The 288,358-nt window shown below is 38.5% G+C and overlaps 1 protein-coding gene and 1 non-coding gene across 2 annotated transcripts; both read left to right on the top strand.

The window, feature by feature from the left end:
- Positions 1-68,874: 68,874 nt before the first annotated feature.
- Positions 68,875-212,733, top strand: TSPAN7 (tetraspanin 7). Its single transcript, XM_066250004.1, has 8 exons — positions 68,875-69,012; positions 188,660-188,848; positions 192,709-192,783; positions 194,322-194,417; positions 196,149-196,304; positions 203,292-203,375; positions 211,458-211,533; positions 211,800-212,733. Exons 1-7 carry the CDS (start codon positions 68,932-68,934, stop codon positions 211,524-211,526), a joined length of 750 nt encoding a protein of 249 aa, XP_066106101.1. The 5' UTR covers positions 68,875-68,931; the 3' UTR covers positions 211,527-211,533; positions 211,800-212,733.
- Positions 212,734-256,727: 43,994 nt separating this feature from the next.
- TRNAT-GGU (transfer RNA threonine (anticodon GGU)) lies at positions 256,728-256,803 on the top strand. Its single transcript has one exon. It is a non-coding gene; the product is annotated as a tRNA-Thr (tRNA).
- The last annotated feature ends 31,555 nt before the right edge of the window (positions 256,804-288,358 follow it).

Here is a 288,358-nt window from a genome sequence, read left to right as displayed (position 1 = left end):
ATTCCCACCAGCAGTGCAGGAGGGTAGCATCCTAGAAGAAAACTTAGGTAGTAAGGTCACTGACATCTATCGCAGCAATATCTTTGCTAATTTATCTCCACAGGCAAATGAAATAAAAGACAGGATAAACAAATGGGACTATATCAAACTAAAAAGCTTTTGCACAGCTAAAGACAATATGAACAGAATAAAAAGACAAACTACACAATGGGAGAACATATTTGACAATACATCTGATTAATAACCAAAGGGATTAATAACCAAAATTTATAAAGAACTTGTAAAACTCAACACCAGGAAGACAAAGAATCCAATCAAAAAATGGGCACAGGCCTGACCTGTGGTGGTGCAGTGGATCAAGCGTTAATCTGGGAATGCTGAGGTTGCCGGTTCAAAACCCTGGGCTTGCTGGGTCAAGGCACCTATGGGAGTTGATGCTTCCTGCTCCTCCCTCCTTCTCTCTCTCTCTCTCTTCTCTAAAATGAATAAATTTTAAAAAATGGGCACAAGAAATGAATAGACACTTTTCCAAAGAGGACATACAGATGGCCAATAGACAAATGAAAAAATGTTCAACATCACTAATCATTAGAGAAATGCAAATTAAAACCACAATGAGATACCACCTCACACCAGTCAGAATGGTGCTCATTAACAAAACAACATACTATAGGTGCTGGCAAGGATAACTTTTGTAGTTTTAATTAAGCACTTATATGATTATATTTTTTCTCCTTTTATAGCATACAGTTCTATTTTTAAAATAATTTTAATTGGTTAACCTAAAGTTTTCAATATACATTTGTATCTAATCTATGTCTTCTTTTAGATAACATTATACCACTACATTGGTAGTGTACCTTATAGTAGCAAAATAATCCTAATTCCTTCCTCTCCTACCTTGTAGCATTGCTGTCATTCACTCCACTTACATAAGCATACATAAGCATATATATATATATATATATAATTGAATACATTGTTGCTGTTATTATTTTAATCAAACTGTTATTTGTTTTTTGTTTGTTTGTTTTTTGTATTTTTCTGAAGCTGGAAATGGGGAGGCAGTCAGACAGACTCCCGCATGTGCCCAACCGGGATCCACCTGGCACGCCCACCAGGGGGCGATGCTCTGCCCATCCAGGGCATCACTCTGTTGTGACCAGAGCCACTCTAGCGCCTGAGGCAGAGACCATGGAGCCATCCCTAGTGCCCGGGCCATCTTTGCTCCAATGGAGCCTCGGCTGCAGGAGGAGAAGAGAGAGACAGTGAGGAAGGAGAGGGGGAGGGGTGGAGAAGCAGATGGGCGCTTCTCCTGCGTGCCCTGGCTGGGAATCGAACCCGGGACTTCTGCATGCCAAGCCAACGCTCTACCACTGAGCCAACTGGCCAGGGCCCAAACTGTTATTTGTTAAATGAATTAAGAAGAAAAAATTAAAAACTACTTTACATTTACTTATTCCTTCTTCAATACTCTTCCTATCTTTATGTAGATCTGACTTTTTGATTCATATTATTTTCTTCCTTTCAAAAAACTCTAATATTTCCTGCAAGGCAAATCACTGGCAACAAATTCCACCAATTTTTGTTTGTCTGAGAAAGTAGTTATCTTTCACTTTTGAAAGATAGTTATGAAGGGCACAGAATTCTAGGTTGGTATCTGTATTTTTTTTTTCTCTCTCAACACTAAATATTTTTCATTCCACTCTCTTATTGCATGAATGGTTCCTGAGAATTCAGATGTATTCTTATCTTAGTTCCTCTCTATATATTTTCTATTCCTCTGGCTCCTTCCAGGACTTTATCTTTGATTTTTGCAACTGGAAAATAATATGCCAAATGATAGGGTGTTTTTTTGTTGTTTTTTTTTGGGGGGGGGGTTGCTTATTTTTGGTAATTATCTCACTGGCTGTTCTCTGAGCTTCCTGTACCTATGGTTTAGTGTCTGACATTAACTTGGGGACAGTCCCAGTCATTATTGTTTCAAACAGTTCTGCTTTATTCTCTCTTCTCTTTCTGATATTACTATTACACATGTTACAATTTTTTGTAGTTGTCTCACATTGCTAGATAGTCTGTTCTGTTACTTCAGTCTTTCAATTTTTAAGAATTCTATTTATAAAACCTATAGTTCAGAGCTTTTTTCTCTCTCTCTCTCTGTTGTGTCCAGTCTACTGAAATAAGCCCATCAATGGCATTCTTTATCTCTGTTATGGTGTCCTTTATGTTTTTATTTTCTGTTTGGTTCTTTCTTAGGATTACAATTTCTTTGTTACATTACCCATCTGTTCTTATATGTTCTCTACTTTCTCCATTATGGCCTTTAGAATGTAAATCATAGTTGTTTTAAATTCCCAGTGAGATAATCCAAAGATTCCTGCCATGTGCTTTGCCTTTTGGTGTGCTTTGTAATTTTTTCTTGAAAGCCAGAAATGTACCAGGCAAAAGGAACTACTATAATTAGGTCTTCAGTAACATGGAGATGAAGTGTGAGGGGAAGGCAATTACTCTATGGTCCTGTGATTAAGTCTCAGTGTGTTAGGAGGCCTGTGCCTCTAGACTATGAACTTTACAAGAGTTTCTCAGTTTTTTCCTCCCCTTCCCTTAGGTTGGTCGTGATAGGTAGAGTGGGATGGATAAGGACTGACTTCATTAAGAATAGAGTACTCTTGTCTGTTTCTTATTTTTAAATTGAATTTGCTGGGGTGACAATGGTTAACTACTTAGGTTTCAGGTGCCCAATTCTACAACACATCTCTGTACACTGTATTATGGGTTCATTCTCAAGTCAAGTCTTTGTCTATCACCATTTATTTCCTCATACCCTCCTTCTCCCACACCCCCTGGAAATCATCACACTGTTGTCCGTGTCCATGAGATTTTCCTTTCTTTTTTTATCATTCCTTGTTCAATCCCTCTACCTCCCTTACACAGGACACACCCCATGACAGCTGTCAGCCCATTCTCTATGTATGCCTGTCTCTATTTTGCTTGTTAGTTCATTTTGCTCATTAGATTTCACATGTGAGTAGAATCAAAATAGTTAATTTTTCCCTTCCCCTGATGGAAGCCTGAAGAGATTTTTTCCCTGATATTTACTATGGAAACCTGATTGAGCCCCAGGAGGTAAACCTCACAATATTGTAGGGCACACTCTATGTGTAGGCCCCCCTGAAGTTTCAACTCTGAGGGCTTTAAACACTAAGCATCCATCAATTTGTCAATTACAATTCAGGTTTCCCTACTCCAAGGATGGTTCCCACACTGGTTTTCCCTAGTGAATCTCTGTTCCAATAAGCTACAAATCCCATTATTTGTCTGTTTCTCCAATCCTGGAGGCAATAGTTTGCCCTGTGTTCTTCCCTCTCTTATGGATCTAAAAAAAGGTACTGATTTTTCAGTCTGCTCACCTATAAAAAATATCTATTGATTAATTTTAGAGAGAAGGGAAAGGAGAGAGAGAGAGAAACATTGGATTGTTGTTTCATTTATTTATGTATTACTTGGTTGATTCTTGTATGTGCCCTGACCAGAATTCAAACTTATACCCTTGGTGTATCTGGATGATGCTCTAAGCAACTGAGCTACCTGGCCATGGTAGTTTGCTCACCTTTTTACTTGTTAGGATTCAGTGGCAACTTCCAAGCACTTTACACAAGCAACTGGAAACTGGAAACAAGTTCAGCCCTTGAAGGCCAAACTTTTCTGAAAGTACTGCAAAAAGACATTCTTCAGATAGAAGGGAAATGGAGCCAGAAAGAAACTTGGAACATTAGGTCTTAAAGAAGAGTAGCAAAATGATAAATATCTGGTTAAATAGAATATTCTCTCCTGTTGAGTTTGTTAAAATGTTTGATGATTGAAAAAAACTTATTACATTATCTGATAAAGGCTTTAATGTATGTAGATAAGTTACACAAAAGGCAACAAAAATATAAGGGAGGAGGGTAAAGGGACCTATATGGTGGTTATATTTTCCACTTGAAGTAGTGAAGTATTGATTTTGAGTAGACTGTGAAAAATTGAGTATGTATATTATGATCCCTAGGAAAAACACTAAAAGTTCTATATAGACAGTAAGACACACAATATAAAAGTAAAATGGAAATTTAAGTGTCGGCCTAGCATGTGGAAATCCTGGGTTCGATTCCCAGTCAGGGTACACAAGAAAAGTGCCCATCTGCTTCCCCACCCTTCTCCCTCTCCTTTCTATCTCTCTCTTCCCCTCTCACCGCCAAGGCTCCATGGGAGCAAAGTTTCCCGGGTGCTGAAGATGGCTCCATGGCCTCCACCTCAGGCATTAGAAAGGCTCTGGCCACAATGGAGCAACACCCCAGAGGTCAGAGCATCGCCCCCTGGTGTGTATGCTGAGTGGATCCTGGTCGGGCGCATGTGGGAGTTTGTCTGTCTGCCTCCCCCCATTTCTCACTTCAGAAAAATAAAAAAATTGAAATGTAAAGCATGTTCAAGTAATCCAACAGGAGGCAGAAAAGGAGAAACAGAGAAATAAAAAGTAGAGGGAATAATTACAAAACAAATAATAACATAGTAAGCCTAAATCCAAATATCAATAATTACATTAAATATAAAAGTGATAGATTGTTAGATTAAAATAAAAACAAGACCAACTATATGCTGTTTACAAGAGACTACTTTAAATATAATGATGTAGGTATATTAAAAGTTAAAAAAGATATACTTTTATGCAAATATTAAAGCAAAGCTAGAGTAACTAGTAAAAATATAACAGATACTATGGCAAACTGACTGAATCTAAGCTACTTTTTATCCATAATTCCTTAATAAAATATTTACATTCTTTGCTCAGGAAAGGTTTATTCTATCTTACACACAGACCTTCCAGGTATCCAAATATTAAAAAAACTCCCCAGTACTATGCTAGTTAGCTTTTGTGAATGTTCACGGGTTTGGAATTACAATATTTTTTTATTGCTGTAATCTAATGGTTTACTTTAAGAACACAAGACGTAATATATTTCTCTTTAACTTTCCCAGTTAGGTGCAGGACAGTTTTCTAGGCAGATCTCTGTTTCTTTAGCAAGAACTGATCTCCCCCAGCCTGTTTTCATTTAACCCTCTCTGTAATACAAAGCCTTATGCTTAAAAACTACAAGGAAACAAGATAGCTATATAACTAACATTACTTGCCTTGAGTCTCATTTGTCACAAGTAAGGAGATACTATTCTGAAGCACTTCTTTATTGAAATTGTTCTTTAAAATTATAATTTGCTACCTCTTCTATATGATAGCACAAGTTAAAACTGATAATATTTGTCAGATATTCTGAGTAAGTAGAGAAGAGTGCTCATGGCTAGAAGCAATTGGCCAGAGGGGTTTAGTTCCTCTAGGCTGCACTGAGCTACTCTGAAGACTGCTGAACCACTGCATTGGCATACCTGTTTATACCCATTTATGGAAAGCTGCAATCAGAATGACTGGAACTATCTTAACATAAAATACAAGTTCTTGCTTTAGCAACCCCTATGAGATTCTCTTTTGTGTTTCTATGATCCTCAGCTTCATTTCACAAAATCCTTTTCACTTTCTAATAGCTCAATTTTTTTAAATAAAAGAAAGCATTAAATACTATTACACAGCAGTTTTCTGACACATTAAAGAATATCAGTACAAGCTATATATGCTAACTTCTTATGGGAATGATAGGCAGAGAAATGATAGCGATTTTGAACCTGGTCTTCTAAATATTGCAAAGTTACAGATACTTTCTGGTTTCAGTGTTCCATTATATAATGGAAATAATAACACCTATGTGATATGGTTGTTGTGAATAGTAAAGTTATAATACTTTATAAGATGTGTTTTGCATAGCACCTGGCACATACTGATACTCAATGAACATAGTTTTCTGTCTTTTTATTTTCATTCCCTATAGTAATTTTTGCAAAAGAAATTGAAAGTAAGGAGATAGCATGTCAGCACTGAAATCTCAGAGAAGGCTATATGGAGGGTATATAATGATCTCGGCCTTGAGGGAAAGCTGAGATTTGATGAACAAAGAACAATAAAAAAGGCCTTTTGGGTCCTGGTAATAAGATGGCACGATGCTAATCTTTGAAGTATCAGGCAACCAAAGGTACAATAAATGAATGAAGAACACTTGATAAGTAGGAGAGATACTGATTTGAAACCTAGCCCTCAGGAAACACTATGACAAAGTCTTGCTTCTTTGGGTATGAGATTTGACTTCAGGTTAGCCAATGGCCACATGGTAAAATAGGCAAAATATTCCTTTGGTGCTTTTCCAACACGACTTTACTGTCTTTTTTTCCCTTTCAGCATCACTTCTTCCAAGGACTCCATTATACTACTTATGCTAAACTATCACTTATTTGAAAAGAAAATGGCCTTAAAAATGTCTAATTCATACTAAAGAGTTTTTAAGCTAATGGATAAGTTTTTACCCTTTCAAGGTCAACAGTATTTTGAACAAGAATCTTGGATAACCTTATGATTAATCAAGAAAAAGTATTTTCTGTGAGAAACTTCTAGCACTTCTGAATAGGGAAGATATGTTTTATTATAGAGACTACCTACTTAAATTATACCACAAAGATAATTTCCCATTCCAGCTATAGGTGATAAATATGCTAATCAATAGACCTGGACATGTACAATCTAGACAATCATGCTTTAATTTCAACATCTAAAAGAGGCTCTAAAATAATTTGTCTGAATCACCCCTACATGAATGTCAGGGTCAAATAACAGAAGCACTGCAGGGATTCCTGGCTGAAGCAGCCCTAAGTCCAATAAATAAATAAATAAATAAATAAAAAGGAAAACAAACAAGTGAGAAATGTCAAAACCCAAAGTAACAGTATTAAATCCAAAGGGTCAGATACATAGTTGTCAAGCATTCTCCAAGCTTTTTGGGTCCAAGGGAGGTGGAGTTCAAAATGGGAGTTGGTCAGGAACAACTGTTAATTCCAAGGGGATTATACTGACCAGTCCATCCATAACATCCATGGATCATGTTTCTTATTCAGTGGCTGCCAGCTGTGACTGCCCATTGAATTAGTTTAAAAGGTTAAAAGAAAGGTAAAAAAAAGATGGAACAATGTACTTGTGATGCTTTGGAAAAAAAACATGTTGGGCGGATAAAATGTATTATGCTCACTTTGTTAAAGATGCCATCGCCCAGGTGATATTAATGTGTGTTGGGGGCAGGCAGGATCATTGTAGCCTGGGGCTTGGTTTTGGGATTAAGCCTTTCCCACCCTTTTTGATGTGGGGTGGTACAATCCAATCATGCCTCGGAGAAGTGACTTTGTATTGGAGACTTCCCTATTTTGTATATTGGATTAGAGGTTGTGAAGCTACAATATAAAATGGGGGCGGAACGAGAGTTTGTGCTCTTGGTTCCTGGGATCATTAGAGGAAAGAGCAGAGCAGAGAGCAAAAGGAGGCCACGTGGAGTAGGCCAGGAGAAGCAGCCAAGATGGCGGAGTACTGAGTGAGATGCCAGTTTGTGTAGTGTTTGTATCTGGGATAAGGAAGGAGATGGGGAACTGAGGAGAATAAGGCTGGTGAGCTAGAAACCTTTGATTCTAGGAAACTCGGATAAGTCAGTGGCTTTGTGAGCACTGAATGTGAGTGGGTTTTTGGAGCCCAGTGTATGTTTTTACTTGCCCGCTGGGTGCAAGCTAGAATTAAAGACTATGGCCCATCAGTTTTTGGCTCCTTTGTTTCTTTACCGACTGTCTGAATCCAATGCGAACCTGCGTGAGCCGGGTTGCTCTGATGCTGGCCCTGGCCCTGCCTGCTGGCTTTACAAAACACTTTTTTTTTGGTGACAGAGACAGAGAAGACAGATAGGGACAGACGGACAGGAAGGGAGAGAGATGAGAAGCATTGTGGCACCTTAGTTGTTCATTTATTGCTTTCTCATATGTGCCTTGATCAGGGGGCTACAGCACAGCAAGTGATCCCTTGCTCAAGCCAGTGACCTTGGGCTCAATCCAGTGACCTTTGGGCTCAAGCCAGGAACACATGAGGTCATGTCTATGATGCTTTGGGAAATATTTAAATAAATATTTGAGAATAATTGGTAGCTATTAAAATACAGAAGCTATGAAGCTTTTATAATACAAAGGTTATAGCAGACACATTCAAGGAAGTAGTAAAAGACTCAGTAGACACTTGTTCATTTTTCATATAGGATTTAAGAAAAATAATAAGATCTATTTTGTAGTAGTGCTGAGCTATGAACTAAATGACCCATAAGATGTCTCTCCAAACTCAAGAGATTTTGTTTAAACATTAAAATCCATCTGCTGAAATGGAAATTAAATCTGATAAGCATTCTCCTCAGAAAAAATATCACTTTATATGAGCAATGCTCTATTTGCTTTTCTCTTTTTTTTTCATTCCTTGCAAATTAAAAACTGGCTCAAGCCTATATCAAAAGTAATTTTCTTGATATTAACTAAAAACAGTATTCATAATCTAATATACCAAGAATAGCAAATAGGCTTCTACTTGATAAAGGTTTCCTGAACTTTGTGTTGAAAAAATATTGTAAAGCTGCATTCAGAAAGCTTTGTCTGGTTAATAATGCCAGTTTTGTACAGGAAGGAGGAATTAGAGCATGCCTTCCAGGTGTTTGTTACTTTTGCTACATAACAGCACAAGAATTATTTATAAATAAAACAATAGAAAGGTAATCTAATATTTTAATATTCTGAGGTATATATGATCTCAAAGATATCAATGAGATTTGATGCATAGTATAATGGACTCCTTCCAAGAATATGGAAATAAGGGACTAGTTATTGTCCAAAAGAAACAGATCCAATAGAATAGGAAAAGACATAATACTGGTACTCTAAGAATAGAAAAATTATTTTACAAATCCACTAGCTTAAGGTTGGAACCCTAAGGAAAACATTTTGGTATGATTTAAAGGAGAGAAGAAATAGAACTGATATTATTATTGTCATATACCACACTGTTTGGCCTAATGGAAGACACAAAAATATTCTCCTAATATTGATTACAAAACTGATTTTACAGGCATAGAGCTGCACTGTAATTGTCATTCATTTCCAAAGCCATCTCATTAACCTCAAAGCTAATACTGCCTAAATCTTAGCTGGAACTTTGACCCCTTGCAATGCTTAATAACTTTGATTTCTTTTGATAGTCAAACCTACTCAGCTGCGTTATAGTCTTTAGGAGCCAGAAGGTAAATCTTTCTGGTAATATCATTTTGGTTTCCTGAAGAAGTTTTTCACGGCAGCCAACCTGTACATCCCCTCTCTACCATCTAAAGTTATGGAGATATGCCATGTGGTTCTGGTGGCTTTGGTAATGTGGAAGACCCCAGGAAAGGGCATACTGTCCTCTAACATTTATCTGCTTTACCTGAGATTGTTCAGAACGGTGTTTGTGTGTGTGTGTGTGTGTGTGTGTGTGTGTGTGTTTATGTGTGTGTGGTAGTTGGGGGTGAGATGTGTCAGGGGGATATGAGGGGATATTGCCTGACCTATTAAACCCAACGATTTATCAAATAAATAAAATAGTTGTGAAATAGTAAGTGAAATTTTGGGGACTACCTTAAATAGTGGGAGGAAAGTATCTTCTGGCTAGGGAAAAACAGATAAAGCAAACCAGAAAAACAGAAGCAGGCTGCTGCAGATAAGATTAGTGCTTTCCTACCCTGCTCTCACCAATCATCCTCGTCCTTAGGCAGGAAAACTGGGATAGCTTTGCATAAGAGGCTCCTCTATCAGTGAAAGAATCCCAAGACAGGAAGGTTAATCTTCAATTTAACAGGGGGAAGTTTATGCAGGCATAATGAAACTTGGAAGCACTTAATCTGGGAGTTTTCTAGTATGTACAGTACAAAATAAGAAGGGTCATGTAAAAGGTCATTAAAGAATACTCTCTTTTCTAAGTTTGAATCTGGGCTTGGATAAATAGACTTTTTCTCTTTAACAATATACAAGCACGTTGAGAGATAAACAAGATCAAAATTCCAGAGCCTTTAACACGTTTATTAAATGGAGGAAACAAGTGTGTTTAGTTTGAGTGTCCAGAGATGAATATGAAAGAGTTCCTAAATAAAAGTTTTGATTTTGTTTTGAATTAATTTTCTCTGAATTATTCATTTTGGATTTTAAGCTATGCTGTTACTGAGACTTACAAAGACAGTTTGGTGGTATTTGACCATATAAGTAAATGTACTTAAGGCTGTATAAAATTGGTTAAGTTTAGGCTACATTTAAAAACCAAGAATGATAGAGTTTCTGGTCTACCAAGCATATCATATGTCTTGACATAGGTGCTAATATCACAAGTGTTATCAGTTATGACATATGTACTTTCTCCATATTACTACTATGCCTCAGTAAAATGTTTTTCAAAAATTAAAAGGAAAAAGCACCTGTGCAGAGGATATATGGTCTGAGGAATGAGTGGTGTCTAGAATCTTGCACCAGAACAAGTTTGCCTTAGCAAATGGCTATTTTGATTTACAATTGTAAAATGCTTCATGTTTCATTAATTTCAGTTATTTACAAGCTAAATATTGTTAATTAAATAAGTCAATTAATCTCCATTTATATTTTGATGTCATTCTAATTGAAATAACTATCTACTTGGGGAAGTTATATGGACTTAAAAGGTACTCTCCACCCCAATTTACCAAACATCATAGATCGTTATCCTTTGAGAAAACATATTTCACATCACAGATGTAGCATACTTTGAACCTAATGCACTACTACAATATATAACTTATTACACTACTTACTTCAGTCCATAATTGACACATGGGCAGAAATATTTAACTCATTCTTTGCTCTTGGACCCAGAATGGAACAGAGTCTCAGGAATTCAGAAAACTATGAATTTAGAAACTGTCTTTTGCCATATTTAATTAGGAAAATATAAAATTATGTCATTTGAAATTAATAATGAATTTTCATAGAATTCATAATACGTGGATATTCTAATATTCTGCAGAACAGGTGTAAGTGCTATGAAATCAAAGCCCTCTGGGAGCAGCCCTCATGGACTGATGTATAGGAATTGGTGGATAAGGACTCCAGCTCTCAGGCCTTTCATAACTCTGAGATGCATGTTTATTTCTGTATAGGGTCAGATAGTAAACATATTAGACTTTGCAGGACACACAGCCTCTGTTACAACTATTCAACTCTACTGTTGTAGAGAGAGAGCAGCCATAAACAATTCATAAATTAATGAACATAGCTGTGTTCCAATATACTTTATGGACACTGAAATTTGAATTTCATATAATTTTCATGTGTCACAAAATATTAGACTTCTTTTGATTTTTTTTAATCATTAAAAAACATAGAAACCATTGTTAGCTCATGGGCTGTACACAACCAGGCTGGACTTGAACCATGGGTTGTAGTCTGCTAACTCTAGTTCTATATATCTCTCAAAATTTCCTTCCAGATGTCACCATAGTATCTTGCTGGAAAATTCATCCTTTATCACTTTCTTTATCTTCCCTGTCTTGCTCCTCCATTTACCTAGGAGTGTTAATACCTGTGAGGAGGGGCAGCAAGATGGAGATGAAGTAGGTGGACGTACCAACTTCCACTTCCCAGAACCAAAGTGGATTACAACTTAATTTTAAGAACCATCATCTGGAAAAACCAACTTTGGACTAAACTAAGAGGACTCTTTAACCAAGGAACACTGAAGAAGCTACATTGAGACTGGTAGGAAAACCAGAAACATGGAGAGGGCTGCCCAGCCCTCTGGAGCAAATGGCAGCCTGGAGAGACTCACATGGCAGGAAGTGAGTTTAGCAAAGAGTGGAGGGTCTTGGGCCCCAGGAACAAAGCTCTAGCCCGCATCCCAGAGTCTAGAAGAACTGTATGGACAGTATTTAGCTGCAAAACAAGTTAGGATACTGTTTGGAAGAAAGAGACAGATTTCTAAGACCCAGAATTCTTCTTAAAGGGACCACGCAGAAAACTTCTTTCACAACCACTCACCCGGGGCTCCAGGAAATGGGGAGAGAGGAGAAGACTAGAGTAGCAGGAATAGAGTGTAATCTAGGAGGCACAGGCAGAAACACTTTGAGGGACAGCCACCCTAGCCCCTGGGCTGAGTCACTAACCAAATCTGAAGTGAATATTTTTCCTGGAACCATCAAAACCAGCAAAGGAAAGCAGGACACCAGCCAAACAAGCTCTTCCGTGGCACACTCAGAGCAGAGCTGCTCAGAAGGAGGAGTCTTAAGGAATAGAGTATTGAGTGCTAGGGTCAGAGTTGCAGTGCCCCCATCCACACTGCTAAGGGCTTGCCAGAGGGTGGGCGGCAGTGGGACGCGGAAGTACAGTACCATCAGTCGGCAGGGGCAGGGGTGGGAGCCGGGGGGCCAACTGAGGCCCAGCGTGAGCTCAGTCTTGCCGGCGGGGGCAGAAGGGGAGCATGAAAGTGGTCTGGCCAGCTGCAGGCCCACCTGCAATTCCTCCCGCAAGGAAAAGGCAAAAGCCTGGGAACTACAAATACCTGCAGCTGAGTGCAGGCACAGCCCGCAGAGCCAGGGCTTGCAGCAGGACTCCTGAGCACAGCTCCACCCACAAGAGCATGGCAAAAGCCTGGGAACAGGTGGAGACCCACAGCTGATCACAGGCGCACAGCCTCGCCTGGCCCACAGAGCCCAGGCTTTGTGGCCTGACGCCTGAGCACAGCTCTGCCCATAAAGCGGGGCAAAAACCCAGGAATAGGCGGAGACCTACAGCTGAGCAAAGGTACTCACTCCAACCCGTGGTGCCGAGGCTTGCGGTTCCGGGCGCAGCACACAACCCCACCCATGGGGTGGGAAGAAGGTTGAGGCCAGCTGAGGCTTGTAGACTCAGGAACGGGAACACAGCCCCTCCCATGGAGGAGAGGTAGAAACTACAGCAACAACCAACAGCCTCAGAGGGCTGGCACTGGCAACACCCATACCCGAATGCCCAAGGAAGCAGCAGAGGGGGTGGCCAGCCTGCAGAGAGACCACACCTAGGGAACACAGAGGCCACACCCATTGGAATCCAGTGGCCACATCCTTCTTATACACAGACAAAATGGGAAGACAGAGAAATGCAACCCAAATGAATCAAGAGAAATCCCCAGAAAATGACTTGAATGAGTCAGATATAACCAAATTACTGGATGCAGAGTTTAAAATAATGATAGTTAGAATGCTCAAAAATCTTAGAACAACAATAGATGGTCATATTGAACACTTAAATAAAGAGATAGTAAGTATAAAAGAGGACATTGAAATAAAAAAAATCAGTCAGAATGACAAATGCAATATCAGAACTTAAGACCACAATGGAAGGAATTAAAAGCAGGATGGATGAAGCTGAGGATCAAATCAGAGAGTAAGAGGACAAGATAAACAAAGACATGGAAGCAGAGCAGGAAAAAGAAAAGAGACTCAAAAAGTCTGAGAAAACTCTAAGAGAGCTCTGTGACAACATGAAAAGAAATAACATCCGTATCATAGGGGTTCCTGAAGAAGAAGAGAAAGAACAAGAAATAGAGACTTTGTTCAATCATATCATAGCTGAAAACTTCCCTAAATTGATGAAGGGAATAGTCACATAAGTTCAAGAAGCACAGAGAATTTCATTAAAGAGAAACCCAAAGAAATCCACACCAAGACACATCATAATTAAAATACCAAAGCTAAGTGATAAAGAGAAAATATTAAAAGCTGCTAGAGAAAAAAAAGGCTATCACCTACAAAGGAGCTCTATTAGGATGTCATCTGACTTCTCAAAAGAAGCACTTTAGGCTAGAAGGGAATGGCAAGAAATATTCAAAGTAATGCAGAACAAGAGCCTACACACAAGACTACTTTATCCAGCAAGGCTATCATTTAAAATTGGAGAAATAAAAAGCTTTCCAGACAATAATAATAATAATAAATAAAACACAAAAATGCAAGGGGTTCATTACAACCAAACCAATGCTGCAAGAAATGGTAAGGGGCCTGTTGTAAACAGATCAAAGGGGGAAAAGAATATAGCAAAAGAGGAATACAGCTTTAAAGAATAAAATGGCAATAAACAAATACATATCAATAATAACCTTAAAAGTAAATGGATTAAATTATCCAATCAGAAGAAATAGGGTAGCTGTGTGGATAAGAAAACAGGACCTAAGACTATCAGGGATCATTTCTATAGTTTGTTACTAAGAAAACAGGACCGAGCCCTGGCCGGTTGGCTCAGCGGTAGAGCGTCAGCCTGGCGTGCGGGGGACCCAGGTTTGATTCCCGGCCAGGGCACATAGGAGAAGTGCCCATTTGCTTCTCCACCCCCACCCCCTCCTTCCTCTCTGTCTCTCTCTTCTCCTCCTGCAGCCAAGGCTCCATTGGAGCAAAGATGGCCCGGGTGCTGGGGATGGCTCCTTGGCCTCTGCCCCAGGTGCTAGAGTGGCTCTGGTCACGGCACAGCGACGCCCCGGAGGGGCAGAGCATCGCCCCCTGGTGGGCAGAGCGTCGCCCCTGGTGGGCGTGCTGGGTGGATCCCAGTCGGGCGCATGCAGGAGTGTGTCTGACTATCTCTCCCCGTTTCCAGCTTCAGAAAAATACAAAAAAAGAAAAAAAATTTAAAAAAAAGAAAAAAAAAGAAAACAGGACCCATACATATGCAGTCTATAAGAGACAAACCTTAAACAAAAGATGCACATAGACTGAAGGTAAAAGGATGGGAAAAAAATATTTCATGCAAACGGAAATGAAAAAAAGGCTGGGGTATTAATACTTATATCAGACAAAATGGATATTAAAACAAAGGCTTTAGTAAGAGATAAAGAAGGTCACTACATAATAATAAAGGGAGTAATTCAACAGGAAGATATAACCATTATAAATATCTATGCACCTAATATAGGAGCACCTAAATATATAAAGCAGACTTTGATGGATATAAAGGGTGAGATCAACAGCAACACTATAATAGTAGGGAATTTTAATACCCCACTAACATCACTAGATAGATCCTCAAGAAAGAAAATTAACAAAGAAACAGCAGACTTAAAGGACACACTAGATCAACTCGATTTAATAGATATCTTCAGAACCTTTCACCCTTAAGCAGCAGAATATACATTCTTTTCAAGTGCTCATGGTACATTCTCTAGGAAAAACCACATGTTAGGGCACAAAAGCAGTCTCAACAAATTTAAGAAGATTGAAATCATATCAAGCATTTCTCTGATCACAATGGCATGAAACTAGAAATCAACCACAACAGAAAAGCTGAAAAATACTCAAACACTTGGAAACTAAATAGCATGTTATTAAATAACGAATGGGTTAACAATGAGATCAAAGAAGAAATAAAAAAATTCCTAGAAACAAATAATGAGCATACAACAACTCAAAATTCTTGGGACACAGCAAAAGCAGTACTGAGAGGGAAGTAAGTTCACAGCATTATAGGAATACCTTAAGAAGCTAGGAAAAGCTCAAATAAACAATGTAATCCTGCATGTAAAAGAACTAGAAAAAGAACAGCAAGTAAAGCCCAGAGGTAATAGAAGGAAGGAAATAATAAAGATCAGAGCGGAAATAAATGACATAGAGGCTAAAGAAACACTACAGAAGATCAATGAAACCAAGAGCTGGTTCTTTGAAAAGGTAAACAAGATCAATAAACCTTTAACCGGACTCACCAAGAAAAAAAGAGAGAGGACTCTAAATATAATTAGAAATGAGAGTGGAGAAATAACAACTGACACAACAGATATACAAAGGATTGTAAGAAAATATTATGAAGAATTTTATGCCAAAAAATAGACAACCTAGATGAAATAAACAAAATCCTTGATAAATATAATCTTTTAAAAATCAATCTGGAAGAATCAGAAAACCTAAACAAACCGATTACAACAAATGAGATCAAAATAGTTATAAAAAAAAACTCCCAACAAACAAAAGCCCAGGTCCCGATGTCTTCACAAGTGTATTCTACCAAATATTCAAAAAAGAACTAACTCTTAACCTTCTCAAGCTATTTCAAAACATTCAAGAGGAAGGAAGACTTCTAAGCTCCTTTTATGAAGCGAGCATAATTCTAATTCCAAAACCAGGCAAAGACAACACAAAAAAAGAAAATTATAGGCCAATATTCCTGATGTATTTAGATGCTAAAATCCTCAACAAAAAATATTAGCCAACTGAATCCAGCAATATATGGAAAAAATCATACACCATGATTAAGTGGGATTTATTCTGGGGAGGCAAGGCTGTTATAATATTCACAAATCAATCAATGTGATTCATCACATAAACAAAAGGAAGGAGAAAAACCACATGATAATTTTAATAGATGCAGAAAAAGCATTTGATAAAATCCAGTACCCATTCATGATCAAAACTCTCAGAAAAGTGGGAATACAGGGAACCTACCTCAACATGATAAAGGCCATCTATGACAAACCCACTGCCAACATCATACTCAATGGGCAAAAATTAAAAGCAATCCCCTTAAGATCAGGAACAAGGAAGGGGTGCCCCCTTTCACCCCTCTTATTCAATGGAGTCCTGGAAGGCCTAGCCACAGCAATCAGACAAGAAGAAGAAATAAAAGGCATCCAAATTGGAAAAGAAGAAGTAAAACTATCATTATTTGCAGATGATATGATATTGTATATAGAAAACCCTAAAGTCTCAGTCAAAAAACTACTGGACCTGATAAATGAATTCAGCAAGGTGGCAGGATATAAAACTAATACTCAGAAATCAGAGGCATTTTTATACACTAACAATGAACAGTCAGAAAGAGAAATTAAGGAAACAATCCACTTCAGTGTTGCAACCAAAAAGATAAAGTACCTAGGAGTATATTTAACCAAGGAAATTAAAGACTTGTACTCAGAAAATTATAAACCATTGATAAAAGAAGTCAAGGAAGATACAAACAAGTGGAAGCATAAACCATGCTCACAGTCAGGAAGAATAAACATCATTAAAATATCTATATTACCCAATGCAATTTATAAATTCAATGCAATGCCAATTAAAGTACCAATGACATACTTCAAAGATATAAAACACATATTCCAAAATTTTATATGGAACCAATAAAGAACACAAATAGCCTCAGCAATCTTGAAAAGGAACAATAAAGTGGGAAATACCATACTTCCTGACATCAAGTTATACTACAAGGCCATTGTACTCAGAACAGCTTGGTACTGGCATAAGAACAGGCATATCGATCAATGGAACAGAACAGAGGACCCAGAAATAAACCCATACCTTTTTGCACAACTGATATTTGACAAAGGAGATAAGAGCATACAATGGAGTAAAGACAGCCTCTTCAACAAATGGTGTTGGGAAAATTGGACAGCTACCTGCAAAAAAGTGAAACTAGACCACCAACTTACACCATTCACAAAAATAAACTCAAAATAAATAAAAGACTTAAATGTAAGCCGTGAAACCATAAGCATCTTAGAAGAAAACATAGGCAGTAAGCTCTCCGACATCTCTCGCAGCAATATGTTTGCTGATTTATCTCCACGGGCAAGAGAAATAGAAGACAGGATAAACAAATGGGACTATATCAAATTAAAATGCTTTTGCACAGTTAAAGGCAATAAGAACAGAATAAAAAAGACAAACTATGCAATGGGAGAACATATTCGACAATATGTCTGATAAGGGGTTAATAACCAAAATTTATAAAGAACTTGTAAAACTCAACACCAGGAAGATAAACAATCCAATCAAAAAATGGGCAAAAGAAATGAATAGACACTTCTCCAAAGAGGACATACAAGTGGCCAATAGGCATATGAAAAAATGTTCAACATCACTAATCATTAGAGAAATGCAAATTAAAACCACAATGAGATATCACCTCACACCAGTCAGAATGGCGCTCATCAACAAAACAACACAGAATAAGTGCTGGCAAGGATGTGGAGAAAAGGGAACTCTCCTGCACTGCTGGTGGGAATGTAGACTGGTGCAGCCACTGTGGAAAACCATATGAAGATTCTTCAAAAAATTAAAAATCGCACTGCCTTTTGACCCAGCTATCCCACTTTTAGGAATATACCCCAAGAACATCATAGAATGGCTCCAAAAGGAGAAATGCACCCCCATGTTTATGGCAGCATTGTTCACATTAGCGAAGATCTGGAAACAGCCCAAGTGTCCATCAGTGGACGAGTGGATTAAAAAGTAGTGGTACATATATTTATATAACATGGAATACTATGGGGCCATGAAAAAGAAGGAAATCTTATCTTTTGCGACAACATGGATGGACCTGGAAACTATTATGTTAAGTGAAATAAGTCAGTCAGAGAAAGAAAAATACCATATGATCTCACTCATTTGAGGAACCCAATGAACAATGTGAACTGAGGAATGGAATTGAGACAGAGGAGATATCAAAGGGACCAGAGGAAAGGAAGATAGAAGGAAAGGGGATGATAGGATGGGATAAAGCTGAAGGGAAGAGGGATGGCAATATGAGGAGGGGACAAGGGAGATGTTGAAGGGAACATGGGGGAGGGGTGATGCATTCAGGGCAACACTAGAATCTATGTAAACACAATAAATTAAAATCAATTAAAAAATACCTGTGATGAGCCCAAAGCAGCCAGTTCATCTTGGATCCATGCTTTCAAACCCTCACACTGGGCTTATCAGCAGTGAGGACATCAAAATGCTTCACAGCAGCAAGTGTCAGTAAGTCAGAGTCAACCAAGCCATATAACAGTCCACAGGGATCCTGGGGCTGTGGGTGTGATGATAACCATGCAACAATCTCTATAGCCAAGGAGATTTATGAAATGCATTTTTTTCTCCAAGCTCCCTGAAAATAATCAAAGGACTGTATTATTTCTTGTAAAGGAATAGCAGGTGAATAGCTAAAACATTCATTTTTTTATCCCATCTCAATCATTTTATGTAGCAATTTCTTTCTTTGCAAATTGAAAAAAATGTTTTCCTCACCTTTTTCATGCTGGTCCAGGTGGCTGTACCCTCTCAACCTAACAGATGCCTGCCTGTTAGCAGTTAGGCTGTGAACTTACTAAGTAAAGCATTTTCAGATCTTCAGACACAGATAATCAATGTAGGTTCTTTTATTAATGACAGGCTTCTCTAATAAAAGGATAGGCCATGACATGTGAAGGCCATACAAGGAAATGACGAAGCCATACTTGGCTCTAAAGTGCTAGGGACTTGTGCATTGTCTAAAAATTGATTAACATAGACTGATGTCCTCTAGTCCTATTTGTCATGCAACACAAAACAAAAATATAATTCTAAACTTAAAAGGGAAAAAACTGACATTCCAGAACTACCTCTGGGGTGTTTACAAGTTCTAACAGAATCCTTCAAAAATTTGTATTAATTGGGTTTTTGTTAGCAAATCTAATCCATTGGGACTCCTTAATTACTAAGGTAAGTACTTAACTGATTTTCAACATTATTTTCCCTCTTTCTGTTCAAAATAGAAAGAAAGAAGCTCTCTTTATTAAGATGTGAATTTTAAATTGAGCTTCATTTCAGCAAACTAAGCTATCACTTGTTCCTTCTGAGCTTAGCCCTTGGGAGTGCTTCATTTTAAAATTCAAATACAGGGAGATTATTTATCAGTGTGGTTTTGGCAGTGGCATAATTGCTCCTTGAAGAAAAAAAAATGTTGGCAGTCTTGCAAAAGAGGAAGTGGTTATTTATTTATTTATTATGGAAATTAGATTCTGCAAACAAATGCCTTACTACTGGGGATTTTAAAATGCTGTATGCTGTTCAAATAATAATTTAAAAAGCCACATAAAGCCATTGAATGCCCATGGTCACAGGCTGTGTGAAGTGTAGCCATGGTAATAAAAACTAAAGTGCCAAGGAGTAGCAAACCAATGCCAAAACCTATAAGCCAGCTAAAATTTCTTACTCTAGGCTCCACATTACTGCTTGAAAAACACCTCCTTCTTGATCAGACACTTGAAGGCCTGTGTTTCTGTGGTAATAGTAGGATGCAGCTAGGATAGAGTACAGGACATCTGTGTTGTCTTTCTGTTCATAACTGTATCTAGGGTCATATGCTGCAGACTGAGGCGGAGGGGGAGGTCTATTTCTAACCATCAGCCAGCTTCCCAGCTCTGCCATTTTCATCAAATTGCATAACCAGGAACAGCAGTTATATTTCAGAAGCATATGGACAACTGCCCCACCTTACAAATACACACATACCTTCACAAGCCCCCTCTATCAAATACATTTTCATCTACTTTTTAATGCTGAGAAATTCATAACTAGGGGTTTATTCCTTGAATATAAAAACTTGTTTCTTAGTAATATGCATATAATCCTGGGATGTATAACACCTTAGCCCCTTAACTTTTAAATGTAAACAAACCCACAATGTTCATTAAAATAAAGACACATTCAGTAATGTGTTAACTATATAGTTTAAAAACAAATCTTATTCACTTTTACATCTCTAGTTCTTCTGTTCTTTTTAAAATATTGAACTTATTGGGGTGACATGGGTTAATAAAATTATATCAGTTTCAAGTATAAAAAATTAACTCCTTCAAAACAGTCACAAAATATAAGTGGATAACCTCTATTAATAGCTTACACTTTACTGAATACAGGTTGGGGGAGGATTAGGCAAAGGATATATAAAGGGAAGACTATATGATCTCCATAATGATCAAGACAGTGGAAATAAAAACTGCCATTATTCTATTCATCTCAATGTCACATTGCCATAAAGAAAGAAAATTCTACACAGATGTTCATTCTTTATACCTTGTAAGGTATATTCTTTTCTATGAATAAAATATACAATAAAATTCACGTCTTGTTTGGAAACCTGGAAATGAAATTCTTCAGACAACTCTGATTTTATCCAATTGGCTAAGTAGAGATATTGTTATATAGCATTTCTCAAAGTCTCCAAATTTATTTATATCACTGTATCCTCATAATATCAGTTCTCTTAAGAGAGTAGGAATATATCAATATTTAACTGAATACTTTTCTTTTTAGCTGGAAGAAACATTAAAAACATGAAAATATAACAATTGTAATATTGTGATAGTATAGGAACACTCAAAAAACAGTTGGTTAGAGAGCATAACTTGGAAGACAAATTCACCATTTCATCAAAATATATCATGTGATACAATTTAATGTAATAGTACTTTTTCTAGAAAGTTATTGTATGGAGGCATCCTAACAAACAAGTGAACCAAGGTATAAGATACATATGAGATATTAAAAGTATCACTGTAACAGTAGAAATGTGGCAAATGCTAGAAACATCATAGATGTTTGTTAGTAGGTTAAATTATAGATTATTCACTCAATGCAATATCACACAGCCCCTAAAAAGAATTAAGTACACTTATATGTACTGATTTACCAAGATATTTTATTAAGTAAATTGTTTACATGCTTTCATAAATATATGTTTTTTTACAAGTAGAAACGGATGGGCATCCATTTCAACTTGTTTACCTCTGGGGAGAAGGATATTGACATAGAAAAATTTTACTTTTCATTTCATAGTTTTCTGAACTGTTCGAATTTTCTTTCTGGAAGTTACCATTCATTACTTCTATAAAAGAATAATAATGAAATAAGGAAAAATGAAAAAGGTAACAAAGATAAAAGTGAATTATCATTCAGGAAGCATGACTAGGTATTATTTGGGCCTATATTCTCTCTTCGACAGTGGCCATACTGGGATAGAGGAGCTTAGAATCGCCTTCCCTGATTGTCACTATGAAATAATATGTATCTTATTTGAATATGTATAAATTGCTCATAGTATATCTTGGGGATAACAAGTTTTGTAAGCTCATCACTCCCACTATCAGGGATGCAAAGGGAAGAATCCTCTTATTGTAGCCCTTTCCATCTTCAAGAGCTACTTATAAGGTTTGATGGATAAGTTGGTGTTCATCCCTCCATGGCTTTTCAAAAACAAAACAAAACAAAACACGTTTTTAAATGTTGCATCTCCTATGCAACCTTGCCTTTCCAGGCAGAAGAATAAGAAATCTTTTCATCTGCCTTTATAAAGAGAGACACCCTGAATTTCCAGTCACTTTACCTCCTCCTCCATGGACATTTTCCAACTCCAGTATGGACTTTTCCAGGTTTCAGAATCAGAATTGCAAATGTTTTTCTCAGCATGGCTGCACAGGGAGCTTATACAGCGTTCCTCATTTTGTTTACACGGCTTTCTTTCTTGACAAATCTCACTGCTTGGAAAGCATTTTGGAACAAGCTATCTTTTAGCCATTTTTTCCTTCCACTAGATATCAAAAACTTCCAAGATGAAAAATGGAAAACATTCAGATGTCTCTAAATCATGGAAACACAAGATAGAACTGAAAGGTTCATTAGATATTATCTTTACCCCATTTAACAAATGGGGTAAACTGAAGCCCAGGGAGGTTAAGCAAGGGGTCCAACTTAAACATCCCAACTTCCATGCCAGCCACCTATATTTCATCTATGTACAGGAGAGATATTAAAAATATTTAACAACTGTATATGCTCAGGCACCAGACTAAAGACCTATTCGAGTATTGGGGTAGGGTCCTGTAGGTGCTATACTATGGTGGATAATAGCTCTTTATTTCCTTGTTCAAGGAGTGGTATGTGGTGTTCCAGGAAACCGAGAGATGTGACTGGGATGACTAGAATAGGAATTTTCAGAACTCAGAGCAGTATCTCTTCACCAACAAATATGAAAGTATACGGCTCACAAAAATTAGGGGATATTTCAAAATGAATATGAAGTGATAAACAAAAGAAGCATTTGACATTTTTTATTAAACAAGAACATGAGAAAAGCAAACAACAAGTCAAAGAAAGTTGTTCAATTATGCAAATGAGATGCAAAGTCAACTTTATTTCATTGGTGAAAATACACTATACAAAAGGCTGAAAGTACTGGAATATCTGCATATTCCCTGACCCCCTAATTTTTGAGAGCAGTATATTCCAGTACATTAACAACTGGGCCACATTTGGATGACATAAGCATCCAAATGTGTCCCACTTGTGTAGATCTTGTGTCTATATAGTTTTTTATTCTAATTTAGATAAAACTTAGGAATAATTATTTTCTTCATTGGAATGATTAGATATGTGAAGACTCAGAAACAGTTCCTGGAAAAGTGATATGCTTTCAATCTTTCAAGATTTAAGCATTATGAAAATGATTTCCAGGTACTTTGAACATTACACATAATTAGCAAAAGTCTAGGGATCTCACACATCCAGTGGAATTAGAGTACTACAGCTTTTTAATATGTCATTAAAATGAAATACTTAAATTGCAAAATAGACACATATACACAGAAATATGAGCTCTCTAAAAATGCATGAGCTGATGCTTATCTGTCATCAAGGGAAAATGAGTTACAGTAATATTTCTCTCCATGCAACAGATTTTAAAATGTAATTTATGCAGTTTAGAAGCAGCTAAGTAGTCCTTGACAGTAAGACCTTCACAAGATTGTTTGATGGAGACCACTTACAGATTACCTATTTGACTTAATTCCCCTTCCTAACAGCAGAGGAGTAAGGAATCTCCACCCCCAGGAATAGGTGTGTGGGGGTGTGTGAATGAAGAGCTTCTTTGTTCTCTTATTCTGTTTTTCTGTCTGCAGATCCTCAGTAGGTACTATAAGAGACACAGCATATGTGAAAGCTAAACAATAGGATATACAAGAATGTCTCTTCTCCAATCTTACCTAAGATTAAGACATATCTCCAAAGCCTGAATTCCCAACATTACATAATGTCTTTAAGAGACCCCAAATGAAAAATTATTCCAGATAAGTCATATCCTTTATGTTTCTGGTAACATTTTCCTCCAGAGAGAAATGGGATCTAGGTGTCATAAACATTTATTTCCTCATTTATTTAACAGCTCTTTAAAAAACATTAAAAGATAAATCACACTTAGCCATACTTTTTAAAGAACTAGCCTATTAAAAATAAAAAGACAAGATGAACAGAAATGTAGAATAAGCTGGGTATAATATGTATTAAATGCTAGATGAATGAAAAATTGATTAATACATATGTCAATTATTTCTCAATAAACTGTTTAAAAATTAATTTACAGGAACTTGCATACTTGAACTGGGTCTTTCTGATGTCAAATTTTGTATCATATAGGGTTCAGTCAGAGAAGTAAAACCAGTACACACACACACATACACATTCATTCACACATACACAAAAGGAATTTGTCACAGGGATTGACCTAACACAATTGTGGAAGCTAGTTAAGCAGTCTCTGTTAAGATCACTGTCTTTGCTTCTGAGGCTAGAGCTTAAAGTCCACAGAACAGGCAGTGGGGGAAGGAAGATAGATATAAAGTGAGGGAAAGCAAGAACGAGTTGGAACCCACAAGCATAAGTTGAAGACCACAGGATAGTCTGATACCTGTGTCAGTTTTTGTTGCTGTTAACCTTAGTAGGATGATTGTCATGTGGAAGCTGGGGATCCTTCATCACAGAACTAATCCAACACACCTAGTTCAGAAGCAGGAGCAGCTAAAGGAGAAGCCCAAGGATGGTGGAGCAGTTGAAAGCCCAGCTGCTGCCTCATTCTAATAAGGAGAGTTAGCTGATCAGTGAAAATGTGTCATCTATAAAATGGCTGGTGTTTTCTTCTTTCCAAATTTTATATAGGAATCTCTCTTGTGCCTCATCATAACAAGAAACATATAGGAAAGGAATTTCTGGAATATGTAGGTCAGCCTAGCCAAGTTGACACATTGCAAAGCCACCATGCCAGTCTCGATACTTAGGGAGATGCTAAGAGATTTCTGAGTCTCATAAAACAGGATTGAAGGTTTTTGCTCAGTAGGCAAAGAAAAGAGCAATGGTGTTTCAAGGAGAGGTAAAAAGGTATATACAGTGTGTCCTGTAAAGTCATGGTGCACATTTGACTGGTCACAGGAAAGCAACAAAAGACGACAGAAATGTGAAATCTGCACCAAATAAGAGGAAAACTCTCCCGGTTTCATACCTATTCAGTGCAGTTTGATGTGGGCTCACACACAGATTTTTTAGGACTCCTTAGGTAGCTATCCCGTAAAGCCTCTACAGACTCGTCACTGACTGATGGCCTACCAGAACCGGGTTTTTCCACCAAACTGCCGGTTTCCTTCAACTGCTTACCCCACCGAGCAATGTTACTCCTATGTGGTGGTGCTTCATTAAAACGCACCAATATTCACATTGCACTTTGGTCATGGATTCGAATTTAGCAAGCCACAGAACACACTGAACTTTCCTCTGTACCGTCCACATCTCGACTGGCATGACCGTGGGCTGCTCTGCTGTATACACGGTGTTACGTCATCATCTGTGCATGCGCACATGCTGCCACATCATCCTACAGAAACTGGGGGGGGGGGTTTCCTTTTATTTGGTGCAGATTTCACATTTCTGTCATCTTTTGTTGCTTTCCTGTGACCAGTCAAAAGTCCACCATGACTTTACGGACACACTGTATTTGGTCCATTGCTTTCTCTTCTTTCCTTTTCTTTTTTTCTTTTTTTTTTTTTTTTTTTTCATTTTTCTGAAGCTGGAAACAGGGAGAGACAGTCAGACAGACTCCCGCATGCGCCCGACCGGGATCCACCCGGTACGCCCACCAGGGGCGACGCTCTGCCCACCAGGGGGCGATGCTCTGCCCATCCTGGGCGTCGCCATATTGCGACCAGAGCCACTCTAGCGCCTGGGGCAGAGGCCAAGGAGCCATCCCCAGCGCCCGGGCCATCTTTGCTCCAATGGAGCCTCGGCTGCGGGAGGGGAAGAGAGAGACAGAGAGGAAGTAGAGGGGGAGGGGTGGAGAAGCAAATGGGCGCTTCTCCTGTGTGCCCTGGCCGGGAATCGAACCCAGGTCCTCCGCACGCTAGGCCGATGCTCTACCGCTGAGCCAACCGGCCAGGGCTCTTTCCTTTTCTTTTTCTTCTTTTCTCCTTCTTCTTTCTTCTCTTCTTCCTCTTCCTCTTTATTTTGTGTCCTCCTCCTTCTTCTTCCTTCCTCCTTCTCCTCCTCCCTCCTCCTTCTACTTTTTCAGAGAGAGAGAGAGAGAGAGAGAGAGAGAGAAAGAGAGAGGGAGGAAGGGAGAGAAAGGGTGAGAGAGGGTGAAACACAACTCATAGTTGCTTTCACTTTAGTTGTACATTGAGCTTCTCATACATGCCTTGACTAGGGCCCTGCCAGTTTCCCCTTGCTCAAGCCAGCAGCTTTGGGTATTTCATGCCAGTGACCTTTGGGCTCAAGCTGGCAAGCTTTGGGATCGTGTGGACGATCCCTCCTCGAGCCAGCAACCCCATGTTGATGAGCCTGTGCTCAGAGCCAGTGATCTCAGCTTTCCGAGTCGAAGCTTTAATCCACCATGCCACTGCTGGTCAGGCTGCCCTTCCTTCTTTCATTCATTAAAAATGTGTAATGAGCATTTACTCAGTCCTTGTACTAAATTGTGCTTTTCAAAGACAGCCACACCTATATGTTCCTTCCAGTATGTTCATCTCACACTGTAATGTGAAAGTCCTATATCAAGAGATGTGCACTATGTTCACTCTCCTTAAATATGAAAAGGATTGTGACTACAGTAGATCTGACACTAAATGGCTTCTGAGGTTAGGTCATAAAGGTCATTGAATTTCTTTTTCTTCCCTTTTAGAAACATTTAAAATTTATTTTTAATGAATTTATTAGAGTGGTATTGGTTAATAAAATTATATAGTTTTCAGGAGTACAGGTTTACAATAAATAATCTATATACTGTCTTGTATGTTCATCACCCCAAGTAGTTTATTTTCATCACCATTTATCCCTCTTTTTTTCCTTTTCTACCTCCCCTACCCCCTTTTCCTCTGATAATCACTATACTGTTGTCTATGAGTTGTTTCTTTTTAATTTGCTTAATCCATTGACCCTTTTCACCTTATTGCCAGCCTAACCTTTCCCCTAGGACAGCTGTCATTCTGTTCTCTGAATCTAGGATTCTGTTTCTACTGTTAGTTTTTTTTAGTTTCCACATATAGTGAAACCATGTGGTAGTTGTCTTTCCCTGATTGGCTTACTTCACTTAGCCTAATACTCTCCAGATCTATCCATGCTGTTACGAAAGGTAACATTTCCTTCTTCTTATAACTGCATTATTCCATTGTGTTAATAGGCCATAGCTTTTTTTATCCACTGATCTGCTGATGGGCACTTAAAGCTGCTTCCATGTCTTGGCTATTGTAAGTACAGCTGCAATGAACATAGGAATGCATAGAATGTTTCACATTAGTGTTTCAGATTTTTTTGGATGTATACTCAGATGTGGAATCACTGGGTAATAAGGAATTTCCATTTTTAATGTTTTGAAATAAATCCATACCGCTTTCCACAGTGCCTGCACCATTCTACATTCCCACCAACAGTACACAAGGGTCCCTTTTCTCCACATCCTCACCAATAGCTGTTGTTTGTTGATTTATTGATAATAGTCATTCTGAAAGTTGTGAGATGATATCTCATCATCGTTTTCATTTGCATGTCTCTGATAATTAGTGACGATGAGCAACTTTTCATAAGTCTAATGGCCATCTGTATGTCCTCTTTGGAGAAATGTCTATTTAGGTTCTTTCACCGTTTTTTATTTGGATTGTTTTTTTGGAGTTGAGTTTTATGTTGTGAGAAAGCCAAACCCTCAGGGAGAAGTCATGAGTACATGTTTTAGTTGACATTTCCAGCTAAGATTTCAGCATCAACCAGCTAGCATCAATTAGTAAATATGTGAATGAGTTTTCAAATAATTCCTGCCTCCTCGTCTTAAAGTATAACCACCCCCCACTGATGCTAAAGTCGGAAGAGGGATGAGCCATCCTCACTGAATCTTGCTCAATTCACGGATTTCTGAACAAAATATATGTTGTCATTATTTCAAGCCAACATTTTTGGGGTAATTTCTTACATAGTCACAATAACTAAAACAGTCTTTGTCATACTGATAGGGGATATAATGACTGATATGTATTATTGTATGTAATCATACATAATTGCTTAGGTCCTTTGCTGTAATATTAGGTCCACTGCCTTGAAACTAAGTTTTTAATCAATACTTTTATATAAATAATGGTATGTTTTAAACTTTTTATCTTGAATTAATTTTAGACTTGCATGCAACTGTAAGAAATGATACAGAGAGATCACATATACCCTTCACATAGTTTCCCCCAATGGTGATAACATCTTGCCTAATTATAGTACAATATCATAATCAGGAAATTGACATTGACAAAAATCACCAATAAAGTCAAGATATAGAACAACTCCATCACAAGGATCTCTATGTACCCTTCATATCAATAGGCACCTCCTTCTCACCACCACCATTATCCCAGTCTCTGGCAACCATAGTTTGCTCTCCATTTCTGTGATTCTTATCACTTTCAGAATGTTATATAAATGAAATCATATAGTATATAAACTTTTGATGTTATTTTTTTTCACTCAGCATAATTCCCTGAAGAGTCATCCAAGTTGTTGTGCATACCATTAACTCATTCCTTTTTTTATAGCTGAGTGACATTTCATGGTATGGATGTTTCACAGTTATTTAAACATTTACTTGTTAAAGAGCAACTAGGTTGTTTCCTGATTTGGAATGTTATGAATAAAGCTCTATTACCATTCATGTACTTATTTTGTTTGAACATAAATTTTCATTTCTCTGGGATGACTGCACAAGAGTAGAATCGTTGGGTTGTATGGTCCTACTGTTTTCCGGAGTGGCTGTACCATACACTCCCATCAGAAATGTATAAGTGATCTAGTTCTTCTGAATCCTCACTAGCATTTCGTGTTACCACTATTTTCAACTTTAGGCATTCTGATGGTGTGACATAGTGACATAATAACATATTTTGTACTATGGTTTGATCATATATATATGAACCCTGTTCCTCCTTGTTTACAGCAGAGGTCTTATTTTCTCCAGGGACTATAGGTCTAAGGCCTACTGGGAAACTTCTCACCCATGCCAAATGGTAGGAAACAGCTCTTTTTTCTGTTTTGTTTTTACTACCACATCTTCCCCTGTGACCATCCTCTTTGAAATGGAGATAAAATGAGGTACTTGGGGTCTACAGTTAATGGCTGGCTTTACTTTCTTAGAAATCACTCCTAATAGATATGCAGAGGCAGAAATCATTGATTTGTTCCAAGAAAAGGTTTAAATAAATTTTCTACAATAAGCCTGACCAGGCGGTGGTGCAGCGGATAGAGCATTGAACTGGGATGCGGAGGACCCAGGTTTGAGACCCTGAGGTTGTCAGCTTGAGCGCGGGCTCATCTGGTTTGAGCAAAGCTCACCAGCTTGGACCCAAGGTCGCTGGCTCGAGCAAGAGGTTACTCGGTCTGCTGTAGCCCCACAGTCAAGGCACATTTGAGAAAGCAATCAATGAACAACTAAAGTGCCACAACGAAAAACTGATGATTGATGCTTCTTATCTTTCTGTGTTCCTGTCTGTCTGTCCCTATCTATCCCTCTCTCTGACTCTTGCTCTGTCTCTGTAAAAAGAAAAAATTTCTACAATAAGATACTTTAAGTAAATGAGGAATTCAAGATAAAGAAAGATACAAATAGGAAAATATTAAATCTCGAATAAGGTGAGTTACTAACCTTATAATTTTATATGTATATAAAATACATAAGGTCTCTTTTGATTGAGTCACCCACTCTTTTGTATATTTGTATAGTTAAAAAAGAGATGTACTTAGTTATCTAGTCTATAAATCTCAAAGGAAATAATGAACTAGTTGTTCAAAAAAGGTCAGCCTGTGTCTGAGACCAGAATGAAAATTCCCCCATACCTACAGAGGCCACATAGATAATGAAAATGAATGAAGCATATTGGGAATAAGACAATAAGGAGTGGGTGAAGGAGAGACTGGGGTTGTGCTAAACTAGAAAGCACCTGTACAGTTGAAGAGGGCAGAACTACTCAGCTTTAGCAAGTAGTTCTACTTCTCCCAAGAAGTAGACCCAATATTGCCAAATTTTCTAATTTCTTAAGTGAGGCTATAAATTCAAATTTGTAGAAGTTATTTCCTGATAATATATTAGCTACTATATTGATTAAAATTCTAACTGACTAAAAGACTTTTAAAGTCCAGAGCTGGACTTGGAAAGTAGGCAGAAACATCTAATGCAAGATAATCCTTATGAATATTACCTTTCTCATTACCAAAGTGCCACTGAGTTGGTGGTATGCTCTCTGACATGTGTAAAGAATGCAGATTGTACGGTTGGTCAATTGTGGTGTCATAAGCTTTCGAAGTCAGCCAACAATAATTTAAAAAGTGAACAAGAGACCTGAACAGGTACCTCACAAAATATATCTGAATTGCAAAGAAGCATATTAAAAGGTGGTCAACATCATTATCCATTAAGGAGATAAACATTAAAACCACAATGAGGTAAAACTATACCTACCAGAATGGAAAAAATAAAAAACACCAATTGTGGGTGAAGATGTAGAGCATCTAGAACTCTGAAATATTGCTGATAGGAATGTAAAATTGTACATCCTTATTGTTTCTAATAAAATTTAATATATCCTTTTCCATGACCCAGCAATTCCACTTCCAAATATATGTTAACCAAAAGAAATGAAAGCATATATACATATAAAGATTTGTTCAAAAATATTCAGAGCAGCTTTATTCAGAATAAACATTAATTGAAAATATTTCAAATGTCCACAACAGTAACAAAGTGGGTAAACAAAAAACTTCGTGGTATATTCAGACAATTTATGAGCAATAAAAAATACTAATTAGAATATAACCAAAAGCATGTATTAATCTCAAAAACACTAGGTGGAGGGATTTCAAGATGGTGAGGAAGTAAGTGGAAGTTCCAATTGCCTCCTCCCAGTCCCAAACTGGAGTTATAACTGAATTTAAGAACAATCATTGCAAAAAAACCAACTCAGGACTAAATGAAGAGGAATCTCATAACCAAGTATTCACAGAAGAAGCTGCATTGAGAATGGTAGGAATGATGTAGTTGCAAAAAGGGCTGCCCCACTCCCAGAAGCTGGGACTGAGGGTCCCCAGGGACATTTCAGCAATGAGGTTTTCCTTGTGAGGTGTGGGTCTTATGTCCCAGGCCAGGTGTCCAGCCTAGAGCATCAGAGCCTAGAAGAGATGCCCAAATAGTATTTGGAGGAGAAAATAGGTGAGGTTTCTATCTGCGAAAGAGACAGGAGTTCTTAGAGATACAGGCATCATCTTAAAGGGCCAATGCAGCACACATAATTCACAGTCACTTACCCTGGGCTCCAGCAGAGGGAGGACTGAGAGGATTAGATTCAGGAGAGGAGAGTGGGAGGTTGGTGGCCCTAGAGAGAGATGCAGTGGGGGAACAGCCACAAAAACCCTTGTGCCAATTCATTCTCCAATACCACAGTTGCCATCTTTCTTTGATGGTGCAATCACCTCCTGCGGCATTAGCCTGGGGGAAAGTAACTGACCCATCCTCAGGAATCTCTCTCTCTCCACCCTATGGAGATTGGTCCCTGCTGAAAATTAAGCAGCCTTGGCCAGAAAGCAGGGGGCTGAAAAGACCCAGGGGGTGACAGTGATTCAGTTACCTGGTGTGGAGGCCAGTGCTTTACCCCCTACTTTCCCAAGAATTGAACTGGTGCTTCTGCCTCGTGGGAGTTCAATAGGAACTGTCCAGACTGTGTGTAGACCAAATCTCTGGATTTCAGAGGCCACACCCTACTGAGGTATAAGAAAAAATTCAGGACACCTAGGGCCAGAGGATGGGAGCCATACTCACCATATTTCCTGATGTTTGATTAGACACTTCTCCAAAGAAGACATACAGATGACCAATAGGTGTATGAAAAAATGCTCAACATCACTAATCATTATAGAAATGCAAATTAAAACCACAATAAGATATCACCTCACACCTTCCAGATTGGCTTTCATTAACAAATCAACAAGTGCTGGTGAGGGTAGGGAAAAAAGCAAATTCTCATGCACTGCTGGTGGGAATGCAGACTCGTGCAGCTACTGTGGAAAACAGTATGGAGATTCCTCAAGAAATTAAAAATCAAACTGCCTTATGACCCAGTTATCCCACTTCTATAGGAATATATCTTAAGAATCCCAAAACACAAATTCAAAAGAAGATATGAACCCCATTTTCATTGCAACATTGTTTGCAATAGTCAAGATCTGGAAACAGCCCAAGTGTCCATCAGTGGACAAGTGGATAAAAAAGCTATTGTGCCTTTATACAATGGAATACCATACAGCCATAAAAAGAAGGGAATACTACCATTTGCAACAGCACTGATGGGCCTAAAGATTACTATGCTAAGTGAAATAAGCCAGGCAGAGAAAGACAAATACCATATGTGGACTCTAACAAACACAATAAACTGAGGAACAAAATAGAAACAGAGGCTGAGTCACAGGGTCCAGATGGATAGCTGTCAGAGGGAAGAGCGAAGAGAGGACTGGATCAAAGAAGGTGAAGGAATTAGCCAAAAATATATATACATAACACATATATATAGCCAACAGGGTAGTAATAGCCAGAGGAAAGGGGGTAAAGGTAGGGGGAGGAAGAGCAAAGGGGGTGTTGGGGATGTAAAGGAACTTTGTATGGATATGGGGGGCATGATGCAGTCTGTAGAGGGTGTTATATTGAGTGGGACACTTGAAACCATGTCAGCACAATAAATTTAAAATTGAAATTAAAAAGAAACCCTGTGGTGGTGTGAAAGAAGGCTTACACAAAGAAGTAAATGTTATATGATTTCATTTTTTGAGTTTCAAGAACAAGAGAAACTTTTGGAGATTTAAAAACTGGTTGCCTCGAGGCCCTGGCTAGTTGGCTCAGTGGTAGAGTATCGGCCCAGTGTGTGGAAGTCCCGGGTTCGATTCCTTGCCAGGGCACACAGGAGAAGTGCCCATCTGCTTCTCCACCCCTCCCCCTCTACTTTCTCTCTATCTCTCTCTTCCCCTCCCGAAGCCAAGGTTCCACTGGAGCAAAAGTTGGCTGGGGCACTGAGGATGCCTCCATGATGTCACCTCAGATGCTAGAATGGCTCTGGTTGCAATGGAGCAATGCCCCAGATGGGCAGAGCATCACCCCCTAGTGGGCTTGCCAGATGGATTCCAGTTGAGAGCATCTGAGAGTCTGTCTCTCTGCCTCCCTGCTTCTCACTTTAGAAAAATACAAAAGCAAACAAACAAAGAACAGTTGTCTCTGTGGGTGGAGGAATTAATTAGAAAGCAGACTAAAGGATAGTTCTGGGAGAACAAAATGTTCTTGAGCTGGGTGATGGTAACATGATGTACACATTTGTTAAAATTTTCCAAACTGTACTCGTATCTGTGCATTTTCCTGCATGTAAATTATACCTCAGTAATACACTAAAACAGTGGCAGAGTCTTAACAGAAATAACCAGACAAGGGCGTTGCTGGCCTGGCCCAACTAACTAATGTATCTTCACACAGGGAAGAAATGTGAGCTCCTATGTTGGCATGTTATACCTGGGTGCATGTGCTGGGCCTATTCCACACAGAGATGGTGAAGTATACATACAGAGTGACTGAAAGAGAAAATCCTTATTTCCCAAGAAGATTCCTATCGTACAGAAAGGCACTCTATGCTAGTAGTTATTAACATTACTTTGGAGTCAAATATCATAGATTCAAATTCTGGCTCCCCTAAATATTATCTGGGTGACCTTGAACAAATTTTTTTTTACTGTACTAAGCCTCTTATTCTATATATATCTATAAAATGGGCATAATGACTTCTTCACAGCTTTCTCATGGCGATTGTAAAGTGCTCATACAGCACAATGACACACATGAAACAAAGTATTCAAGAAATGGCAGCATTTCACTCTATAGTTTTATGGGAACCAAATGTCTGAACACATACCCTTCAAGGTTTGTCCACTGCCTTTTCCCTAAAGATTATTTCAACATTCTAATAATCCCAGGAAGAATAACACACTAAGTCCTTACCACATTAATGAAAATTACCTTTAGCAGGAAATGACTTCCTCAGAGACAAACAGGATGTGCACATTTAAGAGTCATTTATTTGGGGTGGATATAGAGAAAAGCACTGCTAAAGGAGGATTTTTCAGTTAGGATATGTTGCTTACAAGTAAGCAAAACAAGCTCTGCTGAATTGAAAGCAAAAGATTGGAAAGTCAGGCTTGGGGAGTCTCAAGAAACTAAAGAAACTAAGGTCACTCTTATAGGCCACAGAATCCATAGACACTAACTCAAAGCAAGAAGTGACTAATTAGTGCATGATCTCCAATTCTTCTTTCATATCATAAGCTCAAGATTCAAAATCTCAGAAAAAAATTGTATTAGTCAAGCTCAGGTCAACTTCTCCTTCCTAGTTCTTGAAGTGGACAAAGCAAGGAAGAACTGAATGTCTTTGGCTTCCAAAGAGTGAATGAAGCAAGACCCTGGAATTACATAACACCAAGACAACTCTAATGAAGGAGAGGTAGTTCCCCCCAAAAAATTGGAGAACACTTGGGAGGTGGCAGTGGATGTTGGACAGCAGGAAACAATAAATGTTTACCACATAAAACACACGACAGAGTAGTGGAAGACCAGAAAAGGTCCTTTCCCCCTTCTTTGCAGGTCTTTAATTGACTGTACTTGAAGCTTAATAATGTTTACAGTGATGCCATTCTTAAATTAGTCTCAAAAACATCTCTGAGCAGCAGCAGAGAAGAAAGACCATCAATTGAACTCTCATTAGTGACCTGTTTTACATCTCATTGTATTTCATAAGAGTCCCAAGTCCTTTCTGTGGAGGTCAGCAAGAAGCCTAGAACAAATATCAAAGAATGTCATTTTGTGGTAATTTATATATGTAAAAGTTAAAAGATATGGGTGACTTCTTGCACAAATCATTAGGAAAGCAACTGTATAGCAAGATATACAAAGTAGTCATCAGAAGATGTAAATACAGAAAAGCTAATTTTTAGTTTATGTAAATGTTGTCAGAATAAATATTTCGCCTGACCTGTGGTGGCGCAGTGGATAAAGTGTCAACCTGGAAATGCTGAGGTTGCCGGTTCGAAACCCTGGGCTTGCCTGGTCAAGGCACATATGGGAGTTGATGCTTCCAGCTCCTACCCACCTTCTCTCTGTCTCTCTCTCCTCTCTCTCCCTTTCTCTCTCCTCTCTAAAATGAAAAAAAAAGAATATTTCACTTTCATAGAAATATTATTTTGATATTGTCCACTATTACCTTCTAGAGAAGAAGGCAAAAATATAATTTAAAAGTATAATATACTTAAAGTATAATTTTTTTTTTAATTTCCAGTCTTTCCTATATGTATTTTTCTCGGCTGAGAAACCATGTACTGTCATGCTAAAATATTTTTGTATTCAGTATCAACTTTATTACAAAAGTTTTTATTTCAGTAATGTGTATGTATACAGTGTTTGTAAATGCTGACAACTGCCTTTTAGATTTTTTGTAATATCACAGCTTTTTGTGTTAAAAACTGCATTTTTGCCCTGGCCAGTTGGCTCAGTGGTACAGCATCGGCCTGGCGTGCAGGAGTCCCGGGTTCAATTCCCAGCCAGGGCACACAGGAGAAGCGCCCATCTGCTTCTCCACCCCTCCTCCTCTCCTTCCTCTCTGTCTCTCTCTTCCCCTCCCTCAGCCGAGGCTCCATTGGAGCAAAGTTGGCCCAGGCCCTGAGGATGGCTCTGTGGCTTCTGCCTCAGGTGCTAGAATGGCTCTGGTTGCAACAGAGCAACGCCCCAGATGGGCAGAGCATCGTCCCCTGGTGGGCATGCCGGGTGGATCCCGGTTGGGCGCATGCAAGAGTCTGTCTGACTGCCTCCCTGTTTCCAACTTCAGAAAAAAAAAACTGCATTTTTTGTGCATGTTTATGAATTCCAAGTACACTTTTGCTCCTCAGCCATCTTTACTTAGTAAAATCCTGGTTTTTACCATGACACTGAGTTCTCCAAAATATTATTTTCATATATCAGAAAACAATTATCTTCAAGGTTAAACTTTTTAAAATTTTATTCAGAAATTAGATTTAATGGGGTGATATTGATCAATAAGAGTACATAGGTTTCCTGGTCCTGGCCGGTTGGCTCAGTGGTAGAGCGTCGGCCTGGCATGTGGGAGTCCTGGGTTCAATTCCCAGCCAAGGCACACAGGAGAAGCGCCCATCTGCTTCTCCACCCCTCCCCCTCTCCTTCCTCTCTGTCTCTCTTTTCCCCTCCCTCAGCCGAGGCTCCATTGGAGCAAAGTTGGCCTGGGCACTGAGGATGGCTCCATGGCGTCTGCCTCAGGCGCTAGAATGGCTCTGGATGCAACAGAGCAACGCCCCAGATGGGCAGAGTATTGCCCCCTGGTGGGCATGCCAGGTAGATCCCGGTCGGGCACATGCGAGAGTCTGTCTGATTGCCTCCCCGTTTCCAACTTCAGAAAAATACAAAAAAAAAAAAAAGAGTACGTAGGTTTCCTGTAAACATTTCTATAGCATTTGAACTGTTGATTGTATTCTATGACCATCACCCAAAGTCAAATCATTTTCCATCACCGTATATTTGTCCCTGTTTACACCTTTCCCCCCCCCGTCCCCCACAACCCCTTCCCTCTGGTAACCACATCACTCTTATCTGTGTCCATGAGTCTCCAGTTTTATATCCCACCTATGTGTGAAATCATGTAGTTCTTAGCTTTTTCTGATTTATTTATTTCACTGACTATAATGTTCTCAAGGTCCATCCATGTTGTAAAAGTCAATATGTCATCATTTCGATCCCCAGTCAAAGCACATACAGGAACAGATTTCCTCTCTCTCTCTCTCTCTCTCTCTCTCTCTCTAAAATCAATAAAATAAACATTTAAAAATGGGGGGGTTAAACATTTTAACTGAATTTTCAATTAAAATAGTAATAATGCCATATTTTCCTTTTGACAGAATGAACTTCTAAAAACTTTACTTTGACTCCATCAATTGTGTGAAAATAAAATTGAACCATTGAGATTGTCATAGTTTCTATGTGAAATTTCCAATACCACTGATAAAACTAGCCTCGATTATTTTTGCAGTTCTTCTGCTAATAGAGCTAACACAATAACATCTATCATTTCATTTTTAATGAATGCACATAAAAACTTGGAAAAAAAATTATTACATTAATTTAGTAAAATGATTATCAGATCTAAATGAAAATTCACACTTTATAGAGTGATATATAAATGTACCTTCTGAAGATGCACATGCTAAAACCTCAGGCCTAAGCTTCTTAAAAAAATTATTACATTTCAAAATAGATATTTTTGTATCCCTAATAGACATATGTCCCTGGATTTTATATACTCAATTACATTATTTTGGCTCCCAATGTAGATGGTAAATGTCTCCAAAACTTTATGCAAATTACATGTCCATAATCAACTTTTTTGGAAAGTGGAAATTCAGTACTTCATTTGTTATTAATAATCACACATTTCACATTTTTACCTCATCGTAACTGAAAGGGTTTATAGCAAAATAAAAATCATGATAAAGCAATAAAGTATTTATCAATAAGCATCATACAACAAATTACAACTTTAGCAATGATATTCAGGCTAATCTCTATAGCTGGGGTTGGCAAACTACTGCCTGTGTGCGAAATCCAGCCCGTGATCTTTTTGTGTAAACATAGTTTTCTTGGAACACAGACTCTTTTTCCATTTTGTATTGTCTGTGATTGAAACAAAGATCACATGGTCCACAAAGCCAAAAATATTTACTACCTGGCTCTTTAAAGAAAATGTTCATCTGCCTTTGTTAGTCTCTGTGTTCTGTACATATTTTATATTCATATAACATAGGATTTATCAATCTTGGGAATACTAATATTTAGGGCTATATAATTCTTTTTTGAGAAAAAGGATGCTATCTTGTACACTGTGGGATGTTTAGCAGCATTCCTGGTCTCTACTATTTGGGTGCCAGTATAACATTTCTACACGCAAAATCAAAACTGTCTATAAACATTGCCAAACATCCTCTGGTTGAAAGCCACCCCTGGTTGAGAACCACTCACCCAACATATACTTTCTCATTGATCCCACCAATTGAGACTTAGTATTTTCATGCATCATAGAGGCTGTGGCTTAATTAATACATACCACAAGTGACTGGTAGTCCAAGCGGCCAGCAAGGGCAAAGCCGTGTCAAAAACTTTTCCGACCACCATCCAAGGCCAGCGACCATTAACTATACCTAATTGTTAATGAAGCACACTTCGAGTCACTAATGTACTTGGAAAGGGTGCATTAATTACTGCATTCTGTCTTTAGAAAGGGTATGTTAGTTACTTTGTGTCAGGAAAGGGTCAGAAAGTGAGTACTGGGTTATTACTAATTAATTTTTCAAATTTAACTACATGTTTTAAATTGATAACTTTGTTTACTGTCTATGTATCTCACACACTGATAGAGGAAATTATGGCAGAAGTTGTAAGCATAAATATCAAATCATGTAAGCTGAATGGGTGAATAGGTAATGCATAATAAACCCACTATAAAATTTCTATCTCCCTGTCTTTGGATTCCCTCACCAATAGCACACCAAGAAAGTTTTAGCATCTCAACTTCCTTTACTCTGGCCTCCTTATTTAGTATGACTGAACAAAAAACATTGGCATCAGTTAGCGTCTTAAGATAGCACAATAAAATCTCCTCACGCTTCCTAAATAATAAATTTACCTTGATCTAGTGTTTTGCTCTTTGTTTGTTATAGCACTCACTGAACCTATTGTGATTTTTGCCAATATATATTAGTAAATTTGTAATTTGTCAACTGGAGTCTGCCATGACTCAATTCTAGTTTAGGTATGTCAATAATGAGAAGTTGTATCCTAAGAAGTCAGGTGAAATCTTCTCTCTTTTTCAAGGTAACACTCTTAGCAAGGTTGTTACAGATTCCTCAAGGAATAAACAGCCTTGTCAACCAGAAGAGAAAAAAAAGTCTCTATGGAGTTTGGAGTACTGAGTTATCTGAGTCCTACATGTCTCCATTTCAATTTTTTGGATCCCACTCCCTCCCAATCCAAATATAAGTTTTATGTAAAATATCTGGTAAATCAATGTTTTTATATAGCAGCCTAAGAATCAAAATTTGAGTTTTACTTTAGCCATATCAGCCCAGTGGCTATGAGAGATGAGTCTTTGAATAAAATCTAGAAATTATACAACTTTCTGCTTTAGACTTGGTACAAGCTTTTCTCTTTCTTTAAATGGTCAAGTTAAATTAGACAAAAATAGCTTATACTGTAAATGTTGAATTCCTTAAGCCTTTCAAAATATATTATTTTACTATAACTGCCCCTACATCCCTCAGAACCATACCCCAAACAAGCATGCTATTTCTAGTAAGCACGGAAAATCATTTAATTAAGAGATAATCAACCTAATCTTTACCCCTATTTTCCTGAGGATCCACTGTTTTCAACCACTTCTGGTACTATTTTCTTGATCAGGTTCATTATTAAGCAGAAAAGTCAATCATTAATAGTTCTCACTATTGGTCAGAGGGCTTGAGAACTGTACTTGAACCTAAACTTCCAGGAAGAGAACCCAAAACACTACCTGAAAATACACCTGGTAAACTACTGTCACTAATCACTACAGTAAATTTGCTACAGGAAGCCCTAAATGCTACTATCCTGAAGTCAGATTTGTGGCAGGAACTCAACTTTGCAACCACCAGGAAATTGCTGTCACTGCCACTACTACTAGAAGGCTCACTATATCTCCAAAAGCAGCAGAAGCACCACAGAATGCTTACTTCTAAACTAAAGTCTCACATGGGTGCAACTGATTAACAGGGGTTAGGTCACATCTCTGCACACAAGATACAAACGGAGCTGTGAATTTCAGTTTTTAACCCTATGTTGGGGAAACTGGACTAAAATATGGGAATTCCTTTGTTCTGCTTACCTATTGGTATATAATAAACAATCCAAAAATTCTGTGGGTTGAAACAACACTTATTTTGCTCACAAATATGCAGTTTGGGCAAGGTTCCATTTGGCTCAGTATAACTGGCAACTAGAATTACTTCAAATGATTGATGACTTTTTAAAAACAATTATAAAATTATATTTAACAGGGTGACATTAATCAATTAGAACACATAGGTTCCAGGTAAACATTTCTATAGCATTTGAACTGTTGATTGTGTTGTGTATCCATCACCCAAAGTCAAATCATTTTTTGTCACTGTATATTTGTCCCTCTTCACTCCCTTCCCCTACTTCCTTCCCATATTCCTCTCCCCTGGTAATGACTTCATTTTTATCTATGTCCATGAGTCTCAGTTTTATTTCCCACCTATGTATGAAATCATATAGTTCTTAGCTTTTTCTAATTTACTTATTTCACTCTATATAATATTATCAAGGTCCATTCATATTGTTGTAAATGGCACAATGTCATCATTTCTTATGGCTGAGTAGTATTCCATTGTATATAGGTACCACTTCTTCTTTACCAAATCTTCTATTGAAGGACACTTTGGTTGTTTCTATGCCTTGGCTATTGTCAATAATGCTGCAATGAACATGGGGGTACATGTGTATTTATGTGCAAAAATTTTTGAGTTTTGGGGCTAGATATCCAGTAGAGGGATTGTGGGATCATATGGTAGTTCTATTCTTAATTTTTTGAGGAACAACCATACTTTCTTCCATAATGGCTGTACCAGCTTACATTCACACCAGCAGTGAATGAAGGTTCCTTTTTCTCCACAGCCTCTCCAACACTTGTTATTACTTGTCTTATTGATAATACTCAATATAACAGGAGTGAGGTGGTATCTCATTTTAGTTTTGATATGCATTTCTTGAGTAGCTAGTGAAGATGAGCATCTTTCTTTTTTTTTTTTTTTTTTTGTATTTTTCCGAAGCTGGAAACGGGAAGAGACAGTCAGACAGACTCCCGCATGCGCCCAACCGGGATCCACCTGGCATGCCCACCAGGGGGCGACGCTCTGCCCACCAGGGGGCGATGCTCTGCCCCTCTGGGGTGTCGCTCTGTTGCGACCAGAGCCACTCTAGTGCCTGGGGCAGAGGCCAAGGAGCCATCCCCAGCGCCCGGGACATCTTTGCTCCAATGGAGCCTCGCTGCGGGAGGGGAAGAGAGAGACAGAGAGGAAGGAGAGGGGGAGGGGTGGAGAAGCAGATGGGCGCTTCTCCTGTGTGCCCTGGCCGGGAATCGAACCCGGGACCCCTTGCACGCCAGGCAGACACTCTACCACTGAGCCAACCGGCCAGGGCCAAGATGAACATCTTATTTGTATGTCTTCTTGGAAGAAGTGTCTGTTCAGGTCCTTTCCCCATTTTTTAATTGGGTTGTTTGTTGCTGAATTTTGTGAGTTCTTTATATATTTTGATATTAACCCCTTTTCAGAGCTGCTGTTTGTAAATATCATCTCCTATTTTGTTGGCTGCTTATTTGTTTTGTTGTCAGTTTCTTTTGCTGTGCAGAAACTTTAGTTTGAGATAGTCCCATTCATTTATTTTGCCTTTACTTCCCTTGCCTTTGATGATGAGTATTAGGTTGTGACATTCTCTGGGACCATTGGCTTGACACCTACATGTGTCCTTTCCATAAAGAACCAAACTACCTCTAAACAGCTTATGTTCTACATTAACTTGACATGACTATCCCATTGTATTTTTTGTATAACTTTAGCATTCTGGTAGACTGTTGCCCAGGAAAATAAAAATTGTGAATAAAATCATTTTTTCTTTATAGAAACTTCTTGAAAGGATCTATCACTCTTCAATAGAAGAGTTTATATATAGAGAGAGATTTTTTTAGCTTCTAACCTCAAAATGCTCACCTTGTGTCCACCAATATTAAGACCCTTACCCAAACCTAATCAAATCCCTATATTGAAATACCAAAGTCAATTCAATGTCCCAACTATCAATATGATCACTGGACAAATTCCTTCCTCTCTGAGGCTCTTAGACTCTAATGCAATGGTTCTCAAAGTGTGCACTGGTGCACCCTAGAAGATTTCCAGGTGCGCCCTATGGTATTCTAGAGAAATATGTGCCTGTTGGGGACCAAAAAAGTTTTGGAGTTTAGCTTTTTGGGGGACAGAGGAGCGGGGAATTGGCTGTAAACTGACAGTCTGCCCAATCTTCTACCTCACTTGCCTGATTAGGTTGCAAAAGGCTGTTAAGCTGTGGTGCTGGATTGTTTACACTACCCCCCATGTTCCCCGGAAAGACTGGAGGCAAGTTTTCTATCCTTTGTTTGGTGTAAAGTTAAGATGATATGTATGGTAGGGGTTTTCTTCACTCAACACAAGAGTAAAAAGAGAGGAATTCTTCAATGTATTGATGAGGAAGTGAGAATTTGCCTTTCAAATATATGCCCAAACATTGAAGAAATCACTAGGACATATCTGGCTCATGTTTCTCATAAACACAAGAATGAAAAAAAACACATTCACGCCAGGACCTGCCAAATTTACTAAATCTTACTAAGAATGTGTGTGTGTGTGTTTGTGTGTGTGTGTGTGTGTGTGTATATAACTTTTTTGTCATTCTTTTTATTTTTTAACACTTCTTTTTTATGAATTCTAAAAAGCATAACAAAAAATGTAACATAAAAATGTTTTTGTTTTTTTTTAATTATTTATTTATTTATTCATTTTTAGAGAGGACAGAGAGAGGGAGAGAGAGAGAGACAGAGAGAGAGAGAAGGGGGGAGGAGCTGGAAGCATCAACTCCCATATGTGCCTTGACCAGGCAAGCCCAGGGTTTCGAAGCGGCAACCTCAGCATTTCCAGGTCGACATTTTATCCACTGCGCCACCACAGGTCAGGCCTAAAAATGTTTTTAAATGTCAGAATAAATTTAATTTCCTTGTATTTATTTCATTTAATTACCATAAAAGCATGCTTGGACTTTATTTTTTTTGTTTAATATTTGACTTAATTATTATAACATATTTCTAAGAAATTTGTATATAGTGTGCTTACAATTATTTGTAGGACTTTAAATGCGCCCCGACTTCAGAAAGTTTGAGAACCACTGCTCTAATGGATAGTGCTTCAAGCAATATACTGTACTCAGATTTGTCTTATCAGTGTCTCAGTTTGGTGATATTTGAAAAGCCAACTTTTACTATAATGGGACGTGATCTTATTTATAAAATGATGACTATGTTCCCTGGGTCAGTATCACAAAAGAGATAGTTATGAAGAAGTGGGATAGCCTTTTATAAACTATGATCAAAAGTCATACAGGATCGATTCTGCCACATTCCAGTCACTAAGGTAACTACAAATTTTCATCAGATTCAAGAAAAAGGGAATTAGACTCTACTTTTTGATAGGAGGAAACAAGAATTTTGGATAGGTTTAAAAGCCATCATAATTTCCAAGTAGAAAAACTATCTGAAAGCTCTTAGGCAACCACAAATATGAGAACTATGATGTATATCTCCTACAAAAAGTGTACATCAAAATATTCGGTGTTTAGATTATGGAGTAGAATCATATAAATGTTTTTTTTTGTATATATTTCCTGAATTTTCTTTAACAAATATTCCTTAATTTAAAAAAAATGTAAATGCATCCTTAAATCTAAGTTTGATAATTAAGAAAAATTCAGTATAAAATTTCCAAAAGAGATTCAAGATAGTGGCAGAGTAAGTGGGTGTTATACTCACATCTTCTAAGGACCAGGCTGAAGTTTCAGCTAAATTTAGGAACAACTATCTTGAAAAACCAACTCAAGATTAAATGAAGAGGACACTTATAACCAAGGATTTATAGAAGAAGCAAATTGAGACTGGAAATTGAGTACAACCACTATCCTGGCTGTTCATAAACCAATTCTTTGGGCTACAGAGGCCCAAACCATTCAACTCATAGTGGCTCTGCCATGCTGAAGTTAAAGAAAAAATCTGGGACAACCCTAGCCTGTGGTTCTGGAATGAGGGCCATACCTACCACATTCCTTGAAGCCTGACAGGCACCTCCCTCTCAGTGGAGATCCACTAGCTCCATCCTCCCAACTTGATCAAATGCTCTTTCAGTGCCCGAGCCTAAAAAAAAGCCAGCAGTCATAGGCAGATCTAGGGGTGGCTGGTGTCTTTGCTGGCATAACCTTGGGCCTGGTGCTTGTAAAAGCTGGCCTTGATGTGTAGCTTTGTCTTTCTGCACCTGCCTAAGCCCAGGAGAGGCAGTCACAAACTGTGAATCACTTGGGGCTCCAAACAGGTTGCCAAATGTCAGTCATAGGCAGTATCTTACATTGGCCTACAACAAATTCCCTCCTAAGTATCCCAGAACCAACACACCCAAGCTTCAGACAACATCACATCAGGTTCCGGTTAGCTTCACAAGCAGCATATCCAAAGGGAGATCTCGTTAGGAGCCAAACCCAACTAAGGTGACTTCTGCTTCTTGTGGTCAGCACCTGTATAGCAGCTTCCACACATTGATCAAGGTAGAGCCTCACAGAGAACCAGCCTGAGGGTCAATTCCATGCACAAAGGGTCAATAACAATTAAGATACAATTATAATAGCAGGGCCCACATAACCTACACAAGGGACATTCCTGAAGTACACATGCAGATGATAAAAGAGTTTGTACCACTGGACCCAACAGAATACCTAGTACATAAGGAAACCCCATAAAGACATAAGACTGGGAATCATAGCAGATGTATCTAGTACATAGAAACAAACATAAAGAGACAGGAATATGGGGAGAAAAGGAGTAAGAACCCAAATGAGAAAACAGGAGAAGTAACTGGAAAATGAGCTAACTAAAATAGAGATAAACAATTTATCAGATATAAAGTTTAAATTAACAATTATATGGTTGCTCAAATAACAAACTAAGAACTTCAACAAAGAGATAGAAAGCATAAAAAAGAAATAGGAACCATAAAAAGGAACCAGTCAAAAATGAATAATACAATATTGGACATCAATAATATACTGGAAGAAATAAATAGTAGGATGGATGAAGCAGAGATCAAATCAGCAATTTTAAAGACATGGTAGAAAAAACAGCAGTAAAAAATGAAAAAGAAGAATTAAAAAGAATAAGGAAAGGTTATGGGACCTTTGAGACAACATGAAGCACAACAACATATATCTCAAAGAGGTACCAGAAGGAGAAGAGGGAGAGCAAGAGATTAAAATCCATTTGAGGGAATAATGACAGAAAATTTTCTTAACCTGGTGAAGGAAAAAGACAATCTAGTCCATGAAGCACAGACAGTCCCAAACAAGATGGCCTCAAAGAGGCCCACTCCAAGACACACATAATTAAAATGGGAAAGGTTAAAGACAAGGACACAATTCTAAGAGCAACAAGAAAACAGCATTTTGCTACTTACAAGGGAGCTCCCACAGGGCTGTCAGATGATTTCTCAACAAAATATTTCAGGCCAGGAGGATTGGCAATGAAATATTCAAAGTGATAAAATGCAAGGACCTATAACCAAGACTACTAGGTTGTAGTAATCAAGATTATCATTTAAATTTGAAGGAGAAATTTAAAAAAATTAAGAAGTAAAGAGCTTCCCAGATAAGAAAAAGCAGGAGAAGGAGGGGGAGAAGAAGGGGGAGGAGGAGGGGGAGGAGGTGGGAGAGGAGGAGGGGGAGGAGGAGGGAGAGGAGGAGGGAGAAGAGGAGGGGGAGGAGGAGGGAGAGGAGGAGGGAGAAGAGGACGGGGAGGAAGAGGGGGAGGTAAGGGGTGGAGGAAGAAAATAACAAAGAAACATACTTAAAAGAATAAAATGGCCATAAATGTATACCTATCAAAATCACTTTGAATGTAAATGGCTTAAATACTCTATCAAAAGAACTAGGGTAGCTGAATGTATAAAAAAGTAAGACCTTTATATATGTAGTCTATGGGAGACCAACCGCAGAACCAAAGATACACACAGACTAAAAGTAAAGAGACAGAAAAAGACATTTAATGCAAATGAAATGAAAAAGAAAAGCTGGTGTAGCAATACTTATATCTGAGAAAATAGACTTTAAATCAATGCTATATATAGTAAGAGATAAAGAAGGACACTACATAATTATAAAGGGAGCAATCCAACAACAGAATATAACCCTCGTAGAATTTTATGCACCCAACGTAGGAGCACCTAAACTATAAAGCAAATCTTGATAAACATAAGGAAGAGATCAACAACAGAGATCGACAGCAATATAGTGATAGTAGAGGATTTTAAACCCTACTGATACCAATGGCTAGACCTTCCAGACATAAAATCAACAAGATAAACTTGCCCTTAAATGGCACATTAGGTCAGCTGGATTTAATTGTTATTATCTTCAGAGCATCTCATCCAAAAACAGCAGAATATGAATTACTTTCAAGTGCACTTACATTTTTTATGATAGGGTGCATGTTAGAACACAAAAGAAGTCTCAATGATTTTAAGAAGATTGAAATCATATCAAGCATGTTCCTGACCATAATGCTGTAAAATTAGAAATCAATCACAAGAAAAAACTGAAAAGCACAAAAAGACATGGAAGCTAAATAACATATTACTAGACAATGAAAGGATTAAAAATGAGATCAAGGAGCAAATCAGAAGATACCTTGAAATGAATGAAAATGTGTACACAACAATCCAAAATCTATGGGACAGAGCAAAAGTAGTCCTAAGAGGGAAATTCATAGCATTACAGGCTTACCTCAAGGAACAAGAAAAAGCTGAAATAAACACTCTAACTTTACATATTAAGGATCTGGAAAAAGAACAACAAGCAAAGCCCAAAGTTAGTACAAGGAAGAAAATAATAAAGATCAGAGAGCAGAAAAAAAAAAAAAAAGAGAGACAAAAAATACAAAAATATCAATGAAACCAAGAGCTGGTTCTTTTGAAAAAATAAACAAGATTGACAAACCATTAATAAAAATCATCAATAAAAAAGAATGAGAACCCAAATAAATAAAATCATAGATGAAACAGGGGAAGTAATAACAGATACTAAAATATAAAAAGCATTTTTAAAAAATACTCTGAACAACTATAAGCCAACAAATTTGACAATCTGGATAAAATGGATAAAATCCTAGAAATATACAGTCTTCCAAAAAGGAAACAGGAAGAATCAGAGAATCTAAATAGACAGATTACAGTCAATGACACACTGAAGCAGTAATCAAAAAATTCTCACACCCACACAAAAATTCTCAAAAAACTAAAGTCCTGGACCAGATGGCTTCACAGGTAAATTTTACCAAACATTCAAAGAAGAATTAACACCTATACGTCTCAAACTATTCCAAAAAATTTAAAAGGAGGGAAGACTCCTAAGCTCATTTTATGTGGCCAACGTTATCCTAATTCCAAAACCAGATAAAGACATTACAAATAAAGATAATTATAGGCCAACATCCCTGATGAAATTTGGTGCTAAAATTCTCAACAAAATATTAGCAAACTATGGCCCTGGCCGATTGGCTCAGCGGTAGAGTGTTGGCCTGGTGTGCGGGGGACCTGGGTTTGATTCCCGGCCAGGGCACATAGAAGAAGCGCCCATTTGCTTCTCCACCCCCCTCTCCTTCTTCTCTGTCTCTCTCTTCCCCTCCCGCATCCGAGGCTCCATTGGAGCAAAGATGGCCTGGGCACTGGGGATGGCTCCTTGGCCTCTGCCCCAGGCGCTAGAGTGGCTCTGGTCGCAGCAGAGCAATGCCCCAGAGGGGCAGAGCATCACCCCCTGGTGGGCAGAGCATTGCCCCTGGTGGGCGTGCTGGGTGGATCCCGGTCGGGCGCATGCGGGAGTCTGTCTGACTGTCTCTCCCTGTTTCCAGTTTCAGAAAAATACAAAAAAAAATATTAGCAAACTGGATCCACCAATATATTAAGAAGGTCATACTCCATGATCAAGCGGGATTTATTCTGGGGATGCAAAGTTGGTACAACATCCACAAATCAATGAATATGATACATCACATAAACAAAATGAAGGATAAAAATTATATGGTCATATCAATAGATGCAGAAAAAAACATTTGATAAAATCCAGTACCCATTTGTATTAAAAAACTTTTAGCAAAATGTTAATACAGGGAACATATCTCAATGTAATAAAGGCAAACCCACAGCCAACATCATACACAGTGGGCAAAACTACAATTGTTCCCCTTAAGATCAGGAACAAGACAAATATGTCTGCTATCATCACTCTCATTAAATATAGTACTGAAAGTCCTATCCACAGCAATCAGACATGAAAAAGAAATAAAAGGTATCCAAATTGGAAAGGAAAAAGTAAAACTGTCATTATTTCCAAATGACATGATACTGTATATAAAGAATTCTAAAGATACCATCAAAACCCTACTGGAACTTACAAATGAATATAGTAAAGTAGCAGGAGACAAAATCAATGTCCAGAAATCAGTTGTATTTTATACATCAATAATGATCTATTAGAAAAGGAAATTAAGAAAATATCATTCAAAATTACTTCAAAAAGAATAAAAAACCTAGAAATAAATTTAACCAAGGATTGTAAAAACCTGTATTCAAAAAATTATAAGACACTAAATAAAAAATTTGAAGAATATACTAACAAGTAGAAGCATTTACCATGTTCATGGATAGGAAGAATTAACACTACTAAAATGTCCAAACTACTCTAAACAATCTAGAGATTCAATGCAATTCCTTTCAATATACCAGTGGTGTATTTCATAATTTGTATGGGACTACAAAAGTCCCTGAATAGCCATAACAATCTTGAGAAAGAAGAACAAACTTGGAGGAGTCATGCTGCCTGATATCAAACTATACTATAAGGTCATAATAACCAAAACAGCATGGTATTTGGGAAAGAAAAACAGACATAGAAGTCAATGGGACAGAATAGAGCCCAGAATTCAACCCATGTCTATCTGGTCAATTAATATTTGACAAAGGAGACAAGAATATTCAGTTGGGTAAAGACCGTCTATTTAATAAGTGGTGTTGGAAAAAATGGACAAACAAGTGCAAAAAACTAATACCTAGACCACCTTCTTACACCATACACAAGAGTAAACTCAAGATGAATTAAAGACTTAATATTATATATTAAAACATTAAAAAAAAATCCAGAAGAAGGCATAGGCAGTAAAATCTTAGACATTTCTCACTGCAATATATTTTTTTCAGATACATGTCTTTGGGCAAGGGAAATGAGCAAAAAGATAAGTAAATAGGACTACATCAGCCTGACCAGGCAGTGGCACAGTGGATAGAGCATCGGACTGGGATGCAGAGGACCCACGTTCGAAACCCCAAGGTCGCCAGCTCAAGCATGGGTTCATCCGGTTTGAGCAAGGCTCACCAGCTTGAGCATCAGGTTGCTGGCTTGAGCAAGGGGTCACTTGGTCTGTTGTAGCCCCCCAGTCAAGCCACATATGAGAAAGCAATCAATGAACAACTAAAGTGATGCAATAAAGAGTTGATGCTTCTCATCTCTCTCCCTTCCTGTCTGTCCCTATCTGTCTCTGTCTCTCTCTCTCTCTCTCTCTCTCTCTCTCTCTCACACACACACACACACACACACACACAATAGGACATCAAATTTAAAAGTTTTTGCACAGCAAAGAAAATCATCAACAAAATGAAAAGACAACCCTCTGAATGGTAGAACATATTTGCTGATACATCTGTTAAGGGCTTAATATTCAAAATTCATAAAGAATCTATAAAACTCAACACCAGAAAAAAAGAAACAATCCAATTTAAAAAGGAGCAAAAGAACTGAATAGACATTTTTCAAGAGGACATACAGATAGCCAAGAGACATATGAAAAGATGCACATTATAATCATCAGAGAAATGCAAATTATAACCATAATTAGATATCACCTCACACCTGTCAGAATGGCTATCATCAATAAATCAACAAAGAAAAATTGCTGTAGATGGTGTGACAAAAAGAGGACCCTCTTGCACTGTTGGTGGGAATGCAGATTGGTACAGTCATTGTGGAAAGCAGTGTGGAGTTATCTAAAAAAGGAATCCAATGAACAATGTGAACCGAGGAATGGAATTAAACCTGAAGGGAAAGGGGGAGGGAGGTGTTGGGAGGGAGGTAAAGGGAGATGTTGAGGGGAATAAGGGGGAAGGGGGATGTGTTCAGGGAGACACTAGAATCTATGTAAGCACAATAAATTAAATAAATTAATTTAAAAACAACAACAACAAGAAAAAACACTGCCTTTTGACTCAAAGTTGCTTTACCATTTTACACACCACCAGTATATTAGGTTCCCTTTCTCTATATCTTCCCAAACTCTTCTTAATATCTGTCTTTCTGATTGCAGCCATTCTTGTGGGTGTCAAGTGGTTCCTCATTTTGTTTTTTATTTGTATTTTCCTAATGACTAATATATTAAACATCTCTTCATGTACTTACTAGCTAGTTATATGTATTCTCTGGTAAAAATTTATTCAAATCAGCATCGGCCTGGTGTGCAGGAGTCCCGGGTTCGATTCCCGGCCAGGGCACACAGGAGAAGTGCCCATCTGCTTCTCCACCCCTCCCCCTCTCCTTCCTCTCTGTCTCTCTCTTCCCCTCCCGCAGCCAAGGCTCCATTGGAGCAAAGTTGGCCCGGGCACTGAGGATGGCTCTGTGGCCTCTGCCTCAGGCGCTAGAATGGCTCTGATTGCGGCAGAGCAACACCCCAAGATGGGCAGAGCATTGCCCCCTGGTGGGCATGCTGGGTGTATCTCGGTCGGGCACACGCGGGAGTCTGTCTGACTGCCTCCCCGTTTCCAACTTCAGAAAAATACAAAAAAAAAATATTCAAATCTTTTTCTCATTTTTAATTGAATTATTTGTCTTGTTACTGACTTATAAAAGTTATTTATATGTTCCAGATATGACTTTTCTCAGATATAAAATTAGCAAATATTTTCTGATAGTTTATAACCTTTCTCTCAGACTAGAACCTAGATGCTATGCTTTAAATAACTGTGGCCATTAATTTGATTTTTTCGTGGAATGCACCAAATTTGAAGCAAATTGAATTAATGAGAAGGCATGCCTTGCTGGAACTCTGTTTTCCAAGGTTTGAAATTGAAAAGGAAATAGTGGTTTTCCAATAGCCAGTAATAATTTAGTTACTTTAGAAAGCTTATAAAATTATGTCTTGACCACCAAGCTGTATCACAAGAAAAAAAATAAACAATGTACAAGATGACTAAATATATCCTGAAATAAAAACAAAGCAATGCCTTACTTGGTCTCTATCACAGGTTTAAATTCCAGTAGCATTGAAAATTGTTTTGTCTCTATTATCTAGGTATTGGAAATAAAAACATAAGAATATATTTTCCAAACTAAAAAAAAAATTAATTAATTTAAAAACTAATATTTTGACATAATCGTTTCTAATTTCAAAAGGAAGGTAGTAGTTCTAGCTTTTAATTTCACAATTGAACTATAAATCATTTTTAACATTTTATCTGCATCTGGCTGATTTTTATCAATGTAAAATAAAGCAGGTGGTTCAATTCAGCAAACATTTATTGAGCATGTGTTAAATGAGGCCCTGTGCTAGATAGGGAATATAGAGATGAGAATAATTGCTCAACTGTGGTTTCCTAAAAAAGGTAACCAATTACCTAAGTCATGAGATGTGCAGAACAATTTTATGAGTTGCTGCTGATATGCTCAATTTTGTAATCAGGCAGTGAAGAGTAACACTGTGTAAGATGATATAAAAATGATACTCTTTTGCCTTAGTTTTGGCTTTGTACCCAAAGGAGAAGAAAACCCAGTAAATTCCAAATACATTAATGCACCCAAGGACTGAAAAGAGGATGGAGCAAAAGTAATGTTTTTCGATCCTTAGCACATCATCTATCTTGAAGACACATAATTGGCTTCAAGGGGAACTACGGCTAAGCTGCACATAAGTCTCAGGGTTTGGGAGACTGATGTCAGACATTGTCAGAAAGAAGTCCAAATGTTGGCAAACTTTTTAAAAAATATATTAGTACATTTTTGTATAGAAAAGAGAGAATTGAGCATGTGCATTTTAGTATTTTACTTCCTGTTTTCAGAAAGTATTTGGTTTGCTGGTTTGTTTATCCTGTGTTTGAACACATAGATATTTGTATTTCTTCCTTTTTTACATAAAAGATAGCATATGCACTGTACTGTACCTTGTCATTTTTATTTAATAATAACTTTAGAATTTGTAGATTAGCACATTAAAAAGTTTTCTTAATCTTCTTACATTTCAGAGCATTTTATTGTGTGGATGTATAATTTCTTAAACCAAACATGAAATGATCAACATTGGGGTGGTTTCCAAGCTTTTAGCTATTACCAAAATAAAACAGCTACAATGAATAACTTTGTATATACATTTTCTTATATGTGTGTATACACGTGTGGTAGATAAATACACTGGGGAACAATTTTTTTTTCATTTTCTGTTGCATGAGGTTTTAGAACTGTTTCTATATATTTCTGCATCGCTGATTCCAAATCTAAAATCTGTTTCGCTGATTCCAAATCTAAAATCTGTTTTTTGGTGCATGCTCTAGTTTTTATGCAATTTTAATTTCTTTTTGTTACAGTTAATGGCATACATTGGTTGTAAATTGGAGTTAAAGGGCAATGACTCTTGGATTGAACATACCAGAAGGCAATAAATGTTTTACAAACATCACTTTTACATAATTGTAGTTGTTTTTAAATGTAAAAAACTATTTTCTGATAAAAAAACTCTCTTATTTTGTTGAGATTGAATCATGGCTTCTTTGAGTAGATGTCAATATAAGAATAGTCCTGACACCTTCTGTTATATAGGTGACTGTTACACACTTCAACATCAAAGGCGCAATATTTCATCATTTGTGACATGTGCATATATTGCCATTTTCAAGTTCTCCTTGGCAATCAAGACAAGAATTGGGCTCCGCATATTGTGTGTCATAATTGTGAGGAAATGCTTTGTGACTGGACAAAAGGAAAATGCAAAGGAATACCTTTTGGTATTCCCATGGTTTGGTGTGAACCTAAGGACCACAGCAGTGACTGTTATTTCTGTCTGATCCATACAAAGGGCATCGGCAAGAAAAAACAGCATATGATTGCATATCCTAATATTCCTTCAGCAATACGACCTATCCCACACTCTGAGACATTCCCAGTTACAGTTTTCAATGGTTTTATTTCTTCTAAGGATGAAGAAAGTGAACATGGTGATCAAGTGTATTTTGGTAAGATGCATGAGGAAATGGTTGTAGAATCTGAAGGGTCTTCTGATGCCAAGCAGTCATTAACTCCTCAGCAGTTTAGCCAACCCAAATTGAATGACTTAGTAAGAATGATGTAAAAATTGTCCTCGACTTTCTGAAGTATGAGGAACATAACTGGATCATTTGTGTGGATTTTAGAATGGTAAATTCCCTGCTAGGACAACAGAGAGGTTTCATGAAGTATCCTTGCTTTCCGTGTTTGTGGGACAGCCGAGCTCTGGAGAAACACTGAACAAAGGAGTGGCTGAAACATGAAGCTCTGAGTAAGGATGCAAAATATTGTGAATGGACCTGTAGTTAATCAAGACAGGATCATTTTCCCCCTACTTCACATCAAACTTGGCTTAATGAAGCAGTTTGTTCAGGCTTTGAATAGAGAAAGTGAATGCTTTCAATATATTATTTCTGCTTTCCCTGCCTTGTCTTTCAAGAAGATAAGAACAGATGTATTAAATGGACCTCAAATTCGAACCCTCATATTTGACAAAGAATTTGCCAGGAAGATGAATAAGGAGGAGAAAGCAGCATGGCAGTCTTTTGTGGCAGTTACAAAGAACTTTCTTGGCAACAAAAAAGCAGAAAACTATGAACTTCTGGTTCAAATGATGCTGTTGGCTTTCCACAACATTGGATGTAAGATGAGCGTTAAGATTCACTTCCTGAACAGTTGCCTTGATAAGTTTCCCGAAAATCTTGGAGCTGTTAGTGATGAGCAGACTACTGCTGGAGCATCAAACGAGATTGTCCTCAACAAGTACACAAACTCAAGAGCTACAAATGCAAATTTTTGCTTGGATAGAATTTAAAGAAGTTTTGCCCAAATTTTATGATTAAAACAAGTGTTTTAATATGTTCTATTTTGAAATTGTAGACAAATTCTGATGCAATCATATCTTTTAGTGTATTATTTATTGCATGATATAAATTATTATATTTTCACAAAGATGATGCCCAAGAAGACATTCTACTTCATTACGTTAAACTAAATGTTGAAAATTTTACAATAAGATGAAAACTTAAAATCTTGTATTGCAAAACAACTGTAACTTACAGAGAAAAACTAATGTCAGATTTGAGCACACTCGAATTAGGTAAGAACAAGTGTTTTTGTGGATGCAACAAAAATTTTGTTCCCCAGTGATATCCATTTCAATTCCTCTAAGAGGGTTTCAAATCTCCCCAACAGCTTAGAGACCCAATTTTTTTAATCTATATACTCTATTCAGCTATGAAAGAGACATTTGACAGAACAAGTGACATATATGTGCCCAGAAGTAGAATTCCGGGTTTCAAACTACATGTGTAATTTTTGATGAATATTGCCAAATTGCCTTTCATAAGGGATATACTACTGTCCACCGGAAACATATATGGGTTCTTGGTCCTTTACATAGAGGGCCATAGTTTTCATGAACTCATTTTTTTTAAACTAAAAACAAACAAACAAACAAAAAGCCCTAGTTTTATAGTCCCTTAGCTGAATCAGGCTTTATTTTTCCCTATGTAGGCAAGTCCATTCTTATAATTTGCAGACAGGGTAAGCCAAATGCAAATAGGTTCTGTTCTAAACATAGGCCTCAAGTTATTATATTTCTAAATATGTTTTCTCTGGTTTCTGCTAAAATTTCTGTTTACATGACACATTTCCTTTTAACTATTTCTTCTAAAACTCTGAAATAATCGATCCATCAGGACAGAGTGGTGGTAACTCCAAATGGACAAACAGGCTCATGTTAATTCATACTATAAAATAATTCTACTTATTTATTGAAAGAAGGGTACTTTGAAGCTAAAGGTGATCAAATTCTACATTACTGTCAGAAATATTACCAGTTTGTAAGATACATAGAACTAAAAGCCCTCACACATTTATAATTTATCTTCTTATGCTTTCCCACATAAATAAAATTACTTAAATATAAAATCACCCATTTGGAAAAATATTTTAAATAATTTTCCCATATGGAAAAACCAGAGAACAAACTTGGTGATACTAGTAACATAGCTTGCTTTTACATAATGCCATGAGGTCAGTAAAATATATATATATAATGCTTTGACATATAACCCCATTTGAATATGCAGAATTTGGGGTCCTATTTATAGTATTATAACAATAACCACAATAACTCACATTTTTATGGTACTTTATAGTTTATAAAACACTTTCAAGAACATAATAGTAATTCCAACTGCCATTGGTTGTACATACTAGGTATTTTGATAAACTATAAATGAGGAAGCATTAGTCTCTTTTTACCCAAGATGAGGGGAATAAAAATGCATTATTTGCTTCAGGTCTAAAAGCCAGTGAGTTATAAATCATAAAGACATGAAGTAGAATTGTGGTTGCCAGGGGCTAGGGGGAGATGGGAATAGGGAGTTATTATTTAATGGGTACAGAGTTTTTGTTTTGCAAGATGAGAATTGTGCTGAAGATGGATGATGGTAATACTTGACAGCACTATGAATCTACTAATACTGAACTGTATACTTAAAAGTGGTTAAGGTAGTAAATTCCGTTTTGTGTATTTTACCACCAAAAAAATGGATGAAAAATAAAAGCCAGTGAATGGTGAAGCCTGAATTTCATTTCATTTCTTTAATTTATTTCATTTTATTTATTGATTTTAGAGAAAGAGGAAGGGAGAGGGAGAGAGACAGAGGGGAAGAGGGAGGGAGAGAAAGAGAAAAAGAGAAAGAGAGAGTAATATCAATCTATTCCTATATGTGCCCTGACCAGGTCAAACCAGCAACCTCTGCTCTCTGCACATCAGGACAATGTACTAAGCAGGAGAGCCATGCAGCCAGTGCTGCTATTTTTTCTTTTGAGAGAGAGAGAGAGAGAGAGAGAGAGAGAGAGAGAGAAGGATCTATTATTGCTCCACTTAGTTGTGCATTGATTCCTTCTTATATGTGCCTTGACTAGGGACTGAACCAGTGACCTTGGGCTCAAGCCAGCAACCTCAAAATTGAGCTAGCAACCCCAGAATTGAGCTGGTAACCTCAGGATTGATCTGGAAACCTCGGGATTGAGCTGGCATCCCCAGGATCAAGTTCGCAACCCTGGTGTTCCCAGTGGACACTATTCACCATACCGCCTGGTCAGGCTATTTCATTTCTATCCAACCTTTTCTTTGTACTTAGGCCAGTTATTATCCCCAGGTTACACATCATGGGATTGAAGCCCAGAAGGACTGATGTGACATAAATCATACAACTATCAAGTAGCAGAGGTGGTTTTCAATTCAATGGAACTGGTTTTATAACCAGAAGCTAAGTACAGGAAGTTAAAATAAAATGAAGAATTCATCCAACCACTAAAGGGTGGGTAATCTCAGGTTAACCACTTTACCTATATGGGCCTCAGTTTATTCTTTTTTATAATAAAGTCATGGATATAATCCAGAGTGTCTTTTCAGTTGAATTTATTGGGGTGACACTGGCTATCAAAATTATGCAGATTTCAGGTGCACAATTCTACAACACATCTACTGTACACAGTATTGTGTGTTTACTGTCCCAAGTCTTTTTAATTCAATGTTTTATAACATGAATTATGGTAAGAAATGTTTATATTGACCCAGCATCCATGTATTCACACATGTGTACATGCACGTGCATATGCACGTGTGCGTGCATACACACACACACACACACACACACACACACACTTGTCCTAGTTTGGGTTTCCTAGAAGCAGACCTAAAAATAAGGATTTCAGTACAAGTGATTTATCAAAAATGTGTTCCCATAAGAAACTGGTAATGTGAATAGAGGAGGCAGAGCAGAAAAGGGATTGAATCAACCAACAGTATGATTTCAGATGAAGTCTCAGCCTCAGCCTGATAAATGGAGAGCTCTGGAGCATAAAATAAACCACAGTTTGACTCTTGCAAGAGAGATGGACTTTCATATTCCATCCTTAGTCAGTCATTGGTTACAGGCCACCCCAGCAGGATGTAACCTGCCAGGCATTTCAGCTCATGATACCTGTGGTTGCCAGTCCTCAAAGGAGGCCCCCAGTGATATTCACATGTTGTGTAGTCCCCTCCTACACTGTTCCATGGTTGGTCTGTGTAACCACTGCAATACAACAGAAGTGACCTCATGTCACTTTTGAGATTTAGATATAAAAGACTGTAGCTTCCATCTTGTATTGATTCATTTTGGATCACTGCCCCTGGGGGAAGTCAGGTCTCATTTTATATGTAGTCCTACAAAGAGATACATGACATGGACTCTCATAACAAGGGACTGAGGCCTGCCAACAACCACATGAGTGAGTCTGAAGACTGCTACTCCAACCCCAGTCAAGCCTTGAGATGACTGCAGCCCCAACTAACAGCTTTACTGAAATCACACAAGACACCTTGAGCCAGAATAACCCAGCTAAGTTGCTCTGGGATTCCGGACCCTCAGAAATTGTGTACGATAATAAATATTTTGTCATTTTAAGTCTTTAGATTTTTTAAAACTTTTTTGATGCAACAACAGATAAATAATACAAATGTATTAGATTAATGTGTCACCAATAGCTGAAGGGTAGTTTCCTTAAGAATTACAGGAAATCTCTGACCGGATAGCTCAGTCAGCTGCAGGATCATGCTGAAGCACAGAGGTTATCAGTTCGATCCCCGATCAGCGTACATACAGAAACAGATCAATGTTCCTGTCATCTCTGTCTTTCTCTTTTCCTCTCTCTCTAAAATAAATAAAATAAACATTAAAAAAAATTTAAAAGAAGAACTATAGGAAAGGTCCTTTAGGAGAGAAGCACAAAGACACCAGGAGATATCCAGAATCAGTAAAAGAGACCTGAAGTGATAAAGGTAGAGTATCAATAATGTCGGCTATCCTTCTAAAACAAATGTTTCATGAAACAGAACTTCCTTTTCTTGTGTGTGTGTATTTTTCTGAAGCTGGAAATGGGGAGAGACAGTCAGACTCCCGCATGCGCCCGACCGGGATCCACCCGGCACGCCCACCAGGGGGCGATGCTCTGCCCCTCCGGGCATCGCTCTGCGCGACCAGAGCCACTCTAGCTCCTGGGGCAGAGGCCAAGGAGCCATCCCCAGTGCCTGGGCCATCTTTGCTCCAATGGAGCCTTGGTTGCGGGAGGGGAAGAGAGAGACAGGGAGGAAGGAGGGGGGGTGGAGAAGCAAATGGGCGCTTCTCCTATGTGCCCTGGCCGGGAATCAAACCCGGGACCTCCACATGCCAGGCCGACACTCCACCACTGAGCCAACCGGCCAGGGCCCCCAGAACTTACTCTTATTACATGCAATACACTTTGATAATTTATATTTGATAATATCCTTACTAGCTTTTTTAAATGCTGGAAGTAGGCACTTAAGTTGATTTCATAAATTACTAACAGGTTGTGACCTGCAGTTGAAAAATGGTGAACTTAATCATCTTCGAGGTCCCTTTTAGATCTACACTTTTGTAATTAGAAGGTGGTACAGTATTATTACAACAACAATTATAGTTTATTGAGCATGTTCTGTGCCAGAACTGTTTCAAACACTTCACATATATTTCCTCATGTGAAGACAATAAGGTAGATACTATTAATATACCCATTTTACAGATGTGAGGATTGGTAACTGGCAGAGGCCCAGTGAGAAGCCTGGCAGTCAGACCCCAAAACCTACTGTCAATAGTGCAGGTGGGTTCAAATTCTGACACCTCCAGTTGACCAATAAGTGTTGCTAATTATGATCATTATAGAATTAAATAATTAGAAGGCATAAGCTCAATGATGGAGATAATTCCTAAAAAAGGAAGTTTAGAATCATGGTTATGGTATGCCAACTAAATTCAGCAGTGAACTCATTAATAATCAGCTCAGTGTTCTGCTCTGCTTTAGCCATACTGGCCCAGTCTTCACATTAAATTTAGCCACTTTTGCATTTAGATAAGATGGGGCTCTGGGCTGGGTTATATAACATTTCATGCTTGAATAAATATATCTCAATGTAACTAGACAGAAGGAATTTCAACATATTAATTTTTATGTATTGATTTATTAAAGTATGAAGACAATTCTCTAATAAATGAATCTAACTAAAGTAGATTGGTTACCATTACATAGACAATATGCCAATGAGTCAATGAACACTAATTAATATTTGGATTTCAAAAATAGGGCCAATAGCCCTGGCTGGGTAGCTCAGTTGGTTAGTGTCATACTGAGGTACAGAGGTTGCAGGTTCAGACCCAACAGGACACATAGAGAAACAGAGCCATGTCCCTGTCTCTCTCTGCCTACCTCTCCCTCTAAGAGTCAATAAACTAAATTAAAAAAAATAAGGTCAATAAAAATCATGATATAAATGACCAAAACAGTGTGAAAAAAAATACTGCACAGTACCTGGACACCTGGACCATCATCTTTTTGGCTGAAATACTGTAAGCTAAGCCCCCATCAGTTATATCTTTCATGTCACAGGAATACACTATTTATCACCGGTACTAGAATCAGTATAAAACCATAACATCCTTTTTTTTTTTTCTGAAGCTGGAAACGGGGAGGCAGTCAGACTCCCGCATGCCCCCGACTGAGATCCACCCGGCATGCCCACCGGGGGGCGCTGCTCTGCCCATCTGGGTGTTGCTCTGTTGCAACCAGGGCCATTCTTGCGCCTGAGGCAGAGGCCACGGAGCCATCCTCAGCGCCCGGGCCAACTTTGCTCCACTGGAGCCTTGGCTTCAGGAGGGGAAGAGAGAGACAGAGAGGAAGGAGAGGGGGAGGGGTGGAAAAGCAGATGAGCACTTCTCCTGTGTGCCCTGACTGGGAATCGAACCCGGGATTCCTGCATGCCAGGCCGATGCTCTACCACTGAGCCAAACGGCCAGGGCTAGCATAACATCCTTTTAATAAAAGATATTGGTAATCAAAGACCCATATAGCTATTGAGTGGATACATATAGGGAATACATGTCAGGAGGATGTTTCGCAGTTACTATGTAGTAAGGAGACTTGGATTATTTAGAAAGATGAGAGAAAGAAAAAAATGGTTTATGTCCTATGCTACTGTGTGATTACTGATTACAGGGGAACTAGAGGGACTGCAATCTAGCTTGGAATATTACTAGTAGAGGTAAGATCCTATTCTTTTGTCACCTATTTAAAAAAATGTCATTTTGAATATATCGGTAAAGAGGAAAGTTACAGAAGGTTATGTATCAAGGTTCCCCCAAACCAAATATCAATCTAGATGTCCTAAAATATTAACAATTTAAAATAAAATGTTTTCTAATTATAAAAGAAATATGTGTTTTACAGAACATTTAGTAAATGCAAAAAAGGTAAAAATAAAAGAAAAAATCACAAAATGATATTGAATCATAAACTATTTGTATATGCATCTCCACATTAGCACCACACTACATTTACTATTCATAATTTAATTTTTTACCTTAAAAACATACTGTGGGAATTTCCCGGTATGCAAGAGTTCTACTTCAACATTAATTTGATGGCTGTTTAGAGTTCCAGTCTATGGACATAGCATTTGGAGCGGTCAGTATCCAGTCAGGATGAAAACCAATCAATACATTTACTTCAGAAATGAATTTAATACTAGTAATTTACTACTAAGTTATAAAAAGTGCTAAAAAAGAAGAAAGGAGAAAGGTGTGTGTTAGTTAGCTGTTGCAAACATACCCTCAGCTAGTGCAATCTTAGTCCTGCAGATATTTCTTTTCTTTTTTTTTTTTTTTTTTTTTTGTATTTTTCTGAAGCTGGAAACGGGGAGAGACAGTCAGACAGACTCCCGCATGCGCCCCACCGGGATCCACCCAGCACGCCCACCCGGGGCGACGCTCTGCCCACCAGGGGGCGATGCTCTGCCCCTCCGGGGTATCGCTCTACCGCGACCAGAGCCACTCTAGCGCCTGGGGCAGAGGCCAAGGAGCCATCCCCAGCGCCCGGGCCATCTTTGTTCCAATGGAGCCTTGGCTGCAGGAGGGGAAGAGAGAGACAGAGAGGAAGGAGGGGGGTGGAGAAGCAAATGGGCGCTTCTCCTGTGTGCCCTGGCCGGGAATCGAACCCGGGTCCCCCGCACGCCAGGCCAACGCTCTATCACTGAGCCAACCGGCCAGGACCCCTGCAGATATTTCTAAATTCCAGGGTAAAAGTCATTTTGGCTGTCCAAGTTGGGACCCTGTAAACACACAGATGTATCAATAACTATAGAAATTTAGATAAAAGGATTTATGTTCACATTTCATCCAAGCAGATTCTCAAAACGGTCCAAGGTTTCCCCGCTTAAGTTCAAAACTTTAATATTTTAATTGGGGGGGGCAGAGGGCTTCCTTTATAAAATATTCTTCTTTATTTTATAAATGTTACATATGATTATTTAGAAATTTTGGATATTAGAGGAAATATAAAAAAATCAAAATTTTATACACTTTTTCTTTCGATTTTTTCTATATGTTCTTACACAGTTGAAATAACATTGTATGCAAATTCTTCTATGTTTTCATTTCTTAATACTATATTAATATTATATAAATAATATATAATATTGTGATTTATAAGGTTTCTTTTATGCATACTTCCTAACAATTGGAAACTAGTCCCTTGATTTGGATGTATTTTATAATGAAATTAAGCATTTTAAAAGCTGTCCTCCAAGTTTCCTCAGTCTAGAAGCAAATCGTATTCTATTTCTCATTTTTCTTCATTACCCAAATTCACTCAGTTCTGAGGACCATTTCATTTCTGAAATTTCTTTGATCTGTTCCAGGGGTTTCAATACCAGCTAGAGTACTGGGGAACTTTTAAAAAAATACTGATTTCTGGGGTCCCAGCATAGAGTGAGTCAATCAGATTCCACGGGGGATGAAGCCCTAGCCTTCATATTTCTAAAAGCTCTGCAGTGAATTTTATTTATTTATTTATTTTTCTGTATTTTTCTGAAGCCGGAAACAGGGAGAGACAGTCAGACAGACTCCCGCATGCGCCCGACCGGGATCCACCCCGCACGCCCACCAGGGGGCGATGCTCTGCCCCTCTGGGGCCTCGCTCTGTTGCCACTAGAGCCACTCTAGCACCTGGGGCAGAGGCCGAGGAGTCATCCCCAGCGCCCGTGCCATCTTTGCTCCAGTGGAGCCTCGCTGCTGCGGGAGGGGAAGAGAGAGACAGAGAGGAAGGAGGGGGGAGGGGTGGAGAAGCAGATGGGCGCTTCTCCTGTGTGCCCTGGCCGGGAATCGAACCCGGGACTTCTGCACGCCAGGCCGACGCTCTACCACTGAGCCAACCGGCCAGGGCTCTCTGCAGTGCATTTTAGAGCTGACGGAGTTGAGGTGCCCTGCTCTGGCCTCTCCTGCAGCACCAGTGCCACTCCCTGAGGTCCAGCCCTCTGCAACTCCAAATTAGGCTATTGTAGTTACTTAACTCTTTTCTTCCTTCAAGTTTTTTTTTCTTCTGCAATCTCTAAATCTCTAATCCTGTATACTATCCCCCAAATGTTTTCTAAAACACAGATCATATCATGTCATTCCTCTACTTAGAGACCTTTCACAGCTCTCGACTACCTGCCTACACAAGAGTCTAACTTGGTCTGATCAAGAACCCCTCCACCACAGCTGAACTTACATGTCTGCATCCTTTCCTACTCTGGTCCTTTAGTGAACCTCATCACTCTTTTGAGTAAGCTTTTAACTTTTGTTCATCCTGTTCCCTAGCCTGTACTTCTTCTCTGTTCCTCAAAGATCACCATTGTCTTATTCTTACTTCAAAGTATTTTTCAAACATCACACCCTTCTTGAAACAGTCAAAGCTCATCTATTGAGTGACTACTAGGTACCATCTATTTGTTCAACATTTTTTTTAGTTGCTACTATATCTAGGTGCTGGGGATATGACAGAGAACAAAAGAGACAAAAAGACCTGCCTGTGTAGAACTAAGTTGGAGTGGCAGACAACAAAATAAGCTTGCAAATGAGAAAATGTTAGATAAGAGCGATGGGGAGAATGAGAACATATAGTGACTGGGTGGCTATTTTCATCTGAAACGGCCTTTCTGAGGAGGTTATATCTATACTGAGATCTGAATGACAGGAAGGAAGGGACCAAACATTCAGAGTTTAGGGAGCAAAGCATTCTAAAGATAGAAGCAGTCAGTGTGAAGGCTTTCAAATGAAACTAAGACTGACTGAAGAGCAGAAAGGTTAGAGGAGAGTAATGGGAGAGGAAGTTGGAGCCAGCTTATCTATGCTTTCTAAGTCAGGGTAAAGAGTTGAAATTTGATTCTTTTTACAAGGATGGGAAGCCACTGGAGTGTTTTAAGCAAGAGAGTGACATGATATGTTTTATGTTTGAATAAGATCACTCTGGTTGCTGTGATTGAGGAGATGACAGTAGAAACAGGGACCAGACAGATGCTTTGGTGGCCGTCTAGTTCTCCTTAAAGTACTTGCTGAAATTAAGGCAAATAAAAATCAAAGGTTCTCCTTTTTTTTAGGCAAAATATTAAAATTCTTATTATCATATAATAGGTCCTGGATGGGCCCACCTCTCTCCAGCCACCTGTACACCATCTTTGCCCCTATTACTGAGCCCTGTTGACCTTTTCTCAGCTCCCCGAAAGCATCATTCCTTCAGGCCACAGGCCTTTGGCTATGCCAGTGGTAGTCAACCTGATCCCTACCGCCCACTAGTGGGTGTTCCAGCTTTCGTGGTGGGCGGTAGTGGAGCAGCCAAAGTATAAATAAAAAGATAGATTTAACTATAGTAAGTTGTTTTATAAAGATTTATTCTGCCAACCGTAGCAAAAATCCGACATAAAGTACTTGGTAAGTAATTATTATTATATGCTTAACTTGCTGTAACTCTGCTTTATAAATTTTATACAGTAAAGTTACTTCCCTACTTTATAAATCACCATTACTATGGAACCGGTGAAAATTTTACTACTAACAAACAGATACAAAAGTGGGCGGTAGGTATAAAAAGGCTGACTACCGCTGGGCTATGCTATAGTTATGTTATTTGTGTGTGTGACAAAATATGTATAACATAAAATTTACTACTAAAACCATTTTAAAGTGTACAATCCAGTGTCATTAAGTACATTCAAAACACTGTACAGTTTTGAGCACTCTAGCACCAGAACTTGACACTTGAAGAGGAAAGCTCTTACCTATTAAGTAGTCACTTCCCATTCCCCTTTCCCTCAGCCCCAGGCAACATTAATCTGCTTTCTGTCTCTGGATTTGCCTGTTCTGATAGTTTATACAAATGTAATCATACAGTATGTGGTTTTTGTGCCTGGCTTTTTTCTTTTTGTTTTTTCCTTTTTTGTGTGTGTGAGAGAGAGATTGAGAGCAACAGAGAGAGGGACAGATAGGGACAGACAGACAGGAAGGGAGAGAGATGAGAAACATCAATTCTTCATTGTGGCACCTTAGTTGTTCATTGATTGCTTCCTCATATGTGCCTTGACCTGGAGGCTACATACAGCATAGTGAGTGACCTCTTCCTCAAGCCAATGACCTTGGGCTCAAGCCAGGAACCTTGGGCTTCAAGCCAGTGACCATGGGGTCATGTTTATGATCCCACACTCAAGCCAGCAACCCTACCCTTAAGCTGGTGAGCCCGTGCTCAAGCCAGATGAGCCTACACTCAAGCTGGATGAACCCACGCTTAAGTGTGCCTGGCTTCTTTCACTCAGTATGTTTCCAAGGTCCATCCATACTGTATCATATGTCAGTACTTCATTCCTTTTTCATGACCAAATAGTATTCTGTTGTATGGTTATATCATATTTTGCTTTATCCATTCATCAGCTAATAGACATTTGTTTAGGTTGTTTCTACGTTTAAATTATTGTAACTAGTGCTGCTTTGAAAATTCATGTCCAAATATTTGTTTGAACAATTGTTTTCAATTATTGTGGGTCGGCCCTGGCCGGTTGGCTCAGTGGTAGAGTGTCCGCCTGGCGTGCGGAAGTCTCGGGTTCGATTCCCGGCCAGGGCACACAGGAGAAGCGCCCATCTGCTTCTCCACCCCTCCCCCTCTCCTTCTTCTCTGTCTCTCTCTTCCCCTCCCGCAGCTGAGGCTCCATTGGAGCAAAAGATGGCCCAGGCGCTGGGGATGGCTCCTTGGCCTCTGCCCCAGGCACTAGAGTGGCTCTGGTCGCGACAGAGCGACGCCCAGGATGGGCAGAGCATCGCCCCTGGTGGGCGTGCCGGGTGGATCCCGGTCGGGTGCATGCGGGAGTCTGTCTGACTGCCTCCCCATTTCCAGCTTCAGAAAAATACAAAAAAAAATTATTGTGGGTCTATACTTAGCAGTGAAATAGCTGACTGATATTTTGAAGAATTAGAGATCAGTGAGTCTTAGACATGTATTAGTACCACAAAATGTGTGGGTTAAAACAACTGAAATTTATTCTCTCACAGTTCTGGAGGTCAGAAGTCTGAAATGAAAATGTCTGCAGGGCCATGGTCTCTCTGAGATTGGGAAGAATCTTTCCTTGCTTTCTCTTAGCTTCCAGTAGTGACCTTGAATACTTGGCATTTCTTGAGTTGCAACTGCCTCATTCCAATCAGTCACATGGCATACTGCCTGTGTGTCTCTGTGTCTCTTCTTCTAAGGACACTAATAATATTGGATTAAGGGCCTATCCTACTCCAGTATGACCTCAACTTAAATAATTACATCAGCAACAACCCTATTTACAAATAGGGCCACATTCTGAGGTACTGGGTTTGGGACTTCAACTTATGTTTCTGGGGGACACAATTCAGTCAATGACAAACTGACAGACATTATCTGAATTCCCTGGGGATCTTGTAAACATGGGCTTGGGATGGGGCCTGAGGTTCTGCATTTTCAACAAGCTCTCCCCTAGCAGATGCCAATGCTGCCAGTTAAGGGATAGAATGATAGACGTGATAGATGTGTTCTGGTTTGCACAAGACCTTCCCAGTTTTAGCAAGGTAAATCCAGAGTGTAAGGAAACCCCAGTCCTGGGAAAACTGGGATAGTCTGTCACCCCATTATATCACCAGACCACAATTAGAGGAGCAAGTGTCTAGCAAGTAGCTATGCTAATTTACCCATTAATTACATTACTGAATATTCATATTTATTTTTACTTTTAAATAATTTATTTTTGCTAGAATAGCTCAAGTTTTCAAGAATCTGAACCTTTTAGATATCCTAATACATGTCCAGAAAAACTGTGAAATAGTGAATTAGTTGAGCTGATGGGCATTATCTATGACTATCAAATATTAACTCATGATGCTATCTATGATGCTCAGCAATGTCCCTGTTGGGTTGGAATTTGAGGTTTATGACCCCTTTAATGAATAATTATGATTGGGCAAGATTTTTTGAAGCTAAGGGTACCTACTAAGTTTGTAGTCTTCAATACTCTTTCCTGCTGCTGCCTGGAAACTATAAACATGGAGAAGGAGAAACTCCTTTCTGAAATTGGGTTTAAGCTCACTGCATTCAGGACACTTCCCTCAGCTTGATTCCAATTAGGACCACATGAAGAACTTTAAAAACTGCTGAGCATGCACCCCACAGCCAATGAATCAGGTTACCTGGGATTGGGCATAGGCAGTCATAGTACTTTTGCTTGTTTGTTTTTGATTTTTTAAGGTTCGCCAGGTGATGCAAATGAACAACCAGAACTAGGAAGCATTGTGCAGGGTCTTCCTTCATAAGAGAAACCTTGACAATCTTTTCCTAATCTTTTTTTACCAGCACCCCTATTCCTCTCCACACCCCTCTAAACCCACATAACCTTTTGTTATGATTCATCATTTCCTTAAGCAGGTCCTCCTTTTCCTCATATTTATGTCCTGTTTATACAATGACCTCACTGACCTGGGACCATGTACAACTCATTGGAGGTAATCATTACTCCTGCAACAACTGACCTTTGCAGGCTTTCCTCAAGCCTTATTCACTGTTTTTACTCTCTCACAAGAAGTAGCCTCAACATTATCTATGATGGAGTTAGCTTGTGGTAGTGCTGCTACTCGGACTGCAGGGTGTCTCAGGAATCAAGCTAAATCTCCCACAGAATCTGTAGTGTGTGTTCCTCTAAAAGGAGCCACAGGAAATCTGAGTGGAATGTATGCTATTTTTTATGTATATAATTCAGACGCCATAAAAGTTACTCTTTTAAAGTGTACAATTCAGTGGTTTTTAGTATATTCACAAAACTGTGCAACCATCACCACTAATTTCAGAACATTTTTGTTACTTCACAAAGAAATGCCCTCCTCATTAACAATCACTCCTCATTCCTGCTGCCTCCCTGAAACTATTAATCTATTTCTGTCTCTTTGGATCTCTATTTTGGACGTTGCCTACAAATGGATCATTCAATATGTGTTCTTTTGTGTCTAGCTGCTTTCACTTGACAATATTTTCAAGGTTCACACATGTTGTATTCGTACTTTATTCCTTTATGTGGCCAAGGAATTGTCTACTGTATGTATGTACTACGTTATGTTTACCCATTCATAACTGAAGGACATTGGGGTTGTTACTGCTTTTGTGCTATGATAAATGGTGCTGCCATGAATATTCACATACAAGCTTTTATGTGAAGATATGTTTTCATTTCTCTTGGGTATATATCTACGCGTGGAATTGCTGGGTCATATGGTAACTATGTTTAGCTTTTTGAGGAGCTTCTTAATTGTTTTGAACATTATTATTATTATTATTATTATTATTATTTATCTTTATACAGCTCTCCTGATTTGTGCTTGTTAGGGTGGGGAAAATGATCCTCGGGCACTTTAAAACTTTTTTCTGTTATCTGCTAAACATTTTATGTGCAGGAAGGATTGTACCATCATAATGAACCTTCTTGTCATTCAGTGTCAACATTTCAAAATGTGAGAAAATAAAAACTGGTGGAGAGGAATTGGGGTGTCTCTCTGAGCTCCCGAAGTCCTGACTATCCCTCCTGCTGTATCTCCAGCCACCTGTCACAGTCTGTTCCTGGCACAGACAAGGCCTGCTTGTTCCAAGGACATGACTCCTGAGAAGCCTTCCATCTGAGAAGGCCTGGTGGGGCATCCAAATGCGGAAACAGGATTGCTTTTCTGGGATACCAATAAACCTCGTGTAGCCAGGTGCAGAGAGCCCAGCAAATTTAAAGTCCTACTACGTACAAAGTAGTAACTTACGTGCTACAGCGGCCTGGAAGACGTAGCCCTGACCTCCGACCAGGCCTCCAGTCTGTCCCATCCCTCCCAGCTGCCCCGTGCGGATCCTCAGCTGGGGGTCTGAGCTTGCGCTGCCTTGCCCAGCAAGCAGCCTTCTCAGCATGCGCAGTCGCAGCCAGGCCCCTGCTCCTTTGGTGGGTGCCGGGCGGGATGCGCGCTCAAGCTCACGCACGGCCTCGCCTGCGCGCGCACTGGGCCTCTGGTGGCACGCGCCCCCGCCCTGCCCCGCCCCGCCCCGCCTCCTCCCCCCTCCCTCGCGCCCGCCCGCCGCCTGCCGCCGCCGCAGCCGCCGGAGCTCTGTAGTATGGCATCGAGGAGAATGGAGACCAAACCTGTGATAACCTGTCTCAAAACCCTCCTCATCATCTACTCCTTCGTCTTCTGGGTGAGTGGCCATGCCGACCCTACAGCCAGGCAGCGGTGAATCAGTCCGTGTAGTGATGCTCCGAGAAAGGAAGGGGGAGGAAAAAACCCAGACCCCAAATCAAATCTCGAACCCCTCCTTAAGGAGACAACTGCAGTTGTCTGGGCTCGGGCTCGGGCTGTTGTCTCTGCGGAGTGCTGGGCTGGGGCTGCAGGACGGTGGGGTGTGTCGGGGCTGCTGGGACCCGGGACCCCTCCGGGGGCAGGCTGCAAGGGGCTGCGTGGTAGCGGTGACTGCAGGTTGTCGACCTTTCCAAAAAAATTTTTAATGTATTGATTTATATTTTAAGCTCTTTGGATAGGGTCAGCTTCTGGGGAAAGTTGCAGGTTTATTCGTCTGTTTTCCTCTCTGAACACCCCTCCGCAACCTCCCTTAGCAGCCTGCTCGCGGGGCTGGTGGAGCTAACCTGTGGCCAGCTGGGAGCGGGTGCGAGAGCGCAGGGTTTGATCCCAGATTCCAGGTTATGTCCGACACCGCGGGGCTACGAGAGCGAGGCGCCAGAAGCTCTGTGCCAGCCTGGCAGGGCAAGGGTGACCAGAGCCCCCCCAAGCGCACTGATGGTGGGGTGTGGAGCGGGCGCCGCCGCAGCTGCCGCGCGAAAACGCACGGACTGGAAAGGTTCTTACATAAACCAGCGGCATCTTTGAGCTTTCTCAGCGATCCAGGAGATGGGTCTTATGACCCTTTTCCCACTCCCCTTCACCCTTACACTTTTCATCTGGTCTTTCTGTCATTACGTGAGTTCAATCCGCAGAGCCCTGGGGGAGGACCCCCGCCACTTGGTGACAGCAATAGCGCCCCTAACTCTCTGCTCCCCTGCTACCGGTCCTTGAAGCTCAATGCAGAACGGTGACGTCAGCCCCTCAGCTGAGGTCTCGGGGGGCTGCGCTGCGCACCTCGCGGAGAGCTGCGCGGTGCTGAGCGCTGGGGCGGGGGAGGAGACGGAGGGGGCTCAAAGCTCAAGGCTCAAGGCTGTGCCTTACCTCATCCTGTTTGGCAAATCGTGGAATCAGTGCTGGGCTGACATTGCAGTGATTCACTTGGAGGGGTGGGTGGTACCTAAAGAACATTCTCCGTTATTTCTTTTTCTATGGAGAGGGCCCCCTCTCTGCAAGTTCCTCATTCCCACACTAAGCCACAGACACCCTGCTGGAGAATGAATGTCTGTCATCCCCCCCACACCCCCACCCCTTCCCCAATAATCGGGGCCATTTCGGCTTTCAAAGGCAGTCATTTTGAAACCTGAGGCTCTGTAGAAAAAGCCAGTCCTGCCTATGGTTTTCTCCTTACCACCCCCACCCTCAAATAGCCCTAATTTTGGTTTTAAACTGGGCACAGTGCTCTATGAGGTACCAGACTCGGCTTGATGGTGAACGTGGCTGTTTGTAATGACCAAGAAAGGAACTGAAATTTAATAAGTTTTAAAAAAATCCCTAATGCTCCCCCGGCCCGCGGATATTTGCTTGTCACTGGCATTGGTGACTCTTCGGGTCAGGTAAACTGTGGACCCTGGGGACCAGGCACACCAAGAGCTCTGCAATGAGATAGAATAGATTTACTGCTGTATAGCACAAGGCAAATACGGAGACGCACTTTCTTTGGACTGAAAACGACACAGGTTGAAATTTTTCAGTGGAATTGTGAGCTACACACAGGTCATTTTATGCCCTTTCTGGAAAAAACAATAGTCATATGCTTTTTGTTGAAACTTCCTAATAAGCCATTCCTGGGAACTGGTTTAACCTTTTGTTTCTTTCCTTAAATCTCTTTCTGTTTGGCCCTTAATATTTACTTGACTTCTTATTTGTTACTGGAGTAAATCATATGGGTGAGGGTGATTATTTTTAGCTTCCTGAAAAATAAGGTTTACAGTATATACAAAAGAGTGTTGTTCTGTCAGCATCACTGTAAGCTGGGAAAGGAAGGAGGCTTCAGACGGAGGCTTTTCATATGAGCTCTTTCACTCTTCTTGCTTACCTTCCCCTCCCCTCCTCCTCCCCCTCAATCTAATTACTTAATGCCTCTAATGTCTTAAGCATGGCATTTTCTGTCCTCTGAAGTTCCTTGATGCCTGCATTTTAATTTATCCTACTTTCAATATTTTTATAGTCTTAAATGAAATGTTTACCTGGAGCATTTTCAATAATTTAAATAGCATTAGCAATCATTTCCTACTTCGTAGCCAAAAGAATGAGATCTTGTCAAATATGAGGGCACTTAAAATAAGACATTTTCATTAATAAGCCGTGGTCCAAATGCTGTTTTTCATTCTACATTAAATGCTATTTTAACAGCTTTATGGGGATATATAATTCACACTTTTCCAATTGTACAATTCAGTGGTTTATAGTATATTCACATATATGTGCAGCCATCACTCCAATCAATTTTATTAGAACAGTTTCATTACCAGAAAAAAAACCCCATACCCTTTAACTATCACCCCCCAACTCTCCCAATTAACACATGACCCTCCTTGCCCTAAGCACATTTCATATAAATGAAATTATATAATATGTGGTCTTTTGTGGGTGGCTTCTTTCATTTAGCATAATGTTTTCAAGATTCATCAATGTTCATTCCTTTTTTTATAACCAAATAATACTCCATTGCATGACTGTATCACATTTCGTTCATTCATTTGTTTATTGAGGGACATTTGGATGGTTTCTGTCTTTTGGCTATTATGAATAATGGTGCTATAAACATTCACATACAAATTTTTGTACAAATATACATTTTCAGATATCTTTGCTGGGAATTGCTGGATCATATGCTAACTCAATGTTTAATTATGTGAAGAACTGCCACACTGTTTTCCAAATTGACTGCACCATTTTACATTCCCTCAATCGGTGTATGAGAGTTCTGATTTCTCCACATCCTTGCCAATATTTGTTTTCATTCAATTTTTTTTATTATAACCATCCTAGTAGGTACCTCATTATGGTTTTTATTTGAATTTTCCTGTTGAGTAATGATGTCAAATATCTTTTAATGTGCTTATTGGTTATTTGACTTTCTTCCTTATAATATGTCTATTCCTATTCTTTGACTATTTGAAAATATTTTCTCCTATTCTGTGAATTAGCTCTTCTCTTTCTTGATGGTTTCCTTTGAAGTACAAAAGCTTTTTTCCTTAATTTTGATAAAGTCCAATTTACCTATTTTTCTTTTTCTGTTTGTGCTTTTTTGTGTCATATCTAGGAATCCTTTGCCAAATCAAGATCATGAATAAAATGCTGTTTATAAGAGTAATTTATTAATTCAGTAAATTTAGTTTATAAATTTATCTTTAATACCTAAAGATATGTCTGACACATGGTAGATACTCAAATATTTGTCAACATTTCTGAGGTAATGTTAAGTAATTAACAACAGCAACAACAACAACAAATTGACCCTGGTACTTATCCTTTTAAGTGGAAGATGGAAGGACAATTAGGCAGGATTAATTCCTTTTAGTTCTTTGTGAATATTTTTCATAGGATTACTTCCCTTCCCTTACCACAATTAGGTTTAGGACTAGGAAACATTTGAGCTTTAAATTGTAGTAGATCAGTGGCATTATGAGGTTGATGTTTCTGAGAATATACTAAAGAGAAGTTTGCAATTATCAAAGAGAGGTCTTTGTTTTACCTGGCATTGTCTTCTGTCTATAATGACTACCTGTCTTTGAAGTGTTCTGGAGACATTTTTGGTCACAGCTGGGGGTGGGGTATTATTGGCATCTGATAGGTAGAGGCTACAGGTGCTGCTGAATATTCTCCAAGGCACAGGACAGCCCCTCACAATAAATAATTATCTGGCTCAAAATATCAGCAATGCCTGCAACGTCTGCACATTGGACTTTACATGAAGTAATTCCTATGAAGAAAAATAGAATATTACACAAAATCCATATTTACCAGTGTATGGAGCTCCATACCAGAACATGCTCAACACAGTTACAATTAAGAAGAGAAACATTCTCTGTGGTGAACCATTAATTGTTTATTTGAAGACAAAAGGTAGGTACTTCTTTATATAATAGTGTTTGGATAGAATGATTGGTCTTAGAGTTAAATAACATCACCTGAATTCTATGTAAACAGATCCTTCATTTTCCTTGATTTATGTTTTATTTCAGGTTTATGGGAAAGCAGGAAAAAACACTTAGGAGTAAGTTATGCTGTGCTTTTAGAGACTAGCAAACAGTGCCTTGCACATAGGAGGTTTACTTAGGAAGTGTTTACTGAATGAATGAATGAAATTGTACTGACTACTCTTGGGTTCATTTATTTATTTCTACTCACCTGAATTAGGAGGCTTTTACAAAATATTTCTAGTCTTTCTGTGGTGATTCATATGTGTTCCTGACATTAATGTATGGAAAGGTAGAATAGAGAACTTCATAATGGCATGATAGTTCAATTATTATATTTTTAAGATCAGCTAATTGCCATATATTTTAGTTATCTAAAATTTTAATTGCTATTTAATTTATCAAGCTTCAATAAAAAAATATGTTGTCCTAATACAAAACAAAACATCTCTCCTTCATGACATACAATTTCTTCTTCAACAACAAGCGGGAAAACTTTGTAAATATGCTGCTTGAAAGGTAAAGTCTGTTTTGATTTGTAAGTTTTTAATATATTTTAAACATTCATCTGTTTAAATTTGTTTAAATCTAAGCTAAGATTTAAATCCACTGTGTCTACATTGCTAAATATTGTGAAAATAAATATTCTTTACTTCATTTCAGTGTATGTTGGATTTGATTTCTTCTTTTGCTATCAATAGTGTTATGAAAGTCCTTCATGGTGAAATATAAGTGATGGGTTTTTTTCATTTGGGAAACATCATTAATCGTTTTTGGTGAATATTTTTTAAAATAATAGTCTTTTTTTCTCTTTTCTTGTCACCAAGAAAATTTAGCCTTACCGGTGGTGGCGCAGTGGATAGTGTCAATATGAGATGCTGAGGTCCCACGTTTGAAACCTCAAGGTCGCTGACTTGAGCACAGGATCATGGACTTGAGCACAGGGTTGCTGGTTTGAGCATGGGATCCTCGACATGATCCCATATTCGCTGGCTTGAGCCCCAAAGGTCGCAGCTTTGAAGCCTAAAGCTGCTGGTTTGAGCCCAAGGTAGCTGCCTTGAGCAAGGGGTCACTGACTCAGCACAAATAAAATGCTGCAACTATGAGTTGAGGTTTCTTTGTTTCTTTCTCTCTCTGTCTCTGTCTGTTTCTCTCACTCATGCTAAAGAAAATGATAAAGTTTAGGTAGTTGGGTTAAGTAGAGGGGGAAAAAATCTTAAAAAGCAAAAAAGCAGTTTGTAACATTTTACAAAGTATTTAAATTTGGGCACACAACTAAAGTTTATACTTATTATTTTGCATGTCAGTGCACCTCAACAAACATTCATTGACTGTTTTTTATATGTCAGCTATTTCAATAGAATGTTTACCAATTTTTACTAGCTGCTGCTTTTAGCATTTTACCTTCATTTCTAACTAATGTATTTATTCTACTACTTCTCAACTTTCCAGTGTTTGGTATTATATATTGTCTTCCCAATATGGAACATGAAGATTTAGCTTTTCTACACTAACATCTATGCTGTATTATGGCAGACCCCAATATATCATAATTTTATCATTATCGTTTATCATTTTAGCATAGCAGTAGTCAGAGATTACATTAATGCGAATAGGTAAGCCTGTTCATAGCTGAGTCATGTAATACGTACTTGCACAGCTTATTTTCTCTGTAGTTGAAATTGCTTTATATCCTTTACTTGTTAGTTTTCCATGTTCATTTCCTGTTTATCTCCATGTTCTGTCCCAAAACAGTGTACCTTCACTCAGTATATTCAAACACATCATGTATCCTGTCATTTCCTGTTGGAGATATTTATTCTAGTACTTTATCACTTTCCATCTGGACCAGTGTTCTCTGGGACATTGAAACAGCTGAGGTCATTATAATCTTTCTTTACTATCATCCTCAGGGAATCTTCTCCTTTTATGTTGGGTCCTCAATTTCTGTTTCTAAATTCCTTCATTTTGGTAGAGCAAATCTTCTAGCAACTTTCTTGAAAAGACTGCATGGGAGGTTAAATATTTGAGTCCTTCCTGTTGTGAAAATCTTACTTTGTTCTTGCATTTCATTTGATAATTTGGCTAAGTATAGAATTCTAGTTTATAAATTGTTTACCCTCAGAATGTAGCTGTCTCCTGCTCAAACCTTCAATCTTCATGCTCCTGTTGAAAAATCAAATGTTATTTATGATTCTTCTAAAAATCTGATTTTCTTCTCTGAAAGCTTTTGGAAACTTTTGTTCTTAGTGTTCTGAAATTTCACAATGAAATGCCTTGTTGTTCATTTATTTTCATCTCTTTTCTGTACAGTCTTTCAGTCTGGAAACTCAGTTCCTTCAGTCTGGGAAATTTTCTTGGATGAAATATATTTATATATTTCTCTGTTCTTTCTTTTTTTGATGTTGGAACTCTTACATAGATCCTCTAATTTTCACAACTGCACTTTTCATTTGCTTAATATATTGATTTCTATGAGCTCTTTTGTAAGGTCTGAATGTTCCTTTACCTTGCTCTTGTTTCACAAGTGTAATCTCTTTTTAAATTCCTCTGACAATATTGAGTTTTTTTTGTTTGCTTTTTTTTTTTTTTTTCTGCATAGTTTCTTTCAAACGTTTCTGTTTTTTGGCGTACTACAGACTTACTTCAATTTTCTGGTAACATTTTGCTGTCTGTTCTATACATGTTTAAGAGTGGAACACTAAAAATCTGATTGCAGGCTCCTAGCATGAAGTGGGAATTTGTTGATTGTAAGTTTGGTGATTTGGCTAGGCAGTTAGGTTTTGGAACCAAGGTCAATATCATTATATCTTTTCCCTTGGGCCAGATTTCCTACAGATCTTCCAATCTTTTTTCTGCATAAAGAAGTTTAGGGATATGGGTGTCTCCACATGAGGTATATAAATTTTTGTTTAATCTGCTATTTCAAGCAGAGAATCTATGTCCACTGCACTTTTGTTCTCCAGGTCAGAGACCCTCTGTTTCACCCGCCTTAGAAAAGAAATCTCTGAACCTATACTGGAATGTGGCATAGGCCAGAGACAGGAAATTGGAGGGACTCTAATTGCTTTTCAAAAGACATTACCAGATCCTCCTTATTTTAGCCCCCTTTCATTCCTATTTCTAGACATGCATGCACTGTCTTTGGGGGGTGCTTGTGTGTAAATATTTTCTTCTTGGCTTTTCTCACAGCTGCCATAAGATTTGGCTTTTCTTCAGCTTCCAAAATGTCATTGTGGTTGCCTTCTCTTCCATTCTCTTTGTTATTGTGGGTTCAAAAATCTCTTTAGTGTCATTTCAGTGGAGTTTTGGGAGCTAGCCAAAGTAAATAGATGCATTCAGTCCATCATCTTTAACTGGAAGTCCTTTATATCTGTATCTCTACATTGTATGGTCCTAATTAAATATGTAGTTGATTGTGAGTGATTTAATAGAGCATCTAAAATGACAATAGTTGGCCTATTCTAGTAGATATTGTTACCTACTTTTCAATTTAAAAAATGTTTTGAAGTCAAGGGGAGTGTTCTCGGCTGAGAGGCTTACTAAGGCATGTCCTCTTTAAGGGCATCTGGTCATCAGGGACTGGGGTTTGACAAATGGGGATTAAGCTCTGCAGGTTACTGCTGCTTTTTTCTGCTCTTCTAATTTCTAACCGCCAACTGAAGGCCCATGTGTCTTCTGACCTGATTCAGATCTTGCTGTATTAATTTAATGTAGAAGCAGCAGAGTTCAAAGTATGATGGGGATTGGGGTGCTTGATATAAATAGGTTATTGCTCTGCTATTTTCCTCCATAATTTCTAAATTATTTTTATTGATTTTTAATTTATTGTGTTTACATAGATTCTAGTGTCCTCCCAAATGCATCCTTGGTTACTACAATGATAATGATACATGTCTATTATAGGACTTGTATATTATCATCTAAACAGTCTTTTCTTATTTAATCAACTTTACTTCTGACATGAAATATGCAGTTAGTATATATGCACTACTTTTAATAATATTTAGGGAACTTTAAGCCTTTTCTACTTAATAGTTGCTTAGAAACTAGCTCGGTTTCTGTACAAATAGAATGAAATAATGGCTTCATTTTTAATTATAGCTAGAGTTCTTAATTTTACCTTATCTTGAGCTACATTATTTATGATCCATGATTGTTCAGCATTATATACTGTTTTAAGTAAGCACCTAATAAAGTGATGAGAATTGAAAGTCACCTGTGACTATTTCTTTGATTAAACATGTTAACCCCTTGACATAGCTGACTGATACACTGCTAAACCAGTTTGAAACACACTTTAAAAATATATTCTTAAGACTACTAATTTGTACTTTTGTTGTTGTTGGAGAGAGAGGGAAGAGATAAAAAGAAAGAGAAAATTGGGGAAAGGAGCAAGAACCATCAACTTGTAGTAGTTGCTTCTTGTATATACCTTGACTGGGCAAGCCTGGGGTTTTGAACTGGAGACCTCAGCATTCCTGGTTGATGCTTTATCCACTGCGCCACCACAGGCCAGGAAAGTTTGTATTTCTTAAATCCTTCACAAATTGGTAGTCACAAAATAATCTCAGGAATGTAAAGTAAAGCATAGGGAATATAGTCAATAATACTGTAATAACGATTTATAGTGCCAGGTGGGTACTGGAAATATCAGGGGGAACATTTTATAAAGTATATGATTGTCTAACCACTATGCTGTACACCTGAATACAAAATAATATTGAATGTAAACTGTGATAAAAATAAAATATTAAAAATTAAAATATCTCTATCCTTGTGTCTTTTCTTCCTTTGGTCCCATTACGGCAGCTCCCAATTTGGATTATATCCTTATGACAATAGATCATTGCCCTTAAATTTTTTAGGAGGGAGGTACTGTTATTCCACTTGCTATAATAAGATGTTTCCAATTGTTGGCCAATTTTGTCCTCTTTTAGATACAACCCCAATATTCATCCAAAAATTAATGTAGAGTCAAAAGATAGGAGAGGGTTTTTCTTTGTTTTATGTTCCCTTTTGTTTATTTGATCAGTTGAACATTTAAGCATGTTAAATAGTTTGATGAAAGAATTAAGGGTTATAATTCTCCTGTGGAAAATTTTCTTTAGAGCTTTCTGTAATATATGGTGGGCTTTTACATCGTCAGTTTTAGGAATAATTGTAGGTGCCTTATATTAGAAGATAGGATGGGTCAGCACACATACTAGTTGAACAATCGCGATCAGTGATTCTCAACCCTGCTTGCCCATCAGGAATCCTAAAATATATGCTTAGACCATCCCTAAGTGATTCTGACTCATTTTGTCTGGATTAGGGTACGAGCAGCTGTATATTTAAAAGAATCTCCCAGGTGATTTGGCTTTGCAAGTAGGATTAAAAAGCATTGATTAGGAAAGAACACAGTATAAAATAGCAGGCCTGGTTCATCTGGAATCTCATGGATCTTGAGATAGCTAGTGAGTATCTGGCATTGGTCTTTTAGTTTTGTCTACTTTGCACAAAAGTCTGGGCTAGGTCTCCAGTGTCTCCTAGTAAACCAAAATATCCTTGTTACACTTAGGAGGCCTTGCTAATTGTTCTAGAAGAGTGCTCTTCAGAACCACTAAGGGGCTTTTTAAAAACATGTTTAGTCTTATCTTGTGAAGTTTCCATTTAAATTTATATGGAGAGGGGCCTGGGTATATAATTTTATTTTATTTTTCTCAAGGTGATTTTAATTCCTGGAAGATGACTCTATGATCCATGGTATAGTTTTTTATAAATTGCTCCCTTATAAATGATTTCCTATGCATTGATCTATGGTAACTAGTTTGAGAAGTTTTCACAAACAAGATGTAGCTAATCTAATATTTTTCTCACTCACCAAACTTGTCTCCAGCAAGTGTCTTTAGTTGAATTCTTGGAGTCTAGAGTAGTTTTCATTTATTAGTGGGAATCTATTTCTGTTTGTCTCTGCACTAAGAAGTTATGCATCTTAGTTTGCCCTCTGTCAATAGATGAGACTGTTGTCCAATATCTAGGATACAAAGCTGAACACATTACTTACCAAAGTAAGAGATTTGCTAGTCAATCACAGTTTATGAGTAAAGCCAATTGTAGATTTCTTTGGGAAGTGTGGTGGTGTTTGGGGGTTGCTTTGGTTACAGATGCATAGAGGTTGACCTTGGACTTAGAACCATGGCTGTTTGGGTGAGAATGTTGTTGACTGACTTTGAGAAACATGTTCACTGCAGTGTGTCTGCTGCTGATTGGTTGACCTTGAATTTTATGAGACACTAATTGTAATTGGCTTCCAGAAGTATGTTCCCTGAAGCAAGTGGAGTTGTCATTGATAATTAGATTTAAGTGAGTTGCCATTGATCAAATAGATTAAAAAGTGGGTGCTAGTAGTTACTATTTATCATGCATATTGAATAATCAATCTTCTCTCCCCTTCCCCCTAGGAGTGTAAAGACATTTATTCTTGCCTCAGATTACCAGCTCTTACTTCTCAGTGAAATGTGGTGGCTTGTGCACCTCAGTTACCATTCTTCAAACATCATCATGTTGATGTATAGAATTCCTTAATCAGTTCATTGTTCTAATCATTTCTTAAACACTAATGAGAATTTATGATTTCCATGGATTGTATCAGGACTTCCCACACGCCCTTTGGGTTACAAAGGAACCCAAAGTTTTATAATGAGGCTGGGTGTAACTGTACCTAAATATCCCTTTACATTCTTGTCTTGTGTTCAATTTCTGTTTCAATGAAGCTTTTGAAGATTTTTTTCTCCCAGTTGCAGTTTCATATTCTAAACCGGGGGTAGTCAACCTTTTTATACCTATCATCCACTTTTGTATCTCTGTTAGTAGCAAAATTTTCTAACTGCCCACTGGTTCCACAGTAATAGTGATTTATAAAGTAGGGAAGTAACTTTACTTTATAAAATTTATAAAGCAGAGTTACAGCAAGTTAAAGCATATAATAATAATTACTTACCAAGTACTTTATGTCAGATTTTCACTAAGTTTGGCAGAATAAATCTTTATAAAACAAGTTACTATAGTTAAATCTATATTTTTATTTATACTTTGGTTGCTCTGCTACCACCCACCATGAAAGCTGGAACACCCACTAGTGGGCGGTAGGGACCAGGTTGACTACCACTGTTCTAAACTATGTCACTCACTCAATATTTAACTATTGCATTCAATTGCAGGGGACTTGAAATTAGTCCTATGTGAAGTCTTGGCTTTGGCATTTGCCAGGTGACTTTACGCAAGTCACATTCATAACTTCTCTAAGCTTTAAGTTTCCTTTTCAGAATGGAGAATATCTGTGCTTACACACTTCTGTCAAGTGTTGACAGTTAAGTGTTTCATTCAAGTGCTTTGTAAACTTTGATATGCATGTTTTGGCAACTTTATTCCTTATGGTATAGAGTGTTGCTTTTTTTTTTCATTTCTTTCACATAGGTGGTACTATGTCAATATTTGTTAAACATATAAATTGATCAGAACACTTCCATCCCGGAAGTTAAGGATGATTTGCTTTTTGGATTTTATAGTTTTGAACCAGAGATGGGATTCCAGAAGGGTTTGAATGGGAACCAAAGATATAATAAGTGTAGGTTGCTGTTTTGCCCTTTTATTGGGGAAGGGTGATACTATCTAGGATAAATAAATATAAACCTGTCATTTAAAATCTAATAAGAAGTTAATGACTTCCCTTATTCTTTTTAAATTAATATTTTGATTTTAGAACATTTTTTAATTTACAGAAAAGTTGTTGAAATAGCGCATAGAGTTTCCATATACCATACAACCAGTTCTCTTTTTAACATCTTACATTTATATGGTACATTTGTTATAGTCAAAGAACCAAGATTGATACATTATTAATATTAACCAAAGTCCACTACTTCATTTAGATTTTTTGAATTTATACCTAATATTCCATTCAGACTACCACATTACATTTAGTAATCCTGTCTCCTTAGACTTCTTTTGGCTCTGATGATTTCTCAGACTTTCCTTATTTTTGGTGACTATGACAATTTTGAAGATTACAGATCATGTACTTGGTACAATGTCCCTCATTTGGGTTTTTTTTATGTTTTCTCATGATTAGACTGGGGTTATGTGTTTTGGGGAGGAAGACCACAGAGATTAAGTACCATTTTCATCACATCATGTGAAAGGTACATACTATCAACTGACTTATCTCTGTTAATATTGATATTGATCACCTGACTGAAATAGTTTGTGGAGTTTTTCACTGTAACATTATTCTTTTTCCCTCTTTCCATACTGTACTCTTTGAAAGAAAGTCATTATGCCTAGCTTACACTTATGGAGTAGGAAATCATGCTTCATTTCCTTGAGGGTGAGTATCTACCATTATTATTTTAATTAACAAAGATAATTTCCATTCGAAAAAATTTAAAGCCAGCAGTAAATATATGCGCAAGCAAATAGTAAAATACTAAAGTCGCTTGAATCAGTAGGGAACTGGACAGGGATACTTGCTTACCATTATTTATGATTTTGATTTAATTAGTAAATGTAGTAAGATAAATATAACAATGTTGGAAAAACAAGTGATAATATTATATTTCTACAGATGTTGTATACTGAAAAACCCAATGGATTCTAGTTTAAGAAAAATAAAACTAAGACTTTGCTAAGGTTGGATACAAGATATAAAATACAAAAATTATCTGCTGTTTATTATTTTAGCATAAGCCTTAGAAAGGAGAGGAAAGAAAACAGTCCACTCTGAGTGGCAACAGAAATCATAAATGCTTCAGAATAAAGTTAACAAGAAAGACGAGGCACTTATATGAAGAAAATTAAAATCTTACTGAGGGTCATTAAATGAGATCTGAACAGATAAAGGGTGCTGTGATTTGGGGAGATTGAATATCATAAAATACTAATTTTCTAAAAATTTATTTAATACAATTCCAAATATCCCAACAGGAATTTTTTGAGGGGAGGGTTAGTGTTTGATAACATAATAATGTTTATGCAGAAGGATAATAATGTTTATGCAGAAATCAAGAGAAATTCAAGATAAGGGGGTAAGTATATGTCTTAGTAGTTATCAGACTATACTACTATTGCAGACAGGCTATAAGTTGACTGCCATGATCCTGACTTCCTGAGAGTCATGCCATTGTGTTATCTCCTCCACTTGACTGTGTGTATGTTCTTTAACTTGCTTCTAACAAAATACAACCAAGTTGTTTTAATGTATGTAAATACATGTACATGATTGCATTAGATAAGATTGTAATGTATATCTTTCTGCGAGACTTTGTCCTTTGCTGGCTTTGAAGAAGCAGGTTTCCATATTGTAATTTGCCCTATGGAAAGGGACACATGGCAAGGAATTGAGAGCAGTCTCTGGATGACAACCAGTAAGAAACTGAGGCTCTAACAGTGATAAGGCAACCAACAAAATGATGCCAACAATCAAGTGAGCTTGGAAGCAGATCCTTCCCCATTTAGGCCTCAGATGAGACTGCAGCCACCTGTCACCTGACTGAAGCTTTATGAGACCCTGAAACAGAAGATTCAGTTAAGCTGTTCCCAGACTCCTGACCCCACAGAAACTAAGAGATGATGACTGTGTGTTGCTTTAAGCCGTAACATTTGTGGTAATATTGTAATGTAGTAATACATAACTAGCACAACTATAAAGTCACTAATTGATTCAGTATGCTGTTGACTTAGAAATAAACAAAAAGGTCAGTGAAATGATAGGGAATCCAGAAATAAATACTAGTGTGTATGGATTAACATATGAAAAGGGACATTTATTTCAGTGACTGAAAGCTAGGTTTAAATGATGCTTATACTATGGGATATATGAAAGAAAATAAAATTGGAGCCCTGAAATTAGTAAATTAAAACTTCTGGTTGGTTTAAATGGTTAAATATAAAAACAAAATAAAATCCTGTAAGAAAATATAAAAATCAAAAGTACAATACAAAAATCAAAGAGACTGACTTGACCATACTGGAGACTCGGAAGCAATTAAATTAAAAATCAATATATTTGCTGTCAGATAAGGGGTAAATAACCGAAATTTATAAAGAACTTGTAAAACTCAACACCAGGACGGTAAACAATCCAATAAAAAAATGGGCAAAAGAGGACATACAGATGGCCAGTAGTCATATGAAAAAATGTTCAACATCACTAATCATCAGGGAAATGCAAATTAAAACCACAATGAAATACCACCTCATTCCTGTCAAAATGGTGCTCATTAACAAATCAACACAGAATAAGTGCTGGCAAGGATGTGGAGAAAAGGGAATCCTCCTGCACTGCTGGAGGGAATGCAGACTTGTGTAGCCACTGTGGATAACTGTATGGGGTTTCCTCAAAAAATTAAAAATGGAATACCTTTTGATCCAGCTATCCCACTATTAGGAATATATCCTAAGAATATCAAATCACTGATTCAAATGAGGATATGCATCCCCATGCTTATTGCAGCATTGTTTACAATAGCCAAGATCTGAAAATAGCCCAAGTGTCCATCAGTGGATGACTGGATTAAAAAGCTGTGGTACATATACACAATGGAATACTATGCGGCTGTGAAAAAGAAGAAAATCTTACCTTTTGCGATGGCATGGATAGACATGAAGACTATTATGCTAAGTGAAATAAGCCAGGCAGAGAAAGACAAATATCATATAATCTCACTTATATGTGGAATCTAAGGAACAAAGTAAACTGAGGAATGAAATTGAGGCAGAGGTAGGGTCACAGGGACCAGAGAGACAGCTGTCAGAGGGAAGGAGGATAAAGGAATGGGATCAGAGAAGATGAAGGGATTAGTGAAATTACATATACATAACACAGAGATACGCCTGACCGGGTGGTGGCACAGTGGATAGAGCATCAGACTGGGATGCCGACGATCCAGGTTCAAGACCCCGAGGTTGCCAACTTGAGCGCGGGCTTATCTGGTTTAAGCAAAAAGTTCACCAGCTTGGACCCAAGGTCGCTGATTCGAGCAAGGGGTTACTCGGTCTGCTGAAGGCCCACGGTCAAGGCACATATGAGAAAGCAATCAATGAACAACTAACGTGTCACAACGAAAAACTGATGATTGATGCTTCTCATCTCTCTCTGTTCCTGTCTGTCTGTTCCGATCTATCCCTCTCTCTCCATCTCTGTAAAAAGAAAAAAAAAGAGTAACACAGAGATACAGGTAACAGGACAGCAAATCCCAGAGGGAATGGGGGAGGGAGTTAAGGAGAAGGGAGCAAAAGGGATATAAATAGGAACATGGGAGTGGGGGTGAGGGTGCTATATTCAGTGGGACACCTGAATCCATGTTAACACAATAAATTAAAATTAATAAAATAAAAATTAATTAATTCAAATCAATATATTTGCATATATTTTTAATTACATGGTAAAAGATTCAATAAAGTCAATTAAACAGTTGTGGTAAGAAAAGAAGCTAATGCCAGACTGTTAACTAATATACTGCTTTCTTCATTAGAAAAGTCTTATTACAAAAAAAAAATCTACTTGCATTCTGTTGTAAGCTCCTTCTCATTCTGGGCTCACAACAATTTGTTGACCAGCACTGGCCCATGGACCACACTTTAGAAATTACTGCTCTAGGGAAGGGGTTGGTGAACTGTTTCTGTAAAGGGCCAAATGGAAAATATTTTAGGCTTTGTGAGCCATATGGTATCTGTTGCAGCTGCTGAGCTCTGGCATTGTTGTGTGAAAACAGCATAGACAAATGTAAATAAATAAGCAAGGCTATATTCAAATAAAACTTTGTTTACAAAAAGAGATGGCCAGACATGTTTGACCTATGACTTGTAGTTTGCTGACTTCTGCTCTAGGGTATACTAATATAAGGAAGGTGTGTATAATACTTAGCCTCGAGAATTAAAGTTTAGTTTTATTTGGGCCAATAGGAGTGGGAATGAAGCAAATTTCACAATTTGAAAGACCTAGTAATGCACTATCTAATAAGGCAACCACTTGGGCACTTCAAATATGGATAGTCCAAATCGAGATGTGCTCTAAGTGTAAAATACACATCAGGTTTTCAAGATTTAATATTAAGCAATGTAAAATGTCACAACTTTTATAATGATTACATATTGAAATGGTAATATATTAGACAAATTGAGTTAAATAAAAAATTATTAAAATTAATTTCACCTGTTTCTTTTTAATGTGAGTGTGGCTACTAAAGTTAGATGTGTAGCTTACCAATATATTTGTATTGAACATCACTGGACTACAAGTACTAGATGTTTAAATTAAATGCTGTGGGACAAAGGGTAAGAGCTCATCTGGCTGGGGAATTTAGGAAGGTCATGTGGACAGAATTAACCTTGGAGAATGACGGGATTTTAACAGTTGGTGCTCTGGGAGGATAATGAAAGCTAACGGATAGAGAAAGTGGCATAAGTAGAGGTTTGGAGAAAGCACTATGGTTTCTGTGTTTGGGGAAGGAGTGAGTTTAGCTGTAACAAGGGACAAAGCATGTGATGAGTCTAAGTAGGCATAGGTTTTACTGTGGGTTGGCTTCGTGGATTGGGGCAGGAGTCCCCAAACTATGGCCCGCAGGCCGCATGTGGCCCCCCTGAGGCCATCTATCCGGCCCCCGCTGCACTTCCGGAAGGGACACCTCTTTCATTGGTGGCCAGTGAGAGGAGCATAGTTCCCATTGAAATACTGGTCAGTTTGTTGATTTAAATTTACTTGTTCTTTATTTTAAATATTGTATTTGTTCCCGTTTTTTGTTTGTTTGTTTTTACTTTAAAATAAGATATGTGCAGTGTGATTAGGGATTTGTTCATAGTTTTTTTAATAGTCCAGCCCTCCAACGGTCTGAGGGACAGTGAACTGGCCCCCTATGTAAAAAGTTTGGGGACCCTTGGATTAGGGCTTTAGACCTATTTTCGCTAGCAGGAGGAGAGGCAGATTTGAGGTGGAGTCAAGGCCATATTTTTCAGCAGGGAGTGATAACTTTGGAAACTTTATACATCTAATCTAGAAATAGTAAGATTGGATTAAGAAATTCAAGAAGTGGCAAAACCAGGTTAACTAGGAAAGAACAAAGTCTAACATCGGGTGACAATGAGAATGAAGAACAGAGGATAATGGAAAGCCACTTTATGTTGTGGCAAGGATAGTTGTGAATGAGTGAGAACCCCAATGTTATGTGCTTGAAGAACCTGCATGATGGTGATGCATTCATGGAATTGCAGACCTCAGAAACTTGTTTGAGACTAATATGATGTGTTCTATTTTGCATGTGTTTAATTTGAGATACCAATAGATTTTTTAAAACAGGCCAACTCTCTGAAGCATGCACACTTGAGTTTTTTGCTGACAAAAGTGGCCCTGGGCAATCCTTTACTTTTTGCCATCTCTTTACTTCTTCACCCTTCACACCATCCACCATGGTCACAGTTAATTGACCGGGAAAAAGGACTTGACCCTTAGATATTTGCTTGTTGGCTAGTCAGTGGAACTTGAGATGATCAGCCTTGTGAGATCTGAATGGAACAGTTCTTTTTTTAGGTATTTGAACTTGAGATACAAGAGAGACAGCTGGTGTAGGGGTAGAAGGAGAATGAACACTGGGGGAAGTCACAGGGACAGGAAAAACCTTAGTTATGAGAGTGGTGAACAGCTGAGTGGGACCAATGATATTCTAGATTGTATAAGGTCCTGGGCAGCTCTAAAACAGCCCATTCTTTTTCCTAACAGTAACATACCGTGGCTAACCAAGAAGGATAATTAGGTGGATGTTGGAAGCCATTAGAAAGGCAGGTTTGGAATTTAAAGAGGAGGTGGTATGGAGATGCGAATTGAGAAAACCTCATTCGTCTATGTAAGAGGCATGAAATCGTAAACAGTACTATTTTCAACTGTACAGTAAGCCCAGAATTAAATTCAGTTGATGCTAAATTGCTTGATGGTAATAGGTATAATAGGTATAGCAAAGCATCCAGCTAGCAGCACTAATGGAAGTCTGAGTTTCTAGTATCTTGTTTAATGGATGAAGGTTCTGCTACAGGGTAGGAGCAAGTCATTTATTAATCTCCTTAACAGCAGCTGTTCTGTTTGCAAAGTGAAACCGACAGTTGTTTTAGTTTATATACTTTAGAGATGTTTTGAGGACAAGTAACTGCTTTACATGTTGTATTCTTCATAAAATACTCCTCATACATAGAGATGGTAGCTAGCCTGACAGTTTATATATAACTGCTTAGAATAGTCAGCTTTCTGACTGGTGGCTCAATGTGTGCATTAGGGGGCTTTGATTTGGTCTAGATAACAAATGAAGGGGAAATGCACTTATCCCCATCATTGGAAACTAAGATCAAAGTCTTTTAAACTATAATGGATATTCTAATTTTAACAAATTGTTCAAATACGGTTTCTATGAAATAATATGTCTATATAGTTATCATTTTTGTACTGAAAAAAATGCATGTATCAAATCTTGGAGGGAAACCCACATCAAAATGTTCTTGGTTATGGTGGGATGGTAGATAACACCGAGGAACAAAATTTTTGTTGCATCCACAAAAACACTTGTTCTTACCTAATTCGAATGTGCTGATCTCAAATCTGACATTATTTTTTCTCTGTAAGCTACAGTTTTTTTGCAATTCAAGATTTTAGGTTTTCATTTTATTGTAAAATTTTCAACATTTAGTTTAACATAATGAAGTAGAATGTCTTCTTGGGCATCATCTTTGTGAAAATATAATCATTTATATCATGCAATAAATACACTAATACACTAAAAGATATGATTGCATCAGAATTTGTCTACAATTTCAAAATAGAACATATTAAAACACTTATTTTAATCATAAAATTTGGGCAAAACTTTAAATGCTATCCAAGCAAAAATTTGCATTTGTAGCTCTTGAGTTTGTGTACTTGTTGAGGACAATCTCGTTTGATACTCCAGCAGTAGTCTGCTCATCACTAACAGCTCCAAGATTTTCAGGAAACTTATCAAGGTGACTGTTCAGGAAGTGAATCTTAATGCTCATGTTATGTCCAATGTCACGGAAAGCCAACAGCATCCTTTGAACCAGAAGTTCATAGTTTTCTGCTTTTTTGTTGCCAAGGAAGTTCTTTGTAACTGCCACAAAAGACTGCCATGCTGCTTTCTCCTCCTTATTCATCTTCCTGGCAAATTCTTCATCACGTATGAGGGTTCAAATTTGAGGTCCATCAAATACATCTGCTCTTATCTTCTTGAAAGACAAGGCAGGAAAAGCAGAAATAATATATTGAAAGCATTCACTTTCTCTATTCAAAGCCTGAACAAACTGCTTCATTAAGCCAAGTTTGATGTGAAGTGGGGGGGAAATGATCCTGTCTCGATTAACTACAGGTTCATTCACAATATTTTGTATCCTTACTCAGAGCTTCACATTTCGGCCACTCCTTTGTTCAGTGTTTCTCCCGAGCTCAGCTCTCCCACAAACACAGAAAGCAAGGATACTTCATAAAACCTCTCTGTTGTCCTAGCAGGAAATTTACCATTTTAAGATCCACACAAATTATCCAGTTATGTTCCTCATACTTCAGAAAGTCGAAGACAATTTTTACATCATTCTTACTAAGTCATTCAATTCGGGTTGGCTAAACCGCTGAGGAGTTAATGACTGCTTGGCATCAGAAGACCCTTCAGATTCTACAACCATTTCCTCATGCATCTTATCAAAATACACTTGTTCACCATGTTCACTTTCTTCATCCTTAGAAAGAATAAAACCATTGAAAACGAACCGGAAGTGTCTCAGAGTGTGGGATAGGTCGTATTGCTGAAGGAATATTAGGATATGCGATCATATGCTGTTTTTTCTTGCCGACGCTTTTTGTATGGATCAGACAGAAATAACAGTCACTGCTGTGGTCCTTACGTTCACGTCAAACCATGGGAACACCAAAAGGCATTCCTTTGCGTTTTCCTTTTGTCCAGTCATGAAGCATTTCCTCACAATTATGACACACAATATGAGGAGCCCAATTCTTGTCTTGATCACCAAGGGAAACTTGAAAATAGGCAATATATACACATGTCACAAATGATGAAATATTGTGCCTTTGACGTTGAAGTGTGTAACAGCCACATATATAACAGAAGGTGTCAGGACTATTCTTACATTAAGACCTACTCAAAGAAGCCATGATTCAATCTTAACAAAATAAGAGGGTGTTTTTTATCAGATAATAGTTTTTTACATTTAAAAACAACTACAATTATATAAAAGTGATGTTTGTAAAAGATTGATTGCCTTGTGGTTATGTTCAATCCAAGAGTCGTTGCCCTTTAACTCCAATTTAAAGACCAATGCATACCATTAACTGTAACAAAAAGAAATTAAAATTGCATAAAAACTAGAGCATGCACCAAAAAATCCCGAATTTTAGATTTGGAATCAGCGATGCAGAAATATATAGAAACAGTTCTAAAACCTCATGCAACAGAAAAAGAAAAAAATTGTTCCCCAGTGAATTCATGGAGTACTTTTTCCTTTGTACTTTTTTTTATTACTCAAGGTTTTTATTTTTTTCTCCCCCTACATATAGCATGAATTACTTTTATAATTAAGAAAACAGTAAATGCTCTTTTGAAAACCAAATTTTTCTGGAAACTTTTTTTTTTTTTTTTAGCAAGAGAGACAGAGACAGAGAGAGAGGGAGACAGGTACAGACAGACAGACAGGAAGGGAGAGAGATGAGAAGCATTAATTCTTTGTTGTGGCACCTTAGTTGTTCATTGATTGCTTTCTCATATGTTCCTTGATCAGGGGTCTCCAGCTAGGCCAGTGCTCCCTTGCTCAAGCTCAAGTCAGTGACGTTGGGCTTTAAGCCGCAACCTCGGGGTTTCAAACCTGGGTCCTCTGTATCCAGGCCGATGCTCTATCCACTGCACCACCGCCTGGTCAGGCAGGACAATTTATAGTGTATACGTAGTTTTCTTTTGTTTCTCTAAGATGGAGTGCTTGTTTTCACCCCATTGTCTCATTTATAATGCAGCAGTTCTTTGACCTAGCCCATTTTAGTGATTGGATTAAATTAATGCAGAACAAAACACCTTTAACTTGCTTTTTAAGCCTTCTCTCTTCAGAATAAAGAAAAATGCCTATAATAATACTAAGAGAATAATATGAGAATTATTTGTGTACCTACCATCTAGCTTTATCAGATCTTGGTATTATGCCTTATTTGCTTTGGACATTTCGTTTTTAAATAAATGAAATTTTAATTTTATTTATTTATTTATTTATTTACAGAGACAGAGTAAGTCAGAGAGAGGGATAGACAGGGACAGACAGACAGGAACTGAGAGAGACGAGAAGCATCAATCATCAGTTTTCCATTGCGCATTGCAACACCTTAGTTGTTCATTGATTGCTTTCTCATATGTGCCTTGACTGTGGGCTTTCAGCAGACCAAGCAACCCCCTGCCGGAGCCAGCGACCTTGGGTTCAAGCTGGTGGGCCTCTGTTCAAACCAGATGAGCCCACGCTCAAGCTGGCGACCTCAGGGTCTCGAACCTGGGTCCTCCGCATCCCAGTCCGACGCTCCATCCACTGTGCCAGCGCCCGGTCAGGCTAAATAAATGAAATTTTATAGCTGATGTCCATATGTCTCCTTTTTGTCATAAATTCAGTTTATCAGTTAGATCTGAAACAGTTACTAATATGTACATGTAAAATTATTATAAAGTATTGCTTTCATATTTTTCAATTTTGTAAAAATGAATCATGCCTTACATATTGTTTTGAAGCTTGCATTTTTAAGGCATCGTTTGACATGTTTTCCTGTTGATAGATGTGGTTCAAGTTTAGAGATTGAATCTAACCAGCCACTTCTTTTTGTAAATAAACTTCGCAAATTGTCTCTGGCTGCTTTCATCCCACAATAGCAGCATTGAGTTCCTGCGCCAGACATGGTACGGCCTGGAGAGCCTACACTATTTACTATCTGATCCTTTACAGAAAAAGTTTGTTGACTTCTGATCTCGTTCATTCTTTCTATTAATAAATCACTGTTTATCCATTTTCCCATTCACAGACACTTATTTCCTGTTTATTTCTAAAGAAAGTGATGCTTTGGTGAACATTGGTATGTAGAAAGATGGGCAAAAGTAGGTTTCCATTTGTTTGTATTGAAAAGGAATACAGGTTATGATTTCTACAACAGCTTTATTAACTCAAAAGAATGTCATAATGTGACCCTGGCTGGTTGGCTCAGTGGTAGAGTGTTGGCCTGGTGTGTGGAAGTCCCGGGTTCGATTCCCGGCCAGGGCACATAGGAGAAGCGCCCATTTGCTTCTCCACCCCTCCCCCTCTCCTTCCTCTCTGTCTCTCTCTTCCCCTCCTGCAGCCGAGGCTCCATTGGAGCAAAGATGGCCCGGGTGCTGAGGATGGCTCCTTGGCCTCTGCTCCAGGCGCTAGAGTGGCTCTGGTCGCAACAGAGCGACGCCCCGGAGGGGCAGAGCATCGCCCCCTGGTGGGCAGAGCGTTGCCCCCTGGTGGGTATGCTGGGTGGATCCCCGTCTCCCAGTCGGGCACATGCGGGAGTCTGTCTGACTGTCTCTCCCTGTTTCCAGCTTCAGAAAAATGCAAAAGACAAAAAAAGAAAGAAAAAAAAAAGAATGTCATAATGCAACTGTAAACCTACTTTTGCCCACCCTTATGTGTGTGTGTGTGTGTGTGTGTGTGTGTATTCCATATAACAGTGTTACTAGTGTAGCATATTGATCATGAAACAATTAAGCTTTTTAAAAGCCAAGGCAGATATGGACTCTGTTAGCTGCTAACTCTTTTACTTAGTGATCTGAGATAGAGAAGTTATTTTTGCTCTTGATTTGGATGTTTATTTCTTAAAGTAGATTTTTATTGCTGGAAGAGAGAAAGGGGCTGAGTGGTTTATATGGAGGAAATTGAGAGTTATGAGTGGTCCTGTCAGCCACAAGGGAGTACCCACCATATACAGTTAACTGTATTAGGTTATGATGATATTGTAGTTATTGTTACAATTAATAGCAGCTGCTATGGTTATTGAGCCCTTACTAAAAGACAAGGATAGTATAAAAAAACCTCAGGTGCATTATCTTATTTAATCCTCATAACAACCTGCTGATAATAATTATTTCCCCTCATCTTGAAAAGAGCAGTGATGTCCAGAGTTTGGCTGAAGATTATGTTTAAGTGAGGCTTCTATTTGGACCTCTCCACTCACACGGTGCCTGGTGTTCAGTGTTCAGGGATACTGTTCTCTGTGGTGAGCCTTTGCAGTGGGCATAGAGAGGGTACTCTTTGAAAAGCCTAACTGCCCTGAAGTATAGGTCCTCATCAGTTCCAGTGTTGGCTCCTACATGCGGGCCAAGGCTTCATGTACAAAGGAGAAGTCTCAGTTTCCCAGAATGATCAAAATTTATAAATTCAGTTGGGTAATTCTCCCGTATGGTTCCTTTGTAGAACAGCAAGGCAAGGGCCAACTTTTAACATTTTTTTTTCTATCCTCCCAGCTCAAAACCTCAGTTTCCCAATGAGAGTTATATATATTATTTCACAGATAGTGGATGTTGGAGGCTAGGGACTTGTAATATCAGACTTAGTATTCTTCCTGAACAGCAAGGCAACTGCTCATTCACTTTCAAAAGTTTGAATCTGTATATGTCTTTTCCCTTCTACAGTTTGTGGCTGGTGTGGGCAAGACATAAATCCTGATACCTTTCATGAGGATAAATAATCTTTCTACTCTGTCATTTAATATATTGCCTAAGAGACCCAAATCTGCTTAGTACTATTTTTCTTGCTGCTGTGAAATATTGCAAGGATGTGAACCTGCCTCCTATGGCTATAAGCTCCCAACTACTTTGAACAAGATAGAAAACAAGGCATTAAAATTTGATAGAGATGCAGTTTTTCTTTGTTTTAAAGAAACAAAGAGGAAAGCAACAGGAATCATCAGGCATTTTCCTATGGAGCTGAAACTAACTTAAATATAGTTACATAATACACAAATGGACACACAGATAAAGCTAATTGGCATAATTGCTAAGTAGAAGTTTCTCAGTTGGGGTGATCACGCTTTCTCCTGTGAACTTGTTTTAGGGCGATAATCTGACCATTCATTTATACCTCCTATGAATGGCAAGAGGAATTCTTGCCTAAATCAGTGTAATTAGCTCTGATGAAAATAACTTAAGGCATTAGAGTGCATTAGAGAAGGTCTAGTTTTAAAAAGGAAATCCTTTCTAAGCTGCTAAAATTTTACCCTGTAGATGGGCATCTTTTTCTGTTTATACAACCAAACATATTCCAATAGCAGTGACAATAATTCATCATACATTACAGATACAAACTTTGTTAACGTAAGTTATTCCTTAATTAGTTAATGCATATGTGTTCTATTTCTACCATCACTCCCAACTGGGATACCGTTCTCCTGTTCCAGATTTATCAGGTGGCAGAAGCAAGTGATTTGAACCTTGGGGCCCATAGACTTGGCGCCTAGCTTCAATAGACCTGGCTTGAATCAAGTGTTACTGTATAACCATGGCACCATTTGTCTAACTCGGCTCTGGGACCTCTGATTTCCTCTCCATCAAGTCCCTACTTTTGCAAGGTTTGACTAATAAGGATTTTGGTAGATTATAAAAATCTATTTTTAGATGAGAGTATTGGCCAAAGAGACAGAAAAGATTGCATTCATGTTACATCTAAGTTGAACAGAATGTGCAAAATTGTGTTGTCTTTTGGATGTAAGGTAGACAGACCCCCATACCCCACCAGCAATTCATGTATGGAGTGTCTTCTTTTCTCTCATTCCTACCTCCTCTAGACTCCTTTATTTATATATGCATTTGTTGTATTCAGTTGCCTAAGGTGTAAATGCTAGATTTTTACTTGGGTTCAACCTCACTCATCCCATGAATCACCAAGCCCTCTGGAATCTAATTCTTAAATAGCTCTCACATGGCTTTCCTTCTCTCCTCACTGCCACTGTCTTTTATCTCCCTTGTGCCATTACAGCATTTTCCTGTTTTCCCTATCCTAGCCTCCTAATTCATCCCGTCTAATTCTGTTGAACTAATTTCTCTGAAATAAAACAATCTGACAAACACTGGTAGTCGTTTCATATTACCTACAAAACTAAGTTCATGTATGCTGTAAAAGATACTTTATAGTTCTCAGCACACACCCCCCACCACCTTCTTAGCTTCCTTTCTAGTCACCAGCTCCATGTCCTCTGCTTAGTGAGTCTCATTTGTCTTCAAGGCTTAATTCCAATGTCAAATTCTTTAGGAAGCTTTGCCTTTCATGCGAGTTTTTCCCTTCCTGCCACCCTAATTTTTGTGAGCTGTACAGTAGTCATTTATTTGTCTACCTGCCAGCTTTTCATATTTATTCATTGCATTTACTCAAGGAATATTGTAAGAACATTGAGTGCCTTTTGTATGTCAGTTTCTGAGATTAAACTGTCAACGGAATGAACAAGATGATCTGTTAGAGAGGGAGGAAAATAGACAATAAAAAGAAAACAAATATAATAATTTTCAGCAGTGATAGGTACACCTGCTTGAGAGTGAGCACAGAAAACCTTCCTGAGGAGGTGACAATGGAACTGACACCTGAAGAACAAGGAGGAGTCATAGTTTAGGTTCCAGGTGATGCAGAATTCAATGTTCTTTATTACCTGCTGATCATTGTTAACATAATCATTCCAGGAATCTGTGCTGAAGCAGATAACTTAGAAGTCAGTTTACTGATTTAAATTGTCACCATTCCTGCAATGGCAGCAGCACCAGGTTTTTCTTCCTAATTATCAGTTCTTTTAACATAAAAAACCCCACCAAATCATGAAACTGAGTTTTTTTTTAATGTTTTATTTATTTTTAAGTGAAGTATATAAACAGTGCAGTAGGAATGGAAAAGGGCTATCTTGGTTAACCTACACATGGGCAATTAATAGTTGGCCATGATATAAATCACTTTATTGTTAAATATAATTGTGATTTGGGTGAGCTAATGAAAATAGAGCAGGCCATTCTGCCATTTTCTAAAATTTGCTTGATCTTTTCCTTCTCTCTCATTTTCCTTACATCTATCTATTCTTGAAAATTTCTCCATTTGTTTCCCTTATCCAAACAAATGTGTCTTCATTGGTTATTCATACATACACTCACTATCATTCTTTTATGATTATACAACTAAGTTTTAAAATATAATATTCTGCTTTATAATGACAATAAGAACTTTTTACCATTGAATATAATTGTCAACTCAAAATTTTCCATGGCTGATAAATATTAGTTGTAGAATCAGTCCACATCTAGACATGTGTACACAGTCTTAAGTTTCTCAAATCTACCTTGTATATTTGCATTCTGAAAATGCCTATTAAACATCAATTCAGAGACTTGTGATTACTCTAAATCCATTGTCAATTGGACCTCTATTTGTATATTGATTTTTTTTATGCCACCAGTTCTGGATTTAATTTCTTGTGTAGCATCAAATCAAATCGTTTTGAAATTATGAACCTAAGCCTTCCTACAAATAAAGCTGCTGATGAGAATGACTTCATCACATTACTTCCAGTTAGCCTGTGGTCTTTGTAGTTGTACTGTCTTATCTATGCAATTATAATATAATCATCCTAAGCACTCTGAGTTCTGCTTTTTCCAGCTAACATTATTCAGGTGTGGACTTGCATGTGCCAAAATGGTTGTATGTATTGTTTGTGATTGAAAAATTGAGACTTTTATGTTATGGGAAAAACTAAAGGATTCTGAAAATATTTATGCATATAGTGTAAAGAATAATTAAAATGCAAACACTCATAGTTAACCTCCCAGGTTAACAAACAGACATTATCCTGGCTGGATAGCTCAGTTGGTTAGAGCATTGTCCCAAATCACAGAGATTTGATCCCCAATCAGAGCACATACAGAAACAGCTCAGTGTTCCTCTCTCTCTCTCTCTCTCTCTCTCTCTCTCTCTCTCTCTCTCTCTCTCTCCCCCTTCCTCTCTCGATGAAATCAATCAATAATTTTAAAAAAATAAATAAATAGAACATTTTCAGTAACCCCAGAAGCCATGTGAGTGACCTTCTATCATATTTTCCTCTCTCTCGTATCACCTCTGTAGGGAAACTCTATGCAGACTTTTTCACTACTCCCTTGCTTTTCTTTATAGCTGCAGCACCTATTAGTGCACTGACCTATTTCTTCTATATACTATATATGTAAGGTCTACCGGAAAGGTCTGTCCGTTTCTATCACAACAAGTTTCGACACGTAAGCACATGTTTATTTGGCGCATGTGTGCCTATTTTTATCACTTAATGTATACATACTGGCGTAGCAAATTAAGTAAAACAAAGTTGATTCACGTTAGTCTTATGTGTGAAGCCATAGTGTACCCATGGCTACTGATAAAGTTCATTTACACCACTGTAATTTTTACGAATTTCAACAAGAAAGAAATGCTACAGAAGCATGTCTGTCGCATCCACCATATTCCCTGGACTTAGCACCCTCTGACTATCACTTGTTTTTGTCCTTACAAAATTTTTTGAAGGGCAAAAAATTCAAAAATGCAGAAGATATCAAACAAGCACTGGTTCAATTTTTCGCATCAAAAGATAAAACGTTTTTCAAAAATGGGATATACAAATTGCCCTCATGCTGGCAAGAAATCATTAATAATAATGGCAACTATATTATTTAATAAAGTTTATTGACGGTAAGAAAATTTTGTATTTTGTTTTATTCCAAAAATGGACAGAACTTTCCGGTAGACCTTATATTTTATGGGGGTTTTTCTATTTTTGAACTTTATGTAAATTGAATAATACTCTGCGTATTTTTTTTTACTCCTTTCAATTAGTGTTGTATTAGATCTATCCATGTGTCTGCTTGGGGTTACATTTGTTTTTTTTTATTTCTGTAGTTTATTGTATGGCTATATTATAAATGATCGATTCTGTTAATTAACACTTGGGTGTTCCTCTATTTGCTTTTATAAATGATGCTTCTATGAACATATTTTTGTTTCCTGTTGAATATTTGTGAAGTGTAGGTGTGTCTTAAACCTAAACAAAACAAAAAACAAAACAAAACAAAAAAACCCAAACTACTGCTGAACTAGTTTTAAAGTGACTATGGATTGGTGAAAATTCTAATTGCTTCACATCTTCTCCAGCACTTGATCCTGTTAAATTTCTCAATATCTTTCCAAATGTGCTGGATGTTTAATAATAGTATTATGATTCTTTTAATCGGTGTCCACCTAGTTACTAGTATGGAAATGTATATTTTCATACGTTTGTTACCCATTCTTATATTAATTTGGGGGCAATATTTCATTTCCCCATAAAAAAATCTTACTTTTCTCTAATTCCTATAATTTGAAATATTTTTAATAAACTCCATTTTAAGAATGTTTTTATAAACAGAATTTATTGTATTTGTATATATTTACATATAAAACCATAATCTATATACAGTACAAGGTATGTAATTGTTAATCATGTCATTTATCCATTTGACTGTGTGTGTGTCTTTGTTTTTCTGAAACTTGCAGCTTAGCATCATTACCAGGAGCCTTGGCCTAGATAGTTTTGTAAAAAGTTCTGGAAATGCCCAGTGGGCCCTCTTTACTACCTTCAGGTCTGCTCAGTGGTTTGGAGACCAGGCATTGGACTAGAAACAGAGGTTTCAACCATCATCTATATGTCTGATAAAGCATTGTGTCAGTTCCTTTGCCTCAGTTTGAAGAATTGGGAGTTGTGTGATATTTGATATCAGGAATGTTTTGAATATTTTTATTTAATTTCTTATAGGGGTTAATTTTCTTTGAATGTATTTCCAAATGTGGACTTATTTTTATTTCTTTTAAGCTGGTATCTTATAGGTTAGGAGATGAACTACATCATACTAGCTCTTTACCCAGTCTCTTTAACATACAGCTTTATTTAATATGCATTTTGTTAGTTTAATTAGTAGGCAGAAGTAGTATAGATTTTTCTTTTAAGTTGATTAAATGTTGAACTTAGGGAAATGGGTTTTAAAAAGTCAATTCCTTGAAAATCATTTCTTAGAAGTCTAGTGCATATTTGTATGCTCTCCTCAGGGTCTATGGTTAATTATTTAATCCCTTATGTTCTAGTGAAACAAATGACCAATTTATGAAGTTATTGAGAGACTTGGTCAATGGTGATGATTTATGGTTATGAAACCTCAAACATAAATTTAATGACAACATGTGGAAAAATAATGCTTGATTAGCTGTGAAGGAAGGCCTTGATTATATTGATTGCCTGTATTTGACAGTATTCTAAATAACCCTGAGGTCATCAACATTCTTCATTTTTTGTCTTTTTCTGGGACTGTTACCTTCCACCACCACTCACTTTATCTTAAATTTATGTAATAACTTTTGTTCTAAGGATCTAATGAAGAAGTGCTTAACCTGGGGCAGTTTGACCCACCCACCCTAGATACTTGGCAAAGTCTGGAAACATTTTCCATTGTCAAAACTTAGGAAAGAAAGTGCAACTGGCATCCAGTGGTTAGAAGAATATTGTAAAACATCCTATAAGTTCCAGGACAGCTCCCCCTCCACATACATACAACAAAGCAGCATCTGGCCCAAAATGTCAGTAGTGTTGAGGCTGAGAAATGTTGCTCTGGTATAAATGAGTTTCTTTTCCTATTTCTTCCCTAGTCACTGTTGTTTCCATGTTTTATGAGTGAATTATCAGTTCTCATTCATGTTTCATAGGGTTCTAATAAGATTAATATTGTTTAATCAGCTTTGTTGGGGAGATCATACACAAACACCTACACACACATGCAGAACATAATATGCAATAAAATTTGTCAATTTTAAGTGTATGGTTTGATAAATTTTGACAAATATATTCAGTTGTCTAACCACCATTATAATCATATTTAATATGCTTACATTTTAATTCTGTAGTTTTAAATATGCATTCATTAAATTATATTCCAGGGAAGAAGGAAGCTTAACTAATGGGTACTGATGGGTAGTTGATAACTGATAGGTGGAATATATATAGTAATTCATGAAGGATATAATGCCCTTGAACCGAGTTCTCAATTTTACTCTATTGTAATATTAATCTGATTGATGATTTATTTTACTTAGAGAGTCACATTTAGACCACTGAATGATTGGTTAGGATCATTGTACATTGTAAAATAAGAAACCATTATTAGCGTCTATCATATAATACTAAATTTTATGTCCACAAATTTCTGGATTTCTTTTGCATTTTCTAGATTTCTGTTTGTTTGCTTATACAGATAAAACTAAATCTAGGCGCTTGAAAGCAAACACAGTATATATACTTCATTTAAAGGATAATTTCCAGAATGATGGCTACTTCAGTGGGTTTAACCTTCATAAGTAGTAGCAACTGTCTGCGGTGAAGTGAGTGGAGACTTTTGCTTACTTTGCTGAACCACATTCTCGAGTAGTGAAATGGGGGGGGGAGCTTTGCCTTGACCACTGACTGCTGTAATTGGAGCTTGAGAGATGATTTGAGATGAGACTTGGCAGGTGTTTTTTCTTTCCCTCTTTTGATCCCTTTCCAGTCAAGGTGGTATTCACATGCGGGGTTGCATAGGGAGTTTCTTAATGTGTCTCCAGTTGAAACATGTTAGATGGAAAGGTGGTCAGCAAACAGTAAGTACTCTTGAACTCTGTTCATATTATTGTGCTGTGATGAGAATATAACAATTCTTCTTTAATGGCAAAAAGAACGAGGTAAGGATTTGGAGCATTGCAATGTTTAGATGTATTTAGTTTTATTTTAATGTTATAGGTTATGGCTCAGAAGCACCGTAGGAATCTTGTTGGTTTTGTTTGTGGGTTCATTTTAGGCAAACTATCAAAAGTACTGAAATGATACTCTGTGAAAAGGAAAAAAAATGTATCCACACATTTAAAATGCTGTGTTTGCTGCTTTTCCTCTCTTGGCCTTATGCACCAATCAAAAATTGTTGGAGAAAGAATTTATGTTGAACCATTGTGCCAATTTCACCATGTAATCTTGGGATTATTTGTGTCACCCCTCATGGTAACCTTAGTATTTTATTTTATTTTTTAAAGTTTATTTTATTCATTATTTATTTATTTATTTATTTATTTATTTTACAGAGAGACAGAGTCAGAGAGAGGGATAAATAGGGACAGACAGACAGGAACGGAGAGAAATGAGAAGCATCAATCATCAGTTTTTTGTTGCAACACCTTAGTTGTTCATTGATTGCTTTCTTGTATGTGCCTTGACCACGGGCCTTCAGCAGACTGACTGACCCTTGCTCGAGCCAGCGACCTTGGATTCAAACTGGTGAGCTTTGCTCAAACCAGATGAGCCTGCGCTTGAGCTGCCAACCTCGAGGTCTCGAACCTGGGTCTTCCACATCCCAGTCCGACGCTCTATCCACTGTGCTACCTCCTGGTCAGGCGGTAACCTTACTATTTTAGAACACTCATGATGAAAACAGTCTTCCAACTTAAGAAAATTAGTCCTCTTTTGGAACAACATTTCAAATGCTAAGGAAAGATTTTTCTGTGGGGATGTTTGTCCTCAGTCCCTTCTCCCTTGGCCCCTTAGCGCAAGGTACCATCCTACCCACTGGCAATCAAGTTCCAAGACTGAGTATCTTGTCCTGAAGAAGTGATATTTTTTGTTTGAAAGAAAGTATTAATAGAATGATCCCAGTTTTTTCTTGATAATGTTCTAGAATATGGACAAAAATCTCAGGCACTTAAATTCTCCATCTGTCTCTAATTTAATCATTGCTTACTTACCCTTCTCTACCATTTACTTTCACTATCCCTCCTGACATGGAGGATGTTTTGCTAGTGGATTTGTGGTTATTTAACTCCCAAGCCAAATCCAGGTTAACATTAGAAGGATGGCTTGGATATTCTGAGTTCAGAATTTTTGGTGGTGTTTAAACCTTTAGTTGGTTAGCCACATGATTGGCAATGAGACACTAATAGGTAACAATTTAGTGAAAGCGCTTAAAGTACAATGCAAAGCTTTCAAAATCTGGAGGAGACAAATATGGAATCATGCTATCTTAAACAGATTGGTGTCCTGATATTTGTTATTCAATCATAATTTTCCTATGTCTTTAAAAAGTTCTTTAAAATAGCATGAAATGACCATGTATTTTCCATTCTGAGGTTAATTTATTTAACAGTTTTCCTGCTGTTGCATATAAAGTTATTTCTATGAAGTTTGTGATTAGTAGCCTTGTATTTAAATCACATTTCATTTATTTGCTTAAGCTAACTTCCTGGCAAAATGAAGTGTGAATGTTTTTAAATATTGAAAAATTCTGCTTCAAGAGCTTTCAGAAAGGAGGTTTACCAATATATCCTGCTAATTGAATCATAAGATGTTAATTATAGCATACTCTTACCATTTAAAAAGATTTAAATTTTTTTAAATGATAAATTAGCCTGAACAGGTGATGGTTCAGTGGATAGAGTGTCAGCCTGGGACGCTGAATACCCAGGTTTGAAACCCTGAGGAGGTTGCTGGCTTAAGCATGCACTCATCTGGCTTGACTGTGGGCTCACCAGCTTGAGTGCAGGGTTGTTGGATTGAGCATGGAATCATAGACGTTACCCCATGGTTGTGGGCTTGAGCCCAAGGTTGCTGGCTTGAGCAAGGGGTCACTGGCTCAGCTAGAGCCCTCCAGTCAAGACATGTATGAGAAAGCAATCAATGAACAACTAAGGTGCCACAACTACAGGTTGATGCTTCTCATCTCTCTCCCTTACTGCCTGTTGGTACCCCGCCCCCTCACTCCCCACCCACTATCTCTATCACTAAAACAAACGAACAAACAAAAAAAACCTGGTAACCTTTATATTTATATATATTTACTACAAGGTGAAACTTTAAAAAATGTTTTTATTTTGTGAATTGTCTATACTTCTATGGCTATTTTTTCTGATAGTGGTGTTTTATTGTTTTATGAGTGTGCATAAAGTAAAACTGTCAATCCATTTTTTGTCGCAGATAACCTAATTTATGGGGTAGAAGACATATAATTTATGGATTGGATAAAAAATGTAAATTCATATATAACTATAATGCTATAGAGTAGGTTGACATTAATGTCTATTTACTTCTCTATAAAGAAGTAACTGGACATAATACTAAGGCATTATTCTGAGAATTTCTGGTCTGGTCTAGATTCTGCTTTTCTTCAGCACTTTTATGACCTCCCTCACCCTTTTTTTTTCTTATTGCCTTAAAACTCATGAACTCAGTTGGAATGTTACTTTATTGTATTAAGGTCATTACTACTAATTGCAGAGGGTTGTTAGTCTTTGCTACTTAGGTCCTTGATCAAAGTTTTCTAATAAATAATATATTTTAATTTCTAAGTCTTCTTAGTTTTGTTTATTGGAAATTGTTCATGTCTGTTAGCCTGGTCATAAATATGCAAGACAGGCATTGGTTTCAGGGAGATTAAATTCCAGTGGTGGGAGGGCATTCTATAAATGTGGAAATAAAAGGTAGGATTTTACCATATACACTTTTTTTTTTGCTTGATTCATTGTTTTCAACATCTTTAATGAGATATAATTGACATACAATAAATTGAACGTGTTTAAAGTGTACAATTTAAGTTTGGGCATATGTATATACCAGGGAAATGATCACCACAATAAAAAAAGTGAGCATATCTAACATGCCAAAAAGTTCCTGTGCCCCTTGTAATCTATCATCATGCCACTTCCCTTTCTCCATTCCCCATTCCCCATTCCCCATTCCCCATTCCCTATTCCCCATTCCCTATTCCACATTCCCCACTCTCAAGCAACTACTAGTTCGCTTTCTACCACTATAGTTTGCATTTTCCAGAATCTTATATACATGGAATCATACAGTAAGTACTTTTCCTCTGGACTTTTTCACTCCACACAATTATTTTGACACAAATCCATATTGCAATATGTATTTATTTCATTTTTTTCATTTCAAGCTTATTCATTTTTATTCCTTCATAGTTTTTCATTAAATAAATGTATTTCTGTTTGTTTACCCATTCATCTGTTGATAGATATTTATGGGGTTTCTTTTCTAGTTTTTGTCAATTAGCAATAAAGCTGCAATGTAAATTTATATACAGTGTTTATATGGACATATGCTTTCAGTTCCATTGGGTAAATACCTAGGAGCAGAATGCCTGGATTTAAGTTTTCTAGAAACTGCCAAACTGTTCTCCAAAGTAGTTGTCCTGTTTTATACTCATACCTACAGTTCCAGTTTCTCCATATCTACTCCAACACTTGGAATGGTAAGCTATAACATTTTATTTATTTTAATAGATATGTAGTGATATCTCTTTGCAGTTTTAATTTGTATTTCCTTCATGTTTAAATATGTTGAGCATTTTTTTTTCATGTGCTTTTTTGCATCTATGTACACTCTCTGGTGAAATATCTGTTCATATATTTTGCTTATTGTTTTTTTAGAGGTTTATTTTTTATTACAACTGAATGCTGACAGTTCTTTATATGTTTTGGATGTCTTTTATTAGTTATGTGAATTAAAATATTTTCTCTCAGTCGGCAGCTTACTTTTTATTCCTTTAATAGTGTTTTTAGTAAAGCTAAACTTTTTCATCTTGATGAAGTATGACTTATCTATTTCTTCCTCTAAGGTCATGCTTTTTCTTTCATATCTAAGAAATCTTTGCCTAACTGCATGTTATAAATCTTTTCTCCTAAAAGTTTTATACTTTTAGGTTCTACATTTAAGTATATACTTTGCCCTGGCTGGTTGGCTCCATGGTAGAGCGTCAACCTGGCATGTAGAAGTCCCGGGTTCGATTCCCGGCCAGGGCACACAGGAGAAGCGCCCATTTGCTTCTCCACCCCCTCCTTCCTCTCTGTCTCTCTCTTCCCCTCCCGCAGCCAAGGCTCCATTGGAGCAAAGATGGCCCGGGCGCTGGGGATGGCTCCTTGGCCTCTGCCCCAGGCGCTAGAGTGGCTCTGGTCGGCAGAGCGACGCCCCAGAGGGGCAGAGCATCGCCCCCTGGTGGGCGCACCGGGTGGATCCCGGTTGGGTGCATGCGGGAATCTGTCTGACTGTCTCTCCCCGTTTCCAGCTTCAGAAAAATACAAAAAATAAATAAATAAATAAATAAATAAATAAATAAATAAATAAGTATATACTTTATTTTGGTTTGATTTTTGTATATGACACAAAGTATAGATCAAATTTTATATATATATTTGCATATTGATATCCAATCATTCCAGTACCATTTGTTGAAAAGACTCCTTTTTCACTAAAAAAGCTAATTTTTTTGTGCAAACTTTGGGAAATTTTGGCCAGTATTTCAACATATTTTTTTCTGTCCTCACCCTTTCTTGGTTCTTTTTATTACAGAATGGTATTAGGAAATTAGAGCCTATGTGCTCATTTAATACTCGAGTGTCATTGCTTCTAGGCCCTACCAGTGGTTAGGACATGTATGTAAATATACTAATAATGCACTTAGATAAGATTGCAGTGATTACTAGGAGGAGGGAGACATGGGGGAGGGGGAGGAGAGGTGGTGGAGGAAAAGGCATAAAGAAGGACAAATACAAGATGACAGAAGATAATTTGACTGGGTGATGGGTATACAACATAATTGACTATTCAAATGGTGTAGTGATGTTTGCCTGAAATTTATGTACACTTGTAGATCAATGTTACCCTGTTAAATTTAATTTTCTAAATAAAAAATATATATACTCTAACGATGCAAACACATCTGTTTCCTCTCTCTCTTTCTCTCTATTCCTTCCCATCTCTATTTCTCCATTTCCTCCCTTTCCTTCCTTCCTTCCTTCCTTCCTCTCTCCCTTTCCTTCTGTTCCCTTCCCTCCCCCTCCCCTCCCCTCCCCCTCCCCCTCCTCGCCCCTCCCCTCCCCTTCCCCCTCCCCTCCCCTCCCTTCCCTTCCCTTCCCTTCCCCTTCCCCTCCCCTCCCCTCCCCTCCCCTCCCTTCCCTTCCCTTCCCCTCCCCCTCCCCTCCCCCCTCCCCCTCCCCTCCCTTTCCCTCCCTTCCCATCCCCTTCCTTCCTTCCTTCCTTCCTTCCTTCCTTCCTTCCTTCCTTCCTTCCTTCCTTCCTTCCTCCCTTTCTTCTTTCCTCCTTTCCCTCCCTTCTTCCCTTCCATCTTCTATCTATCTATCAAAATCAGGAGCTTAGATTCTAATCCAATACTCTGATAATAATAATCAGGAGTTTAGATTCTAATCCAATACCTCTGATTCTAATCCAGTACTACATGGTTCATTCTATCCTTCTTTTTCTGTTGGGAGAAATTTGGTTCTTATTATCTATAAGTAAATATATTTACTAATTTTTAATCTTAATATGCACAAAAGAGTTTCAAAATTGCTAACCCATATCCTTATGAGAAACACATTCATTAACTATTGCAATATTTGTCTTAACTTACAGTAATATCCCATCAATATACTCTTTTTATAGCCACTAAAGCTACTTCTTTTCTTCCCCACCTCCTTCACTGTGGTGATGTTATTTATTTGTGATACAGTTGTGTTCTTTTGTTAGTGTTTGTATTCCATTTTGCCCTCTTCCCCTAAAACACACAGATCCTAGTTGATGTTAATTATTTCTTTATATTTTTGGTATGTTAAACACTACTCTAGTTCTCAGAGTTAGTGCTATACAGAAAGGTATACTATAGGTGCCACTCCCTCCTCATCCCTGCTATTCTTTCCCATTGTCCCCTTTTCCTACCCCTTCTGATCACGCCCTTAAGAACTTCTCTAGTTTCTGGTTTAGCCTAACTGCATTTCTTTTACAAAAGGAGAAGATTCATGAATGTTTTATTATATTTCCTTTTTTCTTACAAGAAGCATAGCATATCATTGATACATTTTTTGCAGTTTACTTTTTTTTTGCTTAATAATTTATCCTGAAGCTCAGTTCATATCATTTCATAGAGAATTTCCTCATTCTTTTTTACAGCAGCATAACACAGTTGTGTTTCTTTAACCATAGTTTATTTAAGCACCCTCCTATATATTAGCATTTAGGTTGTTTCCAATATTTTGTAACTGCATAGAGTTTTGCAATGAATAACCTTGTGCATATGCATTTTTGTATGAAAGTGTCTTCTTAATGTAGATTCCTAGAAGTTGGATTCCTGGAACGAATAGCCCTTTTTGTCCCTCCGTTTATCTGAAGAACTTCTGATTTGTATCAGAAAGTAGACTTTCTTTGCATTTCCTTCCTCCCATGGTTTTGAGTGAGGCAAAAATAATTTTTTACAGAAATATAGGTGAGGGCTTTCTGCAACGTGTCTGGTATTTCAAATACACTCCTTTTATCTGTCATCTCTTGAGCACTATAGTCATTCCTCCATGTTTCTTTAAATATTTCTTTTCATAGAGCTCTTTTACATATGTTCTAAAATGTCCTTAGTTCATAGCTTGAACTGAGGTTTGCTCATTGAAGTATAATTATTTCCATTTTTATATTTTTCAAGTTTAAAAATTAACACTGGTGTTACATTAGTGATGCATAGTCAATTTAAGAAGAGTGATTTTTTTTTCTAACTGCAACTGGTACCGTGTGTGCTGAAAGAGACTTGATTTGAAGAAAAAAGACAGCTGTGGATAGTTCTCAAGTGGCATGGAAAATCAGACTGGCTAAAATGGTGGAGAACCTTATGCTGGTCTCACATAGAACTTTGAATCATTACATTGTTAAACACAAACTATCAAGTTGGAATCAGTCACCTGGAGGGATCAGACCTGAGTATCCCAAAAGATTCTTCCTCTCTGCCTTTGCCAAATGTCTACCCCTCTGAAGCACCAGTGAACACACTTTTCTTTATACTTGCTTTTTGGTTATTTTTTGTAGCTCTATAAATTGTTGTGGGAGACTAATGTTCCTCTGAATTGTACCCTGGAAGTCAAATTTTCACTGGGGCTTTTGCATCAAACTGCTCTTCTTGCAGGCTCCGTGGTGCCAGATTTCCTTCCAAAATGGCAGGTGGCCGGATCTGCTCTTCTGATACCCTGTATTTCACCAAGACATCTTTGATTTATAGTGTGTATCTCAGGGTAAGAGCACAGAGGCAATGAGAAGCAAATGCCCTTATCTGCAAATAACAGCTTCCTAATAATCCTGGCTCTTATCTGCATGCTAAAATGAACAAGTTGTTCTTTGCCCACTTGTGTGTCAGCTGCCTGCAAATGAAGCATTCTGTACCTTTCAGATGACGTTTCCTTTACTTCTCTAATGCTGCTAATGTCCGAATGGGAGAGGAGAAAAATACTCCCAAGTCTGAAGATCTATTTGGAAAAAAAATACTTTTGAGATCCTCTGTACTTTGTTTTAATTTCTTTATAGTACTGATAGGCTTAGGTAGGAAAAAGAATCACACTGTCTATTCTAGGCTATTTTACATGTGGAACTGTTGATATTCTGAAATCTTAGATGCTTTATAGTATCTGTTATATAGTTTTAAACTGAAGTGCTATTTTTTTATATAAGTAATTATCCTCTGTTGAATGTAGGTCCATGTTGGGGCTGATGAATTTCTTCAGTAGTTGTGCTACTCAAAGTATGTACTGCATCAGCACCATATGAGTATTGTTAAAAGTGAAGAATATTTAGGCCTCTCCCCAGACTTGAATCCAAATTTGCATTATTCACATGATGCCTAGGGCCCTGGATGGCAATCTGCTGCTCCTGAGCCACATGCAGCTCTTTGGCCCCTTGAGTGTAACTCTTCCACAAAATACCACGTGCAGGTGCTACCTTGATAAGGAATGTACCTCCCTATATAGTTTAAGTTTAAAAAAATTTGGCTCTCAAAAGAAATTTCAATCATTTTACTGTTGATATTTGACTCTACTGACTAATGAATTTGCTGACCACTGCCTAGGGAATTCATGAGCACAGTAAAGTTTGAGAAGCACTAACATAGAAGGTGGACATTTTTAGGAATCAAGACATCTAGAATTTATTTCTTGTCCTTTTATTCTTTACTTTTTTCTTTCTTTTTTTGAAAGAATATGTTTCCTAATTCTTCAAAGCTTTGATTTTTGTCTCATTTAAAAACTGATTTATAACTAGGTTTATCCATGCTCACGGGATGAGCAAAGGGGCCATTTTGATGTAATTTATATAGAGACACTGTTGTACTCATTGAAGAAAGCACATAACTAAAGATTTGGCATGGTTACTAACTTACTCTGCCCACCTACTAAATTACCTTTTGACACCTCAAGGCAGGGAATGATCTCTTAGTAATACAGTCAATCCTAAAATAACAGTCAATACTCATTATTCATGGATTCCATATTTGTGAATTTGTCTACTTACTAAAATCCATCTGTAACCCTAAAATCAATCTTCTCAGTGTTTTTGCAATCACAAACATGCACAGATTGGTGTAAATTTTGAGTCACCTGATATGCACATTCCAAGCTGAGGTTTAATGTGCGTATCAGGTGATACTCTGCCTTCTTGTTTGAGCTCTCATCGTGTAAACATGTGTCCTTTTCACAGCCTATTTAGTGCCACATTATTTCCATTTTTGTGCTTTTTGTTGGTGAATTTGATTTTTAAACTGGCTCCTAAGTGTAGTGCTGAAGTGCTGGCTAGTGTTGCTAAGTGTTAGAAGAAGGCTGTGATAATGCCTTATGGAAAAAATACATGTGCTATCTAAGCTTCATTTAAGCCCGAGTTATTGTGATTTTGACCATGGTTAATGTGAATGAACCAACAATATACAGGGTGTGGTAAATGTAGGCTTACAGTTGTTCATATGGGAAATAACACAGTAATCAATAAATAATTATACAAGAATAAAACCTGTGTTTCACATACTCACAACTGTAAACCTACTTTTTTGCCCCACCTGTATATTAAATAGGTGTCTTCAAACAGAAATACACATTAAGCAAGGTTATGTGTTGATTGGATAACAAAAATGTTGTGACCTGAGATTCTCAAGAACCTAACTCAGTATTTCCACGAGGAACAATAATAGGTCAATATTTGTGAATTCAGTGTTGTGGTGATTTTATAGAACATAAATACTGCAAATAATGAGAGTCAATAGTATGTTTCAAATCAAAGAAGTATCCCAGTTGGGCATCATTTTCTCTCTTATGGATGGTGGTGAGAATATACAATTTCAAAAAAAAATTCAAATGCCTGGTAATTTACAAAATCATATTCTTGGGGTTGAATCAATGTGATAGGAAGGCTTTGACTTCCTGTGGGTGAGGTTACATTCTTTTAGGCATGTGACATGAAACAGTTGCACTCCACTTGCTTTTAGTCCACCGATTTGCATTATGCTCATTTTGGGGGGGGTGTCTGAATCATCTCTTTTCAGTTGACTTCACCACGTCAATGTCATAGAAATCTACGTCCTCCTCCCTGCACTCATGATCCATGTAGTTCCCTCAGTTCAGGTCCACATCATTCACTGCCAGAATCTCAGATTAAGATTCCCACTGTTTTTTTTGTTGTTGTTGTTTGTTTGTTTTTTGTATTTTTCTGAAGCTGGAAACGGGGAGAGACAGTCAGACAGACTCCCGCATGCGCCCGACCGGGATCCACCCGGCACGCCCACCAGGGGGCGATGCTCTGCCCCTCTGGGGCATCGCTCTGTCTCGACCAGAGCCACTCTAGCGCCTGGGGCAGAGGCCAAGGAGCCATCCCCAGTGCCCGGGCCTTCTTTGCTCCAATGGAGCCTCAGCTGCCAGAGGGGAAGAGAGAGATAGAGAGGAAGGAGAGGGGGAGGGGTGGAGAAGCAGATGGGTGCTTCTCCTGTGTGCCCTGGCCGGGAATCGAACCCGGGACCCCTGCATGCCAGGCCGACGCTCTACCACTGAGCCAACCGGCCAGGGCCAAGATTCCCACTGTTTTTACTTACAGCCCACTCTCCAGTGAATTCCACTTTCTATATAGTAAATCTGATACTATCCCTCCTTTATGTGAAATCTCTCAATGGCTCACAGTTACCATGGGATAAAGTGCAAAATGTTCTGAGATTTGAGCAATAACTTCCTTGCCATTGTGCTTAAATTTTAAGATCCCTGACCACTTGATACTTTCCTACCTCTGTGCCTTTGCATGATCTGTCCCTCTGCTTTCCTTTCTTCATCTACTAGGCAGTCATCTCCTGGTCTAAAATATTGAAAATTACCTCTTGTATAGGGATTATGGGATTTTTAAAAAATTTCCCCTCCATTAGGCAGTGAGAACCTTAATGGAAAGGAATGGTTTCATTCAGCTCAGTGTCATAGTGCCTTTTATAGGAGGGTCTGGCCATGAGGTCACAGGAAGTATTAAATACCTGAGAATTTAAAGGTAAGTTTGATCTGATTAGCATTATAATACACTGGCATTGCGTCAACAGCCCTGATCTGTGCCAGTTCTGATATCACTAATCTCTAAGGAAATCCAACGTAGAGTACATAATGAACATTCAATTCTGGAAAATACAAAAATTTTGAGGGTGAAGAGATTCACTATGAAATACAATTAAAACACTAGCCACTTGGCCCTGGCCAGTTGGCTCAGTGATAGAGCGTCGGCCTGGCTTGCGGAAGTCCTGGGTTTGATTCCCGGCCAGGGCACACAGGAGAGGCGCCCATCTGCTTCTCCACCCCCCCTCTCCTTCCTCTCTGTCTCTCTCTTCCCCTCCCGCAGCTGAGGCTCCATTGGAGCAAAAGATGACCCGGGCGCTGGGGATGGCTCCTTGGCCTCTGCCCCAGGCCCTAGAATGGCTCTGGTCGCGACAGAGCGATGCCCGAATGGGCAGAGCATCACCCCCTGGTGGGCGTGCCGGATGGATCCCGGTTGGGCGCATGTGGGAGTCTGTCTGACTGCCTCCCTGTTTCCAGCTTTGGAAAAATAACAAACAAACAAAAAAAAAAACCCCAAAAAAACACTAGCCACTTATTTGATATGGCTAATTGTTTTTTTAAATTGATTTTAGAGAGAGAGGAAGAAAAAGAGAAAGAGAGAGAGCTTGAGAGAGATTTGTTGTTCCACTTATCCATGCACTCACTGGTTGACTCCTGTATGTGCCCCACCCAGGGATTAAACCTGTAACCCTGATGCATTGAGACAATGCTCCAACCAGCTCAGCTACCTGGAGAGGACCTGGTCAGTTGTTTTAACACAAGTGATGCTTCGTGTCACATTTGTTTGTTAGGAAATAAAGAGCATACAATGAATTAATGCAACAAAGCATTGATATTCTAGATCAGGGGTTGGGAACCTTTTTGTCTGAGAGAGCCACGAATGCCACATATTTTAAAATGTAATTCTGTGAGAGCCATACAATGACCCGTGTACATTATGCATTATCCAATAAAAATTTGGTGTTGTCCTGGAGGACAGCTGTGATGACTCCAGCCACCCACAACCATGAACATGAATGGATTGTAATACATAAATATGTTTTATATTTTTAATGTTATTATTATTTTTATTAAAGATTTGTCTGCAAGCCAGATGCAGCCATCAAAAGAGCCACATCTGGCTCGCAAGCCATAGGTTCCTGACCCCTGCTCTAGATTTTAATGTCTCCTTTCCCTGATTCACACAATGAATGCTATACAGCAGTCAAAATGAATAGAACACTATAGATGATTCTTATTAGTATAAGTGAAAGTAAGTCCCTCAGGTTGCATGATAGGAATATATGAATGTTCAACACAGGATTTCAGATAGTGGTTACCTTGGGAGGATAACAAAGGTTGGGGGGAGGGGATGGGGATGACCACATAGAGAAATGTTAAGTTATTGTCCTTGTTCTAGTCTTCATGTTAGGTAGTGGGTTTGTGTATGTTTGTGCATGTTAATATAATAAATACAAATAAACAAGAAGGCCATGATAAGTGGTAATGAACCAAGGATTTTATCATGAGTTACCCAACTATTTTTACCTTAGTTCTATACTTTTAAAAATCCTTATTTTGAAATAATAAGGGAGCCACTACACATTTATCATTTCTTAAAAGTGAATCAAGCACATATGTTAGAATTTTAAGTAGTTAATATGGGAAAGAAGGTGAATAAAATGAGCAAATATAAAATGCAACAATAATGGTAAATTCAGAGACAACAGGCTTTATAAAAATGATAAAATAATGAGAACAATGCATAAATAGCCTGCCTTAGTTGAGTCAGTGGAATACTAGAGACATGGAGATGAATTGCAATCAGCTTTAATAGAGTCCTCCATTTTATAGTTCTTGTATTAGCTTGTCCTACATTTTGCTGGCAGCAAGAAAGCAAAGGGCACTATTCAAAGAAAAGCAACTGTGTGAGGCTTGTGAGAAAAATATGCGTCCTATCTCTCCCGTGTTATATACCACAGAAAAAGAGCCTTGTCTTCCAATTTTCTAAGAAATATCCTTCATTTGAATTGGTTTTGTTTTACATTTCTCCCAAATGGTACTCTCTTTCATGCTCAGTTTCTCATCAATCCTACATTCCCTTTCCTGTTAGAATCCTTGAAATCTCTTTCTAGTAGCGGTTGGTGCAAGACAATGTGCATTTATTTCGGTAGCAGCCTTTTCTAGTTTTCATGCCAGAATGTCTGCCTTCACAATGAGCTAGTTTTAAGGCACTTTAGATTTCAGCTGATTGCCAGTATCAGACGTGAACAGACAAAATTCTATCTGAATTCTATCTCTCTTTAGGCAGAAGCTCTAGTTACCGTCTTGGCTGAGTCCAGAGAAAAGAATTGAGTGTTGCTTGGATCTCTAAGTCATTTAAAAAAACTGTATCATGAGTGTCTTCCTCTGTCCATTTTCCTCCTGGAAAAGCTATTCCATGTATTTTTAGTAACAGTAGGAGAGCATAGATATTTGGGTGAGCTGTGTATCCAGCTGGGAAGCCTAAGCAGACAAAGGATCTTAAGTTTCCCTTGATCTTGTTTGTCTCTCCAACCTCCTACTTTCTGTTTTGTACAGCGCAGAAATGGAAGGCCCTCTTGTGAAAAGCACCTCACTTAGGGCCTACTGGCTGCCATTATATTCTTTGGCCCTTTGTTCTGTTTCTTCAATCTGCAAAGGAAGTTCTTAAGCTTTGCCAGCTGTTTGTCACTTCCAGAGATATTACGCTGTTTCTGTCACGTCTGCCCAACCCAGCTAAGAGTGGAATCTTATTCTTTGATGACCTATAAATAGGAGGCCTGAGAGAGTATAATTTAGCAATGTTTTATGTTTTCCAAACCTCATTTCTCTTGTCTGTATAGCTAGTAAGTGTAATGAACTAATTGCCTGATTAAATTTAGATAATTTCTAACTAAAAGCAATGTTCTTTTCTCCCAATTAGCAGGAAAGCTGCTTTATGTTCTTTCTGGTAGCGATAGGCACTGTCTCTACATTCTGTCCCATCCTCTAGGAGGCCAGCCTGGGTTTTTTCATATCTTATCAGAAGAGTTCCCAGAAGTAGTGTGCACACACTTTTTGTGCTTCTATCTACATAAAGTTTGCCAGAGTTCCACTGGTCAACGCAAGTCACATCACCAAGCCCGGAGTCATTGTGGGAGGTAGGACTACACAAGAGCATGGATACGGGAAGGTGTGACTTTTTGGGAGGTGTTAATTAGTCTCCCACAGTAGCCTTTCGAGTTGCCAAATGATTTCAGTAAAATGGACACAGAGCCTGTGGTTGCTAGGGTGACAAATGAAAGCTGAGGATGGAGGAAAATCAAGTTTGTGCAATGGTGTGATGAATGTGCTTTCTGAATGAGAAATTATAGGACAGTCTGGCCAAAGGATTCTTATGAAAAGTGTATGAAGTATGAAACCTAACCACTTCTTTTTCTTTTAATTTTTATTAATTTTAATTTATTGTGTTAACATGGATTAAAGTGCCCTACTCAATATAACTCCCTTAGTCCCCACCCCCTTCTTCCCATTACACCCCCTTTGCCCTCCTCCTCCTTACTCCCTCCCCCCTTCCCTCTGGGATTTGCTGTCCTTTTATACGTATCTGTGTGTTATGTATATATAATTTCAATAATCCTTTCACCTTCTCTGATCCCATCCCCTGGTTGGGGGGAAGGAAGGAACTTAACCACTTTTGTGTATTCTTGAGAAAATAAGGCACTAAAGGCAGTGAATACTTATAAAGTCTAAAGTAGTCTATATAAAAATCAAGAACTCATATATGGAAAACACCATGAATAAACAAGGAAAATACACCTGGGAAAATATATATAATAGACAAAGGGGTAATATTTCTACAAATTAACAAGAAAGACAAATAAATATGCTAACAGGAAAGTCAGCAAAGGTCATGAATAGAATATGAAAGAAGAAATTTAAATATACATATGGCTGCTAATAAACATTTAAGAACAGTTGTTTTAATCACTAATCAAGGAAAGGCAAACAAATATAATCGACAATCATCAATTCCTAATATATTTTTATATCACTTATATAATACAAAAGAAGGGTAATGGAATGAAGAGATGTGTGGGGAGTTGCAATTTTAGGGACAGACTTTATGAGGTGGTGCCATTGGAACAGAGTTCTCAGTGAAGTGAGGGCACAGGCCACATATTCTAGAAGCATTCCATGATTAGGTAAGAAGATGGGGACTTCCTGAAATAGCACAAAGGACTGGGAAAGCCAGCTAATGTGTGGCTGCAACCACCTGACCTGGGGAGCGGTAGGGAATAAGTTGATACATACATACATGTATATATAGTGATACAATCAGAAATAGTCAGTATGATAAGTAAAAAAGAAGGTGTCAGAGCCCACAGAATGGGAGAGAGCTTTGCAAATCATGTATCTGAAAAGGGACTTGTATCAAGAACTTATGAATAACTCATACAAGTCAATAATAAAAAGGCAGATAATACAATTAAAAATGGTCAAGGGGTCTAAATACACATTTCTCCAAAGCAGATATCCAAAATTCAATAAGTATATGAAAAAGGTTGATATCATTAGTCATTAGGGAAATGTAAATTACAATTACACTGAAATACCATTTTATACCCACTGGAATGTTTCTAATAAAAAAGAGAAACTAAGTGTTGGCAAAGATATGGAGCAATTGGAACCCTTATACATTGCTGGTAGTGATGTAAAATGGTGTAGCTGCTTTGAAAAACAGTCTGGCAATTCCTTTAACACTTAAACATAGAGTTATCATGTGATTCGGCAGTTCTACTAATACACCTATACCCATGAGAAGTAAAAATGTACTTCCTCACAAAATGATGTATATGAATGTTCATAGCAGTATTATTCATAATAACCAAATAGTGGAAACAACACGAGCATCCATCAACTGAAGAATGGATAAATAAAATATGCTATATACATACCATGGAATATTATTTAGCAATTAAAAGAAATGAAGTACTAATTCATGCTACAACATGGATGAACCTTGAAAACATTATGCCTAGAGCCAGTCACTAAAGACTATTATTCTTTTTATATAAAATGTCCAGAATAGGCAAATCTATAGAGACAGAAGCTAGGTAAGTATTTGCCTACACTTGGGATGGGAGAGAATTTGGGAGCAACAGCTAAGAGGTGTAAGGTTTCTTTAATGTTACTTTAAAATGTCAATATTTTATTATGCATTTAATTAATATTTTTATTTTTTAATTAATATTTTAAAAAGGAAATAGAAATAGAAATGTTTCAAAAAAGAACAGTCATATGTGGAGAAGAGAATTACAAAGAGGCAGCACCTAGCCCAACTGAAGAGAGGGATGGGTATTTGGAAAGTATGTAAGGTAAATTATCAGTCAATTTTGGTCTTGGTACCTAGAAGAGCCACAGCTACAGCCTTCCTCAAAGTATTTGTTCAGAGTTATTTATTTATTTGTTTGTTTATTTGTTTGTTTTAGTGTAGTAGCTGATGTGGTAAGACAGATCGTCTGATCCTGGGATCCTCTCTCTAGAGTCCATAATATTGGTAGTCTATGACCTGGAGGTGATGAATGCCACAAAGGACATCTGTCCCCAGCATTTCTGTCTCACCATATGCTACTGCTGTGACCACCTTATTCAGGGATCATCTGTCACAAGAGAAGCCTTCTTTGTGAATATGCACCTAAATTGGAGTTTTGAATTTTTTTTTTATTTTTTGCCTAGTGGAAACACTTTTAAGTGGTTACTTTTTAAATATATAGTATCAGTTTTATTGTAAATCTATTGTGGTTAGAAATCCAAGATAATTTATAACATTATTTGTATAACAAAATGTGTCCAGGTTTCAAATAAATGATTTGAATGAGCCTTTTGGGAACCCAGCCTTTTGTAAGATAGAACTGCCTATAGTTCAGAGCTTCCCTCTGTCTCGGTGTGGATGCTGAGAGCAGCTTGAGAAGATTCAATGCATAGTCATGTTGGCTGCTCTGATGTTCTGGGAGCTAATGTAGAAGTCTGCACTTTAGCTAGTTAAATGTGATTTACATGCAGTCAATATCCTGATGAATTTCATTAATCTACTGATTTGTAAAAAAGACTTTGAATTAAATGCTTCTTCATGCTCCAGAGACTGCATTGGGATGCCCTGTATTCGTTGCAGTCGTTTCTCCAGTGCAGTGATGTAAATGAAAGATAATCCAGAGGCCTGCAGGCACAGTACTGCAGATCTTGAAACAGAGAAAGTAATGCAGCTTTATGTAGATGCCTCACTTAGAATAACTGTTCTTTCTCCATCTATTTTTGTGAAGACACACTATTATACCCTTGTTGTGCTTTGATTTCTATTCTATAATAGTAGTTTTCACTTAGGGTAGCTCTAAGCACCTGGAGAGCTAGCAGGCCTGCAGATACCTGGGCTGCACGCACACCCAGAGCTTCTGGTTCAGTAGGTTTCTGATGAGGTCTGAGAATCTGCTTTCCTAACAAGCATTAAAGCACCTTTGGTAGCATTTATTTATAAAATTTAGAAAGCCACTTTTAACTCCAATGTTCTACAGTTCTCTGATTTCGTGTTCTAACATTTGAGTCGTGTGCTTAAGAACAGAGGTGAGCACTGATCATTGAATTGCTCAACGTCTTTCGTATTCACTTATTCCTGGCCATGGGGAAACCAAATCATGGTCATGCTTAATATCTATAGGAGGACTGTTTCTGGTCTAATTTTAGCCTTGGGAGAAAATGGTGGGAAAGTGGAAAAGCCAGTTCTGAACTAGAATTTATGAGATTACCAAGTGAGTCTTTAGTGGCGTTAAACCCCTATCATTTGCTTTCTGGGTATTCCTAAACTCTGGCATCCTCTGAATCTTCCCTGACTTACCCTGGTCCCTGGTGGAAAAGGAAATATGGGAGAATTGGAGAAATAATGTAAAACCAAGGAAGATTAGGAGAACAGAGAGTTGTAAAAAATAAGTCAAAGTAAATTTGGAATACTAAGCTTTTAGTTCCTCTAAACATTTGTTTTTATAGGCAATTCGCACTTACTGGAGAGTTCTTGACAGACAAAGAGAACAAAGTGAGGGTAACTGAGCTGTTAGCCTATACCACAGTTAGGGCGTTGAGAGCCTAACCTTCCAAAAACACTTGACTGCCAACCACCTAACAGCAGAATCTAGTATGGGCAGCCCTCATATCAGAAGAGAGTATTTGACTTTAAAATGTTCAGTCCCTACTACCTTTGTTTTCTGACTATTTCTTAATGGATTAGAGCCATGGGTGACTTTCTTTTTCTATTTCTGAAGCTTTTGAGAAATGTAGGAAAAGTTAAAAAGTAACCTCCTCTTTTATTTATTATATTTTATTCAATATATTTGTATTACATTTTATTTAAAAAATTATTTCATATTTTATATCAATATATTAATTTAATTTTACTAGCCATACATAATCAAATAATTAGAAGTTACTCCCCAAAGGAAAACTCTCACAATTTCATTACTCAGAGATGACTTCCTTTAACATTTTGGAGTACACTCTTTCATGTATTTTTCTAAAGTTAGTATCCTTATTTTTTACAGAAATGGAGTTCTGCTATCCAAATAATTTAACCCCCCCCCTTTTTTTTGCTAACATTATTGCAGATATTTTTTTATTTATCTCAATACATTTCTATGCCACAGGAATCCTCTAGGAGTAACCAGTGCTCCGTGTAACTTTTCTTTTCTTGCTCTTTATGCCATCATTTTAATAATAGGTAAATGTTAGTTGTATGATACTTTTGTTGCTTTTTATTTTGCTATTAAACAGTGTGAAGAACTTCCTTGCATATGCATTTTACATGTGTATCCCGTTAATTCCTAAGGATGAATCTTTAGAGGCCGAATTCTCGGTCAGTGGATATACACTCTAAATGCTTTTGATACCCAGTGTCAAGTTGGCCTGTAGAAATATTGGGCCTGTTCACACACTCTCTCAGCAATGTCCAAAATGAGTTTTTAATATATTTAAGAACTGCTTCATGGTATTAGCAAATTTAAGTGTTGGCTTTTAAATGAAAGCATCAGTAAGCTGGATGTATTTGAAGTGTTGCTCGTGAATAGTATTTGGAACTCTCTGTTCACACAACCTTTCTGTAGCACTGCCTTGATCAACAGATTCTATTATTAGTGGAAGACAGTGGGTGAGACTCTGAAATGTTTACCACTTGGCTTCCTCTGTGTTTAGGAGATGAATATATGAAAATATCTTTCCTCAAATACTACTTTATTCTCATAGTTAAAAAGCCCATGCAGCCAAATAACTGTTCACACATACATTTAAAGACTATCCTCAGTTTTGATTTCCTGTTTTAAATATCTTTTAGATTTAACACATTTCTGTGCATGGTGCTTGGCATACAGCATTAAAAAAATAAGGTTATAAAAATTCAAGGTCCTCTGTTTCCTACAACAGTACAGACAAGCCTTTGAAAAACTACTCCTTTATCTTCTGAGTGAGGCAGGGACGTATTCCATTGAAAATAAAAAATTGAAATTCTAAAGCTGTTGTTGCCGATTTCTGCAAATACAGTGCTCTGATTTCACACCAGGTTATTAACAAAGACATGGATGTCTGAATGATGAAAAGAAGAGTAGCCACAGCAAGAAAGAATGTTGCTATGCTACGTTAAATTTCCCTTTGGACCTCAAAAATGTCCTTTTCACCAGAGCTTGTAAAGTTCCATTATAAAAATAAGAAATAGTATAGAAAATTTGAGGAATTTTTGTCCCAAAAATGTACTGTTGGCATGCTGAAGAAAATTTTATCAGATTCTGAATTTAGTCAGTACAATCGCCAATTTTTTTTTTTCAGTTTCTCTTTGTTTTAGGCTTGACAGAAACTGGCTTGATATTTTATTTAACAAAGATTTCTAAGGCATGTTCCGCGTCATAGCCAATGTTGTAAGCATTCTATGAATAACGGCAAATTTCATACCTACCACTCTATGAGATATGCGTACTAATATTAGCCCATTTTACAAGTGAGAAAAACAAGGCATAGTGCAGTTATATAAATTGCCTAAGAATACTCAGCCAGTGAGTGACAAGAGTGGATTGTCAAACCTAGGCAGCCTGACTCAAGATTCTGTGCTAATAACTTAACTGTGCTACCTGGCATATATAAGCATGCACACAGCAGTGATGGGTCCTAAGAAGTGTTAACTTATACTTTTGATGGGAAGAAACTGGTCACTATTATTCTCTAGTAACTAGAGTCTAGTTGACCATAGTTCTCACCCTTGGCAGCATATTAGAATCACCTAAAGAGCTTTTCAATCTCAAACAGCTGAGGCAGACCCCTCACCTGGTAAATTAGTGGAACCCAGGCACTCATATTTTTAAAGCTCCCCAGGGTGATTCCCATGTGCAGCCAAGGTTGAGAGAAGCTCTGATCTATGAGAAGATATATTACTGGTGACCATTACTTTATCATAAAAAAAGAGTACTGTGAGACATGTCTTGATTCATTTTACTGTGTATTCTAAGAAATGGGCTTATTCACAGAGGAGCTATCTTGTTTTAAGTGGAGGTAGTATAAATGTGGGAAAAATGATTCCTTCTAAAGATTCTGAATCTGACAATATTTTAGAAAAGTGGGGGTGTGTGCATCAATTTGTGTTAATATACTTTAGCCAGCTGTTTCACTTTATTACTTGGCTGAATGGAATAGATGTCCTTACTTAAATCAGAGCCCAGTTAGTTTTGATCTTTTACATCTGAACTTACAGGTGATTCCCATAACAGGTAGCAAAAGCATTGGCAGTAGGGAAGGAAAATCATGTCTCAGCCAGATGTCTGAACAGTGTTAACAGGATTGAGCTGCAGCATCTTCAATTCTTTATGAAAACTGTAGGGCTATTTTTCTTTCTTTCTTTCTTTGACTTGCCATAGAAGGTAAACATAGAGCCTAAGAGAATTTGAATGTGAGTGTTTCTGTTGAGCAGCTTCATGAAATTGAAGAAAAAATTGCCTTTCCAGAAAAATGACTTTTAATCATGGTGGTGTGAGCATAGAATATACATAATATTTAGGGAAGTCTACCAAACATGGGTCAGTAGTTAATGATAAACATTTCTGCTGTTTCATCTGAATCATGCTAGGAAAGTGAAGCTATTGTTTAGGGTATTTATTTTGGAATTGTCAGTCTGCTCAAACAGGACTAAAATATGTCAGCAAGGTAGTGGGCACAGTCTCTTCTGACTAGACATTTCAGTTTGTCTCAGAGGCCCATCAGCTCATGGGAATCCCATTGGTAGAGGAGCACAAGGACATTTCTCATTATGGCCATACATGAAAGCCAATTAGAGAAGGACCTGATTCTGTTTGTTCCTGTTGTACAGTGTCTTCTATAATTGCATCTGTGACTGCCATCTTGAAGCAAATAATGGGATTGAGATGACTGGAATAGACTGAATGTTTTGGGGGACAATAGAGACAAATGATGCAGATTCTGTGGAATTTGTAGTATAATTTGTGACCCAAATAATTTTAATTGCAAAATATATCCTAAATACAGAAGAATATTCAATAGCTATAATAGAGTATAGAGAATAACTACCCATGTACCCATGCACCAGTTTAAGAAATGGGAAATAGCAGCTTCTTAAAGGCGTCCTTCCCTAGTTTCATGATACTCCTTTCCTCCAGAGATTACCACTGCCCTGAATTGTGTTGCTCACTTTTTTACTTTTCTTTTTAGTGTCCCCATGTGTGTATGTATCCCTAAATAATATATATATATATATATATATATATATAGAAGGGAAGTGAGCCAAGTCTCTAGGAGAAGTTTAGGTTCGGGTACCATGGGCTTATTCTCGGGAAGTGGGTAGGCAAGGCCATGAGTGAATCCAAGGAAAAATGGGGCTCTTTACCATCAAGATATCTGGTGGTACTGTACTGTAGGGCCAGGTACTGAATCCTTAGCAGGAAGATGTTGGGGGCATATAGGAGAGGAATCTCTGCATTTTCTTTTTTTCAGCTCACTGGGACCTTCCCCAGCTCTTGGGAATAGGACAGAGCAGAACACTACCAGGGAGTGAAATAGAGACCCAGGTAGCAGACTATGGTGGAGAGATTGGGGCCACTATCAGACATGGTCAGGAAAAACAGGAAGAATCTAGACCAGGCATGGCCAACAGTTTTTGCCCTCGGGCCAGATTAGAAAGAAAACTTTTATCACAGGCCAGACGAAATATTAAAATTAAAAAATGTTAAATACAAAAATGATTCGTTTAAGTAAACAAAATTTTATTATGTAATTTGTTTATGAATAAATGTGAAACATTTCAATATACAATATTATTTTAATAAAAATATAATTATATACTGTATAAATATCCAAACTATCACAATCAATTGAAACAATATTTAATTAATAGAATGAGCTTGAAGGAGTTATATGGCAAATAAAACAATTATTTCATTTTACAAACAGCCTGGACACGTTTTCAGTTATCAACTGCAGCTATTGTCTATGCTACAATGCCACTTGATTCAGCACACTTGACCATAAAAATAACGAATTGTTTGACCTTGGGTGCACACGGGCAAACTCCGCCTAAAAGAATGTGGGTTTCACATCGCTGCTGAACGTCAAACAGTTCATATAGAGTACAGACTAGTACAAAAGTTGTAAATCTTTATAATGGAATTTTTTAAAAAAATAAAGAAGTATAGCGAATGCATTTGACCAATTATTGGAAGTTAACCCTAGATTAGTCACACGTGGAATTCTTTTCCGCATATCACTATCTTCTTAAATATCTCGATTTCCAATAATCAAAGACACTTCCGCTTCTGAATAGCTGAGATTTTAAAGTAGTGGAGAATATTAAAACTTCAATCACGAGCCACATAAACTCATTACGCAGGCCGGACCTGCGGGCCGTATGTAGGCCATCCCTGATCTAGACCCTGCTTGGTTGGTCATTCTGTCCTCAGGTTTCATAGCATCAAATATCTTGTGATGACAGTCCTCGGCATACTCATTTCTGGAGTTACCCTCCTCTAATCTGGACTGGTTGCCCTCTTCTTTCTGTGCCCAGTTATCATCCTGAGTTCATCCTTCACTCATCCAGGACTGCCCTGAGCTCTCCTGTCTTAGAGCTGCTTTTTCCTCTATCGTGTCTTCCTCTTCTCTTGTTTTGGTGATGCACATTCTCTACTAGCTTTGTGAAAAAAGGTAATTGGGAAGTAAATTTTTTAAAGTCTTGTATGCCTGAAATGTTTACTCAACTACTGTACTTGGCTGGCAGTTTGGGAATAGAATTCCAAGTTAGAAATCAAAATTCTGAAGGGAAATGAACACATTGCTCTACTGTCCTCTTTCTACTACTGATGTCAAGAAATGTGAAGCCATTCTGACTCCTGATAGGCTACTTATGGCCTGATTTTCTTCTCTTTGGAAGCTTGTAGTCTTTTTGTCCCCAAGGATTGGAAATGTCACACTAATGGACTAAGACATGGGTTTGTTTTCATCCTCTGTGCTAGATAGTCTATGACATACTATGTGCCATTTCATTCTGACACCTCAACTCCTTCAGATTTGGACATTTTTTTCTTGAATATTCTTTTTATTCTCCATTTTTCCTGTATTTTGCAACTAACATTCAAGAGCTGGACTCTCCATAGCAGTTATTTGATTTTCCATTTTCTTCCATTTTAATCTCTGTATTTGCTCTTATTTGAAGAGACATCTTCTAGCACTTCTATTGCTTTTAATTTCTTGAAACATTTTTCATTTCTGAGAATTTGCTTTACCTTTTTAATATTCTGGGTTTTGTTTTCTATCATTTTGTTACTTCATAAATACAATATCTCCTCTTTCCAAGGATAGCCAATCTATACAATATCTCCTCTTTCCAAGGATAGCCAATCTATACAATATCTCCTCTTTCCAAGGATAGCCAATATTTGCTTAATTTTTCTCAGAACTCTGGAGTCTCGGTTCCCTCCAAGTGTCTTTTCTGTTTGTTTGTCTTCATCTCTATCCTTTTTGGTGGAAGCTTTTCACAGATGTCTTGTAATCCTTGCTTTCTTGGGGATTAGAAAGGTGTTGTGAAGCTCTGAGAGGGTGGGTGAAATTTGTTGAATTTATTTCACCATGCTCATCTGTGTTGAGCATTTGTTGGAAAGCCTCACTGTTCATATCTTTAGGTCTTTCCCCTTGGGTGGCTTAGATGTCCCCGACAAGCCTTTCAGTTTCCTGCTGGGAGGGGTGGGTCTGGTGTTCAGCCTGGCAGCACCTGAGAAAGGTAACTGGGGTAGAGGCTGTCTCTGCATTTAGGGTCCAGCATATATCTTGCTGGTCACATAGAGCTCCTCTTTTCATTACAGTACCCATGGCCCAAATCTACTTCCCAAGCCAGATGCCATGAGTTTTACCCCATTCAGGAACTAATCCTCTGGATGTTTGCCTAGGTGGGGAAAGGGCAGTCATTCACTGCGATAGAGCTTTCTTTCCAGCCATTTGCACTTTTGGCATCCTATTTATCCCCAGTTCCAGAGGAGCTTGGTTCCCATGTTCAGCTTTTCTCCCTGATGGTTTGAGATTTTTCCCCCTAACTTGTTGAGTTGGTTACCACTATCTGGTTTGCACCATCTAAAACTTTGTTGCTGTTGCTGTCTCTCCATCTCTTCTAGGTTTGTCTTTTACAAAAAAAAATCCTTATGTGGTTTTCATGGGGTTACAAGAGAGTGAAATTAGGTGTATGTGTTTAGTATACCAACTTAACCTGGAAGCTGGAACTTCTCTTTTTTTATATTATTAGATCCAGTGCAATTCTGCCTATTTGAAGCCAAAGGCCAAGTCCATTATCAAACGTTCTGACCATTTATCAAACACCTTTGTGCCAGATGCTCCTGATCCATTTGCATGGGTAGATATACAAGTGGAAATGGGTGTTAACCTTAGTTTACAAAATACAAAATTTACAGTCACATAAAGCAGGTCACCCAAGGTACTGCTAAAAAGTGGCAGTGCTGGGAGGTGTATCCAGTCCAAGTCCAAAATTTGGGTTTTCAAACCATGTGAAATTTTTTAATGTGTATTTTTTAAAAGCTTATTAATTTTTAGAAATGAAGGGAGAGAGAGAGAGAGAGAGAGAGAGAAACATCGATTTGTTCTTATATGTGCCCTGACCGGGGATCAAACTGGCAACCTCTGTGTTCAGGACAATGCTCTAACCAACTGAGCTATCCGGCCATGGCCAAAACCCTGTGAAATTTTCTAACAAACCTAGTGCTTTACTTATACCAGGATCTGATTTGAAACAGTGTCTGTAAATTCTGTGGGCATCTCTGAGTTCATTGGACTTTGAAGGAGAAAAAATATTCTGACATGTAGTGGGTTGAGTAACTTTGTCTAGGGCTTTTGAAAAGTAAATGGGGCACCCATGAAGTGGGAGAAGCGCCTGCTTTTTCCAGCTGCAGTGCCTCACGCCTCCAGCTAACTTGGTGTGTTGCTGAAGGTCATTCATAGGCACTGTTGTGCCCTCTATCCGGAGAACAAAGCATGCATGGTTTTCTGGCCCACCCAGTAGAATGTGTGTCCTACTGGTGAGACTGTGCTGTAATGAAGGACTTATTTTGTGTATGGCTACAAAGCTAGGTAACTCATTGCTCTTTCAATGTCAAGAACACTAGCATCTCATTTCCCTGTTGACAGTTTTGCTTTTTATTTATTTTTTTCTGAAATAGCACGAAGCCATTGATTTGCAAAATAAACACAGCTGTAAATGGGATCTTTAGAGTATTTAGAGATTGGATTATTTATTATGGTTTTTTTCAACACTTTTTCAAATAAAATTTTCAAAACAAATTATCGAAGAAAGTATGCTTCAGAGCTATAATGTTGTCAATAGCTTTAAGTATGGACTAGATAGTTTTGAATATTAGACTATTAGATATTTTGGTAAACAATGAGACCTATATTTTTGAATGTCATTGAGAATGTTATTCTTATAACATGTGTCAGCTTTAATGAGCTTTCTAAGTATGGTTACTTGTTAAGAATAAGATTCTCTTTATTTCCCATAACTATAGCTAGTCCCTTTGCCTAGAAAAATGCAATATAAAACACAAATAGCTGAAAGTAAGTTTGTGTGTGCGTGTGTATGTGTGTGTGTGTGTGTGTTTAATGCAAAGAAGCATCAAACTTCCTCTGCACTGTTCAAATTCACTGGGGTTACATTTCAATACAGCTTTTCAAGCTAAATTATTTTTAGTCTCTATGGAGAGAACCCTTTTCACTTAAAGGGATTAAAAGAGTGCTGGACTAGTATCAGCTGCTTTGAAATGCACATTGGAGCCTTTTTATTTTCCTTCTAAGTTCCAAAGAAAAGAACATTGTAAGGACACTCCGTAAACTGCTTTACAGTATTGGCTTTCAGATTTAACTAGATCTTTACCTAGGAGAGAAAACGATGGATAACATATGCCTTGAGTATTTTACTTGGGAGAAATAAAATGATTTACCATACATTTAATTTATTTTTTAATATTTTTCATAATGAGAATATTTTGTTCATATTACCCAAAGAAAAATATTTAGGTGTCTCATACCAGAAAACACTGCTATACCAAAACCAGATCTTTTTAATCAGAAGATAAACGTATAAGAACATGTCAACACAGTTCTGTAATCTTGGGGTCACCATCCCTTTCTAACTTATATGAGGGGATTTATTCTGGAAAAAGTCTGGACTTTGGAGTTGGATATAAGTTTCAATTCTGCCCACCTAGCATTCTTGGAAAAATAATGTCACCTCTCTGGTTTTGTTTACATGTCAGTATCATGGGAATGGGATAATTCCCAAATTGCATGGTCATTGAAAAGTTTAGTGGGAATACACATGGTGGGGGGCTATTCTAGCAACTGGTATATAATTGGGGGCTCTAATAATATAACATTAATTAACAGTATCTACTGCCTTTTGTCCTCTGTTCTAAGAGTATTATGTGTGTATTAACTCATTGAAGCCTGCTAAGGTAGGTACTATGTAAATATCCCTATTTTGCAGCTGAGGGAACTGAGGAACACAAAATTTAGTGTGCTCAGGGTTATACAACTAGAAAGTGGTAGAACCAGGCTGACTCCATAGCTTTTTTTTTTTTTAACTGCTACGTCTTAACTGCTGCACAGTAGTGGCTGATAATGATATGTTGGATTGTGGTCATCTGTAGGGCAGAGTTCCTGCTTCATTCATCTGTGTGGCACCCACTGAATGCTCTTTATAGTAGTAGGTGCTCCATAAGTGCTTGCTGAATGAGTGTTTGAAGAAATTTCCATAACTTAGTAAGGTGGGCCCCTTTGCTACACAAAAAGTATTTTTCTTCAGAACCACTCTACTCAATTTCCCTGAACCCCTATGCACCTCCTTTCACCTTAGAATGCTGGTGCAAAACCCTGCATCAGTATTTGTACTGAACTTTCTATAGCATGATTGACTCCCATAGCCAACCTGGCCCTAAATGACTCAACGTGACTGAAGATTAGCTTGACAAATACTGAATTTTGAAAGCTGTTCCCCTAGAGCAGAAGTTGGCACAGTGTTTCTGTAAAGGGTCAAATAGTAAATATTTACTTAGCAGGCCATACAGTCTTTGTTGCAACTTCTTTATTATAGATTGAAAGTAGCCACAGACAATAAATAAATGGACGGGTGTGCCTGGTGGCACAGACTGGATAATTGGTTGTATTATACTGAAAGCTAAATAGTTTGCTTCCTGGCATCAAAATGCTGACTTTGAGCATATTGTGCTCCTCTTCCACCTGTGTCATACTAAAGATTTCATTCCCCTCTTATCTTTGCTCTGAGATAGTTTTGTTGGCATTGTCAAATTACCATTTATTCAGAAATCTTAGCCAGCCACAAATGCAGTTTTCTGCTAATGTCAAGAGCCTGAATGATAAGAATGTCCAGGTGGTGGCCACTACTGACCCTAGGATATTCTAGGCCTTCTGTTTGACCAGGAGGTGGAGACAGCAGCAGCCATGGCAGCTGTTTGCCTCACTTGTGCTAGGAATGTAGCACTGTAGCCTGCCCTGCTGGGATTTGGGATGCCTGAACATGAACCCCACACTGCTGCCTGCTATATTCCCTCTGCTTAGAGTAATTGGTGCCTCCAGAAGAACACAGCAATAGTGTGCTGTTCTCTTTGTGCAGGGCATAGTCTTCCTGACCTTATCTTGCTTACATTTCAAAGGGCATTTGAGATGGGGAAGGTTCATTACCTAAGGCATGGTCTCAGTCTTGAGTCCCTCTTGGAAACCTACCTAAAAAATCTTTGTGTGGTACCAGATGGGCACCAGACTTATTGGGGTGATTGTTATGTGAAGTATATAAATGTCTAATCCCTATGCTATACACCTGAAGCTAATATAATATTGTATATAAACTATAAAAATAAATTTTAAGAAGATCTTCGTATTGTTTCTGAAATGATCCTTTCCTACTTATTTTTAGAGCCACAGGAACCTTAAGGGGGCTGATAGCTATGAGAAGGGCAGAAGCCTGTTTTCAGACAGGACAGCTTGTTATTTTAGATTCATAACCCTTAGTTTCTAATTTAGGCTGTAAATCTGAGCAATCCTGTGACTTCCGCAGTGTTGACATTCTCTATTTTGTATTCATGGGTCACCAACACAGAGCACACTGAAACTAAACCGCAACATTTTATACACTGTAAGGATGGAATTTTAGGATTTCGGGGGGCTTTCCTGCATTGTATGCATTATCTTTTTATTTGAGGGTTGCAGATAGTAATAAATACAGAAGTTTTAAAACCTACATTGGGAGATAAAATGATATAGATAAATTACTAAAACAGTGAGTAATTCAAACCAAAAATGAAGTTACTCAGTTTGTATTTTCCCATTCTTTTCTTTAAGACAATAGTATCTTTTGTGCTAGAAAAATTAATGTGATGTATTTATTGTTATGCAGCTCTATTTGGAAGTTCCTGAAGGGCAGAGCAGGGGTGGTTGGACTTGTCTACCTATATAGCAAGGTAGAAGCCATGTTTTAGGAGAGAAATGATGGGGCATGGAGGAAAAGTGGGTAGGAGACCCTTGAGTGGGGTATGCTAACTTTTGGAAGAACACAGTTCTGACCTTCTCCCTACCTTTCAATTGCTACTCTAACCCATCAGTGATGGCAGGCCACCAGAAAAATCTTCCTAGGTCTCATTACCCTGATGACCACCAAGTAAAGAGTATTCCTCCTTGTTGAAGCGGAGGGATTGGCCAGACCTGATTCTTCTCTTGTTGCCACGTAAGGACCTGCATTGGTTTCTGAGTTCTTTCCTTGGAGAGAGGCTTAGAAACTGCAGCATAGGAGAACAGATGGCCTTTGAAAATCGTACTCTTATTATCTTTTGTTTATAAATTGCTAGCCTCTTCTGTTTGAGACAGACAGCCAAATTTTTCTTAAATCTGTATCCCAAATGAATGAAGCAAGGAAGTTGTTGCTATTGATCTACAATTTCTATCTAGAAAAAAAATTATCAAAGAAGTCAGAAGCCTCCCTCCCCAACTCCAGGGGTGGCCTGGTCTGGCCTGTAGATATTTGGCTATAAGATTTGGGCAGTTCCTCTGTTGTCCACTCTCAAATTTCCATGGTGCAACCCCATCTTCAGAACCCACACCCACTCAGAGGAGTGAAATAACCTACCATCAAGCAGAGTGCTAAACATAGGGAAGGTGGGAGTCTTAGTTATGCCTTGATATGGCATTTGTAAAAAATAGTGTGGTAAAATGTGTGACTGCTCTCTGCCCTTAGTGCCTTGAAATTGCTGAGTCATGGACAGCAGGGCATATGTTTTTCATCACTCTATTCCTGACACTTGCACAATGGCTGGCACATAAGAGAAGTCCCATAGATATGTACTTAGAGCTTGCTAGAATTAGGGGTGCTTTCCCTTCTGGTTAGATTGGGACAGTTGATAGCTCCTGAAGACATGATAATGAGTAGCCAAGGTTGTTGGATTTCAGTCAATTTCCAAAAAGTTACTGTCTATATTCCAAGAAAAAGATATATTGGGTGTAAACAGGCTTAAGCCATGAGGACTGGGTGTCAACAAGGATAGCATAAGTCTAGAAAGACATTTGGACATTTTAATTTACCGTTAGAACATAACTATTTTTCTGGCTTTTAAACAATATCAGTTCATCATATATAATTTTATATTTTACTTTTAAAGACAATTTTTTAAAATCTTCATTCAGTGGTTTAAGAAGTCCTGGGTAGGTGTACCTGGTTATTTTGTCATAGGTGTTTGTTTTTTTAATTTAAGAAAATAATCTGCCCTGGCCAGTTGGTTCAGTGGTAGAGCGTTGGCCTGGCGTGCAGGAGCCCTGGGTTTGATTCCCGGCCAGGGCACCCAGGAGAGGCACCCATCTGCTTCTCCACCCCTCCCCCTCTCCTTCCTCCCTGTCTCTCTCTTCCCCTCCTGCAGCCGAGGCTCCATTGGAGCAAAGTTGGCCTGGGTGCTGAGGATGGCTCTATGACCTCTGCCTCAGGCACTAGAATGGCTCTGGTTGCAACAGAGTGACGCCCCAGATGGGCAGAGCATCGCCCCCTGGTGGACATGCCAGGTGGATCCCGGTCAGGCACATGCGGGAGTCTGTCTGACTACCTCCCCGTTTCCAGATTCAGAAAAATATAAAAATAAATAAATAAATAAATACTCTTAGCAAACCAAACCTGACCCTCTGATAAGATATTGTCTGTCATGACAGCCACATGAGAGTTGATAGATCCTGGATTTTCATGGTGTATTTTAAATGGCATGTTTTAAAAAACACAGAGAAAGGACAAAGAATAAAGTGATAAGATCTAAGACTATAAGGAACAGAGTGAAATATAAGAAGAATTCTCATCCAAATATTTTGAACAGTCTCCTGAACACAAACTGGCAATGGTAATTAGCTCCAAAAAAGGCTACAGTGACATTAGGGGTTCTGGGTAGAATTCAGATTCTCTTCATCATAAAATCACTTTGTGTGTTTTAAATATTATATTAATTTATGATCTTCCAGAAATTAATTTTTAAAAAACACAGCAGCTTCCTGATAAGGAAGAGGAATAATTGCTGTATGACATTTAGTAACAGCATCCAACTCTGATCATGATTATGTTGACCCTTCCTACTTGGTTTTGCTAATGTAATTACATTCCAACGAGGTTTATTTCACAAACAGATGCAGATGTGGAATTTTAATCTAGGGAATGCTGTATAGATAAGTAAATTCTACATTTGCAGTTTACCATTTGGCCTTTTATAACCAATAGTATATAAACATCTCATTTATAAAGCCAAAAAGAATTGGTTTAATGTAATACTTTGCTTCTGGACCCCTGATGCAAGTTCAAAAATTTTCAAATAACCAGGCCGAGACCAGACCACAGTCTATTCATTGTTGGCTTTGAAATTAGTTATTTAAAATAATTTAAAATTCTTCATGCTTAGTTTTAGGATCTAAGCTTTCTTTGATTTGCCTGGAACTGAAATCCTCTGAGTAACAGTTTCCTTGGCACTAAATAAAAGGTTGTAACTTTGGTGACAGCTCTCGCTGGTACATGATATTTTGCATTAGATCAGGATTGAGTTTTGGACAAGTGAAGGAATTGGTAACCATGTTGGCGAATGACCTTCAGTAAAATGTAAAGTAAGACTGTGGTGAGGCAAAGAAAAACAATCCTATTTCTCATGCCTGTGCTTAACATTAGTTTCCCTTACTCATTCAGTTGGAGTTTATTTTTTTTCCCCCATGATGATGAGCTTGTGATAGCGTGATCTACAAACCAATATATAAATATGAGTTGTGCACTTGTTTCTTTGTATTGGTATAATGCCTACTGAGGATAATAAGAAGCTGGTTTTCTCTTCATTTACCTACCAGGCTACATGGTGTGGGAGACAGAACCAAAGATTTGAGGTCAGAAGGGCCAACTATTCATCTATCTTTTCTACAACCTTAGATGGCTGGCCTTGAACAAGTCTCGATTGAGTGGTAGATTTTTTTTTGTCTGCACAACCCTTTCTCACATCACAGGAAGGCTGTGGAATTCTAAGGAGAGGCCCTGTGAGGCAGCACTTTGTAAACACTGAAGTATGATGATCTTTAGTTTTATTTATTCTTATTCGTAAGTGTTATTGGCAGGCCTAGTTGTTTTTGAGCAACTTGGCTTTCATTGCAATGATGAAACAAGCTACTGAAACTAATGCCATGTGGAAAGATCAAAGACATTCCCCAACATCAGCTTCTATTCTTTCAGTTAAGCAAGAAGATGATTGGACTTAATTGCTGAGAATTTTAAAGCTTGCCATACATTCTAGGAGTTTCTCTTGACTTGTCTTCCAAAGCACCCATTTTATAAATTTTCCTTATATCTCACTAGTTTTTTCCAGCCTCCTTGACTAGTTCTTCCTCTTATCCCCAATCTATTAATATAGGCAGACCCCAAGTCTCAGTCTGTGCCTGTTGACTCTAGGCTCACTATCTTGGTGATCTCATTCCATCTCATGACTTTATAAATACTATCTAAATTTTGAAAATTCCCGGGCTTCTTTCCTGAAACCCAAACTGATATCCCACAGCCTTACCTACTTTAATATCTCCAACTCAATGCATCCCCAATATGAACTGACCTTCTCCCCGAAAACAACAAAAGAACCGATTCTACCTCCAGATAGATGTACCCTTCTTTAAGCTCCTACTTTGTTTCCTTCCAAATTATGTTCTAGATGCTTCTCTGTGCTCACCTCATCCCACCAAGTGCCTGAGTTAGAGTCACATGGAGGAAAAATAAATATCTCAATGTTAGAACTGAAATACATTTCATTCACGTCACTTATTTTAAGGCTGAGTACCCATTCCCAAGGTTTCACAGTCAGGTTTCATGGATTCTTGTACTCTCGGCAGATAGCTGCATGTGCTTTGGGTGTTTTGTCTCCTACAGACCATCCAGTGTAGTCATGTATAAAGATATAATAGCCCAGGATGACTTCAGGCAAGAGGTATAATCAAATAATATACAGGTATTAGCCATGATTTTTCATTCAGCATTTTAGTTTTCTGCCCAGTAAGGCATAATCCTCAGCCCTCAAAACTACTGTTATTGAAAATTTGAATAATGAGCTGTATCGGGCCTAACAGCTAGAGGAAAGGTTGCTGCCAGATTGGTTCTGACCATGCATATCTCTTGAGACACTTAAAACCATATTCACAATGAAAGGAGCTATGGAAAGGTAAATTATTGTGTTGATTTTTTTTAGGTTACTATTTATGTTAGCAGTGGAATAATTTCTCTGCACTTTGACCACTAAATATTGACTTCGTTTAATAGGGTCTTAAAAGGGCTTAGTAGGTTCAAAGTTCCTTAGAACTAGGTTTTAGTATTAATGTTCTCTAAACTAAGAGATATTGCCAAGAAATAGTTCCTAGAGCCTAAGATTAAGGCAAGAAGAAACAAATGATCAAGGCAGAATTATCTTGCCTGATTATAAGTAATATGTTTACTCTTTTTGTATCTTGTTCACTCGAATTAAGAAGTAAGAATATAATTTGAGTATCCATCCATAGTTTCATCTTTGGCGGAACCCCAGATCTACTGGGGCACTTAGAGAACACAGATACCTGGGTTCCACCCCCAGAGATTCGATTTAATTGGCATTAAATTTTACAATTTTAAAAAGCTCCCCAGGTGATTGTAATGCACATCCAAGGGGTGTGAGTTCTTATAATAGGGACCTGAAAATGCATATGTCAGTCCTAAACTTTTGTTTTCTGGAAGAGAAAAGAACTTCTTGGAATTATCCATATCTTTTACTTATTTGTGGAAGATATTAAAAGGAAACACAGTTGCCCTTTGCCTTTAAACATTTTACTTGTCCAGAATCTGGAGCACTAGCTACATGTGCATAGCAAATTAACAGGGAATGGGAAAGATATATTTCATATGATATTCAATATAGGAAATTCTTATTAGTCTCTCCATTAATGTGTCTAAACCCTGCAACTATCTCTATCACCTGATCAGTAAGTTGCAGGCCTGAGATTTGAACCCTAATCTTTCTGAGCCCAAAACTCCTTTGTTTAACCACTGGGGCAAAGCCTGTTAGGGTTCACCCAAACCAATTTCATCTTCTTACTAGGCACATAGCTAGACTGCCTTTCCCAAACTTCCTCAAAGTTAGGTATGGCCATGTGAATGGGTTCTAGTCAGTGCAATAAAAGCAGGCATAATGAATGTCATCTCCATGCCCAAATCCTCCTTTATTCTTTATTCTTTCCTCATCAGCTAACTACAAGTGAGAACCACCTTTGGATGTCCACTTGCCAAATACCCACAGTATAATACTACATAAACAAGAAAAATAATGTTAAGGGAGAGATTTGTGGATTTATCTGAGCAGCTTCTCCTACCAGAAGATAGCTACTGTGCATAACTGGCTGCATGCAAAGGCTGAAGATTAAGTGAAAAGGGGATAACAGTGGGACAGAGATCCTGAGATTTGGGACCCAGAGCGCAAGAGAAAGTGTTAGTCTTGAACAAGTGAAAGGACACACCTTTGATTTTGAAAATTGGGAAGGAGAAAAAAGCAATTACAGGTACAGGTACATTTAGAGGTATGGCAGGAAGTTAAGGCCATTTTTTTGTTTGTTTCAATTTTCTTTGTGGTGTGTAAGAGATAAGTCATCTATGGGAGCTTAATGAGGCAGGATAGGTGGTTTTAGGAAATAGTATTTTTAAAACCTTTGGAGAAAGTGGAAAATAAATACAAGGGAGACTATAGCAGTTAGTGTCAAGAATTTATTAAGGATAGAAATCACGTAAATTTGTTACTGCAAAGACCATGTTTCTTGTTCACCACTACTTCTTCAGTGCTTAGCATTAATGGCTGGGACATGGCAGGTTTTGTATACATGTTTGACTAGTTGAAGAATAAGTATAATGACAGTAAAGAAGTGAGAGTGAGAAAATGGGGGGTGGTATGAGCACAAAGTAGGATTTTAATTTACTGTTCTTAAGGAAGATTTGTTTCAAGGTTCTGACAAATTTTATCTGTGGCCATAGAAGTAGATGGTAGCAGTGAAATGGGTGTGAAGATCACTGCCATAGGGGGATGCCTCAGGACTGCAATGCTAAATGCATAAAGTCACCTTGGATGAAGGGCATGGAGTAGAGAGTAAATCAGATGTCAATCTTTAAAAATACAAAGGGATTAGTACTTGAATAGGAACAGGTCGAGTGTGGTATATGGTATCGCCAGATGTTTTTAGCATCAGAGGAGAAGAGGTGGCTATTTTTGAGTGGATGGCCAATGATCTGGAAGTGGAACTGGACCATTAGAAAAATGCTAACAAGCTGCATAGGCATGGCTCTATTGGGTGTAGGAGAAAAGGCCACAGAAGACATGGTATTCTCAGAGCAGACCTGGGTTCTGTACAGGACCAGGAATTGAAACAGACATTCAGAGATCTTATTCTTGTTTTTCTTGTTTTGTTTTGTTTTTATATATTTTTATTAATTTTAATGGGGTGACATCAATAAATCAGGGTACATATGTTCAAAGAAAACATGTCTAGGTTATCTTATCATTCAATTATGTTGCATAACCATCACCCAAAGTCAGATTGTCCTCCATCACCTTCTATCTAGTTTTCTTTGTGCCCCTCCCCCTCCCCCTTCCCCTCTCCTTCCTCTACTCCCCCCGCCCCCACCCCGTAACCACCACACTCTTGTCCATATCTTTTAGTCTCGTTTTTATGTCCCACCTATGTATGCAGTTCTTGTTTTTTTCTGATTTACTTATTTCACTCTGTATAATGTTATCAAGATCCAACCATTTTGTTGTAAATGATCCAATGTCATCATTTCCATAGTGTATATGTGCCACATCTTTTTTATCTAGTCATCTATTAAAGGGCTTTTTGGTTGTTTCCATGTCTTGGCCACTGTGAACAATGCTGCAGTGAACATGGGGCTACATGTGTCTTTACGTATCAATGTTTCTAAGTTTTTGGGGTATATACCCAGTAGAGGGATTGCTGGGTCATAAGGTAGTTCTATTTTCAGTTTTTTTTTGTTTGTTTGGTTGGTTGGTTTTTTTCATTTTTCTAAAGCTGGAAACAGGGAGAGACAGTCAGACAGACTCCCGCATGCACCCGACCGGGATCCACCTGGCACGCCCACCATGGGGCGATGCTCTGCCCACCAGGGGGCAATGCTCTGCCCATCCTGGGTGTCGCCATGTTGCGACCAGAGCCACTCTAGCGCCTGAGGCAGAGGCCACAGAGCCATCCCCAGCACCCGGGCCATCTTTGCTCCAATGGAGCCTTGGCTGCGGGAGGGGAAGAGAGAGACAGAGAGGAAAGCGTGGCGGAGGGGTGGAGAAGCAAATGGGCGCTTCTCCTGTGTGCCCTGGCCGGGAATTGAACCCGGGTCCTCCGCAAACTAGGTCGACGCTCTACCGCTGAGCCAACCGGCCAGGGCTATTTTCAGTTTTTTGAGAAACCACCATACTTTCTTCCATAATGGTTGTACTACTTTACATTCCCACCAACAGTGAATGAGGGTTCCTTTTTCTCCACAGCCTCTCCAACATTTGCTATTACCTAGAAGATCTTATTCTTCATCAAGGATTTTAGTTTCAATAGGAAGACTTTGGAGGGAGTCTGAAGTGTTTATCAGTTATCTCTTGTCATATAATGCTGTTTAACAATCAACCACAAGACCTCAGGGTCATACAACAAAAAGTGCTTGTGTTTCTGGAATCTGATGGAAATTGCCTAAGTGGGTCTAATGATTTTGATTGGGTTTACTCATATATCTAGGGTTAGCTAGCTATCAGATGATCTATGCTAGGGTAACTTGCCTTTGTTCAATGTGTCTTTCATCTTTTTGGGGCCAGTAGACTAGCCTGAGCATGGCCTTATCATAGTGATGACAGCGGACAAGATTGGGAGCACGAACAATTGCTCAAGTGCTTTTCAAGTCTCCAGTGGTTTTCAATTACTGGTTAATGGACCAGTGCAGGTGGTCAATTCTTTCACGAACTAGTGGTTAAAAACCACTGGTTAGGCCATATTTGTTGACATCTTATTAGTCCAAGCAAGTCACATAGCTAAGCTCCAAGTAAGTCATAAAGTTATATGGCAAAGAGTATGGATACAAAGAGGTATAAAAAATTGGGGTCATTTTTGTAATCTGTGACACTTTGGGGAAGTAGATTAAGAGAGAAATTGAAGAGATTGTTAGTAAAAGGGTTTGAATCTAGAGGTGAGCAAGGATGACCTGTAATGTAAGTAAAGCAGGTGTGGTGTATGACTGATAGAAACATTAGTTTCAGTAGACTTCTATAGATTAGAATTGAGCAATCTGAATCTTCTCAGGAAAAGTATGATTCACGTACTTTCTTGGCCTTAGTTTCCCTATGTATAAATGGGGATGTTAACATTTTTCGTTGTTGAGATTACAATGAGGTAATGTGTTTGAAAATATTTTTGTGAAGGATGAATATAAGTTATGGGAGTAGGAGTGCATCAGTCAGCTAGCAGCTAGCTGGCTTTCAGCATGTGAGTAAGCCCAGCCAAGGTCATCAGGGCCATATTGAGGAATGTCAGGGCTTGATTACCATGTGTAAAGTTTGTATAGGTGTCTCAAACCCTTATCAATGCTTCAGTGATTCCAATGGCAGGTCTCCTGAAAAATATTTCTTTATCATTCGGAGACTATCAAACTGAGTAGCTTTTGCCCCTGGGATGGATGACATAGATGGCTGTCTGATATCAGATGGCACAGAAGAAGACAGAGCCTAAATTTTTAATAATGCATGACTCCTCTAGAGAGAAGTATCCACCATCCAGCCCCTGCTAAGTCTTCTGGTGGCCATAGTTTGACTTCATAGCCCTTTCAGAGAAACTACTCAGAGCACTCCGGACTGGAATCTGGAAAATTAACCTGCCTAGCTTTCCGAATGGCTTGCTCTAATCTGGCTCTCTGACCTCCCTTTGCTCAACTTGACCATCCCTATTGATTAGGGGAGGATTCTCAGATGCAGGGGTCTAGATCCTATTGCCTCCTCCTGGGCAGTGTCCTGAAATAGTGTCCATTGTCATTAACCCCAAGGACTGCTCCCATGCCCCTCCCCAATGTCCACCATGGGGCAAGGGCAACTCTCCAAGGGGCATGGGTAAATGGACTCTCAGGAGTGTTTTACAGGTCCCAAGCCATGTATGCACATGACTGTAGAGTGATCATAGTCACATATGAGGACCCATTAGTGACTATGAACATGGCTCCAGAGGGATTGCACCAAATATGGCATTTTAATCCTGGGAGCACTTGTAGTGGCAATTCTGTTTCTAAAAATCTGTAGTCCTCTAAAACTGAACAGAAAAAGTGCCCTTACCTGTGTGTGGTATGGCCAGATGGGTATCTGTGGAGGCTTCCAGGTGAATGTCATGCATGTTAACTTAAGTAGCACAATAAAAATCTCTGCATGCAAGATTTATTTGTCTGCCTTATTCCTTCTTGTTTTATCTCAGATCTGTATTAGAGCCATTTACTAGGGTACCGTTAGATTTGTTTTATAAAACTGACATATGGGATATGTCTAGAAACTGAGATCTGTAATGAGAAATTTCTGCCTATCTATTTTAGAGATCAGTCATGTAACTTAGTTTTGGCTCAGCATTGACAATGTGGATTCCTTGTGGAGTTTTAAATTTTGATCAGAGGCCAATTTGTTTATAAATTTACTTGAACACAGATGTATCACAGAAGGACATTCAGAAGTTCAAAAATTATAACCAGCTCGTTCTCTGCCTATCCCTTTAAGAAAATATCTCTTACACTGAGCATTGGTACGTTGAACAGAATTTATCAGAATTAGGGTTGGGGCTCTCATTGCAGTATCTGGAGGGGTTGGGAACAAGGATAAAAACTCTAGTGAGACACTGAAGAGCTTTCCATAGCTTTTCTGTGGTTAGGGCTCTTACAGCCTGAAATGGGAAGTCAGTCCTTTTTTCTTCCTCAGCCACCATCATCTGCTGAGATTGAGAGCTCTAATCTAGCTTGATTTGAACCCAGAGGTTTTTCTTCTTCCTAAATCATGTGCTCCATTGCTGCCCCTGCCTGCTTTTCTAGACCACCTGCCTAGTGTTTTTCTTGGGATGCAGGGAGAGGAGAGTTAATCTTGAGAGAGTTATCAGGAGCATCTCCTGCATGCTGCTGAGTAAAAAATGAGAACCTCTGACCTGAGGAAATTAGTGCAAAGTGGGATGTTTTGCAGTGTGTGTGTGTGTGTGTGTGTGACAGAGAGAGACAGAGAGAGGGACAGATAGGGACAGACAGACAGGAAGGGAGAGAGATAAGAAACATCAATTCTTCGTTGCAGCAACTTAGTTTCTCATTTATTGCTTTATCATATGTGCCTTGACTGGGGGGCTACAGAAGAGAGTGATCCCTTGCTCAAGCCAGTGACCTTGGGCTCAAGCTGGTGAGCCTTGCTCAAACCAGATGAGCCCGTGCTCAAGCTGGTGACCTTGGGGGTTTCAAACTTGGGTCTTCCGCATCCCAGTCTGACACTTTATCCACTGCGCCACTACATGGTCAGGTGGATGTTTTGCATTTTATAGCCATTTTTAACAGCCAAAGAGTTTTAGGTCTTAGATTATCTTTGGGTTTGGGCTAAGAAGCACAGGTATAGTGAAGAACTATGCCATGTACTTGAAATACTTTTTCCCTTTGGCATTTTTTGTTTTGTTTGTATTTATTTACTATTAAATTTATTGGGATGACTGGTTAATAAGATTATATAAATTTCAGGTGTATATTTCTATGATACATCATCTTTATTTGCATTTGCGTGTTTACCACACAAAGTCTAATCTTCCATCACCATTTATCCCCTCTTTACCCTCTTCTTCCTCCCCCAGCCTCTTTCCCTTTGGTAACCACCATACTGTTGTCTGTGTTTATGGGTTTTTATTTGTCTTGTTTGTTCGTATGTTGCTTTCAGTTCTATATCCCACATGTGAGTGACATCATAGAGTTCTTGACTTTTTCCATCTGACTTGTTTTGCTTAGCATGATATTCTCAAGGTTCATTCATGTTGTCACAAATGACACTATTTTATCCTTTTTATTTTAATTTTTCATTGGTTAATAAAATTATATAGGTTTCAGGTGCACAATTTTACAGCACATTATCTGTATGTTGCGTTGTGTGTTCACCACCCTAGGTCAAGTCTCTTTCCATCACTATCTATACCCTCTATACCAGGCATGGCCAACATTCGGCCCGCGGGTCTGGCCCGCGTAATGAGTTTATGCGGCTTGTGATTAAATTTTTAATATTCTCTGCTACTTTAAAATCTCAGCTACTCAGAAGCAGAAGGGTCTTTGATTATTGGAAATCGAGATATTTAAGAAGATAGTAATACACGGAAAAGAATTTCGCCTGTGACTAATCTAGGGTTAACTTCCAATAATTGGTCAAATGCATTCGTGATACTTCCTTATTTTTTTAAAAAAATTCCATTATAAAGATTTACAACTTTTGTACTCATCTGTACTCAATATGAACTGTTTGACATTCAGTGGCGATGTGAAACTCACATTCTTTTAGGCGGAGTTTGCCAGTGCGCACCCAAGGTCAAACAATTCGTTATTTTTGTGGTAAAGTGTGCTGAATCAAGTGGCATTGTAGCACAGACAATAGCTGCAGTTGATAACTGAAAACATGTCCAGGCTGTTTGTAAAACGAAATAATTATTTTATTTGCAATATAACCCGTTCAAGCTCATTCTATTAATTAAATATTGTTTTGATTGATTGTGATACAGTTTGGATATTTATACAGTATGTAATTATATTTTTATTAAAATACATTTTTATTAAAATAATATTGTACAGTGTTACCTTGAGATACGAATTTAATTCGTTCTGTAACCGAGCTCATAAGTCAGTCAACTCGTATATCAAACTGCTGATACTGGACCCATGCGCCTACACACCAACTAGCAGCAGCTTCCCAAATCACGACTCGTATCTTGGAATTTTGCTCGAATCTCCAACAAAAATACAGACCAAGTTGCAGCTCGTATCTTAAAAAATTCATATGTTGGTCTGTTTGTATCTCAAGGTACCACTGTATATTAAATTTTTTTTCACTCACATTTATTCATAAACAAATTACATAATAAAATTTTGTTTACTTAAACCAATCATTTTTGTATTTAACATTTTTTAATTTTAATATTTTGTCCAGCCCGTGAAAAAAGTTTTCTTTCTAATCTGGCCCCGGAGGCAAAAACTGTTGGCCACGCCTGCATACCCACCTTCACCTCCCCTCATTCTCTTTCCCTCCTGCAATTCCCACACTGTTGTCTCTGTCTGTAAGTTCATTTTTTCTTTGTTTTATCCCTTCACCTTTTACACCCATCCCCAAAATGTAGCTCATCCTTTCTTATAGCTGAGTGATATTTCATTTTGTATATGTACATCTTCTTTATCCAGTTATCTATTAAAGGACACATCAGTTGTTTCCATTTCTTGGCCACCATGAATAATGCAGATTTGTAAATCTACAATGTTTATGATGATGATGATGATTAAACTTGAGGCAATGCACTTGAAGTGCTTAAATTGCATACATAATTATTATGCCATTCACTTGATTACCCTTCATCTCTTTGTTTTTTTAGTAACCTTGAAGGAGAACTGCTAGAGAGCCACTGCTGTTTCTGAAAGAGCTTTGGAATAGCAAAGCTAAGCAGAAGGGTTCAGCCTGATTGCAATGCAGGCCAGCGTTCATGTGGCTGCATATACATGATTAAAGGCTCACCACTTTAGTCATTCTTCTTATGAAAAAAGACAGAAGGAGTGATACTCAAGGCTAAAATATCTAAGAGCATTAGCTTGTTGCTGCTTAATGCCGCTCTGATTTGAGGGCCTTCAATGCTCTGAAGTATAGCTAGCATTGCATGTGCATGTAGAACTTTCAGAAACGTGGCCTTCTTATGGTCTTTCTTCCACCAGATTTATTTGATCTTTAGGTCTTTGCTCAATTTAGTATTTGTTCCACAATGATAGAGTGCCTCTGCAGCCTGGTCTATAAACTCTCAAAACCAGGTCATTCTCACTTAAATGGTATTAGCTTTTTTTTTTTTAATTTTTTTTTTTTGTATTTTTCTGAAGCTGGAAACGGGGAGAGACAGTCAGACAGACTCCCGCATGCACCCGATTGGGATCCACCCGGCACGCCCACCAGGGGCGAAGCTCTGCCCACCAGGAGGTGATGCTCTGCCCCTCCGGGGCGTCGCTCTGCCTTGACCAGAGCCACTCTAGCGCCTGGGGCAGAGGCCAAGGAGCCATCCCCAGCACCCGGGCCATCCTTGCTCCAATGGAGCCTTGGCTGCGGGAGGGGAAGAGAGAGACAGAGAGGAAGGAGAGGGGGGTGGAGAAGCAAATGGGCGCTTCTCCTATGTGCCCTGGCCGGGAATCGAACCCGGGTCTCCCGCACGCCAGGCCGACACTCTACCGCTGAGCCAACTGGCCAGGGCCAGCTGCTTCTTTTTTTTTTTTTTTTTTTCACATCGAGGGGAAGGAGGGACTCTGGACTCTGGAATTGGCCTAATTGTGCAGTTATGGCCAGAATGAATTTGGCTCCCAGCTAATGATATTGTATTATGGAAGGTTTAGGATTCTTGTGGCTGTGCTTAAGAGGAAGAATGAAGCATTTTCAAAATTTAGAATGTTGTAAAGGATAAAAAAAAAATCATGTACCTATTTTAATTTAGTTACTGACTTGTACTTCAAAATGTACACGTCAGTTTAGGAAATGGTTGTGTTTTTTATGTATACTAAAAAATGGTGCCATACTGTTACATTCTTTATTTTGATTCATTGCAAAATGTGTGATTGTTTCTAGTAGAAAATATATAAGGAATATACCTCTCTTGTCTGTAACTGTCTTTATATTTATGACTTTTTAAAATTAATTTTAATGGGGTGACATTGATAAATCAGGGTACATAGGTTCAGAGAATATTTATGACTTTTGAAAATCAGAAAGCCATGGGTTTAAAGAATAGTAAATGCACAAGCCTCTTCTAACAAATATTATTCTAAATTTTTTAAGTGTAGTTTTCTATTTCCCATGGCAAGAATTGATTTACCTCCATCTATACTCAAATGTGGGCCTAATGGTGAGGACTATGTCATACCTCTATGCCCAGGTAAAGACTGTTTATGAATATATCAATATCTTCTATCTAATGTGAATTAAAATTCAAACATGGCTACAAATGGGGACCAAATATGTATATGGAAGTTTTTGTGTATATCTCTAGTACCATGATTCAGTGATTGTTATGTGTACGTACTGTGTACCCTTAGACCATTGGGAAGCCAGCATATCTTTATATTTTTACCCTTCTTATTTTTTCTTTCAAGTTTTACAGCTGTCTTTTTGATGTGGTCTATGTTAGCTTTAGATAACCATTTTTATTACCAAGTAACCTTGAGAATACCCCTGAAACACAGCACCACAGTTTGTAGAAATGCCCCATCTGTGATGACAAGTAAGCGTCGCTAATGTCCATGTCTGCACAGTGCAAGAGCTTGAGTAAAGTAACAAGCTCGGGATAAATTATGAATTTCAAATACTAGCCTTTTAGACTATGCTGCCCGTTTACATATTTCTTTGGGAGGAAATAAGACAGGTAAATAGTTTTTCCTTAGGTAATAAATGACCAGTTTGCCAGAATTCCTCATTATTCATAGATGCAATAATTCCTTTAATGTAAACTGCTTTTATTTTCTTGATTTTCTTAGTCCACCGAACTTGAAAGTAAATATTTTCCATCCAAATTTTTAAACATTTGTTAAGATTTTATTATTATTATTCTGACATCCTAATGGTGGTGGTGCAGTCTATGGCAGGAAGTTTGGGAACAGTTTAAAGGAGAACTGGTGAGGATCTGCATGGTTGTGTCTTTGAATTGCTACAGTCCTTTTGAGAATTTCAGTCCCCCCCCCATATTTAAATAGAGACCATTTGAATAAACATTGACTTGCTCTTTGTTTTGATGTCTTTCCCAGAATCCCATGTTTAAAATGGAGTAATTGCTATACTTTCAAGATATCTCATCTATTGTTCCCCTAATTTGGGAGATGAGGATTAGAAAAAAGAGTAGTTGTTTATTGTCTCCATAACCCATTCATTATACTTCAGTATAAAGTTGAATGTGCTTAAACTCTTGGCATTCATATTGTGACATTGTCTTCCAAGGCAATGATTTCTTTTTTTTTTTTCTTTCTTTTTTTTTTTTTTTTTGCATTTTTCTGAAGCTGGAAACAGGGAGAGACAGTCAGACAGATTCCCGCATGCGCCCGACCGGGATCCACCCGGCACGCCCACCAGGGGCGACGCTTTGCCCACCAGGGGGCGATGCTCTGCCCATCCTGGGTGTCACCATGTTGCGACCAGAGCCACTCCAGCGCCTGAGGCAGAGGCCACAGAGCCATCCCCAGTGCCCGGGCCATTTTTGCTCCAATGGAGCCTAGGCTGCGGGAGGGGAAGAGAGAGACAGAGAGGAAAGCGCTGCAGAGGGGTAGAGAAGCAAATGGGCGCTTCTCCTGTCTGCCCTGGCCGGGAATCGAACCCGGGTCCTCCGCACACTAGGCTGACGCTCTACCGCTGAGCCAACTGGCCAGGGCCAAGGCAATGATTTCAAGAGGTGTAAAGCATCCAAGGGTTTTTTCAGCTCTGGTAAATCTTTGATATGTTTTACACAATTATACAAGGGTTGGCAAAAGTAGGTTTATAGTCATGAGTACATGAAACACAAGTTATTCTTGTGTTATTTATTTATTAATTATTGTATTATTTTCCATGGGAACAACTGTGAATCAGCTTTTGCCAAGCTCTGTATTTATTTATAGGTCTATGGCTGTGTTAAACTGTGGAGTAGACACATCATATAAAGAACATTCTCCTAAAGGATTGGTTCTATAATTAAACCTGCCTTAATTGATTTGAATTGCTCCCTTTCTAACTGTGCTAATGCCATTAAGGTTTCAACAATATGGCATTCTGAAGTTGCCCCAGACAATTGATCTTCATTTTGTACCTTTAGCAGTGATAAGGTACAAAGTTATAGGATTCCAAGTTATTATTTATTTGTTCCAGTTTGCATAAAAACTCTATATACAGCTGTTGCAAAATCAGTAGCTATTAACCCTTTTAGGAAAATATTATTTCTGAGCAACTCAGTTACAAGATATTCTAAAAAGTAGAATCACTAAATTAATTTTCAGCTGGGGACCAAGAGAACTGTGTTAATAAGCAAAACCTGATTCTATTAAGCTATTGCACCTTCAAGAGTACCTTTCTGGCTGTAGCAGGCAAATGGAAGTGAGGTTTTCAGATTGTTAGCCTATTGGCATTTAATTAATCTTGAAAAATGTTAATGTCTAGTTTGAGTTCATGACTTAATGCTGTAATATTCACTTAATAGTGTTACACTATCAGGAACGTATCTCTCACAAGTGTTACACATGTGAATATCTACAAAATGCCTCTTATCGGTGAGGGAACACCTTAAAGCTTGAATGTTGAGTGATGATCTCATTATTGTCCTCAGTATCAATGAGAAAAAAGTTTGCTCTACTACTCAAGAAAATAGACCAGACCAGTAATTGATAAAGAGGAAGAAAGACAAGCTTCAGGAGGATAAACCTTTGGAAGATATGCAGCCATACAGGGAGAAAAGACTAGAGGTCATTTTGATCTTTATTTTTACTTTAGGAGTGTCTTCTCCCCTTTCTTGTATTAAGAAGCATATGAGCCTGACCTGTGGTGGAGCAGTGGATGGGGCATCAACCTGGAAATGCTGAGGTCGCCGGTTCAAAGCCCTGGGCTTGCCTGGTCAAGGCACATATGGGAGTTGATGCTTCCAGCTCCTCCCCCCTTCTCTCTCTCTGTTTCTCTCTCTCCCTCTCTCTCTCTCCTCTCCAAAAATGAATAAATAAAATTAAAAAAAAAAAGAAGCATATGACCCCATCAAGTAGTCTAAAGTAATGTGGTATAGGATTATGTACAAAGAAAGTTTCTTAAATAAATATGCTTTCTTGAAATATCTATCCTTTCAGTCTCAGTTTTACTTTGGGGAGCAAAGCAGAATAAGTCTTCTTGTCTTGCATGTGACCAACCTTAAGATTTATAAAGATCCATAATTTTTTTTTCTATACTAAAGTTAACTGAATTTAAACTACCTATTAGGGAGAAGATTTTTGTTTTTCTGATAAGAAGCCAGTGCTCCTGGTTCATTCAACCATCAAATAGCTATAGAGTACATACTTTGAATAAGACCTTATAAAGTTGTGTAATGCTTGAATTTGGCCTTAAGGAAAGGTGTCTGAAAATAGAAGGTATGTACACAAATGATGGTTACAAAGTAGACCACAAAACAAGTACTCTTAGGTTTAATTTTTAAAGGAACTTCTAATTAAGTTTTCAACAAAATAATTGTTACATCAGAAGACTTCTTTGTTAGCTGATTGGTATATTTACAGTGTTGATTGAGGTAGAGACCTAGCTACATCTCCAAGTGAATTTAACTCACTAAGTTAATCATGAAGATTTTCTTCAACATATATATACATTCACAAAGAAAGCACTTTCCTTAGCTTTTTATCCATCTGTTATAGAATTTGAAACTTCAATATTTTATTCATCTCAATGTGAACTTATGATCGGGTTAAATAGCTATTGGAGCATTTCTTATTCATGGGTTAGCACTATTTCGTTTCTTAATTTTTAATTTCCTTTTACATTTCCAAATACTTTCTCAATTTGAATAAAGTAGACCACAGAAAGACTAATATTTCTAATACTTATATAATACATTGTATTGCTGTTTTGTTTTTAAATGCTTATTTTAGTAATATTTTATACTGAATTCTTATATCCACCATTTGTAATTTAATTATCTTTAAAATTTGGTTAACTCGCTCCTGCTTTCAAATTTCATTATATCTGAGATGATTGCTAGATGCCCTTGTCAGAAACAGTTCATCCATATTAGTAAAAGATTGACGTAAGATAGCACTTATATGGTATATAGCACTGTTACAATAAATAGTATATAATACTTGAAATTCTACAAATCACAAATTTTTAAGTCAGTCATTCTAACTTTTAATTCAAATTGGATTTTCTATTAAATATATATACCAATATTCTTAATGCAAAGTAGCAACTGACAGAAGGGTCCTTGAAATCAAGTAGCTGATAGTGAAGGCTACTGGGGGTCTCTGAAAATTTGGGGGAGAGGAAAAGGCAAATTGGCACATGGCCTTAAAATATAAAAGTTCTGACAGATCCATGTAAGGCTTTTGAAAATAAACACCATCAAGCACTCCTCTGTCATTCTACAACTCATATGTACGTATGTGACTAATTGTAGGATTTTATACAAGGCTTGTCCATATCATTTTGAAGATCTGTCTTAAAGATGAGTTAAAGAACAGTGTTTCTGGGATGTGCCACTAACCTTGCCACCCTGGTTAGGACTGTGACTACCTTGATTTTATTTCACTCAGCAGATCTCCATCTAGTTAATCTGACCCAACCCCTGGCTCCACTCCATTTCTCTCTGAGATTATCTGAGTTTTAGAAGTTGACAGGAGAGAGCCACCATGGTAGTAGCATTACCAATTACTCTACCTATTTAGGGACTTTATTCTCAGCATCCAGACTTTTTTTTTCCTTCTTGCCCCCTTTTCTTCATGAAGGACCTCACCTTTATTGATACAGCTCTTTGTAGTATGTAGGTGGTCCTCCTAAAATTTCTTTCCAGACTCACATTTCCTTGTGAGATAGGGCAGAAACATGAGAAAATTGAGATTTAGCAGTGCCAGACCTAGCACATAAACCTCAGCTATCTGATGTTTTTAAACCTCTGCTGTCTGTATGTATAGGCTGATTAGAAGCCATAGACAGGAAGTGAACCCTTTCCCTATTAGGACACTTATCTAGGGCAAAGGCCACAAGAGAAGCAGGATGTAGCCCACCAGGTGGGGCTGCAACCCTGGTTGTAACTCCATGGTGACCTTCCTGGCCGTCAACCCTGCCTTGTCCGAGAATTTCAGTATCTGCTGACTGAACTCTGTGCAGACTTATTACTACCATTTCAGACCCCTTTTTCCTTGTTTGATAGCAGTCTTATAAAGATATGTATTTTGGGATACCACTGTGACTTATGATTTCACTCTGGGAAAAATCAGTGGCATCTTTACCTGAAACTCTGAAGGCTGGAAGAGAAAAGAGCTAATTAATCCAGTTGATAAAATTAATTTTCAATTAATTTTAAAGAAAACATACACCAAGACCTAATTTGAATTTTCTACTTTAACTTGGGCAGAAGGGTTTTCTTTTTTTTCTTTTTCTTTCTTTTTTTTTTTTTTTTTTTGTATTTTTCCAAAGTGCTGACTGGGGTCCACCCAACATGCCCAACAGGGGTGATGCTCGGCCCCTCTGGGGCATTGCTCCACTGCAACTGAAGCCATTCTAGCACCTGAGGGGGAGGCCATGGAGCCATCCTCAGTGCCCGGGCTAACTTTGCTCCAATGGAGCCTTGGCTGTGGGAGGGGAAGAGAGAAACAGAGAGAAAGGAGAGGGGGGAGGTGAAGAAGCAGATGGGCGCTTCTCCTAGGTGCCCTGGCCAGGAATTGAACCCGGGACTTCCACACGCCAGACCAACACTCTACCACTGAACCAACTGGCCAGGGCTAGAAGGATTTTCTAGTAGAGGCTGAGAGCCTTTGCCAGAAGAAAAATGTTATGGAATGTCTCTTCTGTTACATTTTGGCAAGGCTTTTGAGGGCAGAGACAATGTCATTAAAAGATCTTGATTCTGTACTCTTTCCATTTCCTGAGGAAGATGATGTAGGTCTCTGGTGAAATTGCTTATGAAATAGACACTGTTTCCCATTCCCTGTTGACAAGGACAAATGATATTTCATTTTTAGAAATGTCCTTGCCAGAAAGAGAAGAAAAATAAGGCAAACTTTGGAATAATCTGAAATAATAATGCTGATACGTAATGTTTATTGAACAATTATTATATGCTCTGTACTGTGTGTTACCTAATTTAGTCCTGAGCACAACCTTATGAGAAAGATAATAATCTTATCTTCACACAACAGATAAGGAAACTAAGGCAGAAGATAAGTTGCCTAAAGTTACCTAACAGTAAATTGCAGAGTAGGACTCTAAACCCTTCTCTAAAACAGTTACACTAGCTGTGTAAACCCTTCCAGGTGAGGTAGGCTATGGGTCTGTGGAGCTGCCCCATTGCAAACTCCAGGGGGTGCCATGCAAACCTTAGTTTATAAATATCAACACATGAAGTTTATTGCGGGGTATCTATCTCTGGCATAGGATTCAATTACTCATTTTCAGACAAAACTTTAAAATACTTACTGGCAGCCCCACCAGTTTACATGCATTTGCTAATTAAGGAAAATATTTTTGCAAAACTTACATGGTTGTACCCTAGCTTCAGGCCACATTTGAGCCAAATAGTGTAAAAACCTCTCATTGTTGATAATTAGTATAGCTTAAGTATATCTGCTCCTTCCACTGTTTAATAAATGAAACCACTCAGCGGTAGGTCAAAACCTGTTGTTTTTGTTTTTCCTTTCTCACATTGTTTCATAACCATTACTCTGACTTTGAGTGAATATTTATTCTTTCCTCATAAACGTTTAAAACTACAAATTACCCTGTTTCAAACAGTTGTCCTGTTCACAAACAATTTCTTACACTCAGGATTAGTGAGGCCACTCAGCAAATCCCAAATGTAATTTTTTTTTTTGTATTTTTCTGAAGCTGGAAACAGGGAAAGACAGTCAGACAGACTCCCACATGTGCCCGACCGGGATCCACCCGGCACGCCCACCAGGGGGCGATGCTCTGCCCCTCTGGGGCGTCGCTCTGCTGCGACCAGAGCCACTCTAGCGCCTGGGGCAGAGGCCAAGGAGCCATCCCCAGCGCCTGGGCCATCTTTGCTCCAATGGAGCCTTGGCTGCGGGAGGGGAAGAGAGAGACAGAGAGGAAGGAGGGGGGGTGGAGAAGCAAATGGGCGCTTCTCCTATGTGCCCTGGCCGGGAATTGAACCCGGGTCCCCCGCATGCCAGGCCGACGCTCTACCGCTGAGCCAACCAGCCAGGGCCCCAAATGTAATTTTTGAATGACAACTAGAACAAAGAGTAGAAAATCATGGAAATAGTTGGAACTCTATCCCCAAGGTCATCATGTTGAGCCGAAATGAAAGTGACACCAATAGCAGAGGACAGTGCTAAGGCACCTGGTGGGATGGGCTGGACTTCTGCCCCTTGTGACTAGAAGAGCTGTGGTGAGGGCTAGGCTGGGATTTTTTCCAGTGACTTTTCTAATAAAACTATGGTCCTAGTGAAGAAGCATCACGGGGAAGATTGTCAGGATGTCACAAAGCATGTGGCTGTAGGAAATCACGTACTCAAAATCCAGATTCATTATTGCATCCTGACTTTCTGAGAGGTTTTTCCTTAACTGGCAACACTGGATCTCCCTGTATTGTGGTAGGACTTTAGCTTACTGCAAATTGGCCTTTGAGTATTCTAACAGGGAAAATTCCTTCCTGTAAAACCCCTAAAGTGCGGTTTTTTAATCCATTTGACCTATGAGTGTCCATGAGTACAGTTATTCTGATGTTGCTTTAACCTTGTGCAGCATAGCACATATTTGGTTCCTCTAAGATTCCTTCCCCAGTAGACTTCCATTTTACAGGTTCAAGACCATGTATTTAAGAGATACATAATATTATATCATGTCTTTGGCACTAGACTTCAAAATGTCTCAGTGGTAGAGCGTCGGCCTGGCGTGCAGAAGTCCCAGGTTCGATTCCCGGCCAGGGCACACAGGAGAAGCGCCCATCTGCTTCTCCACCCCTCCCCCTTTCCTTCCTCCCTGTCTCTCTCTTCCCCTCCCGCAGCGAGGCTCCATTGGAGCAAAGATGGCCCGGGCGCTGGGGATGGCTCCTTGGCCTCTGCCCTAGGCGCTAGAGTGGCTCTGGTCGCAGCAGAGCGACACCCTGGAGGGGCAGAGCATTGCCCCCTGGTGGGCAGAGTGTCGCCCGCTGGTGGGCGTGCCGGGTGGATCCCAGTCAGGCGCATGTGGGAGTCTGTCTGACTGTCTCTCCCCATTTCCAGCTTCAGAAAAATACAAAAAAAAACAAAAAACAAAAACAAAATGTCCTGGCAGTCATTGCTTCATGCCCAATCTGGTCCTTTGGGTAGCCCAGTTCAGCAGAGCTTGGTTCTCTTCCTACATTACTTAGTTATTGTTTTCCTTCCTGGTGCCTCTCAAAACATAACCATCTTTCCTCACAGGAGAGAGTAAACTCCTGCTGATAGGAAATCTTTCGTTGTACACATGCAAACAACAGTTTGCCAGCATGGATGGCTGCCAATGGTTTTCTCTAGTTGCAAGGAATTTGTTTTCCCTGGATGGCAGTGCTGTGCCAAACAGGTGGCCTGTGACACAGCAGGTTCCTCGTTGATAGAAGCTTCCTTGTGGAGGAGTGTCTCTGATGTGTTTGGAATCCCACAGACATTTGTGACAGTTGAATTATGCAAAAATAAAATGTTTTCATTTTGTAGTGATTTGGGGCTTATTATGAAGCAGAAGATGTGTTAAGATTAGGGCTGCTGTAGGCCCCTGAATAGGTAATAGATTGTCCAAGTCCCAGGAGGGCTGGCTGGCTTTAATGGCAGACCTGGAACCCCAGAGAGTCCCCAAGAGCCCCCCACCCTTGAATGGCCTGTTGACAGGAAGTGTTAAGGATTCTCCACTAAGTGTCCTGATGTTTAGGGCATGGCATGGCTCTCTGGCTAACGCTGTGAGAGGGAAGAAAGGGCAGCTCCCTAGAACTACACCTTAGGGAGTTATACCTCCTCCCCCCTAACTCCCTAATTCTGGCAAAATGCTGTAACCTTTCATCTTCTGTCCATTTTTTAATTAAAATTGTGTGTACTTATCACCTTAACTCTATGTAACATGCTCTCTGAAAAACATCGAGCAGGCCCTCTAGAATATAATCTGATTGCTACCTATAAACAACTTTTTTCAAGATAGTAGAAAATACCAGAATGCATGCTCATAATGCAGGTAAACATTGCTTCGAGGAGCCATAGTTCAAATTGTGTATATATCTCAGTATAAATCTTATTATGTAGATCAGACATGGTCAAGTGTGAAGCCCCTGAGTTGGAGGATCCTATCTTCTTAGTCTCAAATTGTCTCCCGCTCCCATAAACTTGGTTTTTCAGTTTTCCCAGCTCCTGCTTTCCAGAGCCTCAATTGTGTGGAATTTTCCTTAATTTTATGGCCCTGGGGCACATTTGGGTCCTAAAACATCCAAATCAGGTTAAATTGTGAACACAGCGCACTTTCTGAGGCCAAGCATTTACTCATGGACTTAAGATATTTTTGTAAGTTAAAACAAATTGGCTTTTTATTAATTCTCAGTTAATAAGAAAACTCAATGAATGTGCTCTATAAGCCTGTTGGCTAATCAATGTTTATCCCTAGAATGCAGGATTTTAAAGTGTACAGCAAGCAGAGACCTTCTCTCGGGAAAAGGTAAGCTTTGGTACCTTTTGTTTTCATGTTTTACTAGGTGAGGGCTTATTTGTATGCATGTAGAATGCATTTAGCTATCTGTAAAACACCCTTTGCCTCTGACCCACCACATGGGTAAGGAATTATTCTAGCAAGCTCTTTCGAGCCACATCCAGCAAGTCTGAGCAAAGGCATATTTAGTATTTGGAGGGAGAATGTGATGAGACTAGTAGCAGCACCAGTTTATTGGGCATTGATTGTTAGACATGAGCCTAAGTGATTTAGTTTATATAATCTCATCTGATCCGCTTAATAGCCCTCTTAGTTGACTATCATCATTCTCCTTTTTACAGAGAAGAAAAATGGGTCTTAAGGAAGTTAAGTAACTTATCCAAGGTCACCCATCTAACTGAGTGATGGAGAAGGGGATGCAAATGAGTCCATCACCTCAACCGAGCACTTACATACAATGCTGTCTTGTTCGGTGATGATATATTCCTTCTTGCCTGGAATTTACTCTCCTGCCCAGCCTCAGCCATCAGAATCTGTTCCGTCTAGCAGGCCCTAGTCTGAATGTTCACTTTCATGTAGCCCTATTTGCTTCCCGGGTGAGAAGTGATTTCCTGTTCTCCATACCCATGTGACACAGGATTGGCCCTCTAGTGGCATGTCACATTTGCTGCATATTGGCTTACTGTTATCAGATATATATAACCTGTTCTTGGGTTGCAATCCTCAATGAATGGTTCTGTTTCTGCCGTTTTGGTTTTGGTGAGGAGGTACCTATTGACTGTCTTTATTGGTGTCAGCTTTAGCAGTTTCAAGTTCAAACTGAGACTTTTCCTAATCTCTGATCAATGATTCTTGTCCTTGGAGAATGAGAATATTTTTCTTAACCTTCATAGTAATTACTATGAAGTAATATTATATGAGGATAATTCATTTTCTGATTATGACTGTATTTGACAGATTGATTCCTTTAGAATTCCCAGCTATGAATGGAATAGGCTTTTTGAAAATATATGCACAGGAAAAATTGACAGCTTTTATTTTACAACAGATCTGTTCTATGTTTGCTGTTATATACCTTCATGAGTTTTGAAAGGGAATGGGGAAGAAGCCAGGAGCAATAGAAGTAGATTTAAATATGCGGATATCAAAATTGGGTTTTCATTATTTTAAAATCTGAATGTGATTGAAATTGGTTTACCAGGATTGAATGTCTAAGGTGCCTACTGTATAGGGAAAGGGAAACTTCCATTTCCTGAGACCCTGCTCTGTGCTGGACTCCACATTTCTATTTTCTCTGTCTTATTCCCCACCCCCTTGAAAACTCATAAATAGCATAATAGCGAAAGAAGGGACTGAATGGGAAATTCTCAACATTCTGTCTTATCATCATTTTTACAGATATGAAAACAGGCTTCGGTGAGGTGCTGCTCAAGTTTACAAACAGTCCCTATCTGATAAAGCTTGAAGTGGAACACAGGCCCACCTTACCCCAAAAGCTCTTTGTCCACAGCACTTGCTATTCAAGAAGAAGCCCTGAAATTTTCTATGTGGGATGGAAGAGATATTCTTTCAATTAGTGTCTTCTGAACAAGCCTTTCTTCCTTTTTTGCCAGGCCTGGCTCAAGGCCAGCTAGATTCTATCACTTCCACTTCAAGATGAATTGCTATTATGTTGCCTGTTAAAGATATTTTTCTCTCTTAACATGCTAAAATTTTACCACAAAATATGCCTTTCAAAGTGAAATTTCAGGGACTCTGACATTTATATGAGAAGGAAAGATTAGAGCAAGATCATACCTCATACCTCTCAAATAATGTTAAGTTGGAGGCACCTGCCAATAAGTTGAGGCTGATTCTGCTTTGGAGGTTAATTAGCAGTGGTGAGGTGAGCAATACATTTATTGAACACTTTTTAGGTTTTAGTGTTGGTACTAAGCACTTTAGCTGTAATTAATTTAACTTCACTTCCATGAGATAAGTATGGCATCCCTACTTGACACATGAGATAAGGGAGGCTTTGCCCAAGGTCGCAAGTAAGGTTAAGTAGTCATGGGAACTGAGTTTTGTGTCTGATTACATAAAAAGCAAAGCCCATTCAGTCTTCATGCCAAAGAGTATTTGTGAATAAGTTCTTGGCCTTTGTTAAGACAAGTGCACAACCTTCTAGTGAGAGGACCCAAATAGTTTGTAGTGTATGATTGATGCTCAAAGTGCAGACAACTCTCTAAGTATTTCTACTGTCTATGATTCTGAAGAGTTGCTTTGAACTTTCTCAAGTGAAAGTTTGTTCCTTCGGGATGTTTATTTGGAGTTGAAGAACAAAGAGAATTGCATGGAATTAGTAATGCAGCTGCCTTTGTGAAGGCACACAATTTGTTCTTACCTTGCTGAACCCAAGTTCTACCTAATTTTTACCTTCATTCAGGATGATGTTGACAGAGTTAACTCTGAGGAAAAGAATACAAAAACCCTCTCTGAAGGAGGTAGCGGTCCTCTGCAATCCTACTTCCTTGGGGAACTTTTCAGAGTATTTTCCCATTTTGTTTCAGTGTTTTCTATTTTGCCTCCTGGTTAAAATGTTACCTTCATTTTACAGATCAGAAATGGAGGCTCAGACCAAAAATAGCAGAGGTACAATGTAAAAGGAGGGGTTAATGCCTGACCCAGGCGGTGGCGCAGTGGATAGAACGTAGGACTGGGATGCGGAGGACCCAGGTTCGAGACCCCGAGGTCACCAGCTTGAGCGTGGGCTCATCTGGTTTGAGCAAAAGCTCACCAGCTTGGACCCAAGGTCGCTGGCTTGAGCAAGGGGTTACTCGGTCTGCTGAAGGCCCACGGTCAAGGCACATATGAGAAAGCAATTAATGAACAACTAAGGTGTTGCAATGAAAAACTAATGATTGATGCTTCTCGTCTCTCCGTTCCTGTCTGTCTGTCCCTGTCTATCCTCTTTCTGACTCTCTCTCTGTCTCTGGAAAAAAAAATAAAGAAATTAAAAAAAAGGGAAAAAAAGGAGGGGTTAAAAAAGGAACAAAATAGAAACAAAATGCTTTACCCCTGGACCATCTCCTTTAGTCTTTTGGAAATACCTCTTACCATTTAATCTTGGAATTTGTGAGGTCTGTCTCCACTAGCTACCACTTCATTCTGCTACTGCACCTTAATTTTTATTACAAAGAATAAAATACTGATTTTCACTAGGTATGAAGAGTCCTCTTCCTATTACAGTGGATATTTGTCACCTTTCTTCCTGACATTAACAGTTTATTGTTTTTTGTCACTGACATGCTCTGTTGTGTGCATTTGTTATGCAAGAGTAAAATTTGTAACTTATTTTCAACCGTGTCTGCAGTGATTATTGAGGATTAAAGGAAATACATCTCAAGGTTATAGGTACCATTAGGTTGGACAGCTCTGGCTAGAACATCTCAAAACTAAACTTAAGACTCAGTGGGACCATGACTGATAGAAATCAGTTGAATAAAGGCAAGTTGGCAATACCATCATGAGGGATTAAAGCCACTCAATTTATCAGTGGATATTTATAGGACAATTACATTCATCTATCACTGTGCTGAGTGCTGTGCTGGGCTCAGAAAAGGCTGGGACATTGTCTCTAAGTTCCGCCTATAATCTATTTGGACAATACCTAAAACATAAAATAAATAAATAAAGAATAAGTATCTTACTATAAGTGCAACCAGAGTGGCTTTTGTAATCTAGAGTGATCTGAGAAATTGGCTACAGTGCAGCAAACATTGAGTGTATAAAGTGTTCAATAAGATACCACCTCTGACCTTAGGAGAGACCTCTCTCTACAAAGGAGGTGCACATGTAACTGATCACTAATATGTGGCATATAAAACAAAAAGCAACAACTGAACAATCAACTCATAGTTTCAACAACAGAATGGTGGTTACCAGAAGTTAAGGGGGCTGGGAGGGGGAGGTGGACAAAAGAGATTAAAGGGGGCCAAATAAATGGTGACAGGAAGAGAGTAGACTTCGGTGTTGAGTACACAGTGGAATATACAGATGTCACCAAGTTGTACATCTGTAATGTATATAATGTAATTAAACAATGTTACCATAATAAATTTAATATTTAAAAAATATAGTGTAAACATGTAATCGAAACATACAAGAGTAGGCAGCTAGGGACAGTGGTTAAAAGCATAAACTAGCAAGATACTGCTTAGGTTTAAATCCTGGTTCTGCCACTTAGTGATCATATGATCATGGGCAGCTTATTTAACCACTGTGTATCTCCATTCCCTCCTCGGTAAAATGGGAGGTAGGATTGTTGTACACACACACACACACACACACACACACACACACACATTCCTGGTATATGGCAGTGCTATGTAAGTCATGGCAAAGAGCAATAAAAAAGAGGAAGAGAATTTCTGCTAGAAATAGAGTAGAAGTCAGGGGAAGTTGTAAAATGGGTCCTTACCACAGGGCCTTTAAAATTCCAGGGGATGTCCTGGCAGATAATGAGTAAAGACACAAAATGTACTGATGGGTTGTAGGATGCTGCAGATGGCTGGGTATTGTTACATAAGATTTGAGTGTAAGGGATTTAAGTTCTGGGAGAAAACGTGACCCAAGGTGGACTTTAAAGGATGGATAGAATATTAAAATATAGGAAGGAGTGTTTTTCAGGTTGGAGAGACTGAGCGAAGGTATATGATTGAGACTATCTGTTCATACAATATAAAAGAGTATGCAAAAAAGGTCACAATGGGGCCATTTTCAGCAATGTGGTTGGTTTCTAAGACGCGGGAGATAGTACTTAATAGTAAAACATGGAACTGAGATTTAATCTACAATATACTAACTTCCCCAATTTTACCAAGGAAAGCAAATTTGTGGGATGCAACCTAGGCATGAAAGGAAAGAAATCATTGACTAGGGAACAAAGTAGAAGTTAAAGAGGAAAAATTGGAAATTTATATGAGTTTTTCTTTGGTGATAATGAATGAAAGATGATGAAAAGTAAAGGCAGAAAAGCTGGTATCTTTGCTATAAAAGACCAACAGGGAAACTTGCCAGAGTTCATAGCACCCCATGAATGTTGTGTGCTTCTTTCATTCCAACACTATGAATTTTGCTCTCAGTGTAGGATGGATGGCTCCAGTGAGTGTGATAAAATTACTGGAGCTCAAACTCCTCCCCTCTTCCCAAACTGTCCTGACCTCAGCAAACTATGCACAGGAGAGAGATTTTGATTCAATAGGGTGATATATAGGATAAAATTATTCCAAGTCACCTGTTCTGGAGGCCATTTTGCTGAGAAGTTCTGATGCTTCTGACCTTGAGTTTAAGAAACGGCAGCACTATTGTTCTCCTGGCATTTTGTGACGTTAAATTTTTATTTCACTCTTGTGTGACAAGACAGCAATGATTGGGAATGGGGAGAAGGGACACAAATAGCAGAATAAATCTTTATATAGTATTCTCTATCTTGTTATTTTTAGTAATTTAGTGAGTGTCCTTTTTTATTTGTCTTTTGAATTTTCTTAATGATTTCTGAACTTCTTTTTTATAATTTTTTTTTTAGAAAATTAAATTTAATAGGGTTACATTGATCAATAAGAGGACATAGCTTTCAGATAAACATTTCTATAGCATTTGAACTTTTGGTTAGGTTGTGTACCCATCACCCACAGTCAAATTATTTTCCATCACCATATATTTGTCCCTCTTTTCTCCCCTCCCTTCTCCTCCTCCCCCACATCTCCCTCCCCCTGGTAACCACTTCACTTTTATCAATGTCCATGATTCTTGGTTTTATATCCCACCTATGCATGAAATTATATTAGCTTTTTCTGATTTACTTATTTCACTCAGTATAATGTTCTCATGGTTCATCCATGTTGTCATAAATGGCAATTTGTCATTTCTTATGGCTGAGTGGTATTTTATTATATATATGTACCACATCTTCTTTATCCAATCCTCTATTGAAGGACACATTGGTTGTTTCCATGTCTTGGACACTGAATGTCATGATGAATATGGGGGTGCATGTGCCTTTATGTACCAATAAGTTTTCTGAATTTCTAAATAAATTAAATATTGTCACTATATGCAGTTCTGATAAATCTATCCCTGGTCCCTAGAAACTCTTTCATACCCCTCTCTGTACTAAAAAAATTTTAGAGGACTTTAAATGGGACACTTTATACACTTTGAAGGCATCTGTATGGATGTATGAATGATTTGAATTCTAGTTCTGCCTCTAACTAGTTTTATGATCTCTGTCAAATATTTTGCTTCTCTGGCCTTCAGTCTTCTTATTTGTAAGATTTTGGAGGTTGGATTAGGTAATGATGTTGATGAAAATTATAGCTAACATTGATTGAATGCTTCTGATGCACTAGGTAGTATTTTAAGTACTTTACCCATGTTAATTCATTTAATCCTACCATCAACCCTATCAAGAAAGTATTGTCGTCACTGCCCCCATGTTGCAGAGGGAAGGCACTCACACAGGTAATTTACCAAAGGTCTCCCAAATGGTAGTGGTGTAGACACAATTATTCTAACCCAGGAAGACAGCCCCTGGGGCTGTTCTCATGGCCACTGCTGCCTCCTGCCTTTCCTGTCTTCCTGCTGACAGTGGGTGACTTCTAATATGGTATCCAGTAGGGGTTTAGGAAATGTCATGACATCAATATTTCTTGTGAGATCAGCCCACTCATCTCTACTTCATGCTGAGCCCATTCAGGCCACTCATTGCTCCTGTGATGTGTGAAATCTCTTGAGGTGGCTGGGGGTGGAGAGGGAGCATCCATGGAACTTTGCTGGTTCCCAGGCATTTCTAGAGCTGCCTATCTATGAGCCCATTGCTGTCTGGCTGGGCCTGACCCTCTTCCTTGACCAGGGTCCCCACATAGTAATCCTTAAGTAGACCTGCAGACAAAGGAGCTCACAAACTTCACACCTCTTTCAAAAAGCTCAATTTCAAACAAGTCATCCGGGATTTGCAAATGAATGAAAATAAGTTTTTTTTCTTTAGGAAGAAATGGCTGTGCAGAAAGGGAGAAGATGGGTATTCTCTAACTGCAAACCAATGTTTTAATTTTCCTAAAAGCCAGAGTAGAGCTCTGGATTCATGATTGTCCAAATGCATAACAGAATAAAAGACTCACAAGAGGCAATTCAGAACATAAAACTATTCTAGGCATTACAGATTGTTGGTTGAACTTATAGCTGTAAAAATATTTGGAAGAGAGTAATAATAATAACAACGGAATAACCACAGTTTTTATCTAACATTTCCTGCTTACCAGGTCTGAATGGTTACTGAGTATATTAGGCATATTATATATTTAAATTACTCATCAACCCTATAAAATAATGAAGTAAAACCATTGTACACATGAAGAACTCAGAAGTGTACAGAATTTTTGAATTTTTTATTTACAGTTATATTTAATGGGGTGACATTGATCCACAGGGACACATAGCTTTCAGGTATACATCTCCTTAGCATGTGAGCTATTCATTGCATTTGTGCCCATCACCCAAAGTCAAACCACTTTCCATCACTGTTATATTTGGCCCCCTTTACTCTCCTCCCTTCACCCCTCCCTCTGATAACCACTTCACATTTCACTATGTCCACAAGTCTCAGTTTTATATTGCACCTATATATGAAATCATATAGTTCTTATCTTTTTCTAATTTACTTATTTTATTTAGCATAAAGTTCTCAAGGTTCATCCATGTTGTCATAAATGGCAATATTTCATCATTTCTTATGGCTGAATAGTATTCCATTGTATAGATGTACTGCATCTTCTTTATCCAACCCTCTATTGAGGGACTCTTTTCATTGTTTCCTGTTTTAGCCACTGTGAATAATGCTGCACTAAACATGGGGTGAGTGTGTCTTTACAAATACACGTGGTGTGTGTGTGTGTGTGTGTACATAAGAGTTAAGCACTAGTGACCTCATCACAGTTTGAATGCATAATGATGTGTGATGTATATACTGTAATTAGATGCATTCATGTGAAGTGAAATGTCCTGAAATTATAAAAAGATTTGCTAAAGTGTTAGATTTGGGTATTGTTCAATTTTTTTAAGTTCTTTCTTTATGAAAGAGAAAGAATCAAGTAACTTCATTACTTTTACCTTTACTTCTGGTATACTTATGTCTTAAGGTTGCCAGAGATTGGTGGCCATGGGAAAGCAGGTTGTCCCAGTTCAATGGTCCTTCACTGAAGTCAGCACTTACATTCTTCTGTGCTCCACTTAGAAAGAGTGGCACTAATGTGTGTATCTTGAAGATAACTCAACCTGAAAAGGATCTGACTTTTGGGGCACGTTAAGGTGCTCTGGGGCAGAAGACCTGTACAGAAGTTTAAAAAGGGTTGTTCTGTCTATCGATTTTCTTCTACTTACACTCACCTGGAAAGGTAAACATTTAAAGAAGTTATAGTCACTGTTCTGTTCTAACAGAAGTTTCTACAGGTTCATTTTGCTAACTAGAGACCTTTCGTTAAGCTCTGTAAATTATTCCCTCATTTGGATTAAAGGAAGAGAACACATGCAGTTAATATATAAACCACCAAAATAAGTGTATCCTAAGTTTTGTTGAAATATATTTTTGTGATACAGAATTTTTTGTCAAATATTCTGTTTTTAACACTATTAATTTCTAGAAGATACCAAATCTGTTGAGAATATAAGCATTTCTTGAGTGAGTGCTGTAAGTAGGGTACCATACTTGGTTCTAATGGAAATATAAATACAGTGGTTCATTTTCTAACCTCAACTGGTTTTGTGTTATTAAGGTGACAAGATGGACATTTGCAAAGGTTCAAGACACATCAAAAGTACAATTTGCAAAGTGACATTATTGTTACACTATTAATTGAATATGTTTTATTTTAGCCTTTTGATTTCAATCTTTATTCTCAGGGTTTGAATACTGAAGAGCCGTGGACAATGGCTGTTAGGCACGTATGGAATCCTATGATTTGTGGCAGATGGTTAACTCTGATTCCTGTACATTTGGATTATGTTCTTAATGCACTATTTTTTTTTTTCAGCGAAGATTAGAGTTTGGAGAACCAGGCCAGACATAAATCAGATACACAAATTAAATAAATTAAACCAAGTACCAGGAAAGTTACTGTATAAAAATTACTGGTGTGTTGTAGTCAAAAGGACTTGGCTTCTGAGTCAAGGCATTGGGGTTTTAGTTTTTTCTTGGTCACATACAGATGGTGGGACTTGGTTTAATACTTAACTTTCTCCAGACTTGCTTCTTTCTTTTGCAAGTGTGTATGCTGATTATGTGGGCCTCATGAGGTCATTACAAATAGTAAATGGAATTTTATGAATGAAAATACTTTATAAACTGTAAAGCACATTACAGATGTGATATGATATTTTAATTTTACTTGTTACATAAAATGCAAAAGCCATTTTCTTCCTCCTGCTGTCTCTAATGATTATATAATAACATTTATTCACTTATTATTTTCTGCTTGATTTTTTATGTCTTCCCCCAAAACACACCTCAATCAAGAAAAAGATCCTCTCCATCACCCCTTTTGCCCCCTCCTGTCAGTTTCATCTCCTCTGTGGATAGTCATTCTTATGATTTCTCTCACCATAGATTAGTTTAGGATTTTGCAATTTAAATGACTTAAGAATCAACAAATGCCCCTATTATGTTATTCCCATTGTGTAAGGAATACCCTTGCTGCCACCCCAAATTTGTTTGCTTTTTAATTTTATTTACCATATTATTTACTTAGAAAAATTATTAATAACCTCTAGCATTTTGGAAGATATTTATTTCTATTGGTTGTGCCAAAGGCTCCTTCTAGTCCCCAAATGAGTATGGTAACAGATTGTGGCACAGTGTGCACCTCTGCCTATAATGTATTGTTTGTATTTAACCATTTCTCTTGCAATAGCTGAGCCTTCATTCTTGCATTGGTAGCGTTCCTCCTGCAGTAGTAGAAGCCACTGTCAGATGAGTCTGTTAACCAGATGTGATAAACGCCTCAGTGTAAGTGTGAGGGTGTACAAAGGATCCCATCAACCCCACTGGATCATTTACAAGATTCTACTTTAGTCTTTAGGATACAGTGTGCTCTACAACAGGCAGGTTCCTTTAGGATAGTGTTTTCATTTATTAGAGATCACCTGGCATTGAGCCTCATATGTGGTCAAGGGCCTGAGCCATGTTTGGGGAGGACCTGGGGAAGGATCTGGCCTCCCCACTATTACCCAACTTAAGCAGCCAGAGCTTCCACTCATGTATCCTGGTTCTGACTACCCAAGTGGGGTTTCCTCAGTGTCTCATCTGGTCAAAGGGTTGTGCTGATGATGGGCTATCTCAAGAGGCAGTGGCTTAGTCTTCCACCAGAACTTTCTGATATTGAACCGACTATAGTATTTAAAAGAAGGCCAAACAGGTAGACTGCTTCACAGTCCCTCTCCTTTATTCCAAAGGGAAAGAGATGCCAAGTATCTCAGTGGCAATTAATTAGTGATTGACCGTGCCTACCACTTTTTCTGAGAATCTGTTATCCTATCTCTTGCTGATGAGATGGGTCATAGGGATATGGTCCTACTTCCATCACAGCCAATTGCATCAGGGAGGTCACCTGACTTCAGATGGGCCACTCAGATTCTCTTCTCTACAAATTTGAAATCACTGTCCAAGGCTGCTTGTCACTTTCTGTTGGACTTTTCAATTGGGTGGTACCCTAATGGGAGGCTTTTGTCACCATGTGGAAAGAGCCAGTCTGCACAGATGGAGAAAAAGAATATGACATATATGCAAACAAAAGCATATCCCAGAACCATTCCTGCAGAGGCAGGAGAGGTCAGATTTTCATGCTCCTGTCCTTGGAGTTATCAGATGCTTGTGTTTCCTCCCCTAAGATGCACATATGGTCCTCAGGAGACCTCCATTTTGCTTAAGGTGGCTTGTATGGCTTTCCCCTGGAGCCACATGGTCCATAGTTACAATGCTTTCTTTTTTTGTTTGTTTGTTTTTCTGAAGCTAGAAACGGGGAGAGACAGTCAGACAGACTCCTCCACCGGGATCCACCCGGCACGCCCACCAGGGGGCAACGCTCTGCCCACCAGGGGGCGATGCTCTGCCCCTCCGGGGCGTCGCTCTGCTGTGACCAGAGCCACTCCAGCGCCTGGGGCAGAGGCCTAGGAGCCATCCCCAGCGCCCGGGCCATCTTTGCTCCAATGGAGCCTCGGCTGCAGGAGGGGAAGAGAGAGACAGAGAGGAAGGAGAGGGGGAGGGGTGGAGAAGCAGATGGGCGCCTCTCCTGTGTGCCCTGGCCAGGAATCGAACCCAGGACTTCTACACACCAGGCCGATGCTCTACCACTGAGCCAACCGGCCAGGGCCTAGTTACAATGCTTTCTTATTGAACAGCACAAGATAAAGTGTATTGGAAGAAAAGTTTATCAAAAATAGTAATACCCATTGAATTCAGTGGTCAGAACATGATGCCTGCTGACCTGCACTGCCAACAAGTCAGTTCAGTGCTGTGGTGACAGTCCCTCACAATGTGTGCCAGGACTTTGCAAGGCTCTTAGCTTTGAGTGCAAACATATGGTAAGATCCAGTAGCTTCCCCCATGCCCAGAAAAAAATTGTCTTTGGTCATTACCATCTATGGAATAAAGAAAGGGAGGGCTTAGATGTTCTGGCCCTTTACAGGCTCCTTTTATGACTAGTCAGTGGATTCAAATGGTGGCGGAGTAGATGGATATTGTACCCAACTCCTCTCAGAACCAAACTGGAGTTACAACTAAATTTGAAAATAGTCATCTTGAAAAACCAACTAAAGACTAAATGAAGAGGAGTCTTATACTCAAAGATTCACAGAAGAAGCCACATTGAGACTGGAAGGGCAGAAACTGGAAGGGAAAAGGGCTGGCCCTGCTCCCATGAGCCAAGGCTGAGGTTCCTGAGGGATATCTCAACTGTGGGAGGAATTCTCCCTCTGAAGTGAGAGGCCTAAAACTCAAGCTGGGCTTCCCAGCCCAGAGAACCAGAGCTGGGGAAAGCACACACAAAGCATCCATCTGTGAAAAGCAGTAGGGTTTCTGTCTTCCAGAAAGAGACAGGATTCTGCAGAGACTGGGGCACCCCCTTAAAGGGCCAACAAAAATTAATGGCCACTAACCCTGGGCTGTTGTGGAGGGAGGGCTGAGTAGACTGGAGTCCAATGAAGAGAGTCTGTGGTTTGTGGCCCTGGGGAGAGACACAGGGAGCCAACTTCCAAAATCCCTGTGCTGGATCACTCTTTATTACTTCAGTAGTCTAATTCTTAGGTGGAGCGCTCACCTCTCTGTGGTATGAGCCTGGGGGAAAGAAAATTGCCCCACCCTGTGGAGAATATGCCCTGCTGAGTTGTCAGCTGGCTTGCCCAAGTAGTAGAGGTCTGGATGGTCTCAGGGAGTAAGAGTGTCTCAGTTGTCTAGCTTTCAGGTAGTAGCCATTCCCCCACCCCACTTTCCCATGAATCTGACTGGCTCTTTCACTAATGAGAATTTTAAATGAACTATCCTCCTGGTTGCCAGAAGACCCACACTCCAGGCTCCAAGGCCACACCGGCACAACTTCTAGTGGTTCTGCCCTGCTGAGGTCAAGGCAAAATTCAGGACAGACTGACACCTGTGACTCTGGGGTTGGTTGGGGGACACCTTTGCTAAAGACAGACTGGCACTTCCCCCTCAGTGGAGATCCAGCACGCTCCCCTCTCAACTTCATTAGAGGCTCTTTCAGTGACAGAACCTAACAGGAAGCCAAGAGGCGGAGGCAGCAGGAGTCAGATCTTGGGGTGCTTTGGTACTTTTTCTGAACTGCCCCTGAGCCCAGTGCTAGAAAAGCTGGCTCTTGTGTGCAGCTTGGCCGTTCCCACATATATTTAAGCCCAGCAGAGACTGGCACAAATTGTGGATCACTTATAGATCCAAACAGGTGGCTGAGGGCCAGACACAGGTGGCATCTTACAATAGCATGCTCCAGGTTCCCTCCCGAGAGGCCCAGAACCAACACAGTCAGTGGCCGGCATCAGACAACATCAGAGAAAGATTCAATTAGCTTCACAAGCAACATATCCAAAGGGAGACCTCCTTAGTCACCAAACCCAGGTGAAGTGAATTCTGCTGCCTGGGCTCAGCACCTGCACAGCAGCTTGCATGCTTTGGTTTAGGTAGAGCCTCACAGTCAGTCTGGCTGACTGATCCCACATACAATGGGCCAATAGCAATCAAGTCTCAATTATAACAGGAGGGCCCATGTAACCTACACAAGGGATAATCCTGGAGCACCCAGCTCAGGACATCTGGGAGAATTCACCACAGGATTCAACAGAACACCTACTACATAAAACCACCCTGATGAAGACTGGGAATTATAGCAGATCTATCTATCAGGCAACCAAAATGGGGAGAAAAAAGAAACAGTCCCCAAATTACAGAACAGGAGAAATATCCAGAATAAAAGAGCTAACTAAAATGGAGATAATCAATTTATCAGATAAAGATTCAAAGTAGTGGTTATACAGATGCTCAAGGAACAAAGAGAATTTCAACAAAGAGATAGCAAGCATAAAAAGGACATAAAAACCATAAAAATGAATCAGTCAGAAATGAAGGACAAAATATTTGACATTAAGAATCCAAAGAGTAGTTTGGATGGAGCAGAGGATCAAATCAGTGATTGGGAAGGCAAGGTAGAAAAAAATATCCAATCAAAGCAGCACAAAGTAAAAAAAAAAAAAAAAAGAATTAAAAAGAATGAGGAGAGCTTAAGGGACCTGTGAGACAACGTGAAGTTCAACAACACACATATCAAAAGGGTACCAGATGGAGAAGAGGGAGAGCAAGGGGTCAAGAACCTATTTGAAGAAACAATGATGGAAAATTTCCATAACCTGGTAAAGGACAAAGACACTCAAGTCCAGGAAGCACAGAAGCACAGAATCCCAAACAAGATGGCCCCAAAGAGGCCCACACCAAGACACGTCATGATTAAAATGGCCAAGATTAAAAACAAAGAGACAACCTTAAAAACAGCAAGAGAAAAGCAGTTGGTTATTTACAAGGGAGTTCCCATTACACTGTTAACTAATTTCTTAACAGAAATATTTCAGGCCAGAAGAGATTGGCATGAAATATTCAAAGTGATGTAAAGCAAGATCCCACAACCAAAACTACTTTACCCAGCAAGGCTATAATTTAAAATTGAAAGGAAAATAAAGAACTTCCCAGACAAGAAAAAATTAAAGGAGTTTGTTACCAAAACCCAGCATTACAAGAAATGTTAAAGGGCTTCTTTAAGAAAAAGAAGGAAAAAGAGAGGAGAATAAAGACAGAAACAGAGGAACACAGTTAAAAGGAAAAAAATGGCAATAATTATGTATCTTTAAATGTAAAGAGTTTAAAAGCTCCAATCAAGATATAGGGTATCTGAATGGATAAGAATGAAAGATGTATACATGCTGTCTACAGGAGACCCACGTCAAAACAAGATATACACACAGACTAAAAGTAAAGGGATGGAAAAATGTATTTTATACAAATGGAAATGAAAATAAAAAGCTGATATAGCAATACTTATCTGACAAAATGGACTTTAAAACAAAAGCTACAGTAAGAGACAAAGAAGGACACTATGTAAGGATAAAGGGAGCAATTGAATAACAGACATAACCCTTGAAAAAGTTTATGCACCCCATGTAGGGGTACTTAAATATGTAAAGCCAATCTTCAAGTCTATAAAAGGAGAGATTGACAGCAATACAGTCATAGTAGGGTATTCTAATACCCCATTGACATCAATAGATAGATCATGAAGACAAAATCAATAAGGAAATGGCATCCTTAAATGACACAGTAGATCACCTGGATTTAATTGATATCTTCAGAGCGTTTCACCCTAAAGCAGCAGGACATACATTCTTTTCAAGTGCACATGGAATGTTTTCTAGGACAGACCACAAGTTAGAACACAAAATAAGCCTCAATAAATTTAGAAGATTGAAATCATATCAAGCATCTTCTCTGACCATAATGGTATGAAACTAGAAATGAATCACAAGGGGGGGGGGGGTATACAAAGACATGGAGGCTAAATAAAATGTTACTAGACAGTAAATAGGTTAACAAATGAAAAGTTTGGAACAAATGAAAAGTTACCCTGAAACACATGAAAATGAGAACACAACAACCCAAAATCTATGGGACACAGTGAAAGTAGTCCTAAGAGGGAAATTTGTAGCATTACAGGCTTACCTCAAGAAACATGAAAAATCTTACCTTACACATAAAAGATCTTGAAAAAGAACAACAAATGAACTCCAAAGTGAGTAGATGGAAGAGAATAATAAAGATCAGAACAGAAATAAATGAAATAGAGCTTTTAAAAAATCAATGAAACAAAGATATGGTTCTTTGAAAAGATAACAAGATTGACAAACATTTAACCAGAATCAAAATAAAAGGAGAGAGGACCCAAATAAATAAAAAGGAAAGTAACAAGAGACATCAAAGAAATACAAAGAATTGTAAGAAAATATTGTGAATAATTATGTGCCAACAAACTGGACCATCTGGATGAAATGGATAAATTTCTAGAAACATACAATCTTCCAAAACTGAATCAGGAAGAATCATAGAATCTGTATAGACAGATTATAGACAGTGAAATTAAAGTAGTAATAAAAACTCCTACAAACAAATGTCCTGGACTGGATGGCTTCACAGATGGGTTTTACCAAAAGTTAAAAGGGAATTTCCTGGCCTGACCTGTGGTGGCGCAGTGGATAAAGCGTCGACCTGGAAATGCTGAGGTCGCCGGTTCGAAACCCTGGGCTTGCCTGGTCAAGGCACATATGGGAGTTGATGCTTCTAGATCCTCCCCCCTTCTCTCTCTCTGTTTCTCTCTCTCCCTCTCTCTCTCCTCTCTGAAAATGAATAAATAAAATTTAAAAAAAATTTAAAAAAAAAAGGGAATTTCCTGATCTGTGGTGGCACAACGGATAAAGCATTGACCTGGAACACTGAGGTCACCAGTTCAAAACCCCGGGCTTGCCTGGTCAAGGCACATATGGGAGTTGATGCTCCCTGTTCCTCCCCTCTTCTCTCTCTTTCTCTCTCTTTTTCTCCCTCCCCTCTCTAAAATCAATAAAAATTAAAACTTCTTTAAAAAGGAATTAATACCTATCCTTCTCAAACTATTCCAAAAATATTCAAGAGGATAGAAGATTCCTAAGCTCATTTATTGAGACCAGCGTTATCCTAATTCCAAAACCATAGAAAGACACTACAAAGAAGGATAATTATAGGCCAATATCCCTGATAAACATAGATGCTAAAATTCTCAACAAAATATTACCAAACTAGATTCAGTAATACTTTAACAAGGTCATATACCATGATCAAGTGGGATTTATTTTGGGGATGCAAGTTTCATACAACATCTACAAATCAATAAACATGATTCATCACTTAAACAAAATGAAGGATAAAAATCATATGATCATATAAATAGATGCAGGAAAAGCATTTGATAAAATTCAGCACCCATTTATGATTTTTTAAAAAACCCTTTTAGCAAGGTGGGAATAGAGGGAACATACTTCAATGTAATAAAGACATGTGACAAACCCACAGCCAACATCATACTCAATGGGTGAAAACTACAAGCATTTCTCTTAAGATAAGGAACAAGACAGTATGTCCACTATCATCACTCTTAATTCCTAGCCACGACAATCAGAGAAGAGGAAGAAATAAAAGGCATCCAAATTGGAAAAGAAGTGAAACAGTCATTATTTGCAAAGGATATGGTACACTATATAGAGAACCCTAAAGATTCTGTTAAAATAACTATTAGTACTGCTAAATGAATTTAGTAAAGTAGCAGGATACAAAATAAATGTCCAGAAATTAGTTGTATTTTTATACTCCAATAATGATCTATCAGAAAGGAAAAGTAAGCAAACAATGCCATTCACAATTGCTTCAAAAATAAATAAATAAACAAAATAGCTAAGAATAAATTAACCAAAGATTTAAAAGACCTATACTCAGAAAATTATAAGACACTAAAGAAGGAAACTGAAGAAGATACAAATAAATTATACTGTGTTCATGGATAAGAACAATTAATATCATTAAAAGTCTCTATTACCCAATACAATCTATAGACTCAATGCAATTCCTATCAGGATACCAATGGTACATTTCACAGACCTAGAAGACCCTGAATGGCCACAGCAGTCTTGAGAAAGAAGAACCAAGTTTGAGGAATCATGCTACCTGATATCAAACTATACTACAAGGCCATAGTAACCAAAAACAGCATGGTACTGGCATAAGAACAATATAGATCAATGGAACAGAATAGAGAGCTCAGAAATCAACCCACACCTATATGGTTATTTAATATTTGACAAAGGAGGCCCTGGCCAGTTAGCTTAGTTGGTTAGAATGTCATCCCAAAATGACAAAGCTATGGATTCAACCCTTGGTCTGGACACACACAGGAAGCAACCAGTGATTGTACAACTGAGTGGAACAATAAATGAATGCTTCCTTTCCCCCATTCTCTCTCTCCCCCTTCCTTTCTCTGTCTCTCTAAAAATGAATCAATAAATAAAAAAGCCCTGGCCAGATAGCTCGGTAGGTTGGAGTGTCATTCTGAAGCACAGAGGTTGTTGGTTTGATCCCAGGTCAGGGCACATACAGGAAAAGCACAATGTTCCTGTCTCTCTGTCTCTCTCTCTCCCTGCCTCTTTCTCTCAAGAAAAAAAAATTAACAAAGCGGCAAGAACACACAGTGGGGTAAAAGCAGTCTCTGTAATAAATGATGTTGGTAAAATTGGACAGATATGTGCAAAAAAGAAATGAAACTAGAACACCTTCTTACACTATACACAATAATAAGCTCAGAATAGACCGAAGACTTAAATATCAGACACAAAACTATAAAAAAAAAAAAAGCCAGAAGAAAACATTGGCTGTAAAATCTTGGACATTTCTCATAGCATCATTTTTTCAGTTATATTTCCTTGGGCAATGGAAATGAGAGAAAAGATAAATAAATGGGTCTACATCAAACAAAAAATGTTTTTGCACCGCAAAAAAAAAAATAAACCCATCAATGAAATTAAAAGACAACCCACTAAATGGGAGAACATATTTGGTGATACATCTTATAAGAGATTAATATCCAAAATTTATTAAGAACTTTTAAAATGCAACACCAAAAATAAATAAATCCAATTTAAAAAATGGGCAAAACTTCTGAATAGACAATCTTCTGAAGAGAAAGTACAGTTGGCCAATAGAAATGCTCAATGTCACTAATCATCAGAAAAATGCAAATTAAATCCACAATGTGACATCACCTCACACCTGTCCAAATGGCTATCATCAATGAATCAACAAACAAGTATTGGTGCAGATGTACAGAAAATGAAACCCTGGTGCATTGTTGGTGGGAATGCAGATTGGTATAGCCGCTGTGGAAAGCAGTATGGAGTTATCTCAAAAAGTTAAAAATGGAGGCCCTGGCCGGTTGGCGCAGTGGTAGAGCGTCGGCCTGGTGCTCAGACGTCCTGGGTTCAACTCCCGGCCAGGGCACACAGGAGAGGCGCCCATCTGCTTCTCCACCCCTACCCCTCTCCTTCCTCTCTGTCTCTCTCTTCCCCTCCCGCAGCGAGGCTCCATTGGAGCAAAGATGGCCCGGGCGCTGGGGATGGCTCCTTGGCCTCTGCCCCAGGTGCTAGAGTGGCTCTGGTCGCAACAGAGTGACGCCCCGGAGGGGCAGAGCATTGCCCCCTGGTGGGCAGAGCGTCGCCCCCTGGTGGGCATGCCGGGTGGATCCCAGTCGGGCGCATGCGGGAGTCTGTCTGACTGTCTCTCCCCGTTTCTAGCTTCAGAAAAATACAAAAAAAAAAAAAAACCCAAAAAAGTTAGAAATGGAATTGCCTTTTGACCCAGTGATCCCACTTCAGGAAATATATTCTAAGAATCCTGAAACACTAATTCAAAAAAATATATGCACCCCTATGTTCATTGCAGCATTATTTATAATAGCCAAGATTTGGAAGCAACCCAAGTGTCCGTCAGTGGATAAAAAAGTGGTCCATTTACACAATGGAATACTATGCAGCCATAAAAAAGAGGTAAATCTTACCTTTTGCTATAGCATAGGACCTGGAGATCATTATGCTAAGTGAAATAAGCCAGTCAGAGAAATATAAGTATCATATAATTTCACTCATATGTGGAATCTAATAAACCAAATGAAGTAACAAACAAAATAGAGACAGACTCATACATAGTTAGCAGGCTGACAGGTGTTGGGGTGCAGGCATCTGGATGAAGGAGATAAGGGCTGTAGCAAAAAAGGACAAAAAACCCAAAACTCATGGACATGAACAACAGTGTGGTGATTGCTAAGGTGGGAAGGTGGAGTAGAGTATGGAGGGCATAAATGGTGATGAACAGAGACTTGACTCGGAGTGGTGAACACACAATATAGTATACAGAGATGTGTTGTAGAATTGGGCACCTGAAACTTGTGTAATTATAGTAACTAGTGCCATCTTATTAACTACAATTTTTTAAAAATAGTTATTGGGCCAGTCATCTTCAGTGAACACTGTCAATAGGGAAGGACATCTGCTTTTTGTTGACAAGCCTAGTTTTCCAAAATTAATTGCTTCTTGAGTTTGAGGCTTTAGTTCTTTCCACAGGCTTGGGAAGTTCTCATCTATTATTTGTTTGAGTATGTTCTCTATTCCATTTTCTCTCTCTTCTCCCTCTGATATACCTATTATTCTTATGTTATTCTTTTTGATGGAGTCAGATAATTCCTGTAGGGCTATCTCTTTTTTTTTTTAATTTTTGAGTCTCTTTCTTCTTCTCTCTGTTGTGCCTCAAGTTGCTTGTCTTCTATTTCACTAATCCTACCTTCTATCTGGCCTGTTCTAATTGCTAATGGTGACTTTGAGGGAAGAAGGAGGCTTACATTAGTGGTGCATGGGGGACACTCACTACCAAGTTGTACTTTTCTGAACTTTTAATTTGCTTAAGATCACAGTAGTAACATTTGTTTCTAAGCACAACATGGAAGCAATGCAACAGCCTTTAGTATTAGTGCCACATTTGATAGTTGGTGCCTCCCCAGTCCTTTTTACTGGTCAGGACTCCGACCCACCTCTCTCACCCTGTGTGCTCTCAAGCAACATCAAGTGGTGTGCCATTAATGTATCCTAGATGAGACCTCTTTGCTATCAGAGTGTTCTGTCTGATTATGTGTAGTTATTAAAAGCAAATGCTAGATGCCACAGGATATATATAGTTAACACATGCCCAAGAGGGACTCATCTGTTTTAAGGAAGTTGTTTATTGGGTTGCTGGCTCTAAGGTGTTCACAGAGGTGTAGAATGCAAGTTAAATATCATTTATATGCCCTGGCCAGTTGGCTCAGCAGTAGAGTGTCAGCCCGGCGTGTGGAAGTCTTGGGTTGAATCCTTGGTCAGGGCACACAGGAGAAGTGACTGTTTTTCCACCCCTCCCCTATTCTCTCTCTCTCTCTCTCTCTCTCTCTTCCACAGAATTGACTCAGATGCTGTGAGCAAGTTGGCCCAGGTACTGAAGATGGCTCCATGGCCTTGCCTCAGGTGCTAAAATAGCTCGGTTGTCAAGCAATGGATCAGCAGCCCCAGATGGGCAGAGAATTCCCATGTAGGGGTCTTGCTGGGTGGATCCCCGGTAGGGCACATGTTGGAGCCTGTCTGTCTGCCTCCTCACCTCTCACTTAATTTTTTAAAATGTCATTTATAAAACATAGCATGGAAAATCCTAAGCATATTCAGAAGAGGTCTTTCAGTGTCAGAAAAGGCCTCTTGGCAGAAGGGGCATTTTAGTTAGGCTTTGAAGGGCAGGTAGGACCTGGCTGGGCAGCAGTAGGGCAAGAGGACTAATCAGGTTTTGACAGAACCTTTATCTCTATGTGAAAAGAATGAAGGCTGCCTGTATAACCTTAGTACATTTATCTTTAACCAGCTTCACTGATTCCTAAAGTCAGCCAGGATTTCTACTCTAGTGAGAAATGGTAGAATGTAGTTGCCTAGGGTAAATAGAGCTATTATAATAATAGAAACAATGCTGCTTCTGTGCTACACCCCCTTTTAAAGAACACAGCTCATTTTCGTTGCAACCTCATTACATTGATCAGGCATTTCTATTGCTCTTCATGTGACAAAATTATGTGACCTATCACTTCTTTTTTGGAGATTAAATGAAATGTAACTTGGAGACTGGAAAAATGGTTTCCCTGGTTCCTGTGTTGCAAAGCTCCTATTCATTCATATACGAAAATCTGGGGAGCTAATTGGCAAGGAAAAGCACTAGGCTTCCAGGACAATGGGATCAGATGACTTTTCAGGCAGTTCTGCCTTATCCTGCTGGTTTCCCATCCATAGAAGTTCTGTCCCATGGTTGCCCCTGGAGACTCTGTGGAAGTACCCAGAAAGCTGATTAACTTATGTTGTCACATTTACAAGGCAATTGAATCCATTTTAGGCAATGCCTATTACTAGAAAATTTTCTTCAAAAATATTTTCCCCTATTAATTTTCCCAATACTGGCTTAAATATAGACTTTTGAAGATTGGCTTAGAAACACAGCCACCATGTCTAATGCTTTTTCCAAAAGACAGTGTACTCTGAGTTCCAAACAAGTAATGTATAAACAATCTTGTGGGGCACAGCTCCGTTCATGATTGGAGTGTGTCTGCTAGCGGACTTCGGGGCACACCCCAGAAAGGAGAAGGGAGAAGATCACTGCTCACAGGGTCAGTCTGTAGAGACTATCTCTTCTCCCCATGCCTTTTCCCTTTTTTCCTGCATGTTGACAATTAGAAAATGCCTAAAAAACTTGTGGAAATTGGTTCAGAATGCTGGTTTCCTCATAACTCACTCTTTTAAAGTAAATTTATTGGGGCACCATTGGTTAATAATATTATATAAATCTCAGGTGTACAACTTTACAATAAGACATCTGTTTACTCCATTGTGTGCTCACTGCCCAAAATCTAGTCTCTTTCCATCACCATATATATATTTGATCCTCTTTACCCTCTTCATCTTAAGAAGCATTTAGTCAGTGTAAAGTAAGCCTGGCTTCTCTTTCCATTACTCACCTATATGGAGTAGAGGGCCAGGGACTGAGTAATATTGGGCAGAGGACCTCAGCCCGAGGAGCTTCCCTGTTTTGCTCACACTGCCACTGGATGCAAAGAATCATGATGGTTTGGGAAAATGCTTACTAGTCAGACAGAGATGAATTTCACTTCGGGCTGGACTACTTATTAGCTTTCTGACCTTGAGCAAGTTGTTGAACCTTGTTCAAAGCCTCAGTTTTCAAAGTTTGTTTTACATCAGCAAAACAAGAATTAAGAATAAATGTGATGAAGCATATAGGGAGCACAGTACTGCTCAATAAAGGCCATTGATCCCAGGCACATACACAGTTAACTGTGTTTCTGACTGTACCCTTAGTCTGTGAAGGACTGATCATATCCTCCTCCCAGGCTATGGGGCAGGCAGAACAACACCACTGCCTTAGCTGGCAAGTCAGCCTATCACTTTGGGTCAGAGCTACTTTGAAAATCAGATGATTCCACAGCTTCAAAGTAGGTTATCTTCATATATATTTCTTTCTTTTTTTTTTTTCATTTTTCCGAAGCTGGAAACGGGGAGGCAGTCAGACTCCCGCATGCACCCGACCGGGATCCACCCGGCATGCCCACCAGGGGGTGATGCTCTGCTCCTCTGGGGCATCGCTCTGTTGCATCCAGAGCCATTCTAGCGCCTGAGGCAGAGGCCACAGAGCCATCCTCAGCGCCCGGGTCATCTTTGCTCCAATGGAGCCTCGGCTGCAGGAGGGGAAGAGAGAGACAGAGAGGAAGGAGAGGGGGAGGGGTGGAGAAGCAGATGGGCGCTTCTTCTGTGTGCCCTGGCCGGGAATCGAACCCAGGACTCCTGCATGCCAGGCCGACGCTCTACCACTGAGCCAACCGGCCAGGGCCTCTTCATATATATTTCAACCATAGCCTCCTGTTTTGTTTTGTTTTGTTTTGCTTTGCTTTGTTTCTTCCTCAGGGCCAAACCCAGAGTACTACTACTTTAGTTTCCTTAACTGTCCCCAGAATATGCTGCAGTTTTCTGTTTGTATGTCAAGCTTTACTGATTCTTCAGATTGGTCCTCGTGTAGATTTGTGTCTGCTGTCCATGATAATTACCATTTCTGTCTCATCCCAACATATACATCAGGATTTTTAAAATATGAAGCTGTGGCATGAAATAGAATATGTTTTCATTTCTATGGATCTTCCTGCTTCAAAGGGGAGAAATAACAGAGAACGCTTTTTAAATAAGTAAATTGGTGACTATACTTGCAGATTTTATTTTTTAATCATGGCAGCCAAATTCTCAGGGTTGAGAATCAATCTGATATTAGTGCCAGGATGAATAACACTGATTTCTGAGGTTTTCTTACAGAATTGTGAGGAGGAGAGGATTGGGAAGAAAGAAACTTCTCCAGTCAAGCTTTTTAAGAGGATTTTAAGGGAAGGCAGTGGTTGAGGGCCAGGACCTTGAGTACCTATTTGGTCACTTAGTGGTCATGACCTCAGGCAAGTTTTATAGGTTATTAGGGAGATTGAGCTAGATAAAGCATTAGATCACTAGCATAGTGTCCAGCACATAATAAGGACCTACCCTCTCTCCCACTATTGTCATTTCTTAAAAGAGAGAGGTAGCTTGCTGGTATAAGTACTGCTCATTCTCCTAACCATCAATTACAGACTTCATGGACTTATAGCATGTTAGAGCTTTGACTTACATTTCCATTAGTGGTGATGGATTAGACCAACACATTCCCTTGTTTCCTTATTTAGTCCTCTTTGTGGTCAAAAGCAGACATTTGTGAAGCAATGTGCTGGATTAAAAGCTAATTGGACAAAGAACAGATTTTACGTTGAGTGCACTGCCTGGCCTGGGCCTTATAAAAGCCAAGTCCACTATTTGGCTTCCTTAGTTTAGTGCTAGTGATGATAGGTCTTATGGCCTCTGAAATTCACACTTGCTCACCTGCCTGCCATCTTGTATTCAGACATTTCACATTTATTTACTGACCAATTACTGTGATCAGACATTGTCTTGGCTTTAGGGATACATCAATTAACAGGCAAAATTCCCTGCCCTCACAGAGCTTCCATTCATTTTGGGAGACAGATTAACCCAGTAAATTCGTGTTCTAAGGTGACAAGGGAAGTGGAGGGGGAAAAAAACAGGAAGGGAGGGACTAAGCAATGCTGGAAGGACGGGATTCTAAATTGTAAATAGAGTAATGAGGGAAGGGCTCATTGAGGAGCAGAGACTCAAAGACATGAGAGGTCTCAGAAGTTCAGGCAGAGGGAAGAGCAAGTATAAAAGTCCCTGACATAAGAACCAGGCCAGTAGTGTTTGGAGGGCAGCAAAGAGGCCTGTGACAACACTGGAGCCCAGTAAGGCCAGTGAGGGAGTCAGTGGAAGTCACATCAGAGGAACTATCAGGTCAAGTAGGGCCTTGCAAGCCAGCTGAGAATATTGGCTTTCACTTAAAGATAAAATGTGGAAGGGGTTTGAGCAAAGGATTAATATTATGGGACTTAGATTTAAACAGGATCACCTTGACTGGTATGTTGAGAACAGAATATGGGTACATGGGGGGACACAGGGAGAGACAGTGGCTTGGCCCAAGTGGTAGTGGTAGAAGTGGCAATGTACCCTCTTTATGCTTTTCTGAAATGACTGATTTTTTTTTGCCAAGATCATGTGTTACCTAAAGTTATTTTTTCCCACAATACCCTGTCAACATTAAATATTTGAATTTTCCATGTGTATCTTATTGGTGGCAGTATCACACATGTGTGCAGTAAAGATATTTGAATGTTGAGAAGGAAGTTAATCAAATCACTACAAAGTGGTCTTCCTCCTCTAAATCATCTTAGGAAAAAGGACCACTGAAAGGAGAACAGAAACTCAGTTTGTGCAAGTTTTATTGTTGAATACTACATGCATGTTTCTTCCACAGATTCTTTTTTTTTTTTTTTTTTTTTTTGGCATTTTTCTGAAGCTGGAAACAGGGAAAGACAGTCAGACAGACTCCCGCATGCGCCCGACCGGGATCCACCCGGCACGCCCACCAGGGGTGATGCTCTGCCCACCAGGGGGCGATGCTCTGCCCATCCTGGGCGTCGCCATGTTGCGACCAGAGCCACTCTAGCGCCTGAGGCAGAGGCCACAGAGCCATCCCCAGCGCCCGGGCCATCTTTGCTCCAATGGAGCCTTGGCTGCAGGAGGGGAAGAGAGAGACAGAGAGGAAAGCGCGGCGGAGGGGTGGAGAAGCAAATGGGTGCTTCTCCTGTGTGCCCTGGCCGGGAATCGAACCCGGGTCCTCCGCACGCTAGGCTGACGCTCTACCGCTGAGCCAACCGGCCAGGGCTCCACAGATTCTTTTACTCAATAATAGGTCCTCTTTTGGCATTAAGTGTTATCAGCTCCAATTTCACAAAAAGACATGAGTTCCCCAAAACACACCATCCCTCCTAACACTTCATCAATTCATAGCCAGATAGAACCTTAAGGGATTTCTTCACTATCTGAGTTCAAACTTCTTCCTATTTACTTTATACAGCCATGTATAAAATATAATGTATATTGTAGGACTATGGTTTTGTTTTGGGGTATTTTGAAGATAATACTCCTATAAAGAAATATGCAAAATCCCTTTCTAAAATAATGGAACTCCTAGAAAGCTAAATTTGTTCAACAGCATAATTATGAGAGAAACATGCCCTGTTCAGTCACAGGCTGACATGTAGGTTCATATTTATGGAATAATTGTTAGGACTGGTTTGTCCAGGTATATTCCCATCCAGTAACTCAAGGATATGGCCACTGTAAGGGATCTAAATTTGCAGAAGAGATCGCCACTAATGTTCATTCTGAATTTATGGAGCTTTTACTTGTGTGCTCACTATAGGCACGGTGGCTGGCCTTCAATTTTAAAAATCGGGAATTATGGTGAGACAAGCAGTGATTCTACTTAAAAACTGGGTGTTAGGACAGAATGTCGGAATGACATATTGTCTTAGAAAATCAGGCACAGGATGTGGGTGAGGCTTTGGTGTTTACAAAGGAGGCAAAAAGTCCTTATTTCCTCCCACAACACTCTTTAAACCTTGATGTACACACAATTAACAATACAGGACATGATACATGTGTGGTCAGCAGAAACTTTCTGTCAACACACATTAATAATATAGTTGTAGCTTGTTTATAACCTTACACTGACATTATCTTCTTTTAAAATATCTTTCCTTATTATTTTGGAATTTGATCTATCTTTTCACATCTGGTTCAGTCCCAGGTCACTGAGGAATGGAAGCAAGGGAAGTGGTTTCTCCCCACAGCTCTTCCTGCACTTGGTGGACCACCTGCTAATGAGACAAACACTGTCTGTGCCCCTGGCACTCACCCAAATTTGTGTGTGTTAACTGGGTCAACAGATTTTATATATGAGAGATCAAATAGGGGTTCCATGGGGAAGATGTGGCATAGAGGGAATCCCGCAAACATTAAGCCTCTGTCACTTTAGCCACTACAGCTGGTCCTGATTTCTAAGCACCTAAATCTCCTTGTAAGTGGCTTTACTGGCCCCAATTCCTAATAGGTATTCACCTATATGCCATCTATTTATATATCTGGGTCATCACTAAAACCAGAGGTGTGAGCTACATCCAGACAGCCTTAGCCTCTGGTTTGCTCACTTCTTCCTATTATATGCTCTTAGGGACGTGAAGTTGGCGTGACACACCCTTTATTAATATAAATCAAAAACCTAAGTTCTGTTTTGAACATTTTCAATGAGAATTTGTCAACAATACTTATAAATAAAAAAATAATGCCAGGAGGCTCAGAATAAGCTGCCCTTAAATTTTTTTCATGGCATAATGGAAAGTTTCTCAATGTGCTAATAAGTGTGCAGTGAATTTTTTTTTAATTTTTATTTTTTTTGCTTTTGAAGCCTTTCTTTAGGGATTTTTTAAAAGAGGAGAGTAGGTCTAAAATCCAAAATCTTGGAGGGTAATATATGGGAAAATGAACAACCAATTCAGGAATGTCTATTTTTTCTCATTTCCTAATGAGATATACAGAGTTCCTATAACATGTTTGGAAATTTCCTGTGAACTTTTGTTGAGTAAAGGAATTAAGTATAATGTAGAACTGCTTGGGCCTCATTTGAAGGGGTTTAGTTATTCAAGTAGTAAAAGGCTATTTTAATGAAGTACCTTTATTATGATTTTAGAAGCCATGTAGCCCTGATTTTCTATGATAGGCCAATTTCAAATGTCTCTACCACGGTCAGACCCAGATTTTCATCCAGAAAGTGCCGTCACCATATTGATCAGTTTCTACCACTTCCCAGATCTCTAAGCCATTAGAGATTATTTGGTCTCCATCCATTCACCTGCCTAAACCACTCTGCAGCTAGAATCCCCCAGACTGAATATAAACCCCAGCCAGCATAGGCCCTTGGTAAATGCTGCTGACTAGTGTAGTCTGCATTCTATCTAACAGTTGGGCTTGATCTTGACCCTTCTGAGGACCATTTGGACAATTCAAGGAGACAAATACAACTTAAACACTAGAAGGGCCCCTGCAGATGTGACTAGAGCCAGTTCTGTCATTTCACAAATGAAGAACTAAGGGACAGATATGCACAATGGCTGGTACAAGCTAGTGGTTGCATTTTGAAAACATCTGGGAGTAAGAAGCATTGTTTGTTTGGTGAACTCCAAGCATTTTTGGAGCCATTTCTATGAAATGATCAGCTGCTTCACCACACAGGTGAAGAAGATGCTGTAGTAGGTCCACAGCCACAGCTGGAATTGCTGACTTTACATATTTTCAAAGGCTTCTAGGATCTGTTAGAGACAATCTGCACTTCAGACCATGGCTATGTGGTCACTGATAAAATCCAAATAGAAGATAAAGTTTGTGACAAATGATTTTGTTCCTGGCACTTAAATTTTGTAAATTGGCTATAGAATAAAATATTTAAATACAAAATATAACTTTAATGGACTGTACTGGATATATGAATAAAGAGTACCATGTTTGTTCATTGGCATATCTGGGGTCAATGAATTGTGCTGTTGTTTTTCCTCCACCGTAAGTCTTCAGAAGAAAAAAAAATGTCTTTCTTCCATGTCTCCATCTTTTCCCGTTGACAGCTACTATCATAGACGTGTCCACCATATTCTTCATCTTCTCACTATTTCCTGTCTACCAGTATTGTCCTCTCATGTTCTAGTGCCCGGCTTCCTCAAGCCTTAGCTCTTGTCCTCCCAACCATCCTGTGCTTCTGTTTCCTGAGACACATTTTTCTTTCAACTGTCACTTCTGGTCTCAACCCTCACCTGCAGTTCTGATTAACCACTAAATTCTGAACTCTAGTCCTACACCCACAACTGCCAATGAACATGTTACCTGTGTGGTCTTGGCCTTTGGTCACCTCAAAACGAGGGCGTAGCCAAATGAGTTTCCTATGGGTTCTCAAATTCAGTTTTAACAAACCAGCATTTAAAATCCTTTTAATTCTCCCCCTCTTCTCAACTTCTCTATGCATTTTTAATAATACCACTAATTTCCCATCATGCATTTTGTGTTCTCTTCCACACACATACACATAGACATAAAAGCAAAGGAGAAAAGGATCGAATTGGCTAACATGCTGGCCTAGAAAGAAACAGCTCAAAGCATATATCTTGTTGCTTTGAAGATAACAGTGCCATCCTTATTTAAAAGGAAAGTTTATTTTCATGTCAGTGAGCAAATGAATTTTTGGATGTCTGTGTAAAACTACAATGCATGGCTCCTTATACATGCATTCTCTCTCCCAGAAACTACTTGTCATCTTGGAAAGCTAGCAGAACAGTGCATTTCGAGTTCAGAAATGGGCTGACTTTCCTACTCCCACTGTTGATGGTTTTCAGTCACAGAGAGAATGTCATAAACTTTCTTGTGCTTATTTTCCCAATGGCACATGTATAAATATATTCCATAGTGAATAAACAGGTCAAATTTGAAATCCATTATTTGTTGTTGAATGTTAGAAATGGGGAAGCACTGAAAATCAGGTTTGTCTACCTCCTAATCCTATTGAATAGAGAATTCAGGCCCAGAAAGGTTAGGTGATCTGCCCGAGATCACACAGCTAATTTGTAACAAAAATGACAACTGAAGTCTTGATATCCTAACCCCCAGCCAAGAGCTCTTCCATTCATCTACCTTTTAAATATATTAGGTACCCTTTTGCCATTCATCTGAGCTGAGTTCTCAAGCCTGCTGGAAAGTCCCAATAAATTCTGCTCTTTAAGTCTGTTTTAAAACCCTAAGTATTTACACAAATAATTATTAATAAAATTTTAGGTTGAAAATGTAACAGATTCACACTGTTACTTCTTCAAATTTAAAAAGAAGACCATAAGATTGTGGATGGAAGCTGCTGGTTTTTCTTTCTGGTTGCTTTATCCACCTCTACAAAATCAGGTCGGAACACTGCAAAGACTCTTCGTACCCTGCTGTCTCCTCAGCAAAATAAGCCAAAAGCATAGTTTGTTAGCTACTTTTCTTCTTAAGAGCTAACTTCTAAGAATCCTGTATTTTAATTGTTGATGATTTATATGGAGTTTCTGTGTTCCGCATTTTTTTTCTTGAGTTATAGAATCCTCTGGAGTGGCGGAAGAGCATTTCATAATACATCTTCATGTAATTGCCAAGAGTGAATTAACCTGTAAATCTCTGGGATGATTGATTTGTGGCTCTCACCTAAAATGCTGTCTAGCTGAGATTTATACCTATAATTTCTTCTGTGTTTTTCTTTTGGCTGGTTTTAGATCCTATAGTTCTATCCTATATGGTTCCTTGGGCAGGGCAGTGTCTTCCAGATAGCTTGTGCTTTTATAATTCAATTTTCTATTATCTTTTTTCCCCTTTAATTGTATAATACATGGTTTATGAGCCCCACCTTCTACCTGAACATAAAGACATTATTCTGAGCCACAGGTTTATATTTAATGTATGATGCAATTAAAGAAAAAAGAATATATGGATTTTACTCTGGCCGATTTAAACATGTATGGCCTAGTCTTTCGTGGGCATAAGAGGAGTTGCTGCAGTTTAATCTGAAGGTTTATGGTCTGTGAGCACAAAAGGGAGTGTGCTAAGTAAAATGCCTCTGTGCATGTGAGAAACATGAAAGCTCAGTGTCCCTGACTCCTTTCTGAGGATCAGGACACTGTCGGGATGATAGGAGACTTTCTAGCATTAGCTGTGTTGACCTGGCAGGAGCAAGGTCTTCTTGCTCCCTCAACATCCTATTTAGGATGAAAATAAACCTCAGTATTTCTCTTCCAGAGTATTTCAGACATCTCTTGGTATTTTGGCAAAGCTACCTGTCATTTTCTTTCAATGTAATTTTAAAATAATATGAATTGTCACACAAAAGCTTTTTTTTTTTGTCCTAACCTATCTTCCTTTTCTGATGCTACCATTGTAGTTCTTCAGCCTCATCATCAAGCCTAAATCAGAGGTAGCTGCTGGTACTCTGCTACCCATGCATTTTGAACTGTGCTGTAAGCACCCAGGTAATATGGAGATGTCATAAGATGCTGGAATACAAAGAGACTGAGAAACTCAGCCTGGCAACTGCTGGTGGGTGCTGGCCTGCCCTCCTGGCTTGTGGTTGATGTGGGAATACATAAGATGGTGATGGTGACTTTACCAGGTCACTGTCATTCATCTATGACATATAGTCTATTCCTTTCTGAACCACACTATAGGCTGCTTGCTTATTGATAATTCTCAGAAAGAGCAAAATTTCCATCATTAATTTAGAAATATGAGGTCTCTAAACAACGAAGACACAGAGTTACTTTGGTACATGATGAACCTACTCATAGCACCCAAAAGCAGAAAAGAGATGTGAAAAGAACCTGTTCCTTGCTTTTCAACCTGAGTGCTTGCAAAGGTACATATATGGGTATGTGTGTGTGTTGACAGGAACCAAGGAAAAATTCACACAGACAACAATAACTTTTGTCTTTGGCTTGTCTTTGTACAATATGTTTCTTATTCTTAGTAAGAAGCATTATTATAGTAGTAAAAATATGAGAAAGTACAACCATATTTCCCCATGCATAAGATGCACTTTTTTTTGAAAATTTTGGGGTCTAAAAACTGGGTGCGTCTTATACAGTAGATGTAGATGTCTTTGCTTGCATTTTCCGCTTTTTCATGCTTGTTGTGTTTGCGCTTATTGTTTAATGATGAATTAAACTTGAGTTCAATGACTTTATGTAATACATTTTTTTTTTCAAATTTCAGGCCCCAAAATTAAGGTGCATCTTATACATGGGAGTGTCTTATACATGGGGAAATATGGTAACTTATTGTGTTTTATGGATCTTTAGCTTTTTGTCTATAGTTTTGTTTTATTTGGTTTTTTTCTCCAACTGCCTGGCAATTTTTTTGAATACTCATCTCTAGTTGACCACCACTCCCACCACCAAGTATGGTTTTACTCACCTCAGGGCACACTACAGCTCCAACATTTTTCTCCCTTTTCTATTTAATCCTTTTTTCTTTTTTCTTTTTTTTTTTTTTTTTTGGTGACAGAGACAGAGGGAGGGACAGACAGGGACAGACAGACCAGAAGGGAGAGAGATGAGGAGCATCAATTCTTTATTGCAGTACCTTAGTTTCTCATTTATTGCTTTCTCATACGTGCCTTGACCAGGGGCCTACAGCAGATGGAGTGACCCCTTGTTCAAGCCAGCGACCTTGGGCTCAAGCTGGTGAGCCTTGCTCAAACCAGGTGAGGCCACGCTCAAGCTGGCAACCTCAGGGTTTTGAACCTGGGTCCTCCACGTCCCATTTCTACACTCTATCCACTGCACCACCACCTGGTCAGGCTCTTCTTTTTTTTTTTTTTTTTTTTCATTTTTCCAAAGCTGGAAACGGGGAGGCTGTCAGACAGACTCCCGCATGCGCCCGACCGGGATCCACCCGGCATGCCCACCAGGGGGCGATGTTCTGCCCCTCTGGGGCGTCGCTCTGTCGCATCCAGAGCCATTCTAGCGCCTGAGGCAGAGGCCACAGAGCCATCCCCAGCGCCCGGGCCATCTTTGCTCCAATGGAGCCTCGGCTACGGGAGGGAAAGAGAGAGACAGAGAGGAAGGAGAGGGGGAGGGGTGGAGAAGCAAATGGGCGCCTCTCCTGTGTGCCCTGGCTGGGAATCGAACCCGGGACTCCTGCACGCCAGGCCGACACTCTACCGCTGAGCCAACCGGCCAGGGCCCAGGCTCTTCTTTATTCTTAATATTATTTCCCCAGATTACGATGCCTGCTCAGATTAGCATTTTTATCACTTGTTATAGGTTCTCAGAGAGGTTCAGTAGGTGAATGGATAACATGAAACTTTTTCCATTCTTCAATCTACAGGTGGGTGCTTATTCATTCATGCAACAGAAATATTGGACATTGACTATGTGCAAGCTGTGCAGCTTCTTCCCTCAAGGGAATCACAGTACCAGATGTGCATGGGAGGGGTCTAGGGCACAGCATGATGATGGAGTACTATAGCGTAAGTTCTGTTTAAAGAGATGGGGAGGAATGGGTACAGTGTACCAAAAGAGTTTAAGACATAGACAGGTAGTGATAGAAAGGGTAAGAAATCTAGGTAAGAGGATCATTAAGAGCACAGGGTGTGAAGCAATAAAGTACAAGAAGTGCACAGAGAGCAGCCTGGTTTTCCTGGAATTACATAGAATATACAGTCATGAGGAAGATGAGGCTGAAAAGATAGGTTTTGTGTGTGTGGAAGGCCTTGAATATGTGGAATTTGGGTTTCCAGAAATGGTCCATTGTAATGTTTGTATAGGAAAAGAGCAACATTAGAGAAGACATTTTCTTTCTAGATTGGTCTTAGAGTTCTATCACACGAGTGCTGGAAGGGACATGCATAACTGTCCTAGTCTCCATGTCATCTAATGGAGGAGTTCTTTAGAGGGTGACTAGCGTGGTCAACGTATGGCTTTTCTCTATCAGTACGGTACCCACAATGTTATGTTTGTGCTTATTGGCACACTTTGAGGTGTGCAAAAACAGGGGTTTTTTTGTTGTTTTTTTTCTTTTCTTTTTGTATTTTTCTGAAGCTGGAAACGGGGAGAGACAGTCAGACAGACTCCCGCATGCGCCCGACCGGGATCCACCTGGCACGCCCACCAGGGGGCGACGCTATGCCCACCAGGGGACGATGCTCTGCCCCTCCAGGGCATCGCTCTGCCGCGACCAGAGCCACTCTAGCGCCTGGGGCAGAGGCCAAGGAGCCATCCCCAGCGCCCGGGCCATCCTTGCTCCAATGGAGCCTCGGCTGCGGGAGGGAAAGAGAGAGACAGAGAGGAAGGAGAGGGGGAGGGGTGGAGAAGCAGATGGGCGCTTCTCCTGTGTGCCCTGGCCGGAAATCGAACCCGGGACTCCCGCACGCCAGGCTGACGCTCTACCACTGAGCCAACCGGCCAGGGCCTGCAAAAACAGTTTTATTGAAAAAAAGAAATATTTGTAATTTACATTATAATATGAATATTTTAACAAATTGATATAAACTTTGTATTTTACGTGATGAGCAGTTTCATATACAAAGCATTGGTTTCACTTGGAGGAATTATTTTTTGAACGGAGAGAAAAAATAAAAATGTTAATCCTGTTTGCCATAAAATAAGAATGTGTTAACTTTAACATACTACATATAATATTTGTTATGGTAGTAAGTGAAATTACTTGTCCCAGAAATATAAGATATTATCTTAAACTTTGTCAGTAATGAATACTTTCATTAAAACAATCACATTCCAATAATGACTGGCAATAGTGATGTATAGAATGTGGCTGCTCAGTTTATGTCTGAAGTCTTATGAATCTTTGGGGACAATCCTGTGAAATTTCAAGTCTCTAGATGAGACCTATATTCAACCTATATAAACCATGACTAGTTTAATAGAATTTTTGGTTTTGTTTAATATATTTATATTGTGATATTTACAACTTTAGGTATATAATGCCAGAGAGGGAAGTAGGGGAAAGTTTCTCTTTGGTTTCATTTTAACTTACCTTATAGTATTTACCAGATAGAGAAGTTTTATAAGTACTTGGCACTTGAAGGGCTCTGTTTTATAAAACAAAAGTTATAAGACCCAGAGAAACGAAATATATTTGTTTGTCAATGAATATTAAACATTTGCTTTCTACCTGGCACTGTGCTAAGAAATGAGTAATAAAAGACAGTTTAGGCACTGTCATTTCAACTTAATGTTCAGTGTGTTCTTACCTCTAATGAGTGGGGAGTTGTAACTTAAATTTTTATTCTAATAGATAAAATACCTTTATGTTTCCATTTGAAGGATTATGGCAGAAGGGGCTGTCCAAGGAAGATACTTTTTTTAGCAACCAGCAGATGTCAGCAGAGGACTTTGAACTCTTGGCAACATCTGTGATCTTGGTTTTCTTAACTCACTAAGGCCATTTCCATTGGAACTTTTCAAAGGCAGTAGACCTCCACTGGGCCACCATCTCCCAAACACTAGTGTCAAACATTCTCTCCTCAAGGTTGTATCACATCCATTCATCTTTATCTTATAAAAGTTTCATTCGTTCCTCAATCTTTTTCTGATTTAAAGCTTTTAATTCTTTCACGGTGATGTTTCTACAAAGCAAAGAGGCTATTGGGGATGGGGTAAGGGAGTATCAATAAATTTTTATTGTTTCTACTGAACCCTTCCTCCTAAATAGGTGGAAACCAGTCTCTCACCTGATATGGCGAAAGGTGCAGGATCCATTCATTTTCCTGCACAGAAAAATAGTCTGATGGTAGAACGTGATGGCTCCAAACTGCAGAAGGAGTTTTCAGAGTGAAAAAAAGAGAGGCCTTGGCATCTTCGCTGGCCCAGCTGTTTGGATGCTCATGTAGCACATATCTAGTGGTATTCACTTACAGATGTTATATAACAGTGAACTGTGCATTGATTGACAGGGGAAACATTGATGAGATAGCTAATAATTTGTATCATACTGGTTTTGACCAGCTTCTTATCTGGCCTAACTTGAATAGGCAGACTGGACAGGGTACTGAAGCATCTGGTATAGGACATTGGGTGAAATGATGGGACCAAACTGGGGAAGAGCTTTCTTGAACACCCAGGCTTCTGTGAGCCCCATAAAGTGTCAGAAGTGGTAGCAGTTAAGAGGGCTGTTAGTCTGAATAATTTACTAAGCTTTTGGTAAACTGAAGGAGAGACCAGCTATGGAGATAGAGACACAGTCAACCGTTGGCTTCAGCAGCCAAAATTTTAGGGGATGGAGAGTAACGCATAGTATGCAGTCCCAAGGCTATCCTCTGAAGTAAGGGCCTGATTGACACAAGGTTCTGGAGTTTATACATGCTGTGGGAATTTCTTTTGGCTTGATCATAGAGGTTTGACAAATCACATTATAGCTAATTCCAGGGGTTATTTGAATTCTTCTGTTGTTTTAAATTGAATAAATTATTATAAATAAAGCAGTGAATCAACAGGGAATCAAAAACCTTTGAATGTTTTGCTTTTGTAGAGATTTTTTGTGAAAATAGTCAAAGAAAATCACCTTGTTCCTTAAAACACGGGAATGTCCTTAAAACATACTATGTATACTCATACCATTGAAGAGGGTGGTTGACATTCTTACTTGGGTTATATCCAGTTCAGCTTCAGACAGCTTCTCTCACACTAAGCCTGGAAAGTCTAAAAACTGTATTAGGATGTACTTTTTAAGCAGTTTAAAAAGTTATTTATTATTGGCTTTACTTCTGATTATTATACTAAATGCATATAGGATTGTTTAGGAGACAGATGTAATTGTACAATATCAAAGTGTCTTTGCTCTGTGATGCCTTTAGTTAATGGTCTTCAACATTTTTGCATGGCTTTAGGGAATCCTTCAGCAATTGCCAATTTGCTGATGGAAACTGGAGTCGTCAGATTCAAGCAACATTGCTTTGCGTTGATTTTCACCTTTCTCAGCATCAGTTTTACACTCCCTTCTCCCTCCTCCCCTTTCTCAGATCACTGGGGTGATCCTGCTGGCCGTTGGAGTCTGGGGAAAACTCACTCTCGGCACTTATATCTCCCTCATTGCTGAGAACTCCACAAATGCTCCCTATGTCCTCATCGGAACTGGCACCACTATTGTTGTTTTTGGCCTGTTTGGATGCTTCGCTACATGCCGTGGTAGCCCATGGATGTTGAAACTGGTGAGTATGTCACAACATCATTACTACTCTTTTAATTCCTTTTGGTAAAGATATAAATCACATGAAAGCAAAGTGGCCTTTCTTGAAGCCACAGACAAGACCTCAATATTCATTGACTCTAATTTTAGTCCAGATTCTTACACAACCCACCCTTTAATCCTCTAAGGGGAAAAACAACCCCAAACACAGCCTGGCACAGAAAATCCAGTCCTGGTCCCCTGAGGTAAGTGATGAGAAGGCAGTGGCCAACAGTTCCTATCCTAATGGCAAGACACCCTGTTCCATTTTTGAATTCTGTCTTAGAAATCTCTTCAAGCATGTGATGTGCAGCTTTGGTGGGCAAGGCAGCATCCCAAAAATAAGCAGCCTTTCTTTTCCAAGTTCCCATTGGAGAAATACTTTATGCCTCTTTGAGTTGGTTGTGCATGCATGGGCGCATGCTTCTCTAAACTGGCACACAGTTCTATGGGAGTTGAGCTAAGGCAGAGTTTCTTCACTCAATAGAGGGTTGATGCACTGCCAAGCACTAGCTACCAGGACCAGTGCTGGGTGCCTTTATTACAATAGTGCAGACATAGCAGTGATGTTTTCCAAAGAGTTAAGGGCAGGCTGTTAAAAAGTTGTTAGTCTGATTCTTAACTTTTTGGTAGACCAGTTTCCTAAATCTCCACTCACTGCCTGTGTTCTTCATTAATAAAAGTTAATATTAAAGGATTTTATAGATAGAAGGTAGCCAAATCTTCCCCTCAAAAGAAAAGAAATATTTAAAAGGATTTATTTCAGATGTCTTATTCTGTGAAAGGGGAGGATCAGAGATTCCATCAGTACTTGGTTACCTGTACTTCCTCATTTAGCTCCAGGTTATAGTAACCTATAATACCATCTAGTGACAGATATGAGTGTGAAGGTAATTCACTCTAAAGGAAACACCTTCCAAACTGGCACAGGTCAGTCTCTTTGTTGGCAACCTCATGGAAGTCCTGCTTGATTTGGCCACTTTATCTTCTGCAGACCTTGCAGGAGACATGCCCAGGTCACCATTGATCCTTTTGGCTTGGTAAAAAAGCCATAGCACAGGCATATTGAGGCACTTCTGCTGCTGTAAGCTGCCACTCTGTGTTAACACCCTGTGTTTTTTTTTATTGTATTTCTTACAAGCACTAGGATTTCTTTTAGTCTAGTGTAGTAGTCCTCAACTTTGGATGCATGTTTAAATCATCTGGGAAGCTTTTAAAAACACTTTTGTTACCGGCCAATTGAATCAAAATCTATGGAGGGAGGCTCTGACATCACATTTTCTAAAAGCTTTCCAGAGGATTCTTTTGTACAAACAACATCCAGAACCTCTTGTTTAGTACAATGAATAGCACAGGGAAAATTAACTTCAGATGCATAGAAAATAAAGATTGTTAAAAATCCATCTGTCTAAACAACAATGGAGGAGACCTGGTCATAAGATTTGACTGATTCTGATACTAACTGGCTTATGTCTTTGGACCTTTGTCCTCATTTATGAAATAATAGTATTGGACTAAATCACGAATGTTTCTTCCAGCCAAATACTATGACTCAAGGGTGGGGTGGGGGCAGAAGAGAGGATACATCAATGGAATAGTTATTTCTGGCCTCTTCTGAAGGTAGTTTCACACCACACTACCATTTCCTCCTAATACTTGCAAGCTCATTAGCCAATGAGCCTTTTGGGGAGGGCAGAAGTTTTTTTTGCTGTTGTTTGGTTGGTTGTTTTGTTTGTTTGTTTTTAATATTTAAAAACTCATTTAGATCCTTTACTTATAAGATGCTGTTCTGGTTGCATACTACATTTTACTTATTCTGAACCATCACCATGAAATATGGGTTGTATTTTCATGTTACAGGATAAAGACTTTGCGGTTAAATTACCTGCCAAGGTTCCTACAGCTGATATGAGGAACGCTGGAATTGGAACCTATATATGTCTCTTTCCAGAGCCAGCATAGCTTTTACTATGGCATTTTCATTTGGATAAAACTTGAACCCTACAACCTGTATGTAGCACAAGCTCTTCCCAACTTTTGGCCAAAACCTTGTGAAGGAGAGAGAGCTGTTCTCAGAAGGTCCTGGAAGCAGGGAACTTCCCAAGGACAGTAAATTGCTGATCTTGCTGATGAGAAAGGAAGTCACTTGATTAACTGTCCATCTAGAATTTTCAGTCCTTATTTAACCTCATTAATTGCAAAACAACTGAAAATACTATTTTCACTTTATGGAGGCCTAGAGATGATTCCTCTTTCCTAGGAGTTCATCCAAAGAAAAGCTAGGGTTCAAACCTAGGAGGACTTCTGATGGAGTCTAAGCCTGGTGAGAAATTCTCCCTAGAGCAAAGTGGGCTTCTAAATTGCATTTTGTACAAAGTTGAGAGAGTGAAGTTGTGTACACGAGGCATTCTCATAACTGTGCATTTGATATTTTAGTGTCTGTGCTTTAAGTATGTGTAGAGACTTTTGTTAATATTTCAAATGAAATGCATTTTAAGCCAGCATTTCTTCCTTTTAATATATTTACCACTAGCTGCAAAAAATAATTTATGATCTTGTGTTCTTGTATATGTTCTACAGGACATGTGTATACTTTACATGTAAGTGATAAAGCCATGTGCAGCCTATCTAAATTCCACAGCATCATCTACGGGCATTCCAACATTGAGGTCATTTGTATTTTATTTTGAGATGATAAAAAGCAGATTGCCAGACATATGCCTTGTAGGAAAGGAATCCTTTCCCTTTCCTTTTATCTGCTTTTCAAAGTCACAAAAATTGGAACCCTTAATGTCTCATAAGTATCATATAGTATCCCTGAACTTAGGCATTCACATGTACACACACAAAACCAACTTGGAAAGTACAGGAAACATCAAATGAGCAAGAAGTACTAAGGATTTTAGGTACTTGTAAACATAGTTAGTAGTGTAGCATATTTGCTTTTTTTAAAGGTTACCAATTTCATGTAGTGTTCAGAACAAGAGAGGTAAGTAGCCCACTAGTCATCTCTGTGGATGCTTCATTCAGGCATGACCACCATATTGAGACAGAGGTCAACTTGTACGCATTCTAGTCTTTCTTTTGGGATGGCAGGGATACAGTTCCAAAGGAAGAAGTTTTGAAGCCATTTTATACGAGACATGCTTAAAGAAACTGGAGATATTTGCCTGAATGGAGGAAAGCAACAGGGTCACACCATGGCTATGTTTGTACATATGAAGGCCTACTGTATAGAAGAGAGGTTAAGCTGGTTCTTACATCTTCTGAAAGCAGATCCAACACCAGTAAGTGAAAGTTACAAGTAGGCAAACTGTAGCCAAGGGAAAGGAAGTATTTCTAGCAGTTGAAACAGCTTGCAAACAGAATGAACTGCAAAAGGTGAGTGGGTAAAGCTGGGCTTGCAGATGGTAGATGAAGGGTGTACACAGATGTCAGAGGACCATAAATAGGAAGGTCTCCCAGACAGGGTGGAACTCAATCCTGTGACCTCCCGAGTACTTTCTAGTTCAAGGATTCTAACATTAAAAATAGCAGATATCATAGTAAAAAGCCCTTCCAGATTTCACCTGATTGAGTCAAGCTGGCAGGTGTCTTACTAGTCACTGGATGAGCTGTCCTCAGCATGTCTGCCTCAAAATGCTTCTTCATATTAAACAAACACATTCCTATATTGAGGCTCATGTGGGTAAATCTAGAGAATATTTTTAAACTTTTCCTAAACTTTGTCTAGAGAATAGAAAGATTTGTCTAATTCTCCCTAACAAGAAATAACCTACCTCAAAGAAATACTCTTCTTAATCTTGACATAGTTGACTTTGTCTTTGTACACTTGATTTTCAGTATGCCATGTTTCTGTCTCTGGTGTTCCTGGCTGAGCTCGTAGCTGGAATTTCAGGGTTTGTGTTTCGTCATGAGGTGAGTATACACAAAGTGGAGCACCCAGTTAAAGGCTCTTTGGGAGGAAGAAATTTGAAACCTCTTGAAATGTATAAAAGGTGCATATAGGCTAGCTGGCATCTCCAGTGGTATCACTATTTTTCAAATGTCACAAAATATAGGCTGAAGTGCCAAAAAATTTCTAAATGCAGAAATTTCACCAAACCTGAAAACTTAGTTGTTGATCTTCACTCTGTTTCTTTATATAGCTATTATGTAAAATGATTCTCTACCTTGTTTTAAAGCAGCGGTCTTCAATATAGATTAAATACTCCTTTTAAGCCCTGGCTGGTTGGTTCAGTGGTAGAGTGTTGGCCTGGCATGTGGATGTCCCCAGTTAGAACAGAGCACACAGGAGAATCAATCACCCTTTGCCCACCAGCAATGTCACCCTTTGTCCACCAGCACTGGATTTGAGTTTATCTAAACAGCCAAACACACATGATAACAACAGGTGACATCTAGCACCATTCAGTCACAAAGATATAGTAAAGGAAGCACAGCTTGCCAGCAGGGAAGCAGCCGGTTTGTTTCTTTAATAAGAGTCTTCAAAGTGGTCTAGGATCCATTCTGTGTATACCTGCCTATCCTTAAAGAGACAACACAGGTGCACTGAAGTGAGAGGGTACAGCTGGATGTGGTAGCAAGCTACATACAACCAGTGTCTTTATCTCTTGTAACTGTCCCATGGACATAGTGTCCAGTTTCTCAGCAAAGAACATGCCTAGTTAGGAGAATCACTGTCACTACACTTAGCCCTAAGGTTCCCACCATGTAATATTGTCAATTGCTGCCCTCCCAATCAAGAGGAATTTCACCAGTCGGGCAGTTTTACCATAAGCAAAGTAGCCTGGTAATACACCTGACACTCCACCTTCAGTAGGGTTTCCAGGGAACAGAGCTTGAAAGTTACCCCAAGGTCAGATATGTTCACAGAGAGGAGTAAAGAGCTTTGTTAATCATTTATTAACAAGAAAAGTTCATGTTCTTTAGCCTCTTTTTTCAGCCTCAGTAAGGACAGGTAAGTCAAAGTTGATTTTGTTCCTCTGCTATATGCTAGAATAAGGATCTGTTTCTGGTCAAAACACCAGTCTTCCTGCCTCCCTCAAAAAAGGCCTATCCTTGGACATTCTTCTGAGTAAAGACAAGAAAAGTTATAGAAAGAAAGATAGGCATTTACCAATTCAAAGGAAGTAAGTAGGAAAACCAAGCCTGAGGTTTTGCAGCTTACCATCACAGTTCTTTTAGAAACTGACCAGCCACTTTAGTGGGTCATTTAACAAAACAGGCTTCCTCTAGACTAGGGGTATGGAGAATAATTTCTTTTAAATTCCTGAGCTAATAAACCCCTTGGTGAATTTTCTGAGCTCTTTTAACTCAGAGAACAGGGCATTCGCTACCTGGCCTAAATTTAATCAGACTTCCAGAAGAGGCTATTTTGAGGTAGAAGGTGGTAAAAATTTGAGTTGGTTTGGGTGGCAATGGACCAGAACCCTGTTCTTCCCGGTTTTCCATAGATCAAGGACACCTTCCTGAGGACTTACACGGATGCCATGCAGAATTACAACGGCAATGATGAGAGGAGCCGGGCGGTGGACCATGTGCAGCGCAGCGTAAGTTCCAGGGAAGGAAACTGGCCTGGGAACTGCCTGCGAGGTCTAGCCTTAGACTTGTGTGCTGCTGTTGATTCTCGTTCTCCAACTCTGGGTCCTTTTCCATTTCTAAGGCTTGACATCCAGTATTTGTCCAGGGTCTAGTTATCTACGTAATTAGTATCAAGAAGCACTACTGCCTCTGGCTTGCTTATTATAAATAAAGATTGTGAACATCCCAAGGAAAGCACATGTGACCTTAAAATCTAAAGCCTTGGAAAGGAGGTAGGCAGTGAGTATATGACAGGCTTGCTTAGAATTGGCTTTCAAAAGTTGGCATTTAGTCTGGGTGAAGAACTCAAGTAAATTGCATTCGCTGGCTTGTGCAGTGTAGTGGGGATAGAGTGTACCGAGAAGAAACTGAGGATATGTCAGATGTGTGAATGTCCCATGTTGTCTGGTGCTTTACAAAGGATAGGAGGAAAATAGAACTTTTCTGCCTAGAAGCACTCAGGAGGGCAGGTGTTTGTGTTGATGCTTAATGCCCATCAGGATCACCTGGGAAGTTTTTGATGTTGGGGTGTTTTTATTTTGTTTTACTTTGGAAGCAGTATTTCCATTTTGGGGGTAATTTATTTTGACAAAATTTCAAACTTACTCAGAACAATTGCAAAAATATTATAAGGAACTATATATGTTTTGCCCGGATTCACTAATTAACTATATTTTTGCCCCATTTGCTTTGTTATTCTCTATTTCAGTAGTTGGCAAATTTTTTTTCTGTAAAGGGCCAAATAGTAACTATTTTAAGCTTTGAGAGCCATGGAGTCTCTGTCACTTGAGGCTTTGAGAGCCATACATTCTCTGTCACAACTACTCAGTGCTGCCTCTGTAGCACAGAAACTACTCACGATAGGCAACACGTAAACAAAGAGGCCTGCCTGGCTGTGTCCCAATCAGAGGTGGATTTAAGGGCGAGCGCATCAGGCTCGCACCCTGGGTCCCGACTTCTGAAGGGTCCCGCAAAACTGCAACTTTACACTTTTTCCTAATGATACCAAGTTTCGTTTCATATGTTCAATTTTAACATTAATAGTTACACAATATGTTTATTTATTTAAAAATATGGTTAGCATGTATTTTTATTTTCCCTGTCTCTCTCTGTTTTTTAAGGGGCCCAATGTTTTCTTCTGCGCCCAAGGCCTCAACTGACCTTAATCTGCCTCTGGTCCCAATAAATGTTGTTGCACAAAAGCAGGCAGCTGAGGGGTTATAGTTTACCAACACCAGCTCTCTTTCTTTTTCTATGTGCATCTTTCTCCCCTAAACCATTTATTTACTTATGAGTCTAGATCCTTTGAAGAGCTCCTTAAAACCCTTTTTACCTTGGCTTCTTTATCGACACTCTTAATTGAGTTCATCCATATACATCTATTCCTTTAACAGTACTCAGTTCACACAGGCAATTTTGATACCTAAGGAGGCCACTGCTTTGCTTTAAGGAGGTCGTAAGAAAGCCAACACGACCTGGCATCTAGGACTAACTTCCTTCTCTGAGTTCAAATGGGATTCCCGGTGAGAATAATTGTTAATGGAGCCTCAGCTCTTTACTCACCAAAGCTGTGCTTGTTGACTCAGACAGAGTCTTGGCCCATATTTCTCTTTTACAAGTTACAGGATAGTGAGTGCGGAGACCGTACGTACAGTCTTCAGTCTGCTACACTTTGATTCTTTTCCTTTCCCTGTTCACAGCTGAGCTGCTGTGGTGTCCAGAACTATACCAACTGGAGCACCAGTTCCTACTTCCCGGAGCATGGCATCCCCCTGAGCTGCTGCATGAATGACACCGATTGTAATCCCCAGGATCTGCACAATCTGACCGTGGCCTCCACCAAAGTTAACCAGAAGGTACTTGCTTCCTTTCAGGCCTGATAGGATCAGTGGACTGTTTGAGGAGGCTTTTTTTTGTTTCTGTGAGATTTTGACAAGTAGGTTGAAAATGGTAACCTAGGAAGGAGTAAAGAATCTTCCTTTGTGGTTCTTTATTGCCTGGCAGAGGCATTTGAAGCTGCCCACTTCTAAGGAGAAAGCTGTGACTCAGCTCAGCCCCACATTCCTCTCTCAGCAAGAATCTACTAAACACAGTGAGGGACGTTTAACAAGTGGTTTCTGTTAACCCTGATGCTGATGTCAGCCAGGGAATGCTGGCTTTCTTCTTTCGAGGTGTCTTTCTTCTGCTTAATATATCTTCTAAACATGAAATTATTTGCAGCTGGGTGTCAGTCCTTAGCTGGAAGGGGGAGAAGAGTTGACAGACAACATCTGCTTCTGCTAGGAGGGTGGCCTTTATTTTAGGGAGTTCACTGTTATAGGAAAAGAAATCAAAAACTCCAATTTAACTCATTGTCAACATCCTCACTCCAAAAGAAATTGGAGAGAGGAAAAAATAACTGGCTAAAATATAGGTGAAAGTTAGTATGTAGTGGAATTGAAGAATATGAAATGCCGGTAGTCAGAGAAAAGGAATATCAATTTTGTATTTTGTTTTTGCAAAGACTATGTTTGAAGACATGATACAAGTGCATGAGAAGGCTATTTATATTCTTAAACATTTAGAGAAATGCCAGATATACAATATATTTTGGTAAACAAGAAGGACAATAAAAATCTACTGTTGAGTTTACCTGTTGTTATGCATCCATCAGGTAAATTTTCCTTTCTCACGAAGATAAAATTCTGTTCTTGGTCTTCAAAATTCTATGTGATCTGGGCCAACTACTGAATAATTCATAGATGATAGCCATTCCCTCAAGATTAGACTGTTAATATGTTGGTTTCTATATTTTATTCATTTAATGTTAGTAGGTATAGCATAAAAACTGCAAGGCATTATTGCCATTCTAGAGGCTTCCTTAGTCATGCTGGGCTTATGACTTTGTTTTGGAATGGAGCAGTAAGATGTTCAGTACTAATGTTAAGCCTAATTCGGAGGGACCTGAAACATTGAAGACAGGAACAAGCTCCGTCGTTTACACATCAAAGCTTTATTGTCTAGCTTGTCCAAGGGGCAGCAACTCCGGCAGGTGAGCACGCCGGTCCTTTGTTCTACTTAGTTTTTATAGTTTTGTAAGTGGGAAGTACAGAAGCAAATATTGTAATTAGGAGCCCCTTACCACTATTGGTTATAGTCATATGTCCTTTAACATGATAGGACCATGTTCAATTTGCAAGCCATACATCCTTTTCAAGAAAACAAAATTTACAAGCCAACACAATGGTAGAAAGATGTCTCTTTACATATTAAAAGGCATTCCTATATTATCTAGTGTTTATCTGCCATCTCTCTGTCCAGAGTCACACGTGCTAACCACATTCATTTACATAGGAGAGGTAGTTTCAGTGGGGACAAATGCCTGCAAATGGCTAATTGCTATAAGAAAAGGTTATTTTGGCTTTTCTCTCCCTGTACCTGGCTAGCCATTCACCCTTTTCCCCACAGGCGTGGTGGAATGTCTGGGGACCTATGTTTTCCTCCCCTTTGCATTTACAATACAATGCCAAGGGCCATCCTGACTATGCCTATCACACAGTACAGAGACTATTCTCACAACTTCTCTGCATACCTTAACCCAAATTAATAAAATGTTCTCCAAGCCTCTTAAAATATTAATATTAATTCTGTAGTTTTTGGTACCTTACAACACCTGCGGGTGAAGTGGCTCAGTGGCTCCTCACTAACAGCTTCTTGTCTTGGATAAAAGGACATTTGTTCCTATGGGAATTTTCTTTTGAACCAAAAGTTTGAGGCCCATTCGCCTCTCAGTAAGGTAACTTCTGCTTTTTTTAAATTAATTAATTTTTTTGATACAGACAGTGAGAGAGTCAGAGAGAGGGACAGATATGGACAGACAGAAAGGGAGAGAGATGAGAAGCATCAATTCTTCGTTGTGACATCTTAGTTGTTCATTGATTGCTTTCTCATATGTGCCTTGACCAGGGCGGGGGTGGGGGCTACAGCAGAGCAAATAACTCCTTGCTGAAGCTAGTGACTTTGGACTCTAGCCAGTGACCTTGGGCTTCAAGCCAGCAACTTTGGGCTCAAGCCAGCGACCACGGGGTCATGTCTATGATTCCACACTCAAGCCAGCAACCCCGTACTCAAGCCAGCTGAGCCTGTACTGAATGAAGCTGGCGACCTCAGGGTTTTGAACGTGGCTCCTCCATGTCCCAGTTTGATGCTCTATCCACTGCACCACTGCCTAGTCAGGCAACTTCTGCTTTCTTCATGGATATCCCTACTAAGCACCATACAAGTCAATGTGCTGCCATTTTATGAAGTATCAAGTTTATTTAACACATGCTGGGTACTCCAATTTATAAAAGGCAAGAAGTGCTTTATAGCAGGGAGATTTTGGCATACTAGAGTCACAGGAGGTTGTTTGTAGAAGCAGCAACCTTTGACAAAAGTCTTTTTTATACCCTAACTTCTTATTATTTTGTGAAATTTGAGGGTCTAGAAGTCCAGAGCACAGGGTTTGGAGTTAGACTCCCGTTTAAATTCTGGCTTAGCCACTTGCTAGTCATGTGATGTTGATCAAGTTACTTAACCTCTCTTAGTCTTGATTTTTCATCTGTTAAATGGAAATAATAGTAGTTCCTGCCCCTTAGGATTGACATGAGGATTGAATGATATAAAACATCTAAAGCATGGTGCCTTGCATAGAGTAAGGTAAAAATAAATGGTAATTGTGATGTTAATGTTACTGTGATGTAAATGTCACAACAATGATGGTGAAGTTTGTCTTACACTCTACCACACTGTGGCTTCTATTAGAAATGATGCAGCCAGTCCTCATAGCTGCATATCCTGTAGTGCATCTTTGTAGTCCCTACAATTATTTCCAGAAAGAATGATAGGATGGCATAGTTTCTCTTTATTGATAATCTACAAATTGACCTCACTCCCCTCATCCCCCCTCCCCGTAACCTACTTGACACTTTCCTGGGCACCTCCCCTCATCCCTCCTCCCCGTAACCTACTTGACACTTTCCTGGGCACCTTAACTTCTCTCTCACTTCCTTTATACTCTTTAGCCAGGCTCTCTGAGAGGAGAAAAGTAAGTTAAAACTAATATTTCTCTACTGAATTTTATTAGATACTCTTGTTTAATGCCCACATGAACAAACCTTTGAGATGAATAATTTCTCAGGTCAGAGTTTCAGAGGGCTCATCTATAAAGAATGGGAGATGAGTACAGGGTAGAGATAGTAATAGTGGATGCTCACAGAGGTCAGCTCCCCTCCCCTCTCTAGACTCTCTTCCCCAGGAGGGGAACTATTGCCACATTCTAGTAATATGGAATCCTGATGTTATAGAATAAATGCACTGTAAAAAAATCACTATATATCTTTTGGTATCTTGAACCCTTTGCCCTGACAGCATAGACAGATGACTCTGGGCTCTTATCTGGCAGCCTGAGAAACCAACTTTGTACAAATAACTAGGAGAGAGCAGGAAGGAGGCGAGAACAGTAAAACAGGATATGTATTGTTTTCTTTGGGGGACAGATTTTATTTTGGTTTTGTTAACAGGAATGATGAAATGTCTGCAGGTTCAGCTAGCCAAAAGCAATGACAGAATCCCTCCTCCATAGGAATTCCTTGACGCTTTTTAAGAGCAAGGGCGAAAGAAAGAGAGAGTTATTCTTTTTGGCAGCTACTGAGATACCACTTCCCAAAACCTGTCTGGGACTAGCCATCTACTCCTGATATTGAAAATCTGCCACTTCCAGATGTTTTCCATTCGTGACTGTGTTGATTTAGACATGCTGAGAGGTTGAGCAAATTACCTACTCTGTTTTTGGGTGTTTCCTAGGACACTTAGCAGCCCTTTGTAGGTTTTCCTCACACCTGACAACCAGGCTTTCATTGGAGAAAATTAACAGAGATTGTCATGGGAGATAAGATCATGGTTAGTGGAGAACTTTAGGTAGAACACAAACAGGACCTGTGGTTGTGTACCAAAGCAGTTTCTGCAGTCTGTACATCTATTCTGAAACCTGGAAAATGAACTTGTGTGTTCACATGGTAAACAACAGGGATAAATCCAGAAATGGAAAACATTTATTTAAACCTTGATCTTGTATTACTTAAACAACAAGTAAACTAAATCATTTTCATATTCTCATTTTAAGTAAACTTCTTCCTGATATCATTCATTAATTTACTTTATTTGGAGTAAAAAATATAGTGGGGTAAGTTTCTCATAATATAATGCTTCTCAAACTTTAATAGGCATATGAAACATATGGAGATATTAGCATTCATTAACATTCATTAAAATTCATTAAAAACAAGTAACCTGGGGATTTCACAGATTCTAACTTAGTAAATCTAGAGTGGGGCCTAGAATCTGCATTTCTAACAAATTCACAGGTGCTCATGGAAGAATCTCACTTTAAGGAGCAATGTTTAGAGAGAACGATTTTGCTAGAATTGTACTAATGCCAGGCACCAGCCTCTTTTTTTCTAGTTTCTCTTACTTGTTGGAGTGGGGTTATCAAAAATCAGCTGGTTGACTGAAATCTCCTAAAATGGAGTAGAAATCATACTTCAGAAAAGTATGTTCAGCTTACATGTAGAATTGGCGTTCACAGGAAAGAGAAGTCTATGCCAAATTATTTTGCAGAATAAGTTAATAACCCACTTCACCTCTCTCTAATTTTTAATATTGGCTTTGTGTTTCCATATTTTGAGCCACCCTAACATGAGTGCTTGTCTGAATTTCATTCCTCTGCCCGACCATTGACCACCAACGTGAAGAGAAGATGCAGTGATGATGACCAGCACAGCAAAACACTATCTTAGCTACTACCATTTGGGAAAGGGTTAGAATATTCACCTCCCTTCTCACTTTGAATTCCTCCTAACCAAAACTGCTCTCCCTTCCACTGTCTTTTGAAAAATAGCATAATATATAGGTTCACTAGTAAAAATGAAATCAGCAAGTAAACTTCTACTATAAAGAGAGAACAAAATTTAAAAACTCCCCATGGCAATAATGTATTTCCTTTCCCACTCCTGCCCTGGCTTTCAAATTTATGTCAGGTAACTAAGGAGTAGAGTTTGTCCATTACATTGAAAACGTGTAAAAACACTGCTGTTAACTTAATGCATCTTTTTTCTCTGCAAACAGACTGTGAATGCACAGAATATCACTTATGATAAAATAAAACATTGGCAGAACTTTTACAAGCTATGAGAAGAGTTAAATTTTTAAATTTTGAATTTAAAGAAAGGAGACTTTTTTGTTGTTGTTCTTTAGGTGTTATGACAATTTAGTGTGCCTTTCTGGGCATACAAGAGTCCCTTTTATACTGTTATGAAATGAATGTTTTGATTTTTTACAGACTTTATACATTCAAGTTGAAGCTCTTTTTCAGAAAACTGGAAACCAACCACATCTTCCAAAAAGCTGAATGTGTCAGAAGTCTAGTTTGATTTAGCCCAGTTCCAAATGAATATACATATAAATTTATTCTCATTCTTTCTCTCTCCCTCCCTCCCTCCCTCTCTCACCCTTCTCTCATTACTTCCTCTCTCTCCCCCCCCTGCTGTTTGACCAATGAGGCTTTTAACAGGGCTAGTGCGGTTTTTTTGTTTTGTGTGGGGTTTTTTTTTTTTTTGCCTTTGCATTATGGTGATATACAAAATTTGGTGTTTCCTACCTGTACTAGATTAATAAAATGTTATCCAGAATAACAACAAAAATACTTGTTTAGCAACATTGTTGCACTCCAACCAGATCGTTTATTTTAAATAAAGGTGGCTAAGTTTTAAACTGACTTTAAAATTAGAAAAATTGGTATTGGTTGATCATGACATTTAGAGATTTCATAATATATTAAAGGAAAGGAGAAGTGACTTGTTCAGGGGGATATACAATAGTAAATTCGTGAGAAAAACTTTAGAACATGGTTTCCCTATTTAAAAAAAAAAAAGTCTCCTTAAGAAGAACCCTAGAACACCATGAAGTTAGCAGACATTCATTCAAACACCTTCCTCTGACCAGATAATTTCACTTTATCAAATACTTTGCTACTTGTCAAAATGCTATTAACTGTGACTATCATGCTGAGTCTTTCTGTTCAAGGATGTGGAATGCCTTTTTATATGTTCAAGTCTACCTCTATATCTCTATAGTGTTTGCTTCATAGATCTTACAGATTTATTACTAAATTTAATTTTACTACTGACATATTTGTCGATGAAAATACAGTCAACCTTTGAACAATGGGGATTTAATTGTTAGGGTCTGCATATGATATATGGATTTTTTCCCAATAAATACTTGTACTGTTTTAGACCATGTTTGGGAGTCCATAGATGCAGAGCAACAACTATATGCATTGATCTACATCATTTTATACGGGGGACTTAGGCATCTTTGGATTTTGGTAACTGCAGAGGGTCCTGGAACCAATCCCTTGCAAATACCACAGAATAATTTAAGTTTTGAGGGAGTTGAAAGTTATGCATGAATTTTTAACTATGCAGGAATTGAAGCCCCAGCCACTGTGTAGTTCAAAGGCCAACTGTATATATATTGGATTTACTTTAAAAAAAGAAAAGAAAAGAAAACCCAGCCAGGGAATGATAGTTGGGGAGATTTAAATGAAACAAGATTAGCTATATTTTTAATTGTGATGTTAGAAGAAGGTTTGCGTGGGGTCTCATTTTACTACTCTATACTTTTTTTTGCATGCTTGAAAAATTTCATTATCATTTTAAGTGTAAAAAGAATGCTGCTAAGTTCCTAGGGTGAGCTACAAAAGTTAACAGTCCAGTCTGGCCTGGGTAAAACATGTCTCTGATACTATCTCTCTCTGTTTCTAGGGTTGTTATGATCTGGTGACCAGTTTCATGGAGACTAACATGGGAATCATTGCTGGAGTGGCTTTTGGAATCGCATTCTCCCAGGTGGCCTACATAATTGTGTGATCTAGTCAAGCCTTTCCCCTGTCTCCTGCTCTCCTTTCCCTCCCTGGTCTCCAGACTCTCTGCCTGTCTCCCTCTGCCTTGGGAAAGGCTGATAGATGGGGTCATAGCTCCTTGCCCATTAGTCCTCAGGTCATCTGTTTATTGATTTTCCTTTTTCAACTTAAATGAAGTTTTGCCATCAAGGGAATATCAGTTACAGTTCAACTAATGACTAGCTCCAGAAAAACAACTTGCTTCTTCTGTAGGTCAAATGGAGGTTAACTGAACAATATGCTGGCTTAATTGGAGCATAAACAACTCCAAACATCAAATAGCTGATCTGGATTTGAGGGGAAGATTTTTTCCTTGTTGACCTATCCCTTTTCTGTTAATTCCTGTAGACTATGTATAAAATCTCCTCCTTTAAAGAAAGCCTAAATTTAGCCAACTTTATTTGGTGTTCATTATTTATCTTTATTTTTATTGAATTTATTGGGGTACAGGTTTCAGGCATATAACTCAATTTTAATCTCTACATTTGACTGTTGTTTCTTAAGAGGAAACCAAATTTCTATATATTACATTTTATATTCCTTTATCTACTCAACCTCTAAAAAACAGTGAGAGAAGCTACACATACTCAATGATGGTACAAGATTAAGTTAAATCTAAAATTTTGTCCACCTCTACCAGGCAGTGTACTATCCCACAGACTTTTGATCTCCTGGATAAATGATATATTATTGCTATAATATTGCTATAGGTGGAAGCATTGGCATTCATATTTAACCAAATAAGAACTTTATGTTTAACTTAGAATTTTTTCAGATCAAGAGATCATTTTTTTCAATAAAACCTAGTTTATGTTATCTTAGTAATGTGTCCACAGCTCTAATGTGCCTGAATTCTATATTGGCTCTCTCAGACAGTAATTACTTTTCTCCTGCCCCTCTGTGCCTCTTTCCTTCCTGCTGAGCAATGAGCAATACAGATGCACTTTGATCTCATCAAAGTCTAAAACTTATTATTGAAGTATAGCATTTATAGAAAAGTACATAACTTATAAGTATACAGTTTACTAAATTAACACAAAAGGAACATGCCCATGTAACTGTCACTTAGATCGAGGAATTGAACATTAACCTGGTAGTTTTTGCAAATAGAGGGGCTTTGCCTTAGATAAGTTGAAAAGTTTTCTTCTAAGCAAGTTCAAAACCTAGATGACACTTTGTTTTACGAGAGCATGTGGATTCAGCCAACAGGGGTCTGTATTTCTTGTGGCAGTTCTAAAATTATTTGACCATGCTTTGCTTTTTGCAGCTCATGAACTGAGTTAAACCTCAATACACCCACACACAGACAAATCAGAGTGGTGTCACAACAGTACCAATTAACTCAGTCTCTGGGGGCATTTTGGAGGAAGTTCTTGCCTTGAACTTTCTTCTGGTTGCTATCATATTCAGTAATAGCATTTTAGTAACATATCTTTCATGACAAGGGGACATTTTTAAAGGGTCCCAGGCCTCATATCCAATGTAGAAGTACAGGATGCACACGACAACTTTGCACATACAATTTAGAAATATATGTGCAGTGTCAGGTTCAACCCTACCTACAGGACAGGCATACTGGGCATTTGAGAAGAACTGTGCCCTTGGAGGAAGGAATAGTGCTGAAGTCTCTCCTAATGGCTATCCTAGAACCATAAAGGGACATGATGCTAGTAGTCTGTGTGGGGAGAAGAGAGCCTCAAAGAGCCTGGAATCTCATGGATTAAACATCTTATCATCCAAGAATATTCCCATGTGGCCATGAAAGGGTGGAATGACAATCCTATTTTTATTAGTGAGGTGACCCAAGTCATAAAGAAGCTGATTAATAGCTCTCCTCCACTTCTCTCTCACACATCCCCATGAAGGGATTCGTACTTAGACAGTGGTTACCCGGCCTGATGAGCATTAATCTGTCTGTACCACTGTGCTACCTTGAAGAAATCCCTCACATTGTAATTGGTGGTTTCCTCTATGGCCCTCTGAGACTTTGGCTCCAAGGAACCCCCAAACTGCAACTCTCTACAGAGATGTTAGGTCTCATAACGTATCACATAGTTAGTTGTTGAGATAAGAGAACAAAAACTAAAAAGCCCAGTGGCATTGTACAATCAGTACCATTCACTCACATGGCCAGACAGATGCAATATGGAAGAGACTTGAGTCTTCTTATGCTCAGCTTGGAAGAGGAACAGCCATGACTGTCTTTTATTAACCATATGTGCCGGGTATTGTAGCTTTTAATGGTGCCAGCAGCCTCAGGGTTCCTGTAAGCTGAAATTGAATTCCAGATGCCAATAGATCCGGGGCCTCTCTGAAACAATGGTGACCACTTACCAGATGCCTATTTAAGAAGAATCAGCCATATGGATCCTCATCAATGACCTAGAACCAAACAAAGCTTTAGCCACATGTGTTCAAAAGTTGTAGGACACATGTCACAGTAAAAATTACCAAATGTTGGCCTATGTCGTAGCCTTCCTGTAATAAAGCAAGCTCTACTAAGTAGAGGCCTAGAGAGACAAAAATTATGTAGGAAAGAACAAACTTCTCTATCTCCACTTTTCCTTACCTGCCCTCCACCTTCTCCTTGTCCTTTTCCTCACCTGTTCTTGTGACCTCCACACTATCATCTGTTGGAATAAACTGGCTTTGCACATCTGTTGTCTCAGAAATTAAAAGTAGTATAAAGTACAAAGAAAACTAAGCTGAGTATAGCCTTTTAATAGACTGTGCAAGAACTTTGTCCCTGTTAGCTAATTCAGCTGAGTTAAAGCACTTGAGTTTTGTTTACATCAGCAGGATTCTTATAGGCCTTTAATACTTCTGTCCACAAACTCCTACTGCCTTTGCCATCTCAAGGAAAAGCCCATTTGTCTGGACTTAATGGACATATCCTGCTGCCCTATGAAATGATAGAAAGAGGTTAAGTGTATTTTGATTGGGTACCTCCCCCTGCATTTTAGGAGCTACTCTTTTACTCAAGACTTGGGGAGACACACACATAGTGGAGGGCATTACTTCCCCTGCTCCCAACATGGCCTAGAAGCCAAGAGTGAGGATGTATGAGTCTGGACACTTGCATTGCTCCAATTTTGGCATTGCTTCCCATCTTGGTTGGCCTTTCTGCTCTGTGTGTAGGCAGAGGGGTGAGAAAGAGAGAGAGAGAGAGAGAGAGAGAGAGAGAGAGAGAGAGAAAGGTAGGTGTCCTCTGAAACTCTATATTTAGCATTTCTGTATCCAATATAAATAGACATAAGGCTTTCCTAGACTTGAAACCTGTTAGACTGGATTAATCCCCTACATCACGGAATGTTATAGTCCTCAATGGGGACAGTAGAACTGTTTTCCAGAAGTGGGCGTTTGAATGGCTTGTTTGAGGTTGGGCAGCTACTGTAGATACAGGATTCAAATTCTAACCTCCTCACCTGATCTGCTGTATTAAACATTTAGGCCAAAGATCACCCTTGCTCTTGCCTCAGGTAGCACCTAAAGAGAAATTATTCTGTGTCTTTTTAATGAAAGGGTTTGAATCTGTAGAATTAGAAGGAAAAAAGTATTCATCAGAAAATACAGATCTTCCTCCTACTCATCTATCACCTGTTCTTCACCACTGCAGAGCCTCCCCCAGGGCCCACAGGCTTCTGGGATGATTCATTGGCCAGGGATATTTTTTCTGGGACTTGTTTGCCCTTTCTAGGTAAAGGGCAGGACAAAGCTGTTGATTGCCTGGATGAGACATGGCCAAATAAGACTAACAGAGCTATTTACTCATTCCCTTAGTACTTCCAGGGTCTGATACGGTCCCTAACAGCATTTTTACAGTTTTATTTCAAACCACATTCCTTGGCACTTTCCTAAAGTCATGGAAGTTTTATTTCGTTTCCTAGTTAGGTCATTCACTTAAAATCGTCACAGGTATTAGAAGTATCTAAATTATTTATCTATTATTTGTCACTTTCTTGTTAATGAAGTTGCTTTTACAATGTTCTTTGCTTCCCTCTCTCCGCCCCTCAGGATTCAGGGATTAGGCTACCTTTGCCTCTCATAATGATGGCAGAGGAAGATACCCTTGCCCTGTTGCCTTTTACATCTCTTGTCTTGCCTGACCTGGGCCCTACCTCTCTCTATGCCTTCTCCCGCACCTCTTCCAGTCTGCCCTGTTCCTGGTCATTTGAAGAGACCCAGTGATACAATCTTTATTACTAGAGCTTTGTGTTGCCCAGGTCTCTCAGCTCTCTATGTTGGGGGTGCCTTGAGAAAGCCTCAAGTAAGCCTTTTTAAAACTTTTATTAAATTTATTGAGGTGACATTGGCTAATAAAAGTATACAGGTTTCAGGTGTACAATTTTATAATACATCATCTCTATATTCCATTGTGTGTTCTCCACCCCAGGTCAAGTCTCCCTCCATTACCATTCTCTCCCCCTTCTACCCTTGTCTACTTTTCCCCATAGGCCTTTTTGTAAACAAAGGGCCTTTTTTATCTCTCCCTTTCCTGGCTTTTCAGTTCTTGAAGAAGCAGGACCTCCCAGAAGTTTTCATGACTCAAAAGAAAGAAGAATATGTACTGAAAAGGTAGATAGTGGTAAAAATAAAATGCTACTTCAAAAATTAGATGGATGCTAATTACAAAGTCTTAGTCAATCAGATATAAATAATTTGATCTATCAATAAAACTGCCTAGACTATAGGATTAGTCATTTCACCAGCCACAGAGAGGGTGAGTGGTAGCTCTTAGGTCTCTGTCCTGAGGGGGTTTCAGCATAAGAGACAAGCTCTCCTTTTCCTGTCTCTTTCTAGGTTTAAAGCACAACTTTGCCCAAATGCCTACATACTATGGCCTTAATGCATATCAGCAGTGTGCTTCTGAAGGGCAGCCTGGGTCCCACAGAACCTACCTCTACTCTCTTTGAGGCGTTTTACATATATGTAACCTTAAAAAAGTTTTATTTTTATAAGGATAAATCTTTCAGTCTAAGGATTAATTGGGTCTAGTAGCAAACAAGCATTTTGTACTGCCTCAGACTGAAAAAGAGACATGCCAGTAGGCTGAACAGACTTTTTGTTATGTACCAAGAAATAATCTGGTCAAAACTGGTATTAAGTACAGCATGCTTCCCCATACACAGTCCCTTAACTTGATACTTATGGAAATGAGAAATCAAAGTTTTCTCTCAAATATGACGAATGGACTATATAGCAAATTTGAAATCAGTGACCCTGTGAATGATTCAGAACACCTACATATCTCAAATCCTAGTTTTTCTTGCACTAGTATTAACTAAAATAAAAGTCAATGTATTTAAAATACTGTTTTCACATGGCTTCTATGTGTATGTGCCTTGGTTCAGGATTATTTTTAGGAAAATCAATTTCTTAGTAGATGTTAAAAACAATTTTTAAAAATCTATCTTCTTGGCCTGACCTGTGGTGGCGCAGTGGATAGAGCGTCGACCTGGAAATGCTGAGGTCGCCGGTTCAAAACCCTGGGCTTGCCTGGTCAAGGCACATATGGGAGTTGATGCTTCCAGCTCCTCCCCCCCCCTCTCTCTCTCTCTTCTCTCTAAAATGAATAAATAAAATAAAAATTAAAAAAAAAGTGGTGAAAGTGAACAAAACTGTAAAAAATATATATATATATATTAAAAAAATCTATCTTCTTATGTGGGCAAACAGAAGAAGTATCTTCTTGCCCCAGAAATCCAAAATATAGTAAGTTTAAAAGCAAACAACTTTGATTTTGACCTTTATTTTTAAAATTTTTTGTGTCTTTGAGAAAGTCTCTCCAATGCTTAAAAATAATGGCATTCCTCTTTAGAGGGCAGAAAAAAAATGGAGGGGCATACTGTATTTCCTAGAAAGCAGAGATTTTAGATACAAGAAATATTTAAGCATTCTAAAGAATTTTCTGGCTGTTTGACATGAACTTCCATGGAGGCCAAGAGCATTGCAAACCATGAAGTAGAATAGTGACTATTTTAAGTTACTTAAAACACACATGACGTCAACAAGAAGAAAACTAAAATGATAAGCTTTACAAAGAAAGGCAACTCTAGGAATTTGAAATGAAATAAAGAGCTGTCCGCTGAAAACCCTCTCCGAGAAGTTTGCAATGTAAGGTTGGAAGGAATCCTAATGGTATGAGAAAGGATTTATTCTGGAAAGGAAATGGGTCTAGGCCCAGGACTGGGGGTAAGGGAAGGAGCTATTCTTGTCTGAGGGAAGAGGGTAGAACTTTCAACTCCTTATGGGTTATCTTTGTGGTTTAGAGCAGGTTCTTTAACCTTCCCTGAACCCATTTTCTTGTCTGGAAATCTGTGATGGTAATATTGCACAGGGATGTAGTAAGGATTAAATATTTTGATATAGCTAAATGTGATATGTACATCTAATACTTATTTGTTGGCTGGAATCTGATTTTTGAGAATATCAAGTATGTTCTAGTGTGTGTTGGTCCTGGAAAATGACAGTTCTAATGAAAAGCTGTAAGGTTCAAACTCCTTGCACTTATGGAGGGAATTTTTTCATTTGGCATAATATTCTGGAGATACAGCCATGGTTCCTTTGTCTATTTGATGGTATGTACATGATACTATGAATTTTGTGGCACAAAATGATGTTGGTAAGTCCAACAAGGTGATTTTTTCTTAGCTGACAGAGGTTATAGTTTGTGTATTTCACAGCACAATTTTAATTTTAAAAAAGAAGGTAAGAACCAAGGATTTCAGCAATCAAGGTAAGCAGATGGACTGGAATATTCATGAGTGGGCAGAGAGACAGGAGAATGGAGTTCAGATGTTGCCCTGACCAATAGTGGGACCCACTTTGGCTGCAGGTGTTTCACCTGAAAGTTAAAGGTGACTAGATGGAATGAACAAGAGATTCTCTCACCTACAAAGCTTGTTAAAACACCAATTTCTGGGTCCTAGCTTCCCAGAGTGATGAATGATGAACTTGATAGGTCTAGAGTGGGGCCTGAGAATTAGCATTTCTAACATGATCCCAGGTGATGCTGCTGATGTTACTAGTCTTAGAGCCACATTTGGAGTCACACTGTTCCAGATTCTCTCTAAAGTTCATTCCCACCTCTGATCCAATAAAACATGGCCAGTTGCTTTAAAAGGATTCAGTTTCGCTAAGAGACACTCCAGACCTCCACACTCATGTACATTTGGGCTCCTATCCAAAGCATGCAGATCTTCCAGAGTAAGGAAAAATAATTTTGGTTACCAGAAAGTCAAACAGATGTGCTTAAGGATGTCTTGATAGTATCATAACACCTTCTATCAGATCTACCTATGCTAAAGGTTAAGTCAAGGCACAAACACAGGTAAGACAATTGAGGTCTTCTGAGGAGGTGGAAATACGCTGTTACTGGGTGTGCTGGGGCCCCTGAAAAACTAGGAGGTAGACTTTGGCTGTAGATGGATTCATTTCGGCCTAAGATAGCTACATGCCTGAGACACTAAGAGAAATTAAAGCCCCACCTTTCCCTTTCACCCCCATCCCTGAACCTTCAGAAGCCATGACTTTATTACTTCTTCGCTGGCAAACTCACCTAGTCAAGAAGAGTGTCTCATGTCTTAAGAAAAGAACTATTATTTGTTCAACTGGGTATGGCTGGAGTATTACACTATGTTGAGATATATTCCAATGCATATGCTTATGGTTTGGGCATTAAAAAGATATTTTTACTAATTCTGTGGTACTTAGTTTTCTTCATTACTGTCATAACATATGAACATGTTTTAATACAACATACTTATGTGTCAAAGATGATTTTAAATGGCCAGAGTGAACTAGAACCTTATGGCCAGTTTAAGAACTTCCAGTTGTCCCCTACTAGCAGTTAGACTCCCTAAGTCTTAGATCCCACAACTGAAATCGAGTCTGGTCTTTTTCTCTAGTGCTCTTTCACCATTCGTGTACAAAAGCCCTCAGATGTTAAAAATTCTATTTGGGGGGTGTCAAAGTAGGATGTAGTTCAGTGATGTGAGATTCCTGTTCTCATTTTTCTTCCTGGCAACAGCTGATTGGCATGCTGCTGGCCTGCTGTCTGTCCCGGTTCATCACAGCCAACCAGTATGAGATGGTGTAAGGAGAAGGTGAGTGATGGTGGGGAGTGTTTAATTTCAGGTTTCTCCCTTTTGGGCACATACCACCTTTCAAAGGGCAAGAGTACTGCCCAACCACTTAACTACTTGTTCTTGGTGGCACTGTTCCATGTATCAAAACCTCATTTCTGTGATGCTAGGGAGAAGATACAATCATTGTTATTGTGGAAAGTGTATAAATGCTCTTTTCAGCTTGTTACCTTATTTTAAGTCTTTATTCATGATGAGTTACTCACATGTCTTAATGTCTCTCCCAGTCTTTCAAGAACGACGGAATAAGAGACCTGATTTAAAAAGGAACTGCAGCAATCCTTGAAAGACTTCCAAAGAATGTTACAGCACAGTACATATTACACCTGCTCTGCTCCTCCTAACCCCCTACCCCGTGTGCAACTTACACTCCCACACAGTCTCTACCCTGCCTTTCAACCTAAATCATGTGTAGTGTTCCATTTTGTGAAGCCCTGTTGTGCCCGAGTATAGCCAGATTCCGTGCATCTAGTCCTAGACTCCTCCATCTGTATTTGGTCCAACTGCAGCTCATCATAGGTGAATGGTTATCACACCACCACTGGCCTCCTGGGCCCTGCATGTAGTTTGGGAGGCTCCTGTTAACCCTTCATTATGATTGATAAATGCCAGACCCCTTGATTTAGAATACCCAAATCTGTTCTTTTGGCTTAATCTCCTTTGGTTTGTTTTCCCTTTACTAAGGCTCTTTCCTACCTTCTGTAGGCTGCCTAGGACATATAAAGAGGTACATCAGTAATTGTTCACGAGGAGGAAAAAGCATGCGTGATGCATGAAGGAAATTGTTCAGCTTTAGGTGGTCTCCTTGCTCATTTTTGTTACATGACTGGATATGTATAGACAGTTTAGTGCATCTATGCCTCTCACTTGAAACCTGTAATATAATGCTGTATTGTTGCTTCCCATGAAGGAAATAATATTACTTTTTTTTCTCCAATTAATTGCTATTGTGTTATTTTACTTTTTTCTGTATTTTTTCTTTGCATTAATATTATAGACATTGAGGATATCAAATCAATTAAAAAATGAGTGTGAAGGGGGAACAAATGTCAAAATATTTTTAAAAGATCTTAATAAATAATGCCTCTAGCATGCCAAGAAGAATGCATTGATATTGTGAACATTTGTGATACATGTATTAATAAATAGAGTCATTACAAATTGCTGTGTTCTGGTTTTGTTCTTTAGTTACTGCAGAAATTTTAAGCACATATTTCTACTCTATCTTGTTGCACGAAGAATTGGAGGTGGACTACCTTACACACTGACATACCCTTCCATACATGCTCTTGCCAACCCCACCCCACCAAAATAGCATCAGGCAGCATAAAAGCTGAAGATTTTTTAAATAGAAATTTCAGAAACTTACATCATTTATCATAAACAGGATATATTGTTGGCTGAAAAAATAGAACTTTTATATTACTTCAGGTTAGAGGCAGAAAGATTTCAGCAGAGTTTTTCAAAGCCTGGATGTCATTTAATATTATTATTACTATTATTATTATTATTATAAAAGGAAATGAGCATTTATTCTTTCCTTCTTGGTTTCTAATGAACATGTATTCTTCTCTGAATGAAATGCACTTCATCTAGGAAAGAGATGACATCACACAACACCAGTTAGTGGTCCCAGTGCCCTGGTTTGTATTAAAGAATAAATACATTTGATTGAAATAACAGTTTAGAATAGGCACAATATATATTATCTATGATTTATTTTTTTATTAATTAATCATTCTTAAAAAAAAAAAAGTGAAGTCATACATTGATCTATTTGCCAAATAGGTGATATAAAAAGCTCCCTCTTCTGTGTGGAGCAACCTACAATTAGTAGGGAGAATCCATTCTAATTATATGCTTTTACTAGCCTTAATTTTGCATGAGGTAGACCTTAAAAGGCTTACAAAGGACACTGTCCTAAACCTTCAGATATACCCTCTTTAAAAAGACAATATTTTTGGCCCTGGCCGGTTGGCTCAGCGGTAGAGCGTCGGCCTGGTGTGCGGGGGACCCGGGTTCGATTCCCGGCCAGGGCACATAGGAGAAGCACCCATTTGCTTCTCCACCCCCCTTCCTTCCTCTCTGTCTCTCTCTTCCCCTCCCGCAGCCGAGGCTCTATTGGAGCAAAGATGGCCCGGGCACTGGGGATGGCTCCTTGGCCTCTGCCCCAGGCGCTAGAGTGGCTCTGGTCGCGGCAGAGCGACGCCCCAGAAGGGCAGAGCATCGCCCCCTGGTGGGCAGAGCGTCGCCCCTGGTGGGCGTGCCAGGTGGATCCCAGTCTGGCGCATGCGGTAGTCTGTCTGTTTCTCCCCGTTTCCAGCTTAACTAAAATAAAGAAATAAAAAAAATAAAAAGACAATATTTTTAGACAATTGAAGATATCTACTCTAAAGAAACATTCGTCACTCAAAACATTTCAAAGTCCATTTTAATGGACTTTTTATTATATTTTGAAATGAGGCTTTTCTGTGAAATCCTAAATATCCCTACCATGATTTACCTGTTTTTAAACTATACATTCATTAGTATTCCTATTGTTTATTTTATTTTATTCTTACTCTCTGTACTATTTTATTTTTATTGTTTACACACATTTAATTGTCAGTGTTAAAAGCATCTGGACAAAATTTAAGCTGAAAGATATTTGAGATTATAATCATATACCCCCCCAGAAATTGATGTCTTGGTGTTTGGCCTGGCCATTGAGTTTTTTCCTTTTTTTTTTTAGGGAGAGGATTTTGGTTTGTTTGTCTTTGAGCTTCTTAGGTAATTCTAATATGCAGCTAGGGTCAGACACCCCTGTACTAGGACCTGAATCCAGATTTCTGTTGTCACCTAATGCCCCACTTCTATCCCATGTACCTGAGATTATTTCATTCTGCTTAATGCATGCTTGTTTTCACCCCATTATTTCCTGTCATTTTTTCTGTTTGGTATGCCTCTTCCAAGTCCTCCATCTTCAAAGACCATCTCTTCTTATGACATTCTTCCTGATGACTCCAGTCCTAACTCTCTCCACGTGTTATTTTCTAGAACGTGGTACACTTCTTCCATCCAATTTATGAAGTTGTTATAATGTCTTATTTTAAATATATTGTTAAAATTGATTTTAGAAAGAGGGGAAGGGGGGAAGAGAAAGACAATTTGTTGTTCCACTTATTTATGCACTCATTGGTTGATTCTTGTATGTGCCCTGATCAAGGATCGAACCCACAACTTTGGCATATGGGGACAATGCTCTAAGCAATTCAACAACCTGGCAAAGGTTATTTTTGAAATCTTAATGGCTCTAGATTGGTTACCTTATTGATTTCGAATATATTTTTTATTTCTCTTATTTAATCATTCCAGAAATTTGTCTATTTTGTAGCTTTCAAAAAACCACCTTTTTTGGTTTGATCTTCACTATTGTTTGTTTTCTATTTCATTAATTTCTGCTCCTTTTCTCATTCTACTGTCTTTGAATTTCCTTGGATTTTTCTCTAATATTTTGTGTTAATATTTTTAAATATATTTTCTAATATGTTCATGAAAGGCTGTACATTTTTTCTAGGTGCTGTTTAGCTGCATTTCAGTTTTGATGTAACAATTTTTATTGTCTTTTAGTTCTAACATTTTGCAATTTCCATTAAGATTTATGAATTTAATGACAAATTAGAAGTTTTTTTTGTTTTTTTGTTTTTTGTTTTTTTTTCCTGTATTTTTCTGAAGCCGGAAACAGGGAGAGACAGTCAGACAGACTCCCGCAGGTGCCCGACCAGGATCCACCCCGGGACGCCCACCAGGGGGTAATGCTCTGCCCACCAGGGGGCGATGCTCTACCCCTCCGGGGCGTCGCTCTGTTGCGGCCAGAGCCACTCTAGTGCCTGGGGCAGAGGCCGAGGAGCCATCCCCAGCGCCCGGGCCATCTTTGCTCCAGTGGAGCCTCGGCTGTGGGAGGGGAAGAGAGAGACAGAGAGGAAGGAGAGGGGGAGGGGTGGAGAAGCAGATGGGCGCTTCTCCTGTGTGCCCTGGCCGGGAATCGAACCGGGGACTTCTACACGCCAGGCCAATGCTCTACCACTGAGCCAACCGGCCAGGGCTGAGCACTGCTTTTCAACCACTGGACCTTAGACCAGTGTCTGTCTGCCAAATTTCATGACAGTCCATGAAAGTGTTAACTATAGAGTTAATTCTTTCATGGATTGGCACAAAATTTCTGGCAAACCAGCATCAGTCTGAGGACTGATGGCTAAAAAACAGTTTTAGAGTATTTCTTTTTTTTCATGTCTTTATTTCTTATAGACCATCCAGGATAATCTCAGTTGTCTTCCCATTCTCTCCTCCAATTTGTCTAATTTGTTTTAATAGTAAGTTATTTTTTCCTTTCCTTTTTAAAACCTCGATATCTTTTATAGTGCTGTGATCTACTGTGAAAGCACAACTTGGGGGAAGGAATTCAGCTTCTGAGCTTATTCAGATGATTGTTGACAGCCCTTGGTCACTTGCTATCTAGGCCTCTCTAATAGGGTTCTCTGATGCCTCCATCGAGGTGCTTGACAACTGGCTTGCCCGTAGATGAAAATTCAAGAGAGAAGGGAGTAAGAAAAAATGTTCAAGACAGAGGCTACTTTTTTATAACCTGACATCAGAAGGGACATACCATCACTTCTGTAATATTCTACTTGTTAGAAGTTCGTGAATAAGACTAGCCCGAAAAGCAGGGCAGGGGATTACACAGATATGTGAATACGAGTAGGTTGGATTCATTGGGGACCATCTTAGAGGCTGCCTGCCACCCTGTACTTGATTTGCTTTCATTTGGAACATATTGAATGACACACACAGTTAACAGAGAATAGCAACTAGATTTAGGAATACAACTGTTTTACAAGTAAGTTTACACTCCACTTTCTTTGATCTTGGTGTTTTCCATTTCTTTCATGACTAGCCAAGGCTTTTTTTCACACTACCTCCTGAAATATTTCTGTTAGAATTCCTAATGGTCAGCAAAATCAAATGCTGCAAGTGTTCAAATACAGTCATCCCTCGCCATATCACGGTTCACTTTTCACGGTCTCACTGTATTGCAGATTTTTAAATTGTATATATCTAATTCTGTGTCGTAGATTTTTCGTTATATCACAGGATTTTGCAGTATATAGGTATTTTTATACATTTATTATTTTAATTATTTTTGCGATAAAATAAGCATTTTCTAGCCTAAAAATTGAAAACAATATAAAAATATTAATTAAAACATATTAAAAGAATATTAAATATAAATAAAATACGTAGCATACAGCAGATGAGTAGACAAAGATTCGTACATATGAAAAACACAGCTACAGCTGCTTCTGCTTGAGCTGGTTTGCGGGCCTGGGAGCTCATGCCCATGTGGGAAAGGTTAATAACAGAGTCAGAAAGGTTTATAAAAGTGTGAGAGGGTTTATAAAGCCTTAAAATATATATGAATAATAAAATAAATATAAGGTCACTACTTCATGGATTTTTACCTATTGCAAGGGGTTCTAGAACCTAATCCCTGCAATAGGCAAAGGACCACTGTATATTAGAACTATATTTTTTCATTATCTTGGAAGATTTTCTAATTTCTAAACATCTGCTCTCTCTTGAAAATATATATTAGTTATCCTGTTTTTGTACCACACATTTCTTTTTAAAATATCTATGAAGAGAAATCTATAAAAAATGACTTGGTATTTGATTTTTTTTTTTTACCCTTTTTTCCATTACCTTTACTTCATGAAGATTAATTATTTGAAATGATAGTACAGGTAAATAAAAGACACAGTGGGATTATTTTTTTTATTTCTAAATCTTTTTGGTAGCAAAATGATTAAATTTTAAGGAGACATTGATAAACTGATGAATTAGTATGACCACAGTACTCTCTAGAATTAAGTAATGGTCTAGAAATCATGTTATGATTGAGAGGATTTGTGGTAGTCCGGTTGTACAGGATTGTGTGCAGGGAAGTGAAACATGCTGGGCATTTTCTCCTTTAAATCTTGGGTTTGTGAGAGCTCAAACTTGGACTGTCTTCTTCATGCTCTCCTCCTGGGAAATTTTATACATCCTTGTTGAGTTAGTGACCATGTATATGCCAATAACTTCCATTTTCAAACATCCAGCCCACATATATTGGAGCTACAGCTTTGTACAGTTTAGCTGCCAACAACCCCAGGACTGAAAGGATAGAAATAGTAATGGGATTTAGCCGGTTTGCACCAGTTCGGCAGAACCGATACCTAATTTTTTGTTGAGCTCGGTGAACTGATTGTTAAAATGGCACTTGTAATCAGGGTTCTCTCTAAGGTGGGCACCTAGGCAGCCACCCAATGTGGAAATCACAAATTTACATTTCTTGCTCTTTTTCAACATTCATCTGTGCAACAGCATATTCTAAGCGCCCATAGTCATGTTCATTCCGTCCATAGGTGAAAAAAATTGCAAGTGAGGGTGCCAATCAAGAAGCAATATGAAAATATTTAAATATGAAAATATTTAAATATTTTAAATAACAGTTTTATTGTTTTTTTTCAAGTATTATTTAATATTTTTTCATTAATATTTAAAAACTTATAATCTAGTTTGGGGTACCTCTTTTATTGTTCTTATTTAAGTATTAAATGCATGAAATAAGAAACTACCTTTTGGTGTATCATTTTTTTATATTTAAAACAGTCATCAAGATAGAGAACCTGTTGTTAAATTATTTAAATCCCATCACTAGATAGAAGCCCAGAGTGGTGGCAGTGGTGAGGCTGACTTAGACAACACATTGAGGGTTGGTATGGGTCAGTCTGGTTTGAATGAAAAGAAATGGGAATTTTGGGTAAATTTCCTCTACGCAGTCATTCCATAGATATTTATTAACACTATGCCAGGCATCATTCTGAATGTGTGACTACAATGATGACAAGACAAAGCAGGCCTTTGCCTTCATGCAGCTTACATTTTTTAACAGAAGCAAGATGATAAGTGTGTCAATGAATAAAATTAGTGATATGTTTTAGAAAGAAAATGAAAATGGGTAACATTCATGATATTACTTTATACGTTATTTTAAACAGTCCAACTTTCACTATATGTTTTAATTCCTTTTTGAGCCTGGGGAGTCAGGCCTTGACATCCTCTCATCTGAATTAATTTAAGGTGAGCTAACATCAGATTTGTACATACATGAAGTTTAGATCAGATAGTGGAGCCCCAGGTGGCTGTTTGTATGTATGGAAGCCAGCATTTTATGATTATGTAAACAAGCCTAAAGTCATTCCACAGATAAGGACCCTGAAGACTCTTCAGGAAATTCAGTTTAATTATAGTTATTCTTTTGCAAAGAAGACTTAACTTTGTATAGAAAGGCATAACAATGGACACGGTATATGCATTAATAAGGAATGTGTATGCTATAATCATCATTGATTAACTTGGTGGATAAACTCTGGCCCTTCACCCTGGAGAACACACCAGTTCTACATATTTTATACAAGGTTTCCTGTATAATTGGATTTGAAGAAAGGGTTTCATAGGTTACGAAAAGGGTGTGAAAATCACTGAGTTTGATTATGATGCGACAGAGAGGAATCAGAGCCACACAAATGGTGGCCTAAATCAGCAGTGTGTGCTTAGCCTGAGAGCTTGTGACACATGCAAAATCTCAGGCCCCACCCAAAATCTGCATTTTAACAAGATCTCCAGGGGATTCATATTCACAAATATTTGAGAAGTGCTGATTTAGGCCACTGGTTTCCAATCTTGGCTGTGTTTTGCAATCACCTGGGAATGAAAGGTCCCCAGAGGATTTTGATGTGCAGCCAAGTCTGAGAACACTTATTTAGGCCACAGACTGATTGATGTCCTGAAAATGTGGGCTGTTTGGCCACCTGGTAAACCAGGTTTACAGTGTAAGTCAATCAGATAGAACCTCCACACACACCCCAGCTCAGCCCAACATCCTTCTTGCATATGAAATTAGTACATAATGAATGGAGAATGGCTATTCTTGCAGTGGAGGAGGGGTGGAGTGGTGAGGGCACTGAGAATTCCTTTCCAGCAGATGGTATCATTTATCAGCTGGTTTAGACAACAGCAAGATCTCATTTATATGCAGTGAGTTTCTTTCTTCACTAGGGATTAACTCAGTAGAAACACTCAGAAAGACTAGCCTTCTTGCTACTCATTCTAACCAGTTAAATTTATTTTATGTAATTGTGTGCAATAATTTATCTGTGAAATTCCTCCAGGCAAGGCAGTAAATAGAATGGACTTATGCATTTAAGTCAAAACAGCAGGGGATTGTTGAGGGACAGGAGAAGGTGACTGGACGTTCAGAAAAGTATACCTTTGGGAGGGCACCTCTTCTTTCTTTTAAACCCACCTCTGTCTCCCAGAAATGGGGTTTGACAAATTCTATCTGCATTAGACATTTCAAATTTTTTAATTCCTTTTTATTGAGGTAACACTTTTAATAGCATATAAATTTCAGGTGTACAACATACAGTAATTTGACACCTTTATACTTCATTGTGTACTCAACACAAAAAGTCTATTTTTTATCTGTTATCATATATTTGACCCATTTTGCCTTCCCCCACCCACCCTTTCCCTCAGAAAACCACCAATCTTTTGCCCTTATCTATGAGTTTCTTTCTGTTTTCTTTGTTTCTTTGTTAATTATTTGTTTTGTATTCCACATATGTGTAAAATTATATGATTTTTGTCTTTTTCTGTCTGCTATTTCACTTAACATAATACTCTCAAGATGCATCCATGTTGTCACAAATGACAAAATTTCATCTTTTTATGGCTGAGTAGTATTCCATTGTGTGTATGTACATACATTACATATGTATATATCTCACATATGTGTGTGTGAGTATTTTATCTTTACCCACTCATCTATTGATGGATGCTTAGGTTGTTTCCAATCTTGATTATTGTAAATAATGCTACAATAAATATAGGTATACATATATATTTTTTAATTTAGTGTTTTTATATTCTTTGGATAAATATTCAGAAGAGGAATTGCTGAATAATAAAGCAGTTCTATTCTTAATTTTTAGAGGAACCTCCATACCATTTTCCATACTGGCTGTACTCACAATTGCATCAACAGGGTATGAAGGTTCCCTTTTTGCCACATCCTGTCCCACACTTGTTATTTTCTACCTTTTTGATAATACCCATTCTAACAGGTGTGAGGTGATATCTAATTGTGGTTTTGATTTGCATTTCTCTAATAGCTAGTGATATCGAACATTTTTTCATATGCTTGTTGGTCATCTGTATGCTTTCCTTGGAAAAATGTCCATGCAGTTTTTCTGCCCATTTTTAAATTAGGTTATTTATTTTGTTGTGAGTTGTATGAGTTCTTTATATATTTTGGATATTAGCCCCTTACTGGAAATATCATTTGTAAATATCTCCTCGCATTTAGCCTTTTTGTTTTGTTGATAGTTTTTTTTATTGATGTGCAGAAATTTTTTAATAGAATATAGTACAATTTGTTTATTTTTGTTTTTTCTCCCCTTGCCTTTGGAGTCAAAGTCATAAAAACACCACTGAGACCAATGTCCAGAAGCTTAGTATTATGTTTTCTTCTATGTCTTGTTGTTTTGGGTTGTATATTCAAGTCTCTAATACATTTTGAGTTAATTTTTATATATGGTATAAAATAGTGGTCTGGTTTCATTCTTTCATACATAGCTGTCCAGTTTTCCCAGGACCATTTATTGAAGAGATGTTCCTTTCTCCATTGTATATTCTTGGCTCCTTTGTCATAAATTAGTTGCCAATATATGGGTGGGTTTATTTCTAAGCTCTCAGTTCTGCTCCAGTGGTCTGTGTTTTATTTCTTATGCCCAATTTTTAAAAATGAAAACTGAATCATGAAACTAGGCAAGTACAGACCCTATTTTTAAAATTCCAGTATGTTAAACTTTCCATGGTCCCAAAGTTGCTGTTATGAAAAAGTAGAACTGAGTTAGGAGAAGGTGTTTTTGAAGTTCTATTTTCTTGCTGAAGAAACAGGCTACACTGAGATTTTGATTCTAGGACATTCATGCCTGCCCATAAAAACAAGCAACATTTCTAAGTCAGTAACTTGAGAATATAAGTATTCTTTTCATTTAATATATGAAGTTATTGAGTCTTCCAAGAGTTGTGATATTCCAAAACTAATGTCCATGACAGGTGAAAATGCCAGAATTTGCTTACATTGCAAACCTGGGACTCCTACTCCATACCATTTCACACAAATTAATCATGGAAATATGTATTGTCTATTAAATACATACACAGGATCAATGGGGAAATGTAGTGTGACCAATCTACTTGGAGGTAAATTATTAGAAGTGATTCTATACTCACCTAGTTCCTTAGACATAATAGTACTTCATCTGAAAAGAATCTCTGGCCTTTCTTTGTAGAAGTGTGTTCTAGGTCTTCATATATGAAAGAGGGAGAAAGCAAGTCCAATCCCTGAGTGTTCACCCCAGAACAACCCTTATTCCATGAAATTATTTTGAATTAAGAATTTCAATTTTCACCTGACCATGCAGTGATGCAGTGGATGGAGCATCTGACTGGGATGTGGCGGACCCAGGTTTGAAACCTGGAGGTTGCCAGCTTGAGTGCAAGCTCATCTGGTTTGAGCAAGGCTCACCAGTTTGAGACCAAGGTTGCTGGCTTGAGCCCAAGGTCGTTGGCTTGAGCAAGGGGTCACTCAGTTGGCTGTAGCCCCCCGGTCAAGGCACATATGAGAAAGCAATCAATGAGCAACTAAGGTGCACAACAAAGATTTGATGCTTCTCATCTCTCTCCATTCCTGTCTGTCTGTCCCTATCTATCCCTCTCTCTGACTCTGTCTCTGTCAAAAAAAAAAAAAAAAAAAAAAAAAAAAGAACAGATGAGTTTACCATCTTAGAAAATTTTAAGTGTACAGTACAGTGGAATTATGCATGAACATGATGTATAGCAGATATCTAAAACATACTAATTTAACATAACTAAAACTTCATATTCATTGAACAATTCCCATTCCCCCCTATACCCAGCTCTTGGCAACCACTATTCTACTTTCTGCTTCTACAAGTTAAAATAAATCTGTATGCCATAAAATCCTTGTTATACAGGAAATGATAATTTGATTTGAGGATTCTCCAATTTTTTTTAATCTCCAGATTCTAGTGTCTTCACTATTATAAGGAAGGCACACTCCCATAAGAACAAAAATGATGGTGGAAGGGAGAGACAGTAACACCATTGTTTTTGTAACAATTAAAATAAGGATTTAGATGATCAATGGACTTTCAGTAACCTCCTCCCAAATAACTTATGTAAACTGTATAGATCTTTCAGAGTAAACGTTGCTTATTATTCTTCCAAATGTTCACTTCTTGAACCTGGGTGCAAGAGTTGAAAGGATATTTTGGAGAGACAAATGCTTTGGAGGTAGGAGATCTGACCATAAAGGTAGTTAAAAGGCTAAGCAATCTCTAACTTTATTCAAATTTTAACTTTAAAAAATTTCAAAAGGTCCTGGCCGGTTGGCTCAGTGGTAGAGCATCAGCCTGGCGTGCAGGAGTCTTGGGTTCAATTCCTGGCCAGGGCACACAGGAGAAGCGCCCATCTGCTTCTCCACCTCTCCCCCTCTCCTTCCTCTCTGTCTCTCTCTTCCCCTCCCACAGGCAAGGCTCCATTGGAGCAAAGTTGGCTGGGGCGCTGAGGATGGCTCTGTGGCCTCTGCCTCAGGCGCTAGAATGGCTATGGTTGCAACAGAGCAACGCCCCAGATGGGCAGAGTATCGCCCCCTGATGGGCATGCTGGGTGGATCGGTCTGACTGCCTCCCCGTTTCCAACTTCAGAAAAATACAAAAAAAAATTGCAAGAAATTTTTAAGCTTTCAAAACAGGAATTCCTTAATGTAACAATTTTCCTGGGATGGTGCTTGAGAATAAAAGTGGAAGGAAACATAAAGCAAAGTATTAGGGATCACTGCCAATGGAATATCCACTAAAAATAAAGTCCTGATGGGTCTGAAATTGTAATATAAGGCAATGAGAAAATAAGATTTTTTAAAAATTTCCCTTTATATAGTACTTTTTCGGATCACATATTTAAGGTCACCAATAGCTTTTTCTGATAAGCCTTGGGGAAGTAAATGTGTTTGTGCCATTGGGCCATGTTGACAAGAAAATTCTAAGGGTTAGGTAGGGCATTTCTCTAGACAGATATTCAGCCACAGCCTGGTTTCCAGATTACAGCTGAAACACTGGTGAAGTTTGAATTGTCAGGCAGTGACTTATTTCCAATGCAATATCAACATGACTTTAACGTGTTTATCTCTGTAGTCTCATAAAAATAAGATTCTCAAAAGTGTAATGCCCCCAGGAAAGCCCAAGGATGACCCACCACACCTGTGACACACTCAGAACTCACCTCTAATCTTTAAACCAGCAACCTAGCCAAGACTAACTTCAAGAGTTTCATGGGGAAAAGAGAAAGGATCATTAATAACCCCCCAGCCAGAAGTTGGGCAATGAGGACAAATGTGTTCTTTCCCAGAGAGTCCTGTGAGATTTTGGGGAGCTACTATTTAAAGTTAAAACAACTATATATTAAAATTAATCTAGAGAGGCAAGAAGGTGAGATCCTCGATCAGGGCACACATGAGAAGCAACCATCTGCTTTTTTTCCCCTTCCCCTCCCCTTTCTCTCTCTCTTCCTCTCTTGCAGCCAGTGGCTTAATTGGTTTGAGCGTCAGCTTCAGGTGCTGAAGATAGCTCAGTTGATAAGAGCATCAGACCCATATTGGGGTTGCCAGTGGATCCTAGTCGGAGCACATGTGGGAATCTGTCTCTCTATCTCCCCTCTTCTAACTTAAAAAAAAAGCAAAGAAAAAAGTGGAGATTGTCATGTTAGATAAAAAAGAAAGGCCCAACTATATGATGCTTACAAGAAATACAATTTAGCTATAAAGGCACAAATAAAACGTAAAGACAGGAAAAGGTATACTATGCTAACAGTAATCAACAGAAAGCTGAAATGGCTGCATCATGATTAAATTAGACAGCAGAGCAACAAAAATCTTGAAAGTTTAAGCATCTAATAAATCATACAAATCTGATAGAACTACAAAGAGAAACAGACAAATTAGCAATTATAGTTAGAGAGTTCAATGCCTCTCTCTCAACAATTGATTTTTCAAAAAAGCAAACAAAAAATTTTCAATGATATGGTAAACTTGAACAACAAAATCAACCAGATTTACACAGAGTATTTCCCAAGCTAGACCATATTATAGCCCACAAAACAAGTCTCAATAAATCTAAAAGGATTTAAACTTAAACCAGGTATATTCCTGACCACAGTGGGATTTAAGTAAAAGCATCAATAACAGAAAGTTCTCTCATAAAGTATGGTATGTTCATAATAGAATATTATTCAGTAATAAAAAGAAATGAAGTACTGGTACATGCTACAACATAAACAAAACCCTAATAACACTATGAGAAGTGGGAAAAAAAAGCCAATCAGAAAAGATCATATACTGTATGATTCTATTTATATAAAGTATAAATAATGGGCATATCAACAGAGGCAAAAAGTAGATTAGTGGTTGCTCAGGGATGGGAGAGTACATGTTGGAAAGAAATAAGGAAAGACTGCTAAAGGATATAGTGTTTCTTTCTGAGGCAATGGAAATGTGAAATAAGCCAGGCAGAGAAAGAAAAATATAATATGATCTCACTTATATGAGGAATCTAATGAACAAAGTGAACTGAGGAACAGAATAGAGGCAGAGGTGGGGTCACAGGGACCAGAGGGACAGCAGGGGATGGGATCAGAGAAGGTAAAGGAATTAGTGAATCTATATATACATAACACAGAGATATAGATAACAGGACAGCAAATCCCAGAGGGAAGGGAGCGAGAATAAAGGGGGAGGGGAGCAAAGAGGGTGTAATGGGGGACATGGGGGTGGGGAGTGAGGGTGTTATATTTAGTGGGACACTTGAATCCATGTAAATACAATAAATAAAATAAAATAAATAAATAAATAATTAAATAATTAAAAAAGGAAAATGTTCACAATTGACTTGTGTTGATGGTTGCACAACTCTGTGGAGATACTAAAATTACTGAATTGTATACTTTAAATAGGCAAATTATATGGTAAATGAATTATATCTCAATCAAGCTGTTATAAAAATATGTATGTCAATTATTGTTTATTAATTATTTTTAATTTTTTTATTTTAAATTTATTGTGTTGACTTTTTTAAAAGGTACATTTTGTGTCACTAAGTTCTTCTGAGCTGTCCCTTAAGTATGGCTTTTAAAAAGGAATGAATGTGATCCTTGTCCAGGTTAGCAAGAATTGTCTTCATGACATTGTGTGACTTTTTCTTAAATAAAGTTTATTCAGGTCGTAACATTACACAAAGGGTGTTTGAATTCCTTGGATACTCAGAGCACCTGTTTGCTAAATAGTTATTTCTATTTTATTAAATAATCATTTCCATATGTAAATATTTAAAATTTTGTTTCTATAAGCAATTATGTGCCTTTCCTGGCTATGAGACTGCAAGGTCATTTTTGAAAGAAGGGGATATCTTTGTTTTAAAACTTGTCATTGAAAAAAATTCATATCATAAACATGTTTTAGACAAATTTTCACAAACTAAACACATTCACAGCAGTAGGACCCAGATCAAGATATAGAACAGTGTTTCCCAACTGCTGGTCCGTGGACCAGTCTGCCAGAAATTTTGTGCTGGCCCACGCAACATTTAACCACCCTGATGTTTTATAAAGATTATAGACCCAATGATCTTAGTTAAATTCACTATGCTCACTAGGTGATTTCTTCCCTAGTGGTCCCCAAAACAATTCTCCTATTTTCACCGGTCCCCAAGTATAAAAGGGTTGAAAACCACTGATACAGAACATTACCAGCTCCCCAGAAACTCCCTCGTGTTCTTTTAAGTAGTGGTAAAAAACACATAACATAAAAATTACCATCTTAGCCATTTTTAAGTACACAGTTCAGTAATGATAAATGTATTCACATTGTTGTGCGATCTCCAGAACATTTTCATCTTGCAAATCTGAAACTCCATACCCTTTAAACAACAACTCTCCATTTTCCCTTCCCTCAGCCCAACAACCACCATCCTACTTTATTTCTATAAATTTGATTACTTCAGATACTTTATACAAGTAGAATAATACACTATCTGTCTATTTGTGACTGGTTTGTTTCATTTAGCATAATATCTTCAAGGTTTAGTCCATGTTGTAGCATGTGACAGGATTCTCTTCCTTTCTAAGGCTTAATAATTTTACATTGTATGCATATATTACATTTTGTTCATCCATTCATTCAATGATGGATAGCTGGGTTGTAACCACTTGGCTATTGTGAATTGTAGTGCAATGAACATGGGAGTGCAGGTATGGGAATGCCTTTTAATACAAAAATAGCTGACATTGATTGATACATTAATGTCAGAATTGTTCATCTCCACAGCAGCTATATGATTAGGAAATACTTTAATTGCTACCATTTTACAGATTAAGAAACTGTGTAGTAGGAAAATTAAGAAACTTTCCCAAAGTCACACCAGTGGAGCTGGGATTCTCACCAAATCAGACTGGCACCAGTACCATGCACTTAACCGCCATGCTATGCTGCCTCTTCTTTATCTTCTTCTTTTTTTTTAATTGATTCATTTAAGTGCACAGTTGTTTTTAGTAAATTCACAGTTGTAAAGCCATCAACACAAACCAGTTTTAGAATATTCCCACCACCCCCAAAATTCCCTTAGCTTGTTTACAGTTAATCTCTCCTTCTATGTCTTGCCCTAACAACCACTTATCTGGCCTTCTATCTCTATATATTGTAGTTGCTTTTTCTGCATAGTTAATATGAATGGAATTATACAATATGTGGTGTTTTGTGACTGACTTCTTTATCTTCTGTGATAATGCTGATAGTATCTGCTATGAAGTATGCGAGCTCATTAAATGTTCAGGTCTCCAAATTACAGTCCCCTTTAATTAAAAACATGAGCATTCCCTCTCAAAGCCCCAAATTTCTTTTTCTTTTGACTCACAAATTGCAGTATCACAAAACATATATATTGAGCACCCAACCTTCTAAAGCTCCTTCTCTTGTTCTGGCCAAATAGTTCAGATATGCTGTACATTGGAACGAAGAAATCAAAATTAGCTTCATGTACTCAAGTCTATAAAAAGCTATTAGCAGTTAATACAGACTTAAGGGGGAGGGGAGTAATTAGCCCATTTGCCCTGAAAATTAATGGGTCCTTTTCATTATACTCCTAAGGGGTATTTCACCCAACAACATTTCATTTCAGATTAATGTAAAATGAAAACTATATTATTTGAGAATGCTGGCTGTAAAACGATTACAAAGCACAAATTTCATGAAGATTAACAGGGAAGGAAGATCAAGTGGAACAACAACCTATTAATAATTCCAGACAGGAAAAAGGTAATAAAATCAATGTGTTAATCATTCTACCAGAATCAAGAAGCCACAATATTTTGTGAGAGCATGGCCAATTTTATGTAAATTAATAATTGATATAGTTTTTTTTATAGGTTAAACTAGGCTTTCAGAAGTAGTCACTGAAGAGTTACAAAGGAAATAAAATATACTCCACGAATTCCAATTTTAAAATTCAAGGGCCTGTACACAGAGAAACTCTCTTTTCCTTATTTCTAGGAAAAATTGTTTTCCCTTTCCTGCACAAAACACCAAAAACTGTTCAAAGTTAAGAGTGTCAGCAACCCCAGATGGACCACTAGGGAGCAGAAGCACACAAAAGCTGACCAACAATTTACTTCGAAAACCCGTTCACATTTGAAGTGACTTGAAATAGCATACTGGTAATTGTCTCCTATATGCTAAATTGAATTTGAATTTATCTTATTTCCTTACAAAGTACCAGAAACCAAGGTAAAGTTGCCTACTTTTTTTCTTCTGTTTTGATGCTTAAATCACTATTTGGTAAGAAATGCTGACTCAGGAGCCATGATAGCAGCTACATAAGTATAAGGTAATACTGTTTTATTTTCTGTTGCCCTCCAACTCCAGTTTTACAATCCTTTTCATCCTGGTAGCTACTCGGTTTATTCAGGCTTATGCTTGTGGTTACCCTCATTACTTGGTAACTTGTGGTCTCACCTCAGAAGCAATATCCAAGCAAATCTGATTTTATGAGACAGCCTATTGCCACACACATTTAACCTATAACACTGTCATTTCATAACAGGCATAGAGTTCATTTCTCCCACTCTGCAACACTGTGTTAAAGTTTAGCCAGGAAAAATTCTAAAGGAACAAATAAATAATTATCAAATATATGCAATAAATCATGGCATTTGTGCCAATTTCTGAATATTTTATCCCACATAACCCCCCAATATACCTTTTATAAGGGAGTAGAAGTGCATTATGAAGTATCCTCAATAATTTTATTCATATATTATTAGAACTGTCTATACACTGAGGAGACATAAACACTGATGTTTTTCACTTAGTAAACTGTGTGTAAGACTAAAGATGAATAAAATATCAAAACTGTCCTCATGGAGCTCACAATTGAGTAGGAAAGGCCAAATACAGAAATGAAAAATTATTATGAATGGTGTTGGGCAGATAAAATATATTATGCTCACTTTGTTAAAGATGGCGCTGCCCATGTGGAAGCCTATCTCCCAGGTATATGATATATTAGTTGCCCTTATGCTTGGAATGGGAGTAATTATATTAATGTGTGTTGGGGGCGGGCTGTGGGCAGGCAGGATCCTTGTAGCCTGGGGCTTGGTTTTAGGACTAAGCCTTTCCCACCCTTTTGATGTGGGGCGAACTTTGTATCAGAGACTTCCTTATTTTGTATACTGGATTGAAGGTTTTGATTTCTACACTATAAAATGAGGGCAGACCGGGAGCTTGCTCTCTTGGTTCCTGAGATTAGCATTAGAGCATAGAGCAGGTTGGAGAGCAGAGTAAGGCCACATGGAGGAGGCCAGGAGAGGCAGCTAAGATGGTGAAGTGCTGAAAGAGAAGCCAGTTAGTGCAGAATTTGTGTAGAGAGAATGAGGCTAGTGAGCTAGAAACCTTTGATTCTAAGAAACTCGGATAAGTCAGTAGCTTTGAGAGCACTGAATGAGTGAGTTTTGGAGCCCAGTGTGTGTTTTTACTTGCCTACCAGGTGCAAGCTAGGAGTAAAAATGATGGCCCACCAGTTCTTGGCTCTGTTGTTTTATTACCATCTGTCGGAATCCAATGCGAATCTACATGGGCCAGGCGGCTGTGATGGTGGCCACGGCAACTGGCTTTACAAATGGAATATTGCATTCTATGTGAAATCATAGTAATTTGGATGGAGTATTACTCAGCTGGGAGTTGGGATCCAAAATTGGAGAGATCAGATGTCAGAAAATGCTTTGTGGCCCTGGCCGGTTGGCTCAGTGGTAGAGCATTGGCCTGGCATGCGGGAGTCCCCGGTTCAATTCCTGGCCAGGGCACACAGGAGAAGCGTCCATCTGCTTCTCCACCTCTCCCTCTCTCCTTCCTCTCTGTCTCTCTCTTCCCCTCTTGCAGCCAAGGCTCCATTGGAGCAAAGTTGGCCTGGGCGCTGAGGATGGCTTTGTGGCCTCTGCCTCAGGTGCTAGAATAGCTCTGGTTGCAACAGAGCGATGCCCCAGATGGGCAGAGTATCGCCCCCTGGTGGGCATGCCGGGTGGATCCCGGTCAGGTGCATGCGGGAGTCTGTCTGACTGCCTCCCCGTTTCCAACTTCAGAAAAAAAAAAAAAGAAAATGCTTTGCTTCCTAGGAAAGGGCACCCTGAGTCCACTGTTAAAATATAAACAGATGTGGCCAGGTAAAGAAAAGATGGAAGAGCATTAGAGCCAAGGCAGACATTTAGAACAAAAGACAAGGCAAAATATAGGATGGTTATAGTGGTGGGTGGGTGGGCAGGTACCATAATCAGTTCTGTGTTGCTTCTATGTTTAGTGGGAGTTGTGAGAGATAGAGCAGGAGGGGCATGAATAAGGTTGAACAGACCAGTGAAGAAGTGGCTAAAATTATCCTGAGATTATGTAAGCCTTAGCTAAGGCACTGAGAGTTGGGGTGAAAAACATTTACATATTTGGGTTCAAACCTATAGGGCTTGGTAATTGATTGTATATGGGAATGGCAGATGGATAAAGGAGGAATCAAGGATGACTCTTGGATTTCTAACTTGGATGATTGGAGGGGGACCACCGGTAGAGGGGAACACAAGAGCAGGAGTAAGGCTGGGAGACAACAATGAGTCCAGTTTTTGTAGGTTGAGTTTGTGTGCCTCAGAGATATCTAAGTGCAGGTGTCTGGTAGGCATATAAATATCAGCCAGGTGGGCCTGAGTTTGGCTTCAGAATTTGTTTAGGCTATACTCTTAAGTAAGTAGTGACAGACAATATGGAGGGGGATGAGTTTTTTCAAGAAGAGTAGTAGAGCAGAAGGACAAGGACTGAATGTACAAATAGTCCCAGCATTGAAAGATAAGTGGAGGATCTATGTCACCAGGTGTGGGGCAAATAAATTTGTAAAATATTATTTTCATGTTTGCTTGCTTATAGTTTGCATTGGGAGCTGGGCAGTGCCAGGTATATGTGGGTTTGTGAAATTGCACATTACCTTCCTGCTTGGGAAGGGTCATTGTTTTGCTAATGTTTGCTGGAGGAGAAGTTTTCCTGCCAGAAAGTTTTAAAAAGAGAGAGCAGAAGGAGAGAGAAGCCATGTTTGCAGAGTGAGAACAGAGAAAAGGAAGGTATGCAGATGAGGGGCTTTTGTGAGCTCCACTGAGACTGGTGGGGCCTTTGATTCTAGGAAGAACCGGAGAAGATTCTCCTGGTTATGGAACTGGAGAATGTGTCAGTGGTTTTGGGAGCCCTGACTGAAAGGGAAATGTTTTCCCTGTGTGGTGCTCATCATTCGGTACGAGACTTTAATAAAGGAATGGCCCACCCTTTTTTGGCTCCACTGTTTCTTTTACCATCTGTCCGAATTCAGTGGGAACCTGCATGTGCATGGCCATGACGGCGACAGCCATGACTACTGGCCTTAAACCGAGTTGGATAGAAAAGGAATGGTAAAAGGTAAGCATCCTCTGGTAGAATGTTTTGAGAAGGACCTCACATTACAGGTTATAAGTATCTCAAGATCCTAGTCTGTCATTCAATTAGTAAGTAGTTGAGTGCTTAGTATTGAATTAGTAGCTTAATTCATTCAATTAGTAGCTTAGTTGAGTGGTGAGGGGGGCACTAAGAAATTTCTCACAGGACTCTTTACCTCAAGAGCCTTGTAACCTGGTTGGGAAAACAAAACTCATTCATAAAAGAGGTTAAAGAAAGCCTAAGGGACAGGCAAACAGCTGGGGAGGGTGAAGTCTAAAGGACTCCATGGGAGTGAAGTAACCAACATTTCAAACAGAGGCAGGACCTGGATGACCTTGGAGCCAAGTGGGCCATGGGTGGAGGACAATGTAATGTCTACTGTGGATGGAGCAGCTACTTCACATTCCAGAACGGACAGATCCTACTGGAAAGGTAGCTCAAAGTCAGGTGTGAAAGGGCATGAATGCTCACCTTGAGGAGTTCAGATTCTGTATAAGGGTGTCAATGTAAGAAACATCCATACCTGTAAGAATTTTTATGAGTTTATTTGAGCCAAACTGTCAACAATTGCCAGGAAGCAGTCTCAACAGATTGAGAAAATTCTCTGGAAAATAGCAGTTTTATTACGTATTTAATACACTAGCATCAAAGGGGAAGACATAAGAGCATTACATAATATTGCTTGATGATAGAGAGGTGGGAGAAAGCAAAGCAGGTGAAATATATGGGATTAGATAAAAAATAAAAATGTATGTACTGAAACGGCTTTTACATAGGCATGCATAGAATAATTAACAGTTAATTAACATGATAACAATAACAATGAGGGGATTTGTTGGTATCTGTTTTGGTGGGGTGGCTTTGTCCGGAGAGCAGCAGGAAAAGAAGATTTTAAAGGCATGTTATCAGGTATGTTATTATAGGTGCAAAAGACAACAGATAGGCTGGATTAAGGTAAACACTGATCTTTGTTAGAGAAAAATACCTCCCTAGGACATGACTACCCATCATGAACTGCTTTTAGTTAGAAAGTTTTCATTTCAGGCCATCCTATGTGGTTACTTTAGGCCTCTGAGTTTGCAAGGCCACCATGCATGCCTCCCCTGAGCTGGTCAGGTTAGCCTGTGGCCCCTTTTTCCTTCACAAAGGGAAATGGAAATTTCAGTGTAGGAAATGGGTTGCCTTCATTAACATGAAGTTACCAAGTGTGTATTCTCCAAAGAGGAGTAAAGAAGAAATATTTGAGACCTTCAGAGGAAAAAAAAGCAGTGTTTCAGAGATATTAATATAATGCTGGTATATCTTTCATTTCCCACTTTTGAAATAGACTGATAAAGTTTTATTTTATTTTCAGAAGGTACAATTTCTCTGCTCTTTTTGTTGTCAAATTTCCTGGTTACTGTGTTTTTTTGCCCAACATTCAATTTCGAAACAGAATAAAATTCTCCTTCGGTGAGACTTAGCCTGTGAGATTCTATAAACTTATGCTTTCATAGTAACTTTCTTCTTTCTTTTTTTCCCCTCAAAGTATCTTATGTCTTTTATTTATTGAACCTTTGTAATACACTTGATAATTAAAATCATTATACTAAGAAAGACAAAAAAATACTTAAAGCCAACATAGGCTCTCAGGGTCAAATATAGTCTTAGATTTAGATTCTGAAGATTGGGTATTTAATATGCTACCTCTAACACACTGTGAAAAAACAATAAAGGTAACAGCCAATTTGTCCTACAAACAGTGACATCTGAACAATATGTAGATGAAGACCTACTGGTGATTGTGCTCTAAGAACCCTCCACAGGAAAGCCTCAGAAAAATCTATGTCCATATTCTTCAAAAATCACTAAACTATGGGTATATTAGTTAATAGAATGATAAATGATAATATCAACATGGTGCTATATAACACAATAACTTTTTTAAATGTGATTGTATCTCACCTTTATTTAACATCCTTAAGTCTTTTTTTTTTTAACAGAGACAGAGAATCAGAGAGAGGGATAGATAGGGACAGATAGACAGGAAGGAGAAAGATGAGAAGCATCAATTCCTTGTTGCGGCACCTTAGCTGTTCATTGATTGCTTTGTCATATGTGCCTTGACCGGGGGCCTACAGCAGACCAAGTGATCCCTTGCTCAAACCAGTGACCTTGGGCTCAAGCTGCTGAGCCTTGCTCAAACCAGATGAGCCCGCGCTCAAGCCAGCAACCTCAAGATTTTGAACCTGGGTCCTCCGCATCCCAGTCCTATGCTCTATCCACTGTGCCACTGCCTGATCAGGCTAACATCCTTAAGTCTTACAATTCAATAAAAGAAAAGCTAGCAAGTTAGTGGGAAAATGAGAAAAGGACATGGAGAGGCAGATCAAAGAAAAAGAATTGTAAATAACTATAAGCACATGAAAAATGCTCTCTTTCAATCTTAGGCTTCACTAACATTTAAAGAAATGCATTTAAAAACAGATAAATGACTACTTTTTACATCTAAAAATGTTTGCTGTTGTCCTCTGTTGGTAAGGGTATAGGGACTCTTGTCTGATGTTAGTGGCAGTATAAATTGCTGCATCTTCCCAAAAGGACAATTTGGTATTCACTTTCACATCATAAATGCATACACTCTTTGACCCAGCAATTTCACTCCTAGAAATTTCTCCTACAGCTCTTCTTGCACAAGTGTGTGAAAGGATCTCCATTGCAGCATTTTTTACTGTTGGCTTTTCTTTTTCCTTTAAAAAAATCTAAATCATCCAGTAAGAGATCAGAGTAATAGGGTTAGAATGACTGTGATATCTACAGACATTGGACCCTGGAAAGTCATAAACAAAGTGGTATAAATTGGGGTGCATCCTATTGTGGCCTTGGCCATGATCTACACACTTAGAACCCTCTACAACCTCCCTTAAAGACTAATTTTTTTCCTGAAATCCTGGCCACGAAGGGATGAGCTCTTTCATGAAAAAACTACCTACATCAATTTTACTGGGAAAATTGTAGTGTGTTCTAATCCAACCTTAATAATCAAAAATGTTTTATGGATAAAAAAACCCAAACTTAATGATGGAAATAAGTTTGTGTTAGTAATAAATGCCAGTTTTCAAGTATGCATATAATGAAGGTCTATTGTTCTTACACAAAGGGGAAGAGACTTAATAGTAGGTGGTGGGTGGTAGAGTGGGGTATGAATGAGTTCTTCCTTGAAAGGCGAATTCTTTCTGTGCCATTTTCTTGACTTTCATGTGAGCTTGTAGTTATCTTGTGCAGAAACTATTCTTAAAAATAAAGTTATAGCATAGATGCTTTGATCATGTGGAAATAGCACACATGAGCTACATACTGAAGATGTATAAAAGGCTCTACTACTTCATCCTTCTTGCTTGGGATGCAGATATCAAACAAAACATTTTGGCTTCATCCAAACATAGTGCACAGTTCCAATTAGTTTTGTATGATAATCTCTGACCATTTGTAAAGTAAATTGGTGAATGTGTTTGAAACTGTGGCATCAAAATTCTCGTTACAGTGCATTTATTTAGTATATCTTGTGATGAAAAAGTCATTATATCAATTAAAAAATGCACATTTCCAAGAAATGGTGTGGCTTTTCAAGAATAATTATACAAAAGATTAGTAATTAAGTGGGGGGAAATCAAATATAATCTCCTTTTAAAAATGACATATACCCATAATACTAGTTTCTATAGAGAAAATTCTAAAAACAAACAAACCAAAAAGAACTATACAAGGAACTGTAGCAGTGGTCTTTTTGGAGGAGAGGAGTGGGGGCCACAAAGACTTATGTGTGCTATTAATATTTTTATTATGTGAAAGTGAGATTTTTATAATAAAAATCAGGCTAAATAAAGAATTATTCAGTGATGTCTCACATAGAGCAGTTAGAATAATTTCATGTATTGACATAGAGAACACTTCAGGATCTGTCTGTCCACACAGGCACCATCCATGCCCTTGTGTGCCCCATTACAGCTCTAACAAACCACTTGCCATTTCCACAATAAACTATGCATCCCTGAACTTCTTTGCTTTTGTGCTGTTTCTTTTCCCTGGAATGCCCTTTAAACACTCATCTATCAGAAAAATTCTCTCTTATCCTTTAAGACTTAGTTCAAGTGTACCCTCCTACTGGATTTCTTTCCTGACCTCAAACCTCAGTCATTCCCTAGGCAGGTATGCCCAGATGTGCTTTCCTTAAAATGTTTGCCTGTTGTTCAGCTGTTGTGCTATGAATGGCTCCTCCTGAATCATGCCAAGCTGCTTTGGCCACTATTTTCCAATCTGAAGGAGTAGCTTAAGGTAAAGTATGAGATGTATGTAACACCTGCCCTTGTCTGCATGCAGGGTTCACTCACAAATGTTATGGCTTTTTCAGCTTTCATTTATCACAGTTAAGCAGCTGCTTCTCAAACCCCTTTCCTGAAGGCTGCTAAACCTGAAGCCAAGAGTTTATGTCTTACTGGCTTAGTTCATCCTTGGACTGGGAAGATGGGGCTCTGATTGCTGTAGGCTTATCTACTTTTATTTTTACTTGGCAAGACAACTTAATTCTTTAGAGCAAATTCTGTTGGGTAATGATGACCAATGCAAAGTTAACCTTAGATTCACAAGAAAATGCTTTATCTAAACTTGGTAATTTCATTCAGCCTCAGTTTTACTTATTTTATCAAGGAGAGAAAATATTATAGAAATCGTTTCTATAATATATATATACAGAACTCTGCTTCATCCTTCATGTCCTCACACCCATGGTGTAGTAATCACAAACAATTCTTTTTAAAGCCTTCTTTATTTTTTTATTTTTTTATTTTTGTATTTTTCTGAAGCTGGAAACGGGGAGAGACAGTCAGACAGACTCCCGCATGCACCCGACCGGGATCCACCCACCACGCCCACCAGGGGCGACACTCTGCCCACCAGGGGGCGATGCTCTGCCCCTCCGGGGCATCGCTCTGCCGCAACCAGAGGCACTCTAGCGCCTGGGGCAGAGGCCAAGGAGCCATCTCCAGTGCCCAGGCCATCTTTGCTCCAATGGAGCCTTGGCTGCGGGAGGGGAAGACAGAGACAGAGAGGAAGGAGAGGGGGTGGAGAAGCAAATGGGTGCTTCTCCTATGTGCCCTGGCCGGGAATCGAACCCGGGTCCCCCGCACGCCAGGCCAACGCTCTACCACTGAGCCAACTGGCCAGGACCAATCACAAACAATTCTAATAAGAAATAATCACTACAACATAAACAAAAGTAGCCAGTGAAATCCTGAAAAAGAAACTATACAAGGATAGTGATCCTACTGAAATGAAAACATACAAAGGTATCTCAGTAATTGAATAAGTGCTTAAATCAAGAATAAGACCGAGGGAAGATAATAGAAAGTCAAGAAATTAAACAAGGTGCATGATACTAATATATGATAAAGATAATATTCCTAATTGCTAGAATCATGAAGACTTTGAACTACTGGGTTTTGATGTGAAAAAAATGCAAAATTGGATCTATACTGTACAACTGTATACTAGAACAAACTCCAAATGAATTGGTTATTCAAATGTAAAAAGAAGTAGGAAAAAAAGAAACCATAAAAGAATTTCCAGAAACATGAGAGAATAGACAAAGAATATGTACAGATGGTTCCCCAAAACAAAACAACATAAATGGCCCCTAAAACATGTAAAAATATACCAAACATCAATCACAATTATAAAAATGCAAATTAAAATCACAGTAAGGTATTATTTTTCACCTCTCAAGTGCCCATTTGCTTCTCCACCCCCCCTCCTTCCTCTCTGTCTCTCTCTTCCTCTCAAAAGATCTAAATGTGCAATGACACATTCTCTTGATACTGTTATGGGGCAAAAGGTATTCCCACATATTACAGGTGGAAATGCAAATATTATAACCCTTATTGAGGGCAAATTGACACTATCAGAATCACAAATATGTTTACCTTTTGAACATATTTCCCAGATGCACTTGCACATGTAAGCAATGACATGTGTTCATAATTATTAATTGCAACACTGTAATTGCAAAAGAGTGGACACAAACAACCCAATTGTCCATGAATAGGGGACTGGTTAATTGAACTTTGCCATATCCACACAATGGAATACTATGTAGTTGCTAAAATAGAGTGAAGGTGTTCTTCTATATGTACTGATATGGGGGAAGAATCTGTAGGGTATTTTCAGTAAAAAAAAGGGGAGGTAGAACTTCATTTACAGTATGCTTACTTTTGAATAAGAAATGAAAAATATAAGAACGATTATTCACATTTACCTGTATTTACATAAGGAAGCATTGGAACACAATAAACTAGTGTGACCGGTTACCTAAAGGGGCAGGAGAGAAAAGAGTGGATAGAGACCATGGTATAAGGGATATGCCTTCATAAATGTCTTTCTATATCACTTCAAATTTTGGCTATTGTGAATATATTTCTTTTTGAAGAAAATATATAACTCTATAGAAAACTTTTGCCAAAGTCAGAGATGAGTAATACAAGGACAGAGAAGAGCTTATGCTTTAGAAGAAATCTATTTTAAATGTGCTTTATTGTATTGCTAACTTTGCTTACTTATTAGAATCAACTGTGGTCCTCCACTTGGTGTGATGGCTCTGTCAAATGTCAAACTAGGACGTCAATGTTGACAGGAGAAGTCTGGAAAATACTAATAATACATTATTATGTTCATAGATTAGAAAATATATTCATAAAAAGTAAAATATATTTTTTCATCTATTATTCATTGAGAATCCACATAGTGGATGATGATTATTTTGTGGGTAAATAATAATGTCATTCTTGGCTTCAAGAAAATGGCATTTGATGGTGAGAAAGAAATTAAGCTAATCATTTCTGAGTGTGAATGTAAACCAAGAGTTCCTCGTTAAGATTAAGCCATTAAACATGATTGTTAGAGAAACATACCTTGGAATCTTGTTCAGGCTATATGGCCCTGAGGCAGATTTTACCCTCCACTTTACCATCTCTAGAAGATTTTGTAGTAGTTCTGAATCAGAGGAGTGCCATAATTCAAGCTTCTTTTTTTTACATCTCTATTAACATTTTTTCTTCCTCTTCAGCATTGGGGCTCACTCTGTCCTCTCCCTGTCTTTTTTGCCAGTGCATTTTGTTCTCCCCATCTCTCCAATGCTGTTCAGTCTCCCAGAAAGATGTGCAGTGGCATTCACAGGCAATGAATGGCATCAGATTTCCCTCATTATTCTGCCATAGAGTCAGCATTGAAATCGATGGGAAACCAAGTGCAATCACATGAAATGGATTGCCATTTGGGTCCTATTGATTATCCTGCCAAATCTACGACAAGAAGAATAGCTGTGATAGATGGCAAAAAGGCAGTGACTACACATGCTTCAGCTGTCATTTGAGGTTGACTAAAATGGTATCTACCTATTGATCTAGATCAGAAAATAAGAAAGAGATGCCCTTAAAGAAAAGCATGCCAGTGGAGGAAAAACATTCATTTTTGCCCACTAATCACAGCCTCTTAAAGGTACCATCAAGGACAGTCCTTCAATAATTCTGCTTTTTTTTAACTTCAAAAATTATTTGAAAAGTAAATACTTCTGGGATCATCTTAGACTGAGTTTACTATAGATGATCCTTCCACTACAAACACATATATATGTTGGATATAATATAACAACAATAATTTTTAAATGGGCAGCTTAGTTCAAAATAAAGTAAAGCAAATATCTACAAGTGCAAACCTAAGAAGGAATCAAAATTAAGACCCCATGGATTTGAGATGAGGATAGGGTACAGAATCACACCCAGATATAGAACTTCATGGCCATATAGGGACAGAAGACATGGCCTTGGGTCCATGCAAGACAAGTTGGACTTTATTTCAAAAAGCCAGAATTCCAAAAGCGCTGTCTCTTCAGTGAAAACTGATTGGTTCAAGGATTTGTCTCATGATTGGCCTAGGATTGAACAAGGAGGTCACTTGTGCCTAAAACTTTAGATGGATTTTTTTTAAGTTTCTGTAAGAATATGAAGCTGTGGGTTTGTACCACAAGTAGATGTAGAGTATGAATTTTCACTACCCATATGGCATGAGAATTTCAAAATTGAGAAATCAATATAAAAACTGGTTATAAACCAAACCAAAACAAAACAACCTCTGAGTCACCTGGCTGAGGAAAATGTAAAAACATCCTGTAGGATTCCCTATAATACAGGATATATAGAAATTTAGAAATGTGATGGTTTAAAAAATATTGGCCAAAATACAAAATATTCTTTTTTTTAAACATAGTTTTGCTATTTATTTATTTATTTATTCATTCATTCATTCATTTCAGAGGGAGGGAAAGAGAGAGAAAGAAAGGAGGGAGGAGCAGGAAGCATCAACTTCCATATGTGCCTTGACCAGGCAAGGCCAGGGTTTTGAACCGGCAACCTCAGCGTTCCAGGTCGATGCTTCATTCACTGTGCCACCACAGGTCAGGCCCCAAAATATTCTTCATATTCCACTGAGGGGTGGGATTTGTCTTTTTTACTTAAACCCAAGCATGCTTGTGACTGTTTTTGACCAACAGAATGCAGCTAAAATGATGCTACCTGATTTTTGAGGCTAGGCTTCAAGAGGTCTTGAATCTATCACCTTGTTAGCTGTAACACTCATGCTGGAGCTCTAAACCTCAATGTAAAGAAGTATCACCGGCCCTGGCCGGTTGGCTCAGTGGTAGAGCATCGGCCTGGCATGCGGAAGTCCCGGGTTTGATTCCCGGCCAGGGCACACAGGAGAGGTGCCCATCTGCCTCTCCACCCCTCCCCCTCTCCTTCCTCTCTGTCTCTCTCTTCCCTCCCGCAGCCAAGCTCCATTGGAGCAAAAGATGGCCCGGGCGCTGGGAATGGCTCCTTGGTCTCTGCCCCAGGTGCTAGAGTGGCTCTGGTCGTGACAGAGTGACCCCCCGGATGAACAGAGCATTGCCCCCTGGTGGGCGTGCCGGGTGGATTCCAGTCAGGCACATGCGGGAGTCTGTCTGACTGCCTCCCCGTTTCCAGCTTCAAAAAATACAAAAAAAAAAAAAAAGAAGAAGTATCACCATCTGAGGCTACCATGCTGGAGAGTTCACATGTAGTTGCTTCCACCTACATGTCAGCTGAGCTGTTGGCTATCAGGTCAACTGCCAGCTTTATTAGTGAGAAACTTTGGATGTCTAAACCAGTAAAGTCTTCAGGTAACTCTAAGTCTGGTTGGCATGAGACTGAAAACACATTAAAGAACTCAACCCTTCCTTAATTACTGAGGAACAAAAGTGTGAGCAACATAAAATAAGTCATTTTAAGCCACTATGCTTTGGAGTAACTTCTTTGTAACAATAGATAACCAGAAAAAAAGATCTCACTAAACAAATTATGACCATGAGAAATATGACCCCCAATGAAGGAGAAGGCCATAGACAAAGTTCAGGAAAATATTGAGAACTGGAGACAATGTAATAATCTGAAAGACTATATGTGAAGTATAGTATTTAATTGATAATATTTAAAAATGATTGAAGAAATTTGACATACTGATAATAAGATTGTAGAGAATCAGGCACTTTCATGCATTTTTGTTATGGCACAAAATATTCTAAAGCCTATGAGAAACAATTAGTTATACCTATCAAATTAGTTACCCTTTGACTCAGCAATTCCACTCTCTAATCCCACAAACATGCACCTGAGTGCATGTAAAATTACATATGTACTAGTTATTCACTATTAGCATTATCTATAAGAATAAAAGGCCAGAAACACTCCAAGTACAAGGTACTGGTTAAATTCACCATGGTATATATCCCCACAATGAAAGCTATGTCATCTAAAAAAAATTAGGTCATGTTTTTATGTGCAAAAAGTAAAATAGGACACTGCTTATTTGTATATAATTATACCTTATGATAAGAAAAGGAAGAATCAGAATATATATCCAAAATTTCTTATGTTTGCCTAAAGAAATACTAGAAGGATACACAGGAATCTAATAAATGAAGGTACTTGTTGAAGAAAAAAAATGTTGTTTTGATTTTTAAGTTAAATGAACTCAATGGAATTTTAAAGTGAGACAATTAAAAGTAATACAAGGAGTCAAAACCATAATGAAAATAAAAATAAAAAGGATGTTATGAAAAAATAGAAGTATTTAATAAAATAAAATAAAAAATAGAGTCATTAGAATTAAAAACTGAATGGCTAAGTTGGGCAGAGCTGAAAACAAACATAAAAATTACTCATAATTCAGCAAGGAAAAATTAAGAAGTAGAAAATATGACAAAAATTAAGAAACATGAAGCTTAGAATGAGAAGGTCTAACATACATCTGAGAAGGGTTTCCAGAAGAAGAAATTAGAGAGAACAGGATACAGATTATCACACGATTGAGGTAAAACAAAAGCATTTTTAGAAAGACAAAGATTGAGAGATGACCACTCATGAACTTTTGATGAAAAAACTCTAAAGGATATACTTCAATAGAAGGAAAACAAACCCAGAAGGAAGAGGTAGGATATAAGAGGCAGTGTAAGTAGTCATTGCTGAAAATGGAGTCAAAGTGTAAGTAAATGTAAACTACAAAAACAATAACAATGGTAAAGAGTGATAGGACTCTCTGGCCAGAGACTCAGTGGGTAGAGTGTCAGCCAGTAAATGGACATTCCGGGTTTAATTCCTGGTCAGGGCACACAGGAAAAATGACCATCTTCTTCTCTCCCCTTCTCCTTGCCCCTCCCCTTTCTCTCCCTCTTTCCCTTCCACAAACAGTGGCTCAATTGATTCCATTGATTCAAGCATGGCCCCAGGTGCTGGGATGCATCAGCCTCAGGTACTAAAAATAGCTCAGAACTAAAGTGTCAGCCCCAGATGGAGCTGCCTGGTGGATCCCGGTTGGGGCACTGTGTCTATTTCCACACCTCTCGAAAAAAGGAAAAAAAAAGAGTAATAGGTTAAATAAAGGGCAACTAAATATTAGACAACAAAAGCATGGACAATAGAAGATTATTATACTTGCAGTTTGTGTACTGAGGTCTTCTCTTGTTCAGAAGGAAAGTAGTAATATCAATACTAAGTTTTTAAGTATTTAAGGGTGCTCACTGAAGGAATAGAAATGAAATGATAACTTCCAAACCAGAAGATAAAAAAAGAAGAAACTATTTTTTAAAAAGATTAATTCAAGAAAGAAACCAAGAGAAGACATAGTACAAAGAAAATACAAAATAAAATGTCAAAAATAAAAATATGTTAGTAATCACAATACATATGAATTAATCTCAGAAGTTATAAAATAGCTTCTCACCTCAGATTTTTTAATGCAGAAAATCTCCTTAAACATGATGACAGAGGCCCTGGCCAGTTGGCTTAGTGGTAGAGCATCAGCCCAGCCTGTGGTTGTTCCAGATTCTATTCCCAGTCAGGGAACACAGGAGAGGCAAACCTTCTGCTTCTCCACCCCTCGCCCTCCCCATCTCTTTCTCTCTTTCTCTTCCTCTCCCACAGTCATGGCTCTATTGGTTCTAACATATCGGCCCCAGGTGCTGGGAATGGCTCCATGGAGCATCTGCCTCAGGTGCTAAAAATAGTTTGAATGTGAGCATGGCTCCAGATGGGCAGAGCATCTGCCTCAGAACACATACAGGAATCTGTCTCTCTATCATTCCTCTTCTTACTTGGAAAAGAAGAAGAAAAAAGATATGATGACAGAAAATGGTTGAAGGGAAAGGAAGAAAGAACAATGATATGCCAACCAATAATAACAGAAAGCAGACATAGCAATATGTATGTCCAATGAAATAATCTTCAAAGCAAAAAAGGCATTATTTGAGATTAAGTAGCTTTTTACATAGTAATAAAAAATTTACAACAGTCATGAACTGATATGCATCTAAAAATAAATCTTCAAAATATATAAAGCAAAAAAAAAATAGTCCATGGAAAAATATAAAACACTACAATTAGTGGGGAATTTTAACACATCTCTTTCAGAAGATATAAATCAAGAGGAAAACCTAATAAGTGTATACAAGAGTCAAGCAATACAATTAACCAGCTTAATCTAATAAAGTGTGCAGAATTGAACCCAACAACCTGTGAAAAGATATTTTTCTTAAGAATGCCTAAGAATATATACAAATATTGACTACCTATTTAATTATAATAATGTCTCAAAAGGTCAAATAATAGCTCACTACCAGGCAAAATTTTCATCATAGAAATCATACTACCTCATATTATCTATCATTTGATTTATTTTGTGTTGGCTCATGTGTGCATGTGTACACATATCAAGCACATATCTTTGGAAAGCACAGTGAGTGGAAGTTTTCTAAAAAGAAATAAAGGTTATTTGTCTTGTTTGCTTGAAAAACTGTATCCTATGATTTTATTATCCACTTGTTGCTATTTGCATTGTGTTATTGAGCTGTACATCAAGAAAGGTGGTGTTTAATTGGTAAGATTTGTTCTACACATCTATGAATGAATTTTGTGAGCTCTCAGTTTGACCTCAACTTGAGGTTTGTTTTTGTTTTGTTTTGTTTTGTTTTTTCAACTTGAAGTTTTGGTGGCAATGATGAAATGTACGGTAGTAGACAAAATAAGAGTTGTTAAAGATATCTTTTTTCTTGTCAACATATTTAAATATTCTTGTTAGTGCTGTAATCTTACAAAAAATAGCTGAAATATAGTGAATCTTATTTCTTTATTAAACAATCCCCTGATCTTGGTCTCATGAATTTGCGAGCATAAAATAAACTATTGGCAGAATGATGCAAACAAATAATGAATTGAGTCTTACCTCTTTCTCTATTACCAGCTGAGACACCCCACTGGCATGGTAGAAAGATGTTTATGTTTCTGGGTTTTGTTTTGTTTTGTTTTACATCAAACTCAGTACAAAGTTCTAGAGTGTTTTTTAAAATTTTATTTCGAAAATTAAATTTAACATGGTGACATTTATCAATAGTGCCATTTACGACAACATGGATGGACCTTGAGAACACTATACTGAGTGAAATAAGTAAATCAGAGAAACTAAGAACTGTATGATTTCACATATAGGTAATAGGCTATAATACTGAGACTTATGAATATAGATAAAAGTGAAGTGATTGCCTGGTGGGAGAGGCAGATGTGAGTATTTGGGGGAGGGGACAGAGGAAGGAGGTAAAGAGGGACAAATACAGGAAGTCGCTGGTTACAAATAAGATAGGTTCTGTAGGTTTATTCTTAAGTTGAATTTGTATGTAAGTTGGAACAGGTACATTTACCTATTAAATGCAGCTTAGACAGATGTTTGTCTTAACCAAGTATTTATTTTTTACCTTTCTGTGCATATAATACTTAAACATTTTCAAACCCACAAAAGTTATTTTATTTGTAATCTGGTGACTGCCTGTATAAGATGAAGGAAAATGATTTGATTTCAAGTGATGGGTATACAACACAATCAACAGTTCAAATGCTATAGAAATGTTTACCTGAAACCTATGTACTCTTATTGATCAATATCACCCGGTTAAATTTAATTTTCTAAATAAAAATTTTAAAAAAGTGTTATAGTTCTTGAGCTTATGATTACTTCCTTGCATATATAACAAGTTTAAGCCTGTTGTTTTAAAAAGTTTCAGATGTTACAGTTTTCAAACAATATTCTAATTTTACATGACTGGAAGATGAGATGAGAGATCTTGTCTATGTCACAAGAAGCTAAAGATTTATTCTCTCAATCTTTCCCATAACTATAAAAACATTGGAAATGCAGCCCCAATTTTAGAACAGCAATGCAAAGCTTTTAGTATTAATTCATAATCAATGTTGAGAATTGTAAAACTATTATATTGGGCTGAGTTGAGATTATATCAAGAAGAATGCAGACCTATAATTGTATGCCAAATGCATGTATAGACCTGAAGCAGACTGGGTGATGCTCTTTAATTTGTGCAGGGTCACCTAGCTGGTAAATGACATCTCAGCATTTGACTCTAGATGTCCCTTATTTCAAAGTTTATGTTTTTTCCTACCACATGATTTTACTATATGCTCTACAAGCTGTATATTTTGAACTAAGAGTTTAATTCACTTGAAGGTACACTTGGTATTAGCACCAGAATACTTACCTAATTTGCAAAAGAAAGCCAATATCATTGTATCATTTAAGTCTCAAAAACAGCTGCATTCGGCCCTGGCCGGTTGGCTCAGCGGTAGAGCGTCGGCCTAGCGTGTGGAGGACCCGGGTTCGATTCCCGGCCAGGGCACATAGGAGAAGCGCCCATTTGCTTCTCCACCCCTCCGCCGCACCTTCCTCTCTGTCTCTCTCTTCCCCTCCCGCAGCCAAGGCTCCATTGGAGCAAAAGATGGCCTGGGCGCTGGGGATGGCTCTGTGGCCTCTGCCCCAGGCGCTAGAGTGGCTCTGGTCGCAATATGGCGACACCCAGGAGGGTCGCAACATGGCGACGCCCAGGATGGGCAGAGCATCGCCCCCTGGTGGGCAGAGCGTCGCCCCCTGGTGGGCGAGCCGGGTGGATCCCGGTCGGGCGCATGCGGGAGTCTGTCTGACTGTCTCTCCCTGTTTCCAGCTTTAGAAAAATGAAAAAAAAAAAAAAAACTGCATTCACTTATATTTTGAAGACTGCATAATCAGTTCTAACAAATCTCATGTAGCAAACTGATCATAAAAAAACATAAACAAATCTTATATTTTAATTAATTTATTTATTTATTCATTTTAGATAGGAGAGAGTGTTAAAATGAGAGAGGGGGGGGGGAGAAGCAGGAAGCATCAACTCCCATATATGCCTTGACCAGGCAAGCCCAGGGTTTTGAACCAGAAACCTCAGTGTTCCAGGTCAATGCTTTATCCACTGCGCCACCACAGGTCAGGCAACAAATCTTATATTTTAAATTGCAGCAACTAAGCTCTATAACCTCATTTACACATTTTTTATTCTCTTCTTTACCAAGCACTTATTAAATGTCTTTTATGTGCCAAATATCACATTAAACATTAGAGAAGTTAAAATCAATAGAAAATAAGAATTCTATCATGGAAAAGCTTATAATCTAGTGGGCAAAAAGCAAAATAAAAACATACACTTAAAAACAAAACAACTGTAGAGTGATTTTAAAATAACATAAGGACAAGTATGAAACCGTGTGTTACAGACATAAGTGGAATTATAAACACTTGAAAAAGAGCATCACTTAGTTCTGTCCAGGAGGAAAGATTGGTTTTAGAAAATAATGGGAACCAAAGTTAGAGTATGGAACTTAACCCTCTCTGATCATTTCCCTTGTTTGGTCCCTGCTAGAGCATCCATCATGGTTTCTGAGAACTTCCAGGGCTACCTGCCTAGTTTCCAATTAACAAGGTCTCGTCATATCATCTAAATATCTCTGGCACACAGTTGATTTCACATATATCTAGTGAATGAGTGAATGAATGACAGGTGAACTTTGTTGAAGAAGGACTTTGTTTAGATATAATGTATTATAATTCTAAATATCTTGATATGTGCCCTGCTTCTGTAGCCCTATTCTGTCAAAATAAATAATGCTGCATATACTGAGTGACAATTATATACCACTGCCTCATTTTATTTGGGTTATAATTTTTTCTAAAACAATGTGCCATTTTGCTAGATATTGATTGGGCAGTTCTTACCTGCTTTAGTAAGTAAGATTTGGAGAGTATAATGGACATATTTATGTTCCCAGCTCATATGACTCATGAGTGAAACTTTATTTTTTGAAGGTTTCTATCTTTTAAGCCAATTAAAAAAAATTATTTTAATGTCCAAGTAAGACCACCTATGTCTTACCAATTAGAATTGCATTGTTTCTCTTCCTATTTTACACATCAGCCTCTTAGATAATATTCCTGGATAAAGACTTATAGAAAGCAGTCTCTGAAAATCTGGTGTGGTAGGTACTTAGCTAATGGATAATGATTCTGTAAGAAATGCATCAAGTCTAAACATTCTTATATAGTTTGTAGTTGGGTCAAGATCCTGATATGCCTGATCAGGCAGTAGCACAATGGATAGAGCATCAGACTGGGACTCAGAGGACCCAGGTTCGAAACCCCGAGGTCACAAGCTTGAGCGCGGGATTATCTGGTTTGAGCAAGGCTCACTAGCTTGAACCCAAGGTCGCTGGCTTGAACACAGAGTCACTCTGTTTGCTGTAGCACCCCCCCCCCTGGTCAAGGCTCATATGAGAAAGCAGTCGATGAACAACTAAGGTCCTACAACAAAGAATTGATGCTTTTCATCTCTCTCCCTTCCTGTCTGTCTGTCCATGTCTGTCCCTCTCTCTGTCTCTCTCTGTCCTTGTAACACACACACAAAAAGATCATGATAGCAATGTAGTCTTAAAATCTTTCCAATCCCCCTTATACTAATGAGTATAGCAAAAGAAACAACACAATCCATGCACAACATCTTTAACAAAAATAAGTGAACAAATATGCCATGAATAATATTGATGAGTAGGTCTGAACACTGAGAGTAGCACTACTCTTATGGGTTTAGTGACTGTTTCAGGTTAATAGAGGGAGGATGAAGGTGTCTTTTGATCATCCTAAAGAATCCATGAGATAGAAATTGCCAAAAAATATTTCCAAAAGAAAAGAATCTCACTTTCAGTGGAATATTTAGTAAGCATGTCTGAGAACAACTTGAGAGCTGTCTGCATAGTTTCCATTTGTAAGTTCAGAAATGACCATGAGGACCTACTATGGAGCTGCAGGAAGGCCACAGGGCAGTAAGGTGAGTTAAGAGCTCAAGAGCCTCAGAAATACCCAATAACATCCCCAATCCAGAAGAATTGAGACCCTCCCTGAGGAAAATTAATCTTGTTGGAAGTGGAATCCAAACCGAGCAAGCCAGAAACACTGGAGGGAGAGAGAGAGAAGTTTCACAATACTGGCCAGAAGACCAGAATTGTGCAGGTGGCTACACATGGAGGGCATGCATTTTAATACTCTTCAGCTGGATCAGTTACATAATTTTCAGAGTACAATGCAAAATAAAAATCAAAGACCCCTTGTTAAAATTATTAAAAATTTTAAAATAGTAAGAGCAAAGCATGAAAACCTGAGCAGGACCTTGTGACCAAAAAGCCAGCCCTGCTTTTGTGTCAAAGCCTAGAGGGAGCCCTCAAGCAGGGAAGCTAGGAAAGCAACTCTTGTTTGACCACTCCCTATAAAGCAGGGGTCCCCAAACTACGGAGCCCGTGGGCCACATGCGGCCCCCTGAGGCCATTTATCCGGCCCTCGCATCACTTCCGGAAGGGGCATCTCTTTCATTGGTGGTCAGTGAGAGGAGCATAGTTCCCATTGAAATACTGGTCAGTTTGTTGATTTAAATTTACTTGTACTTTATTTTAAATATTGTATTTGTTCCCGTTTTGTTTTTTACTTTAAAATAAGATATGTGCAGTGTGTATGGGGATTTGTTCATAGTTTGTTTGTTTTTATAGTCCGGCCCTCCAACGGTCTGAGGGACAGTGAACTGGCCCCCTGTGTAAAAAGTTTGGGGACCCCTGCTATAAAGGATCCACCTCGAAAATCACAAGAAATCCTATCTCATTCAAACATGAACAATAGAAAAGGATTGTAATTACACCATTTACAATAATATTAGAAAGTAAAAAAAAGAATGAATTCAATAACATACCAACAGATAATGAAGGCACGACCAAAAAATATGTCAAAAGAAGCAAGTGAAACTTATGTATAATATAAAATTAAGGTAAAATAAACTAAGAAAACTATAAAGTGATGACAGAACACATAAATCAGAAATGGCAAAGCTCTGAAATGCTATGGGGAATCCTCAGGAGAGTGTCAAAAGAGTTCTAAGGACTTAAGAGATAATTAACAAGAAATCATTTCATAAATAAGGACTCAGTGTAACACAAATGAGAACAGACTGCATGTGAAATACAGTAAGGGAAATAGAGAATAGAAAAGGAAAAAATAAGAGTCAAATAGAAGTAAAATCCTTAATAAAAAGCAAATTTCATAATCTCTAACCAATTAAATCTTACCTGACAAAAAAGCAGTATGTTTTTTTCTTTTTATTTGAAGTTTGATAAATCTTATCCAAAGAGGTTGTAGTTAATTATTTTTTTAAACTCCACTTCAAATGGATATTCCTGAAACTAATTTTGCATCCATATTCTTCACGATTCATTTGATAATTTGAAAACATTAACAAAAACATTTTTAATCTGCTTTTCAAAGAAAACATCTGTGCGTTATTGTTTGTGGCAGTAGCTTTGTTATAGCAAGTGAAACATCTGGAGAGACTTGATTACTTGTTGACAGTAACTTTAATCCAAAAGTTAGGTGAACAACAATATATTCTCAGGGGGCTCAAATGAATAAGCCCAGCCTATGGTATCAACCTAAACTAATAAACTGGAACAGCAGTTTTTGGGCCATTTATTCCGGAGCCATTCATTGTACTGAGTCCATATTTGTGGTGAATTTTGGTTCTTACTTAACTTGAGAAAAACAAGAATTAAGATTCATGACCCTAGCTGGTGGCTCAGCAGATAGTGTCAGTCTGGCATATGTATGTCCCAAATTCGATTCCCAGTCAGGGTACACAGGAGAAGCAACCATCTGATTTTCTCCCCTTTTCTGTCCCTCTTCTATCCTTCTTCCCCTCCCACAGTCAGCAACTCAATTGGTTCGAGCATGGCCCAGGCACTGAGGATAGTTTGGTTGGTTGATTGGTTCAATTGCATCAGCCTCAGGCTCTAAAAATAGCGTAATACATGAGTATTGGCCCCAGATGGGGTTGCCAGGTGGATCCCAGTCAGGGTGCATGCAAGTAAGCCTCACTTTCTCCTATCTTCTCACCAAAAAAGAAAGAAAGAAAGAAAAAAGACTCTTAGCTCGTGGTTTTCACTCTTACACTGGATGTCAGGAATGGCCTATTCAGTCTACTTAGTTAGGTAACTCTTTGTGAGAAACAAAGGAAATCCAGATTTCTTTAATCCATATTGTCTGAAGCCGTGTTGCTAGGATTTTTTTGGTATTTCTTTTTAATACTGATATTCAGTTTGCTTAGTTAATAAAGTCAGTTGTGTAATATTATTATTTCCTAATAACTAGCTCTAGGGTTACAGGGATAAACAAGTGATTTCTAAGATTCCCAGAAGGTGATTTATTGATCATTCTAATTATTACACCTTAATTAGGTAAATAATGAATTGTATGTGAAGGTGTCTAACAAAGTGCCAGGCATGTACTAAAAATTCAATAAATGATGAGGGGTTAATATCTAAAATATATAAACAGCTCACAAAGCTCAGCAACAAACAAGCAAACAATCCAATTAAAAAATGGGGAGAGGACCTGAACAGACACTTCTCCCAAGAAAATATACAAATGGCCAACAGATATATGAAAAGATGTTCATCTTCACTAGCTATTACAGAAATGCAAATCAAAACTACAATGAGATACCACGTCACACCTGTTAGATTGGCAACAAGAGAGGTAATAACAAGTGTTGGAGAGGCTGTAGAGAAAAAGAAATCCTCATTCACTGCTAGTGAGAACGCAAACTAGTACAGCCATTATGGAAGAAAGTATAGTGGTTTCTCAAAAGTTAAGAATAGGCCTGAGCAGGCGGTGGTGCAGTGGATAGAGCATCAGACTGGGTCACGGAGGGTCCAGGTTCGAGATCCCAAGGTTACCAGCTTGAGCACAGGCTCATCTGGTTTGAGCAAGGCTCACCAGCTTGAGCCCAAGGTCACTGGCTTGAACAAGGGGTCACTCGGTCTGCTGTAGCCCCCTGGTCAAAGAACATATGAGAAAGCAATCAATGAACAACTAAGGTGCCATAACAAAGAATTGATGCTTCTCATCTCTCTCCCTTCCTGTCTCCCTGTTCCTATCTGTCCCTCTCTGACTCTCTCTCTGTCACACACACAAAAAGGTTAAGAATAGAACTACCATATGACCCAGCAATCTCTGTACTGGGTATCTACTCTACTATGAAAACTAGTAAATATTGGCACATAAAGACCTATACACTCCCATGTTCATCGCAGCATTATTCACAGTGGCCAACACATGGAAGTAATCAAAGTGTCCCTCGATAGAGGATTGGATAAAGAAGAGGTGGTACATATATACAATGGAATACCACTCAGCTATAAGAAATGATGACATAGTGACATTTATGACAACATGGATGAAACTTGAGAATATTAAACTGAGTGAAATAAGTAAATCAGAAAAATTAAGAACTGTATGATTTCACACATAGGTGGGATGTAAGACTGAGACTGATTGACATAGATAAATGCGAAGTATATAGTTACCAGGGGGAGGGGTATGTGAGTGAGGAAGTAGGGGAAGGGTGTAAAGAGGGACAAATATATGGTGACGGAAAATGATTTGACTTTAGGTGATGGGTAAACAACATAATCAATAGTTCAGTTGCTTTAGAAATGTTTACCTGAAACCTGTGTACTCTTATTGATCAATGTCATCTTATTAAATTTATTTTCCTAAATAAAAATATTTTAAAAATCTCAATAAAAGTAGAAGACACTGCTGATTATAAGCACAAAGTCCATTCCATTCTTCTCTCTTCATGGCAGAGAGTCTCCCATACCAGAGACTGAAATGTACAGCTTCTTGCTTTCCAGCCTTACTTGCAGCTAAGAAATGGACATATGACCCAATTCTAGCCAATGACTTTTGAGAATGGGGATTTCTGGACAAAGCATCATGCCAAATAAGAAATCCTCATAGGTGGATTTCCTCTTCCTCAGTTGGACATTATTGTGTTTGCATTTAATGCCTGAGACCATGCTACTTTGCAACAATGAAGGGACAAGACTAGGTACCTAGCTAATACCCTGAGGAAGGCAGAGCAGAAAGATGAAGGGAACCTGGGTTATTCATTTGGTGCCAATGTGGAGCCACTTAATTGACCCTGATACCACTCATCTCTGGATATTTTGTACATTATATAAGAATTCTTATTTATTATTTAAATGTGTTAAATAAGAATAATACTATCTTACTGTTGAAACAGTTTTACTTGGGCATTTAATGTGCAACCAAAAGCATTGTAATTAATACGTTGAAGGCGCTCACTCAGTTTCAAATATCTCAATAGAACCTAAACTCAGTTTCCCTTTAATGTGCCTGACAAAATGTGCAAGTTGCCACTGGGGGCAATAGGGCCTCCCCAATCTCTGAGTTCATTTCCACATTCTCTACAGCTTGTCCTCAAATCTTCATCTACTAAGTGGAGATGGTTGCTGTTTCCCAACTCATTGATTATGATGACTGGCAACCAAATTGATTTCTGGTCCCAAATTCAGGCCTCTTGAAAAGATTTTTTTTTCTAAAAAATAGTAGTTTCTCATATGAGTTCTACTGAGGCTGGACTGTAATTTACAGATGTGCTAACAGGCTAAAGGACAAAGTGATCTGTAACTACCAGTCGAGTCCTGAGAGGCTGGATTATGTACATTTCTCCCCATAATTACATGAGTAATAACCATCAAACTCACTGGTGGGCAATGAGTGACTCCTTCGCTCCTGAGCCTGTATCTTGCATTAGATCCAAATCCTGTGCCTTTGGTAATGACATCTCAAAGAAATCAGGAGTCCCAACACATGAAGAGTGAATCAGCACAGTGCCTGACAGAATCCAACCCAGACTGAAAAGTAATGAACAATTACAAGATATCAGCTTAATATTTAATGAAGATGTAAATGATAAAAGTCAATAATGAATTGCTTGGTGAAATCTATTTCAGCAAGAGAAAACAGCAGTGGTTTTTAGTGTGTGCATGTGGCAGGGGTGTAGTGAGGAGTGGGCTGTCTTTTTTATGAACTATTGTTCTTTAACTTCTTTCTAACTCTAGCTGAGGCCTTGGCTCATATTCCCCAAACAGCTGACAGTTGCATCTAGAGTGAAATCAATCTTATACTTCTAGCCATTTTATTCTTAATTTACCTCTTTATCCACCCTTTCTCTCTGTTCATACTGTGTAATAAACTCCAGTTAAGGTTTCTGACATCAGGCTTCTCTGTAGCCAGCATTCTATCTGTCCCTCTGTCATCTGGTGCCTGCACTACAGAGAAGGGCATGATGACTCCAAGGCAATTCATCACCTCTGCGGAGCTTGGAGAACTGCTGAGCCCACTGTGTCAGAAGAACCTACCAATTCTTCAGTGAGAGCTGGGGGTGGGTGGCATGGTGGGTCTGAAGGTGCTGGTCTATAAAATAACATAGAAGAAAGGAAGAAGACACCAGGAGCAGAGGAGAATCATGGGCCACTGGGTGTAATGAAGAGTGGTAGCTGGTTATGCAGGAAACGAAGCCCCTCAGGGGCCAAAGATGCCAAAAGGTACTCTATTCTCAGTTTACTCTTGAGTATCCACCAAGAAAAGACAATAACAAAGCTAGGGGCTGGAAACAAAAAGAGTTTCCAATGCAAACAGTTCAGTAACCCTTGCTCCCAACCAAGCTAGGTATTGAAAGGCAAGGAACCAAGGCCAAAAGCTTCTTTTCTGTTTTCCCAGATTTATGTAGGAAAAAGAAGTTTCTTCATCCTCCAGGGAAAAGAGGTACATTGCCTTTGCTGGTGCACCAGCCCTCCAACCCTCTGTAGAAACTGCCCCACCAAATTGGGAATGAACTTCATTCCCAGAGCAGCTAGGCCATGACAAAAGCAGCATGGAGACCTCGTGAAGCTGCTCAGCCCCAGAGGAGGCAGTCTTTGCCCTCTATGATCATGATCATGTCTGCCTCTTATACAGTCCTTAGAGTTCCCCTTATCCTCAGGAAAACTCTGCAAAGGGTAACCTCAAGGATGGCTGCTGCCATTGGCTAATACACACTATTGCTCACATACCCTCTGTCCTTGCTCCACTATGCTCACCACAAACTGCAATGGTGAGAAGGGCTGCTCAGTCACTCTGCCATCACCTTTCAAAACTTTGCTGTGCTATCTGGTAGCTCAGCAGGGGGCTTCCTGTGTTAGCCTGTTGTATTTGTGAAGACTGATTCTAAGAACTACAAGACTCTTGGTCCCACACTATTTTTTTCTCTCTCTCTAAACAGACTTGTGAAAGCTCAAGTGAGGCTACATGTCATGGAAGATGAAATGTTTTCCCCTGCAACGCTAGAAACACTCTAGATATTTCACACAGAGGGGGGTTAATGCCAGCAGCTGGTCACATGGGTCAGAGGAGAGTAAGAAGCCAAAGAGGGCAACGAAGCTTACCCACAGCAGGAACGTGCTGCAACCCTTAGGATTGGGAAGCGATGGGAGAAGGTGGCATTACCAGAGACTAGAAGCTAGGGTCATATGGCAGGAACTAGACACATAGTGAGGCTGCCAGGTTAAACCTGGGACCATAAAAAGAGAAACTATCAAGTGGTGGCTTGTATTTGTCTATTGGTGCATAATAAATTTCCCCCAAACTTAGCAGCTATAAAGAGCAAAGTATTACCCCACAGTTTCTGCTGGTCAGGAATCTGGGAGCAACTTAACTAGACAGTTCTGGTTCAGGACCTCTTACAAGACTGTAATCCAAATGTTAGTTGAAGCTACAGTTATTTTAAAGCTCAACTGGAAAGGATCTGTTTCCAAGATCGCTTATATATATGTGGGACAGATTGCAACTCTTCACTGGCTGTTGGTTGAAGACATAAGTTCCTTGCCACGTGGGCTTCTCCATAGGGCTATTCACAATATGCCAGATTTATTTCCGTAGAACAAGGGTACTGACAGAGGGAGGGAGGAAGTGAAACAGAGAGAGAGAGAGCATGTGAGAAAAGGAGAGCAAGATGGAAGTTACAGTAATTTTGTGATCTAATCTTGGAAAAGACATCTCAACATTTTAATCATATTCTATTCATTATAAGGGAGCCACTAGGTCCAGCACACACTCAAGGAGAAGAAATTACAGTGGGCTTGAATATCAGGATGCAGGACCATGGAGGACCCTTGTAGAAACTGACTACCACAGGATTGCAGCCACAGAGGTAAAGGCAACTCCAGCTTCTGGGGGCCCAAAGATTACACAACCTGGGGAAAATTTTTAAGACACATACACAAAAAAGGAAAATTATAAACAAAAAATTATACTCAATTCCACTAACTAGTGAATGTATAAACAAAATGAGGACTACCCATATAATAGAATATTATTTGGCAATGAAAAGGAATCAAGTATTGATATATGCTGCAATATGGATGAATCTTGAAAACATGATGCTCAGTGAAGAACACCAGTCATAAAAGACCACGTACTATATGATTCCATTCATATGAAATATCCAGAATAGGCAAATCTGTAGAGACAGAAAATAAATTAGTGGTTACTAGGGCCTGGGATTGGGAGCTAGGATTGACTAAAGAGACATGAGGAAACTTTTTGGGTGATGGAAATATTCTAAAACTGGATTGTGGTGATACTTGTACAACTTAATAAATTTATTATAGGTCATTAGACTATACTTTTAAATTGGGTGATTTTTATGTTTTGTAAATTATATTTCAATAAAGTTGTTTAAAAATTATACATTCAGGGCATTAGAAAGGGCCTGTGTAAGTGAGAGACCCTGGAGCTTAAGCTTCATTAACTTTTCAGGAAATTTGTCTCTGTGGAGGAGATATAGCTATTGCAGAGATGCTGCCTGAGGCAGTGAGAGCATGGACGAATCATCAGGAGTCTCTCCTCTCTCCCTCCAGTCTTCTGCCTGTGCTTCTTATTGGCCTGGCCTGTTCAGAAGCCAGGAGAATGCAGTGCTTTTGTTACAGAGTAGAGAATATGAAGGGCTGGGAATAAATCTGAGAGCAAAGAGGCAAATGACAGTCTTATGAACCAAACCTTACAGTGGAACCTCCACACCTTAATGTTAAGACAACTTGGGGCCCTGGCCGGTTGGCTCAGTGGTAGAGCATCGGCCTGGTGTGCGGAAGTCCCGGGTTCGATTCCCGGCCAGGGCACACAGGAGAGGCGCCCATCTGCTTCTCCACCCCTCCCCCTCTCCTTCCTCTCTGTCTCTCTCTTCTCCTCCCGCAGCCGAGGCTCCATTGGAGCAAAAGATGGCCCGGGCGATGGGGATGGCTCCTTGGCCTTTGCCCCAGTCGCTAGAGAGGCTCTGGTCGCGACAGAGCAACGCCCCGGAGGGGCAGAGCATCGCCGCCAGGTGGATCCCGATCGGGCGCATGCGGGAATCTGTCTGACTGCCTCCCCGTTTCCAGCTTCAGAAAATTACAAAAAAAAAAAAAAAGATAACTTGGAATAACTGTATCTTTTGGTGTTGAGAGATGCCTTGAGAAGAAATCCAGAGAAAGCCCATCGTCCAAATAAAGGCTTAAGCTGTTGATGATTTATCATCAAACAATCTAGAACACTGGATTTGTTGGTTACCTCGTCAGTCATTGTCTGATTATCTGAAGTTCAGAATTATTTATTTGTGTGTATGTATGTATGGGAGATAGAGAGCAGGCTCTGGGTGGGTAGGAGGAGGAGAAAGAGGAGATAACTTATGGAAGAAGAATATTGGATGTGTTTAATATTCAATATTGAGTGTATTGTCCTGACAGCTTTTCTCATTTAATTTTTGCAGACAATGGGTGCCAAGGGCGCGATGGTGAGCACAGTCAGCCCCAGGTGCCAGAAGTAAAAGAATGCGTTGTTTATGAAGAAATTAAAAACTATAATAAAACCTACTGAAAGTTGGTATCTTTTATTATCAACATTTCCAAGTAATTCGAAACAATGTTGGTGATAATACTCCTTCCCTCATCCCCTCAAATATCTTATTGGTTTAATTCCAAAAATTGCCAAGGTTTCTGTTGAGTTTTAAATAATATATATGTAAGCTTCAATTAAGCATAATTTTCTTTTTACTTTATTTATTTATTCATTTTAGAGAGGAGAGAGAGAGAGAGAGAGAGAGAGAGAGAGAGAGAGAGAGAGAAAGGGGAGAGGAGCAGCAAGCATCAATCCCGTATGTGTCTTGACTAGACAAGCCCAGGGTTTTGAACTGGCGACCTCAGCATTCCAGGTCGACGCTTTATCCACTGCACCTCCACAGGTCAGCCAAGCGCAATTTTATTACTTACCTTTTAGTAAACATTGTTCTCTGCATGGAAGATGATGCAGAAAACCCTCAATTATATAGAAAGCCACTGACACATCTTGAGCCAGCCACACATATTCAATTCTAAAGTAAGTCCATGTTTGTTCAGAATCATCTGAACTCACTGGGTGCAACCTGTCTCTCCAGTTATGGCAGTGCTACATAGTCCTACATTCATACAGTAAATTCGGAAACAGAATGACAGCACAATGACTGTGAAAATGAAGAAGTAAAACTTGAAATGCTTCAATCTGCTATTACAGGTGCAAATCATTCTTTGAAGCATGGGGTGTTCACTCTATTAAACGTGTCTCCTCATCTGGTTTTCCCCTCCCTTAAAAAATACATTAATATCAATAAAAGTTTCAAATTTCTTTTTCCTTCTTGACATTGTGATATTTGGGTTTTTTTTATTTTACATTTTTACTAAAATGAAAGTTTCTTTGCTGATTGTTATAACCATTTGTTTCACGTCATGGTTAGTAGTGAAAAAGATTTTGTCATCTAGAGAAAGAGTGTTAAAAATGATCTGCTCTTGGTGTCCAAAACACTAGATATGCCGACTGCTTATGATCAAAAAGTATGATCCTTACAAATAAAGAAACTAAGCCTCAAAGAAGCCAAGAAATTTGCTTATATTCACAAAAGTAGTAAGTCATAGACCAAGGATTCAAACAAATGCTCTACAATCAATAGATAGCACATCTGCTTTACATTTATGAACTCGTTTAATATTAACTACAACCATATGTGTCGACAATATCATCACTCCCATTTTACAGGTAAGGGAATTAAAGTGCAAAAAGGCTGAATGACTCATCTAATGCCCTGTAGCTTGTAAATAGCAGAACAATGATTTGAACCCTACTAGTATTACTCTAGATGCTGCCTGTGTGACCTTCACACTGGGCTTCCTTGTCAACTGAGGTTTACTCTTAAGGAAATGCTCATTCTCCTTAATGCTGCAGCTGAGTGACTTACACCCACTCATCTGCCCTGCCCTCTTCTACCACCTACTTATACCAAGAAGGAAATCTCCCAGGAGATGCATATGGTGTAAGGACACATTTAAAAATATGTTCTGAATTTATCTCAGCTTGCTTGTTTACCAAAGTCCTAAAGGATGGGAAATAAGACATTTTTTAGAATTTAGGATCCTTGATATTCTAATACGTATTGAGGTCACGTAGACATAGATGTCTTTGCGAACTTTAATAAAGGCTAAAGAAAACTATGTGGTGCTTCCATCACAGGTAATACTGCCCTAAAACACTAGATGGCAACATGGTGCTGTGTAGTAACAGTATTGTGATCTGAAAAAAACGCCTGGTATAAAAATATTCCAAAGAACTCAAATCCATTGAGCCGTCCTTTAAAAAAAAAAAAAATGTTTATTCTTGGAAAACAAAGTTCTATGTGAATTTAATATCTTAATTTATAAACCATTGTTTATAAATGACTTATTTTGAATTGCCCCAGTCTCCTAGGCTCTATCATATAAGTAAATATATGTCTCTTTGCCTAATGGCCAGCTGGTCAAAAGCTACCTCCTAATTGATCAGATAAAAACGGGAGGATAACAGAAGATAATGGAGATAGTATAAAATGTGCTTTCAAAAGCTACATGTTAACATAAATGTGACATAAATGTGACAAATGTATATGGCACAGATGTCATCTGTCATAGCTTCTTTTGTATAAATAAACTTAGAAGCAAATAACAAATTGGACACACTGCTGCTTCTCATTTTATTCATTCAAGAATAAGCAACTCTTATGTACAAGGCAGTTGTAGGCAGTGTGACACAAAGAAAATTCTACTCTGGCATTTAAGAAATCTGTGTTCTAGAGGGGGACAGAAGAAAAATGTACCAGTACTATCAACCATCAGCCCCAGAGTCATTCTTTCTCCAGAATCTCACAGTTAAAGCTGTTGATCCTCTTTCCATTCCCCCAACCTATAAGCCTTAGGACCACCCAGGGTCCTGACCTGTGAAGCAGGCAGCACATCAACATATGGAGATGGCTCTATTCAGCAGGAGCTCCAGGGCCATTTGTATTGTTCTCTGAATTGCCTTGGAAAATCAAATTTAGCAGAGTACCTGCCTTATCAGAGGTGTAGATGAACAAATATAATGAAAGAGGAGGAATCATGACTTATAAGCACCAAGAATTGGTCCAGGAAGTTTTCCAGAATGTTGCCATAAGCAATGAAGAGGAGGTAGAATTACAAGTGTGGAATATCATCAGCAAAGACACAGCAGTAGAGAACTCCGTTCTGGTCAGAGCAGTGGTTCTTCAAGTGTGGTTCCACCTAGCAGCACTGGAAATCTCTAAGAAATAGTTAAAAATGCAAATTCTCAAGCTCCACCCAAGCCCATTGAATGAGAATCTTTAGGGGTGCTGGATGGCCAGTTTGTGTTAATAAGCCATCCATATGATTCTGATGCATGCTCAAAGTAGAGAACTACTGAGAGCATGACCCCTTCCAGGGAGGGTGATAGGGTGTGTTCACAATGTCCTTTCCTCGGGAGCGCTGCTCAGCTCTTACAGACTTATGCCTATGGCTTATTTAATGGAGTCGATCCATCTCATATTTGACATTCCTCTTTTCTTGCTTCTGTATTTCCCACCATTATTGCCTTTTCCTAAGAACCATGCCTTCTCATGATGTGCTTGCTCAAAATAAGACAGCTTCATTTTTGTCATTGTTGCAGAGGTTAGACCTTGAAGAGCCTTGTGCTAAGGAGATTGTTTTTGTTTGTTTGTTTGTTTTATCTTGTAGGCAATATGAGAGTCACTGACCGTTTGTAAGCAAGGAAGTGACCAGAATAAATCTGTGCTTCAAATTCATCCCTTTCATGATGATGTGGAGGAGGATATAAAAGGAGGGAAGATGTCCGCCTCAGGGCATCTTTAATTTCTCTTGTCTTCTTTACAAACTTCCAGCCCTGTTTCTCTTCTTTTGTTTTCTTATAGCCTAATCTAGTGATCTCACCCATCTCCCTGGTGTCAGCCTCCCCTATGCAGGTAACTACCAGACCCACATCTTTAGTCTGTATCTTGTGCCATGTAGACTGGCTTGGCTTCCTGGATACCCAGCTGCCATCTCACACTCAGCACAGCCAAATCTGAAATCATCAATTACAAATTAGAGATTCCTCTTCTGCCTTCTCGACTACTATTAATGGCATGACTGACTATACTGTTGTTCAGGTTACAATTCCCCTTGGGGTCACCCCAAGAGCTTCTTCAACCCTTAGAGTAATTTTGTGATTGTCTGTTCAGTGTTCCAGGAGTCTTTGGCACATGCTTTTATTCCAAAACATGGACATGAGTGTCAATGTCTGAGAATGAGCACCTTAAGGAAAAAATAGGCTTCATTTATATGTGCATTGAGCTGGCACCCAGCAAGGAAGCTGGATAGGGTTGACCACAGAAGTTCAATAAATGAAGAAGTTACTTCTACCCTTTAAAGCTGAGGGAGAAATAACAGAGAAAAGCAGATAAATGTGTGCAATGCCAATTGGTATGGGGGCAGCAGAAGCCATAGAGGGTCTCTGGTAAACCCTTGAAGCATGTGCAGCCTGGTGTGTGAGAGAAAGATTGTTTATGAGACAGTGGAATTAAGTTACAAGAAATTACAGAGGCAACAGGTGTACATTAAACTTTCAAGAAGACTGGTTAAGAAACGAAGGGAGATGGAATAGCATTTCATAGGAGAAGGAAGGTAAAGAGGATACTGGGGGTTGTTTTTAAAGGTAGGGAAACTTGATTATGAAATTCAAGAAAAAGCAAAATTAAAATCAGTATAATAGGAAAGACTTAAAATGACAGAGAAACTTCTGGAGAATGCTCAAAAATCACAAAGACCAGAGGTGGATGAGATCAGAGGAAGGGGCTGGTCTAGGACAGAGAATTTATTTCAAAGATATCAGCAGGTGGGCTGAATTTATGGTTTCTGAGCATGTCATCTCTGAGATTGGTGAGGAGGAGGTAGAAAAAGATATAGAAATGTTGAGGAAGGGAGGAAAAAAAGTCAGCAAGTTCCCATGGATTTCTGTAATGTTGAGGAAAGGTACATGAAGTCAGGGAGGTGTTGGTGTCCTTGAGGAGAATGGAAAATGTTTGGAACATGGAAAATTGATTGACAGTCAACAAGAAGCCCAAACAGGAGTTTGCCAGTTTTGTCCTCACTGGTCCCAATGCCTATATGGTCTTTGCTCTTTCCCCTGCTTGTTGAATATCTTCTTGTCTTTCAGCCTCAGGACAAAAGTAACTTTCTCTCTGGAATCTCCCTTGACTGCCTCCCTTGCTCTTCCCCAAGCACAGCTGTTCTTAATAACAATAACATTTATGTAGAGCTTTATAGCTGAAAAGCAATTACAAATACCTTTCTTACATACATCATCTTAACCACTCTTTCCTCTGTAGCTATTTACACTCTGTTCATTACAGGAATGTAACACTTTATCAATTCATATTCCCTCTAAAAAACGGTATGTTCATTTTGACTACTAGACAGTGAGTTTATTAAAAGCCAGGTTCACACCTCACACACCTTTGGAACCCCTGTGCATAGACTTGGCCCATATTAGAAATTCAAAACATGGACTGAATTCAATGTTTAAATCTTTATTTAAAATATATGTTTAAAACAAACTTGCTGATTTCTCAAGACCAAGTCCAATAAAAATTTGTTTTTATTTCCCATTAGTAGTATCTTCTCCAAATTAAACAAATATAACCCCTTCTACTTTTTCCTCAGAAAATGTATTTTCATTCCTTAGGTTTCAAGATTATTTTTTTTCAGACTTCTTAAATTGCCTGAACAGGTGGTGGTGCAGTGGATAGAGTGTCGACCTGGAATGCTAAAGACCCTGGTTTGAAACCCCAAGTTTGCCGCCTTGAACATGGACTCACTAGCTTGAGTGCAAGGTCGCTGGCTTGCACACGGAATCATAGACATGACCCCATGGTTGCTGGCTTGAGCCCAAAGGTCACTGGCTTGAGCAAGGGGTCATTGGCTTGGCTGTAGTCATCCTGTCGAGGCACACATGAAAAGGAATCAATGAATTACTAAAGTGCTGCAACTACAAGTTGATATTTCTCACCTCTCCCTTCCTGTCTGTCTGTCTGTCTCTCTCTCTCTCTCTCTCTCACTTAAAAAATATTCTTAACCCTTTAAAGTTATGGAGCCAGCAATGGCCTCATTGACGAAAGTGAGAAGTCCACGAAGGCATGTGCTACTGAGCAGGTTACTACTGTGGGAAACCACAGCTGAATCTCATTAGAAACTCATGGGGACAGTAATGATCACATCTTAGAAATATTACACCTACCGCCTGACTAGGCGGTGGCGCAGTGGATAGAGCATCAGACTGGAATGTGAAGGACCCAGGTTCGAGACCCCGAGATCACCAGCTTGAGCGTGGATTCATCTGGTTTGAGCAAGGCTCACCAGCTTGAGCACAAGGTGGCTGGCTCGAGCAAGGGATCACTTGGTCTGCTGTAGCCCCCCGGACAAGGCACATATGAGAAATCAATCAATGAAAAACTAAGGAGCTGCAACAAAGAATTAATTTCCTATTTTTTTTACAGAGACAGAGAGAGAGTCAGAGAGAGGGATAGATAGGGACAGACAGGCAGGAACGGAGAGAGATCAGAAGCATCAATCATTAGTTTTTCATTGCAACACCTTAGTTGTTCATTGATTACTTTCTCATATGTGCCTTGACTGCGGACCTTCAGCAGACGGAGTGACCCCTTGCTTGAGCCAGCGACCTTGGGTCCACGCTGGTCAGCTTTGCTCAAACCAGATGAGCCCATGCTCAAGCTGACAACCTTGGGGTCTCGAACCTGGGTCCTCCTCATCCCAGTCTGATGCTCTATCCACTGTGCCACCACCTGGTCAAGCCACAACAAAGAATTGATGCTTCTCATTTCTCTCCCTTAATGTCTGTCTGCCCCTCTCTCTAACTCTCTCTGTCTCTGTCACACACACAAAAAAAGAAATATTATACCTACCATAAAGATAAACTAGAATATTTGTCAACTTCTGTCATTGAATGCCTGGCACTGCCAGCCTAACTTACAGGTGAACCATGCAGGCTCTGACAACTGAAGAAAGCCCAAAGGCAAAGAGTTTTGGATGTGGTCAGTTGGAGGCTATCTGGTTTCTTGAACAGGGATGGTGAATGTTTAGGGAACATATATGGGGTACAAACAGTGTGTACTCCAACTAATATTCCTGGTGTTTTGTATATAGCCAAAGTTCAAAAGAGACCAGATTTGGGAAATATCATTAGGATTTCATACAAAATCTCAATAGTTTTATTTACCTTTTTTTTCATGATCTTGCTGATCATACTTCTTTCCTTGACAACAGCTATGAACAAAGATGACAACTCCAATCTTTTGAATTAAATATACCTCAATGCACTAAAATTTTAGCTACAACACATTGCCAAACAACTCACTTGAACAATGAATAAGTGACAAGAAATGGCTTGAATTAGAAGAAAAGAAAAAAAGCACAGTGTCTCATGTATTGCTAAAGAGAAAGGAGAAAGGGGTCATAGTCCACATTGAGGTGTCTCAATTGTCTCACAGCAATGAAGCTAAGAACATTGACATTTTCTGTGCATCAGGACTGCCTGGGATGCCTTCCAGCTGTAGCATTGGGACCTTAATAAACGAGCCATATTATGTTTATACTTTACTGTTTAAGTAATGCTATTTCACTCTGTGTAAAGCCACTTAAAATACCAGTGGAAACACATGCATGGACCATGAAACAACTTTAAATGGATAATCAATTTTTAGCACATATTGAGGTTTAGACTGGTATATCTGAGTGAATTATGAAAGTCTGTATGTGCTCTGGCTAGGAGTGCTTGCATACCGAATACTTTGTTGTTGTTACAGAACCAATCTATGTTAAGAGAGTTGGGAGTTTCCAAAATATAACAGTGAAAAATTTTTATTCTGAAAGAATTTTTCAGAACTTTAAAAGATGGGTGCATATTATTTGAGTTTAGCTGTTAAGTACTGTATTAAAACATTTTCATTCCTTTATATAATAATTTTCCCTAAAACAGAGGGGATAGGATCAATATGTAACACACCAAGAAGATATGGCCAGCATGAACATGAATTTATTGATGAATGTCTAGCATACACAGTGTACCCAATAGAGTATGATTTTTAGAACAAACATGAAGAAATTGTTTCTGCAGTGACTGATATACACATGAAATGTATTATGCCTGAAAAGCTGGGCAGAATGAGAAGGTAAATGTGATCAAAGGGAATTCTGATCAATTCATAGATAACAGAAGCTTAACAGTACACTAAGGGGAAACTAGGCAGGTTCGTGTTATATCCCTAACCTCTGAGGATGATGCCATGGATGCAAATTGCCACATTCTTACAAAGGAGTGGTATTACCTTTAGCTACAGAACACAAGACCGTTGGACCACTGTTCTGACACATTGTGACATCTCTTATGTTAACTACAGGATGTTGAAAATGTCATAAAACCTGAGTGCCCTGAACTACCAAGCTCTTTGCTTTCCCAAGTTCCTTGAAGGACTTGTCATTCTTTTTCTGGTCCCAAAAGTAAATGGAATAGAGAAGGTGCCCTCTCATGATTATCCTCCCCATATATTCCACAAAATACACACTGAACTAGAACTTCCTAAAGCACTTCCAAAATTAATATTATATTCTATATGTATTTGTAAACAAAGACCCAGAGTTGTGAAGGGCAGTAGGTTAATCTTAATTCTTTAAAAAATGATCCATGCCTCAACCAAACATTAACTCATTAATTCAGCATGTCTGACCACATACTAAGCACTAAACTAGGTTTAGAATCAGTACTCTTGCTAACATTTCTTAATCAACAATTGATTTCACTCTTAAAATCCAGTATTTCGTGAAGTTTGACTGCATGACAAGACAAATGAGACTACTTATTTCAACTAAGTCCCCATTTGATATTTGATCATGTGACATGTTCACACACACATACAACCACAAGGGCTACACGTGTCATTAAATCTGAACCTTCACATCATTACAGGTTCATATCAAGAGATCTGATCTTATCAGATAAGATTTGGTGCATGTGACAATTTTAACTTGTATTAATTGATTGCATTAAATCATGGTATTTTTTAACCACAGTCTGACCTTTGTGCTGAGATGAATAAACATGTCCTAATGTAAAATACAGTTACATGAGAAAGAACATTCTGGTTTTAAGCCATCATCACACAGCTCTTTCTAACTCATATTATTTTTCAAAATATTCATAAACCTTCGAGAATGTCTTTGTGTTATGTCTGCCCTCTTTATTATTTGCAGGTCAAGAAAAAGGAGTAGTAGTAATAAAACAAAACAATTTAATGAGCCTGAATTCATTATCAAAAAAGAAATGATTTGTGCATAACAAATGTGAATTTAATCAACAAATGACTTAGATTAAATCTCCATTTTAAGTGATAAATATATCAATTTCATTTAAAAAGTAAATGATGGTAATCTTCATTTAACTGCTATTAAATTTATCACAAATAATTTATAGATTTGGGTTTTAAAGAAAAATAACTAAAATGTTTTCATTTAAAACCAATTCCTATCATATGCTGGACATTGGTATAATGATTCTGGTTACATCAAGAAATATTTTAAGTACAAAAATACTTCATTATGGAAGAAAGTATGGTGGTTCCTCAAAAAACTGAAAATAGAATTACCTTATGACCCAGAAATCCCTCTACTGAGTATATATCCCAAAAACTCAGAAACATTGATACGTAAAGACACATGCAGCCCCATGTTTATTGCAGCATTGTTCACAGTGGCCAGGACATGGAAACAACCAAAAAGCCTGTCAATAGATGACTGGATAAAGAAGATGTGGCACATATACACTATGGAATACTACTCAGCCATAAGAAATGATGACATCGTATCATTTACAGCAAAATGGTGGGATCTTGATAACATTATACGAAGCGAAATAAGTAAATCAGAAAAAACCAGGAACTACATTATTCCATACGTAGGTGGGACATAAAAGTGAAACTAAGAGACATTGATAAGAGTGTGGTGGTTATGCGGGGGAAGGGGGGAGAGGGAGAGAGAAAGGGGGAGGGGGAGGGGCACAAAGAAAACTAGATAGAAGGTGACAGAGGATAATCTGACTTTGGGTGATGGGTATGCAACATAAGTGAATGACAAGATAACCTGGAGTTGTTATCTTTGAATATATGTATCCTGATTTATTGATGTCATCCCATTAAAAATAAAATTATTAATAAAAATAAATAAATAAATAAAAATACTTCCTGAAAAGTATTTTTAAAATTAATATTGCAGTAGCTCTTTCTTCCTTGGTAAATATCATAGAAAAGGAGCAATACTATATTTTTACTTACTTTCAGTAAAGTCTGAAATACCTTGCTTTGATTCAAAATTGACATAAAATATAAGAAAAACACAATGTATTGAAAAAATATTAAAATATGAAAATGATTGCTATGACCAAAGCCAACAAACTATAATGTTCTAAAGTTTTTATATATTCTTACATCAATTCCTTGAAATATCAGTCTAATCTCCTACAATAACTCAATCTGAAATAATAACAAATAAATTAATTAATTGATTGATTTGAAAGCAGTTTTAAATACCTAGATGTCTTATATATTAGATACGTAATGAGAATAGCTGAAAGGGGTTACAAAGGTTTCAAACCATTTCTAAGTTGAAATTAAATTGGGGAACAATTCACATAAAACAATCATAAAATTATAAAATAGTACATTAATTTAAAGAAAAATAAACCAAGCAGTTTTAAATACCTAGATGTCTTATATATTAGATACGTAATGAGAATAGCTGAAAGGGGTTACAAAGGTTTCAAACCATTTCTAAGTTGAAATTAAATTGGGGAACAATTCACATAAAACAATCATAAAATTATAAAATAGTACATCAATTTAAAGAAAAATAAACCAATATCGCATAATTTGTATAGATAAAAAAGAAAGGTCAGAGATAGAAATGTCCGATTTCAGGTTAGAACAAAGAATTTATATACCCTAGTAACTGGCCAAAAGAAAGAGAAGATGGATTCCATATACATATACTCTAAACACACACACACACACATAATTAGACATCCCTGTTGCTTTCAGATTACACCTGCAATCAGGTGTTTTTGTAGCTAATGCTATATTCATTGTAGTTTAATTGTTTTTAATTCTCTAGTTGAAGTTTGATAAAAATTCAGCAGTATTCAACAAGTCATAAATTAAGAGGAAATAGCAGATAATCTTCCTTATGGGGGAAATCACCATATACTCTTGAAATGAAGTTTATCTCTGCCTTTTTTAATCTCACGATTTGTTTCCATTTACCCCATATTAAGCAAAAATATGTAAAATCACTATGTTCTACCCTAATATTCTCCTCTACACATCTCTAAATCCTCACACATCTATAACATTCATTTGATGAATACTAACATTTTGGTATACTAGGTAATACATATGTTTTTTATTTGCCCCGAAGAACTGTATTTCCTCAACTGATTTATGTACCACCTGGACAAAATTATTTTTATTATGGTTTATTGCATTTTCTCCAGTATCCACAATAGAAAAACACTTGTAAACCACCAATGACAATGGTTAAAAAAGGAAAAAAAAAGAGAACAGCCTTGACATTTAAAGTAAAAACTTCACATTTCTTCAGAGAACCTTAATGAAAAATGCAGCTGCAATACTTTTAAACTAGCAAATTCAAGGTAAAATCAAACAGCCATCTATTTTTTGTTGTGTTTCCTTATATACATCTAGAAAAAAAATTTAACAGACAGTTCCCAATTTTTCCAAAGCAAATATAACTATTTGGGTTTAGAGTTTACATAAGGGATTATATAAAAAAGTATCCAAACCATAAAAATATGATATAATAACAAAAAAAGTTAATGAGATTTTTTAATCACATGACTTCCATTTCCTGAATTACACTTCATCTAAGACCTGAGAAAAAGCACAGGGAATGTTCTCCTATTTCTAAGTTAAAAATACTTCTTTACAGAAAATTGTGTGTTATATCATTTTTTATGACGTCTATTGAATTTTCTCAATAATTTTTGAGCAACAAAATTGCAACATACTAACATCAACAATTCACAGTATATTTAGAAAACAAAATGTTTAAGGTCTTTTTCCTAATGAATATAATATGGACTCATTTCATTCCTTCTTTCCTGTATTAGCTTTGAATTTCAAACATTTGTTAGCCATTAACTACATTTTGCATCTCATACTTCATATGTTTATAATACATTTTAGATTCTACATGCAAAACTAACTTATTTGTGATCCTATTAACTCTGCTAATGGCCTTGCCCAATAACCACTAAAGTCAACCATCTTCCTAACCCCACCCAAATCTGAACAATCAGTTCTAATTGAAGCCAACAGTTTAACAGGGTTCTTCATCCAAATATACTTTCTGTGCCTTTTGAAGTCATCCGAGCAAAGTTCTCCAGAATCTTCTCTAAATGGTTTATTGTTTTGTTTTGTCTGTGCAATTTTAAGTCTTACCTAAATTGACATTTGCATTACTGTAAACCCACCTCCAAAATCTGATGACATTTTATTTATCTTTGCACGATTTTGTGAAGTGAACCAAAATAAAGATGCTCATTTCTTAATGAGCAGGTTCCAAATATAGGCCATAAAGCGTACACACAAACATGCACACATAGTTATTTCTTGACTGAGGAATGCATAACTTATGCCTTTACACATACAAACAGCTAACCAGTGATGGCACCAATTACTTTGTAAGTAGCCTCAATAGTTTTCTCTAATGCTTAGTTTAATTCTCTCCTTAGACTGATATGTGGACTTTAGGGATTGGAGGAAGAGTAAGGTGTCTGAATTTTACCAAATGACATACACATTTATAAGGTGTGGATTTACAAAGCAATTATATATGCTCCCCACCTCACACTCACACACATGCTCACTAAATGATGGCTATATGTGTAATCTCCATAAATGCTCACTTACATGCAGGTAGAATGTGTTCATATATGCATTATAAATTAACCAGTAACTTTCAGTGCCTTTCACATACAGTCCACAAAACTTATTTGGGTCACAAGCCCAAGACCAGCAGGATGAAGTGACCAATATAACCTACTTGGGGGCTTCAGACCAGTTCCCACAATGTTACAACTCAGCTCTCATAATAGTCAATAAACTTTACTCCTTAAATTAGGTTATTCTTCAGTGTGCCTATAACAAATGATGGATGACCCTTTGTCCATGACCAAGCCTCTGCAAAGGTATTTTAGGTCTCAAAAAGCCAAATAGATAATCGTTTTTATTCACCCATTAAAGAATGAATGCATTCTACATTTATTGAATACCTACAGTGCTCAAAACTGTTTTCTTCTGATCAAAGGTCTCTCTCTCTCTCTCTCTCTCTCTCTCTCTCTCTCTCTCTCTCCCAGACCAAGGACAATATAGTAGTTGCTATAAGATTAAATGGAATTGAGAATTCAGAGGCAGAAGATGTTATTTTTGACCAAGGAGTTTAAGGATGACTTCAGTTTGCTTTTGCCTTAAAAGATGGGTTTGGCCCTAACCAGATAGCTCAGTTGGTTGGAGTACTGTCCCGAAGTATAGAGATTGTCAGTTCAATCCCCGGTCAGGCCACATACAGGAATAGATCGACGTTCCTGTTTTTTTCTCTCTTTCCATTCCTTTCTCTCTAAAATAAATAAATAAAATTAAAAAGAATTAAAAGATGGGTGTGAATTCAATGGGCAGAAATGGGGTTGGTAGAAGGAGGTGAGTTAATAAGTACAGAAATGGGAAAAGTACAAAGGCACTGAAGAGTAATCTGATTGGAGTACTGTATATCATACATAATGGGAACAAGAGGGAATCAGACAAGACCAGGAGTTGGGAGCAGATATGGGAAGTTCTAAATAATAAGATGGGGTATTGAGTGGACAGTGGAGACATATAGCAAGGTTTCTATTAATTGCCTTTAAACTTTTTCAAATTGTGAAATATAACAGAAATTCAGAGAAGTGTATAGATCATAAAAGCACAGCTAAATGAATTATCATAAAGTAAACACCCAGGTCAGGAAATAAAACATTGCCAGTGTCTCAGAGGCCAGCTCCTCATGTGCCTTCTTAGTCACCTTTATGACCCCACTTAAAAGGAACCACTAACCTGACTTTTATGATAATGACATCATTGCTTTTCTTTCGAGTTTTACCACCTTGGTATGCACTCTTTAAACCTAGTTTAACGTTGCTTGTGTTATGAGCTTTATATAAATGCAATAATGTAGTGTATATTCTTTCGTGTATCTGGCTTCTTACATTTAGTGTTGCATTTGTGAGCTTCATCTGTTGCTGCGGTAGCTGAAGTTCATTTATTTTTATTGCTCTAGAGAGTATGCCTTCTGTGAATATACCACATTTATCCATCCTACTGTTGACGGATATTTGGATTGTTTTTAGTTTGGGGCTATCATAAATAGTACTGCTAGAAACCTTCCTGTAGTTGTCTCTTGATGCATATACCATCTCCTAATGGTTGCAGCATCATAACAACACCTCAAGTTGGAATAGCCTCCAGAAACACTAATGACAAGGAAACTCTATAGAAGATCAGAAAACTAGTTAGGGAGTTCCTAACTAGTCTTAAGGGTCTGACTCAGTATGTTATCTTACTTGTCAAAAAATCTGTGATTTCCAATAGTCAAACCAAAATAGAATTTTTTTTGTCTTTTAGTATTGAATTGAAGGAGCAAAAAATTGGATTTATCATAATTCTTGGCCCATGATGGACTCTGCCATTTGTCCATTTATGGCTTACTTCAATTAATTTGTCATTCTGCTTATTTGGCTAGTTTAAATAATATAACAATCATCTGCAAATCCTCAACCCAAAACAAAGCCAGAATCTTGGTAATAACTACAGATAACCCTATGTTGCCTCCATCATTCCATCCTCTGACTTCTCCCTACCTGTCATAGAAGTATTTTTTAACATTATGTAAAACTCTCAAAAGCGACTATTGACCCCCAAGTAAGTATCCATTTGTGCTAGGCAAGTAGAAAAGAATATTGATTTCATTCTTTTTATGTCCTGTTATTGCCAAGGAGGCAGATAAATGATATAACAATAGGTTGTGTGAATCATGTGAACACACACTCTTCCAGGACAAAGCACTTGCAAGGGCTTCACTTTTTTTTTTTCATATATAACTGCTCTTTCTTTTAGAAAGGTTTCCAGCAGAAATATAGCTTATGCAACAACAGAATTCAAGATAAACTGGAAGATCTGACAAACCTATTCTTTGATGACAAAAATGAACAATGTCGTGAAGTTAAAGTTCCTTTTTATAGGTTTTGCCACCAAAATTGCTTGGCTTTTAGTTTAGCCATGAATACACAACTTTGGTGGACTGGGTTAATGCCAGGACAGAGTAAAAGAGTCTGAACAACACAGTTTTGAGAAAAAAGACGGTAAAATCCAGTATTACAAAGTTACAGTAGATGGTGCTAGATGGGTGCAAAAGGCTCCGACAGTCATTTGGACCACCTTCAAGATTTCTCCTGAGCTTAGCAGTTTAGAAAATGTGCAATTTAGATTTATCAATTCCGGAGAGGCACTCAGATAAAACAGTTGAATTAGTGAGATCAATGAATGCAGAACCCTATAATTAGACAAATGTTAAGGTTTTTATGGAAATTAACAAGGAAGACAACTTTAAAGCCGAGGTCAAATTGTCTATCTTTCTGAGGTACTGGTGCCAAAGATAAATTACTAAAATAAATATTTTTCATTCATTTAAAATAATGTCATCTGTAAAGTTAATTTTTAAGCTAATTTGCTTTTGGTATTGGTTATTTATCATTTATAAAGTACTTGTACACTTTGTAGGTTGGCTTTGAGATTTAAATGTGCTGTATAATGTATGCAAAGTGACTTACAAAACATTACCTAGTATAAATTATTGTATAGATGTAAAGTATTGTTATTTTTATTATTACTTAAAAGTGCTTTTTAAATATTTGTCTTCATTACTTTTTTACTTCCACTCTGTACAAGATATTTTTCTTATTCTTTTAGCTTTTTAGGTGAAACAACTGAGACATCCAATAATGGAATGAATAACTTTGAACATGCATATTGGCCCCTTGCAGCCACAGTACAAAGTGACCCACAAATCAATGAGCCAGAGCTCAGACAAGCACCTGCCCTTACTGAAAGGGTTATTTAGGTCTAAGAAAAAAGGCTCCAAACCATCTCACTGGGTACATCTCTATAATAGACGCTTCCTTCTCACAATCTGCTGAGCATTAATGGATGTGTTGGTTTTTGGCTTCCCTCGAGAAAGGAGCAACATGAAAATGCTAACTGTACGCAGGATGTGACTTATCTCAAAATCTGTCAGTGACTGCAGGAAAATGTTGGATCTAGCGTAAGTCATCCCCTGTCTCTCCCCAGAGCCACATTCAGTCTAGGTTCATTTATCGGACAGGGCATGGAAGAAATTTCTTTTCTAAAAGGTAACCCACATTCTCCAGGACTCAATGACATGTCCAGCATAAAATACTCCCTTAAATGTGTATTAGCAAATCCTTGGAACTCTGAAGGCTTTTTCAAAGGCTGAAAGATTATACTTTTAAGTGAACTCTCTCTATATATATTTATAAATCATTATAGCCTATTGATTGAATATATGAGATACAGTTTTAATACATCTGTCTGCCTTTTCTAAACATAATATAAACTCTCCTGTGGACATGGATACTATCTATAATGATGAGGTTTTGGTACTATTTGCTTTTTAAAGACTCAAGCACCTAAATGTTTAAATAAATATAATATTAGTATTAGCATTAAATAAAAATAGTAATATGAATATTTTTATTATTTATTTTCTAATATGTGTTTTAGTGTTTATTGTCCATAGAAGAAAGTGCCTCATCCTTACTGTGGTCAACAGTTACAGTAATCATGATAGAGATGGCTCCTTCAGTTGCACCGACAGTATATCCAGAAACTAATATGCAATAGGCCTGTCCTGTAATAAGAAGAAAAATCCATATTTTTAAATGTCATAGAAGCTATTCCTGCAGTTGCCCAGCAGCCAACTTTCAAATGTTAATAATCAGGTTGTGGGCCAGGACTATTGCTCAGCAGTTAATGTGCTGTGTGTGCTACACATGAGAGACCTCGATCTGATGGTCTCTGAAATCTCTCTTATCTTCCAATGGAAGCAGGGAGTACTGTGGAGGTGACACTGGGCGCCTTCAGAGGAGAGCGCTGCATGATGTATCACCACTCACCAGCCCTCACCAGAGACCTGTTTAGAGTGAGATTACAGTCTCAGCAGAGCCTCTCATTTCTCCTGATTGCAGGGTTAGGGAGCACTTTACAACTTGTGCTACAGGAAGCCAAGGAAGGATTTAAATGCAAGACAGGAAGAGCCCCTCCATAAACCTCAGCCAGAGCAACTCGGATTCATAAGAAGTTTCTGCTTCCTCTCTGCCTTTGAGATGGCCAGATCCAAATTTATAGAAATATGTAAACTTTAAACATGGAATGGAATATGAGTTGATTACATTTAATCTGATCATATGTTTAAGACACCTTGGAAGCCTCTATAATTCTGGCAAGAAAATGGCTCTCAGAATTGAGCTATCTTAACTACTGATCTTTATGGAGGACCTACTAACACTAATGGGAGAAGAACCCTAATAAGGTCAACAAAAATGTTCTTGTAATAGTGTTCATTAACAGTGCTGCTACGTGACTGTTTAAAATTGTAAGTGCTACAGTCTGTCTTATGGATCAAATCCTTTGTTTCATTTTCAACTATTGCTTGGAATTTTATGATTTACAAATTTTCACTATGTTCCTTACATTTAAGACATAATCTTCATTATTCTTTTTATTATTTCAAATTTACAATTTTTGGGAATAATCTCAGTATTTTTGAAAGTTAAGCCATCACAAAATGAGACAATATTCTTTTCTTGAAATTGCTCAGTTTTCATCAAAAGGCCCGTTAGCTTCCCAACTTTATAACTTCGTCACTTTTCCTTCTTTCCCTCTTTTGCCTCTCATGTAAAATCTACCACAAAGCTCAGTGTTTTTGTCTCTATTGTTTATCTAATATCTATTTGTTAATTCACTAAATGTGTATTAAGTGACAGGGAGAAATGTCATAAGCAGGAGTTTCATGCTAGAGTTAAGCCTGGGATTAGCTTAGTTTCATAGTCATTATCCTGGACCAAGTCTGTGGTACTTTAAAGATAAGTTTTTCGACAGTTCTCCAATTGAGAAGTTTTTTTGTTTGTTTGTTTTCTTTTTAGCAAAAGGGAGAGACAGACAGACAGACAGGAAGCAAGAAAGATCAACTTGTAGTTGTGGCACTTTAGTTATTCATTGATTGCTTTCTCATTTGTGCCTTGATGGGGGGGAGGGGCTACAGCAGACCTAGTGACCCCTTGCTCAAGCCAGCGACCTTGGGCTCAAGCCAGTGACCTTAGGCTTCAAGCCAGTGACCTTTAGGCTCAAGCCAGTGACGATGGCGTCATGTTTATGATCCCATGCTCAAGCTGGTGACCTCGGAGTTTTGGACTTGGGTCCTTAGCATCCTAGGTCCACACTCTATCCACTGCATTTCTGCCTGGTCAGGCAAGAAGTCTTATATATCTAACAAGATAGTTGGTCTTTTAAGGCATAGACTTCGTGCTCTATTCACACACTGAATAGGTGACTCACCTCAACTAACATTCGTTAACCCACCAAAAATAATCATGTCACTTAGAACTGGACAGAATCCCATCAGTATTGATGTGACTTTTGAAGTTTTCCAAAAAGTTAAAAAAGACTTTTATCTCTAGTATCAAAAACTTTGTATGGCTTTGTCTTAATTTTGATAAAATACCCCTGAAAGGCTATAATGTTTAATAAAATTTGGGGTTTTTTTTCATACAAGAAAGAAGTAAAGCCCTGGCCGGTTGGCTCAGCGGTAGAGCGTCGGCCTAGCGTGCGGAGGACCCGGGTTCGATTCCTGGCCAGGGCACACAGGAGAAGCGCCCATTTGCTTCTCCACCCCTCCGCCGCGCTTTCCTCTCTGTCTCTCTCTTCCCCTCCCGCAGCCAAGGCTCCATTGGAGCAAAAATGGCCCGGGCGCTGGGGATGGCTCTGTGGCCTCTGCCTCAGGTGCTAGAGTGGCTCTGGTCGCAACATGGCGACGCCCAGGATGGGCAGAGCATCGCCCCCTGGTGGGCAGAGCATCGCCCCTGGTGGGCGTGCCGGGTGGATCCCGGTCGGGCGCATGCGGGAGTCTGTCAGACTGTCTCTCCCTGTTTCCAGCTTCAGAAAAATGAAAAAAAAACAAACAAACAAAAAAAAAGAAGTAAATCAAATATGTTTAAGAATTTTTAAGTGGGTTCTAAGAGATCAGATCTGAACACCTCTTAAAAAGGCCCCATATATGGTTTGAATCTGCCATATTAATCTCACTGGACAGTGATGTTTCAGGCCCTTAAATTTAAATATTAATTTTAGTTATCAATAAACTGTTTGAACTCTACAAAAGCTTGGTAATCATTCTGGATAAAACCTGACTAACATAATTTGAAGTTAGTGCTGCTGGTAAAAAACTAGTAAGAGGAAGGCTGATGTGTCAAAGCATGGTAATTTTAAACAACACAAATAAACTGTATAAACAAAAATAACAACCTTCAGTTATTCAGAGGATTCTTATTTCTTCAGGAATTGCTTTGGGCCCTCACCCATCAACCAGTATAATGAAACACAGCAAGTAAAAGGATGAGTGACGTTCATTTGTTTTTCAAAGCCATAAGCAATGTTGGCTGTAGTTATTATGTGTGCTTTATTTTTACACACATCTAATAAAAACAAACAATTCAATGAGAATGTATTGAACACTTTATACAAAAGCTTTGCACAGGAATTGTTTCTTTCTTAATATACTGGGGGGTGTATATTAAAAAAATCCGAAACACTGAATGATGTAAATTGCAAAAATAAAATATAAAAATACAAGTTCACTACTTTGTTAATACCATGGTGAAGTGATTAATTTCACCTGGGGGAAGGTGTGGATGGGGATCCTCGTCAGTGAGGGAGTCCTGGAATAATCGCTTTTCTTCTAAGGATTGAGGAATAATTTCAATGAATGTAGAAGGAATAAGTAGAAAGGAGGAACAGGAAGGAAAAGAAATTTTGATTGAGAAAACCGGGTGATCAAAATGCAGGTTAAATTTAGAGACTGAATATGGCAGGTCCTACTGTGGCTGCTACATAAGGTACAATGTGGATAGGGAGAGAAATAAATTTGGAAGGTAGGCTGCAATGGATTCTAGAAGACCACCTAGGGCTTTTGCTTTTTTCAAACAATGGAAAGCCATAAAGGTTTTTGAACAAGAAAGCAATGCTGCTACCAAATTTATTTTTTGTTAAATTTGTTGTCGATAAAAGGATTTGAAATAATCCAGATGTTCAATATGGGGGCCAGTTGGAAAAAGAATAGTTCTTTCCCACAATGGAATATTAAGCCACCATAAAATGGAATGAGAATGATTTCTATGCATTAATACATCTCAATAATCTGTCTCAATGAAAAAATGTACAAAGAAGTATTTAATATGCTGTCTTATATTTTAAGAAAAAAATTATTAATAAATATATGTACATACACACCCTTTTGCTGTGTTTGTCAAAAAAAAATGAAAGGACAAATGAAAAACTAATAAATATATTTACCTATAGTGGAGAGGGAGGAAGCAGGGTAAAGAACCAATACTTAAAGTGAAACTTTTCTCTGTATCTTTGAGTTGGTTTCTGTATTGTTCGTTAATACAGTATTGTTCTTTAGATTTTATATATAACTGTGATAATATGGTATTTGTCTTTCTCTGACTGACATATTTCACTTAGCACAATACCATCTAGGTTCATTCATGCTGTTGCAAATGGTAAGATTTTGTTCATTTTATGGCCGAGAAATAATATTTCATTCTATAAATGTACCACAGCTTTCCTATTCACTTGTCTACTGATGGACATTAGAGTTGTTTTCATGGCTTGGTATTGTAAAAAACACTGCAATGGAAATAAGAGATAAAAAAAAGGTGAGGGGTTTGAGACGTACAGATTGGTAGTTAAAGAATAGTCATTGGGATGTAAAGTACATCACAGGGAATATAGTTAATAATATTGCAATAACTATGTATGATGTCAGTTGGTACTGGAAATATCAGGGGATCACTTTGTAAAGTATATGATTGTCTAACCACTATGCATACACCTAAAACTAATACAAAGTAATATTGAACATAAACAGTAATTGAAAAAATGTTTTAAAACAACAAAAAAGTAAGTGACGCTTTTCTGAGCATAACCTGTTAAATTAGTTTGATGTTGGAAATGTAGATGTATTTTAGATTATTAAAAATAATTTTAAAAGAAAAAAGTTGTTGGGAGATACATAAGAGAGACTGGAAATCAAGAATTCTTACTTAGGGGCTATTGCAATAATTCGATCAAGAAATGATAAAGTGCCTGACCAGGCAGTGGCGCAGTGGATAGAGCATCGGACTGGAACGCGGAGGACCTAGGTTTGAGACCCCGAAGTTGCCGGTTTAAGTGTGGACTCATCTCATTTGAGCAAGGAGTCACTTGGTCTGCTGTTGCCCCCTAGTCAAGGCACATATGAGAAAGCAATCACTGAGAAACTAAGGTGCCGCAACGAAGAATTGATGCTTCTCATCTCTATCCCTTCCACTCTGTCTGTTACTCTCTCTGTCTCTGTCACAAAATAAAATAAATTAATTTAAAAAAAAAGAAATGATAAAGTGAAGAAAAAAATGCTAAGTGTCCTGAACTACATCACCGCAGCAGGAGGTCAGGAAGAGGCACAGGCATTGGTGGTGGCAAAGTCATCACCTCTGAATACTGCTTCCCCACGTCTGTTGGAAGTGTGTCTGATTGAGAACAATTCATGCAACTTCAGAATTTACCCATGGGGACAATAAAGATTGGTGGGAGAGCCACCACAGTTGAAGGAAGTAAGTAGCCTGGGAAGTGAGACTTGCATTTATTAAGTATTGAGTAATATTCAATATTTACTTATTCAACACACATTAGCCAAGAGGACGGACAGATAAGGGTATGGTTAAAAATTGCTATGTTAACAAAAACACTTTTGGCACTGAGCCACCTGAATCTCACAAGATTCCTAAAACATCAGTGTCCTTGCATTTTTCCCAGAATGACTCAGAGTCAAAGTCACTCAATTAGGTCATGATTAAAGTTTTCCCCTTACCTTAGCTATCTACATTTTCTTACTGCCACCACAAGTGTTATTGCTGATTATGCTGGGGTCCTTGCTTTCTCTTCCTATGGTGCTCATCATAAACTGATCATGTCATCAGCACAGACCAGGCTTATCCTTTAGACCAATGGTCCCCAACCTTTTTTGGGCCACGGGCTGGTTTAATGTCAGAAAATATTTTCGGCCTGACCTGTGGTGGCACAGTGGATCAAGCGTCGACTTGGAATGCTGAGGTCGCCGGTTCAAAACCCTGGGCTTGCCTGGTCCAGGCACAAATGGAAGTTGATGTTTCCTGCTCCTCCCCCCTTCTCTCTCTCTCTCTCTCTCTCTCTCTCTCTTCTCTAAAATGAATAAACAAATAAAAATAATTTAAAAAAAAATATTTTCACAGACCAGCCTTTAAGGTGGGACGGATAAATGTATCACATGACTGAGACAAGCCTCAAGACTGAGTCTTAGAGGGATGTAACAGAGGGAATCTGGTCATTTTAAAAAAATATAACATCGTTCAGACTTAAATATAAATAAAACAGAAATAATGTAAGTTATTTTTTCTTTCTCTGCAGACCGGTACCAAATGGCCCACAGACCGGTACCGGTCCGCGGCCTGGAGGTTGAGGGCCACTGCCTTAGACACCTGCCCACTTTGACGACATTGCTTCTAAGGCTTCTCAGTTGACCTCATTGGGATGACCTTGTTTTGATTTCTTTTGTCTCTCTTAGTGCTTATATTTCCTGAAGCTGGAGAAAGGAAGTATCCATAAGAACTGTACCCACAGAAATCAACTGATCTTGACTTTCTGGAGAAGCAAAGGGCCTGCTAGAATCTGAGAGATTGGTGAAACCATTTTATTCTTTACATTGAGGAATTGTAATCGTCCCATCATATGTTAGTTAATTCCAATTGTGATCATTTCAGTGGAGATCACTTTGAAATTGTCAAAAGCAAGTGTGAGCCCAATCAAAGATTTTAATTATTTACCTTAAACTAGATAGTGGGTAATATTTTTGTTCATTGTTATCATGGTTTTTTATAACTTACATAGAGTTTATAATTATTCCTTTGTAGCTATTTAATATTTAATCAATGTTTAAACAAATATTCTATCTACACTTCAGGAGAGTTTTAAAGTTTTCTTCACCTGGGTTCAGGTTTCAGCTGCAATACTTAGCAGCCCTGTGACTTTGAGCAGGTTACCTAACCTCTCTATGCCCTGATTTCTTTATTTGTGAAATGAGAATAACATAGTACTTATATCATAAGTGGCTGCAAAGAAAAAATTTATATAAAGTGTTTAGGCAAGTGATACTGGGTGCATAGTAAATGTTTATTAATATTTACTATAAATTAAAGTATAATAATGGTAAGAAATGACATCAGAAAAAAAGCTCATAATAAAATACAGAGTGGGCCTGACCAGGCGGTGGTACAGTGGATAGAGCATTGGACTGGGATGCCGAGGACCCAGGTTCAAGACCCTGAGGTCACCAGCTTGAGCACAGGCTCATCTGGTTTGAGTAAGGTTCACCAGCTTGTACCCAAGGTCGATGGCTAAAGCAACGGGTTACTCGGTCTGCTGAAGACCCACGGTCAAGGCACATATGAGAAAGCAATCAATGAACAACTAAGGTGTTGCAACGAAAAACTAATGATTGATGCTTCTCATCTCTCTCCGTTCCTGTCTGTCTGTTCCTATTTATCCCTCTCTCTGACTCTCTCTCTGTGAAAAAAGAAAAAGAAAAAGAATAAAACACGGAGTGGAAGAAGTTTAAAAGATGTCAATTGTTTTAAAATTATAAATTATATATATATATATATGTCTATACATATATATATATAAATTATATATAACATATAAAAACAATATCTGGATGTTATATATAAAAAACAATTGCACAAAATGTTATCAATTGCTGTCTTTCAGGATACATTACTACAGGTGATTTTCATTTATTTTTATATTTCTTTATATTTTCTAAATCTTCTTCACTAAATATAGTTACTTTAATAATTTGACAAGATAAAAAAAAGGTGAGAATAAATGGAAAGTCCTGGATTTGGGGAGCCAGAAGCAAGATGAGACTGGAGGACTGACTAGAAGTTACGCTTATGAGCCATCGCAGGACTTTGACACTATTTTTAAATGAACAGGGGAAGTCAGTCAGTCTTTAATTGTGGGAGGGGCAGGGGCCAAGCTGGATTTCTAAAAGCTCACACTAAATTCAGGGTTTCCAATAAAAGACAGTGACGTAAAGGTATATTTGTTACCAAACCAAACCAAATCAAACCAAACCAAAACAGACAATAATAATAATAATAATAATAAGTCCATGAAAGAAAAAATTCCAGTTAACTGAATAGTTAAAGCAATCAATCTTCAGTTTCTCCTGTGAATGATAGCTTCTCTTTATTGATGTGCCAAGAGCTTTTGAAGAGTTTACCCTCAGGGACGAGATATAGATATGGCCACAAGGTTTTCTAAGCCACCATATCTGATTTAAAGCAACAGGTTACCACAACGTACCTCCTTTTATTTTCCTCACAGTGTCCTTTTGGATTTTTGTTGTTGCTGTTGTTTGAAGACAGTCTACCTAAATCTTAAGTTTATAATTCAGAGAGTTCTGATAAATATATACCGGTACACTTTTGTAATCACCATTCCCATCAAGAACAAAATATCAATAGAATCATTCCATCACAGAAAAGCTCTTTTGTGCCCCCCACAGAAGTCAATCCCTAACTCCTCCTCTCCCCACACCATAAACAAATATTTTTTTAAAAATTTCTATAAACCACAATTAATTTTGTCCTTTTTTAAATTGAAATAAAGTATGGGGCAGGAGGTTCTGACCATTTATTTATTTATTTATTTATTTATTTATTTATTTATTTATATTTTGAGAGAGAGAGAGAAATGAAGGGAGAGAAATGAGAAGAATCAACTTGCAGTTGCTTCACTTTAGTTATTCATTGATTGCTTCTCATATGTGCTTGACAGGACAGCTCAAGCTAAGCCAGTGACCCTTTGCTCCAGCCAGCAACCTTGGGCTCAAGCCAGCAACCTTGGGCTTCAAGTCAGTGACCTTTGGGTTCAAGCCAGCGACTTTAGGATCATTTTGATGATCTTGTGTTCAAGTAGCCATCCTCATGCTCAAGCCAGATGAGCTTGCGCTTAAGCTGGTGATCTCAGGGGTTTGAACCTTAGACCTCAGTATCCCAGGTCAACACTCTATCTACTGTGCCACCACCAGTCAGGAAGTTTTACCTTTTCTTGAACTTCATATCAACATAATTATGGAGAATGTACTTCATGTTAGGCTCAACATAATGACTTCAAAATTTATTCATGTAGTTCCATGTATAAGGAATCTGTTGTTGTGAATATATTACATTTTATTCTTGCACTCTTAGCTGATTTTGGATGAATATAAGTTGTTTATTTATTTTTTTTATTTTAAAGAGAGAGGAAGGGAGAAAGAAAGAGAGACACCAACTTGCTGTTCCACCAACTTATGTATTCACTGGTTGACTCCTGCATGCGCCCTGAAGGGGGAACGAACCCACAACTTTGGCATATGGGGACGACACTCTAACCAACTAAGCTACCCAGTCAGGGAGAGCATAGCTTTTATTTTTCATGTAGCCCAATTTACAATTTTTAATGATTAGTTTCTTTTGTGTCCTGATTAAGAAATCTTTGCTTCCCTAAAATCACAAAAATGGTCTCCTACATTTTATTTTAGAAGTTTATAGTTTTAGCCCTGACTGGGTAGCTCGGTTATAACATCACCCCAATACACTAAAGTTGTGGATTGATCCCCAATATTGACACATACAAGAAATCAACCAATAAATGCATGGACAGGTGAAACAACAAACTGATGTTTGTCTCTCTTCTTTTTTCTCTCTAAAAAAAAAAATCAATAAAAAAGTAGTTTATTGTTTTAACTTGTTTGCTTAGGCTTATGATTCATCTAGAAATAATTTTTGCATGGTATAAGGTAATTTATTTTAAACATATAGATAACTACTTCTTCTAGAAACACTTTTTGAAATGACTTTCCTTTCTCTCATTGAATTATCTTGGCCTAATTATCATAAGTCAATTGATTGTTTATCTATAACTATTTATGTATTATATTCTGTTTTATTCATTTATTTGTCTTTCTTTATGTCTTGATTTCTGTCTTGATTTTGGTAGCTTTCAACTAATTTTTGAAACCGATTAATATGAGTCCTCTAATTTTTTTTTAAATCCCAAGGCTATATTGTCTATTCTGTTTTATGTACTTCAGCTGCCCCCAAATTTGATTTCCTTGGTTCAGTGAGACTGGCATGCTCTGCTTGGTCTGCACCATGATCCCTAACATACCTTAAGCCACAAATAAGGTGAGGTGAATTCAAGACTCATCTCTTTAGTTTCTGTCCTCTTAAGGATCATATATTTTGTTCGTTTGTTTTTTGACAGAGACAGAGAGAGGTACAGACAGGGACAGACAGACAGAAATGGAAAGAAAAAGGAAGCATCAATTCTTCATTGGGACATTTTAGTTGTTCATTGATTGCTTTCCCATACATGCCTTGACCGAGGGGCTACAGCAGAGCTAGTGACCTCTTGCTCAAGTCAGTGACCTTGGACTTCATGCCAGTGACCTTTGGGCTCAAGCCAGCAACCATAGGGTCATGTCTATGAGCCCGTGCTCAAGCTGGCAACCTGGAGGTTTCAAACCTGGGTCCTCTGCATCCCAGTCCAACACTGTATCCACTGCACTACTGCCTGGTCAGGTGGATCATACTCTTAGACCTCCTATAGTTCAATGCTTGAAAACAGTTGTCTCATATATTTTTTTATAGTTTAATAGTTTTAATGGTGGGAAAATAAGCATATTTCTAATTATTCTGTCATGGATAGAAATCATACTCACACTATTATTAAATTGTGACCTTTTTCAGAATTACCGCCAATTAAAGATAAGAAAAATGAAAGAAAGACCCTGCATGGCCTTTATATAGATATTAGTACCACCACAACTCCATCATCTGCAAAAAATTGGAAAAGAGAAGAAAATAAACACTTAATATAAGTTAAAGGGAAATTTTACACCAGACAGATTATCCTTGGAAAAAAATTGTCATATAGGCCCTGGCCGGTTGGCTCAGTGGTAGAGCGTCGGCCTGGCGTGCAGAAGTCCCAGGTTCAATTCCTGGCCAGGGCACACAGGAGAGGCGCCCATCTACTTCTCCACCCTTCCTCCTCTCCTTCCTCTCTGTCTCTTTCTTCCCCTCCCACAGCCAAGGCTCCATTGGAGCAAAGTTGGCCCGGGCGCTGGGGAGGGCTCTATGGCCCTCTACCTCAGGTGATAGAATGGCTCTGGTTGCAGCAGAGCAACGCCCCAGATGGGCAAAGCATTGCCCCCTGGTGGGCATGCTGGGTGGATCCCGGTCGGGCGCATGCGGGAGTGTTTCTGACTGCCTCCCCGTTTCCAACTTCAGAAAAATACACACAAAATAAGAAAAAATGCAAAAAAGAAAAAATTGTCATATACTCCAGACCAGCATTGTCCAATAGAACTTTCTGCAATTATGGAAATGTTCTATCTCTGAGATGCACAATATGGTAACCACGAGCCACACATGGTTGTGAAGCACTTGAAATGTGACTAATGCAACTGAGGAAGTGAATGTTTAACTTTTTAAATTTATTTAATTTTAATTAATTTAATTTTGGATAGTGATTACCCAATGTTTAGTAAGTTTTATATCCACATTTTATTCTTTCATATGAACTTTTGGGGGGATAAAAAGAAAGGCATTCAGAAAATCAAGTCAGTAAAGGAAAGCATAGTTTCCTAATTATCAGAACATAGTGAAAAGACACTTTTATCAGGTCAATATGATATTGACATAAAGAGATAAAATATACAATGTAAAAGAATAGAGAATCAAGAATTATAGAAAAATTAATACATGACAAAAGTCATAGTTTAAACTATGTTTTGGGTAAAGTGTGGATTGGTTAAAAATAAGAGGTATGTTGCAATTACATATTCATCTGGAATAAAATTAAGATGGACTCCATCTTCCATAATATAAAAAATACATTTCAGAATATTTAAATATAAAAGTAAACAACTAGAATCTTTAGAGAAAATTAGATGACTATATAGTTTTTAACCAAAGTTAAAAATACAGAAGCTATAAAAGAAAAGATAGATATATTTGGCTATACATATTCAAAAATGAATCTTGTTTACAAGGACAGTTGTTGATCATGAGAGTGAATGGTTGATTGCACAGCTCTAGCTGAGACAAGAACCTTAGCAATGGGGCCTGCAGATTCAGGCTCTTCACTGAGAGCTGCTAGAGCTTATGAACTTTTTCTCAATTTGGAAATAGAAATGTCTATCCAATGCTTGTCTCGTCACTGCATTTTGAAAAAAGATAACTTATTTTCTAGTTTCAGAGGTCCACAGATGTAAAGGAAATTAGCTCCAAGATGGATCATATCCAAAACCTTACCCATACCTGATTGAGATTATTTACAACATGAGATTTAAAACTTTTTGAGATTTTAAACTTTTTGAGTTGATGATAGTATAAGTGAGATTTTGGATGCAGAATTACTGCCGGAATGAGTTAAGACTTTTGGGGCAGTATTTTGCACATGGGATAGATGTGATTTGGGGGGAGGAGAGGACAGGCTGAGGATGGTCTGTACTGGGTTGAATAGTGTTCCTGAACTATTCATGTTCACCCAGAACCTCAGAATGTAACTTTATTTAGAAATAAGGTCTAATAAAAAAAATTAAAAAAAAAAAAAGAAATAAGGTCTTTGCAGATGTAATCAGTTAATTTGATATGAGGTTATAATGGATTATAGTGTGCTTTAAATGCAATGATTGGTGTCCTTAACAGAAAGACATGAGCTACTGTAACCCAGCAATTCCTCTACTGAGTATCTACTCAAAAAGCTTGAAAACACTGATACACAAGAACACATGTGCTCCCATGTTCATTGCAACATTATTCACAGTGGCCAAGACAAGGAAACAACCAAAATATCCCTCAATAGCAGATTGGATAAGGAAGATGTAATACATATATATAATGGAATATTATACAGCCATAAGAAATGATGACATAGTGACATTTATGACAACATGGATGAACCCTGAGAACATTATACTGAGTGACATAATAAGTAAATTAGAAAAAGCTAAGAACTATATTATTTTACAGATAGGTGGGATATAAAATTGAGACTCAAGGACATAGATAAAAGTGAAGTGGTTACCCAGGGGAGGTTGGGAGGGAAGAGAGTAAAGAGGGACAAATATATGGTGATAGAAAATGACTTGATGTCAGGTGATGGGCACACAAAGCAATCAACAGTCTAAATGCTATAGAAATGTGTATACATGAAACCTATGTACTCTTATTGATCAGTATCACCCCATTAAATTTAATTTCTAAATTAAAAAAAATAAAAAACAATAAAAAAAGAAAGTCATGTGAAAACACAGGGAAGAAGGCCATCTGATGACGGAGACAGAGATTGAAGTCATGTGACTGCAAACTGAAAAATGCCAAGGATTGCTGGCAACCACGAAAAGCTAAGAAAGAGGCATGGGACAGATTCTTCCTCAGAGCCTCCAGGAAAAAAAAATTAAATAAAAATTTAAAAAGCAAAAAACCTTGCTAACACCTTGATTTCAGACACTTAGAGCTGGGAAACAATAAATTTCTGTTATTTGAAACCATCAAGTCTGTGGTACCTTGTTACAGCAGCCCTAGGAACGACTATTTCTCCAGTTCTAGCGAACTTAAGTGGGGTTTCTTCTGTTAAATAACAGTTGTTGGGGCCTCAATCACATGTCCTTTACCTGTGACTTCTCATTTATGTCTGCTTTTTCAATCTTGTAGAGGTATAATTGAAATGCCCTATTTCATTTCTCTTTCCCATGCACTGAGGAGTTAGAGGAAGCTCCAGGCATTATCAAGAGATTATCCCTTCCCCCATGCAACTTCCTGTTGATCACACCAGTTTAGCTGGCATAGCAGGGTTTCTAGAGCCATTTAATTCAATACATATTAAAACAGTAAAAATGGCCTCAAACAAACTTTTATATGGAAAAAGGCACCATAAACAAAGTCAATAAAGAAACATTTGGAAATAGATTTTAACCCAGAAAAACGGTTTATTTTCTATAATATATACAAAGAACTCGTACAAATTGACAGGAAAATAAAAAATAACAACTAAATAGAAAACTGAGAAAAGAGTATAAAGAGAATAGTAACAGAAGTTCAATTCAAATGGCAAAATTATATTAAAAGATGTTAGAATTAATTAGTAGTTAAAGAAATGAAAAGTGAATAAACAATGACCAATTTATATACAACAAAGTGGCAAAGATTAATAAAGAACAATGCTACCATTTCTTGGCAACAATGTAGAAAAGAATACCATAAGTTGCTGGTACACATGAAGCATCACAGCCTTAATTGAAAAGTAACTTGGAAACTTCTATTAAAATTAACAATACACATATCTTTGGCACAAGAAACCCACAGCTGTTTTTCTACACTGTTAAAAATAAATATCCCCCCCAAAAAAGAAATGAAACAAATTTAATACCCATTAAGAAAAATATGGTTAAATAATTCTAGTAGATTTATAAGATGGAATAATATGCAGCCATTTAAAAATTGAATCAGAGAAAAATAAGATGATGTATAGGTATTTCTATAAGGTGTCAGTGAGAAAATCAAGATGCAAATAAATTACATAATATGATCCTTTTTTTGTAAAGCAAATGCCAAATGAAGGTATATATGTTTGTTTATTGTATCTGTTCATGAGATAGACTGCAGTAATGGTCCCAATTTTGTGCTTCTTCCTGTATCTATGCCCTTGCCATGTAATTTCACAGTTTCTTTCATCAACAGATGGAATAGATTTTCCTACCCATTGAT

This window comes from Saccopteryx bilineata, chromosome X (assembly GCF_036850765.1).
Source record: "Saccopteryx bilineata isolate mSacBil1 chromosome X, mSacBil1_pri_phased_curated, whole genome shotgun sequence".
Classification (NCBI taxonomy): Eukaryota; Metazoa; Chordata; class Mammalia; order Chiroptera; family Emballonuridae; genus Saccopteryx; species Saccopteryx bilineata.
Note: the sequence above shows the minus strand (reverse complement) of the source record. Positions and strands in the feature narration are given on the sequence as shown.

Coding starts and splice junctions, on each gene's coding strand:
- TSPAN7 (XM_066250004.1), top strand. CDS start 68,932: ATGGCATCGAGGAGAATGGAGACCAAACCTGTGATAACCTGTCTCAAA. Junction 188,849..192,708: donor GCCCATGGATGTTGAAACTG/GTGAGTATGTCA, acceptor CTTGATTTTCAG/TATGCCATGTTTCTGTCTCT. Junction 192,784..194,321: donor GGTTTGTGTTTCGTCATGAG/GTGAGTATACAC, acceptor GGTTTTCCATAG/ATCAAGGACACCTTCCTGAG.